The sequence below is a fragment of the Phycodurus eques genome, chromosome 1 (assembly GCF_024500275.1).
Source record: "Phycodurus eques isolate BA_2022a chromosome 1, UOR_Pequ_1.1, whole genome shotgun sequence".
Lineage (NCBI taxonomy): Eukaryota > Metazoa > Chordata > Actinopteri > Syngnathiformes > Syngnathidae > Phycodurus > Phycodurus eques.
This window is the reverse complement of record NC_084525.1, coordinates 16,124,475-16,412,832: the sequence shown is the minus strand read 5'-3', so window position 1 is coordinate 16,412,832 and position 288,358 is coordinate 16,124,475. Positions and strand designations below refer to the sequence as shown.

Below are 288,358 nucleotides of genomic sequence, written 5' to 3'. Positions count from 1 at the left end.
CTCTCCGGGTCGCGGATGAGATCCTGCCCCAAGTGGAGTAGTTCAAGTATCTTGGGGTCTTGTTCACGAGTGAGGGAAGAATGGAACGGGAGATCGACAGGCAGATCGGTGCAGCGTCTGCAGTGATGCGGACATTGTATCGGTCCGTTGTGGTAAAGAAGGAGCTAAGACGAAAGGCGAAACTCTCTGTAGGTCGTGACCGAAAGAACAAGATCCCGGATACAAGCAGCCGAAATGAGTTTCCTCTGCAGGGTGTCCGGGCTCTCTCTTTGAGATAAGGTGAGAAGCTCGGTCATCCGGGAGGGGCTCAGAGTGGAGCCGCTGCTCCTCCCCAATGAGAGGAGGCAGATGATTTGCCTCAAGAGCTGTCAAATTCCTTATTTTTAACTATGTGGCTGCAGTGTGCAGCAGACTGAGCTGTGTGAGTTTTTAAATAATAAATACAATTAAATTAGGCATAGGATGGGGCCAGATAGGGATGATTTTTCAAAATACGTTTTTAATAATATCCAACTGTCATACAGGTGGTTTTAACAATAAATATTAAAAAAAAGTGTAAACTGAAAACTCTTTAAACTTAAATGAGCCATTTTTATTTACCACTATTGTTGGTTCGTTATTTGAGGAGTGCTCCATGTTAACAGCAGCAGCAGCAGTTTATATTTATGTGGTAGGCATAATCTATCTAATAAATAGATATTCTACATAAGGTCAATGCTTGAATTGGATCCTCAAACAGTGCTGGATTTATTACTCGGGGCTAAAGCGAATGTGCGTGGGCAGATGTCATTTCACACACAAAGCATGCGTGAGCCTCTGTCTATGTGCAGAAGCAAGCATTAACACAGATGCACTGTGCTATACAAGACAGCAGTGTTCTGACTCCCATCTGTTGATTCGGTAATACCACATATGAGTCAAAGATTTAAGGCGCAACAGAGCCAGGGTCACAGGTCACAAACACATGACCTACTTAGCCAGTGGGCACACTTTTTCTTTCATTAATACTGAGAGATAGGGGAGAGAGGGAACTGACAGTTCTCACAGAAGCAGACATGACAAATAATGACAATGTGAAATAAAATATAAATTTGCTTAACAAGAGAAAACAAAGTAGGTCACATTGTAACATTAAAGCTTTGGAGTGATAAAAAAAAAGATGGGTTGTAACATGAATTGTGAAAAATGTTGCTATGACTGAATGAGTGGATCAGGATTTATGGCTTGAAGAGTCATAAATGACTGAGAAAAGAATGTGTTGCTAACCATAAAACTCATAAAAGAGCAGAATGAGTGAGAAATAAATGTGGTTACCTTATACATGACAGTCAAAACATTCAATATTATATTCAAATATTCAATCCTGTATATCTCAGTACGATGCAGTACATGGTATACACCACTGCAAACTACAACCACAACAATACTTCTCTTATAATGTCAAATTGTTATTGCTTTGCAATTGTAATTGTTATTGCTTTGTAAAGGAATAATATCTGATATGATTTAATGTGTGCAAGTTGTCATTTTATTGTGGCCCATCGGTGTGTTTATAATGCAAAAAATAGACACAGTGAACAGTATATTGCCTTTAAACTCTGACCCACCAGATTAAGAATCTAATATTATCCTTCAATCAAATTGTATTTATATAGCATTTTTCATACATACAAATGCAACACAAAGTGCTTCACAGAGATAAAAACACAAAACAGCAGGAAATATAAAAACCCACCCCTCCCATTCCCACATATAATTGCAAACACACCTACTGTATATGAACAAACATTACCGCACACACACAAAAACACAGCACCTATGGACTAATGGTATAGAGACATGGCAAGGCACTGAGGATCCTGCGCGAGGAAAGACAACCTGTGGGAACCATCCACACCGACAGGTGCCCTAGCCCGCAGCCAAAGAGGATGCCACCAAAGAGACCACTAAGACTGGGGAAACTGCAGGATGACATACCGTACATCCCCGTGGGCGGACCGAACACACCTCCCAGCGTGGAGGCTTCCACGAGGAGACACTGGAGGAAAACTTCAAAAGAACAAAAGACAATAGGACAGGATAAATACTGAAGGACGATGAGGGATACGGTTAAAATAGGATTTTAAGCATTTTATGAATACATTTTTAAATAAAAATAGATAAATGGTAGAAAAATTGATATATTAAAAAGTAAATGAGTAGATAAATAATTGTCTCAATAAATGAATAATGATCAAGAAATCAGTTAAATGCTCAATAAATAATCAAGAAATCAGTTAAAAACCAAACACGTGAGTCTTAAGCCTCCTTTTAAAAACATCAACAATCTGTGCAGTCCTGATGGTCTCTGGCAGGCTGTTCCAGAGTTTTGGGCCATAATAGCTGAACGCAGCCTCCTCGTAAATTTTGGTTCTAGCCACTGGAATAACTAAAAGGCCGGTTCCAGAGCACCTCAGGATATGTGAGGACTTATAAGATAAAAGCACGTCAGAGGAATAATTAAGATGGCCCAAGACCAATAAGATATTTAAAAACTAATAAAAGAACCTTAAAATAAATCATGAAACACACAGGGAGCCAATGCAGTGAACGTGCTCCCGCCTCTGGTCTTCATCAGCACACGAGCAGCTGAGTTCCGAAGTAATTGTAGAGTGGAGATGTTCTTTTTGAGAAGACCAGAGAGAAGGGCATTGCAGTAGTCAACTCTAGACGACAGATGAAAGCAGATTAAGCGGTAGCGTGAGTGGATGTTGTTAATTGATAAGATACGATCAGTTCCCTCGAGCATCTGCTATCAGATATATAACTACTGACCTATTCTTATCCCTCATTTAGGTCTTGTTCTGACAATAATAAAGGAAAATATTGTCTTCATATTGCGAGTTAAATTGTTTTTGTGTAGTTTATTCTCATTTTACCTTTTGTCCTTAAACCTTTATTCATAAAGTTCAGTCAGGTCTCCTCATATTACAAAAACTATTTGGACAATACATTTAATACTTGTCATGTCAAGTATTGTTATCAAGTAGATGTCACTGATGAACAAATGTGGAAAATAAGCGGGAAAATGAATTTGTACATTCAGTCATAGATTTAAATGGAGGCAGAATTCATGAGTCACTTGTTAATTATAGTTCAGAATATGCTTATTTTATTGTTACTGGTAGTATTTCACATTCATAATCACATACCATTATGAATGTCCATGTTTGAGAATTGCGCTCTTGCACATGAGTGAGGGGTGTGGCTTTTGTCAGAGATTGAGGTTGGGATTAATGACGTGAGGCTACACTCAAATCTTCCTAGAAGTTTTAACACTGCAAACGCCCCTTTTAAGCCATGTAGTCTTAATACAAGTTTAGATTCACCTCCATTGTGAGTGCAAATACTTGGTCATTCTTATTCCTGCCCTCACTCAGACGCTATCTGTCACAGTGCATCTCGCTATGTTGCCTTATCCAGCCCGACTCCGCGGCATGAGCCACAAAAGGCCGTGCACATTCTCCCCACATGGCTCAGCAGCTTCTTAGCAGCGTTCATCCTTAAATAGATGGGAGCCAATGCCAAATTAAAAAGAGGAAACAACACCAGGGAGGATAGATGATGAAAGAGAGAACAAACAGAAGGTCTAGGGGAGTTGTTAAAAAAATTAAAGGGTGTGCCAAAATATATTAGGCTGGCAGAGTTGACTGTCTACATGGCAGCCAATGAAAAAAAAAATATATTATCACCTCCTGTCATTTAAAAAAAATAATTTTTTTAAATGACAGGAGGTGATAATGAAGATGTTTGCTTGGAATTATAGACTCTTTCGAGATTTTTAAAGGGGACATATTATGTAAAATTGCCTTTTTAAGTTGCTTTACAAATAGGTGGGTCTCTGCCCATCAAGTGTTGAACAAGTAAAAACATATTTTGCTACCTGCTTATTTATGAAAACACGACTGTAAAAAAAAACACTTCTGCAAGTGAGCTGTTCTGATTTTAACCTTTGCATAAATAACACAACTGTTCCCACAACAAGTTTCTCCACCCATGACTTGGCAGCTAAGATTTTTCATTTTCAAGTGGTGGTGTAACGACAGTACATGGAAGCATGTACTGTTGAAGCATTTGTTATATGAATGTTAACAGGTGTGTGTAGTTTAACAGTTCCTGTTGGCATCTTGTGGAACTTCCATTAACTGTTCTGCCTCTCAACATGTATTACTGGCATAGAAAGATAGACAAAGATACATAATTTGTCATGATCTATGAATATTTTTGGGCCCAATTAAGTAAAATTACATAGTTTATGCAGCACAATAATGTGTCATGAGACGTTGGTTGGGAATTACTGTGCTCCACTTCTTTTTTCCTTTCGGCTTGTCCATTTAGGGGTCGCCACAGCGTGTCATCCTTTTCCATGTATGCCTATCTCCTGCATCCTCCTCTCAAACACCAACTGCCCTCATGTCTTCCCTCACGACATACATCAACCTTCTCTTTTTGGTCTTCCTCTAGCTCTGTTGCCTCGCAGCTCCATCCTCAACATCCTTCTACCAATATACTCACTATTTCTCCCCTAGATGTGTCTAAACCATTGACGTCTGCTCTCTCTAACTTCGTCTCCAAAACATCGAACCTTGGTTGTCCCTCTGATGAGCTCATTTCTAATTTTATCCAACCTGGTCACTCCAAGAGCGAACCTCAACATCTTAATTTCCGCCACCTCCAGCTCTGCTTCCTGTTGTCTCTTCAGTGCCACTGACTCTAATCCATACATCATGGCTGGCCTCACCACTGTTTTATAAACTTTGCCCTTCATCCTAGCAGAGACTCTTCTGTCATATAACACACCTGACACCTTCCTCCACCCGTTCCAACCATCCTGACCACACACACCATTGCTCTAGACGGTTGAACCCAAGTATTTAAAGTCCTCCAACCTTGCTATCTCTTCTCCATGTAGCCTCACTCGTCCCCCACCACGTCTCTCATTCATGCACATATATTCTGTCTTACTTTGGCTAATCTTCATTCCTCTGGTTTCCAGTGCATGCCTCCATCTTTCTAACTGTTCCTCCACCTGCTCCCTGCTTTCACTGCAGATCACAATGTCATCTGCAAACATCACGGTCCACGGGGATTCCAGTCTAACCTCATCTGTCAGCCTATCCATCACCACTGCAAGCAGGAAAGGGCTCAGGGCTGATCCCTGATGCAGTCCCACCTCCACCTTAAACTCCTCTGTCACACCTACAGCACACCTCACCGCTGTTCTGCTGCCCTCGTACATGTCCTATATTATTCTAACATACTTCTCTGCCACTCCAGAGCTCCGCATGCAGTACCACAGTTCCTCTCTGGGTACTCTGTCATAGGCTTTCTCTAGATCTACAAAGACACAATGCAGCTCCTTCTGACATTCTCTGTACTTTTCTATCAACATCCTGAAGGCAAATAATGCATCTGTGGTACTCTTTCTAGGCATGAAACCATACTGTTGCTCGCAAATACTCACTTCTGTCCTGAGTCTAGCCTCCACTACTCTTTCCCATAACTTCATTGTGTGGTTCATCAACTTTATTCCTCTATAGTTCCCACACACAATATATCAACCTTTCTCCTAATCATCATGTCAATCAACTCCTGAGATTTTCCTGTCATAGTCCCAACATTCAAAGTCCCCACATTCAGTTCTAGGCTCTGTGCTTTCCTCTTCTCTTTCTGCCGAAGAACCCCCTTTCCACCTCTTCTTCTTCTTCGACTTCAACCCACAGTAGCTGAATTTCCAACGGTGCCCCGCAGGTTGACGGCACCGGTGGCGGACGTTAGCCTGGGCCACGACCGATCCGGTATGGAATTCTTTAGATGAACGCTCATATTTGTTTGGCAAAGTTTTAAGCCGGATTCCCTTCCTGACACAACCCTCTACATTTTTCCGGGCTTGGGACCGGCCTACAGTTTGCACTGGCTTGTGCCCCCCGTAGGGCTGCATTTTACTGTGCTCCACTAACTCATGTAATTCGGCAGCTTGGTGATGGAGTGCCTCCCCAAGTGAAAGTACAATTTAATCTTTATGAGCGCTTGCTATTTCTCTTCATACTCTTTGCTAGAAGTAACCTTCGCTTCGTTGCAACGGTCTTGCTTTGCCCTAGTGGGGCGAGAAGTGGCTCATTTGCCTGAAACAAAACCACCCCCTCAAGACAGAGTAATTTCAACCACTGTTGTGTATTTTTGACCGAAGAATGTCCGAGACCTGTTATTATGACACCTTGAAACTGCTTTAAATTTTGAAAAAACTAACTACACAGTTTTTTTTTAACAGGCTTACTTATTTTGAATAAGGTGACAGAAAAAGGAGAAGGATTTGGATTTTTTTTTTTTTCCTCTAACGAAGTTGTGGATGACAGGGGAATTATCAGATCATTAAGCTTCATTAATTATGAAACTTTTGAGCAAAAATTATGAAACTACTGAATCAGAATCAGAATCAGAATCAGAATCATCTTTATTTGCCAAGTATGTCCAAAACACACAAGGAATTTGTCTCCGGTAGTTGGAGCCGCTCTAGTACAACAAACAGTCAATTTACAGAACACTTTGGGAACATAAAGACATTGACAAAAAACAATTGTGCAAAAAGATGCAGAGTCCTGCAAGCATGATTATAAGCATGATTCATTTTATTTAGTATAATCAACAAACTGGGATGAGCATTTGCTTAAAAGTGGCAGCTACATGAGGACGTATGTGTGTGTTGTGATGGTTCTTGTCATACTTGTTCAGCAGGGTCAAAGGCTAAGATTGAATTATTTATGATGGTGTTAATCAGTGCCACCACCCAATTTGACAAAGATCTGCGTGGCCTTTTCCAGCACAGCCTCAGCATGTGATGGTTGCCAGACAACCAACAGCAGGACGTCTTAGTCGACGGGCTGGTCATCAGACCCTACTCCTCCCCCCCCCATTTGCAATCTTAGTGTGTGTTTGTGTAGTTACATGATGTAAAATTGATGCACTTCACTCGTATTTTGTACCAATATGTGTTTTGTACAGTATTGATGACAGACTAATGATTGAAGTTAATGAAGTACTAGTACTAGTTAATCCTTCTAGTACTGTGTTTGGAATAATTGTGTTGTGTTTCCATCTGACTTCCTGTTCGTGCCATCTATTCCTGTCCTGTGATACAGCCGAGCTATTCTTACCCAATTTAATAAGGCATATACAGCATAGTAAATTTACCAAGTTAATCCAAATTGAAATTAATAAGATTTAACGGGGAAAAAAAATATTAGCATTTAAGTTGGAGATAGATAGATAGATAGATAGATAGATAGATAGATAGATAGATAGATAGATAGATAGATAGATAGATACAGACTATTGACTCATTGCATAGAGATTGGAGGCTGCACGCCAACACAATAAGCAGAAAATCAACTATACTCTTCACTGATTGTCTGCATAACAGCAGCTTTGAGACTTCAGTTTATACACAGAAAGTCATCCTTTTCATGCTCATTTTGGCGGATTTTAGTAACTTTCGGACTGTCACGTTTCCCTGAACTCAAAGTGCGTACAGTATTTTGTGGCAGCGGCGCTCACACGAAGCCATAAAAGGACACTTGGTTGCCATGAACTGATGTATCGCTCCGCCTCTGGCAAAGTGGAGATAAAGCTCACAAATCCAAGTGGCATGTGTCACACAGCCAAGCTCTCACACGCAGAGACACAAACGTGGAAGCGATTGTTCGAAAATAATCAAAGAGCCAGCCGGATTGTTGGCTCTGTACTCCAAACTGGTAATATCCCCACCTAAATTGATTCACAGCACTCAAGTGTATGCTAATGTATGATGATGTATTGCTGCAAAAGGTGAGATTATCCTAAAACACAGTGTTTGTCATTCCAGTAGAATTCCAGCTCTACATTACTTTGAGAACTCTATTTTATGTCAGCAATGACTCCTTTACTACACGCAGAATTATTCATCAACACGCTTTATTTCCTGCTTAATATCTCCATCAACAGTCTCAAGGGTCAGGGGACGTTTCATTGGAGAAACACAAGAACAGAATGATTTTGAAGCACAGTTAGCAAATTAAAAGTAGCATGCACAGACCTGAGTGTGTTGTTTAAATGCAGATGTGTCCCCTGGGAAATTTGAAAAGGGACAGACCATTCACTTGAAAATCAAATGCTGCTGTTTTATGGAAGAGGAACATTTTGGACAATGCTTTGCCGGTACTGACTTTTAATGAATACATAACATCAGCCTGAAAAAAATACAAGTGACAGAAATATACTTATATGAAAGCAATTCATGCCATTGAATGTAGGGGATAGTGCTACCAAAAATAATTTGTGTTACAGTGCTGTGAAAAAGTATTTGCCCCTTTCACGATACCTGATTATTTGTGCATATTTATCACACTTGTATCAGATCAGCAAACCAATTTTATTATCTCATTTTGACAACCCAAGTAAACATAAAATTTACTTTTATATGATGATTTTATTTATTTAGGGGGGAAAGTCCATACCTGTTTCACCGTATCAGAAAAATTTATTGTACCCTGAACCTAATAACTGGTTGTGCCACTCTTGGAAGCAATAACTTAACTGAAATGAAGAGTTAGTGATAACTGGTGATGAGTCTTTCTCATCGCTATGGAGGAATTTTGACCCACTCTTTTCCGCAGAATTGTATGTGAATGATTGTTTGTTTTTATTTGCCCTGCAATTTGCTGGAGACCAATTCAGGGATAGACTCCAGCTAGCTTGCATAATCTAATAAGGACAAGTGCTATAGAAAATGGATGCATGGATGGAAATTACTGCTCTTACGTTTGATAAAACTGAGAAGAGAACAGACCATAATCCTAACTACAACCCAATTCTAATGAAGGTGGGATGTTGTGTTAAACATAAATAAAAAGAGAATACAATGATTTGCAAATCATGCTCAGCCTATATTTAATTGAATACACTACAAAGACAAGATATTTAATGTTCAAATTCAAAGCAAATAATCATTAACTTAGAATGTTATGGCTGCAAGACTTTCCAAAAAAGCTGGGACAGGTGGCAAAAAAGACTGAGAAAGTGGAGGAATGCTCATCAAACACCTGTTTGGAACATCCCACAGGTGAACAGGCTAATTGGGAACAGGTGGGTGCCATGATTGGGTGTAAAAGGCACTTTCCTGAATTGCTCAGTCATTCACAAGCAAAGACGGGGTGAGGTTCGCCTCTTTGTGAACAAGTGCGTGAGAAAATAGTCAAACAGTTTAAGGACAATGTTCCTCAACGTACAATTGCAAGGAAATTCGGGATTTCATCATCTGCGGTCCATATCATCATCAAAAGGTTCAGAGAATCTGGAGAAATCACTGCATGTAAGCGGCAAGGTCGAAAAACAACATTGAATGCCTGTGACCTTCGATCCCTCAGGCAGCACTGCATCAAAAACCGACAATGTGGAAAGGATATCACCACATGGGCTCAGAAACAATTCAGAAAACCAATGTCAGTAAATACAATTCAGCACTACATCTGTAAGTGCAACTTGAAATTCTACTATGCAAAGCAAAAGCCATTTATCAACAACACCCAGAAATGCCGCCGGCTTCTCTGGGCCCGAGCTCATCTAAGATGGACTGATGCGAAGTGGAAAAGTGTTCTGTTGTCTGATGAGTTCACATTTGTGAACAAGTGCGTGAGAAAATAGTCGAACAGTTTAAGGACAATGTTTCTCAATGTACAATGCATTATGAAGCGTAAAATACGACAACGGCGACCCCAGACTGTTGAACAGCTAAAGCTGTACATCAAGCAAGAATGGGAAAGAACAAGCAAGAATGGGAAATAATTCCACCTACAAAGCTTCAATAATTAATGTCCTCAGTTCCCAAACGTTTATTGAATGTTGTTAAAAGAAAAGGTGATGTAACTCAGTGGTAAACATGACCCTGTCCCAGCTTTTTTGGAACATGTTGCAACCATAAAAATTCTAAGTTCATGATTATTTGCTAAAAACAATAAAGTTTATCAGTTTGAACATTAAATATCTTGTCTTTGTATTGTATTCAATTAAATATAGGTTGAACATGATTTGCAAATCATTGTATTCTGTTTTTATTTATGTTTAACACAACATCCCAACTTCATTGGAATTGGGGTTGTCAATTACCTCCTCTGTATATGCCCTTCTTGTTGCAAAGCTCTCTCTTGTTCAGACATCTCACGCTAGTGTAAAAGTCAGCGTTGGCAGCTTGGAATGTCTAAACTGTCCACTGCAAGCATCCCACTTAATCCTCTGATGGGAAAATTGGCTCCATTCCACACTCATCCACCCAGGTTGATGTCTGCAATGCCCGCTTGTGTGTTTGTTTCTCTGTGTGTGCGTGGGTGTGTGTGTGTGTGTGTGTGTATGTGTGTCTGTGTGTGTCTGTGTGTGTGTGCGCGTACATGCCTGCTTGTATGTTTATTTTTCAATAAGATGTATATATGTAATATAAGTGCCGAAACAAATCTTGACATACAGTACATACACCACCTGCATTTTGTTATTAAAATGGGTGCATTATTCACTCATAAGCAAACGAATTACAAAATACATTTTACATAATCGTTCAATGTTAAGAAAAGGACCCGTACAAAATCATGTTTAACACTTTCCTAAGTTTCTCATTTTTATGCTCATCTCACTTTCCCTGCCATCACAACAGTGGCATCACACAAAAAAGCAAGACAGACAAAAAAAGGGTACTTATGGAATTGACAAAGTTTCAACTTCTGCATTCTTGTGCTGTACAGCTTAAGTGTCTTTGGGTTCCCAGAAAGTCGATGAATAAATCTAAGTTATTATTGTTATCCATCAACTTTTAGACACCACTTATCCTCACTAGGGCTGCAGGTGAGCTGGAGCCTACCCCAGCTGACTTTGGTTGAGATTGTTGAGCGAACTGTAGCGAGCTTATACACAAACAAGCAATCACACTCACATTCACACACAAGGACAATCTAGGGCTCATCTCATTTCAATATTTGCAACTTCCTAGGTCCCAGCTCCTCGCTTCTCCGTTTTCATGCTAGCTACTCCCACCAGAAATTCCATCGAGGAGCAAAGATATTGACAGAGGAACAAGCAGGAGGACGTAGGAATATTTTAGCGAAATGAGACAATGCTTCCAACTGTCTGTTGTCGTACTAGAGCGGCTCCAACTACCGGAGACGAATTCCTTGTGTGTTTTTTGGACATACTTGGCAAATAAAGATGATTTTGATTCTGTTATTTCTTCGTCAATTCTTGGAGACGTCGACTAAAGATGATGTCAACTGCGTAGCTAAATCAAGGCTCCCAAGAATTAAGCAGTCTTGCATCACAGTTTGCAAGTTAAAATTTTGAGCCTCAAAAAACACATTGATAAGCAAAACTGAATCCCAGTTTTTCTGCGGGGAGGGTTGTGGAGACGGACGCACCCAGGGGCGTATGTGACACGAACGTGCTTATGTCACGATGCGTGGATGCGAAAGTGAAGCTATTCAGTGGAACAAGCGGGAACACAGCAGTTGCAAGATGCGACGAATTGGCGAAATGAGAAGACAACAAAAGAAAGTGAAAATGTTTGAGCCTCTCATAGTGAAATGCAAAGCGGGGACCCGTTTGTTGTAACACAGACCTTTCTCTCCGCTGCGTATGACGCCGCGTAGCGGGACCCGAGTGACGAAGGTGAAATTATTAATGTTAATGTTCGCGCTGCGGAGCGTCTCGATCTGTTAATTATGAGTACTGTTGAATGCGGGGCTTGGTTATTACAAAGGTGACAAGTAGAGTATAACGAAAACATTTAGCAACCATAACGGTAATCGTAACCATAACAGGTGCTTTTGCTCAGTATAGTCACTGTGTGACAGATATGGCCATGGCTAATATAGCACCATCTAATGATCGGTACATGGCAAAAATTTGAATCAAGTCGGTGTAACACATGGCAAATTTGGCCGGAGCGGAAAAAGAGTAAAATGTGTCATGTACCCAAAGAGAGGAAGGTTGTGGTGAAGCGAGATGATGATTATCTCTAGGTTTAGTGTGAACAAATTGAACACTTCCAAAACTCGTAGTAGTACAAAGAATATTTGTCTTATTCCTAGTCACCTGGTCTAAGCTCATAAATGCACACCCATGAACCTGATGGACTAATATGTCACAAAATGCTAAAATGCTAGCTGTTTAAGTGAAGATGCACAAAGGTCTAATTTTCTCTTTTGCATTTATAATTGCTCTTTAACCAAGCAAAACTATAGCCTATCCAAATACTTGATTGTTTGAAAAAAAAATTCAGTAGCATACTCGAGTACTAAAATATTCATTAGGGGCAGCCCTACATTCAACTCCCCTGCAATATTGTCATATTTTTATTGTTTAATAAAACCCTTGTTTCGGTTCCTTGTGTGATTAACCTGCAAAAAAATGCTCCTAAAAATTCGATAGTTGCTCCTCAAATGAAGAAATTATTGTTATTTTCTTTATGTGCCCAAGTGGATTTGACAAAATGACAGCCTAATTACTAGTTGGTTAGTCGTAGTTACCATGAACCAGTGTTATCAAGTCATTTTGGTATCAAATACTGCCCCAAATACAACAGACACTCAGCAAAATATCCATCCATCCATCCATTCATTCATTCACGATCCAGCTGGTGCACGCCCATTTTCAAACGTCAACATCGAGGAGCCCTGAGGCTTTCGCGGAGGATACATCAGACGTCCCTTGATTTGAAGCTAGCCCGTGGAAACTCCTCAATGCTCGATCCTCACTCCCCGATGTGGGTTTAAAACAACTGAGAATCACCTTAATGTGGCAGAGAATGATTTTCGTGCGCATGCATGATCATGACAATAAAGGTGATTCTTCTTATTATTCTTATTCTTCTTGAGAATAACTTCCGGGTCGCCTTCGATGTTTTGAGGAGCGAGGAGTTAGGAACGTTGCCATTAAGAGACTTCAGATGAGCCCATCGAGCAAGGGTGTCAAACTCATTTTTGTCATGGACCCCATTATAGTTACGGTTTCCCTCAGAGGGCCATCATGACTGTAAACCACAAATGTTTAATCACCTCATCATATTATTACATAGACAAAACAAATGGATGGATAACGAGTTTTGAAATCAGAAGTCAAGGATAATAGTTAGTTCAACTATCGCTGAAGTTACTGTAAAAAGGCGTTTGGTAACAAAAAAAATGGTTGCAATATCTCAAATGTTATTATTTATTACATTTGACAATTTGAAATTTCGGTACAGATTTGTACAAGAATCATGGAAGTTGACGCATATGATTTGCTTTTGCGGGCCACATAAAATGATGTGGTGGGCCGGATCTGGCCCCCGGGCCTTGAGTTTGACATCTATTCCCTAGAGTCTTCTGTAAAGCTGACATGCATGTTTTCCTGAATGTTTGAGGAAGGCGGAGTACCCTTAAAACCCCCCACATAGGCACAAGGAGAACATGCAAACTCCACACAGGATTCAAACTCCCAACCTCAGAATTGTGAGGCCGATGGGCGAAACACTCTTTCACTATGCCGCCTACTACCATATAATTATGGTTTTTGAAATTACACTGTAGTTCAGCATTGTTATGACCAAGGCGTCCACCAGACACAAATCGTGACACATTAAACTAACAGTGGACACCACAAAACCTGTGATCCACGAACTAATAACTCAAAAGATAACTCCCCAAGTCACAGGTGTCAAACCTGCACATCATTTTATTTGGGCCGTGAAAGCTTGCGACAATGTTCCCTCGAATTCTGTTCCAAACGCACTGACTGGACTCCCTAAAAAGAGCATTAAACACCTGCAGCTCATTCAGAATGCTGCGGCTCGGGGTTCTGACCAGAACAAAGAGGTCAGAGCATATGACTCCAATTGTAAAGTATTTACAGTGGCTTCCAGTCAGCTTTAGAATAGATTTTAAAGTTATGCTACTGTTCTTTAAATCACAAAACAGTTTAAGTCCTTAATACATGAATGAAATGCTAATGGAATATAAACCCAATAAGGCTCTGAGATTTACAGACTCAGGTCAAATAGTGGAGCACAGAGTCCAAACCAAAAACCTGGTGAAGCAGCATTTAGCTATTATGCTGCACACAAATGGAATAAGTTGCCAACAGAAGTGACGTCAGCCACAAGTGTGCATGTTTTTAAGTCCAGGTTAAAAACTCTTCTTTTTTTCTCCCCATGCTTTTTAGAGCATTTCCACTTTTAAATGATATTTATTGCACTGTATGCTGTTTTAATTGTATTTTAATTTTATTTATTTATTTTCCTCTTTGTTTTAAATGTTTATAAGCTGTTTTTTTTTCTTTGTTTTTAAATGATTTTAATCATGTAAAGCACATTGAGTTACCTTGTGTATGAAATGCCCTATATAAATACATTTGCATTGCTTTGCTTTGCTTTTGGCAGAACATCAAACTTCATCACACCTGTGTGCATATCATTACAACATGAAAAATAAAGTAGTGCTGTATAAACACATTCCAGCGACACTGTACTCTCCGGGCCTTTTTCTTGTTTTGCTTCAAGATGTAAGCTCTTGCAGTTTGATTTTAAATGTCAGCAAATCTGTTTCTGTTTCCATAAAACATGCAGTTTGTTCTGCATTTTCTTCCGTACTGTATGCGAACCGAACTTTGAGCTTCAACCCTAGGCACGTACTGAGCCGTGATTTTTGGCCTACCGTTACACCCCTATCGATTATACATTATAACCGGCCCCCTTGGGGCAACCATAAGTATGATGCGCCTGCGATGAAAACAAACTTGACACCCCTGACCTAAGTCACGCATGACTTAATATTGTCATCCATCATTCGCACAAGCCAATGTCCTTCTGAGTGCCCACCTTCATGGTGACTCCTCCTGATTGAAGGTGGCAGAATGAGAGCGCCACACAACCCTGCCCGGAACTTGACAAGACAGGCGCAGACGCCCCACGTCAGCTGTGATCCTCATTATGCTGATTAACACATGTTGGAATTGAGAAAATAGGGCGGAGGGGTGAATACTTCACGTTCCTCTCCGGGTATGAGACTGAAACTCTCTTTCAACTGTTGATCTAGAGGTGGTAAAGAGCAGCAGATGGAGCCCTGAGTCTTAACAAACAAACAAAAAACTAAACAGTTGCAATTTTTTTGGCCGACAACCTTTCCATGAATCCTGGAATCTGCTCCATTATGCAATAACACACGAAACACTCCACAAGACACTAAATCATTTCAATACAACTACACTACAATTCATTATTTGTTTAAAAAAAAACTTTTGAATATGTAACCATGGAGACTGAGAGATACCAGTATTACACCAGATTACAACAACTACAGTTAGTCGCTGTGAGGTTTACCTTTATCACCTCTATCAGTAAATGATGGTCAGGGATGTCATTGTGATCGTTTCCACAAATGATCGCCTCCTTTCATTTTTGGGCCTTCTGTGTGAAATTTCATATGGTAGCTTTATTTCAGTATGTACTGTATGCTTGATATCAAATATTGATTCATTATGTACATTCACAGGCCACTTCATTCGGTACCCTTACTCAATCAAAACACTAACCAGCAAGAGCTGAAGAAACAGCCATCCATCCATTTTCTACATGGCTTATCCTGTTCTGAATCGTAGGGAGCTGAAGCCTATCCCAGCTGACTTCATGTGAAAGGTGCACTACACCTTGGACTGGTCGCCAGTCACTCAAAGGGCACATACAGACAGACAATGATTCCCACTCACATTCACACAGCCATTGAGTGGGAATTGATTCCGGCAAGTAAACCACCATCAGTGACTGAGCTGAATGCAAAGCCTCAGAGTAATGCACAGGCTTGGATACAAATTCTATAGAGCCCTGAAATGCCCATTAAAAAAACACAAACTAACATTTGAACCATTAGAATGCACAGTGGATTTACAAAAACTCCAAGTACAAAGACAAAGACTCATAATAATGTTGAAATGGTGGAACGACAAGATAGGCAAAAGTCCATTACATCAATCGATTGGGATTGGGAGAGTTTTGAAGTGGTGGAGCCCGACTGACAATGTAGCCGATGACCTTCATTTCTTTCGGTTAATAATGGCAAAGATATGAGCAACGGCCCACAGGTAACCCACAACTGTAAAAATAAACACATTGTTAAAATGACCACATCAATCAAAACTGAGCATTATTATCTGTTTAGGCAAACCTTTGATCCTGGATTTCATTCTGTAATATTGTGGTTAATTATGACGAAAGATAATGATGAACACAATTTTAGCTGTATACTGTCAAAGGAATTTAATTTAGGCAAAAATGTGACATTTAGATGAGGTTCTCAGTGAATCATTAAATTGCATTACAGCAGCCTTATCTTTTTTGCTCTTTACCTGTCAATGACAAAATGTAGGTGGTGAACTAAGCAAGGCACCATTGTGGGTTTTGGGTACATAGACTAACAATTACCTTTTGGCCCATTATCGACAATACATCTGTTTAATGAGGAAAGTGGAAATAAAAGGGCCTTTGTTGTAAAGACCGAGCAAATTAGAGTGAAGCAATCGATGTCATGCGCAGACAAAACAACTAAAAAGGATGCATGAAGGACAAAGTAACAAAGACTCTTTTTGTTTACACCATAAATAAAGTACCCTTTTAGAGCGCTTCTCAGGGAGTCAAAACGACACCACTAGCCAACATCAATGACAAGACTTCATCATTTATGCACGGGGGAAAAAAACTAATGTAATTGGTCAGTGTTTAATTCATGTTGTTGGTGAACCTTGTGTACAATTTGACATCAACTTACAGGCATGCAGAACATCATCTCTTTTGACCATATCAAAAAGCTGTGATATACTGGATGACATTGTGATTATACTGAGAGCAAATCCAACCAAGAGATGTATATAAAAAAAAATAGTAATAATAATCTTGCCTTTATTAAGATAATGATGCTCATCTTCTATTGGCAATATCAGAGAGGTATTCAGGTTTGCTATTGTATTGCTACAGTTTTATTTCAGACTATTTTTATTATTTTTTTTTAAGTGTTTGATTAACATCAGTTTTCATTATTGGTCTAAAATATCAATTTGTTTTGATTACTTAACCCTTCAAACGCCAGTTTGTTAACACAATGTGCAGGTTGGAAAACAATATCAAAAATGAAATGTTTATGTATTCTCTGCAACCTTTTTTTTCTTTCAATGATTACAGTAGTCTCTCTCACAGCCAGCAGAGAGAGCTTCCACTTCTAAAATTGAAATGTAATTCTTCTCCATAATCAGCAGAGTTTATTTCTTAAACTCAAAATTACATCATTAATTTGCTCCTTAGGTGTGTGTAAGCTGTTAAACGCCTCTTTGGGAAATTATGAATATTGCATGAAATTGCTCCCTTGTCCATTGTGTAATTTAGTAGGGGAAAAAATCAAGTGTTGAGTCTGTAATGAAACCCTTTTTACCCAAAGAGCATGATGCAATCCAGTAAATAACAGGAAATTAAAAAAAATAATAATGCTTTTATGGGTTACAGTCAACCAAAAGTGCCCACGATAGAGCCAAAAGGTACAATTTGGTGTAAATTGTACATTAATGATATATTTTAAAAGCTCGTTGTAAATTACAAAATCTGACAATTCACACCCTTGGGAAGTTTCATTATCATTATATTTGTATTAACACAGCTAAAATGGTTAAGATCAAACACACGTCCAGCAGTGCCCAGACGGTTAAATAGCATGAAAGTCAAAATATTAGGAACCCCTGGCACTCTCATTATGAATAATATATATATATATATGTATGTATGTATGTATATGCTTTTGGGTACACCAGTGACATTGTGGTCTTCCTAATGACGTGACTAGTGAGTGAGTGAGTGAGTGTACATTTAATCCGGTTTTAAAGTAGAGTAAATTGATTATTCTGTCTTTCAGACTGCATCGACTTCAAAAACAAACAATTAAACAAAACACATCCATGTCTCGATTGGAACTCGAAGTTGTCAAGCATCCGCAACGCCCGCCAATAGCGCACATGTTCCCGACCCATGCGCGAGCTACAGAAGTGTCCTCATCAGAACATTGTTTTTTTTTTAGTAAGCAAAGACAAGCTCCAAGACGTATAAAGTTGTGTGTTAAAAAAAAAAAAAAAAAAAAAAGTGTGTGTACCTTTCAAGACAGCAGATATGGTCCCAGCGTGCAGCGATGGTGCCACGTAGTCCATCGGTACCCAATCAGTCACGACGTGTTTCCTGGGTGCAGATGCGCATTTGTGGTTCATATAAAGCACCAGCATCCAACTGTGTGCCCTCCTTCATAACATCCAGCTGCCCTCCGATCCCCTTCTCGCTGGCCTCTCCTCGCTCTTTTTCTCTGCATGTGGCGCGCCAGTGCGCACCACTGACGCAACCGCCCACTGCGCGCGAGCTCCACCTGATTCCGCCGCCCTCAAGTGACAATTTCGACACACTCGTTGACATTTATCATCACGGGTGGAGAAAAGCAGGATACGCTGTTTAATTGCATCTATTTCGGTAGCCTCCAACAACACCAGGTAACTCACCTGATAAAAGATAAACTGCTTCAAATTATCCAGGAGGGACGCTGCTGCCCTCGTGTGGACAAGTTAGAGGCTGCAGTCAATTATGCACTAATCCATGCCATATACTGTAGAGCAGCCAATTTTAGTCGAGGACTCCCTTATAATCCTAACGCCAATAGACCTTTTTGTACGCCAATAGACCTTTTTGTAATATTTGGAAACAATAGGCGCCAGAGTACTTCCGGGTGGCAGAAAAGTGAGTGGCTATTGCTGTCCTAAATTGAAAACAATGACAAAAACTCAGGTTTGACGTTGCGCTGCCAGATAGATCACAAAAGGTTTTGGTATTTTATTTACATTTTTTTCCTAAAAAAAAAATAAAATAAAATAAAAATGTTTCATGTGGACGACTGGTTAGAGCGTCAGCCTCAGAAGTTCTGAGGACCCGGGTTCAATCCCCGGCCCCGCCTGTGTGGAGTTTGCATGTTCTCCCCGTGCCTGCGTGGGTTTTCTCCGGGCACTCCGGTTTCCTCCCACATCCCAAAAACCTGCATAAATTGGAGACTCTAAATTGTTCGTAGGTGTGACTGTGAGTGCAAATGGTTGTTTGTTTCTATGTGCCCTGCGATTGGCTGGCAACCAATTCAGGGTGTACCCCGCCTCCTGCCTGATGATAGCTGGGATAGGCTCCAGCACGCCCGCGACCCTAGTGAGGAGAAGCGGTTCAGAAAATGGATGGATGTTTCATTAATCTATCAGAACCTCTGGATGACGATAAATCGAGGGAATGTCATAAATAGTTGCACAGAGACGATCACAAGATGTGTGTAAGATGTTTGGTTGGGTTGTCTAGCGAATGGCTAGCTTGCTAGCGCTCGTCACATTATCCATTTCACTGCCCAAAGATCAAAACTCTGCCATTTATCTGAAAAGTCAATTAGCCAGTCCCTAACCTTAATGTCTGTATTTCCGTCTTGTTGAAATGTAAATGTTCGGTCTCCCTTGGAAGCAAATTACATCACGCAACATCTTTTTGACCGACACTTCACACATTCAGGCTAGAATTATCATGCAAGCCATTTAACTTGTTTTCCCACTCACTATGCCTTGCCTCAGTCAATACAAGGGGAAAGCTCAGTCTTCTGCCACCTGAAAATATGTGACTGTGAAGTCATGGTGAAAAGGTCCGAACATACAGTAACTGCCATCTGCACCCCTAAATGTCATTGTAATTATTCCTATTTATTTATTTTACAGTTTAACATTTGCCTTTATATGCTGGGACTGGTGGACGACTGGTTAGAGCATCAGCCTCACAGTTCTGAGGACCGGGGTTCAATCCCCGGCCCCGCCTGTGTGGAGTTTGCATGTTCTCCCCGTGCCTGCGGGGGTTTTCTCCGAGCACTCCGGTTTCCTCCCACATCCCAAAAACATGCATAAATTGGAGACTCTAAATTGCCCATAGGTGTGAATGTGAGTGCGAATGGTTGTTTGTTTGTATGTGCCCTGCGATTGGCTGGCAACCAGTTCAGGGTGTACCCCGCCTCCTGCCCGATGATAGCTGGGATAGGCTCCAGCACGCCCGCGATCCCAGTGAGGAGAAGCGGCTCAGAAAATGGATGGATGGATCGATGCTGGGACTAATGGGTTGTCCAGCGACCCATAACAGCAGAAAACTGTTTCCCAGCACAATATATAGTAGTATTATACAAAACCACCAAGTGCATCCCTGAATGCCATGGTATTATTTATTTTTGGAACCTTTCAACACAAATATTCATAACCTGTTCAATGGAATTGAACTTACAAAATTTATTTTTTATTTTATTCAATATTTACCCATTGTTGCTAGCTGAAGTCCACTGCTTCCACTGACAAGATGGCTGCCAAAAGAGAGGAGCTACTTTACAAAAAGCATTCAGTGTTGCCAGCTTAGCAATTTTGTTACAATATTTAGCAACTATTTATATATCCATCCATCCATCCATTTTCTGAGCCGCTGCTCCGCACTAGGGTCGCGGGCGTGTTGGAGCCCATCCCAGCCGTCATCGGGCAGGAGGCAGGGTACACCCTGAACTGGTTGCCAGCCGATCGCAGGGCACATACAAACAAACAACCATTCGCACTCACAGTCACACCAACGGGCAATTTAGAGTCACCAATTAATGCAGGTTTTTTGGGATGTGGGAGGAAACCGGCGTGCCCGGAGAAAACCCATGCAGGCACGGGGGAGAACATGAAGGTTCTCAGAACTGTGAGGCTGACGCTCTAACCAGTCGGCCACCGTGCCGCCAACTATTTATATATGAAAAATAAAATCTAATTAAAAAAAGCAACTACCCAGTTTAATTCAGACAACAACAAAATGAGCGGAATCATTTTGACACAGTTTTGTGAATGATAAGTAAAGAGTCTGGTGGAAGACCATCCAATTGTGCTAAACAATCACAGGCATGGTGGGCATTATACATTTATTCATTCATTGCAAAAACAGTGAGTGATTTATCAACAACTGACCTGCGGAATGTTTTTCCAAGCTTTAAATGTTTTGCAGTGATCACTTTGCCTCACCTGGACAATTCTACATTGGAAAAAAAGCATAAGAGAGCTAGACATTTTTGCATTATTGTATGGATGATAGATAGGCTGCTGTATACGATACGTCACAATTATATCAGAGCTTTTAATTGGCCCAATGTTAAGGTAGGGAGGAGTAATTATTTTAGTTTATTTGTTTAATTGGTGCACCAATCCAATCTCTAAATGCAGGTATGTACTTTTAAAAAAAACACACAATTTATTGTTAATTGGTTTGTGGACCACCAAAGCAGCATTACTGTGTCCCTATACCTAATAGGGGCTGAGCCCAGCCAGCCCCAAGAGTGAAGGGCATCATATTCCCTCAACCTGTGACACACTTCACATATGACACAAGGTTCGCTAATCCATCTGACTCCTCCTTAATGAAACTCTCAATTACACAGACACTGCAGGAAATTCAGAAATGCCTCATTGAACACTCACTCAAACATTTCTGCCGGAAGCTTTCAAGGTCCTGTAGTTTGACTATTTTAGACCTCCATAGAATAACTCACTAACATGGACTTTGTATAAAAGTGTCAATTTCATTTACAAAAACACCTTGGTTTTGTCATACGAGGGTCCAGAAAAGGCCCTTCTGTCAGCTACTCCTTTGACCCAGTTTTGTATCTGCTTTGTGCATATTTGACTAAGACCACCTCTTTCCTGATTGGTTGCCTCCATGTCAAAGAACCACTTGTGAGAGGAAATGTGTTTGTTATGTTGATAGCGCTGGCTCGGGAGCGGAAAGGAAGGCAGAGAGCTTCTCTGGTGACGTAAATACGGTTGAGAAATTCGAATCACCTGGTTTCAGCCCTCTTGGCAGAAAAACATCTGGAACTCAGGACTGCGTGGACAATTTGAATTCATATTTCACATGTTTTCTGAGGCACTACAGAGACAATATTACATCCCAAATACTAGAAAAAGGTGGTTTTGGCGAAATATGTCCCCTTTAAGATTTTGAATCTTTTAGGCTTCTAACAGAAACTGATAAATTTCGTTGAATAAGAAGAACTACTTGTCTGGGAAAGTGTTTTTAAAAAAAAAAAAAAAAAAAAAAAAAAAAAAAAAAAAAAACATACTTGTTAAATGCTGAATGAAATGCAGAGTACATTAAATGGCTCTTTTGGACCTTCTAATGAAACCCCACAGGACTTGAGGCATAACTGATATTTTGCAATGGTCACAACATTTAACTTTGAATGTTTGATTCACCAATTTTTATTTGACATCAGTTGATCATATCTAAACAGTTTGATGTAACAGAAGCATCCAAAAAGTGATTAATAACTGATGAAGCAGTCAAATTGATATTTCATATGGTTAAATGTTAATGTTCTGCATGTATAACGGCATTAACAATATACAGTACTTTGAATGAGATGCAAATTGATTAGAATTTTGAAAGGCATTCACAACCATTTAAAGATATTCAAAATATATGTTTCCACCATCAAACCGTCATAAATAACTGCACTCATTTTTCCACCAACAAGCATTCAAAATGCCCCAAAATGAAGCCATACAGTAAAAGCAAATATTAAATAGCAGTAACCCAGTATCTTCAAGATGACTGGGAATGTTTGCATTGGAGTGGACCTGATGCAAGCAGCTATCAGTGGAGTGCTGACTGAGTCAAGGCCTAAGAACCCTAAATTGGATTAGTACCAAATTGAACACCTTAATTGATACCCACCTCCTGCATATGGCTGACTTTGGTCATTATAATGCAGATGATGTTCAGGTAAAGAACCCCCCTGCAAAAAAGCTCTATCCTGGAAACTGCACATTTGTGTGTTATTTGTGCAGTTTCTATGATAGAACTTTTATTTGTTGGGCCACAAAGGATTTGAACCCCGGTCCTCAGAACTCTGAGGCAGATGTGCTAACCAGTCGTTCACCGTGCCACCAATTTGGTGACTAATTATTCAAAATGGGAAATCCACGTCTCAAAGTAGGATGCTTATGTTCTGCTAATACCCGGCATTTATTTACAGCATTTTACTGGTGAAGATATTGTTTAATTTATTATTATTCCTTTTCTTAACTAAAAAGCAAGTAAATCGCCAGGTTTTTTCTTTGTAATAAAAAAGGAACGCTGTTTTTTTTTTTTTTTTTTAATAAAAAACCTAAGAGATTGATGTTTTTCCACTGGAAAGGGACAAGATTCAAGTGTGACATTAATTCCATTCATCAATTCAATCAAGCTGCTTATCTAGTCTTTCTTCAATTTGCCAATGTGGTTATTTTTCCTTTTTGCCTTAGCTGACTGGATGAAATGACCTTCGGTGAAAGGAAGCGCTAAAGGTTACAATGCCATCAGATGCTTCGACCTCCAATTGACAGCTTGCAGATGTATGTTCATGTCGACTGTCTTTTTTTTTTTTTGGCGATTGCTATTGCACTGAGTAACTATGATTATGATATATATATATATTTCTTACTACGGCCAGGATAATAATTTTACCAAATACTTTTTACAATCTCTTCAGAGTGTATTGCTTCTTTAATAAGCGGTATATTATCTAAAAACATAAAAGTCATTCTTTAAGGAAGTAACATTTCTGTCCATGAAATTCCAACAGCCCTGAGATCATTATAACCTGATATGGAGTTGTTGAGACCAGACACGTGATTAAGAGAGGACACTCAGCTATGCTCTAGCTCGACCCCTGCTGGACATTTCTCTCATAGTTCGTCTGACAGATGTGTACACGGCGGGTGAAGTAGTCCGGCTCAGAAATGGCCTTGAGGAGGTCGGTCTGGATCAAGGTGATGTCATAAAGCTCCGAGATGCAGGCTGTGCGAGTGTCCGAGCCATCTGGCTCAATGAAAACCTGGACCAGACACAGAGTCGGTTTTTAAACACAACTGTATTGGAAGCTACTTTGCATTTCACACCACACGGACATGCAAAAGAACAACCAAATATGAGTAATGTAATTATTATAAGTCCCGCCTCCTTCTAGATTTGATTGCTCTGGAGGAGACAAGTGATTGAGCGAAGATCATGTTTTGAAAAAAATTGAAGCAGAAACTACTAAGTGGTGTCATCAATAAGGTATGTGAGACAGGAACAACAGCAACGTTTTACTGAGTTGGAAACCAAACATTTGTCATTCCTGCAAGCTAAAATTGCTTGGACCAGGTCCAACCCACAACAATGACGAGAGATTTCTCTTCTGCGCTCCATTGTCCTCTGAGGTCGTACAATTTGGAATTCAACCAAATTTGAGGGCAGACTGAAATGTGCTACTAAACGCGCTCAAACTTCAGTCTAAAACTCACAAGATTTCAGAGAACCTTAGAAGAGATCAGGTCAATTAGAATCAAAGGATTAACTCTTCGGTGGTGTCTTTTTTGCAACACAAAACAGTGACAATAAGGGGGAAGAAGAAGAATGCATACCACAAGGTTCCTGATGTGAGCAGACTCACATTCAAAGCATTAATACTCTCGCTTCACGTTGTTACTTTTGACCAATTTGGACCAAAATGTAATGCCTTCTACCTGGGCCTATAAAGTTTAACAGAAATTGTTTTGGATTATTTATTTAGCTTTATTTTTACATTCAGCTCATTTGCGTCTACGAATTTGATCACATATAATTGCCAATGTCCAACTTTCATCAACTGAACCAACACACTAGCAAAGGAAGAGCAGAGCTGGAAGTCACAGTACTTGAAGTAGCTTTAAAATGTTCTTACTAAATGGGACTTGACATTTTACAAGACAAAACAAAAATATGACTCATTTATCTCATTCACTGCCAGCCATTTCCAGAGTAAAGAACCCCATAGACTGCCAGGCATTTTTGAGCAATTTCATTTGTTTTTCAAGCCCCGAAGAATAAATATTGTGTACTATGACTATGTAAACACCAAAACCACCAAAGGAAAGATCAGACTCTCTTCTTTCATCAGGAAAAAAAGTTTGTCTCTAGCTTATACCGTTCTTTAGGAATCAGCAGTCTAATATAGGTTACTTTCAGCCAAATCAGTTTCTGGAGGAAAAAAACTGAGAAAACAGCCTTTTTGTGAAAGCAGACAGATTCAGCAGAACAATGCCTTTGACACCAATATTTTTTTTATTTAGTGAAAATCTCAAACATCTGAACATAAAACACTGAGAAAGTACTTTTGACAGAAAATTGTATTTACATGTAAAACTATGTACAGAATATCCATGAACAAATGGGGCTCCACACTTGCACTTTCTTGCTCGTAATTCTCCTCCTCTGCCTTTTGCTCCAGGTTTTTATTACCTTGCGCATAAAATCTAGCAACGTTTTATCCACATCTGGATTTTATTCTTAGGTGGCGGTGAACGGGATCTTGTGTGGTTGTCATTGTCCTTGAAACCAGTCCCTACTTCTGCTCGAAGCACAACCTTTGCAGTTTAGAAATGTAACTATTACTATAAAAATACATTGTAGAAATTGCTGTATTGGGACGTGGAGGGCGAAGAAAAAAAGCAACAAAAAAAAGCTTTCATTTACTTTTTGTTTGCACTGTGTACTGGAATGGGAGTCGAACATCTCCTGGATGCATAACCTGTAAGTTTTAAAAAATACATTACTACAATTACTAGAGAATACTTTTTATTGATGACATGTTTTGCAAGGGTAAAGAAAAAAAAAAACATTACTTTTCTTTTTTGCAATCCTAAATGACGTCTTGCAGGTGTTCCATTACTGCAAGATGGACGAGCTGGAAATGGAAAATTCAAATCAGTACTGGTAACAGATGTTACATTGTCATGTAAACTAGTGGGACTAAATTATTTTTATGTAGCAAGGATTGAGGAGCATGTTTGCTCGATAAATATAGCTAACGAGAGTTGCAAATGAGTTACCTTTGTCTCCATTTATCAGCCGGAAGAAGCTCCGGATGAAGCTCTGCTGCTTCCAGGCGATCCAGAGGGAGTTCACTCGTGTGACGATTCCAGATCCCATTTACCGTATTTTCACGACCATAAGGCGCACTTAAAAGTCTTAAATTTTCTCCAAAATGGACGGGCGCCTTATAATGCGGCGCGCCTTATGTGTGCGCCGAGTTCCAAAATCTGTAAATGTTGTTTGTTGCTTTGATGAGCGCGCCGTTTGACTGACTGGGAGCATTTCCTGCTGACACGCTGCTTATATAGAGAGGAAAGGCTGACGTGACTGAGGACAGACTGAGACAGAAGACGCTAAAGGCACGCCCCCAGCAGATATATAGTGCTGGTATGTGCATTGTGCAAAACAACATCGGTTTGGCCAAGGACCCCCGAAAATGGCACCTACAAAGAGACACGCTTACGAAGCACAGTTTAAACTGCAAGCTATCAGTTACGCGGAGGAACATGGGAATCGAGCAGCCGTGAGAGAATTCAAGATCAACGAATCCATGGTTCGCAAGTGGAGGAAGCAGGAAAACGAGGAGAAGACGAAGCTGAGTTTCCGCGGAAACAAGGCGAGGTGGCCCGAGAAGACCAACTCGAGCAATAGATTAGTGATCAAAGAGCAGCCACAGAAGCATCATTACTGAACAGCCCCCTCCCTGGCAGCGAGACTGACTCCGACAATGACGAGAGGGAAACCGGCATGTTTGATGGAGAACTTGCCAAGCTGTTAATTTCGGATACAGAAGATGAGGACTTTGATGGATTTGTGGATGAGGATTGATCAAAAAAATAATGTTAAATACTTCAATAAAGTACAACCAAACTCAGTTTTGCTGCCGCTGCCTTTTTTTAAAAACATACGCTAGCATGCATGCTAGCATATGTTTTAGAGTGCATGCATGCTACCGTATGTTTTACCATGCCTGCGCCCAATAATACGGTGCGCCTTATGTATGTGTTAAATACAGAAATAGACCCCGTAACTGAGACTGCGCCTTTTAAAACGGTGCGCCTTATGGTCGTGAAAATACGGTACTCAAATCCTGGTCGGCAGACGATCAGCTGGCAAGGTGCCGAGAGCACCTCGCCATATGGCCCAGCATTTTGGGCGATACCTTTGCAACACAGCGATCGGCTCGGAGTGTCATCCTTTATTCCCTTGCATGAGCTAAGGCATAGGTGTCAAACTCAAGGCCTAGGGGCCAGATGCGGCCTGCCACATTATTCTATGTGGCCCGCGAAAGCAAATCATGCTCGTCAACTTCCGTGATTTTTGCTAAAATCTGTACCCAAATTCCAAATTGTCATAATAACAGTTATGTTGAGATATTGCATTTTTCTGTAACCAAACCCTTCTTCTACAGTAACTTAAACAATACTTGAACAATCTATTATCCTTGTCTTCTGAGTTCAAAACTAGTTAGCCCTAAATTTTTTGTGTAATGGTAATAATATGATTTGGTGATTAAACATTTATATGATTTCACTGTTCTAATGGCTGAGGGAAATCATAACTACAATGCGGCCCGAGACAAAAATGAGTTTGACACTCCTGACTAAAGAGTCATTCCTGTCGGTCGCAGGAATATTTTTCTTGCCATGGCGCAGTAAATTTCTATTACCGAAAGCTTTTTTTTTCCTCAATTTTTTCATTTTGTCTTCTCTCTTTTCCGCCATTATACTTGCCTCTTCTCATTGTCTCTTGCACCCCGCCTTCTTCTTCTTCCTCTTGTTCACCTCAAGGCATTGTTGCCCTCTACAGGGTGCCATTCTCATTGCAGTTATCCAGAGGCTTGACAATCACACATAAACTGCACAAGACCCTCCCCCACTCATCCCCGTTAAAAAAAAAAAAAAGCCATTGACGTCTTTAGATGGCATTGGCAGGGAATAGCTCGATTCCAAATGACATCTTTGGACAGCAGTGGCAGGGAATGAGTTAAAAATTAGTGTGGCAGAGAGTGAGAATACTGCCCTCTGTTCATTATATCCTATATGAAATATTACAAATGAGATTGAAAATGTGTGTGAAAAATAAGTGGAAAAAAAGAGCTGTGCCAAAGGTCATAGTTGTGTGCTACCTTGGGATGCACTACAGTATCCTCATCATTCCGTCGTATGTTGTCATCTATGAAGATGTGTTGAACGTGCTTGTCAAAGGGATCCACCCACAACGGCTTCCCGCCCTGGATGGAGAACGTTTTAGTCATCCACCTGGATGAAGGAATAAAAAACAGTGGGACGTGAATAAGAGTGTATTCAGGAGACTGAAGCCACCTCAATTGTACACAGGGAATCAGGTGTACCATTCATAGTCATCCTGGAAGCCTCCGAGTCCATTTGCGCTGCTAAAGAATTGGTACAGCCCTCTCTCTCCGTCACGGGTCGACAGTCGCTCTGCGCCTCTGGTCAGAAGAACCCCTTTCGGGCTGCAGCGGATCTTGCCTGGTGTCTTGTTCACACTTAACTGAGCAGGAGAGAAGTTCACTCAGGACTTTGCTAGAAGTACACAACAGTATGACTACTGGGAGATTGATGGGCCCTCATTCCATAACACATTATTTTCACAAGAAATTTCACACGAACCTTCTTAAAGTGGACTAAAGCACAGTGTCTATTAAAACAGGGGCTACTACTTGAGGAAATACGATATTTCTACATTTATTTCTTGTAGAGTGATTCTCAGTGAGATACCGGTACCACTAGTGGTACGCAAAATAATCACTGCCCAATTACAGTTCAGTTGTATTTACAACCCCAATTCCAATGAAGTTGGGACGTTGTGTTAAACATAAATAAAAACAGAATACAATGATTTGCAAATCATGTTCAACCTATATTTAATTGAATAAAATACAAAGACAAGATATTTAATGTTCAAACTGATAAACTTTGTTTTTAGCAAATAATCATTAACTTGGAATTTTATGGCTGCAACACTTCCAAAAAAGCTGGGACAGGGTCATGTTTACCACTGTGTTACATCACCTTTTCTTTTAACAACATTCAATAAACGTTTGGGAAGCGAGGACACTAATTGTTGAAGCTTTGTAGGTGGAATTCTTTGCCATTCTTGGTTGAAGTACAGCTTAAACTGTTCAACAGTCCGCTGTCGTATTTTACGCTTCATAATGCGCCACAGATTTTCAATGGGAGACAGGTCTGGACTGTAGGCATGCCAGTCTAGTACCCGCACTCTTTTACTACAAAGCCACGCTGTTGTAACACGTGCAGAATGTGGTTTGGCATTGTCTTGCTGAAATAAGCAGGGGCGTCCATGAAAAAGATGTTGCTTGGATAGCAGCATTTGTTTCTCCAAAACCTGTATGTACCTTTCAGCCTTAATGGTGCCTTCACAGATGTGTAAGTTACCCATGCCATTGGCACTAACACAGCCCCATACCATCACAGATGCTGGATTTTGAACCTTGCGTCCATAACAGTCCGGATGGTTCTTTTCCTCTTTGGCCCGCAGGACACGACGTCCACAATTTCCAAAAACAATTTGAAATGTGGGCTCGTCAGGACCACAGAACACTTTTCCACTTCGCATCAGTCCATCTTAGATGAGCTCGGGCCCAGAGAAGCCGGCGGCGTTTCTGGGTGTTGTTGATAAATGGCTTTTGCTTTGCATAGTAGAATTTCAAGTTGCACTTACAGATGTAGTGCTGAATTGTATTTACTGACATTGGTTTTTTGAAGTGTTCCATCCTTTCCACATTGATGTCGGTTTTGGATGCAGTGCACCCTGAGGGATCGAAGGTCACGGGCATTCAATGTTGGTTTTCGACCTTGCCGCTTACATGCAGTGATTTTTCCAGATTCTCTCAACCTTTTGATGATATTATGGACCGCAGATGATGAAATCCCTAAATTCTTTGCAATTGTATGTTGAGGAACATTGTCCTTAAACTTTTTGACTATTTTCTCACGCACTTGTTCAAAAAGAGGTGAACCTCGCCCCATCTTTGCTTGTAAATGACTGAGCAATCCAGGGAAGCTCCTTTTATACCCAATCGTGGCACCCACCTGTTCCCAATTAGCGTGTTCACCTGTGGGATGTTCCAAACAGGTGTTTGGTGAGTATTCCTCAACTTTCTCAGTCTTTTTTTCCACCTGTACCAGCTTTTTTGGAAAGTGTTGCAGCCATAAAGTTCTAAGTTAATGATTATTTGCTCAAAACAACAAAGTTGATCAGTTTGAACATTAATTATCTTGTCTTTGTAGTGTATTAAATTAAATATAGGTTGAACATGATTTGCAAATCATTCTATTCTGTTTTTATTTATGTTTAACACAATGTCCCAACTTTATTGGAATTTGGGTTGTAACTTTTAAGTTCAATACATTTGGATTTAACAATGGTTTGTTTGTTAATATTTAGGTACAATTTTTATTTAACTTTTATGGGCAATACATTTTAATTGAATCATTATTTAGGTACAGTTTTTATTATTCTATAGTTACAGTACAGTACACTTACTATTCAAGCTGTGCATAATGTTGCAGTGGCTTACAATAATATTGAAATATACTTTTTAGGAATAAAACCAGTCGTGTTTGACGAACACTTGGGTCTACTCAGGTATTGTGTTCTTGTTTTGGCCATGATGGAAGTACCTAGCATGCTACAAATATTTCATGGTGGTACTGGGTGTAAAAAGTATGGACAACATAGTCTGAGACGGTTTCAGGTGCCAATATGCGAATTTGAATTGAATAAAACTTGGTACTATACACAACCAGTTCAGGGTGTGCCCCGCCTCCTGCCCGATGACAGCTGGGATAGGCTCCAGCACGCCCGCGACCCTAGTGAGGAGAAGCGGCTCAGAAAATGGATGGATGGATGGTACTATACAGTGGTGCGAATAAGTGTTTGCCCCCTTCCTGAGTTCTTATTTGTTGCATGTTACTTAACACTTAAACTCTTAAATGTTTCCCATCATCAAACAAATTTAAATGTACGTCAGAGACAACACAAGTAAACAAAATGCAGTTTTTAAATGAAAGTTTTTATTATTAAGGGAGGAAAAAAAATCAAACCTTTATGGCCCTGTATGTAAAAATGATTGCCTCCTAAACCTAATAACTGGTTGAGCCACCCTTAGCAGCAACAACTACAATCAAGTGTTTGCGATTACTTGGAATTAGTGTCTTAGAGCGCTGTGGATTAATTCTGGCCCACTCATCTTTGCAGAATTGTTGTAATTCATCCACATTTGAGGGTTTTCCAGCATGAACCGCCTTTTTAAGGTCATGCCACAGCATCTCAATAGGATTCAGGTCAGGACTTTGATGAGGCCACTCAAAAGTCTTCATTTTGTTTTTCTTCAGCCATTCAGAGCATCACAGGTCCCCTGCTGGACCCCCTGCAGTTTGCCTCCCGAGCGAACAGGTCTGCGGATGATGCAGTCAACATTGGACTGCACTTCATCCTAGAACACCTTGACAGTGCAGGGACCTACGCGACGATCCTGTTCGTGGACTTCAGCTCAGTGTTCAACACCATCATCCCTGAACTACTTTCCTCCAAGCTTCTCCAGCTCAGCGTCTCACCTGCCATCTGCCAGTGGATTTACAGCTTCCTGACGGGCAGGACACAGCAGGTGAGGCTGGGGGAGACCATCTCATCCACACGCAGCATCTGCACTGGGGCGCCCCAAGGTTGTGTCCTCTCTCCGCTGCTTTTCTCTCTCAACACGAACGACTGCACCTCAACGCACCCGGCTGTCAAACTCCTGAAGTTTGTAGATGACACCACTCTCATCGGTCTCATCAAGGACAGTGACGAGTCTGCATATCGACAGGAAGTGGAGCGGCTGGAGCTGTGGTGGGGCCGACACAACCTGGAGCTGAACACGCTCAAGACTGTAGAGAGAGATGATCGTGGACTTCAGGAGGCATCCTTCGCCACAGCTGCCCCTCACGCTGTCCAGCTGCCTTGTGTCAAGTGTTGAGACCTTCAAGTTCCTGGGAATTAGAGTCTCTCAGGACCTGAAGTGGGCAATCAACATCAACTCCGTCCTCAAAAAGGCCTAGCAGAGGATGTACTTCCTGCGGCTTCTGAGAAAGCACGGGCTGCCACAGGAGCTGCTGAGGCAGTTCTACACAGCGGTCATCGAGTCAGTCCTGTGTTCTTCCATCACAGTCTGGTTTGGTGCTGCTACAAAAAAGGACAAACTCCGACTGCAACAATCAAAACTGCTGAAAAGATTGTCGGTACCCCGCTCCCCGCCCTTGAGGACTTGCACGCTGCCAGAACGAAGACAAGAGCGTGCAAAATCCTCTCGGACCCTCCACATCCCGGTCACCGGCTCTTCCAGCTCCTTCCCTCAGGTAGGCACTACCGATCAATGCAAGCTAGAACTAGCAGACATTCCAACAGCTTCTTCCCTCTTGCAATCAACTTCTTAAACAGCTAACCTACAATTCCATTGCAACATGCTGCCAATTTTTTTGTCTTGAGTTTGTTGTCACATTTCTTTCGGCCCAATTATATATTACTTGTGCACTCACTGTAGTAGTCTCGCCACGCTGCACTATTTGCATATCTGTTGTTGACCAATACTGCCCACTCATGCCAGAGTAGCATCTGCACCACTTGCACACTGACTGAGGAGTATCTGCAACATTTGCACCATAACCATTGTCCCAGATTATCGCACTACTAGTCACTTTAAACTGCATACATTCCTTGAAGTCTCGGCACCCTTTGCACAATGGTCATTGCACTGGACTATTGCTACATTAGTCATTCAAACTGCTCTAAGTGCTGTAGGAATCTGCATCTTTTTGCACAATTGTAAAAATAAATAAATAAATAAATTTTGTACCGGCATTACCAGATAACTAGCAACCCTTTATTGCTCAGTGACTGCTTTTGTCAATGTTTTTATGTCTCAAAAGTGCTCTCTGTCAATTGACTGTCTGTTGTTGTACTAGAGCGGCTCCAACTACTGGATACAAATTCCTTGTGTGTTTATTGGACATACTTGGCAAATAAAGATGATTCTGATCTGATTCTGATTCAGAGGTGGACTTGCTAGTGTGTTTTGGATCATTGTCCTGCTGAAGAACCCAGCTTCGTTTCTGCTTAAAGTCACACTAAGAGATGGCAGGATATTCTCCTTCAGGATTTTTTGGCAGACAGCATAATTCATGGTTCCATCAACCACAGCATGTTGTCCTGGTCCTGACGTACCAAACAGCCCCGTAGCATCACACTACCACCACCATATTTTACTGTTGGTATGATGTTTTTTCCCCTCAAATGCACTGTTACTTTTACGCCAGATTCAATGGGACACACACCTTCCAAAAAGTTTAACTTTTGTTTCATTAGACCACAGAGTATTTTCCCAAAAGTCCTGGGGGATCATCAAAACGTCTTCTGGCAAAATTGAGACAATCCTTAATGTTCTTGTTCCTCAGCAGTGGTTTACGTCTGACATGTAGGCAATTCTGCCCAGTCTCCTTTTTATGGTGGAGTCATGAACACTGACCTTATTTGCATATCTGTTGTTGACCAATACTGGCCACTCATGTGATGAGAAGTATCTGCACCATTTGCACAATTGACATTGTTCCAGATTATCGCACTGCTCGTCACTTTAAACTGCTTAAATTTCCTGAAGTCTCTACGCCATTTGCACAATGGTCACTGTACCGGACTATTGCTCTATTAGTCATTTCAAACTACTCTAAATTGTTAGAGGACTCTGCATCATTTGCAAAATTTTCACCAAAAAAAATAAAATAAAATAAAGTATTGGCATTTCCACATTACTGATAAACTTTCATTGCTCAGTGACTCTGGACTGTGTTTTTATGTCTCAAAAGTATTTTCTGTCAAATGGCTGTCTGTTGTCTTACTAGAACTACCAGAGACAAATTCCTTGTGTGTTTTTTTTTTTACATACTTGACAAATAAAGATGATTTTGATTCTGATTCTTAACTGAGGCAAGTGAGGCCTGCAGGTCTTTGGATGTTGTTGTGGGGTCTTTTGGGACCTCTTGGATGAGTCATCTCTGCGTGGTTGAGGTACTTTTGGTTGGCCGGCCACTCCTTAGAAGGTTCACCACTGTTCCATGTTTTCGCTATTTGTGGATAATGGCGCTCACTGTGGTTCGCTGGAGTCCCAAAGCTTTAGAAATGGCTTTATAACCTTTTCCACACTGATCTCAGTTACCCTTTTCCTCATTTGTTCTTAAATTTCTTTAGCTCTCGGCATGATGTCGAGCTTTTGAGAATCTTTTGGTCTACTTCACTTTGTCAGGCAGGTCCTATTTATGTGATTTCTTGATTGTGAACAGGTGTGGCAGTAACAAGCCTAGGTGTGGCTGGAGAAATTCAACTCAGGCATGATGAACCACAGTTAAAGCCTCTTTATACTCCCGCGGTCGACAACGCCCGCATTGCATCATGTGACCGACGAATTGCCCCGCGCAGCACCTCTACGTAGAGAGTATAAAGAAGCCTTTATGTTTCAACGGGGGGGCAATCACTTTTTCCCACAGGACCATGTAGGTTTGGATTTGATTTCTACCTTAACAATAAAAAAACATTTTAAAAATGTATTTTGTGTTTACTTTAGTTGTCTTTGGTTAATATTTAAATTAGCTTGACGATGGGAAACATTCAAGTGGGACAAATAGGCAAAAAATAAATCAGGAAGGGGTCAAACACTTTCACACCACTGTACCTACCTATGCCTCTGGAGGATTTTAATATGAACAAGCTAAAAACCAGCAGTACAAACCCCAAGCCCATGTAGGTGACAGCGAAGATGTACCACCGACGTAGTGCACAGTCGTTCTCTTACCACAAAGTTGTCATAACAACCACCTTTTTAAGACTACAAATTTTTCATGGCAGATCGATGCAGCCTTTCAGAAAACACATTCAGTGCACAATCACAGTCTGCCTTCTGCACGCTCACCTTCTAGCTGGAGGAAGTATAGCACCTGACAAGTGATTTTTTATTTTTATTTTTAACTAAGCTTACCCTGACAGGTCAGAAAAACAAACTTCTATAAGTTCTCCGGAACTCAAGTAATTCAATTATTAGAGGCTACAGTTTTTGAGAACAGTTCTATCATTGAAGGATTAGATGTGAGAAGAGAGACTAGGATTTTCTGCCTCAAAAGCAATCAATATCTCAAAAACTGATGCTAGTTTTTAATTTTTCATCCACACTGACTAGAATGCCATTTTGTGTGAATCAGGTGCAGTCTGCAGGTTACCCCATCTACTCGTGTGGTTTTTTACATTTTTAGCACTTGAGAGCATGAAACAAGTATGAGTGTCACTTCTCCCAAGCTCAAACTCAAACGCCCCAATCTGTTCAAGAGATCAATTTTAGTAATGATATAGAGCTGCATTCATCAAAGTTCTCCTCTTTGTGGAAGTCTGATAATGTGTCTCCACTAGTTGTATATAAAGGATGACCATAGAACTAAAGTAAAAATATATGGCGATAGACACCCACAATGTATCCCACAGGGCATCTTCCATTTTTGGCCCATGTTGAGATCTTGCAAAGAAAATTCGAACATGATCCAAATCTAGATCTACGTTCGCTGCCCACAATTTATCTGCGCTGACAGAAAGGCAATTTTGAATGGAATGTATATTCAGATACAAAGGGAAAAAAATAGCGCCTTTTTAAGTTGTAGACTAATATGCAAAAAGGTTGACCTGTACTTTAAATCATGTTACCCATCACTTTTAAGGCCACTGCCATTCTTAAGTACATATTTTTTCACATCTACAGTATATTTTTGTGTCGAAGTTATTTATTAGATTAGACTGGATTTAAAATTTTAGACAAGAATACTGACGATGCCTTACCATTACAGTATGTTTTTTAAGACAAATGTCGACTCAATAATATTCTATATAGTCAACTGTGATTACAGGGCATATAAGCATAAAATGTTAGCAGTTTTTTGTTAAGTCAATTAAAATACAAACCTAACTATAGTGGAAAATAACAACAGTAATGGATATCATCCCCATAACATAAAACAATAGCACCCATGTCAGAACTCACTTGTCCTCAAACCCCAATATTGCACATATACGCTCCTTTTCCAAAGACCGCATTGGAGTTCACTGTCAAAGGAAGGGAAAGTGGAAATATTTTTTCCAAAGGAAACAAAGGATTCATCCAGGACATTTTACTCTCTCTCATTTCACATGGCAAATTGGTCAACCATTACCAAGAACACTTAAAGTTTTGTAGAAGGAAGAGCAGACAAACTATAAACAACCACTCGCAGAAAATTTCCCAGCAGCAGCGGGTAAACAGCATTACAAGTGGTGATTCAGGAAAGTGATTTCTTTTGAAATAAATGTCAGCCTAGGTATATTATGGAGCAACTGATTGAAAATGTGCTGTGGTCGTGTTTGCGAAGGTCGAGTGACACTTCAAATCAGTGAGTGGAGACAATGCTTAGATTGAGTGTGACTATTTCACCTTCAGATCAGGGAGATCAGGAAACAGGGGATGGGCGCCCTGGGTCAGTGCTTTGGATACAGCATTTAGCACACGAGGTAGGTCACTTCCAAACGTACGAAAGTGGACGGCAAACTCGGTCCCTTGCTGCGTCAGGTCTTTGAGCAGCTGGAAAAAGGAAGGAAGGATCCAGTGGTAGAGTCGTCCATCCTCCGCCTTTATTGTCAGCTCTCGGTCTCCCTGCGGGGAGGCCAGTGCGTCAATTCAAAATACAGTGATCCCTCGTTTTTCACGGTTAATGGGGACCAGAGCCCCCCGCGAAAGTTGAAAAGTTTATTTGCCTCCCTCCCCCCAGGAATTTTTGTGTGTGTGTATGTGGGTACCAGAATGTTTAAAATATGTAAACAGTATTTATACTTTACATATTTGAGACAAAGATTACAACAGTAGACGCATTTACTAAAATCTTTAATTATAAAACCTTATACAGTAATTAACATTCATCAACATTGCCTTCTGAGAGAGGCGAAAAGGCTTTGCGTTGGTGGCGGAGGAGAGGCTCTCACTTGACTCGTATAGGCTTTAGGTTCACTCGGAGACTCGTCTGCTGGAGGCGCTGATGGTGTAGCTGGGGTTTTTTTACCTTGGAGAAAAACATGGTGATGGGTAGTTGTTGTCTTTGTTTTTTCTTTTGTACAAGGACATAACCCCGTCTCTTATTACACGGCGTTACCACACGTTTCGCTTTCTTATTGAAGCAGTTTTGCCTCCTCTTTCTTGATGTACCACACTGTAGATTCATTCACGGCATAATGGCGTGCCACAGATGCATAACTTCTGCCCTCTTTGATCATATCTAAAAGTTTCACTTTTTTGCCGATGGTCATCATCTTCTTCTTCTTCCTCTTGGGCGCCCCGGAGGAAGCTTTCGCAGGGGCACAGCGCTTAGGCGGCATTGTAAGGGCTTAACGTGTTTTGTTTAAGCGATAACTTTTTTTGATTAGTTATCACGAACAGAACACTAAGATACAGTATGCGAGACAGTCAAGGGAAGATGTGCAGCCAATCAGCTCACGGGATAAATCCACCCGTGCTCTCATTGGTCGATGTCGCGCCGGGAAACAATCACGTGCCTTGTATGAGTGCCCGTGGCATGTACAGTACAGTACAGTACAGTACAGGAATGTAGAAAGCCTCTGAGTCACTCATCTCTTTGTTTGGCATGCAGGGAAACCTTTTTTTTAATGAATATTTTGGAAAAACGCGCGAAGCACTGAAGCCGCAAAACGTGAAGCGCGAAGTGGCGAGGGAACACTGTATAGTCTCAAGAAAATGGACGGATGGATGGATCTTGTTTGTTGGGGCAACTACCAAAGTACATTCTGTTGGAGCTCTGAAAGCGGACTAGCAGTAAAAGCAGTAAGACCCCAGGTTCCCCATATGGGTCATCACTTGATAGCAAAGATTTTTGGTGCTTCATTTCTTTTTACACTTGTGACAATTATCCAACCATTTTCTGGACTGCTTATCCTCACTAGGGTCACCATCTTTGGGCGAGAGGCAGGGTACACCTTGGACTAGTCACCAGCCAATCGCAGGGCACATATAAACAAACAACCATTCGCACTCACATTCACACCTACGGGTAATTTTGAGTTTTCAATTAACCTAGCATGCATGTTTTGGGATGTGGGAGGAAACCGGAGTACCTGGAGAAAAGCCACGCAGGCAAGGGGAAAACATGAAAATTCCACACAAGGGAGGCTGAATTTGAACCCGGGTCCTCAGTACTGTGAGGGTGATGTGCTATAACCAGTCGACCACCGTTCTGCCTAGTGACAATTATGGATATTTAAAAATTGTGTTTTTCACATCTGTATTTGTTATTACAGTAAAAACAATGTTTTTTTTTTGTTTTTTTTTATCTTAATATAAACAGTGGTTAACCGCAACGGGGCAGGCAATCCAGGCAATTGCCTCGGCCCCCGAACTGAAGCGGGTCCCAAGAGACGGCTGACGTTATCAATGACAATGCTCTAACACTGGGAGAAAAAAAACAACTATTGAGAATCCCCCGCATAGGGTCCCTTATTAGCCAGTGGCAATTCGGGCGCTCCGAGAGACAGCTCATACGGTAATCGCCAAGAACCTAAAGGACCAAGGTCTAGAAGTGCTAAAGCAGGAGACCGCAGTGGTGGAAAGGGTTCCCATCCTCGGGCTCTACCAAACACCGTCTGACGGTGGAGGACGTATTCCTTCATACGGTGACTTGAACTGTGTAGATGACAGCCACAGACAAAAAGACTGTTTCTGGCTATTAGACGCTCTACTTCAATATTGCTAAACACTAAGTGATAAAAAACATAAAAAATTATTACATATCGATAAACACTAAGCAATTAAAAACAAAAGTTAATCAAAAACATTAAAAGTATATGTATTAACAAAACAACCCTACAGTCATCCAGAAATTCACACCTCAGGTTTAAGAAAATCCTTCATGAGCGGGTTGTACATCAGTCATGCAACAAAGTTAGACGGAGGAATATGAATCATTGTCATCATTTGAGTCGTCATTGTCATCCAAGAGCGAAACGGTCAGCAAAACGTTCATCAGAGACTGAACAGTGCAATTGTGAATATTGGTCTATGACGAATGTATCACCAACATTGTCAGGAATGTATGTGCATCAGGTTTGGTTCAAGAGAGTACAAACACCGCCCTGAGAAGCCAATAGTAGATCAAGTGTCATGCGCTTTTGGAGGGCTACTTCACGAATTGCATTAATTTCCACGTGTGAAGCCTCAAGAATCGTCAGGGTAGTGTTAACAAAACTAGAAAACCGATAACTTTGAGTTTCATATCTTAACATCAATTTGCCCATCCCAATTTGAGGAAATAGAGACTTGGTACCTGTTCTCCAAAACTGGAGAACATCTGTGCCCCAAACTGGATCGTGTTCTTTAAATTGGGCCTGTCTGCGTCGACGGGAACGGGGTTTGCCAGAGTTAATGTATGAGTGGTCTGTCAAAGCAATTGGGACACACCAACCTGACCAAGCGGCAAAACATTTGCCAAAACAGTCCATATCATTACATAACTGGAAACCCTGTAGACACTACAGTGACGAGTCGGGATTCAGGAATCTTCATAATGGGCCCCACTACAAACAGTTGTCTTGTTATCATTTTTATTTGCACATTACAGGTAGCGATGCACCGAAATGGAAATTCTTGACCGAAACTGAAAATCCCCAGCCCGAAAACAAAAGAAAGAAAGAAATTATCAATCAATCAATGACTCAAACATTATTTGTAAGCGCTTTTCATACAAGAAAAATGGAACACAAAGCACTTTACAATAAAATATAGAAATAAATCAAACCCGCAAATTGCTAATTATAAAACAATGCCAATTATTAGTAAAATTGCATTTATGGCTAGGACTGCAGAGCTGCCAGCCTAGAGAAATTCACTTACAGAACAATTTACATTTTCATACATTTAATGTTTTGTCAAGATCATTACCCCGAGACAGTTATTGCAGTATATTATGTAATAGGATACAAAAAAAAAAAAAATTCCACACTGTTCAATATCACAACATAATCATTAGTCTATCATTGTAATCGTTAATAAATTATGGCTTAAATATTCAACATGACAGACGCATTTGCAGCCTAATGTCTTCTCTTGCATGCTCTTTTTGTATTTCCTGTATCCACTATTGGTGCTGAAATGATGAAAATTTCCCTATTGTGGAACTAATAAAGGTTATCTTATAAAGATTTATTATATTAATGTCCTTTTAAATTATAGGTTCAGCGACATAGCAGCAGTGACGTACTAATTCGTTTTCGGTCCCTGTTATGGCTGTTTAGCGTCGTATATGACAGTATTTTCCTCTGTAAACCCGTACTAAATTGCCTGCTATTTTGCATTTCAAAGTTGCCTAATCTTCGCTATAACGCACTTCCAGCCACTGAACAATAGGCGACAATAGGGACACTCAGTTTGGGCTAGTGTCGTTTAATGTTGTGACATGTAGTTTCGGTACTTTTATTTCAGTGTAAAAAGGCTTGCAGTCTTAAACCGAAAATCCTTTTTGGGACTTTTTTTTGCCTGAAACATTTTGGTGCATCACAAATTTCACGATTTTTGTTGTTGTTATTTGCAATGTATGTGAGGTTTGTTTTCAGTAGCAAGTTCTAACAACATGACAAGATTTCCCCAAAATGATAGTCTGTCAAAATGCCAAGTCTGGTAGGAATGGTCACTTCAACCAGAGTACAAAACACCAAGAATTTGGAAAATTGGATGATGGGCTTCCGAAGAAATTAAGTCTTTACTGTGGTTAAAAAAAATTTACTCTTTCGGTAATTTTTTACGCAATATTACCTATAGAAAACCTGATTTAAAAAAAAAAAAAAAAAGCCACAAATTAGAGTAAAACACTATAATGTCATAAGTTTTTTTTAAATGTCTCCTCTACCCTTTCGTTTTGTCTGTGACAATTTTTTTAATTAATAAAAGAAATATTTGCTTTTCCGTTGTCCTGGTTTTTGTTTTTTTAATTGTTTTTAATAATCCGTTCATTTTGTCTCCGAGGACACTTACCTTTACACCCTCAGGCCAGCGCAGCAAGTTAAGATGTTCCTCCAGAATCCCACGAAAGCATCTACCTGCAGCAGAGGTGAACCCAGGAGTAGTTCCAAACTGAGAGTAGTAGTTGATGGCATCGTCACATGGTGGAAGCAGGGAAGGAGAGTTACTCAACCATTCCCACTTGCCTACGAATGGAAAGAGACTTTTGAGATATAGACCAGACTAGTCTTAAGAATCTCTATTGGACCATTTTCTGTGTTTTTTTTTTTTTTTTCACAACTGGTTAGCACGGTGGGCGACTGGTTAGCACATCTGCCTCACAGTTCTGAGGACCTGGGTTCAAATCAGGCCTCGCCCGTGTGGCGTTTGCATCTTCTCCCCGTGCCTGTTTGGGTTTTCTCCGGGTACTCTGGTTTCCTCCCACATCCCAAAAACATGCATGGTAGGTTAATTGAAGACTAAATTGCCCTCAGGTGTGAATGTGAGTGCGACTGGTTGTTTGTTTATATGTGCCCTGCGATTGGCTGGCGACCAGTTCAGGGTGCACCCTCCTCTCGCCCGAAGATAGCTGGGATAGGCTACAGCACGCCCGCGACCCTTGTCAGGATAACCTGTATGGAAAATGGATGGATGTTCTACAATTTAAAAAGTTACTACCATATTTGGCACCATTTGTACATATGAAAACACTGCACTCAGGTGTCCACACCCCCCAGCTCTCCCATGATATTGTCACATTTGCAAATTAGCCTAATGAACTAATACACAAATGAGCCTTGATTAGCGACATTACGTGATTTCTCAGTGACAGTGCTTTTATGTCTCAAAACTATGTTTTTTGTTGTCGTACAAGAGCAGCTCCAACTACTGGAGACAAATTCCTTGTGCATTTTTGACATACTTGGCAAATAAAGATTATTCTGATTCTAAATGTATTTGAAGGGCTCTGTCTAGTGACGTTGTTCAAGCCTCAACACCTCATCTCCAGATATGTCTCGCTGTACTACTCTGTGTGGTAAATGCACCAGTGAAATCACACAGCGCTTGAGTTTACGTTTAACACATTTATTCCCAATCAATGTGCTGTGAGAGCTCACCTGGTGTGTTGTGGGAAAATATCAAATTTCACATAATTGATCTGTAAATTGGTATTCATTTACTATGAATAATTGCTTTTGTTCATCAAGCTACGCCAGCAACGAATAGACAAGCAGAACGATTAAATGCTTCCACTATCAGGGGTGTCAAACTCATTGTCACCGGCCACATTGTCGTTACTGTTCCCTTCAGAAGGCCATTACGACTGGGAAACCATATAAATGTTTAATCGCCTCATCATTTTATTATATATATACACACACAACAAATTGATAGATAACTAGTTTTGAAATCAGAAGTCATACATACTAGTTTGTTCAGCTATTGTTCACATTATCGTAAAAAGGGTTTTAGCGACATTTTTACCCCCAATATCTCAGCATTATTATTTATTACATATGTCAATTTGAAATTTTTATCCAGATTTTAGCAAGAATCATGGAAGTAGACACGCTTTCACGGGCCATTTAAAATGATAGGGTGGGCCGGATCTGGCCCTTGGTCCTTGAGTTTAACACCATGCACAAGCTTGTCGAAAGTCCAATTAACCTGTGTTCCCACATGTTGCAAAGCACGCCCATTATTTCAGTGTGTATATACATTTTGTGACCTTTTTTGGTAGTGAGTCGTGAGTTTTTTTTTCTCTTATAAAATATGTCCCTTGGCTTCAAAGGGCTTGGAAACGCTACATTCGGCAAACGTTCCATTTATTTCAAATAATAATGTGCATTAGGATGGCGATGGAGAGGAGATACTCGAATGAAACAAGGCTGTTTCCAACACTGAATTAGGTTATGTCCCTACCGCATCACCTGAGTCGGCACAACCGTCGAACCGAAACTCTCGCGGTTTTTGTTTTAAGGTTGAAGACAAAATGGTTTACCTTTGCTCATTTTGCCCCAAGTGACAGTCGTCATAAAATAATCCAGGGCAGCCACTGTCCCTTGGCACGTTACTGCGTCTGACACCAGAATGGTGTTATTGAGGTCCACATGTAGGATAATTTTTTTATTCCCCTCGTGACGAGCAGGAAACGCCGATGGGTTCGTCCCGGGCGCAGGCTCAGAGACATCTCGGTAATTGGTGTCATCGTTGTCTTCAGCTCGGGGGCTGTTGTTTCCACTGATGTCGGCCATGACTAAACACTCCGAGTGGTATTGTTTGAAGACAATTCAGCTTTGCTACCTACCGGCCAACCGGACGAAAGTTAAAACAGCTGGTTGACTTCCTCATCAACCGGGTTTAAATTCTTCTTCTGCGGGGTAATAGCATAAGGGTTGACTTGAGCGCCACCCTTTGGTGGTATAAGTGGCTGCCGCGCTCCAATTTATCCGGATTACGTCACAGAAGATCATTGTTGCCCCCCTTTTAATTTAAATGTGTAACTACGTGGAGAGAACAATAGAAAACATACAAATATACAATAAGAGTCATTTTGCTTATAAATTTATTTTAGAAAGGCCCTCAGGTCCGCCCAGAAAGGGGACGTGGACAGGAGTTAAACAGCAATGCCTCACAGTGTTATCAATTCTTGAAATTATTTTATTTATATTAATCATTTACACGTATCCACAGCAGCTTTCATAAAGACCCCCACAAATATCTGGTCCATTACAAGGGAATGGAGGGGCGAGAACAGCTCATTGAGCGGGAAACAGAAAAAACAAGCTATAGCAAGCAAGATGTTGACTTGGTTTAACATGTAGGAACATGCTGACATGCACGTTCAGTTTACACTGAAGCATTTGACAACTGCATCCACAGGATTGAAAAGCTTTAAAAGTTTAAAAGGCAACAGATGTCAAAAGATTTTGCTACAAAATGAAAAAAACGCACCTTTTTTTTTTTAGAAAAAGTAGATCAGCGCCCATCTTAATTTTTGCCGCTACAATTCCAATGTAACCTTGACACACACAAATATAGCCAGACAATAACCTGAAAAGCAAACAACAGAAGGATACACAACACATTTTAGTTCCAATTCACAATTAAATCAACAGGGCTGGTCAGCAGTGAAGTTTTTATTTGCCATACCACGAGGCGCGTTGACAAGTTGGAGCCTGGAGATGCGCCACTCAATTCTTGAGACGTTTGGAACCGTTTCAGCAGCAGCTTCTGTGAGCCTATGCCGCTTATTATATGGATTCTTGAACACAACTACAGAACAGTTCAGTACAACTTCAGCAACATTAGGAATATTTATGTAAGCAAATCAAGTACCCTAAAACAGACTTAAGTCTTGGGACACAGCCAATTAGTTCAGTGTGGAAGAACTTGAGAGGCTCTGACCTGAATCAAAACCATTGGAAAAACAAGAAGAGACGCCGCAAGTGACACCCTCGTTGCTGGATGAACAACAAGAAACAAAACTGTGTAAATCAACATTCCAGCAGAGCTTAAGATGTTCGAGATGCTCATTAAGTTTAATTGCCAAGTATCCCAATCGATTTGTCCATGTGAAGTGTGTGGTTAGTAGGAGTACATTTTCAGGACTTTCCATGTGACAGCACTCAAATCCAGCTCTTCCAACACTACAGCGTCAAATGGCCCAGTTGAGGTGTTGACATAATGATGAGCACCAATGTATGTGTCGGCCAAGTAGATATTAGCTCCTAATTGCATGTATCCCCATGAGATGTTATTCGGGTCAGGTTTGCATCCCTTCTGTTACAGATTAGTCCACATCCTCCATGTTGCTGTAAGATGCTGTTGCACAGTCTCCAGAATGAGCAAAGACACCAGAGGGCTCCTCCGGGGTTAACGTAGGTGGTCCTTCTGAGTCCAGGTCAGTGCTGAACAGTGACTGACTTGATGCCTGTAAAATAAATCAGCATTGACAATAAATCAGGCAGTTTGATTTTATCTTCTGTCAATAGTCATGCTGAGTTCATGGAAAGGATACTGAAGCTACAAATGTGATTTTTTTAATTTTATTTTTTTATTATTTCCAAATGTATAAAACTTTACATACATTAGGAAGCAACATTTGGATGAAGGAACTTGGATACATTATTATTGCAGGTAAAGTAATAACTTATGCCTTTACAGATTACAGAGAAGCAACAATCCAAAGAAAAGACAAGGAATTGAAATCACTATTATTGCATACTTGGACTGTACAATTCTATATGTATATATTTTAATTTGGACTAAGGCAACAGGTTAGGATACAGTGGAAAATCCCTGAGACCTGCATATCTAATCAGAATCACGACAGTAGCACAGCAGCTAATATGTACAGACTTCAAATGTGCATTTGTCCTACTGTGCATCATTATAAAAATACACATTTGTGCATCATTATAAAAATACACATTTTAAAATATATTCATACAGTATTACACAATAAACCAACTCGGTCCAATTTAAGCACTCAAATTTGCATGTCCCACTCAAGCCACCATATGTAATAAAATATAGTGGTGGATGCTTTAAAAACAAAAAGCAACAATCAGGCCAACTTTAATCTTAAACTCATTTTACCTTAAGATTAATATAAAGAAAATACAACAGAAACTCATTTAAAAAAAAAAAAAAAAAAAAAAAAAAAGGACTAACGTGAAAACAGACTGATCAAAACAAAAGCAACAAATAGATCAACTTGAGGACGTGTTGAAGAACTGAACATTCTACACACATACCTACACACACATATAATGCAAAAAAGTATTTTTTGACCGAAACCCTCATTTTGTTATGTACCTCAAACATTTAAAACTATAACTGAACATAAATGTTGATCAATAAGACTTTAACCATCTGTTCCGAGGTTAAGAACTAAGCACGTTATGTCTGATGATAGCCACAAACAACCTGCCTGTTCTTAAATGCAGAGGAAATTTTGTCAAAACGTCACATTCATATTAAAACCCCAACATTCAGCTGCTGGTTCTACAGTTAAACAATCCAAATTGTTATCACATTTTCTACCTGAGCTTCTGTGATGAAAGGGTTGACTTGTGAACCATATTACAAATTGTAAGCAGATGAAAGACCAACTCAAATACAGTGGACCATCGGAATACTGTTTGAGCTACGATACTTTTGGATTCTGAATTAGTCTCACCAAAGAAAACAGGATTAATCTATTCTGTTTCAGTGACGAATATTTCGCAATCCAACAACTTTTAAATGAAGTAGATTTTATAAAATTTTACCACAGTGATTTTCTTCAGTGCACAAAATTAAGTCATAAAACTAACCTTTTAATATTTAAACTTAAAATGTATGATTTATGTATTGCTTGTCTTACCTTGGTGACGACCACTTTAATCACAAAGTTCCTATTTTATTTAGTTTTTAATTCTGTCGTTATCGCTACCATGTTCCTATTAGCCATATTTCCAACTAGTAGTACAGTTCAGTTTTCAGATCACCATAGTACTTCTGATCAGGTAAATCCTGATCAGGTTTGTATTTACAACACCGTTGTATTGGTGGGATTACAATAGCATTTTCACCCAAGTAAACAGAGTGGCATCATACCGTACCATCGGGATGACGTGATTTAACAAAAACAGTGATGGTACAGTGGCGTGCTCTGAAACTATCTTTTAACAAGAAACAGCTTTGAATCAATGTGCCGTTGAGTATTCTTTTTTTTTTTTTTTTTTGGCTTGTTGGCAGGGCATTCCACTGAAAAATAAAAATATTTTATTTTAGTCATCAACAGGCAGCAGTGCTTCCAGCTCCACAGAAGCGTAGAGGAGCTTGCCATTGAGACACACCTCTACAAAGGGGTACTGAAAAATGGAATCCATCAGATTTTATAGGACTTCTTACAATCGAAAAGTAAAAATGTGGAGCTCTTAGCAGAAACAAGGCTTTTGGCTTATTATCACTAACACAAAAAAGTAACCCCCCCCCCCCAAAAAAAAGGAGTGGGAGGGAGGGGATCAGCTGATGCAGAGCAGCTTTGTCTTGTTTCACCAACTCCTCAGGTTCTGTCTTCTTGTTCTATTTTCTGATCATTCATTTTCCGTACCGCTTATCCTCAACTAGGGTTGCGGGCGAGCTGGAGCCTATCCCAGCTATCTCCGGGCGAGAGGCGGGGTACACCCTGAACTGTTCGCCAGCCAATCGCAGGGCACATCTAAACAAACAACCATTCGCACTCACATTCACACCTACGGGCAATTTAGAGTTGCCAATTAACCTACCATGCATGTTTTTGGGATGTGGGGAGAAACCGGAGTGCCTGGAGAAAACCCACACAGGCACGGGGAGAACATGCAAACTCCACACAGGTGAAGCCGAATTTGAACCCGGGTCCTCAGAACTGTGAGACGGACGTGCTAACCCGTCGAGCACCGTGCTGCCTATTTTCTGATCATAATTTTCTAATTCATATTTTTTGGTCAGGTTCAGAGGGTCCACTGTACTATTACAACTGAAATGGCTTCCAGCCAAAACACCAAACTTTAGTTTTTAAGTGTAACTCCTGAGCAATTCATCAACAAGCTACGACTCAGGCCCAGTTTGATTTATAAAGAAGAGGGTAAACCAAGTTGACCAGGAGTGCAAACACGGCCGCCATTGTTCCCAGGACAAAATATCGCACACGCTCATCGTCAGGACAATCTGACATCCTCCCACTCCCTCTCATGTGTTGACGGGGCGCTTCTGTCCTGTCCTCATCTTCTTCATTTATTGTCCTCTGGGCTTGTCGCCGTCGCCGCCCCGAGAGGAAAGGTCCTTGTGCGCTTACATCAAGACCCTCCTCCTCTTCTTCTTCCAGTTCCCGCCATATTAGAGGCCTGCGATTGGCGGAAACTGGTATCAACTTCTGGGAAAAAGTGTGTCTTTATGATTTGACATAAAGTACTGAGTTGAATTGCTGTTTACACTAAAGGTGGGCAATTCCTTATGGAGTCAAAGAAATCAATGGTCACTTGATTATTTAAAAATTGAGGAAAACAATAGCAATGCAATAGATCTAAAGAATCATTTTTTAAAACAAATGGGAAAAACACAGCAGATAGAATAGAATAAAGGGAACAGAAAGACAGTGAAGCACCAGAATCCGAGCTCAGAATCATCACTTCCTAACATACGGTACAAGCCAACTCCAACACGATGATGATGATCTGCTTTCTGATTCTTTTTGACAAATATGAGCCTGTCAGTTCAAAGTACCCTGGTGAGTCCAGTCCAGCAGCTGAAAATCATGACTTACTTATGCGCTAACTTCACCAGAGTGGTGAAGCTTGTTGTGTAGGGTAGCACTTTGTTACAATCTCTTCCAACATTTTTTTTCTGTTCAAAATCGTCCACACCAAACTACTCACACCTTTTAGTGGGAGTTCTATGGCAGACAGTTTAGGCAGTAAACTGGTTAGCCCTTGATTAATTGCACCACAAGGTTGTTGCTACCAAGTTGTTGCAATCCATTTTGCCTCTAATTACTTCAAGAGTTGGCACATCAGACATGTCTAATTCCACATTTGACTGAAAGCTTAATGGTCAAAATACATATATATATATATATATATATATAATACAGCCAAAGCAATTCATGATGCCGTCCCTAGTTTAAATCCTCTCAACACATTATGAACTAAAGTTTCAGTTGCGTATGTCGTGCAAGCAGACTGTAAATGTCCAACACATTATACAAAAGATGCTTTTAAAAAGACACACCATTGTCTGTTACTGTCACCATCACAGGGTCATTGTGCAGCATGAACAATTCAACTTGTCTAAAAACAACACCTTAAAGAAAAAAGGTGACAAAAATGTAGATATGTGAAAGCAAAGTTGGGATATACAATTGCATACACATTGTTGCCAAATAATCATCATCATGTTGATCACCCAAACCACGAGGCGCATTCTCCTTGACAACTTACCTAGAATTTTTTTATAAAACCTAAAAACACATATCAATCTGAGAAAATTGTAGATGTAGAATATATGCAAACGGTACGGTTGTTATGGGGGTTGTCTGATTATGTGCATCCCAGATAGCAGAAAAAAGATAAGCATGCCTTTGGAGGAAAAAAAAAAAAAAAAACACTTCCAATAAGGCTCCAAACCTACACTGGACATCCAATTTTATAATAAATTCTGAATAATGTAGTATGATATTATAACAGAATATACAACAGCTCGTTGCGGTGCCCTCACCTGACTGGCAGTAGCTCCCATGACAGGAGGAGAGTCCGCTCCAACGGGCCTGAGAAAGCGTGGCGGCCTCTCCACGGGGGAATTTCGGCGTCGGTAGAAAAGGACATAGGCATAACGCGTCACCACCTGGCTCTCCTCCACCATCGTTACAGTGCTGTCATCAAATAGACGCCAGCCTGTGTGAGGGTTGGACGTTAGGTTGGAAACAAGGGAATACACAATCCAGAGTTAATATTTACGGAACAATAAATTAACTCACCAACATCACTGCGCTGGCTGTTTTTGTCACTTGGCAGGCGAGCGTAGGCGGTGTAGTGGCCACCGATCATCCCCCCATAGTGGTTGATGACTGCATACAAGTCGTAGATAGGGGGGTGCTGCATCTCATCCTTCTGGCCAATACAGAACTTACTCAGATCCAGATTCCTACAAGACAAAGAGTTTTGGAATTGGATGACCGCTGCTACTGGCATTACATATATAAAAGGCAGACAACTATTATTCAATAGGCATTCACCTGACAGGAAAGTCAACCATGTCGTTAATTTTGTCTCTCCAAATGAAACTCCTGAAACTGAAGCGTTTCAGTTGGATGATCAAAATGTTGGGAAGACGCCACAGAAGCAGTTGTTTAGAGGCCTCGCGGTGCTGCTGGCACTTGGGACAGTACCTTTTGGGGAAAAGATTGAGCATTATACAGATTAAGGCTTCTTTATACTCGTCACTGACGTCACAGAGCGTATCCCACGCACAGTTCGCCTTTATACTCGAGCGCAACCCACGCGCGCAGTTTTGAAATTGTACTGCAGTTCTCCTCCAAGTCGGGGGTGTTGCTATGGCTGGTATTGGATAGGACACCACAGGGTGGAGTTTCCTCTGCATTTTTTGGCCATTTCCGGTAGCCATTTTTACTTTCCTTTCCGGAACAAGGAACAAAGCAACAACAATGGCGACCGTGGAACTGTGTCTGGTAGAACAAATGGACCTAGATGACCAGATGATATGTTTAATTATGCTGCAAAATCGATCAAGAAGGCGGCGGCGTAGGTATGTGGAACCAAGGGTAGAGTACGTCATCACAGGATGTGACTGAACCGGACAAATCACGAGAGAAGATCTCCGTGGCATTCTACACGCAGCAACAACATTTTCTGTGTGCGCGTCAAGTGCCACATAGGGGGCGGGCGGCCCAATGCGTCGGTCACGTGATGCAATGCGGTAATAGTGAAATGTGACAATACAGACCTTAATTAAATAATGGCAGTATCAAGAGCCTTACCATGCCTCTTCTGGTGCCAGCACCTCTGGCTTGGTGAAGAGGTTGAGGCACTGCTCCAGGGTGAAGTGCCCTGCCCTGGTTGTTTCACTCAAAGAACTAGGATCCTCCTCATACTCCAGCTCCTTGGAGCTCACCAGGACATACTCCTTCAGACGCTCGTTGTTTTTCCACACCAGATCCACAGTTGTATCATCGGGGAGGTCGACCAGCATGTCTTCTGTAAATGGTGTTGCAATCAAGATTATTATAGTAAACGAAAATTAACAAAATAACTAAAACTAAAAATACAAACTAAACTAAAATGAAGCATTTAAAAAATATATATATATAAAACTAGGCGGCACGGTGGCCGACTGGTTAGAGCGTCAGCTTCACAGTTCTGAGGACCAGGGTTCAATCCCCGGCCCCGCCTGTGTGGAGTTTGCATGTTCTCCCCGTGCCTGCGTGGGTTTTCTCCGGGCACTCTGGTTTCCTCCCACATCCCAAAAACATGCATTAATTGGAGACTCTAAATTGCCCGTGGGTGTGAATGTGAGTGCGGATGGTTGTTTGTTTGTATGTGCCCTGCGATTGGCTGGCAACCAGTTCAGGGTGTACCCCGCCTCCTGCCCGATGACAGCTGGGATAGGCTCCAGCACGCCCGCGACCATAGTTAGGAGAAGCGGCTCAGAAAATGGATAGATATATAAAACTAATCAAAACTAACAAACCTGCTCTAAAATCTAATTAAAACTAAGTTTGAAAAGAAAACTCAAAACGAAATAAAAACTAACTATAATGGAAAATCTAGGAAAATATGAAGTTATGTATCGTCTATCATAGGGCTGGGCGATATTGCTGAAAAGTGTATCACGAATAAAGTATTCCCTATCAGTCGAAAAAAATAATTGATTTTTTTTTTAACCTATGCAAAATAAGAACCTGGAGAAAATAGGCTAAATTTAGATCATTTTATTTAAAAATGTAATCTTTAACCTTTAAAAAGAGGCCAACACAACTATTATCCCCGATTTATTTTTTCATTTATTTTTAAATAATCCATTTGGTATCTCAAGACCAGTCCAGATCTGGGGGACATTAAATCACCCCAGCAGTCCACCTGGTCCAGTGTCCTCCAGAACTGGGCTGGTCTTGCAATACCAAAAAGCAGGTAAACTGACAGTTAAAATATGAAGATTTCAGAGGACTTTTATTTTGAAATACAACACATCTGTATGGACTTTTTTTGGTGGAGTCTTGGTGTGGTCTGGTTTACCCTAGAACTGGACTGCTCTTGCGATACCTAAGAGATTATTTTTAATATATATATTTTTTTAAATCAGGTATAATTGCAGTCATGTATGCAAATTTCAAATAAACTATTTGTTAAATGCAACTTCAGATGTGAATTGATCTTCCTGGGTGCATTCCTGGGACCATCTATTTATTTCCAGAAGTGGACTGGTTGCCCGATAACAGAGATTACAAAGTAGATTACAGAGATCTATTTTGAAAGTGGCCCCAGCATGTTTGCGGCGTTTTACCTAATGCATAGTATGAACAATCGTTGTGGCAACTAGCTTTACAGTCAGATGTTGATGCCTGTGGTTTGACGCTGCAGTACTGTAATGGATGAGAGCAGCTGAGATGGTGAAATAAATTAGTTGCATTGCTAGACTTTGTAGGGAAGATAATCCTTCATAGTTTAGAGACAGTATCAGTTGTCTGACTCTTGTCAGACTTCAAATATCCAAACAACTGCCAAGCGAGTGACATTATTAGTCAACAATCCTCGTTTTTTTGCCTCGTTTCAGTGCACGACATTCTTTTTTAATGACGTTCTGAGACAGGATGGAAAAACATTAAATCACTACTGTGCATATTACTCAACAGGTTATTTCGACATTAGAAAAGAGCGAGTGGGTTTAATGACGTAACCAAATTTGCTTCGATGGGGCGTGATAGGTTCAGAGGCTGAGGGTAGATCTCAAGTCTCTTCCTAGGTTCTACCTCGTCCCCATACATCGATCGCGACCCAGCATAAATAGAAATGAGATGAGCCCTAAAGCCTCTGTTGTAGTCTCCCGCAGAATGCCTTGCGGGCAGCGTGGTTTTCTTCAAGATTTTTTTTCTAGCGAAAGCACGTGTCTAATTCGATATATATTGATACTGATTTATCGCACAGCCCGAGTTTATCATACAAGTGGTTCCTGTTGTAAGGTAATGTCAATACAAAGTTGTGCAAACAAAGGCCAAAAGAAAATCCACACTATGGCTCTTACCCTTCTCATCCAGTCTCTGCTCCTTGTTGTTAGAATCCAGCAGAATGATGTAGAACTGACCCGCGTGCCCTAAAGATGCATCATTAGGTTGTTGATACCCTGCTACCGCAGCTGGGAAACAGGAAAGAGCAAAGATAAATGAGAAGATGAGGCAACAAAACAACTGTGAATGTTACCAACAACAACAACAAAAAAACACCCATCACCTTCTGGTCGTACTGCCTTCTCACAAGATGTTTCTTTTTCAACATGGGTGTCCAGAGAGCAGCAGGAAGTAGAGGAGATGGTCTCTGAGAACCCAGAGTCTGAAGTCTGTGTGGTGGAGAGAGACGTCTGGGGGGAGGTAAGGGGGACAGCGTCACCGGAGTCAAAGGCTGAGGTCCAGGTGTGTAGTTTCGGGGGGTCGAGTAATGGAGTGCCAGTCTCGGATCCACAGTCACTAAATGCTACAGTACTGTTTCCACCCATGGCCTCATCTCCTGAGCAGGGACCACCTAGAGAACCTGATGGTGGCGTTGGGAGTACTGGAGATATTTCAGGGGATGTCCTCCCTGACTGGAAAGGAGGCTGGAACACATTGACTGAAAACCTGCACAAGGAGATAAAGGATGTCATATTAATAGATCAAACATTGGGACACAACTAATAATGACTGGATAAGTAATCTAGCACAATGTTGTCAAACTCATTTTAATGTATGTCATAATGTATACAGACCACGCCATACTGACAGAAAAAAAAAACAGAATTGTAGAAATTTTTATTTAGCATTATGCTGTGGGTGTGTTTTTCAGCTGCATGGACAGGGAGACTGGTTGCAATAGAAGAAAATATGAAAGTTGCCAAGTACCGGGATATCCTGGATGAAAACCTTCTCCAGAGTGCTCAGAACCTCAGACTGGGCCAAAGGTTCACCTTCAAAAAAGACAATGACCCTAAGCACACAGCTAAAATACAGAAGGAGTGGCTTCAGAACAACTCCGTGACCGTCTTTGAATGGCCCAGACAGAGCCCTGACTTAAACCCAATTGAGTTTCTCTGGAAAGACCTGAAAATGGCTGCCCACCAACGTTCACAATCCAACCTGACAGAACTGGAGAGGATTTGCAAGGAGGATTTTTTTTCTCCCTAAACCTAATAACTGGTTTGGCCATCCTCAGCAACAACTGAAATTAAGCGTTTCTATAACTGGCAATTCTACTCGCCACTGGAAAACAACATTCCAGACCACTGCTACACCACGCTAAATGACCCATACCGTGCTATCCCCTGTGGAGCACTGGGCTCATCTGATCACTGCTTAATTCACTTAATACCAACATACAGGAAAAAACTTAAATGTACAAAGCCTATGGTGAAAAAAGTGAAGAAGTTGACAATGAAGCAAAGATAGAGTGGGTATGGAAAGTTTTGAGAACCCCTTAAAATTTTCACTCTTTGTTATATTTCAGCCATTTGTTAAAATCATTTAAGTTATTTTTTTTCCTCAATGTACACACAGCACCCCATATTGACAGGAAAAAAAATTTGTTATTAACATTTTTGCTGATTTATTAAAAAAGAAAAACTGAAATATCACACAGCCATAAGTATTCAGACCCTTTGCTGTGACACTCATATATTTAACTCGGGTGCTGTCCATTTCTTCTGATCATCCTTAAAATGGTTCTACACCTTCATTGGAGTCTAGCTGTGTTTGATTATACTGATTGGACTTGATTAGGAAAGCCACACACCTCTCTATATAAGACCTTACAGCTCACAGTGCATGTCAGAGCAAATGAGAATCATGAGGTCAAAGGAAATGCCTGGAGAGCTCAGAGACAGAATTGTGGCCAGGCACAGATCTAGCCAAGGTTACAAAAAGAATTCTGCTGCACTTAAGGTTCATAAGAGCATAGTGGTCTCCATAACCCTGAAATGGAAGACGTTTGGAAGGATCACAACCCTTCCTAGAGCTGGCCGTCCAGCCAATCTGAGCAATTGGGGGAGAAGAGCCTTGGTGAGAGAGGTAAAGAAGATCCCAAAGATCACTGTGTCTGAGCTCCAGAGATGCAGTCGGGAGATGGGAGAAAGTTCTAGAAAGGCAACAATCATTGCAGCCCTCCAATCGTCGGGGCTTTATGGCAGAGTGGCCTGGCCCGACGGAAGCATCTCCTCAGTGCAAGACACATGAAAGCCCGGATGGAGTTTGCTTAAAAAAAAAAAAAAAAAAAAAAAAAAAACACCTGAAGGACTCTAAGATGGTGATAAATAAGATTCTCTGGTCTGATGAGACCAAGATAGAACTTTTTGGCCTTAAATCTAAGTGGCATGTGTGGAGAAAACCAGGCACTGCTCATCACCTGTCCAATACAGTCCCAACAGTGAAGCATGGTGGTGGTAGCATCATGCTGTGGGTGTGTTTTTCAGCTGCAGGGACAGGGAGACTGGTTGCAATCGAAGAAAAGATGAGCGCGGCCAAGTACAGGGATATCCTGGACGAAAACCTTGTCCAGAGTGCTCAGAACCTCAGACTGGGCTGAAGGTTCATCTTCAAAAAAGACAATGACCCTAAGCACACAGCAGCTAAAATACTGAAGGAGTGGCTTCAGAACAACTCCGTGACTGTTTTTGCATGGAGCCCTGACTGAAACCCAATTGAGCATCTCTGGAAAGACCTGAAAATGGCTGCCCACCAACGTTCACCATCTAACCTGACAGAACTGGAGAGGATCTGCGAGGAATGGCAGATGATCCCTAATTCCAGGTGTGAAAAACTTGCATCATTGCCAAAAAGACTCATGACTCTATTAGCTCAAAAGGGTGCTTCTACTGTGTGTGATATTTCAGTTTTCATTTTTTAATAAATCTGCAAAAATGTCAACAATTCCGTTTTTTTTCTGTCAATATGGGGTGCTGTGTGTACATTAATGTGGGAAAAAATTAACTTAAATGATTTTAGTAAATGGTTGCAATATGTGTGTAAAATGAGTTTGAGGCAGAGTGTCAGGGCACAGGAGGAAGTTAACTCATTCACTGCCACTGACGGCTATATACTGTACTCGAATGTGCCAATATGCATGTTAACTGGGAGGGCTGCCAATGACTTAGTTTTAACTAAACATACCTTCATTTCTCATGTATATTACGCTCTCGGGAATAATGTGGACCCCCAAAATCGACCACAAAAATCAGGAAAACCCTTCTTCCTATGTATAATCTGCACCATCGATTTCCTGCTATCCAAATGCTAAAAAATGTATTAGGTTTTTTTTCAAAGAAATATTCTGCTCTTTGTGCATGCGCCAACGTATTTTTTCTTTCATCCCGTGTCTCTAATTATGCTTATTTTATGAATTTTATAGGCGGCACGGTGGACGACTGGTCAATCCCCGGCCCCGCCTGTGTGGAGTTTGCATGTTCTCCCCGTGCCTGCGTGGGTTTTTTCCGGGCACTCCGGTTTCCTCCCACATCCCAAAAACATGCATGAATTGGAGACTCTAAATTGCCCGTAGGTGTGAATGTGCGTGCGAATGGTTGTTTGTTTATATGTGCCCTGCGATTGGCTGGCAACCAGTTCAGGGTGTACCCCGCCTCCTGCCCGATGATAGCTGGGATAGGCTCCAGCACGCCCGCGACCCTAGTGAGGAGAAGTGGCTCAGAATATGGATGGATGGATGAATTTTATATAAATATGGCAAAGGAGGCCTTGAATCTTGGGTAAGTGGTGAAAATATATATAATTTTTTAACATTAGATACTACACATCATATTAGAATGAAAGTACACCTTTATCACAACCCCTAGGTACCGGTAAACAAAAATATAATGTGAAAGATTTTTTCATTTTCCTTATACGTATGTATAATGAGCTGTATCGACTTCTGACAATTTTTTGGGGGAAAATATGTGCATTATACACGAAAAATTAGCTTTTTTTTTTTTTTTTTTTGTCTAGAAAAAAATTGCAGAATTCCTCCAAATAGCAGACATCTGGAATCCCTGCAAGTAGCTGTCTTAATAACAAATGTGTACAAGTGGGTGCATTTTGGATGATGAAATGCTAAGAGTCTGACTTAGTACCTGGAATATCCGTGCAGCAGCTGAGTGAGGCGGCTGTAGGAGAGACGGGACTCGGGTACACTAACCAGGAATGGCAAACCCACATTTTCAGTGTTTGGTCGACAATGACCTTTGTGACTGGGCCAATGGGTCTTTTGACACAGTCTGTCAGGAAAAAAGAAAGCACAACAAAGACATTAGCAATTGCTATATAAGAAGAACATTTAACACATATGTCACCATATGAAAACACAGCTCACTGATTGCAGTAGCCAACACTATAACACCGAGTACAGCGCTTCAGCTTGTCTTCCTCGGAGACTGGAGGTTTCAGGCAGGAGGCACACTTTGAGATGGGGATATTGGGAAACTGTAGTCTCTGTAGGGAAAAATAAGCAAATTGAATTATCATTTGACAAGGCAAACACATTTCAAGGCAAACACATTTCGTAAATGTTTTATTCACTTTTCACTTTTTTATCACCTGCTGCACTCGGAGCAACACCACTCTCTCCTTGGCCAGATCTTTGGAAAGCACCTCGAAGCAGAACAACATGTCTGAGGATGACACAGTGTCCAGGCAATGGGAGGGCGAAAACATTCGCTGGAAGCAGTTCTTCCCCACCTGAGTCAAAGAAAACAAGCTCAGTCCAATCTTAAAAGAAACCTATGGCACAACATGAAACTTGGAATACAGAAGGTGTCTCACCTCTGCGAGTCTGAGATTCTCAGGCTTTACCCTAACACTCCTGGAGATGGACTCCAGGACTTCTGCAGTGCTGGAGTTCTCCTTGCTCACGCTCACTAAAAACTAGAACAAGACATGCATATGGAAAATATTAAATAAAGGGTTTTGCTTGAGACATCTTTACCTTTTGTGATGACAGGCAATTATTTTCTAATCTCACCTTAATGGGTTTTTTATGCGGTTCCTTGGCAAAGTAGAACACAGAGAGCACCTTTTGTTTCTGTGGCAATGGGACAGGTAAGTATAGGAAGGGGTCGAATGTTATAGACACCTAAAGGGAAAGAGGAGGAGATTAGAATTACTGAGGAGTGATTGCTACCTTCAATCCGGATGTGAAAAAGTACAATTTATTACCTTGGAGCATTTGGGACAGACAAGCTTGGATTTGAACTGGCCTTGGAAGAGGTCCACTATGAATGAGTCATTTCTCATCTTGTGCCTCTGCCATGCTTCCTCTGCCACCACCTGAGACAAACAACAGCAAAGTTAATCTTCAGCAAAATAAGGAATCAGTACCTTAGCAGAAGACTTCATAAAATTATTGTCATTTCAATGCTTTCCACATCTACATTAATAAACCTTTATTTTATTTAAGGATTTCAGATAAAGAGGCAACACATCACCCTTCACTACCAGAGGGGAATGCCAGCAATTTTCTTAACACCAACCTCATCCAAGCGACCATCAGAGTCCACTGTCTCCGTGTATGGCTTATTCTGAATGCGATTCAAGTCCTCATGGAGGCCGTCAAGCAAAAAAGCCATGAACTCCTGGGCATCATGCTGGGCGTAGCCTGTAAACTGATTGGCTTTACTGGCCACAATTGCCTGCAAAGTAAAGTTAAATTCAAAGCATGATGACTGGGGGAGAAGCCCATGTATTTGCAGATTTTAAAACACATAAAAGGCATGCATACTAAAGGAACCTGTGTTTTTAAAATCACCTATTAACTCTCAAGGTTCCAAGCGTGTTCGTTTTAGTGAAAGAACTACAATTATAATGACGTGTTAAAAGCCAACCAATTTATTCCTGACAGAGGAGTTTATACATACTTCAGAGCTCTGGGTCAGCAGCTACTCCTATCTTAGCCTTAACAGAAATGGTGTAGACCGAACAACACTATCTGTTCCTGGACCCAGTCTTTATACAATTTTTCAAAAAGGAAGTGTAGAGTAGTCTTCGTCTGGTTGGTCCGGGGTCCATTGACGTCATCTTTGCTATGCAGAATGATGGCCGTTGCCGCGACATCAGCCGTTGGTGCCAGACGCTGTTCCTGTGACCTCCACGTGCACCCTACCAGAAACTTCCAAGCAGTACACCCCCACACCCTATCTTCACTGCAACAAAGCACCACTGTTCAAGCACAAACCAAGCCACTAGCGCAACCACATCACTTCCCAGCCCTTCACAACCAAACGGCAAAACCACATCCCATCAAATGGTGGTGGCGATCCTGGAAGGACATCAGATAAAAGGACAGAGGAGTGGACAAGGATTCAGTTGGACTGCAATCTCCCCGGTGCACCGACAGAAAGAGGTGGGAAGAAAAGATTATATCACGAATTCTGCACAATGGAAATTGTGAAATTTGGGAGATTTGTAGTACAATTGTTTCATTGTCACTAGTTATTAAGAATTTGTGTTATTGTTGTTGTGTTAATTGGAAGTCAGGGTAACAGAGGACCTGACTGCCCAGGGTAACAGAGGACCTGGTAAAAGTAGGGTAACGAGGTACCTACTAGTCCAGTCGTAGACTGACTTGAAATCGGACGCGGTTTCATACTGTAACGTTTCGGTAGACGTTGGGGATTTTGGGACCCCCAAAAATCGATTTTGAATAAGATGAGTGTGCCACCAAAACCCTGGGGTGTGAACTGGACAGTCGAGTATAGAGGTAATGAATGTGATGTGTATCAGAGTGATTACCAGAAGTCAATGGAGGATTTGTGGATTGAAATAGAAGGTCAGTTGTTGGCTGACGGACGGGGAGCTACCCCCACCGCACCCTCTGACAGACAAAAACTTGACAGAAACCGACCGATGACAGCGACAAGCTACGCAAATGACTTCTGGAGAAGCCCGAAAACGGATGGCGAAGGCTTACCAGCCCCCATCCCGGGACCGAGTCAAGACGAGGTCCCAGACTGGAACCAGAATTAAGAGTCCGACTAGATATACCCCGACTCCCAGTAATTATTCTATGATCCCCAGTCAACAAGGTGGGTTCATATACCAAGAATTGTCTTTAAAAGATCTAGAGTTTTTACAGAAACGGCTGCCCGGACTGGTTGTTGGCGGTGAAATGTGGATCCAGTGAAAAAGTTGACAGATGGCATGAGCCTGGCGTGTGGTGACGTAGTGAGATTGATTCGCGCCTGTTGCATTTCGGTTCATCAATCGGAAAATATTTTGACACGGTCTGGTCTGAATAATGTTGAACCTGAAATTCTATTTGTCCCTTTTGCTCCTCCAGTGTTTGCGGTCATCCGTGACATGTTCCCGTCGTCCTCGCCGGCGGTGCCGAAGCTCCCGGACTTCAAACCTCCCGTGGATCCCAGTTCACATTTTGAAAATTGCATAAGTATTTGGACAGATAAGACAGGGTCACAGCCCCTCCCGTGTTAGGGAGGCAAATGTTATTTATAGAATTGCTTTGCTTGACATATTGCCAGCTGAAATTAGGACTGAATGTATAAAAGACCCTGACCTCATGGAAGGGGGAGACAGCTACTTTAATCGTCATGTGTCTCACCATTTGAAACTTTTTGTCGACAGCCACCACAAATCATCAGACGAGGTAAAGGACATGTAGGAACAACTTTTGAAGTTACAATTGGCCCAGGCCTGAAAAGTGGCCACTGACAACAAACAAGAAGGAAAAAAGAAAAAAAAATGGAAGCAAAAAAGCAGATGTGGATGGCGCAGGGTTCGACGTGGGGACGAGGCGGGAGTCGGGGTAGGGGATACACCAACGCAGGCAGGGGAAGTGCTCGCCAACCTCCACCGGACCAAGCATGCTTCAACTCCGGTCAGTACGCACACCCGTCAATGTACTGCTCCCCCACAGATGCAACAGCGACCTACAGTGGGACCCGGGGGCCCCACCTCAAAGAGGAGGCTACGGAGCTCCACGCGGCAGAGGTGGACGCGGCTCGGCACCCTGGCAACAGCAACCGCAGCAGGCTTCACAGCAACAACAGCCATCTTGCCAGTTCGACTGCGACAAGGACTGGTCCGATTACCAATCGGGTGTGGGGGTGTGCCGCTTGGAAGTTCCCGGTAGGGTGCATGTGTGTGAGATAACCGTTGCTACAAACCAAATGAGGAAGTGAGAAGTGTTGAGACGGCGTCTGGCACAAACGGCTGATGTCGCGGCAACGGCCATCATTCTGCATAGCAACGATGACCTCAATAGACCCCGGACCAATCAGACGAAGACAACTCCACACTTCCTTTTTTAAAAATTGTATAACGACTGGGTCCAGAAACAGATAGTGTTGTTCGGTCTACACCATCTCTGCTAAGGCTAAGATAGGCGTAGCTGCTGACCCAGAGCTCTGAAGTATGTATCGACTCCTCTGTCAGGAATAAATTGGTTGGCTTTTAACACGTCGTTATAATCGCTGTTCTTTCACGAAAACGAACACACTTGGAACCTCGAGAGTTAATAGGTGATTTTAAAAACACAGGTTCCTTTAATACCTTGAGCTTTGAGGGCTGGAAGGCATGGTGCGTTCCTTTCCAAAGGGCCCTGAGCAGCACTGCAAAGCCAATGGCTAGCCGGCCACCTGTTCCCAGTGGATTATTGCAGTTGATTTCTGACTCAAATGCTCGGTCTGAAGGAAATTGAAAAAAATACATTGGTTAGGAATAGACAACAATATTGCGGAAAATTTGCAGCAGCTAATGTTCTGATTGAGACGTCACATTGCACTGTAACAGAGGGTCTCCTCGATGTGTTTCCAATTGGTAAGAGTGTACAACACAAAGGTATTTGTATTTTAGTAAAAAGCAGTTGGTGCTCACTGTACCCATTGAGAAAGGTCACTGGTACAGCTCAAATCTTAATTTACCATGAAAGTAATCCCTGAGTTCTCTGGTGTTGGACAGGGATTGGATGACACTGTTCATGAAGCAGGTGTTTCCAAGGTTGACCAATCCTGTGAAACCAGGTAGGCACACCTTCTTCTCCTCCTCTTCCTCATTATGCTCATTGCTAGCATGGGCTGCATGGGTCATGGGCTGCACCATACAGGTCGGCTTGGGCTGAGATGAGAAACAAAACCAAAACTTGATCACTTTCATCTTCATTTCATAATCGTCATCCTTACCACCAAAAAGCTCCATTTGACAACTTACCGTCATAACAGTAGGCTCTGGCTTGGTGATGGCAACGTGGTCAGCTACTGTACGAGGAGCCACAGTTTCTAGACCACTATCCTCCACTCTGGCTGGGGTTTTGGGGGCCTTTGGTTTCTCCTCACCGACCCTGGGGGGCTCCTCCTTGGTCGGCATGCTGTGCTGGCTGCTGCCTGGTTGGCTCTTTTCTGTGCAGGTGGGGCTCGAGGGCACAGCCACCTTGGCGCCACCCACTGCACCTTAAACAGAGGAGAATGGACCTTGTGGTTAGAAGACGAGGTGATGGTAATGTAACAATATCAACAGTAATAACCAAGCATATACCGTAATTTATTCTGTATAATGCGCATTTTATTCCCCAAAAAATTTTCAAAAGTCAATAGCGCGCATTTATATATAGGTATAGGGGCAAATGGGAATACCATTCACATTTTATAAATGTATGCCGCCATCTAATGGTTATGGAAAAGCTGTACACTTTAATTCCAAAATGCACCGCCACCTAGTGATAATAAAAAAGTGTAGCCTACACTTTCATTCCAATATGACATATTGTGAGCACAACTGTATATGTACAGTTGTGCTCATAAATTTACATACCCTGACAGAATTTGTGAATTTTATTTTATTATTTTTCTAATATGACTGATGACTGAACAACAACCATCATTAATTTCTTTATGGTTATGTTTTGTTGAATGATAATGCTTTTCTGAAATGCTTGACCGTTTCATTTGAATCCCATTAAAATAAAATTAAGTGTGTTTCGCCTGGTCCTTCATGTTTTCTTTCAAGAATTGTACCCATCTTACAAATTCTGCCGGGTTTATCAAACATATGAACAAAACCGTGTGTTTTCTAATATACTAAATAAAAGTGGGGCAGTGAATTTCAAAATAAGAGCAAGTAAATAAAAAAAAAAAAAGGAGTACTTTACTAAAGAATAATTATTTGGAAAAAAAAACTAACAAAATACAGACAATACTTCATGTTTTAATCATATGGGTAGAAGCATTGTAAAAATGCATTATACATAGGTACAAGGGTTTTCCAGAATTTTGAGGCCACCTTTGGGGGTCCGTATTATACATGGGTGCGCATTATACATGAAATGACGGTACTTCAATTTGAAATACAACCATTATATTCTATATGTTTTTACTGTTAAATGTAGAAGGGGCTGAAACCCCTTTTCTACACCTGTTCAGTTCTTAACAGCTTTGTTTCAACTATTGTCCGCATCTTCAGTGCAACTAGCTAAACACTGACATGTTACTTTTCTTAAGTTACATGCCAAAAGTTCTCAAATAGAGTCATTATGAAATAAATTTATCATTTAACTGTAAATAAACGCTTACTGGCCTTTATAAAGTTCAACCAAGTTTTAGGATAACACAAACTACATGAAGGCATGGCAGAATGTTACTCCTATTAATCTTGCCAATGTTTGCCTGAGACAGTGGACAGTATTGAACCACACATGATGAAAAATACCACATCTTCACGCTATCAAGTAGAAGCTTGGCATCAGACCTTGTGTGGCGGGGGCCTCTAGACCCTCCCAACGTTGGCTGTGCCTCTTCTTCAGGGTAATGTCCACTCGGGATACCGTGAAGGAGTAGGAGCACTGCTCAGGCTGTATCAAGTTCCTGGAGGAGTCACAGGGCAGACAAATATGGACACGTCAGATTGAGAGACAGAAGGGTCAGACAGTTTTACCGTAATTTCTCATCTAAAATGCGCATTTTTGTCAAAAGTTGACAAAGTACATTATACATAGGTATAAGGAAAGTGAAGAAATTCTTGCACATTGTATAAGCGAACACTAGTAAATAGAGATGAAAATGGTGTTCGTTCATTTGAATAGGATATGATAAGTTAGTTCTATCGTTAAACATTTATATGTAAATATGATAACTTTTCATTTATCTGATAATCAAAATATCTTCCTGTTCAACACATACAGCAATTAGTACAGAACCCCGGAGACAACATGAACATCCTTTTTTATGTGACAACACGACACCGACCTGTGTTGCATTCACAAGATTGGAAAGATCAGACAAGCTCGAGTTAAAATCAATCATGTTATAATGAGTGCGACATGTTCATGTCGTTTCCCTGAGTTCCATAAATTAGTAAAGCTTTGACCCCCTGAGAATAACTACAACGGGTTATCACAGAAGCTTCATAACGGTAACAGATACAACAATAGGTGTGCACGAGACACGAGATATAAAAAAGACAAACAAAAATGTGAAAAGCAATATGGAAATTACTTATACTGTGAGGGGTGAGAATATTGGTTTTGTGAAATTGCGCAATTCGCAACGCTGAGTTAAAAACCACGATTTGCTTGCACTCAGTGTTAAGTTTTGTTTGAAACAATGTTTGTTTCAAATGCTGTCAAGTGATCAGAGCAAATTTATTTATCCATCCATTTTCTGAGCCGCTTCTCCTCACTAGGGTCGCGGGCATGCTGGAGCCTATCCCAGCTATCTTCGGGCAGGAGGCAGGGTACACCCTGAACTGGTTGCCAGCCAATCGCAGGGCACATACAAACAAACAACCATTCGCACTCACATTCACACCTACGGGCAATTTAGAGTTGTCAATTAACCTACCACGCATGTTTTTGGGATGTGGGAGGAAACCGGAGTGCCCAGAGAAAACCCACACAGGCACGGGGAGAACATGCAAACTCCACACAGGCGGGTATTGAACCCTGGTCCGCAGAACTGTGAGGCAGACGCTCTAACCAGTCGTCCACCGTGCCGTCCAAATTTATTTACACAACACTTTGAAAATAAAAAATGTAACACCAAGTGCTTCAAAGCTTTTCTCGTCATTTTAAAAGCTGTAAAGTTATTTAAGAGTGAAGACATAAGACAATCTGCCTGACAAGATGTGTAATCAACCTATGGGCGAAAACGACTTGGTGTGAGTGACTGTGCGGTCTGCTGATTACTCGGGTTGGGCATCGTTTGAATTTGAGCGATTCCGGTCCCGATACCAGTTTCTCATTTCGTTTCCAGTTCCACGCGATTATCAATTCCGATTCTTTTAGAGGGCTAGGTCAAAAAAAGTCTGCATCGTTTAAATAAAGCGTGTCCAAATTATGAACATTAATTTTCTTAGCAGCCTGGAGCATAGACTAAAACATTTGACTTGAGGTTCTTTATAACCAGTATCAATATCAAACCTATGAAATAAAAGGCAATGTGTGTGGACCTAACCCCATTGACTTAATATTAATTAATTGTTTCAGTGAAAAGTTAAATATAGCAGTTAAAATAGTTATTTGGGATTGTTTTATCACGTCAAATGGTTTATACATGCAAGTTTTAACTTGACTTCCTGTTTTAAGCTTGTAGCCTTTTATTTTGAAGGGTACGCCTCGGAACTCAGCATTTTGGCACAAAAAGTAACGTTACACGGCACCGGTGAATTTTTAAAACCAAAGTAAACCTAGACCGCAAGAAGAAGAGTAATGATTGGAACCAAATGCTATAAAATGTTGATTCCTTTACCTACCCACTTATGAGGCACAAGGTTAGTGTTTGTGATACTCTGAGGCAACGTTTATGTGAATTTTGTCCCAATTCATTGTGATGTAAAGTTGCTAGTTGGTGAAGTTATAGCTCAATGTTAAGCTTTTTTCATCAGCTCTTACATTGGTTTGAAGACAAATAAACGCTAAAAACTATCTGTGCAAAAGTGCAACCCACCGTTTAACTTGTTAGCTGCCTCAATGTTGACAGACATATTTTATTGTTTCACTCATCCAATTTGACTTGACTGACGTTCCGTGCGGTGTAGGCTGAGGCTCGGAGTGGGAGGGAGCACGTCATACTTCTACACATCGTGAAAGCCTCTTTTTGAGCAATATAATCTTATTCCAAATGTTGCACCGAGGCGACTGGTCATTTATTTAAACAAAGTTACGACACACTTTTGTTCACCACCGCCGTTGGGCACAAGCACATCTTCGTGAGTGTTCTCCGATGGTTTTCGCCACTTTTTCTTCGGGGTCGGCGGACTGTAGGCATCGAAACTGGGAACCGAAATGTTTTAATTTTAACGATTCCGGGGGAACCAGAATGTTAGAACCAGTTCGAATAGGTTCTCGATTCTCAATGCCCAACCATACTGATTAATGGTGTGTTTATGTATGTGTGTGGTGTCTGAGAGACGAATAGTAAAATCTTGGCCAAGTGTTTTGTGAAAGTGCACTGTTTGATTGATTCCAGGAAGATCTGTTGTTCGCTGTGGGTACTGCATGTATCTTCGTGTGTGTTGTTATTAGGCTTTAAAAGATCAGGATTTTTGGAGCCCACCACCAATCACCGATCAGCAAGTTTAAAAAAACGATAACCGATCCGATCACAAAATGGAGCAATGTGTCCATTTACATGACTTGTTCATTGATTGTATTTGTATATACTTGTGTACTTTATGACTTGTTCATTTATTGTATATACTTGTGTACTACATACTGAGTACTGTATCCATCCATTTTCTGTACCGCTGATCCTCACTCGGGTCGCGGGTGTGCTGAAGCCCATCCCAGCTCAAAATTATTCTCGACCATTTTAGACAAAAGTTAAAACATCAATGACCTCTAGGGGGCATTCAATAATTGGCCACTGACATAAGTTTAGGTCAGATCAACATTACAACATGACATAAATAATGGGTGCTAACTTACTGTAATTAAATTACTTTATTGCAATTAAATTACTTAAATAAATACTGTTAATGACATGCTTATTCTAACTTTCTCACTGTCCCGGCTATATGGACGGGTGTTGTCCAGAGTGCGTCCGTTTGGCTTTTCCTTTTATTTTTTTCTCCACGCTGCGTTGGTTGAACGCGGCATGCTCCTCCTCGTGTACATTCTTCAGGTGCCCGATCAAATTTGTGTTGAAGCATTTAGATGACGTTCCCCACAACGTACTTCAGTTGTGCACAGACTGCAAATAACTTATGTGTTGTTTATCTGAGACACCGCAAAATAGTCCCACACAGATGACGTGTTTTTTAACAGACAGGATTTAAATTTTTTTTACTGGTCGTCAGATAGTTACAGTACTGCGCCACAAGACACGTGACAAGGCTAAAAACAAACTAGCTTTTGGATTCATACGCAACGGCGACGCCGAGTTAAATGTCTTGTGCGGAGCCGATCGATGACGTTATTGATCGGATCGGCAAATTATGACATCAGAGCCGATCAGCCAATCAGCATAAAATGCTAATTATCAGCCGATACCGATCACACGGATCAGATCGGCGTAAACTCTGGTTATTATGTAATGCGTCGAGTTCTTGCTGCAGGGAAAAATAAGTTGTGGGGAAATGAGGATTCGTGATTAACTAGTGTGACGCTGTGATATTGTAGTCTTTTATTTTATGAAGTAGTAAGAATGAGGCCTAGAGACCTCAAAAGGAGTAGTCCACTGATAAGACGGATTCCATTTGGAAAAAAAGAGAAAAGGAGGCTGCTCAAAGTCTTAGAATAGTGCAAGTCCACATTCACACAAAATAATATTCATTGAATTAAATTATTAGATTGGGATAATTATCATTGTACATTCAAAGTTAAACATAGCAATATTAACAATTTCAACATAAAAATATATTTAATCCTTAAAAGGAATGTTTCATGCTGTAAATTGCATTTCATTACGGCAGTTTGAGATGATTTTTTTTTTTCCTCCTTTCTTTTTACAAAACAGTAAATATCGTAAATTTTTCTTCCCCCACCCCCCCCCCCCTTTTTTTCCCCCCCTTCCTCTCCAGTCATGACTTTGTGCAGCTGTGTGTTTTTGTTTTGTCTGTTTTCCGAACCAAAACACTACACATTTCTCTGGCGGAGCAGACTTCAGCGCTATTAGCGAACGAAGCATGCCCTACAGTCCTCCTCCGCTCTTGGGCTTCCTGATTCATCCAAGCCCCTTGTTCAGGTTGTGGACGAGCGTCATGGCAACATGACTTCCGTTACTTCAGCGCCATGGCGAACTCCTTCGCCCAGTGGAGTACTTCTCTCGCCAACTACATCCAGTGGCAAGGGGCCTTCCTGCATGCCTTCGCACGGTGGCCGCCTAGGAACCGGGAATTCTCGCCACGTGACTACATGGGGTATTCTCCGCTAACTTTGTGCGTTCCTCACTGTATAAAATTATGTCTTACAGGAGCAACGCTACTCAAAGCCGTCTGCTGCATATTGGCTGCGCTACAACACAGTGCTGTTGGGCCTCCCCCATGTCACAGTTACTCTTAACCCTACCACTCTTATGCCTCTGCCTGACGAGGGGGAGCCACACTCTTGCATCTCAGAATTAGAACATTTATGCACACCACGTGTCGATCTTTCCGACACACGTTTGCAAAACTCAGACTTAATTTTTTATGTTGATAGCTCCTCATCACGACACCTTGACACAGGTTCCTGCCGCAGCGGCTTTGTTGTTGTTGATGACTTCCACGTTGTGTTTTACTCACCGCTCCGTTCTCAGTACTTGGTGCTAGCGGCTGATTTGCTAGCTCTCACTGAGGGCTGCCAACAAGCAGAACGTAAATCTGTTTCAATCTACACGGACCTTTGGAGTGGTTCACGTGTGAGTGGTTCGCAACTTTTTGAAATATGACAGGAAACCTATTCTTCACCATGACAAGGTTGCTGGTCTCCTCGACGCCATCCTTCTCCCTTCTGTTACCGCTTTCTGCCTCACTCCTACCTATCTCTCCTCTTCTCACACACCCGCACCTCTTTTTCTCACTGACCTTCACTCACTGTCTACTCCCACTGAACACACTTTGTGGCGACAGTGCGGTGCGTCTTTTGTGGATGGTGTTGGGACTGTTTTTTTGTTTTGTTATGCAAAATTGACATGGCTTAGACCATGTCTAAAGGGGCGATAATTGCTGCTATTCAGTCAGTGGTTTACGTAGGGCTTTTGCACTTTTACATCTGACTTCTGCAAAAAATAAAATATCTCATATGTGCCCAACACAACGCCAGCACACCACATCCACTCATTTAACAGGCAGCACATCCACCATCTAATGACCATTTCAACATGTAATGATGGATTTTGAAAGCCAAATTGAGTAAATGTTGTGAAAACACAACATTGAATTGGATTAAGTGCCTACTAATTGTGTTGATGTATATGATAATGCGTGTGCTTCCTAGGCACAATTTGTCTCCCTTTTGAGATCTTCTTTGCCGAGCCTCCACGTCGGATTGAAGCCTCCAGGCTCGCCGCTGGATACACATTTGCGAAGACAACATGATCAAGTATTGCACGTATTTGACGAATTTGTTCCACAAGTCTTCTCAGCACTGCCCAGAGCGGCTGACGGACCCCTGCACAACATCAAACCTGGTGACTTCGTGTTGATGAAGAACTTCTGGCGTAAGACGTTGAGACATCAGCACTGGCTTGGGCCCTTTCAAGTCCTCTTGGTAACTCACACAGCTATGAAAGTTGCTGAAAGAGCCACGTGGGTTCACACGTCGCACTGCAAGACGGTTACAGCGCCTCCTATGGTCTCAACTCCCCTTCCTCCTTTTAATTCTACACACAACACCCCATAATGATGTGACATTTTTTTGTGCGAAAGTTTTGCACATTTATTAAAAATGGAAAAACTAAGAAATCACATGTACATAAAGTATTCACAGCCTTTGCCACTAAACTCAAAATTGAGCATGTGCGTCATGTTTCAACTGATAATGCTTGAGAGGTTCCTGCAGATTAATTGGACTCCACCTATGGTAAATTCAGTTGGTTGGAGATGTTTGGGAAAGGCACACACCTGTCTGTATAAGGTCCTAGAGGTGGCCAGTGCATGTCAAAGCACAAACCAAAGCTGAAGTCAAAGGAATTGTCTGTAGACCTCCAAGACAGGATTGTCTCAGGGCACAACTCTGGCGAGGGGTAAACAAATCTCTGCTGATTTTAAGGTTTAAGGCACAGTGGCCTCCATCATCCATAAATGGAAGAAGTTCCGAACCACCAGGACTCTTTCTAGAGCCGGCCGCTCTTCTAAACTGTGCAATTGGGGAGGTGACCAAGACCCCAATGGTCACACTGTCAGAGGTCCTCTGTGGAGAGAGGAGAACTTTCCAGAAGAACAAACATCTGTGCAGTACTCCACCAATCAAATCTGTATGGTCGAGTGGCCAGACGGAAGCCACACCTTAGTAATAGGCACATGGCAGCCCACCTGGTGTTTGGCAAAAGGCACCTGAAGGACTCTCAGACCATGAGAAAGAAAATTCTCTAGTCTGATGAGACATAGATTGAACTCTGTGGCGTGAATGCCAGGCATCACGTTTGGAGGAAACCAGGCACCGCTCATCCCCTGACCAATACCATCCCTACAGCAAAGCATGGTGGTGGCAGCATCATGCTGTGGTGATGTTTTTCAGCAGTAGGAACTGGGAGACTAGTCAGGATTGAGGGAAAGATGAATACAGCAATGTACAGAGACATCCTGAATGAAAACGTGATCCAGAGCGCTCAGGACCTCAGACTGGAGCGAAGGTTTACCTTCCAACAGGACATCGACCCTAAGCACACAGCCAAGACAACAAGGGAGTGGCTTCAGGACAACTCTGTGAATGTCCGTGAGTGGCTCAGCCAGCGAGAAGACTTGAATCCACTCAAACATCTCTGGAGAGATCTGAAAATGGCTGTACACTGAAGCTCTCCATCCAACCTGATGGAACTTGAGAGGTGCTGCAAAGAGGAATGGGGGAAACTACCCAAAAGATAGGTGTGCCAAGCTTGCGACATCATATTGACAAAGACTAGAGGATGTATTTACTGCCATTGCGGCATCAACAAAGTATTGAACAAAGGCTGTGAATACTTATGTACATGTGAGGTCTTTGTTTTTTCACTTTTAATAAATTTTCAAAACTAAAAAAAAATCTTTTTCCACAGGGAAAAAAATAATTTATTCCATTCGGTGATGAGGCCGTAACATAACAACAACATAACACTTAAGGTTCCTAAGAGCACAATGGCTTCCATAATCCTTTAATGGAAGACGTTTGGAACGACCAGAACCATTTCTAGAGTTGGCCGTCCGGCCAAAACAGAGCAATCGGGGGAGAAGAGCCTTGGTGAGAGAGCGAAAGAAGAACCCAAAGATCACTGTTGGTGATCTCCAGAGATGCAGTCGAGAGATGCGAGAAAGTTCAAGAAGGTCAACCATCACTGCAGCCCTCCACCAGTCGGGGCTTTATGGCAGAGTGGCCCGGCGGGAGCCTCTCCTCAGTGCAAGACACATGAAACCCTGCATGGGGTTTGCTAAAAAACACCTGAAAGACTCCAAGATGGTAAGAAATAAGATTCTCTGGGCTGATGAGACCAAGATAGAACTTTTTGGCCTTAATTCTAAGTGGCATGTGTGGAGGAAACCAGGCACTGCTCATCACCTGTCCAATACAGTCCCAACAGTGAAGCATGGTGGTGGCAGCATCATGCTGTGGGGGTGTTTTTCAGCTGCATGGACAGGAAGACTGGTTGCAATCGAAGGAAAGAGGAATGCGTCCAAGTACAGGGATATCTTGGACGAAAACCTTCTCCAGAATGCTCAGGACCTCAGACTGGGCCGAAGGTTCATCTTCCAACATGACAATGACCCTAAGCACACAGCTAAAATAACAAAGGAGTGGCTTCAGAACAACTGTGACTATTCTTGAATAGGCCAGCCAGAGCCCTGACTTAAACCCAATTGAGCATCTCTGGAGAGACCTGATAATGGCTGTCCACCAACATTCACCATCCAACCTGACAGAACTGGAGAGGTTCTGCAAGGAGGAATGGCAGAGGATCCCCAAATCCAGGTGTGAAAAACTCGTTCCCAAAAAGACTCATGGCTGTATTAGCTCAAAAGGGTGCTTCTACTAAATAATGAGCAAAGGGTCTGAATACTTATGGCTGTGTGATATTTCTGTGTTTCTTTTTTAATAAATCAGAAAACATTTCAAAAATTCCGTTTTTCTCTGTCAATATGGGTGCTGTGTGTAAATTAATGAGGAAAAAATGAACTTAAAATGATTTTAGCGAATGGCTGCAATATAACGGAGTGAAAAATTTAAGGGGGTCTGAATACTTTACATACCCACTGTATATATCACATATTTATGATGTAGGATCTCGTATTTTGTTCCCTCGGATGGAGAATACATTTTAAATTTAAAAAAAAAAAAACTGCGCTCTTATGAGTAGTGGAACATCCTTGTTGTTTATGTGAAGTCAGCAGTTTGAGCTTTGTTTTGGTACCTATTTTGAATACAGAGTCTATGAGGTGATTCATTTCTTGAATGCGGGAATGCTTTTTAAAGTAATATTTCACCACAACAAGCAATACTAATATGTTATTTTAGGACTTAGCAAACACACAAAAATAAAATCATCACTTGAGCGATCACCACTTCAAGAGTGAAGAGGTTACCTGAGTTTGACTTGCCACTTAAAGATTGTGTTTGGTCCACAGTCCGGATGAAGCCGAAGAAAGTTAGCATCACTATCAAAAAGAAGATGGTGACACAAAAAGAGTTGTCATTTGGCTGGCGTATGGATTTTGAATTTGCGGAAAGGAGCAGGACAACACTCCACTGGAAGGCTTCTATTCAGTACCTTGTCTGGAAGATGAGGGTGAAATCCTGCTCCCTGAAAATGACCCTTGATGTGTTCCTGCAGATGCCCTTCATGTAGACATTTACTACCATCAAGTCTGTGCCTTTCTCGTACGAGTCATTCTTCACAGACTTCAGGTTTACCATCGGCTCTGACACTACTGTGAAGTAATATGCATTATTACGTTCATTTAGAAGATCAGTTAAAAACAGACAGCGCCAGAGGGACTCAACATTGCAAAGACGAACCTTCCTGTTGCTTTATGAGGGGTGGCTCCTCTTTGGACTGGTCACGCTTCTCCTCTCCATCACAGCTCCCTTGAATCTGGGTCAGAACCGGTGTTGGCTCTTGTTCGGCAGACACATCTTGCGAGGGCACAGGGGTGGTCCCTCTTGAACCGAGCTGCTGATGGGTTTGAGCATCCTGCACCGATTTGTGATGCTGACCTGTTTTCTCTGGTTCAGCGTTTGTTACGTCTGTGCTCCTTTCTGGAAAGGCTGAACCAACATGGTTATCAAAAGTTTTCAGAGAGCCAGATGTGCTTACAGGAACTTCTGGTTCGTTTTCACTATCCCGAGTTTCAGAGCCTTTGTCCTGTGTGTCTGGGGAGTCATATGGTTTATCGGCCTCCTAAACAGAAAGAGAATAAAGATCTGATACAGCTTTCATATATTCAACTCAACTAAACGTTATTAAAAAGCATTTTTTTAAAGCTGTAGCTTAAAGTGCTGTACAGAAATACAAATTAAACAAAAAAAAATGAAAGGTAAAACCAATAAAAACAAAACACTTAAGACAAGGGCAGAGTCTCATTGCTGAATTAAAAACAAAGGAATAAAATTACAGTTCAAGAGTTGTTTTTGTTTTTTTAAACATGGACAGTGACAGTTGGGAAGCTTGTTTTATGTGCACAAAGAGGTCATTACCTAGTTTGGGGCCAGAAATAGAAAAAGAGAAATAGAAAAACCTCCATCTCCACTGAGCTGCTGGTCAGCTGGCCTGAAGCGCCACGTATGAGTGTAGGAATGGAAAACATTTTTGTAAATGGAAAAAATAAAACAAAAATGTTTTTTTTTTAAATAACTAAAACGACATTTTACATTTGCAAAACTAACTTAAATTACAGCGAAAATGTCAGTTTTCGTCTATGTCAATTAATTTCATACATGAGCTTTCAACGTTGATTTTAAATGTTTTTATTTCGTATAAATACATAGACACAGAACAGATACGAAAGGAAGGTCAAACTGTCCTTTGGGAATTGTAGTTCACAGTAATTACTGTGTGTCGCTTAAAAAGGACAACATCGGGCAGCGCCTTCGTATTGACAGCTCTCCAGACCAAGCGCAAGTTTTGCCGTGAATCTAACTTTTACGTCCAAGCTGTTTTTGTTGCTGTGTCCTGCTATAGGCTAAGACGGCTACCGACTAGCTAGCGGCTTCACGGAACCTGCATGTTGGTTATTTATCCATCTATCCATCCATCCATTTTCTGAGCCGCTTATCCCCACAAGGGTCGCGGGAGTGCTGGAGCCTTTCCCAGCTATCATCGGGCAGGAGGCGGGGTACACCCTGAACTGGTTGCCAGCCAATCGCAGGGCACATACAAACAAACAATGGGATGTGGGAGGAAACCGGAGTGCCCGGAGAAAACCCACGCAGGCACGGGGAGAACATGCAAACGCCACACAGGCGGGGTCGGGGATTGAACAGAACTGTGAGGCAGACGCTCTAACCAGTCGTCCACCGTGCCGCCCGGTTATTCATCTTTTAGGGAAATATTCTGCGAAACGGACAACTGCTGAGAGTCTCAAAATGCCGCTGTTTCCTGCCACGAAAGGCAGATGTGCAAGCACAAAATGAGTTTGTCTCACTGACACAGCACCTGATTGAACTACTGCAACAACAGGACATTTTCACAGCACTATAACAGCAGGAAAACTTGAAAAGCTTTGTCACAATAATCATGGACTCAAAAAATAAATAAATACATAAATAAATAAAATATAAAACAGACAGGAGCCACTTTCACTGGAGATACAGTCGGTAAAGCTGTCTGTCTATCTATCTAACAGTCACAAATCTGGAAGTCCACTTGAGAAGTTTTCAATTAAGTGACATGGAAAACTTGCAAATAAGAACTTTATTTTTTAGTTAAGTTAAACATATAAACACATTTATATAAAAAAAATAAATAAATACTAACCTTAGAAGCAGTATTACGCACTGCACTTATTGCACTTCAAATTCTGTGGACTTATACAGTACCTGCATTTGATTTGTGGATGGTTGTTCATCTGCTAGAGTTAATTTTTTTCATGGTATTTATTAATAGTAGTATAGTAAATTAGTATATAGTACACATTACCTTTTTTTTTTTTTAATATAAATCTCACACTTGACAAATACTCCGGATTAAAAATGTTTTTTTAACTAAAACTGAAACTAATAAAAACTAAATTAAAATGAAGCATTTTGGATAAAATAAAAACAAATAAAAACTATAACTTACTCTAAAAACTAATGAACAGTAACTGAATTTGAAAATCAAGAGTCAAAACGAAAACTAACTATATTGGAAAATCCCAAACTACGATAACCCTGGCCAGAAGTTACCACTGCTAACACTACTGTAATTTTACGTTTCTCAATTTTTTTGTGCACAGGCTTAAAACATACCATACCTTTCATAAAGTTGTAAAGACCCATGATCCAGAACAACAGAAAAACAAACACATTTTCATCAGTGGTAAATTTTCAACAAGCATTTGTACTAACCTGAATCTGGTTAGCAACAGGTTCATGTTCATCGACTAATCTTTCTATACTCTTGTCTCCATCTCTGTGTGGTGTTTGAGGGAGGTCTACAGCTGGCAGGTGTGCATGTGATGTTCTAGTCTGAGCTGAGTCCATGTCTCTTTCAGTAGAAGACTTGGCCTCCTTGGTGTTCCTGGGAAGATGGGTAATGGTGCGCTTTGCATTTGGCTCTTGGGGCTGCTGGTTGCTGTTCTTAACGGGGACGCGCTTAAGTGAAACCGCTGCGCTGTCCCCACCTTCAAATGTCGCTGCCACACAGTCCGTGGAGGTTTTGTCATACAGTTGTTTGCTTTTTAGATGCCGCTTAACTCCACGCTCAGCTTTACTGCCGCTGCATCTCGATACATTGTGTGAGGGGGACGAGGGAGCTTGAGACTGATGCTGTTCCAGCGGGGAGGACAACTTGAGATGCTCTGATAATTCTGAGGCTACAGACTTCCTTTCTGGCAGCTTGGCCTTTTTTGTCTCAATGGGTCCGACTTCTTTCCCCTTCTTGTTGGACTTAAAAACAGCAAATGGAAAAGTTGTCATCATTAAACAAAATTGTAGCATGAGGTGGGATCAAAACTTAACCAATTCAGTTCAATTTATTGTCAACTCACTTTTAATGAAGGCCAAATGTGACTAGGGATCTTCTTGTGCAGGGTGAGCAACAGAAATCCTCCCTTCTCTTTGTACTGCACTCTACTACAAGAGGCCTCTATTTCCTCCTGCAATTGGCAGGTCCACTCACGATCATCTGAAAAAGGAAACAGACACAGATGTACAAAATTAAAATTGAATGGAAATTCATCTTTGCTAAAACAATGGAGTAACACCATCTAGGAGGAGATACAAAAGGCAGAATAGTATATGAATGCAGACTGAAGCATGACTATATTCATTATAACTAATTTTACTAGAATTAACATATTGTCTGTGTATGATTTGCTTGCTTGGTATACTGATTATCTGGAAGCTTGTAGAATTTAATCAAATATCCAAAACAACAGAGGCACCTCAGTTCAGACACCACATACGCAGAAAAGCAATCTGGTGTATGCAGTCAAGTGCAGTGAGGAATGCACAGATGCATACACTAGGGAAACCAAGCAACTACTGAGCAGACAGGTGGCATAACACAGACGGGCAAAGTCCTGAGGTCAAGATTCAGCAGTCTACCTGCAGCTCCAAGAGAAACAGCCCTCTTTTGAGGACAAAAATGTGTATTTTCTGTACAGGAAAGACAGATGGTTTGAAAGAGGAGTGAGAGAGTCCATATACACAAAGGTCATATGCCGTCCTTTCGTCTCACTTTCGAAACTCAATAATTCTGCCTCCAACAAACAGCACTGCCTCCTTGACCTTTAGGTAACTCAACATCCACTTTATAACTGAGTGGAATATCAATGAGGGACTTTCCACCCAACAACTCTGGTGGACGGATGGATGGCTTAACGGCTCTCCCCCTTTTTTGCATTCCAAAAGAATGATACTATGTGGTTTGGGGTATCCTTCTAGGTTGGAGCATAAATAGTTGAGTTTTTCACACAAACACTAGTGCATTTTAACTAAGCCTTGTTGTATGAACTGATGAAGCCTGTTCGCATGAGAGGGGAAACATCTGAGACAAACATAAGAGTACAGTTGTGATCGATTCAATGCCCTGAGGACTTTGATTTGATTTTCAGTCGTTAAGATGCTTAATTCATCATACAAGAGTAAAAACAAAACCAATGTTCAACAATTAACACATTCAGTGCCACTGACTGCTTTAGAAGTCAAATATCCATGTTAACTGGGAGGGCCGGCACTGAATGAGTTTAAGAGGTAACACAAAGTGAGTCACTTTGCAGATGTGCCTCACTCACATATTTTTGCTCTGCACTGTCAGTGACTGAGTCTTACTGTTTGGATTGTGAATGCTCGAACTTCATGTAACATCCTTTGTCTTTTACTTTTCAAACTTTTTTGGCTGTTTTTTCACACACTCAACCTCAACTAAACTAGTTCTATGTGCTGATACCTCACGTGATGTCATGCGTGACAAGGATTTGAACTCAAGATTTTGTGTGACCAATTGTGCATTGTACAACCTCAGGGGGGCGTTGTACTATGATGTTCTACTGTATTAAAAATTTCCATAAAGAGGCTCTGAAAATTTGATGACGAGAGCTTACATTACCAAACAAACAGATTTGAGCATAATTTTGTTTCAAACAATGTGCAATACTGGATCGAATTTTCAGAAAGGTGCATCCCTGTTGCAACCACTTTCATGTTTTCTTTTTCATGAACGTTTCTTTCAAACTCAACTATTGTTCATGTGGGGCAACGATGACTTTACCTGAGAAGTGCACATGGCAGTGTGTATCGGTGAAGGTTGTGTTGACATCCTCGATGTTCTGCACACTTTCCCCACATCGCAACTTGATGATCACTTCATTGGCATTTTGTTTCCAATCCACAAAGACATCTGAAAGCGCAAAACAATCAAAATAAATGTGTAATATTTCATTTAGTCTTTATTCATTTTATTGTATTTTCTATATAAAATGTGTTTGTTTTTTTAATTAGAAAATACATGAGGAAATTGAAATTCACTTTATATGATTTTAAGAAAAATACTATATCGTAAGATATACCGTTATCGGAATCTAATATTCGCTATATCGGGAGCTACAATTTTGTCCAGATTGCACAGCACCAACATGGATACCTTTCACGCAGAACAGAAAATTCCATCTTAGAGGCCCAGTAAGAAAGAGGCTAGCGACAACCAGTGTTGTTCCACCATATGGTTTGGGCCAACTGATAGAAAAAGACAATTTGGATGGACTTCAGTGGTCTGCTAATGTTGTCATGTTGATCATTTGTCTCCTAGTTCCTCTGCCCGTTTAGGCAGCTGACTAACTGAACATGAATTACTTGCACCCTGTGCTGGTTGCTGCCATGTAATGAAATCCCATATTATGCCTCACATAGCGAAAAAACACAATTGCCTTGTTGCTAGGAATGTTTAATTAATGTGAAATAAAGGCTATATATATAGTCTTGAAAAGTGAGCCTCCTCATTGTCAACAAATCAGTTAAAGAAACTATATTCCGATCCTCCAGCTTGTTTGTAATGACTGAACTCAAAACACTTTCCCCAGCTCTTTTTCAATCAATTATCAAAACAAGACAGTCATTCATTCATTTTTGCTAGTGAAATGCACATTACATTAAGCTCTGTGCATTAGACTAGTGGGACCAGACTAGCAGAATCAGGCTCGATACAAATAAACTCCCCTACAGTCAGTCAAGAAGTGCACCTGCTCACACTTATTCAGGCCCTGCCACTGCCCTCACATGCGTAAGCTGTCATCTCAGCACACTGACAGAGTGCAATGAACGCACCAATGACGGTAAGAAACACCCAAAAACCTGTGCCACACACATTTTATGACAGGTAAATAAAACATAAACCATGCGCGTATTTAAAAAAGACATCATATAATATTTTACGCAATAGAAACCTCAGAATCAAGAAAAATTAGAAAAGTTGTATACCAATTTGCATGTGACAAAGCTGTGGAAGTGATTCAAGCTGAATCTCATGTCCAAAGTCTCAGTTTCAAGTGTGCTCCTCTTCCTATTTAGCCTGCAACACAACTAAAAAGCCTTGACTTTCACTCACCCCCTCTCTGTCTCCCTTTCTCTCTCCCTCTAAATGTCATGAACAACACTATCCTTTCTGGGTGGTTGCAATGACTCATGTCACATCAACTTTCCTGTCATACAATAAACACACATACACCCTATGCATAAAATAAATGGAGGAAAAAGTAGTGGCGCACGTCAAGTAAATACCAAACTATCCTGAATATAAATCTTAAATAATCTCCATGACAAGACACTTACGACAATTGTATGCTTTATTGGAACAGTTTGAGACCCCTTCCTGTAATAATTTTAACCACAATTTCTTTGAGGAGCAGTTTTGCTAACTATCCATCCATCCATTTTCAACACCGGTTATCATTTCTTTATTGGAGGAGCAACTTCCTAATTTTGAGGAGCAATTTTTTGCAGCCTAATTGCACAGGGTCACGAGAAGCAAAGGTTACATTAAACAATAAAAACACGACAATAATGGGGGAGATGAATGTAGGGCCGCAGCTAAATCTTTTAGTATTCAAACAATTGAATATGTGGATCAACTATATTTTTGCTTGATGAAATAGCAATAATGACTACAAATGAGAAAAAAAGGTAATTTCACTTCATAACATATGACTAATAGGTTTCCTTTATGATATAATCAAGTTTCCATCCATCCATTTTTTTTACCGCTTATCCTCACTAGGGTCGCGGGCTGCGGGAGCCTATCCCAGCTATCTTCGGGCGAGAGGCGGGGTACACCCTGAAACGGTCGCCAGCCAATCGCAGGGCACATAGAAACAAACAACGATTCACACTCACATTCACACCTACGGGCAATTTAGAGTCTTCAATCAACCTACCACGCATGTTTTTGAGATGTGGGAGGAAACCAGAGTGCCCGGAGAAAACCCACCCAGGCACGGGGAGAATATGCAAACTCCACACAGACGGGGCAGGGATTTGAACCACGGTCCCCAGAACTGTAAGACAGATGTGCTAACCAGACGGTTGTGCCGGCTGTAATCAAGTTTGTTTTTCCTAAATTCACACTGTGCATAAAACATTCATTCACTCATCTTCCATTCCGATTATCCTCACTAGGGTCGCGGGCGTGCTGGAGCCAATCCCAGCTATCTTCGGGCGAGAGGCGGGGTACACTCTGAACTGGTTGCCAGCCAATAGCAGGGGACATTAACAACCATTAGACAATTTATATTTTTTAAAAAATTTTTAAAAAAAAAGCATTTATAGCTTTTGTGCATCATTAAACTGATAGGATTCTAGGATTTTGTGACATTAATACATTAGGTTCATGGAAGTGCATTTATAAGATTAGACCAGCTGACTAGGAATAAGACAAATATTCATTGTAATATTACAAGTTTTGGAAGGGCTCAATTTGTTCAAACTAAAATGAAGAAACCTCAAGAGAAAACAATTATTTCTTTCATCTGACTCCACCAAAACCCTCTGTTTGGGTACATGACCCATTTTATTTTTATTCCTCTCTGGCCACATTTGCCACGTTTTTCACCAACTTGACTCAAAGTTTTGCCACTTAGACATTATCAGACTGACCATATGTCACACAGTGACTACACTGAGCAAAATGCACCCTGTATGTACCACTGTGGTTGCGTTATACTGTACTTGTCACCGTAATAAACAAGCCACACATTCGACAGTACTCAAAATGATTAGAGACACTCCGCAGCCCACAGGGCAAATGTTATGTTAGTAAACTAACATTAACCTCATTTGCGCTATGTTCATTTCACCTCCGTCTCTAGGGTTCCGCAACGCGGCGTCATACTCGGCAAAGAGAAAGCATGTTATGATGAACAGGTGCTTGCCTTGCATTTCACAATGAAATTCTCCCACACTTTCACCATTTTCTGTTTTTGTCTTCTCAATTTGGCGTTGCGTCGCATCTTGCAACCGCTGTCTTCCCGCCCAACTCTGTCGGCTCACTGTGTGATCCGCACGCCAGCTCACCTCAACAATGACAGTTTATCGAGTCCGGAAAAACTATGGTGTCCATTTTATTTATCGAACGATAAGTCGATATAGTAATTATTGTGACAGGCCGAGTAAATAATAAGTAATAATGAGCAAAATGGCTGCTCACACTGCACGTGGTCTGACAGGAGCGCACCAGCAAACCGCTGAAGAGGACCGAGGTGGGAGGAGCATATCAATGTGGCGGATAATAAGCGAATACACGTTTGGTGTATAACTCCTGCAAACTCATGTGAGGGACGCGAGGCGAAGGTTTGCTTAACGTCCGGTGGGAACGTAGCATACTGTGTAGGTATTAATGTTAATTCACTAGAGCCCAATCATGCTTTTGTCAATACTACAAGACAACAGTCATTGACATTCTACTAACATTGTTAAGCAAATCAAACTACATCAGCACAACATTCGCTTGGGTTTTTTTTCCCCCTCCTTTCGTGGTGACTTTCAGTAATGAGCTGTGTGTATCCGTAAGGGATGGCCACTTTATGAAGGATTGCAGAGAGGACCGCACCCCGGCTTGTTCTCTGTAGATTTGAACATCATACATCCTGATAACGCATATCCCGTATATAAAAGAGACGTTTGGGCTTTTTTTTAGTGGAAGAAGAGGCAAACTAAATAATTACTGAGGTCCAGAAAACAAACCGATCACTGATAATTCGGGGTATATTTTATTTACCTCACCGAGAGTGTGTAGCCCGGGTACAAAATTAAATACCATGTTCTATAAGGGCCTATTGTACCACCATATACTAGAGCGGCTCCAACTACCGGAGACAAATTTCTTGTGTGTTTTGGACATACTTGGCAAATAAAGATGATTCTGATTCTGATGCAAGAGCGTACCTCACGTTTTCAGTTTTATCGAGTACCGTCGCAGCCCATCTATCCTTTTCGTCTTAATGCAATACCAAGATATTGGATCGGACTCAGTATTGCCAGATACACACTACAATAATAATTAAAAAAATAAATAAATAAATAAAAACTTTCAAATGTTTTTATTGTAGTTTGATTAGAAATGTGTTTGTTCTTTTCATAATTTGGACTACTTACGGTACCTTTTTTGACCTCTGCAAGGACTCCATCGACTCCTGCAGCAACAGCAGCTCTCTTGGCCTCTCTGGACTCCTGGTTAGCTCTGTCCTTCTGCTTCTTCTTACTGGCGCTAGAGGACAGCTCGGATCCATGGTCGCCACCTCCCCTCTGCTGATTCGGAGCTCCACCGCGACGGCCCGCGGTCCCATTGCCACCGCTGCTGGACATTTTCAGACACTTGGCGCTAACGGGCCGCCCGTCGCCAGATTCACTACCACTACTGGGGTCTGGATCTGAGGTGTGCCGCTTCCTGCTTGGCCCAGCTATCTTGGCGATGATACTGGTCGGACCTCTCTCAGAACAGAATCTGGAAGGTTAACAGGGAAGGGAAGCTACGGCATCAAGTAGGGAGACAAACAAAATCATTCATTCAATTATTCAATGACCATGATTGTAAAGAGTGATAAACTACTTTTATCTACTCAAATATACAGTCAGTCAATCAGAGGCACTTTTAATTTTGTCAGGTGTGCGCTGACTCCAATTCAACATGAGTAAATATGATTACTTCAATCCTGAATTTATCTTTAAATAAACTGTGGTACTTAAGTGTGATATATTGCATTGTTTTGTCGCATGGCACCGCATCCATAGGCCAACATCAGCTATCAGTAGTCACAGCCTGACTTTCAATTACAGGAATCCTTAGTTTACGACACACTAAAATGTATACTCCATATATTAAGAAATTCTTACTTCAAATTATAGCGTTTGCAGACAGCGTACGATTAATTAGTATGGACAGCGGCATAAGAATATGTCGTAGCACAATAAAGTACGCTCAGTTTATGCTATACTTGTTTTTCATTTCATTGTTTTATATTTATGGACTATGTTTTTGTACAGCTATTTACTGTAATTATGACTTTACTCAAGCATTACTGTAAGTTAGGAAGAGAGACGACGCATGTTGCAGCTTGCGTACAAAATCGGGTTACTTTGGTGTCATAGGACCTGAACGCCGTCATAAATTGAGGACCCCTATATGTGCATACAAATTAGACTTTTTAACTTGACGTGAATCTCGCTTTTCTCCTCTATAAATTATCAACATTAACGATCATATACGATATAAAAATGGATAACCCCAAAATCGATGTGCTGTAATATCAGATTGTAAGTTTCGCTGTGCTTTCCCCCATATAAAATATAAATTCCATTGACAGCATTGTGGGCTTTAGCGCAAGCATGTTTTACTCAACAGCAGAAAAGAGACAATCCCAAAAAAACATCCATCCATCAATCCATTTTCTGAACCGCTTATCCTCACTAGTGTCGCGGGTGTGCTGAAGCCTATCCCAGCTGACTCTGGGGAAGAGGCAGGATACACCCTGAACTGGTCGCCAGCCAATGCCAGGGCACATATAAATAATAAACAAGCAAGCATTCGCACTCACATTCATACCTGCGGGCAATTTAGAGTTGCCAATTAACCTACCATGCATGTTTTTGGGATGTGGGAGGAAACTGGAGTGCCTGGGGAAAACCCACGCAGGCACGGGGAGAACATGCAAACTCCAAACAGGCAAGGGCAGATTTGAACCCGGGTCCTCAGAACTGTAAGGCAGATGTGCTAACCAGTCATCCACTGACAAACTGTTACAGACTAATCAGACAGATTTCTGAAACTGAAGCTATTTGTTTTTTATATACAGTATATAATGGTAAATCATTTTTTGCAAATAAGGTGTTAATTGAACAATTTGAGAAATATGAAACTGTATGCTGCTTAATTTGCAAGACAATTATCCAATTACTGGCATAGGACACGAGAAATTGTTGCCTTGCATAAAGCCTCCCTGATCATGTGTCTAAACCAGTGATTCCCAACCTGTGTGCCAGGGCACATTAGTGTGTCGTGAGCGCTCTTTAGGTGTGGCGTGGGAAATATAAAATTGTACTTAATAAAAAAAATCTTTATTTCCAAGAAATAATGTATCTTTATTCATCTATTTATGCTAGTGAGGCAAAGTGACAGACAGAACAAATTAATGATCTTCTATTAGATGGGAGGAAGTACATACAGTAATTAATGCATCTACTTTTTGTGACATTTTTGTTTGTTGGGGTGCCGTGAGATTTTTCAATTGCAAAATATGTGCCTTGGCTCCATAAATGTTGGAGATCACTGGTCTAAACACAGGGTAAATACATTTTGCCTTGCCAAGTAGCTTTACACCAGTGATTCCCAAACCACTGTGAGGGTTTTAATATTCTTAAGAGGCTACAGGTGTTCCAGGCCCTCACCTCTTACAAAATAAAACATCTATTTGTTAACATACCATGAAATGGTAGTCAAACTTTATACTTCCAACACCACAAGTTTTTTTCCCCCCAGAGGGTTTTTTTCAGGCTGCTACACAGCTTAGAAATTATGTTTATTTAATGGACTATCACTCGAGCAAACCTTTTCGAACATTCCATGCTACAAAATAAGTAAAGTAAGTATGATTATTGCTTATATCGGATCAGACAAAACTCCAGGCTGTAATATCAGTATCGGATCGGAAGAGAAAAAGTTGGATTGGGACATCTTTAATAGGGGTTGGAAATTAATCATTGCCAGTTAGACGTGCGCCCCACTCATCTAACAGGCTACTATGAAGGAGCATGTGTTTTGATATTCTGCAGTTAATAAATCCAATAAAAGTAATCTCATCATAAATCAGAACACTGTGCTCATAACTGAATATATGGAGCGAGCCCGCATTGATAGAAAAGCAAGTGAACCAGCTTGTGTTGATTAGCGTTGCAGCATAATGTGGTGGGGACGCATTACAGATGTTGGGTAGTCTGTGAGTGGGCCAGGTTTCTCGTCAGGCTGCACCGGCCCAACAAAACATGCAATATGATGTATCACCTTCCCAGGACACTAGACCTACTACAGCTTCTGGAGTGCGCATGAGGAAACACGCTTCAGTCTTTGGCAGATATGAGAGGGAAAGATCACACTTCAGGGTTACCGCACCCAGGGTGTGCACATGGCCAGAAGGTGTGCAAATGATAGAATTAAGTGGATGGCAGAACGGCCCCAGTCAGAAAAGCTCAGAGCTGCGTACCTTTTCTGACTTAAGCATATGGGAAAATAAGGCCTTAATTGAATAGGTAGACGTTTACCACTAAATTGTATTCTTCAAATGTACTAATCAGCAGGTGTGATATAATGCTGCCACCTTGAATAGTGTCGAAGAAATAGTTGTACTTCATGAGCAATCTGTTCCTGATAAACCTGTCACTCTGAGACACTAACACAAATTTTGCAGTCCATAATCCACTCAACATGTAAAATAAACATTTTTAAAAAATAAAGTTAGATTAAATGATATGAAACATTTAATCTTTAATTTAGAATTACATCAGCCATACTGCAAAAAGATAAATTGTAAAATGAAGGTGAGAAACTTAATTTATCATCAGTGACAGGCCCAGTTTAGTGGTACTTAAAACTCTAAATATTGTTTATGCTATCAAATTAAGGTTTTAAAGGACACCTTTTGTTTTATCATGAGATTGAGTGATAATTTAAGATTTTCAGCAAAGTTCTGTCCCCTTAATTAAAAAATGTTACCCGATGACAGTCGCTCCGTGATAGAAACAGTTCTAAAAATGACAAGTAGAAGAAATTAGTTCCGCTGTCAATTGTTATGTAATACAGAGGGTCCAAATAATTATGAAAATCAAACATTGCAGTTTTAACGCACTTAAAAAATATACTCTTATGTGGGCACTAAAAATACAGAAACACTCTTGCTTAAATTCCCTTACTTTGCTCGAAAACGATTATTTACTAACTACAATAATGAATCTTCATTCATATATCTATGCCGGTGACGCATACTGACAAGCAGAGCAATTAAATACTCTTCCACTCAACGGCAGAAGGTACAATTAGCCTGTGTATCCACCCGGTGCCATTCATATAAGAGAAATAATACGATCGTATTCAACTAAACAGTCCCGGATTTCAAACTGAGGAGACGAAATCATAATTTCCCTATAATATATACTTTTTTTTTATTAGTATTATTGGCTTGCACAGTGACATTTTGGTCATGTAAAATAATTGCATTGGCTCAAAAAAAGGTTTGGAAAACCAGGCTTAACAGCAGCAGCACTTGTGGTTGCTAGCGTAAACACAATGGTTGTTATTGACACTGCCCTACTGCCAAAGTGGCAGATAAAGGCCGCCGTGTATCTTTGAAATGCACCACTCTGTGCGTTCTACTACATTGTTCAGTTTTTACGAGATCATGTTTCCAGCCCTCCACTGATTTTGCAGCACTGGCGTCTTTAAAAACATCGACACATTTACACCACATGTAGTTCTGCCGCTTAGACTTTAACATGGCAAAGTCAAAAGTGTGTTACTCATGCTTAACTGTCCCTAACGTTCACCTAAATGCTTTCATTCGACTGTCAACATCTTGAATTCTGCAGCAGAGACACAATAGTCGATCGCTTAATGTCATTAGCCGCCGCTAAAGCTAATGCTAACCTCCATTTTACACTTGGGTCACCTGGGACAAGGCTCTGTGTTGATATTGTAATGAAACCATCATACTCACCGAGTGTCAATTGAAGGCGAAGTGTATTTTTGTGTGCGTGTACACAATGTCCGGCGACTTGCTTGCTGTGCGTGCCCACCAGCTGCCGAGCTTTCTTCGCTGCTCTTGGCGACAGCAGGCCGCTCAGCTCCTTGCCGCACTCGCAAACCCGCAGTCCACGGCTATGCTTCTGGAATGTTCTTTCGTTTTTCTTTTCCTTTTTTTTATCCAGGAGCCATTTCGGACAAAATGAAACCGTTAATTGTGTACTTGTGTTTTCACCAAAAGACGATAGCCGAAAGACGGTCAGTCTAATGGTGCCATTGACGAGTGTGCAATCGGCGACGGGGTTACTTTGTTTCGGACAACATCAACATCCTGGCCCGCCGAGCCTAAAGAGGGCCGCACACTTCCTGGATGGCAACACCACGTGATCTGTAGCCCACCCCCCCTTTCCCGTGCCCACGTGCGCGTCTTACATCGCCAAACGAAATTCAAACAAACACGTCCCCGTTTCAGTTTTCACAACTCGTTTTAAGGTTTTGAAAGGTACAAAACAGCTGGCTTTCAAAGTACACTGTACACGTTGGTGGTGTTTATAGAGCTCAGAACATAAGATGTGAATCAGCCGTGTCGCTCAGCTATTTCTTCTTTTGTGTAAACATAAAAAAAAAAACTGATTCGTTTTTTTCGACAATTATCGTGAAAAACGGCAAATAATTTTGGTCAAGAATAAAGAAAACAAATTTAAAAGCTGCGCTGGACAGGTGGGACGGAGGAGAGAGGGAAGGAAGCAAAGTAATCTTTCGAGGTGTCACACTTAATTGATTAAGCAACAGCGCAAATCCTCTGATTTCATCCTCTCAACAGTAAATATTCTAATTGATTTCGTCCTTCATGAAAGCAGACTGATTGTCTTTTGTGTTTAATCAAAATAAAACATTTGCAAACATCTGCTTTTACTTTGAAAGCAATGATCAACAGTTTTCCCAATTTTCAGACCAAACCAGTAACTATTATGTAAAAATAAACCAGTTTAATCTATTACGATAATATTCGTTATTTGAAGACGTAGTATGGATGACCTGTAATTGACCTGCAGTTGAACCTGTTGAGCCTCAGAAGTGTTTATCTCACTAGTAGTGTAGTCCTTTGCATTAATCAGTACCCAACTAGCACAGACTTCGCAATAGTTTTGAAAAAGTCAGATTGTATCGAATCAAGCCAGCCAGGTGATGGTTTCACCTGGTGGACTGTTTTTTTTTTCAACTGTATTAAATTTTGACATGGTAATAGAGTGGCTTTAGGTTTTGTATCAGTTTATCATTTTGTTGATTTGAGCTGATATCGACCTGATGGATTGTACTTTTTCACTAAAATACCAAGCAAATTCATTGCATTTATCTTTGGCGAGGTGTTCTGGAGCTATCTGAACTGGAGGATCTGTGAGCTTGTCAACCACAGCAAACAGTGTGTGAGTATTTTTGAGGCTCTTACGGGGGCTCTCTTCTATGTGCCCTGCGATTGGCTGGCAACTAGTTCAGGGTGTACCCCGCCTTCTGCCCGATGATAGCTGGGATAGGCTACAGCACGCTCACGACCCTAGTGAGGAGAACGGCTCAGAAAATGGATGGAATAAATATTCAAAACAAAACAATACACATTTCCAACCTTTATTCACAAAATTAAGGCACTGTAATACATTATTTTGACTTTTATGTTCTTGGCTTTTGTGTCACATTTTGTAAAGCATGAATTTAAGAGAATGAAGTGGTACGTTGTGTGGCAAGTAACTTCTGAAGGGTTGATTACAATAATGCATGTTTGAGGCTTTCCTTAGCTTCTTTATCAAAAAAAGGAGCTTGAAATGCGGTTTTGATTTAATCAGTTCAAAACTTATGCACCGAGTGTGTACAGGTTAAATGAGTTGAGTACAGATCAGAGCAAACTGCCAATTTATTTAACCCGCTGCCTCTAAATGAATAACAAAAAAATAAAAAAATTTAACAAAGAAAAGTAACATTGTATCTCATATCTTTGGATGACTGACATTTGTGATTAAAATTATACACATATTTTTGATATTCAATACACACATTTACAATCATACAATTTCCAATGGTTTTTTTTCTTTAAATACTGAAAACCAACAACTTCCACACATTGAGCATTCCTCGGTAAAAGGTATGCTCCCCCCATGTCAAGCAGTGTGCAGAATAGTAAGGTGGAGGCTACTACTGGCACGTGTTATATATTTGGATCTGTTTGTTGATGTCATTGAGGATGGCTCTCATCTTGTCTTCCAAGCCATCCAGCTGACGAGCTTTCCCTTCCAACCTTCTCTCATTCTCCTCATAGTTTTTCTCCAGCTCTGTGGGAGTAAAAGATTTCAGCGGAAACCAACAAATATATTCAGTAATTTTTTTTAACAGTAAAATTCCATCCATTCATTTTCTATAGCATTTGTCCTCATTAGGGTTGAGAGTCCGCTGGAGCCTATCCCAGCTGACTTTTGGGTGAGAGGCAGGGTGCACCCTGGACTCGTCGCTAGCCAATCACAGACAACAAAATTACCCACCTAAATTTGATTATAGCCGTCTGAGTCAATGATTTATTCAAATATTTTTCCTAGCACACAAAAAAGTACCTGCTAGTCTCTGCAACTTGTTCTGGGCATCTTGCAGTAGTTGTTTCGCTTCATCCCTAAGGCTCTCTGCCTTCGTCTTGGCATCTTGTACAGCTTTGGCCTTAGTGGCAACGCGCTGCTTCACCTCATGGTACTTATCGGTCAACTGTCCGTCTAGAATCTGAGCATTAGAAAAGTCAGTAATGAGGAACATTTGCCCATACAGACTCATAAGCACATATACCTGCTTGGCTTCATTTGCTTTGTCTCGTGCCATGGTGGCTGTCTCTTCAGCCCGGGCTGCTGCCATGCTGTTGTTAGCGCGTTTGGTCTTCAGCACATTGATCTCCCGACCCAGCGTGCCCAGACGGTCCATAGCCTCTCTCAGTTGCCTCTCACCGTTAGATGTCTCTGACTCTATCTATGGAGTTCACACACAAGAAACAATTTGAAATTCAGACCACAGGTCCTACTGTATCTATATGTTACAATGGCAATGTGCTTACAATTCTGACACCAAATTAAGACAATTAAAAACCAGGGTAGTGAAAAGTAGCCTTACATATATGATTAACACAAATCCACCCATCCATCCATTTTCTATACTGCTTATCAAACAAAAACTAATTGTTCAAATACGTGTTCACATATTATTGTGTTATAGTGCATATGGTAGGAGTACAACTGTTTAAAAAAAAAAAAAAATTATATGGTCTCTTTTTTACAGATTTTCACATTTATGGAAGAGTGTGGAACATATTCCCGTATATAACAAACACGGGTTGACTGTATATTTTGTTTTATTATACAGTACAGTGGTTTACTTCTTTATAGCTGTATTACAGTGAGGCATAGTAATAAATATAAGAGTATTATTGTACAGTTAAAGTGAAAATAAATGTCTTCAAAATTTGACACCACAGAAGAGTGGTGTAAACAGCTCTGCCAAATTTTAATGATTAAAAAAATGCAGATGCTTCAAAATTGTGAAAAATCAAGCCGGCGTATGTGCTTTCCAATGTTGTGGGCATGTCCGCGAAATGCATGAAACCACGCCTCGCTGAAAAATGGATGTTGCTTCGTCTAGCATCTTTCTGATGCCTACACATTTGGCTGCAAAATACATCTGCTTAAAGCCTCCAATGGCTGAAATATATTCCCCCAGGTCGTCACAGGGCTTTCCAGGCTGCTAGGAGAGGCTCTAGCCATCGGCTAGCTTGCAAGCTAACAGGCTTGGGCCTCTTAACAATACCCAAGTAACTCGCAATTGCGCTGAATAACCATTGATGCGAACGAAGACAGTCAAGTTCTTTTACGTAGTGGGGGTGTGGGAGACTCATGCCTGAGGCCGAAGTGCGTCACTGAGCAACGTTTTAGCCACGCCTAAGAAAATGAGGAAACCTGAAATGGTGAAAAACAGTTTACACTATGGGCTTTATTTCGTAGACAGTGCATCTGTGGTGGTAAGCAAATGCTGGCAGATTCTGATTTTCATGCAAGTTCGAGGCTCTCTGAGTGTGTTTGCCAATTTGGCAGACCAATTTGCGCCAGGCTGGGCGTTCCAGCGCAGCAGAGGGAATGTCCTTTGAATTGTGCCTGGCAGAGTGACAATTTGGTGGTAGAAAGCTGATCTAAATTTACGTCTCTTCAGACCATGTCTAACTGCCGGCAAGAGCGTTTGTCTAATGCGATTTTAGAGTCAATTTGATTGTGGCACAGGGAAACAGACACTGAGCTACGCAGACATATTTAAGTGGCCAGCGGTTAACCCAGACTCATTCTGTATACTCGCTCGCATTGTCTGTTGCCACACCGGCCACAGCAGTGACAATGTGTATGGATCACTGCCTTTACGCATCGTCCTCTTGTGTCTGCGTTGAGACGTTGTCAGTTGCACCACATTTCAAGGGAATGAGATCCACTTTGATTGGTGCTGAATAAAGTCAGCTGCTGCGATTGGCTGGCAACCAGTTCAGGGTATCCTGCCCGATGATAGCTGGGAGCTATCATCCCAGCATGCCCGCGACCCTAGTGAGTAGAAGCGGCTCGGAAAATGGATGGATGGATAAAGTCAGCTGTAAACACTCCCACAGGGGCGAAACCGGGCCACCCTCATGATGGTCTACGAAATTACCAACACTGGCGCAGTTACACCGGGCGCCGTGGCAGATTTACGGCGTTGCCGAAAATAGGGCCCTATAGCTCCACAAGTGAGTCCTGCATTGTTCTCTGTTGTCAGGAGTGGCACAGCAACCACTCATCCAGGAGGTCACAAAGGAACCCAGGACAACATCTAAAGAACTGCATGCCTCCCTTGCCTATTAAGGTCTGTGTTCATGACTCAACAATAAGAGACTGGGCAAAAATTGCATCCATGGCAGAGTTCCAAGTTGAAAACCACTGCTGACCAAAAAGAACAAAGTCTTATCTTACTTCTGTACACAAAAAACAAACAAACAAAATATCTGAATGATCCCCAATATTCTATGGACTTATGAGACAAAGGTTGAACTTTTTGGAAGGTGTGTATCTCGTCAAATCTGGTGTAAATGTAACACAGCATTTCAGAAGAAAAAAAAAATTCATACGACAGACAAACATGGTCCGACATGGTTTTGGAGTGGCCTAGTCAAAGTCCAGACTTGAATCCAATTGAAATGCTGTGGCATGACCTTAAAAAAGGCCGTTCATGCTCAAAAACCCACCTTGGTTGCTGAATTAAAGGTGCCATATTTTACAAAAAAAACTTTTTCTAGTATGTAGGATGTAATATTGGCTCTATTGTGCCTCAATAAACATGAAATATGAATTAAAATTGTCCACAGATTCCTGAGTTCCAGACGTTTTTTCTGCCAAGAGGCCTGAAATCAGGTCATTCAAATTTCTCGAGGTTATCTACGTCACTAGCGAAGATCTCCCCCGACCTCTCTGCTTTCCTGTCAACATAAACATGTGCTCTCACAAGTAGATCTTCTACACAGAGGCAACCAATCAGAGGAAAGGGGGCAGTCTTAGCCCAATATGGACAAAGCGAATACAAAACTTGGTCAAACAAGTAGAAGTACTGAAGGTGTCAGAGTGGATTTTTCTGAATACTTTTATGACAAAACCAGGGTGTTTTTGGAAATGAAATTGACACTTTTATACTAAGTCCATGTTAGAGAGTCACTCTATGGAGGTCTCAATAGCCAAAATATGGGACCTTTAAAACAGTCCTGCACGGAAGAGTGGGCAAAAATATCTCTACAGAGATGTGGAAGACTCATTGCCAGTTATAGATTTCAGTTGTCGCAGTTGTTGCTGCCGAGGGTAGCCCAACCAGTTATTTTTTTAAATTACGTTTTCCACACAGGGCCAGGCAGCTTTGAATAGTTTTTTCCCTAATAAATAAAATCACGATTTAAAAACTGCACTTTATGTTTATTTGGGTTATCTTTGTCTGATATTTACATTTGTTTGATGATCTTGAACATTAAAGTGGGGAAGCTTTCCAAAAAAAATAAGAATTTGAGCAGGGGTCAAATGTTTTCCCCACAGTACTGTATTTAGAAACAAATCTCTAAATTCGATTTGGAGGGTCTTTAATAGGTTGTATGATGGCGATTGTTTAAGCCTGGAAATGAAATAATTCACTCAATTCCTATTCCTATGGGAAAATGGACTTCAAAGTCAACTAGTGTCATGGAATGGACTGTGTTTGACTTTGGGGGTTCCCCTGTATCAGCATGATAGGGCATTGAAAAAGAAAAAAGGAGACTCAACCAGTGGTCTGGGTACTTTTGGTTACCTGTGCCAGGCGGGTCTCAGTGTCATCAATGTCAGCTCTGGCTCTGGCGATGGCCTTCTCTGCAGACGTTTGGGCAGTCTTAGCATCCACCAAGGCCTGCTTCACTGTTTCTGCAGTGGTCTTCACGCCTTCAGCATGATGCCTGTACAGCAGCACATAGAATCCATATGGGACATGACGTTTACGGTACAAGTCCGCCAAAATAGCACTCCTAAATCACTCCGGCAGCCCCTCTCCTATTGGAGGCGCTTTCCAACGTCACCGCAATGCCGCTCTTGAATAGAAAATGTTTCTATTCAAGTGCACATCGCATCACGTCAGCCACCCTCTGCACTTGCCGCACTACAACACAGTATTCCGTGATCCCGCCCCCTCAGTACATACACTATGATTGGGAAAGGTCGACAGCGGTTTGCGCTTTGCCAAGTGCGGCGGGAAAAGGCCTTAATGCTTAGTATGAAGAATCGTTGTGGCAGTTGGCTTGACTTGGACTTTTGGACCGGATGCTGTCCTGTTCTCACCCGGGGTTATAATAGTTTTGGATTTTCCATTAGTTAGTCTTTATTTCAAATTTTATTTTCAAATTCAGTTAGTTTAAATTTGTTTTTAAAGCAGGTTTGTTAGTTTTTATTCGTTTTTTTTCCCTTCAAAAATGCTTCGTTTTGTTTTAGATTTTATCCATTTCAGTATAATTTTTTTTGTTTTTTTTAGTATTTGGGGTATTTGCCGATCGAAGAAGCCGGTCATGCAGTTTCGATCGTTTTCCCAGCCTTGATCTGTTAGCGGAGGCTTCAGTAAGCAAATCCCGGCATCCAGACCGGTCAAGCCCGCAGTTTCCTTTCCTTTTTGCCTCTCTTTTGTTTTTACTTTTTGTGCGTCGTCTTCTTCAACTAAACCTGCATCCTTTCCTCCTGAGATGCTCAGAGAAAGACCATCCCCAGGGCCAACTGATCTACAACTGAGTAACGCATGGCAGTCGTTGCCAGAGTGTACAAAATTAGTGCCTACTAATTGTGTGGTAAAATACCCACTTCACAACTTTGTACTAGCTCAACACACTGTAACCTAGTCACGCTCATTTTTAGTCCAGCAACACACAATGTCCAATTTTTACATATACCTAGTTTCTTTCTATTCCCATTATTATTATTATTTTTGTGGTAGAGTCCCTCTGTATTTTACCCTGTAGTTCCCCTTTGAGATTTAATTACATTTTCTATAAAATTCCACTTCCTGTCATGCTTTGTATGTGTTTGAGTTTAGTAGTGAAACTGCTGAAATCTAGAACTTGTATTTCCTTCACGTAGCACCCTTCCAAATTACTGAAATTGATCAAGGTTTTTCGTCACTTTTCCTAAATTGTACACATAAAAAGAGATGTGGTTCCCCTTTCTGAGATAAATAGTTTCGTTCTAATGTTAAACGTAAATCGAACTAAACCGGAAGTAATGCAGGCGTTCACTTCCAGCGTTTTCTTTGTCCAAAATTAATTACGCTTTTATCCAAACCCAATATATGCTACATTATTTATTTTCTTCTCATGTGGATCACTGTGTATGACAGGTGCAATACAAATAAAATTGGGGTGATTAATTGACCAATGATAAATACCTTTCCCTCTTGGCATCCAGCAGTAGTTTTTCTGCCTTACGGACGTCATCCTGTGTCTGTGCCAGGATGGCATCTACATTGGAAAGGCTGCGGACACGTTCTTTGATTTCGTCTACGAGATGTCTGATCTGGAGAGGGGAAGCAGGGATAGATAACTCCAGCACACGGTTCGCCACGGCCTCAATATGGTCAGGGTCTGCCCCTTCCTCTGAACGAAAGACACAAGACGTGTTGTTAAGTTAAGAAGTCATTATCATAATGTCATTAATCTAGCAGACTCACGCATGAGGAAGTCCCTGATCTGTTTGATGAGGTCTCGCAAGTCGTTGTTGGAACGCTCCACTTTGTTCTTGGTGCTTTTGGCTTTGTCGAGAGCTGCTTGGGCTTTATCCTTGGCCTCCTCTGCCTTGGTTTTAGCCTCCGCCACCTCACCAAAACAACACACTCTCTTAAAACTGCAGTAATAATTCATCTGCATTTGCTGTCTTCCATTCAATGAACAATGGGTGTGGATTTGTTAAAGGGCCCATATTTTGGCTATTTAGACATCGACAGTGACTCCCTAACATGGATTTACTATAAAAGTGTCATAGTTTTTTTTTTTTTTTTCTTCTTCTCTTCATACAAGTGTCCAGAAGAGGCCCCTCTGACAGGTACTTCTGTCTGACCCAGTTTTATATCCACTTTGTCCATATTTGGCTAAGACCACCCCCTTTCCTCTGATTGGTTGCCTCAGTGTAGACCCAACCCTCACTACATTTGAGAACACACGTGTTTGTTATATTGACAGCGCTGGCTCAGGGGCGGAGAGGTAGGCGGAGATCTTTGCTCGTTATTTACAGTAGATTAAGTCGAGAAATTCTAATGACCTGATTTCAGGCCTCTCAGCAGAAAAGAAGTCTGGAACTCAGGAGTGTGTGGATGATTTTCATTCTTATTTCACATGTTTACGGAGGCACCATAGAGACAATACTACATCCCAAATACTAGAAACGTTGGTTTGGTAAAATATGGGACCTTTAAAGATAATTAAGATAATTTATTATATTTATTATAATCCCTCAAGGGGAAATCAAACTCACACTGCAGGTTATGTTTTGTGTTGCACACCACATAGAGAACCAGATCACACACATGAACCTTTCGGCTCCCAAGGCCAATCCATACAGATGAGCTACTGCCCTACCACTATCCAAACCAATATTTAATTTCTGTCAAGTTTTTTTTTTTTTTTTTAAATCACATTAAACTTAACAACCTTAACAGTTATTTAAGAGCCCTTTAAAAGTAAACTGAAAATGGCATTTGTCGGTTTCCCTCACATTTTTGTCTTGAATTGAAACTTGCTTATCATGAGTAGATACACTTATACTGTTATAGTTATACCCATTAAAGGTCAGAGGACAAAGATGTTATGGGGTCAGTTAAAATTCATATTTCCATTGTTTATATGTTATGTAATACATGCATGTCACTTCCAGCAAGTGGTCAATTATCGTTTAGCTAAAAATTTAGTTTTTATTACACGTAATGATGTTTTTATTACATGTATTGAGCACTCCCCAAACATACCCAAAGCTCAACAACCCGGAAGTGACGTTGCAATTGCCAAACACAGCGTGCGACACTCTATACGTAATGGCGAGCAACGTGTTGGAATATGAGGAGGATGATGGATTTCGACGTACAGGAGCACACAAATGAACTTGGCATCGTCAAAAAAGTCGATCGGGAGGTTGGAACCTGACAGTGACGATGACGAGCAGCCAAGTAGCAGTTATGCAACAGAAAAAGAGAGTGGCCACTGGGTCGATGTGATGGTATGTCAAAAGCTGGTTTTTTTTTTTTTATGCTGTCACGGCTAGAAATATTGACACCCCAGGGGTGCCAATATGTTTGAGCACGACTATATGTATTATATATTCGTATATGTTTCAGTGGCACGGCACAAGCTTTTACATAGTATGCAGTATTCCTATATATTGTCTGTCCCTCGCTTGAGTAGCTTTATAACACGCCGCACAGAAAGTCTTTGCCGTGTCCGTTGGCTTGTAATATAGGCAAAAGTACAGACGACAGTACTGAAAATTACTGCCTGGGTCTTTTTTTCCTACTGCCCATTGCATCATAACCATAATAGAGTCGTAGGTATATACAAGGAAATCCTCACCTGTTGTCTGCACCACTTCGCCGCTGCACCATGGCGGCTGCAAGATTTAGTTCTCTTGCTGGTCCCGATGGCCGTAGGAAAAATAGTTGGCACCGCATCCGGTTTCAGCCTCTGCCTAACTACACCTGTGTATCCAATGCTTTCTGCTAAGTCTTTCTCAAAACACGCCGGTTCGACGTGATCGGCACAGAGTTTGCAATTCTTGCTAGGCACCCACCATGTTTCTTTCCCTGTCGAATGACTTTCCCTATCCACTGGTCACATTTGCTATATAATCACTTCGAAATGGCAGATGTGGTTTGTAAAGGGGTTCTAGAGTTATCAAGATAATTTTTAACATCTTTGTCCTCCGACCTTTAAACAATTCACCATATACTTTTCCAGAATCCAGTTGGCTGGCACTGTGATTACAACTATAAGTATAGTGCTTCCGTACCTTGGTAACAAGTCCCTCCACTTCTCCTATGGCTTTGTTGAGCTGCTTCTCGGCATGCTTGGCTCTCTCCAAAGCATTATCAGCTGCTGCTACAGCACCGTTACAGTTCAGCCCTCCGCAGTGACGGTTCCCCTCGTCGTCACGGCAACCTGCGCCTCCACAAGGGCTTTCCGCACAGGGCGCATCACCTGTGGCACCGCAAACCTGTTGACAAGTTTATGTCAACTTCTCTTTTTCTGGCTTCATAAAATTATAGAAAACATTTTCATTACACGCTAGTTGAGTAGATGAAGGGAAAAAGAGATTCCTTTGACGAAAGACACATTTATCTGTAATAAAAAATATATATTTTGGACTAATTATACTATCTATATATACTGTACATAGTAATAAATAGTTACATCTGTATCCATCCATCCATCCATTTTCTGAGCCGCTTATCCTCACAAGGGTCGTGGACGTGCTGGAGCCTATCCCAGCTATCATCGGGCAGGAGGCGGGGTACACCCTGAACTGGTTGCCAGCCAATCGCAGGGCACATATAAACAAACAACCATTCGCACGCACATTCACACCTACGGGCAATTTAGAGTCTCCAATTCATGCATGTTTTTGGGATGTGGGAGGAAACCGGAGTGCCCGGAGAAAACCCACGCAGGCAGGGAGAGAACATGCAAACTCCACACAGGCGGGGCCGGGGATTGAACCCGGTCCTCAGAACTGTGAGGCTGACGCTCCAACCAGTCGTCCACCGTGCCGCCCACATCTGTATCATTAATGATTATTAATAATTTAAAAGGCTGAAATCTGATGCTACTAAATGAAAAGAGTCGATAAGTAAAATTTCATGGAACGATTAGAATTTAGGTTGTAGTGCTTCTGATAGTTTTGGCCAGCAGAGAAGGCCACCACTGCGAATACAAATACAAACAAATACAACAACTACTACTACCCTCATCATATATCTGGTTGATGTAGACTGTAATCATGATTCTTAGTTGATAAATAAATCTGTTATATAAATATATGCTGTATAATGTAGATGGCAAGCCTATCAGACCAAGATCAGACCTTCTCATTGATCTTCTGCATGTCCAGATCCTGAACTTGGGTCTTGAGTTCTCCCAGCGAGCGCTTGTTGGCCCCATTTTTGCGGTTGAAATCGTCCTTCTTGGCAGAGATGAGGCGCTCGGTGCGACGCCGGGTGTCGGCCGATTGGCTGACTGTACTGGGCCTGTTCACTGTTGATTCATTGGCACGGCGCTCAGCATCCAAAGACTTGTTGTAAGAGGCACGAATGCTGTCATACGCGCCTGACAAAAAGGAGATGAAGGAAGAGGAGATTCAACAATCAGTGAGAGTATACTTTTCTTGCTATTTAGTGTACCTACGTGGTTGGCGCATCAACTTTAAAATTTTTTTTAAAAATGTTTGTATAAGACAACACGATTTCATACAGAACAAGTTTAATATGGAGACATTGGAAGTAAGAAAATACATTTAGAGTCCTATTACTTGCTCACCTAGGAAATTAGAGTTTTTTAGGATATCGAGCTGGCGATGGAGCTGCTCTGAAGTCAGGTTCAGTTCTCTGGCCTCTCGCTCTAGAGCACTCAGTTCCTTGCTTGCCTCCGAGTTGCTGTCTTGGACGATGGTCAGATCTCCTTCCAGATGGTTCAATGTGTCGGTGGTCTCACCAATCTGAGATCTAAGCAAAAAGACATGAAGTTGTAAATGCATATTGGTCATAAAACGTGTTTTATTCACTTTTTATGAAACATTTACAATGAGGGGGAAAAAAAACAAGTACAAGGAATGTGGATTAAAATTCCACTTAATGTGGTCTCTGAATGTGGGATTTTTTTTTTTTTTTTTTACACTCTAGTATCAATAATTATACAGTTAGGTCGAGAAGTATTTACTACCCGTTTTTTTCCTGATGGACAATAGGTTGAAGGAAGCATTTCTTTGAGTGTGGATGATGTAACCAGCTACTATTTGGGGTATTTCAAAGGGATGGTCACTATTGTAGGAAATAGTTTTTTTTTTTTGTGCCGTCACACATTAATGCCCAGAGCTGTATGTGTAGGCATTAAACTACGTAAAAGATTTAAAGAAAATTGTACCGAAGCTGTTCAATAAGCTCCATCAGCATGCTAATGGCTGCAGCAGTGAGGTTACGTGAGTTGACGATGCCCTGAGCTTGGGCCAGTTTCTCCTCAAGATCCCTGAAAGCCTTCTCATAGGCCCCGGTAAGGCCAGTGGTCTGAATGTCATGGGCACGCTCTGCCAAAGCCCTGGTGCGCACCGCCAGGTCCTGGTAGGAGACATTTTTGCTCCATTGGTAATTTTACATTTCATCTCGGCTGACCTAACTGTAAACGTCATGAAGAAGACCCTACACCTGGACAATGCGGTCCCAGTCCCCAAAGCACTGATGGCAGGGCTGGCAGTTGGGGAAGAGACCAGAGAAACCTCGGGCACACTGGTCACATCGGACACCAGACACCCCCTGCTGGCATACACAGTGACCTGTAACACGGTTGCACTGAGACGTCTCAATGCCTCGCCAGTCGCAGTCACAAGCTAGAAGAAGGGCAGAGCAGAGGGTAGGAAGTAAATATGGAATAGCAGACACCTAAAACTAAAAGAGGCTTGCACCTTTATACATCATGCTTTTTATGTTATAGAGACATAAATGCAAATATGTTGTTGTTTTTCTATACTGGGCACAGATAACTTTATTTACCCAGGTAAAGTAAACACAAGCCATATACAATTGATAACCCATTAGGTTTGACTAAGAAAACAAGCTACCTGACAAAGTACACAGTGTAGACAACCAAAATGTATCCCACCCGGCATCCTCAAATTGTTTGTTGTTGTGTTGTTATAATATTTATATGGCAGGTTTTACAAAAAGGACACACAAAGTGCTTTACATTGTTAAAATACACACACACTCACGGTATATATGAGATACACACACACACACGCACGCGGGTTCCCCGCATATTCGAGATCCACAACTCAGATTCACATAGTTTTGGAATCCTATCCTAGTTTATTCACTGACAAAACACACCGTTTCACTGTTTTGTGCTTAGCCCAAAGCAATGGAAGTATTGTTTTGCTGCCATCGTCTCGCATTTTGATGCTCAGGAACTATATTGAAGTGAGTTAAGGAGCTTCTTCTAGACAAAAGTAGTGCTTTGCCGCCATGTTGTGCCATCTATAGGAGAAAAATATGACTTAAAATAAAAAATTAATTAATTAAGGTGGGGTGCCAATTACTACCATATTGAGAGTTTAAATACTGTTACCAAATCACAGTGGCCTGCGTTCTGTGCATAAAAAAAATCTCTGCGACTGCAGGGGACCATGGTGATGAATACAATGCATCCCCTGGGTGTCCCCTCCAGTGGCGAGCTATACTAATTGATAACTTATAATGCCATAAATGACATCCAATTGTGTAAGATTATTACTTTTAACAAAAGGAATGTAGAACTTTTGCTAAGTGTCTAACCTCTGCACTGTGTCCGAGGGTCTCCCCAGTAGTTCTCCTGACAGTCTGTGCAGGTCTTCCCACCAAATCCATCACGGCACTGACACTGTCCAGTAAACTGTGCAACACAAAAGTGGACAAGGAGGACAGTTGTTTATTGTCTTCCATATGGAAGTGTACACATTTTTAGATAGCGTGGAGACTAAACTTGAACCCCTCTGAGGTTATACAATGGACTCGCTATGTACACATTATTAATGTGCGTGTTAAAAAAAAAAAATTGCAACAGTAATACAGGAACAATGGTGAAAGGACATTGATAACTTTGCATTCCTTACAGCTCTGGCTGACTATACAAAATGACAAAATATTTGATCTCTTCTATTCTTATATTACAAAACAAAATAATGTCTATGTTGTAACAGTGTGATCGTACAGTGTTTTAACTAACGGATTCTATATTCCCAGTAATACATTTTTACAATTACCGTATGTATGTATGGTGTTTATGATAAACGAAGATGATGGCTGAACCCCACACAGAGTCCCTAAATGTTTTTATGTTTTTTTTTTGGAGGGGGGGGGGGGGTGATTACATTTTATTATTAACATTTTTTACCTTTGAAAATTAAGGATGTTAAAAAAATAAAATAAAAAAAAGATACATGAGGCCCATCTGTGGCGTGACCTTCGTGATTCCTCGTTCAAATTCACACACACTCGCTGTTGGTCCTTCGAGGGTCCACTGTACACCACAAATAAGTACATAATCAGGATCCAATGGCACTGGGGGTCTGGTGCCTTGATCAAGGTTAGTGCTCAGAACAGTCCCACATTTCATATTTTGTATCCCCAAACCGTTCTGCTTTTTAGTTAATGACGTATCTTGAACTCAAGTCAAACTGACAATGTGCTGCATTGTTTAGTTTGTGTACTGTATTTACCTCGTTACACGTTGAGGTGACTGAGTTGTGGGGGTCACAACCGCAGGGTTCACAGCCTTCGCCACTAGCCAGGTTCCAGTGTCCGGGGGAGCAGTGATCACATGTCAGACCGATAACGTTTGGTAAACATTGGCACTGGCCTGTATTCCGCTGGCACACGCAGTCCTCACGCTCCATACACTGGCTACGCTCCGTACCCAGGAAGTTACAAATACATTCTAAAGTGGGCATGGGGGAGATACAAGCATATTTAAAAAAAAAAAAAACTGTTAGGGCAGCAGGAAAGCTACTGGTACATTTTGGTCAAAAAGTGAATTACTCCTGCAGTTGCGCATTGAAGCGTCCCCGAAATAGCCGCTTTTGCAGATGCCACAGTTGGGTCCTTCTGTGTTGTAAAGGCATTTTCTGCACTCTCCGATCCACCGGTCGCACGCATCAACGTCGGACATATCTATGTTGTTGTTGCACTGGCACAGCTGGCACCGCCCCCCTGGCTGAGAGGGGTTGCCATAGTAACCCGGAGCACATTCCTCACATCGGCTACCTAAATTGAGCGAAAATGGAGATGTAACAGACCTTTGGTAATCACAATTCTACTATCCAAAATAATACTTGATAATGAAGGCTTTTGCAAAAGTTTAATTAGTGTCTGTATGTATCAAAAAAGCTAACACTCATACCTCCGCCTAATCGCAGGTCGCATTTCACGAACTTTAGCCTGGGCTGTTAGTGGATGAGTCTTCGCTACACGTGCGTATACATCAAATCAAATTCATTTTTAAGGGTAATTTTGTAAAAATTGGTTTAAAGTGATACCAAAGCGTTTCGGGATCATAGCCTGTGGTATATTTACAGTTTAAACTCCTAATATAGGCAATAATAAACATTTAGTGTTTTTTTTACTATTTGCGGCAGGGCTTGCTCTTTAGTCACTGCAGGGGTTTACTGTACATCCAATTTCAGGAATCATGGTGTAAGGCTGAAAAACACATTCAGTCTGATGGCGAATCTAGTCAGCATAGCAAAAACATCTGTAACAAATCTCTAAAACTTATTTAAGGTCTGCACTGCATGGTATTTTGTGGAGTCAAGGCAGGTAGAAATAAATACAGCAACCACAGCCAAAAAAGAAAAAAAAAAGGGGAGTAAGCAACTGATCAATGGACTTGCCAAGATCAGAAGTGTGCCTTTTGGAGAATGCAGTACATACAATTACACTAATTTGACAATTACAGTTAATTTGAGTTAACACAATGGAGTTTCATCCTGACATAGCTAGCAAAACCAGTCATTGAATTCTTGCCGAAATGGACAGATCAAGAATAGCACACGCAATGTGAACCTGTTTTATACAGTATACACAAACCAATTCTGTTGCGACACCAGTACTCTCAGTGGACTCGTGCTACGCACCTCAACTGTGCGCAACACTGTGGTGCCTAACTGACAAAAATACCTGACATATTTGAGTCTGGCAGGAAGGAGTACAAAAGGAAATTAGAAGGGGGGAATGGGAAGGAGAGGAGGAGGGGGAAAGATAAGAAAAACACTCAATTTCGTAAAGGATAAGAGAAGAAAAGATGAAAGCTGGACGTGAGTGGGAAAAGAAAAGGCGTATCAGCTCATTTGTTGGTTTTGAAATTGATTTCTAATGTTATAAATCACAGAGAGGTAAAGATGAAAAGTTCTTCAAACAGAAGCTGACCCAGAGTAGTTGTCAACAATCACAGACTTCTCTCAGAATTTTTTTCTTCACTGAACTTAAAAAACAACTTCTGGTTCAGATCCTTCAGTGGGAAACAGGCAGGCTTGAAAATTATAGAAATGCATGGTCAAAAAGACCAGTAATGTATCCCACGACCAGAGATATTACACAAGTTAGGTACAAATAAATTGTGGTTGTGACAAGCTGGTAAATTATATTCGACATTACCAGGCTTGATTTAAAAAAAAAAAAAAAGAAAAAGAAAAAATAATCAACATCTACAGTAATCGGGGTACAATTACGCACAGTACAGTTCACGTGGTAAGGCTCAGAAAGTGATCTGCTGATTTTTAACAGCAGTGCCCGGAGCACGAAGTAGTGCTAAACACAGCCAATCAAGAAATATCATTTGTGGAGGCAGGTCTGAGCACCTCGGGGAAAAAAGGGTGCTAAAGCCATGCATGCATGGGCAGAACCGGTGGAAAATAAATAAAGAAAGACTTGTGGTGGTGTGTTGATTGGTGCTGGGGGGGGGGGGGGGGTCAACTAAATTTTTACTCACGCTTATGAATGGTCAGCGTGAGGAGTTTAACAATCCCTGTACCAGTAATACAGGGGATGAAGGAAACAACAACAGATTAGATAGTGAAAGTATTGTACTATAACTGGCCTTCATGTGAAGTTCCTCTGGAGAGAAAGTGGGACCATTATTGTAAAATGTTAAATCCTGTATTGCTAGCCTTTACATTCATGCCGCAGTTCTCTTGGGTCACTTTTAGGTTTTAGTAACCCATTAAATGAGTGGTGGACACTGTAAGACATTGAATTAAAAATAAAAACTACTACATATTAGTCACGTTTACCTGTGTTTCCCTGGTTACAGTTGCAGATAATTTGCCGGTTGCGGTTGTCCTGATAACAAGATGCTGCAAAATGACGTCCGCTGGTGGGGCCGTCTGGACATGGGCATGGACGACACCAGGTGCCGCTTGTTACGCCCAGAATTGGGTGACCATAGTAACCATTAGCACACCTACAGACACCATGATGTCAATACAAGATGACACACAATGGTCATATCATTAGGTACACACTGCACTTTCTAAGGAGTTCAATTAAATTCTCTTTGATGTTGTCAATTAGAACTGAGCATTATTATCTTTGTAAAGGGTTTCTTTGGAGGGATTATTAAGGGAAATTAAAAACTTTCAATGGGAATTAACGTTAATAAATGGGCAAAAAACAGGACTTTACAAATCTGAAGGTTGGCTATTAATAGGAACCTGAAACATTGTTGGGGAAAATATATTTAGCATAATCCAAATTTTTAATAATCAAAAATTTTTCAAATTACGAGCTGCTTGGTCCATTTTTTGTATCGATTTTGCATACATGTCTGCTTAAAGCATAAACTTATACAAAATGTTTACAATTATGATTAAATAAGACACATTTCCATTAAATTGCCCTCAACTCCCAGTTAATTCCTGTAATTTCTCACAATATTCATGACAAATTTCTAATTTGGAATATTTCCAAAATTCTGCAGTTTAATTTAACGGAAATGTTCCAGCCCCTCGTAACCCTACTCTACACTCTACAGTACACTAAATAAAACAAAGAAATTGTCTGGCGATCCATATTTCAAAGTAAAACATCACCTGTCGCAATTGTCTCCTCCAGTGTTGTCCCTGCAGTTAATACATGCACCGTTCCTCTGGTCACACTCGTCCGCATGGGCGTTGCACTGGCAGGGGCGGCAGTTGGGGAAGCCCCAGTGACCTGCCTGGCATCTGTCGCACTGCTGGCCAAATGCTCCGGGCCGACACTGACACACCCCTGTGTACTTGTCACACAGCCGAGTGACCGAGCCTTCCACGCTGCAACCGCAGGCTGCACGGAGAGAGGAGGAGGCGGACATCATGAGTGAATATAGCACGGGTGGTGAAAGTGGATTGGTTTTGCATTTAAGGACCTCCAAAGTTAACTGAAGTTTGGGATTTTCTGAATGTGTAACAATGAGCGCCAGCAGATGGCGCCCATGTAATGTCACAATCTTCAGCGCTGCACTGTTTATGCTTTACTCACAGACAATGGAATCTGGTTGAAGATACAGCCACTAAATAAATCTTTTGTATTTCACAATTCCTTAGACATTGTTTATAGGGTAAACTATATTTCTTAATTGTTTATTGTCCAAAATATACTGTAGTAAAGCACTTCTTGGCTAAGTGTAAGTATATGTACAGTTAAGCATTTATTCATGCCCTGGTCACATTTTGAGGGAAAGTGCATTTTTAATATATTTTTTTTAATTGACATTTTGACCAAAAACAGTTACTTTTTCAATTCAGGCATAATTTATGTTCTAAATTTATAGTTGATTACAACACTTTTGATGATGCTACTTACCCGGCCGGATACTTTAGAATGGTGCAAAAGACTGCATTTCCTCAAAGTTGACAGAGTTAAGATGCTATTCAAAAATGCAAATAATGATGAAAATTGTTAAAATGTTGTTTCTCTCGAATGGACATTCTTTCAATGTTTTGCCACCCCTAACATTTGTTTACCATCCATCCATTTTCTGAGCCGCTTATCCTCACAAGGGTCGCAGGAGTGCTGGAGCCTATCCCAGCTATCATCGGGAAGGCGGGATACACCCTGAACTGGTGGCCAGCCAATCGCTGGGCGCACACAAACAAATAACCATTCGCACACACATTCACACCTTCGGGCAATTTAGAGTCGTCAATTAACCTACCACGCCTGTTTTTGGAATGTGGGAGGAAACAGGAGTGCCCGGAGAAAACTCACACAGGCACGAGGAGAACATGCAAACTCCACACAGGCGGGGCCGGGATTTGAACCCCGGTCCTCTGAACTGTGAGGCAGATGCTCTAACCAGTCTTCAACCGTGCTGCCCCTTTGTTTACCAGACCAGACCTTAATTTTATCCTTTTTAAACAGTCCATGGCTCAGTGTCTAAATGTTTTTTTTTTTAATTTGGCTTTTATCTCTTCAAATAGAAATTCACTTTAAGTTGAAATTTGACCAGAATGCACTATAAATGGATTCCTACTCATTTGAGATTTCAAAAATTCCATACTTTTCCAGACCCTAATTTCCAGAATCCTCGGTAAAAAAAAAAATGCAAATAATTTGTGATATTTAAGTAAATAGAATTGTATAAATAAGATTCCTGCGATTGGCTGGCGACCAGTTCAGGGTGTATCCTGCCTTTCGCCCAAAGATAGCTGGGATAGGGTCCAGCACGCCCGCGACCCTAGTGAGGATAAGTGGTACAGAAAATGGATGGGTGGATAATTATGATTCTTTATATGATATTTAGTGAACCGATGCGCAGTGGAGCACGGTTGTCTCCGCGAAGTCTATAAATATAAAAAAAACATCAATGGTGAAGAGTTCAGGTCATATGTCAGTTTTTGTGCAAGGAAGTGTCTTGCCGTTTTAATAGACTATTTTGTTGTTGTTTTTTTACATTGACTTCATCTTAGGCCATTAACTCTTTGTGTTGCTTATGTCTCTTCATTTTCCCCTCAATTCCTCAGAAGCATCCCAGTCATCAAAGGTGTTGTAATCACCGAATAAACGATTAAATCACTCATGATTGTTTTAAATTCGCTATTTTCTGTCCTCAAAGTACTTCACATCAGAAAATATGACCGTGTCAAGTCGCTATGTTTTCTCGTATAATCAGCTAAGGGTGCTGCTACTGCTGCGCATTCATTTAGAACAATACAGTGGAACCTCGATAAAACTGACCCCGATATAACGGATATGGAATGAAGCAGAACATTGGGACTGAACAATGTGTCCAAAAATAGTTTCCGTTTGTCTCTTAAAATGCCGTTGCCAAAGTCTGTTAGTTCCAGAATTGGCCGCTGTTCTTTACTGGACTGATGCATTTGGGGGTCACAGATATAAAACATTACTCGAGCCAACTTCAAAAGATGTGCCTACGTGCCGGCCATGTTGAATGTGCAATATTAACGTGGCGGCCATGTGACGATGGTTACCGTATATCTATTGTCTATTGTACACAGAGAAGAGTGAAAGTGGCATGGCTGGCGTTAATTCTGAGGAGTACAAAACTCAAGTCTTTGGAGTCTGGAACATGCTATTTATTTTGGGGAAAGATTTGTGTCAAAATTATTTCCACAAATATATCAGGGATTTATACGTGTTTTTCAGATTTACAAATATATCCGCGATTTACACGTTGTTTTCAGATCCACAAATGTTGGAATGCAGCCGTTGCCCATGGTTATGATCATCGCCTGCCACCGTGGGGGACCTTAATTTTTTAAGATATTCATATTTTTTTTCGTTTTAGAAAATAGAGCTGTTGTAACAGTCTTTGAAATGTGAATATTTTTTAAGGAAGAATAGATAAAAAAAATTTGCACACGTGTACGAGTCTTTGAATTTAAGGATCCGCCAATCTCGAGTCCCGATCCCATACCTCGACAATGCATGAAAAAAAGATCGTGCATCCAAATGTTCTCAAATTAATTTTTTGTGGTATCTTAAATTAAGAATCTAAATTGCCTGTAGGTTAGCTGGAATAGGCTTCAGTATGCCCGCGACCCTAGTGAGGATAAACGGTACAGAAAATGGATGAATGGCTAATTTTATGTGTAGCCTATGTATATAGTTATACATATGTACAAAATATATGTGAAGAATGTTATATATATATATATATATATATATATATATATATATACACACACACACACACACACATACACACACACACAAATATATGTACAGTATATAGGCACTATTGCTTTATGACCACAAGCTTTGCCCTGTCCCAAAATAATTCACACTTGTTAAACTTCTATTTGAAATAAAGATCATTCCGAGTCTGATTCTGAACAAGGCAGATTATGTCTGTGTGTCACGCACACAGAGACCTTTGGATTGTTTTGTGACTTTGAAAATCTCAGAAAATGAATAAAACCAATCTTTTTCAAGCGATCTCGATCATCTGAAAATCACGTGATTGACCCCGATTTTTGATGATCGGTTTTGGACATACCTAATATTTTTCCATACAATAGTTTCCATTTTGCATTCTTTTCCAGACCTGGAAATTTATCATACCTTGCCATACTTTCCATACTTGCGTAGGAACCCTGAATGTAATAAAACACGCTTCGAGGACTAAAACTGGTAAAATTGTACATACTGTAATTACATCTGGACTGTAAGAAAAATACAGCATCGGTTTAAAAAGAACTCATGTCTCTTCTCACCAATGCAGCCCGAGGGTCCAAACCCATAAGTCCCAGGGGCACACTGTTCGCACCGTCGACCAAAGACATTGGGTCTGCAGCGACACTGACCCCCGCGGACATCGCACACGGAGCTGATAGATCCCTGGGGGTCGCAGTTGCAAGCTGGAGGGAAACACAGATAAACACAACTTAACTAATGATGGGTCAAGGCTGGGCGGCACGGTGACGACTGGTTAGAGCGTCAGCCTCACAGTTCTGGGGACCCGGGTTCAATCCCCGGCCCCACCTGTGTGGAGTTTGCATGTTCTCCCCGTGCCTGCGTGGGTTTTCTCCGGGCACTCCGGTTTCCTCCCACATCCCAAAAACATGCATTAATTGGAGACTCTAAATTGCCCGTAGTTGTGTGAATGTGAGTGCGAATGGTTGGTTGTTTGTATGTGCCCTGCGATTGGCTGGCAACCAGTTCGGGGTGTACCCCGCCTCCTGCCCGATGATAGCTGGGATAGGCTCCAGCACGCCCGCGACCCTCGTGAGGAGAAGCGGTTCAGAAAATGGATGGATGGATGGATGGGTCAAGGCTGGTTCAATGCTTGTGAATGTGATGATGATTTACAATGCATGAACGGCGGCTGAGGATAGGTTCACCCTCCCCTACCCAACCCCCATCCAATAAAAACTAAAATAGGTGAATTCACAGGTTGACTGTAATATGATTGTTTTATGACATTTCAATGTGCTTCTTCTTCTTTCCCTTTCGGCTTGTCCCGTTAGGGGTCGCCACAGCATGTCATCCTTTTCCATGTATGCCTATCTCCTGCATCCTCCTCTCTAACACCAACTGACCTCATGTCTTACCTCACTACATCCATCAGCCTTCTCTTTGGTCTTCCTCTTGCTCTTTTGCCTGGCAGCTCCATCCTCATCATCCTTCTATCAATATACTCACTATCTCTCCTCTGGACGTGTCCAAACCATCGAAGTCTGGTCTCTCTGTCTTTGTCTCCAAAACATCTAACGTTTGGTGTCCCTCCAATGAGCTCATTTCTAATCCTATCCAACCTGCTCACTCCTAGAGAGAACCTCAGAATCTTCATTTCCACCACCTCCAGCTCTGCTTCCTGTTCTCTCTTCAGTGCCACTGTCTCTAATCCGTACATCATGGCTGGCCTCACCACTGTCTTATAAACTTTTCCCTTCATCCTAGCAGAGATTTCAATATGCAATGGAGGCAAAAAACAAAATCACAAAATGCCATCCATTCATCCATTTTCCATACAGCTTACCCTCACTAGGGTCGCGGACGTGCTGGAGCCTATCCCAGCTGACTCTGGGCGAGAGGCGGGGTACACCCTGAACTGGTGGCCAGCCAATCGCAGGGCACAAATAAACAAACAACCATTCACACTCCCATTCACACCTACGGGGAAGTTAGAGTCTTCAATTAACCTACCATGCATGTTTTGACAATGTGGGAGGAAAGCGGAGTACCCGTAGAAAACCCACGCAGGCACAGGGAAAACATGCAAACTCCACACAGGCAAGGCTGGATTTGAACCCAGGTCCTCAGAACTGCGAGGCAGATGTGCTAACCAGTTGTTCACCGTGCCGCCCAATCACAAAATGTTTAGAGTAAAATGTGTGTTTTTTGTACTCACGCAAAGCCCCGTCGTTAATAACGGCTGACATGCTTGTGATCAGCTTGGCACAGGTGTCACTAATGGATGGGCGGGTCACGCTCTTCGCCCCTTCGTGGCAGCGGTACCGCTCGTAGGTCTGCTTCCTGTTGCTAGAGGCCAGATCCCCGGCGTTAAAGATCTCAATGGAAGAGTGACGAGGCATCAAGGCAATCTGTAGCAAAGAAGCACAGATTTACAAAAGTGACATGAGAAAGATGTGGCTGTATGGAATGAGATGGGAGGAAGGAAGGAATTGTCCTCACAGAGTCCACAAGGAGGACAGCGTTGGCCGCTCCGTTAAGGACAGCGTTGGCGTCCTGATAACGCCTGAACTCGAAGCGGACGGTGTATGTAACTCCTCTCTCTAAACACACAGGCTGAGGAGGGACCATGAACCTAAGGACATGATTACGAAGAAGAAATCCAATAGTGAGCCCTCCTTAGGGGATATAAAGTTCAGAAAACAGTCAATTCCAAGACCATTTTCCCATTGGAAATAACATCCTGGGTCATACTGTTGCCATCATAAAACCTGTATTAACTGTGCCTGTTTGTTAACTACCATTATAACGTCCTAACATTTATACAAAGTCATCATCCCAGATCAGAATACACAATACACAAACTACTATGTATTGAAAATAATAAATTTTGCATAGATAAGATAGGCGGCACGGTGGACGACTGGCTAGCGCGTCTGCCTCACAGTTCTGAGGACCGGGGTTCAATCCCCGGCCCCGCCTGTGTGGAGTTTGCATGTTCTCCCCGTGCTTGCGTGGTTTTTCTCCGGGCACTCCGGTTTCCTCCCACATCCCAAAAACATGCATGGTAGGTTAATTGACAACTCTAAATTGCCCGCAGGTGTGACTGTGAGTGCGAATGGTTGTTTGTTTGTATGTGCCCTGCGATTGGCTGGCAACCAGTTCAGGGTGTACTGGTGGATGACAGCAGCAAACAAACTAACAAAAAAAAAATCAATGTGTATATGGTATTTAGAACACAAGAAAATGAGACTTAGCAGCACTATAAATGGAGGAACACATAATAGCTATGCTGATGTGAATGTGAGAGAAATAGGCAACAAGAGTTTGCAGCAGTAGCAACACGACCTACACTATAAATATGTCACACACAAGTACTTCGACATATTTTTCCTCCATCCCAATTTTTGTGGCTGAGTGTGTCCATGTGTGCTGAAGCAACAAACCTGGCCCCAGCCGGCAGGGCGACAACAAGTTTGTCATCATCTGGGATTGTGTTTCCACACGGGCTGCTGGTTGGAATTGGGCCTGGGCGTATCACTGTTATTCGTACCTCTTCCCAGTCCCGGGGCATCTGGAATGGGTAAACGTTAAGAAACGATGGATGCCATCTACTCTTTGTATTGGACAGAAGTACTCAGACACATGGCCATTATCGGTACGAGAAGTGACTTTGGAAGAAAATACCACATTTGCAGCTAGCTTCCACTCTTGTGGCAAAACATTTGGACTGTGCCTATGATAAGGACAGCATTTGTGATTTCCAAAATGTCTACATAAGTTTAAGATTGAATATTTAAAGAACCTGTGAGGTCATGTCCATGATTTGTTTCTAAATATGTTTGAAGATGATGAAAACATGTGCAAAGGGTGAGAAGAATTTAGTCCTTAATGGTGGAGAAATAGTGTTAAACTCTTTTTGACCATTTCAGTTGTCTAGATTTTTTGGATAAAACCAAACACAAGTACGCACTTGGGGTTTCTGGCATGACTCGGCCCTCCCCGCCACAGAAGTACAGAGCGCCGTCATTCCATCAGTGGCTATTCGCCGCAATTGGGAGTTAGTAATGATAACTTGGGCCATTTCTATCACTATGGCCAGTTAGCCATCAAGCTATTCCTACAGCCTGAAAAAAATGCATCTTCCCTGAAGTGTTATACGTGTTATTTCGAGTAGAGCGTCACAGAGACACTTCAGGGAAAGTTAACTATTCATTACGTTTGGCTAGCCCACGAGCTAATGCGCAAGTGAGCTAACAAGCTAGCGAGCTTGCGAGACCGGAGGCGGGATCGTCTAATACATCACTGGTTGGCTTGCTGTTGTGTCAGTCCACATAACAGAGACACTTCAGGGAAATTGAAAACACAGCAGCACACATTCAGCCTGTTGAGGACATACTGTTCGAACAAACGTATTTGATTGACAGGTGACAGTCGAGCGGGGCATGTTTGGACTCTGTTTTTCAAGATTTTACATACTTTGTGATTTAAAAATTATTATTTTTTGTTTATTCAAATTTGGCAGGCTTTTTGACAACACGTTTCTCTGTGGTGTGTCAAATTTAAAAGAAATTTTTATTTTCACTTTACAGGTCCTTTAAGGGTAGATTGATTGATTGATAAAAGGGTGTGCCTCAATACTTTTGTCCAAGTAGAAGTTCAGCAAAAAGAGCAGCACTCACCTGCGACTCATAGCGGATGAGCAGGTCATACTCCATGGAATAAGGGACGTTGGTGATGATGAACTCGAGAGTGGCACCTTCAGGTACACGGGCAAACCCAATACCCGTCCATGTGGCCGGGCGACCTAGGTGGTGTTCCCTGGTCTCGAGTGTACAGCCCTGGCAGTTTGTGAGTATGTTCATTCATGCAATTTAGTTTGATGTATCTCATACTAAATGTTCCTACATTCTGAACTCAGTATCTCACCTGACCCATTTTGGCCAACTCAGCTTCATACAAGAAGTGATCCAGAGCCATGAAGAAATACCCAGACTCCATTTGTGTACACTGGCGTCCGGTCATGTGACTGCGGCAGCGACACTGGCCACTATCCATGGAGCAGCTATGGTGAAGATTTTTACATGAGACAACTTTTCTTTGCTTAGTTTGTAATATAGAAAGTCTAACTGGAAACAAACATACTTTCCAAACCCACTTTTCACTTTTTTTAATTTAATACACTACCATTAATGTCACTTAAGATAACAAACATCAGCCTGATGGCGCCACATCAACCAAAGTCAGTTGGCTCCATTATGTCGGAATCATGATTTTTTTTTATGGTAATGTGTGGTGGCTGTTTTAGATCCGAATTAGAAACTATGAATAATAAATAAAAAATAAATAAATCATTTTAAAAAGCGTAACGTTGTAGATGATCGCGAATCCCACAGAACACATCAGAATTTTCTCAGGCATTTCAATACATGAGTGAGTGAATTCATAAATAGAGTGCAGTTGTTCTACCAAGTGGGTAAGTTGGCCCACATTTAAGTTTCAAGAACTGCTGATGAAAGACTACAAGGCCAATGTATTCCAAGTGGAAACAGTTACAATATTTGTTCGACACTAAATGACACCAGACAGTTGCTCTAATGCAGAAAATGTGGCACATATTGTGGATACAATGTAAGCGATGTGATTTGTTGCATAAAGTAATTATAGTATGCATTTATAATTGACTATTATTGTATTGTTACTTTTGTGGGGATTTCCGTTAGCTACTGCTGCGTTTTGATGTTAGCATATTTTTTTTATGTTAGCATATATATATATATATATATATATATATATATATATATATATATATATATATATATATATATATATATACACACACACACACACACACACACACACACACACACACTCTCTGCCAAAATATATATTGTCAAACTCTAGTTCTAGGAGGCCAGTGACTATTTTAATGTGCTCAGTAAACATCACTCACTGATTATCGAGAGCAGCTCCGATGTCACATTCACAGCCTCGGCAGCCATTCAGGCCGAGACTCAGGCCCCAGTGTTCTGGCTGATATAGATAAATAACGAGAGAGAGAGAGAGACTGGAAGTCATGACAACACAAAGCATCATCCTGCATTCTATAAAAGAAGTGTATGAGTCACACACATAGAAGCCAACCCTGTAATCTGAAAGACTAACATTCATAGCTTTGCGGCATATCGTCACTTGTCTGGTTCCTATTATTTAACATTGTGATTTTTTTTCTGCTCTTCCAAAAAGAGACAGTGTATTTTGAATGATGCAGCAACTACACTTGCTAGGCAGAAAAGTGTGTGCAAAGTACGTCATCTCTTTCACATCATTTATTTTTTTTTGTCAGATCAGATCCACTTTCGGACCGGACCATTTTTAGGCCGACAGTAACCCACACCAAGTGGACTTAACTAAAATGCTTTGACTAAATTTAGACACAGAGCCAAGGCAGGAGCTCACATTCCTGCCCGCACTATTCCTGGATGAGTGGGACAAGACAGACAGCGAAAACAAGCAGAACTCAAAGAAAGGAAGGAAAAAATAATAAGAACTTAGGGTGCAAAACTCTAAAGTGAATGGCATGCGATTTTAATTCGGGAAGTTCAGTAATTAGGGAGCAAAATGGATTTTGTAAACCGGTGAGCTTTATACACACGGGAGCAAATGTCTTACCAGACACTGGTCACAGCTTCGTCCAGTGACAAGACGCTTGCAGAAGCAGTCTCCACTAACCGGGTCGCACTGGGTGCTGCCTGCCACCGTTCCCCTGTGGTCACACCGGCAAGCTGCAGGAGGGAAAAGCACTTTTTTCCCCCACTGGTATTTGAAAACAAACTTTAAATAGCATCAGGTTAGTCTTTATTTATGTTGCCCTCTGATTTGCATTCCAAAGCAAGTCTGCATAGGAATCACAACCTAGGACTACAATCAGTGAAAGGATTATGATTAAATAAAAAAATAATAATACATTTTTATTAATAATAAAAATAAATTAAACAAATAGGGCAGCATGGCTGACAAGTGGGGTAGCAAGTCTGCCTTACAGTTTTGAGGTTTAGGTTTCAAATCTCGGCTCTGGACTTCCTGTGTGCAGCTTTGCATGTTCTGGTTAATGGTGAAATTTATACATGCCCAATTCCAATGAAGTTGGGATGTTGTGTTAAACATAAATAAAAACAGAATACAATAAATAATCAATAAATGTTTGGGAACTGAGGACACTAATTGTTGACGCTTTGAAGGTGGAATTATTTCCCATTCTTGCTTGATGTACAGCTTCAACTGTTCCGGAGTCTCCGTTGTCGTATTTTACGCTTCATAATGCGCCACACATTTTCAATGGGAGACAGGTCTGGACTGCAGGCAGGCCAGTCTAGAACCTGCACTCTTTTACCACGAAGCCACGCTGTTGTAACAGTCCAGATGGTTCTTTTCCTCCTTGGCCCGGAGGACACGACGTCCACAATTTCCAAAAACAATTTGAAATGTGGACTCGTCGGACCACAGAACAGTTTTCCACTTTGCATCAGTCCACCTTAGATGAGCTCGGGCCCAGAGAAGCCGGCGGCGTTTCTGCGTGTTGTTGATAAACGGCTTTTGCCTTGCATAGTAGAATTTCAAGTTGCACTTACGGATGTAGCGCCAGACTGTATTTACTGACATTGGTTTTCTGAAGTGTTCCTGAGCCCATGTGGCGATATCCTTTACACATTGATGTCGGTTTGTGATGCAGTGCCCCCTGAGGGATCGAAGGTCACGGGCATTCAATGTTGGTTTTCGGTCTTGCTGCTTACATGCAGTGATTTCTTCAGATTCTCTGAACCTTTTGATGATATTATGGACCGAGATGATGAAATCCGTACGTTGAGGAACTTTGTTCTTAAACGGTTCGACTATTTTCTCACGCACTTGTTCACAAAGAGGTGAACCTCGGCCCATCTTTGCTTGTGAATGACTGAGCAATTCAGGGAAGCTCCTTTTGTACCCAATCATGGCACCCACATGTTCCCAATTAGCCTGTTCACCTGTGGGATGTTCCAAACAGGTGTTTGATGAGCATTCCTCAACTTTCTCAGTCTTTTTTGCCACCTGTCCCAGCTTTTTTGGAACGTGTTGCAGCCATAAAATTCTAAATTCATGATTATTTCCTCAAAACAATCATGTTTATCAGTTTGAACATTAAATATCTTGTCTTTGTAGTGTATTCAATTAAATATAGGTTGAACATACTCCACACAGGCATGTTTTTGGGATGTGGGAGGAAACCGGAGTGCCCGGAGAAAACCCACGCAGGCACGGGGAAAACATGCAAACTCCACACAGGCGGGGCCGGGGATTGAACCCAGGTCCTCTGAACTGTGAGGCTGACGCTCTAACCAGTCGTCCACCGTGCCGCCAAGCTTGATATACTTAATTATAATTAAATATTGTAATAATAAGAATAATATTTTATTTTATTATAATAGAATTTTTTGGAACGTGTTGCAGCCATAAAATTCTAAATTCATGATTATTTCCTCAAAACAATAAACTTGATCAGTTTGAACATTAAATATCTTGTCTTTGTAGTGTATTCAATTAAATATAGGTTGAACATGATTTGCAAATCATTGTATTCTGTTTTTATTTATGTTTAACACAATGTCCCAACTTCATTGGAATTGGGGTTGTCCGTAAATGATTCATAAAATTAAATGGGTGTTAAGTCAGGTTCAGATGAATAAAATGAAAGTGAAGTAAATAAAGTATACATCTAAACTTCTTGACTTCAGCTTCCAGGGTGGAAACAAACACAACATCAGAGCTTGCACAGTAAGTCAATGTAGAGTAATACTTGCGCGTACTCACGCTGGCAGCCCTGAGGGTTGTCCGCACTCAGGCCAAAGTAGCCGGTCCTACACTTGTCACAGCGTTGGCCCTCGACGTTGGTCTTGCAGCGACACTGCCCAGCCACCATGCCCAGTGTCGGCGCTGTGTGGCTGTCGCACATCCCTCCGTTCTCAGAACCTTCTGGGTCGCAGTCGCAAGCTGTGGGAGGCACAGTGGGTTAGGGTTTAATACACTGATTCCCAACTACTGTGCCATAATGAGAACTCATCAAGAGTCCTGCGAGAAATGATCCAATGTCCAGCGGTAGTGATTCATAGTGAGAGGCACAACAATGAAATGCTCTTCTACTAAATCAGTGATTCTCAAAATGCGGTCCACATCCCCTGGTAGAACACAGGCTCCTGCTAGTGGAATGCGAACAGTGCAGTCCTCCCACATCCCAAAAACATGGATGGTAGTTTGACTGGAGACGCTAAATTGGCCTTGGGTGTGGGTGTCAGTGTGAATGGTTGTCTGTTTATCTGTGCCCTGGGATTGGCTAGCGACCAGTTCAGGGTGTACCTCGCTTCTCACCCGAAGATAGCTGGGATAGGCTCCAGCACGCTCGCAACCCTAGTGAGGATGAGTGATACGGATGGATGGATGTGCCATGAGATTTTTCTAATGTAAACTATGTGCCTCATTTAATAGTCTAAAATAATGTGTCAACCAAGGTGTGCAAACAATGGTTTGATACATATACTGTAAAAGCTGTGATGATATTAAGAAATTGTATACGCTCATGTATCGCTATTTGTATTGGCTATTCTTTGTTAAGGTATGCAGACATTGCACTCACCTATGCAGACCCGAGGGTCCCGGATGTCTTTAAAGGGTTCTTTGTAGTAAAAGGGTTTGCACAATTCACAGTTTCGGCCCATCGTGTTGTGCTGACAGTCATCGCACACTCCTCCACTGACGTTGCCCGTGGCCAAATACACCGCCATGTCAAAATGGCATGTAGACGAGTGGGTATTGCAATTACACTCTGAAAAACAAAAGCTCTCGTCACGCTTCAGACACTCATCTAGAAGATAGTTCAGAAGAATTTAATAAGATAAACGGGATGCTTCAGAATTTTAAAAGTTTTGAATAATCACAAGCCTTCGTATTTATTAGATGCATTTTCACATCACTTAGAATCCTTACTTGCCTCCTATCACCTTACATATTGCTGGCGCATGTCCAAATTTGGTCCATTTCACATTTATTACCCCATCAATTAATACCATTGGTCAGTCCCCATGTTGGTCTGTTATTTTTTAAATTATTGACAAATAAAGTGTTGAAAATGGCTCTCTCTCTTTGACGATGCAATGTTAATGCCTCAATGGCAATGGGTGGGGGGGGGGGTCCTGAAAAAGTGCTGGTTTTGGAGATAGGTCAGATATCGGTGGCCTCGGGCAGAATCCCTCTTTCTCCAATGTGAATTTTTACAATGCCAAGAACTTAAATATGTACTTTTCTGAGTACTGTGTTTTTGTTTTATTTTTATTTTTTTTACAAAGTTTTGGGGGGCTAAATATAAAATGCTCTAAATTGCATTTACAGTGACATTCTAGGATTCAAGGATCTTTGTCATACCAACACACATTTATACATATGACATGAAATTTGATTAGCCCAATAAGTCTCATGACTTGTTTTTTTTAAACTTCTATTGGAATTTTGTGCTGTATGTAAACAAAGTGTTATAATGCTTTAATGATGAAAAACAAGAAATAAAACCCCTTAACTGCTTTGAACTACTGTCCAAAAATCTCAAGTTTGATATATCCATCCATCCATTCTCTGAGCCGCTTCTCCTCACTAGGGTCAAGGGCGTGCTGGAGCCTATCCCAGCTGTCATCGAGCAGGAGGCGGGGTACACCCTGAACTGGTTGCCAGCCAATCGCAGGGCACATACAAACAAACAACCAGTCACACTCACATTCACACCTACGGGCAATTTAGAGTCTCCAACTAATGCATGTTTTTGGGATGTGGGAGGAAACCGGAGTTCCCGGAGAAAACCCACGCAGGCACAGGGAGAACATGCATACTCCACACAGGCGGGGCCGGGGATTGAACCCAGGTCCTCAGAACTGTGAGGCTGACGCTCTAACCAGTCGGCCACCGTGCCGCCAAGCTTGATATACTTAATTATAATTAAATATTGTAATAATAAGAATAATATTTTATTTTATTATAATAGAATTGAAATTATTAAAAAAGCAAAGGGGTCTTGTAATGTACAAGACATATGGGCTCAGGCATTGACATTGGAGGTGAATAATAAAACTAATAGTTAAATCGTGGGCTCACTTTTGCATGCATTGGTGTTGCGGCCCTCCGCAGGTCTCCATGGCATGTCGTTGTATAAATCCTCACAGTGCTCACAGTTCAAACCTTTGGTGTTGTGGTTACACACACACTTGCCGTGAACCTGCAATAACCAACGAGGGAAAGTTAAGACCCACACTGAGAATTCTGTAAATCTTGAAAGGCGAAAACAAATCTATTTGTTGAGATGATGCGGACCATTCCATCTATATCGTCCCTGATGCCGTCAATTGGGGCGCACTCGGAGGCGTGGCCATAGCAAAAGCAGTTTCCACGCACAACCAGCTCATACATAGCGTAGTAATACTTTTCTTTGATTTCAGGTCTGGGATCCAGCAGGTTGTCTCCCAGTGTGTGAAGTTTAGTGAAGTTCACCCTCAAGTTGGTGATTTTCAGCTGGTCTATTCAGCAAAAACAAGATGAAGCCAACATTATTTTTTAAATTCAACTGGATGATAATTTCAAGACTAATGTATTACAGTCTTTCTAAACGTGGTGACAAACAAGCCATTAAATTAAACGGGACATCGACATATAACATGCACATGTGATTGACTGCACAACAACCCGCATGGCCCAGTTAGAGGAGGTCAGGGCCAACAGAGCGTGACAGAGACGAGTGTATGGCATTCGGACAAAACTTAAATCTTCTAGTCTGTTCTTTAAATTTGTTTGTCCACGAAAATTGTGTCTGAAATCCCAACTGACGTGAAACTGTTTCCACCTTGTCAGCAACATGTCTGGCCAAAGTGTATAAACAGAAATGCGCTATAACCCAATTTTGGTCTAACAAACAAGCAATTGGAAGTGAAATTTGAGGACAATACAGAGTTCTTTTTTTCTCACTAAAGTCACTCAGTCGTGCCTTTATAGACCTTACTTCATTAAAAAGCATGTACCAATACTTATGTCCTATTGACAAGAGGGTTTGTCAACGCTGGCCCCAGAGTGATGCATAGATTAACCTGCAAAGTGAGTAAAGTTAGTTGTATCGGTCAAGACTCAATACTTGGGTCACTTATTGCAAAAAATTGCACAAGAAGCTGATGCATTGGATTTATTTGCACATCATGTTTTGGGGACAAATTTGTGCTGTGGACAACTTCAGCATCAATAAGAGGTCCAAGATGAGGTCTTTGTGGGGGGACAAACAGCTGCTTTCCCCATCTCTGCACAGAACCACGGTTCACACAACCAGAGCAGATGTTGTGTGTCACAGTCTGGTGAAAAAGCTACTTGTGTCTCCTTCAAGGTAGTAAATAGTAGGGAAAAAAAGTTCATTTTTAAATGTCATTCAGGTCGTGCTTATCCAACCAATCATCTTGGATTAGAAATCATTTAAGATTCCATTCCAAGAGCTGCCAACTTATAAAAATGTGTCCAAATTTGTCTGAATTTCCACATTTACTACATTTTGTTAAGAACATTATTGTGGGACAGTCATAATCATAATCTTTAATAAATTATGGCTTCAATAGTTGTCATTTATTTTCCATGTTTTTATTACATCAACTTTGTAATAGTGGACACAGTCGCAACCTGAATCAAAGTACCAGTATATGAGATTTCCACGTTACATCATCAAAAATATCCGTCTATGGATTAATTCACCTTAGACAATTCTGTCTATTAAAGTCTTAAGTCTATTAAATCAGATTAATCGTATCTGAAATGTCAAAATAAAAATTCAGCAATCTATTTTGCAAACAAACAAAAAATTGCTGATACACTGAACTGGGTAGTTTATGTATGGGCAATAGTTTTGGTTTCTATTTGGTGCAATGTACTTCTCGTACATTTTTCTCCTGCATGCTATTCATATTACATATTTATAGTTCTTATATCCACAATTGCTGCTGAAATAATGCAAATATCCTCATTGTGGGACTAATATCTATTACAAATATTTATTAATAATAATAATGTATTTTTACCTGCCCATGTTCATAAGTGTCGTGTGTAGTGATGTACGAATTAATTTACAGTTCAGATGCAGTGTCCTGATTGGACGTGTATTATTACCCCCCCCCCTCCCCTCAATATTCGGAACAATCAGTGTTACGGCTGTAACGGGTCAACGTTAAGTTATATACGTAAATAAATATGGACGCTCCGTAACATTTGGCTCTGCGTTCCATAACAGATGGAGTATGGCAGGGAGAGAGATGAAATGGATGAGCAACGTAAGTGACTGTTTGACAGCATTCCTTAGACCTCTTGCTTTGACATAAAACAATGATCAATTTGTGGAGGTTTGGAACTAATAAACTACCACACACTATGAATAACACTTGAAAATGACCAATATATCTTGACCTTTCAACCCACAGGATTCCAGCTTTTTTATCAAACTATCCATCCATCCATTTTCTGAGCCGCTTCTCCTCACTAGTGTCGCGGGCGTGCTGGAGCCTATCCGAGCTGTCATCGGGCAGGAGGCGGGGTACACCCTGAACTGGTTGCCAGCCAATCGCAGGGCACATACAAACAAACAACCATTCGCACTCACAGTCACACCTACGGGCAATTTAGAGTCTCCAATCAATGCATGTTTTTGGGATGTGGGAGGAAACCGGAGTGCCCGGAGAAAACCCACGCAGGCACGGGGAGAACATGCAAACTCCACACAGGCGGGACCGGGGATTGAACCTAGGTCCTCAGAACTGTGAGGCTGACGCTCTAACCAGTCGTCCACCGTGCCGCCTTTTATCAAACTAGATGTAAAAAAAATATATATATATATATATATATATATATATATATATATATATATATATATATATATATACACACACACACACACACACACACACACACACACACACACACACACACACACACACACACATACACACTTGACAGAGCTTTGATGAGGACATGTTGATGTTCAGGAGAGTGGGAATGGCGTTAGTGTACTTTAGCTAGCACACACATATTTTGCTCTTTTTTCAAGTCAATAGGGCTATTGCTTAATTCAAAACACAGTATAACAAATTACCTAAAGCTTTTTGGCTAAAAATAGAAATAAAAAGCAGAAGGATACCTACTCTGGATGTTTGGACTGTATGGATCCTCAATCCTGATGGCTGGATCCAACACCCTGAAGATGACCTAGACCGGGACAAACATTTAAAGGTTATTTTGGAAATTTAAAGCAATAATACTGTAAATAGAAACAAAAATAACGATTTTGAAGGTAATTTCATAGACAGCCTTTGAGTTCATATAATGTATTTTATAAGGTCAGAGACATTTGAAGAAAATGAACCCAAACTAAAAATGTCAGGAGCAATTATGACAAATGAAACCTGGTGTGACTCCTCACTCACCTCTCCCTCTGTGGATGGCTCGATGTCAGAATAACGTGATTCGCAGATGACGTCGTCGATGTTGTGCAAAGGACCCTGGGATATGCCGGGGAAGTTGGCGGCACAGTCATGGGAAAAGTAACGGTAGATCTGCCAGGTGCGACCAAAATTGGCCGAACGCTCAATCAACATGGCCGCTGGACGGAAAGTCTGCCAGAAAAAAAAAAAAAAAAAGATGAACGGAAGGAGCAATCTGTTGATGCCGTGTGCTAGTAAGGCAAATAATTTTGAAGTTACCTTGAAGGTCATTATGAGGTGAGTGAAATGAAACTCTGCCTCCAGGTCCAGTTGGACATACACATTTGACTTTCCTACAACACATAGAGTGGCACATAAGTGTCTCAATTATTTACAGTGAAATTGTACTTGTCTCATATTATAGTGTTTTTCAAATAAGTATTACAGATAACTGATTGTTGCCTCATAGAAATTCATTTATTCATTCATCTTCCGTTCCGCTTATCCTCACTAGGGTCACGGGCGTGCATTTATTGAAATATTTTTTTGAAAAAAAATGTAGTACAAGAGCTTAATGATCACATGCAAACTACATGCCTCTAGCAAACTATATGAGCTTTTTTAGTTTGGTTTCAGGGCAGACCACCCTACTGAAACATCCATCCATCCATTTTCTGAGCCGCTTCTCCTCACTAGGGTCGTGGGCGTGCTGGAGCCTATCCCAGCTATCATCGGGCAGGAGGCGGGGTACACCCTGAACTGGTTGCCAGCCAATCGCAAGGCACAAACAAACAAACAACCATTCGCACTCAGTCACACCTACGGGCAATTTAGAGTCTTCAATTAATGCATGTTTTCGAGATGTGGGAGGAAACCGGAGTGCCCGGAGAAAACCCACGCAGGCACGGGGAGAACATGCAAACTCCACACAGGCGGGGCCGGGGATTGAACCCGGGTCCTCAGAACTGTGAGGCTGACGCTCTAACCAGTCGTTCACCGTGCCGCCTCCAACTGAAACAGCCCTTGCAAAAGTGACGAATGATCATTTATTAGCTATGGATTGCAGCACCTCATCAATACTATTATTACTAGAACTCAACACTGCCTTCTATAATGTTGATCACAATATACTACAACCCCAATTCCGACGAAGTTGGGACGTTGTGTTAAACATAAATAAAAACAGAATACAATGATTTGCAAATCATGTTCGACATATATTTAATCGAATACGCTACAAAGACAATATATTTCATGTTCAAACTGATCAACTTTATTGTTTTTAGCAAATAATCATTAACTTAGAATTTTATGGCTGCAACACATTCTAAAAAAGCTGGGACAGGGTCATGTTTACCACTGTGTTACGTCACCTTTTCTTTTAACAACATTCAATAAACGTTTGGGAACTGAGGACACTAATTGTTGAAGCTTTGCAGGTGGAATTCTTTACCATTCTTGCCTGATGTACAGCTTCAGCTGTTCAACAGTCCGGAGTCTCCGTTGTTGTATTTTACGCTTCATAACGCGCCACACATTTTCAATGGGAGACAGGTCTAGACTGCAGGCAGGCCAGTCTAGTTACCTGCACTCTCTTACTACGAAGCCATGCTGTTGTAACACGCACAGAATGTGGTTTGGCATTGTCTTGCTGAAATGAGCAGGGGCGTCCATGAAAAAGACGTTGCTTGGATGGCAGCATATGTTTCGCCAAAACCTGTATGTACCTTTCAGCATGAATGGTGCCTTCACAGATGTGTAAGTTACCCATGCCGTTGGCACTAACACAGCCCCATACCGTCACAGATGGTGGCTTTTGATCTTTGCGTCCATAACAGTCCGGATGGTTCTTTTCCTCTTTGGCCCGGAGGACACGACGTTCACAATTTCCAAAAACAATTTGAAATGTGGACTCGTCGGACCACAGAACACTTTTCCACTTTGCATCAGTCCATCTTAGATGAGCTCGGACCCAGAGAAGCCAGCGGCGTTTCTGGGTTTTTTTGATAAATGGCTTTTGCTTTGCATAGTAGAGTTTCAAGTTGCACTTACGGATGTAGCGCCTAACTGTATTTACTGACTTTGGTTTTCTGAAGTGTTCCTGAGCCCATGTGGTGATATCCTTTCCACATTGATGTCGGTTTATGATGCAGTGCCATCTGAGGGATCGAAGGTCACGGGCATTCAATGTTGGTTTTCGGCCTTGCTGCTTACCTGCAGTGATTTCTCCAGATTCTCTGAATCTTTTGATGATATTATGGACTGCAGATGATGAAATCCCTAAATTACTTGCAATTGTACGTTGAGGAACCTTGTCCTTAAACTGTTCGACTATTTTCTCACATTTGTTCACAAAGAGGTGAACCTCACCCCATTTTTGCTTGTGAATGACTGAGCAATTCAGGGAAGCACCTTTTGTACCCAATCATGGCACCCACCTGTTCCCAATTAGCCTGTTCACCTGTGGGATGTTCCAAACAGGTGTTTGATGAGCATTCCTCAAGTTTCTTCCTTTTTTGCCACCTGTCCCAGCTTTTTTGGAACGTGTTGCAGCCATAAAAGCCTATGTTCATGATTATTTGCTAAAAACAATAAAGTTTATCATTTTGAACATTAAATATCTTGTCTTTGTCGTGTATTCAATTAAATATAGGTCGAACATGATTTGCAAATCATTGTATTCTGTTTTTATTTATGTTTAACACGACCGGGCCAGGTCCTGAGTAAAAACCACTGAAGGCATCTACCCTGCGGTTGTTTTTCTCTATAAATGGACTCTTATGCCATTTTAATGAACATTGTACAGCATCTTGCCATCGTAGTGAACATTGTACAGCACCAAACGATGTGATAAATGTTGCCCACTCGACATTCATTTCTGCCTGGTCATCCTGAAAGGGGGATTCCCCCCATCTGTGGTCCCTTCTCAAGGTTTGTTTTTTCCCCAAATGGGGTTTTGAGTTTTTCCTTGCCCGATTGGGGGGTTTAGATTAGGGGATGTCGTCAATCATTGCCAAATGTGGGCCTGTGAAGCCCTTTGAGACTTCATTGTGATTAAGGGCTATACAAATAAACTTGACTGGAAACAATTAGGAAAAAGCCCCAAAACATCCAAGTTACCCCAGTTTTTAGGCCCTGCGCACACAGCGAGAAGAGAAAAGTTTGCCCTTCAAGCCTGTTTCTGCTAGGAACATGAAATCTGGTCTATCATGAGGAGACCCACAAAAAAAGTCCCTTAAACCTGCACTCAAAAACAAACAAGCTAACATGTTAGCATGCTAGCACACACGTTTAAAAAATGTTGGCATGAACTGTTAAGGGTAGAAAATATGAAGAGAGAGTGGTGACTTTGTTAAGGTGCAACACAGTAAGTATAGCTGTTAGCATGTCTACCTCACAGCTGATTCTGGGTTTGAATTTTGGCTCCTGCCTTTTTGTGTGGAGTTTCCATGTTCCTCTCCATGCTTGCCTGATTTTCTCTCCCGGTATTCCGGCCTCCTCCCAAATTCCAAAACATGCTTGTTATGTCCACTGAAGACCCTAAATTGTCTATAGAGTCTTTTTTTGTCTATATGTGCCTAGTGATTGACTGGCGACCAGCCCATGGTGTACCCTGCCTCACGCCAAAAGTCAGCTGCCATAGGCTCCATTTCACCCGCGACCCAAAGGAAAGAAAATGGATGGAAGGATGAATACAGTAAGTTACCCCTCTAATCTCCTGATAGCATCAAGATTACTATGAAGCTGCCAAATTATAATATATTAATTGATGCTTTAAGTCGAAAAGACTAATTTATGTTGAATTTAGTAGGTGTAAAAATATTCCCACTGTTATCAAGTAAGTCATTCTTTCCATGGTTCACTTCACTAAAGATTAGTCCCCCAATGTGTAAAATAAAATAAAAAAAGAATCATAATGAGTTGATAATCAACAAGTGACAAGTGCAGGAAAGGAACAGTAGGAAAAGGAAGGAGGAGGAAGGGATGTGACAAAGCTCCATAGAGGGTAAAATGCAGAGAGAGAGGAGCCATTCCATTTAAATCTACATACATTTTCCAGTTTGAATGGAAATTGTGCCCACAGAGGAGAAAACACCCCCCAATACTGCATGTATGCATATTAACACAATACATGACCTTTTAAGTCAGTGAGTGAAACCACTATAGACATGGAGAAGCCGCAAAGTTGTCATGGACACGCAAAAAGATCTGTGACTAAAAATTACCACAATTCTTCCTCCTTCAAACCCTGAACCACAGCTCCAAGGTAGACTTGTATCACTGTAATGCCGTGATGGTCCTTTCTCACCGTTCTCCGACTGCCACCATGACTTCTTGCGGTGAGGCTTAAAGGTGGTGATCACGTTCTCTATGCGATGATTGATGGTGTTGTAGATGGGGTCGTAAGGCCTTCTGGAGTCACAGTCGAAACATTTCTTCTCGTCCTGCATCGGCGGGACAAGACGTCAGGGTTGAAGGGTCAAAAGTTCAGAGATTTTGGGGTCAACAAGAGGGGGACTTTGGGGCCAATTGAGGGAAAAATGTGACAAAGATGACATTTGGCGTCATTCACCAGTAAGTTTTGTCTGATGTTGAATTATAAGAAAGCTATGAAGTAAGTATTTAATTAGTATATTTGTAATGTCTCAAACTGCAACACGGTGAATTAGTGGTTAGCACATCTGCCTCACAGTTCTGAGGTTTGGGTTCGAAATTTGGCTCCGGCCTTAGTCTGTGGAGTTTGCTGTGCTCTCCCCATGCTTGCGTGGGTATTTGCTAGGCACTACGGCTTCCTCCCACATTCCATAAATGACTCTAAATTGTCCGCAGGTGTGAAAGTGAATGTGAATGCTTGTTTGTCTTTGTGACCTGTGACTTGCTGGTGTAAGAATGTTCTTGAGTGTTCATAGTAATATGCAGAAAGGTGCACAATATGACTTTGACACAGTTGTGAAATGTCAGTTCCAATCACACACCCAAACTGACCTGTAGGTGACTGACGATGCAGTAGGGCTCCTTCTTCCTCATGCCACACGTGGACGAGGCCTTCAGGTTTTTCTCTCGTCCGACCAGCAGGTCCCCCGTTGCTGGGTAACAGCTGCCATGGGCACATCCGTGGTTACGGTCGGGCTCGTGGCCGGCAGCTGCAGCCAAGACTGGAGGTAGACATGAGGGAGGGAGGCAGGAAATGAATCCGTGAGCAGGAAGCAGCGGAGCAGAACATGATTGCCGGATAGCAACACAATTGACCTTTTTAATACAGCTGACTATTTTTAAAGAAACATTCCTGTGTTGGCAACTGTGGCACTGTGTTTTAACACATTTAAACTCATTAAAAACACTTTAAACAAATTGCAAAAAATATTTGAACACGAAAAAACAAATCGCAAGCATATAATGCATAGAAACTACTGAACATACTGTATTGTCTGTGTACATGCGTGTGCCTGGTGGGGCGGCGTGTGATGTCGGCGAGTTTGTGTCCGGGTAAGAGCTGTGGCCAATAGCAGCTTCTGAGCGTGCTCAGTGTTTTACAGTTCTCCTGGCATTAAATAAATGGCTGAAAAGTGCATCAGCGAGTCCCATGTGTGAGGGCATTACAGTAAGTATGGTGTAAAAATCTATTAAAGAATTATCGCAAAGATACAATATAACAGGGGAACACTGCATAATATAAAGTAGTTACTGTCTTTTGAACGTAATGTGCGACTTCCCCTGGATATATGTCAAACTCGACATAGGCCCACGAGACCATATGAAATGCGTATTAGAGCCTGCTCGCCGGTATATAGCGCATGCACCACAACTATTACAAATCCTAGAATGCTTCGCCAGTGTGTTGGCACATCCGTCAAGCGCCCCCTCCTTTTCTGTTGCAGTCATTAGCAACCATGTAACAAGTCTCCTCACGTAAATTAACACCTCCCCTTCCCAAAAATGGCAAAAAGAAAAATGGAAAACAGAAGCTTTCAAGACAGGCGCAATCACTGTCAATTTTCAACAAATATTGAGTTTGGCGCACAACTTTGTCCCAATTCTTTATTTTGGCCCACTGTTAATTTGAGTATGACAACCCTGCTCTAAAACAACTGTGTATACTAAAAGTATGACATTTACATTTAATACACCTTTGACAACATTACCCATTTCAGATCAGAAATCTTGTTAAGCCGACTTCCATCCATCCACCCATTTTCTGAGCCGCTTCTCCTCACTAGGGTCGCGGGCGTGCTGGAGCCTATCCCAGCTGTCATCGGGCAGGAGGCGGGGTACACCCTGAACTGGTTGCCAGCCAATCGCAGGGCACATACAAACAAACAACCATTCGCACTCACAGTCACGCTTACGGGCAATTTAGAGTTTCCAATTAATGCATGTTTTTGGGATGTGGGAGGAAACCGGAGCAATGCTACCGACATCTGGTCATTGCAAGATTCATATGCACGTGCCCGCCCAACTGAAATGGCCAAAATTGTATTAGGAACATCTTACATGACGGACCAAAAGGCGTTATTTCTGTCATTGCATTACTTTTGTAACGCGCTAATCCTAACACTGTGAAGGATTTTATGACAAATTTTGCATCGGAATGCAACTTTACCTCCTTTTTCGATTTTGCAGATGACAACTGTATGAGCCAATTTTAACTCTGGAAAGGGGGAACAATGGTATGACACACAACCAGAGGCATGATGTTGTGACTGCATTGTCATGCTATGCGTGGGAGTTAAAATAAAACCTGTGAGACTTTCATGACAACCGGCAGCAGGTGCCTCACATTCCAGCTGACATTTTCCCACAAAGCGTTTTTTTTTTTTTAAATTTTATTCTTTCTCCATGCCTGTGAGATAAGTTTGTCTGCATGATGTTATAAGAACAAATTGTTATGAGGACAGTGGTGACCTATGGGTCTTTCTGTCGAGTCTCCAGCATGTCCGCAGCAGGTGGCTCTAATCTTTACTCAATTATGTGTCCATTCCCAATGGAAATATGTTACAGTGGAAGCCCGATAAAGGACCAAATAGCACCAAGATAAACTAAAACGTACATGACTGCATTGGTCTGATTTCAAACTAGGGCTACAACGAACCATTAAGAAACAACTGCTCAAATGAGACATTTGAGCAGTTGTTTCTTAGTTTCTGCATCAATCGTTCCTTTTTAAAGAGACATAACTGAACCAGGCGGGCCGGTGACCGACTGGTTAGCACATCCGCCTCACAGTTTTGAGGACCAGGTTCAAATCCGGCCTCGCCTGTCTGGGGTTTGCACGGTCTCCCCGTGATAAGTGGGTTTTCTCCAGGTACTCCGGTTTCTTCCCACATCCCAAAAACATGCATGGTAGGTTGATTGAAGACTCTTAGCTCACTCAGCTCTGCTATCAATAGCCAGGAATAGAAGGAAATACACTATTAACACTGTCACACTGCTGTTTAATATATGCAATGAATCGTTACGTTTCAAAGGTTCCAATCATTAAAGGCAGACATTTCATTAATGGAAACATTACATGTTATACAGTGGCTGAAATAAGTATTAACACGTCACCATTTTTCTCACTCAATATTCTTCCAAAAGTGCTATTGACCTGAAAATTTCACCAGATGTTGGGAACAACCCAAGTAATCCATATATGCAAAGAAAGTAGAACAAATAAGATCAGAAATTAAGTTGTGTGTAATAATGCGAAATGACACAGGCAAAAAGTATTGAACACACCAACTTGATATTTATTGAATACTTTGTACAAAAGCCTTTGTTTGCAATGACAGGTTCAAGACGCCTCCTGTATGGAGAAACTCATCACATGCATTGTTCTGGTGTGATTTTGACCCATTCCTCCACACAAGCAGTCTTCAAATCTTGTAGGTTCCGTGGGCTTCTTTTATGGACCTTGAGTTTCAGTTCTTTCCATAGATTTTCGATTGGATTCAAGTCAGGTGATTGGCTGGGCCATTCTAGCAGCTTTATATTTTTTTTCTTTGAAACCAAGTGAGAATTTCCTTGGCATTATGTTTTGGCTCATGATCCTGCTGAAATGTCCACCCTCGTTTCATTTTCATCATCCTCGTAGATGGCAGCAGATTTTTGTCAAGAATGTCTCAGTACATTTTCCCATTCATCCTTCCTTCAATCATGTGAAGTTTACCAGAACCATTTGCTGTAAATCAGCCCCACACAATCATGTTCCCAACTCCGAACTTCACTGTTAGTATGGTGTTTTTAGGGTGATGTGCAGTGCCATTTCTCCTCCAAACGTGGTGTGCAATATGCCATCCATCCAAACAGTTCAATTTTGCTCTCATCCGACCAGACTATATTCTTCCATTATTTAACAGGCTTGTCCAAATGTTGTTCACCAAATTTCAAAACGAGCGTTGACATGCTTTTTTTCAGCACTGGGGTCTTGCGTGGTGAGAGTGCATACAGGCCATGGCGGCGGAGTGCATTACTCACTGTTTTCCTTGTGACAGCGGTACCTGCGACTTCCAGGTCTTTTTGAAGCTCTCCACAGGTGGTCCTTGTCTCTTGGACAACTCTTCTGATTATACTTTGCACTCCTCTGTCAGAAATTTTGCAAGGAGCACCTGAGCGAGACAAATTTATGGTGGTATGAGTGGCTTTCCACTGACGTATTATGGCCCCAATCGTGCTCACTGGAACGTTCAGAAGCTTAGATATGCGCCTGTAACCACTGCGATCGTTATGTTTGGCAACAATTAGTTTGCGATGGTCTTGAGACAGCTCTCTGCTCTTACCAATCATGAGATGTGTCTTGACTCACACCTTGGCATTTTTGTAGGCCATCAATTAGGACTGAACCAGCTGGTATTCATTTGCACAGACAAGGGGTTGGATTGCTGTTTGATTATTGATAGATTTTATGTGTTGTCTTTGCTTTCCATGCCTTTTTGCACCTCCCTTTCTTCATGTATTCAATACTTTTCCCCTGTGTCATTTCACATTTTTACACACGACTTAATATCTCAGCGTTTTTGTTGTATTTTCTTTGTATGTATGGATTACTTAGGTTGTTCCCAACATCTCAACACCTTTGGAAGTATATTTAGTGAGAAAAATGGTGACGTGTTATATACTTATTTCAGCTGCTGTATCTATTTCCAAAACAAGTCAATCTCAACTGTTGTCATCCAGGGGCCCGCATTTCATAGAGTAGTTGCAAGTCGCGAATCACTTTTATGAATATTTAGAACAATATATAATATATATTCAACATATTCAAGCAACTAGAACAAGTGACAGCAGCCTTTGGAAAAACATGTCAGCAGGTCTGAAAATGACATAAATTCATATCCTTGGAGGTAGACATCATGATCAAATTGATTTTAATCTTTCAATGTCATTCAATAATCACTCCAACAAACTATACTGTAGTGACTAGAAGAAAACTCATTCAACTGAGAAGGTGAAATCTAATTTGGGAGTTGGAATGGGTCAACTCTCTTTCCTTCCTTAGTGCAGGTTCCGCCCTCCGACAAAGCTCTGTGAAAATCAGCAATGTAATCTGTAATCCTGTTGAACAGATTTACAAATGGCACAGAAACCCCTCTATGGAAGTAATTACCAACAAAAACAGTAATGAGTGATACGAACAGAGCCAGAACTGCAGTAGTCCACTTATCTTTTATCAGACAGTTCGGAAGTGAGTTGACATTTGTTCTGCAAACAACTGATATACACTTGTGTGTGTGTGCGTGTGTGTGTGTGTGTGCGCGCGGACACGCAAAAAGGAGCAGGGAGGGTGGGGAAGTGAAGCAGACGTATACTGTCTGTATATTACTATCTTGTCACTGTTATCTCTGTACGCTGCTGTCTGTGATTGTGTAAGCTTTTCACAGGCTTCACGTCTATTAGTGAAGAAAACATACAGTACTTACTAATGTCACTTTTTTTTTTCTGGTGGGGGTAGTAGTAGTACAAACATATTGTTATACTTAATTAAAACTTTGTTAAAAATTTGCTGACTCCAAAAACTTATTTTTTCATTCTGGTTGATATTATGTATTATTTTTTAATTATACTCATGATCCCACATGAGGAAATTGAATTTTACATGCTGTGTATTTTTCATGTATCTTAAACCTACTCAATTAAATGGTTTGGAGTCCGTTTAGACTAGTAAATAGCTGTTGCTCTGTGAATTTATTATTTTAGTTAGAATAAATAAAATAATAAAAATAATTCCAATTAGAGTACATATGAAAACAACAATGTTCAATTTCTATAATAAAAAAGTAATTTTTATCGTTTCTGAGCATTGTTTTTCATACAAAATTATTTTTGTAAGTGCTCTAGAAATAAAGTTGAGTTGAGCTGAGTTTTGCTGGCAACATGCAGAAATATGAGGAGAAGGTTGTGCAGCTGAGTGGTCATTTAGTCATGTTTCACTCTGGTCTAATAACACTGAGATATTACATACAAGTATGATTATTTAGTAAATTAATCTACTCGTATACAGTATAATTGTGGCAACGTATAACAAAAAAAAAAAAAGATTTAGCTTGGTGTCACTCTGTGTGTGAAAATTGCTAATGAAAGGTCACAGGGAAGTACTTTGGATTAAATACATCACGTTATCTTTCCTCCCCCCTGTGCACCCATACATGGAGCGAGAAGGCATGGAGGAATGCTGGATGACAGCTGAGCAAGGAGCCGCTGTGTCTGTATGAGAGGATCTTAGCTCACTCGGCTCTGCTGTCAATTAGCCAGGAATAGCAGGAAACACACTGTTAACATTGTCACTGCTGTTTAATATATGCAAATAATCATTAAGCTTCAAGGGTTCCAATTATTAAAGGCAGACCTTTTCTTATTGGAAGCATTACGTTATATCTATTTCCAAAGCCACTCAATCTCAACTATTGTCATCCAGGGGTCCGCATTTCATAGAGCAGTTAGTGCAAGTCGCAACTTTTATGAATGTTAACTCATTCACTGCAAGCCGTTTCCTGAGCAGGGAACCCCTAGACTGCCAGGCATTTTTTTTTTTTTGGCAATTTCACTGATTTTTCAAGCCCCACAGAATATTATGTACAACCCCAATTCCAATGAAATTGGGACGTCGTGTTAAACAAATAAAAACAGAATACAATGTTTTGCAAATCATGTTCAACCTATATTTAATTGAATACACAACAAAGACAAGATAGTTAATGTTCAAACTGATAAACCTTTTGGGTTTTAGCAAATAATCATTAATTTAGAATTTTATGGCTGCAACACGTTTCAAAAAAGCTGGCACAGGGTCATGTTTATCACTGTGTTACATCACCTTTTCTTTTAACAACTTTCAATAAACGTTTGGGAACTGAGGACACGAATTGTTGAAGCTTTGCAGGTGGAATTCTTTCCCATTGCTTGATGTACAGCTTCACCTGTTCAACAGTCCGGAGTCTCTGTTGTCGTATTTTACGCTTCATAATTCTCCACACATTTTCAATGGGAGACAGGTCTGGACTGCAGGCAGGCCAGTCTAGTTACCTGCACTCTCTTACTACGAACCCATGCTGTTGTAACACGTGCAGACGTTGCTTGGATGGCAGCATGTTTCTCCAAAACCTGTATGTACCTTTCAGCATTAATGGTGCCTTCACAGATGTGTAAGTTACCCATGCCGTTGGCATTAACACAGACCCACAGCATCACAGATGCTGACTTTGAACTTTGCGTCCATAACAGTCCGGATGGTTCTTTTCCTCTTTGGCCCGGAGGACACGACGTCCACAATTTCCCAAAACAATTTGAAATGTGGACTCGTCGGACCACAGAACACTTTTCCACTTCGCATCAGTCCATCTTAGATGAGCTCGGGGCCCAGAGAAGCCCGGCGACGTTTCTGGGTGTTGTTGATAAATGGCTTTTGCTTTGCATAGTAGAGTTTCAAGTTACACTTACGGATGTAGCGCCGAACTGTATTTACTGACATTGGTTTTCTGAAGTGTTCCTGAGCCCATATGGGGATATCCTTTACACATTGATTCAATGTTGGTTTTCGGCCTTGCCGCTTACATGCAGTGATTTCTCCAGATTCTCTAACATTTTGATGATGATATGGACCGTAGATGATGAAATCCCTAAATTCCTTGCAATTGTACATTGAGGAACATTGTCCTTAAACTGTTTGACTATTTTCTCACGCACTTGTTCACAAAGAGGTGAACCTCGCCCCATCTTTGCTTGTGAATGACTGAGCAATTCAGGGAAGCTCCTTTTATACCCAATCATGGCGACCACCTGTTCCCAAATATCCTGTTCACCTGTGGGATGCTCGAAACAGGTGTTTGATGAGTATTCGTCAACTTTCTCAGTCTTTTTTGCCACCTGTCCCAGCTTTTTTGGAACGTGTTGCAGCCATAACATTCTAAGTTTATGATTATTTGCTAAAAACAATAAAGTTTGAACCTTAAATATCTTGTCTTTGTAGTGTATTCAATTAAATATGGGTTGAACATGATTTGCAAATCATTGTATTCTGTTTTTATTTATGTTTCACACAACTCCCAACTTCATTGTAATTGGGGTTGTACTATGACACCCAAACCACCAAATGAAAGTTCAGACTCTCTTCTTTCAACAGAAAAAAAAAAAGTTTGTCTCTATCTTATACCGTCCTTTAGTAATCAGCAGTCAAATATAGGCTACTTTCAGCCAAATCTGTTTCTGGAAGAAAAAAAAACAGAGGAAACAGCATTTTGTGAAAGCAGACACATCAAGCAGGACAATGACTTTGACACCAATATTTTTTTTAAAATCTCAAACATCTGAACATAAAACAACACTGAGAAAGTACTTTAGATTGAAAAATAATTTATTTACAAGTATAACTATGTACAGAATTTACATTAGACAAAAATGCATGAACAAATGGTCCTCCCACACTTGTACTTTTTTCCTCCAAATTCTCCTCCCCCACCGTTTGCTCAACAGTACAGGTTTTTATTACCATGCGCATAAAATCTTGCAAAGTTTTATCCACATCTTATTTTATTCTTCTGTTGGCATTGAATGGGATCTTGTGTGGTTGTCATTGTCTGCACTGCGTACCGGAATGGGAGTCGAACGTCTACTGGATGCATAACCTGTAAGTTTTAAAAAATACATACTATTACCAGAGAATACTTTCTATTGATGACGTGTTTTGCAAGGGTAAAAAAAAAAACAACGCATTACTTTTCTTCTTCGCAATCCTAAAAGACGCTCGACTCACGGGTGTTTAATTCCTACAAGATGGACGAAATGGAAAATTCAAATCAGTACTGTCAACAGATGTTACTTTGTAATGTGAACTAGTGGGACTAAATTATGTTTTTATGTAACAAGGAATGAAGGAGCGTGCTTGCTCGCTAAATGTAGCTAACGCGAGCTGCAAACAAGTTACCTTCGTCTTCGCCGGACTTCGTCGATCTTCGTCAGAGGAAGCTCGCCTGGCTATCCAAAACTGGCTATCTGACAATTCCGGATCCCATTTATTCAAATCCTGGTCAGCAGACGATCAGCCAGCAAGCGGCAGAGAGCATCTCGCCGTATGTATGGGCCGGCATTTTGCGCGATAGCTTTGGAACACGGTGGATGACTGGTTAGCACATCAGCCTCACAGTTCTGAGGACGCCGGTTAAAATCCCGGCCCCGCCTGTGTGGAGTTTGCATATTCTCCCCGTTGCCTGCGTGGGTTTTCTGTGGGCAATTCGGTTTCCTCCCACATCCCAAAAACATGCGTGGTAGGTTGATTGAAGACTCTAAATTGTCCGTAAGTGTGAATGCGTGCGGGAATGGTTGTTTGTTTATATGTGCCCTGTGATTGGCAAGTTGGTGAGTTTTCAGCGAATAAAGGAGGATAGGTCAAAAATAAAATCTGTGAATAAGGGAATCCGCAAGTAGAAATTCTCAAATATGCAGGGAAACCATGCAAACACTTCATGGCATGACTTCGTGGCAACTGTGGACACCTCTACACTGTACCGAAAATTGTGAATGTTTTTGCTAGCTGTCTGCAATCCACCCAAATTGTGTCTATGACCCACTTTTGGGTCCCGACCAACCAGTTGATAATCACTGAAATAGAACAGAGATTCCGTGATAGCCAGGCCCTCTCTTATGATCAACATCAGTGACCTATGGATGAATGGAGAAAAACTCCCAAAGACACACTATAACATTTTGAGTGGAATTATAGCTACAGATATATAGCTTTTCCATTTTCAGTAAGTCTGCATTGAAATAACCACTCATCTGCACACTGTGTGTATAGTTGTAATTCATATCACGACAGAAGTCAAGGTTAGGAAATGGATAAGAACTTGTCAGTCAGACGGGATGGCTACGGTGAAGTGGGAGGTGTTGTAGAGAGGAATGGCATCAACATGACACATTCCGCCAGGTCTGGCCAAACCAGAGAAAGAAAACGACAAACTGTTTGCTGCCACACCAAGTAAACAATGGCTGAACCAAAAGGCTGAGAAACAATCAGTCCGACAACTAGGGAAGGCAAATAATGGCTGAGAACATAAAGATGCCACTATTTACTGTATCTCTTAGCTGTTGCCCTTGTCATTAGGTAGCAGAGAAAAGTCAACATCCTCCTCCTGGCTAATTAACATAGATGCTCTCTGCCTGGATCTTCTCTTTGCTCAGCACTTAGTTGGAGGATAACTGACATCCCACCAAACTAACAGCTGCTCTCTTCCCTCCTCCTCCTCCTCCTCCTCCCAGTCTGCCCTGCTGTTCAGCTCCCTCATTTCCGGCATTCTCCACATGCATCATCTTAGCATTGTGCAGGACGGTGCTGCAGTAAGTAGTGAGAAAAGTATTGAAATCAATACCACTGGGGCACAGAAGACTTACATAGGCAGACTATCCATCCATCCATTATCTATACCGCTTCTCTTCACTAGGATTGCTGGCGTGCCGGTGCCTATCTCAGCTAACTCTGGGCGAGAGGCACTTGTTCTCATTAGGCTCGCAGGTGAGGTGGAGTTTATCCCAGCTGATAGCTGATGGCACCGTGCCCCTGCACACGAATAGGAACTCAGACAGACACACTATACAAAGGCAAACCTTTGTCAGTTATTTATACACACCAAAATCCATCCCAGGTGACATCATTCTGTTCTCTTATTGGTCACAAGAATGTAAAAAAAAAAAAGAAAATCTGAAATGTTTGCTGTATTGTATGGAGTGAAAAAGTGCTAATCAATGTAGCGTGTAACACAAATATCATTTGTATTTATCCATTTTAAACTATTGTTTAATCCTGTTGTGGATCGCACGGAGCTAGCTGGAGCCACTACAGCTGAGCTAAGAATGGTTGCCAGTCGATCACAGGGCACATAAAGACACAGACAACCATTCACTCTCACATTCACACTGTCGCTGAAACTGCATCTATAAGGATATATATATATATTAGATTAATATGTTCTAAAGTGGTGGCTCTGAACATATGGGAACCACAGCGCCAATAAAGCAACAGAATTAAACCTTCACTATCTGATCTTTTGGCCAATTAAAAGCTCTGATGTGACTGTGACGTAGCACATAAATCTGACATCCCTGCATTTTAAAGTAGCCCACAGTTCTGTCATCTGTAAAGTTGTACAACGCGAGGTAATGCAACCTCAAGCTTGTAAGTGGTTAGCATATAGTGTACGTCAGGGCAAAAGTTTCAAAATATGGAAAAATCAGTGTTTTTGCTCTCATGTCTTTGGCAATGTTCAGCGTAATTGACTCTGTGATTGCCCTCCACCGGGCTCCTTTCTTTCAATTCAGAACATTATGTAAAATCGATTGCACTCATATTGTCTGCTTCTTAGCAGGAATTGAACTCACTTGTCAGGTTTTTGGAAAATAATCACTAGAGCGGTCGCATATGTCGTTAAATTGGCGACACTGACTGTGTTTTTGTAAACTAGTTGTTACTAGAAGCAGCACGTGTTAGGATTATGAGGGGTCTTTGGAATAATTGTTCCCCTGTGAGGGGCCCCTGGACCCTTGGTCTAAAGGGTGCTAGTGGGAAAGTACTTGAAGAGAATGCTTAGCTGCAGATGTGTGAAGGCCAAAGAGCGCAGGCTGAATGGTGACGTTCAACATGTCCACCCAGACCTCCGCTCTCCTCTGCCCACCTGTTACAGATGATACAACATGTTTCTCCTTTCAGACGTCTCCGCCATGACACGGAATGTGCTTTGCTTCTTTCAGCTGTCTCCATGAGCCAAGCCCTGCTAATCTAACTCCGTGTGTAATGGCAGCATCTGGGCCCACTCACTGAGACTCTGTTAAGACTCCCAGACAGAGAGACGAACACTATGAAATTCCCCAACAGCTGAGGGGAACAACAGTCCATGCCACGCCAACACTACATGTCTTGACTACAGTGGAACCTGCAAGGTCTATTTTATAGAAAAAAAATACATCTTAAGTCGCAGAAAACTCCAGAGTTTCGACCATTGCCTTGCCATACCTTACTTTAGAAAGCATCACCTTGGCAGTATTTTGCTGTTTTTCTGACTTTTTTGTTTGCAGCTACAACGAAGGCTGTTAATAGAACGAGAACATGAACAGGTCAGAAGAATATACACAAAGTGAGGGGGCTCAAATTCAAAGAAGTCATCCAAGTTTTAACAGCCATATGTACAGACAGGGCGGCACGGTGGCCGACTGGTTAGAGCGTCTGCCTCACAGTTCTGAGGACCGGGGTTCAATCCCCAGCCCCGCCTGTGTGAAGTTTGCATGTTCTCCCGGTGCCTGTGTGGGTTTTCTCCAGGCACTCCGCTTTCCTCCCACATCCCAAAAACATGCGTGGTAGGTTAATTGACAACTCTAAATTGCCCGTAGGTGGGAATGTGAGTGCTTCAAAAAAACAATCGCAGCTATAACAAAGTGCTGTGCATAAGCATCAATATTCGGTGCTAATTAGAACCTAGATGTCGAAAACGTGGTGCCGCTGAATGGAGAAAGAGCAGAGAAAACCCGCAGTCCATTAAAGGACATTTGTCAATGTTTATTTGCAGTCCATATTCATTTGGGAGTCATTTTTTATGTAGATTTGAACATGAAAATTAAGTGTAAACATTGAGCTACAATAACTATTCTTTAGGCTTAAAATGGTCTCCACGGTACACAAACTACTACCAAATAAGTGAGACAAGGCCAGTTTGAGTTTTCTTACATTACATCATACGCATACCAAGGTAAAACAATACTGATTTCATCCTATTTAGTCAATTTTGTCAATTTTGATCCATCACTGCTAGTGGAAACACACATCATTTGTAAAGCTGTTCCATTCAACGTTTTCTCACTATAATTTAGGAGGATGTCGTACAAAAAAAAAATTTGGCCCCAAAATCATTGTTTTGCCATCATTTAATATGAGTTAGTTTTCAGGCATAGTAACTTCACATCATTAATGTATTAGAAGAAAGCATTATGAATTAGTGGTGAGCACGTCAGCATCACAGTCAAGACGTCCTGTCTTTGGATCTCAGCTCGGGCCTTCCTGTATGGAGTGTGCAAGTTCTCTCCGTGCTTTTGTGTTTTTTTTCTGGGCACTCCAGTTTACTTCCAGATTTAAAAAACCTCCATGTTAGGTTAATAGAAGATTTTAAATTCTCCATAGGCGTGAATGTGAGTGCGAATCGTTATTTATCTATGTGCCCTCTGACTGACTGGCGACCAGTCCAGGGTGTACGCCACTTCTTGCCTAAAGTCCGCTTGGATCGGCCCAAGCTCGCCCGCGACTCTAATGAGCATAATGCACAATGGTCACTGCACCAGCTCTATTAGTCATTTCAAACTGCTCTAAATTGCTAGAGGACATCATTTGCAAAATTATCAGTCAACACAGCTCTAGGGAATTACGAGTCAATATCATTCAAATATAGATGACTTGAAACATATGTGACTGCCGGCCCATGTCTAAAGTCCAGTGTGCGCGTGCAATCCATCCATCACGCCTCCTAACACTACTACACTGTAATTGCACCTTGTCTGAGATTAGATAATTAGAAGTCTCAAGGCGTTTGGCGTTGTTTTACACAGCCTGTCATTTGCATTAGCCTCTGGCTTCACAGCATAAATAAGAGTCGGAAAATAAAATGTCGAGCTACAGAGAGGGTGGAAATGACATTGAGACTCTTGCAAGAGGAAGAAGGCCAGAAGCATTTGAATTATCGTTTTTTTTTGTTTTTTTTGTTCTGGCCTGACACATGGATAACCCGTTTTGTCAACGAGGAAAAGAATTTGCTTTGCCTCAAATATAGACAGACACACATACACCCCCCCCCCCCCCCACACACACACACACACACACACACACAAACAATATGACGAAAGCAACAACAAGCCAATATCAATAACATAAGATGTTCAGTCTAACCTTGAAGGGAAAATATGCACTTTTCAAACTCCTTGCAATATTTAAATGTAGCCCAATGTCAGTCCCCGTCCTTGCCGCTTTGGTCAGACGAATTGCCCCCGGCTCACTAAACTTGGACCAAAAAAAATTAAATAACAAATATCTAAAAAACTGAAGCGGGCCAGTTCGTCTCGCTCGCCTGGCCGCCTCAGAGTGCATCTCGGTCGGCTGCGAATGTGTTGAGGGCCCACTGGAAATGGCCTGCACTTAGGGTCCGCTGCCTCTCACTCGCCTGCGGCCGGCTTGAGTTGCACCTCGTGGTCGGCCGCAGGCACGCAACGTTACACAAAATGTTATGGGTTTCATTTCGTACTTGTTGGAGTATACAATCAATTAAAAATATCAGAGAGATGATCAACTTGACGACTCAGAGCTGCCCGGCAGACGGGACACGTCCCACACTGAGGGACCCAAGGCGGTCCGCCGGCCCCACCGAGGCGTCCCGACAACCGGCCACCCAGTGGAGGCCGCAGGGACCCAATGATACCCCCCTATCAACCACCTGGAGAGCCAGACGTCCCCCACCCAACCCGCAGGGTCCGTGATGCAGCCAGTCCCCACCCGGCCCAAGGACGGGAGGGTGTCCCTTGTTTGTTGGAAAGGAGGGCAGATAGGGGCACCCGACGAGTGAACGATAAGGGGGGAAGACCCAGGGAGCAGCCGCGGGTCATGAGAGGGGAGCCCCAACCCCAAGCAGTCATCCAGCCCAGGGGGCCCGGCCTCAGGAGCACCGTCATGAAGCTAAGTGAGAACCCCCCCCTGTTACTATGACTGCCAGGTCCCCGACTGGCAGTCACGTCTGACAAACTCTTCGGTCACGCCTCCTGACACTACACTCTCTGATTGGCTCTTCTTGTCCCGCTGTGCCCAGTTGCAAAATAATGATTAAAATTTTATCAGAGGCATTTGATGGGGACAGAGAGGGGTAATTTTTTACAGTCAGGTCATACAGACAGTTTTAACACACACATACACACGCACACATATGTGTGTGAGGTGAATTAGTTTTTCAGTTTTAACTTTTTTTACACTTTAACAACAGTTAAAAATGCTAAAAAGCATGATGCATTAAGTTGACGCCCATTCACTGCCACTTCCATATATCGCGTGTCATCATAGTTAAGGGATAGTATACAATTTATTGTTTTTGTAAGTCTTATTAAATAAGTGTCAACCTATTTTACACTTGCAAGACATACGACTGCTAAAACGCTTGATGCGTTAAAACGACCCGCCTTCAGTGCCACTTTCCATCTGTCACGTATCGTCAGAGTAAAGCGCGAGTACAAAATGTATAAATTTAAGTCTAATGATACAGTGGTTACCTTATTTTTACTCGTATGTAAATCAGCTAATCCTTTAATGACCCCAGGTACCATTAACTGTAGGTGACACCAGGAATCTAAATCTACTTTTGTCTTTCTGAGATTAATATTTCCGGAAAGAGGTTTTAATTCTACCTTAAATTGGTATGATTATGAGACCCCACCGTGCATGTTTAAGTCACAAAATGCTTCAGTCGATGTTTCATAAATGCAACCAAGCTCTTCTTTAAATCTTCATTTTTAAATACATATAAGGATGTATTTTTTGCAAGAATTTAGTTGGGAAAAAAACATTATATTTGAGATTTTTGTATGTTGTGCTTTAAATAAAAAAGAGTTGAAGACAGCTGTCAAATGTATTTTATTTAAAAAAATTGAATTAAAGAGAATGCTGTAACTGTTGAATCTTGCCACGGTTTTTAAATTAGATTTTTATGGGCTTTGTCTTGTCTTCTCGGTCTTGACTCTGTCTCGACTCAGTTTCTGTGCGTTCGGGTGGCACAAGACTACTAATTATACAAAAAATATATATATTGATGGCCTTGTCCAGTATTAACCTATTCTATAAACAACACTTGGTTGTTGAAGTTGTAGTTTGTTACAACACTCTTATTAATTGAGCAAAAAAAAATAACATTTGTCACCCTGCTACCACAAGAAGTCAAATGTTCATATGAAAGAATGTGAAAACATAAAGACAGACAAAAAAAGTCAAAGAGTTCCCTCCTGAGCAGAACATCAGTAATCCTTCAGTTCGGCTAGCCGGGCCATTGTTGTAATGAGACTAGATCAGTTCACATTTCATCCCCCCCACCTTTATTTCCACCTCTCCACCTCAGCTTTTCAGATAGAAAAGCCCCTGCCAACAAAACCCAACTCACTGGGCCTTTTATATAAACCAACCTGTTTCCTCTCTCTGCCCTCCATTTTGCCCCACAACACAGCCCACCCCCCTTGTGCTTTGTCTCTGATTCTATCCAAGCTTTTCTTGCTCCTCTACTTTTCCTGCCTCTCTCTCTCTCTCTCTCTCTCTCTCTCTCTCTCTCCATAGCTGCTGCTTAGTGGGCTTTGCTGCACCATTGTTCTGATATCTACACATTTCCGGAGGCTGCCGCTTACAAAAGGTGTTTGGGACACTCTCCCAAACTCCCATTGCCTACTACCACCATCGCCTTCACCTGTGCCGTCACACGCACATTAGCACACACACAATGAAGTGGAGCTGACCCCCGCCCCCCACTTTTCTTACAGACGTAAACATGCAGGAAAGGTTGAATTGCAGAGGATTTGCTTTGCCACAAATCCACTTTGATGTTTCCTTCACAGACACACGCACACACATCCAAGAGAAACTGAGGAGCAGAAAGGGAAAAGGAAAAGAGGAGGCACAACCAGTCCTTTTGTCCCAGTGAAACACACAGACACACACACACACACACACACACCAATTAACTTCTCTGACCCCTAGGGTTTGGAAATGACCCTTGGCCTTGCACCTTGTCCTGAGAGGAGTCGCAAGTCTTCATCCCCAGCTGCCTGTCAATGTGTCTTATGACAGTTTGGGATGTTTAAACCCCCACTTGTCCACATTCTACATCCCCATTTCCTCCTCCACTTTTCCTCTCAGCTGTTCCTCACTCAAATGCGTTCCCAACTGATTATTACTGATTTGCTGCTGAAGGGCACCTCAGCAGTGAATATATGGCGGATACAGGGGGGTCCATCTGCCACTTCTCAATGCTGATTGAGGGGGAAAACAAACGTGGGGACATTCGGTCACAGGCCACATTCTAAACCGCTCATCCATGACCTCCGCTCCCTTGCGCAAACGAAAACGAGCACTCCCCACCTTCCCTTGTCTTTCTTCTTAAAGATAATGACAATTACAAAACATACAATCATAAATGATATAACATTAATTCGTATCAGTTAGCATGCAATGCAGCCCTTTGAGGGTCACAAGCCAGTGCGAACTGTAGGCCGGTCCCATGCCCGGATAAATGCAGAGGGTTGCGTCAGGAAGGGCATCCGGCTTAAAACTTTGCCAAACAAATATGAGCGTTCATCTAAAGAATTCCACATCGGATCGGTCATAGCCCGGGTTAACAACGTCCGCCCCCGGAACCGTTAACCTGCGGGGTGCCGGTGGAAATTCAGCTGCTGTGGGTCCAAGTCGAAGAAGAGGTGGAAAGCGGGTTCTTCAGCAGAAAGAGAAGAGGAAAGCACAGAGTCTAGAACTGAATGTGGGGACTTTGAATGTTGGGACTATGACAGGAAAATCTCAGGAGTTGGTTGACATGATGATTAGGAGAAAGGTTGATATATTGTGTGTCCACGAGACCAGGTGGAAAGGCAGTCAGGCTACAAGTTTAGGGGCAGGGTTTAAATTATTTTAACATGGTGTTGATGGGAAGAGAAATGGAGTAGGGTTTATTTTAAAAGAAGTGTTGGCTAAGAATGTCTTTGAGGTGAAAAGAGTATCAGATTGAGTGATGAGGCTGAAACTTGAACTTGAGGGTGTTATGTATAATGTGATTCGTGGCTATGCCCCACAGGTAGTATGTGACCTAGAGGTGAAAGAGAAATTCTGGAAGGAGCTAGACGAAGTAGTTCTGAGCATCCCAGACAGAGAGAGAGTCGTGATTGGTGCAGATTGTAATGGACATGTTGGTGAAGGAAATAGGGGTGATGAAGAAGTGATGGGTAAATTCGGCATCCAGGTGATGAACCTCGAGGGACAGATGGTGGTAGACTGCAAAAAGGAGGGAAATGGCTGTAGTGAACACTTTCTTCCAGAAGAGGCAGGAACATAGTGTGACCTACAAGAGCGGAGGTAGAAGCACGCAGGTGGATTACATTTTGTGCAGACGATGTCTTCTGAAGGAGGTTATCGACTAAGGTAGTGGTAGGCTAGACAGCATAAGATGGTGGTGTGTAAGATGACTCTGGTGGTGGGGAGGAAGATTAAGAAGACAAAGGCAGAGCAGAGAACCATGCGGTGGAAGCTGAGACAGGACGAGTGTTGTGCAGCTTTTCGGGAAGAGGTGAGACAGGCTCTCGGTGGACAGGAGGAGCTTCCAGAAGACTGGACCACTGCACCCAAGGTGATCAGAGAGGCAGGCAGGAGAGTACTTGGTGTATCTTCTGGCAGGAAAGGAGAGAAGGAGACTTGGTGGTGGAACCTCACAGTACAGTAAATCATACAAGGAAAAAGGTCAGCTCAGAAGTGGGACACTGAGAGGACAGAGGAGAGGCGAAAGGAATACATTGAGATGCGACATAGGGCAAAGGCAGAGGTGGCAAAGGCCAAACAAGAGGCATATGATGACATGTATGCCAGGTTGGACAAAAGGATAAAAGGAGAACCATGTGGTGGAAGCTGAGACTATACAGGTTGGCCACACAAAGGGATAGAGATGTGAAGGATGTGCAGCAGGTTAGGGTGATTAAGGATAGAGATGGAAATATGTTGACTGGCGCCAGTAGTGTGCTAAATAGATGGAAAGAATACTTTGAGAATTTGATGAATGAGGAAAATGAGAGAGAAGGGAGAGTAGATGAGGCAAGTGTGGTGGAACAGGAAGTGGCTATGATTAGTAAGAGGGAAGTTAGAAAGGCATTAAAGAGAACGAAAAATTGAAAGGCAGTGGGTCCTGATGACATTCCTGTGGAGGTATGGAAGCATCTAGGAGAGGTGGCTGTGGAGGTTTTGACCAGCTTGTTCAATAGAATTCTAGTGAGTGAGAAGATGCCTGAGGAATGGAGGAAAAGTGTGCTGGTGCCCATTTTTAAGAACAAGGGTGATGTGCAGAGCTGTGGGATGATGTACGGATTAGAGACAGTGGCACTGAAGAGACAACAGGAAGCCGAGCTGGAGGTGGTGGAAATGAAGATGTTAAGGTTCGCTCTCGTAGTGACCATGTTGGATTAAATTAGAAATGAGCTCATCAGAGGGACAGCCAAAGTTAGATGTTTTGGAAACAAAGTTAGAGAGAGCAGACTTCGATGGTTTGGACACGTCCAGAGGAGAAATAGTGAGTATATTGGTAGAAGGATGATGAGGATGGAGCTGCCAGGCAAGACAGCGAGAGGAAAACCAAAGAGAAGGTTGATGGATGTCGTGAGGGAAGACATGAGGGCAGTTGGTGTTCGAGAGGAGGATGCAGGAGATAGGCATACATGGAAAAGGATGACACGCTGTGGCGACCCCTAAAGGGACAAGCATAAAGGAAAAGAAGAAGTTACATATTATTTTCAGTTTGCGAACGGTCTTGGTATGGACAAATGGAAGGATCGATGTTGTGCTTCTACTTGCATTTATAGAAAAATCACACACATACAGAATCACGCACACACACTTAAACAAAATCCCTCACACGCACACAGTAATACGAAATTACACACACACACACGCACACACAAATCTCAGTTGCTCACTCACTCACACACACAAACACAACCACACACAAAAACACTCTCCACTGGGTTAATGTGCAGTGCTGTACGTAATGTAGGTGTAGAGTGGGTGTCTCTATTTGCGGATTCAGCTGCGCTGTTTTAAGAGGAACATAAACAAGAGGGACGCCACCCACAGAGGCCTTTGCTATCAGTCTCGACAAAGTGGCTATTTTAATAATTTAAGTGCGTTCCTAGATATTTATAATTACTAGTAAAAAAGATTTGCTCTACTGACCTTGACATTCAGTTCAAATCTGTCGTACCTTCACTGAATACACTACGAGTCTATTATTTACATGGGAATGTTTTAAGTAACAACCTGATGTTGGACACAAGGCTTTAACAGAAACTCCTGAAGGAGAATGCTCAGCCAACAGTTTGTGACCTCAAGCTGAAGCGCACTTTGGTTCTGCAGCATGACAACGACCCAAAACACACCAGCAAGTCAACTTCTGAATGGCTTAAAAAACAAAATGAAGTTTTAGGAGTGGCTCAAAGAACAGACTTGAATCCGACTGAAATGCAGTGGCATGGCTTTAAAAAGGTCGTTCACGCTCAAAAACCCTCCAGTCTTACTTAACTTAAAAAAAATTTCAAGGAAGAGTGAGCAAAAATATCTCCACAGAGAAAGACGCATTGCCAGTTAGAGAAAACGCTTGATTTCAGTTGTTGCTACTGAGGGTGGCCCAAGGAGTTTACCAAGTTACCAGGTAACTTTGTATAGTTTTTCACGGCACTGTATTCTGCCAAAACAACTTTTTCTAGTGTTTGGGATGTAATATTGTCTCTAAGGTGCCTCAGTAAACGTGAAATATGAATTAAAATCGTCCATGTATTCCTGAGTTCCAGACCTTTTTCTGCCAAGAGGCCTGAAATCAGGTCATTCAAAATTCTCAAGCTTATCTGCGTCACTAGCGAACATCTCCGCCTACCTCTCCGCTCCCGAGCCACCGTGCTCTCACAAGTGGGTGGGTCTTCTACACAAAGGCAACCAATCAGAGGGGTGGGTCTTCTACACAAAGGCAACCAATCAGAGAAAAGCGGGCGGCCTTAGCCAAATATGGACGAAGCGGATACAGAACTGGGTCAAACAAAAGTAGCCTTTTCTGGACACTCGTCTAACAAAACCAAGGTGCTTTTTGAAATGAAACTGACATTTTTATACTAAGTCCATGTTTGAGAGTCACTATGGAGGTCTAAATAGACAAAATGTGGGACCGTTAACATGATCAGTAAATGGTTATGTATAAGCTTTGAGTGATCTATTAGCCATTGAACTTTTAGCAAAAAAGTGTCACACACGTCCTTGAAACACCTTAGATACGTTTCAAATATCAAAAAAATTATTGATTTTATACCATGATTAAATGAGTACACTACAATAAATTAGTTTCAACTGCTCTATTAGCCTTTGAACATTTAGTCCTCATTCAAGACACACGCGTCTTGAAAATAATGATTAAAACAAATACTAGACTGATTTTTTTAAAGGCTGTCCTGCAATGGACTGGCGACCAGTCCACGGTGTGTATGCTGACACTTACCCAAAGAAGGCTGGGAAAACCTTAAGCTTTGTCGTGACCCTAATGAGGACAAGCGCTATTGAAAATGCTTGGCTGGATGTTTAAAGAATGCTGTGACATGTTCATTCAGACAACTACAGATTAAACCATGGAAACCCATACAGCCATCATAGGAACTATCCCAACTGACTTTTGGTGAGAGGGGGAGTCACAGCTTGGAGCGGTCGCCAGTCAATCACAGGGCACATATAGACAAAATGGAACAATGCAGAGGGGGAGGGAGAGGGGCAGGTTTTTGTTTAAAAAAAAAAAAAAAAAAAAGTTATTTTATTTTTTTTAATCATTTTAAACATAAAAAAACAGTACTTTATAATGTTTTTAAAATATATATATAATAAACACAAATGTAAATGATTAACATTAATTATTAACTGAGAGGGCTTTGCATGGGGAAAAAAAGGATGAGAGGGGCCTCTGATATTCTTCTTTTTGTTAGAATTTACAAATGGAATAATTTCTATGAAAACTAAGTTGTTTTTATTAATTAATGGACCTATTTAATACTGTGAACATTGGCACATATAAACAAACAACCAGTCGCACTCAGATTCACACCTACGGGCAATTTAGAGTTGTCAATGAACCTACCATGCATGTTTTTGGGATATGGGAGGAAACCGGAGTGCCCGGAGAAAACCCACGCAGGCACGGGGAGAACATGCAAACTCCACACAGGCGGGGCCGGGGATTGAACCGTGGTCCTCAGAACTGTGAGGCAGACGCTCTAACCAGTCGTCCACCGTGCCGCCTAGTTATTCCATAGTTCTGGAATTGCAACTGCAGGAACATTTTGGTTGTTTTCTGATTATGTATTTAATTTTCAGCCAGATTTTGGCCCGTCCACATTTAGTTTGAAACCTGCGTGATTGACACATCAGCCTGCTGACGTCAGCGACAGAAGACACGCTTACAGTATTTCCTTATAATAGTATGCGTTCTTGACTGCTTTACAAATTGATATTATTGGTTTTTCCCCATTCCATCTGTTATTTTTACGCAAATTAACCAATTTAAAGGGACGAGAAAAGCTTGAGAACAAATCTATAAATGCACTTGAATGCTATTTCCTCATTCTGCTGAAGCAAGCTGAACGGCATAATTTTTGCCTAAATTGAAAGTCTGGATTTTGTTTAGACAATAATGACTGAAAATAGTGAGGCTAGGTACATTTGAGTAGGCTTCGATCGTTGTAATGCTTCGTTACGGAAGGAAGCCCCATAAGGAACGAAGGTAAGCGCCTGCATATTCGTTTCATTCATTCATTCATTTCCGTATTCTACCATTTTAATCCGTGACTGCATAATAAAATAGCCATGTTTTAGCATATATTTGAACATAATTTTAGGGTTTTGTTGTGTCGATGTAAGTGTGCAATGGCATATGATAGCAATATAAGGTATAATGCAAACTTGAATGAAGCAGTGTTAGGAAACTTAAGTGAGATGGTGGTTTTTTTTTTTTTCCCCTGAAAGGTTGTCATTTTGGAGGTGCGAGGATTCAACCTGACAGCACTGATCTATAAAATATGAGTAAATATTTCCACTTTATATTATAGTACATTCATTTATCCAGACTGGCTATGCAGCGAATTTGGTCTCCTGTTCTGTCGATGACGTCACACCAGGAAATAACGGCTAACTGATTTTAGTGATGTATAAAGTTCATTTCCAGAGCAATTAGTTATTTTCAGATTGCTCCAAAACTGATTGATACTATTGGAAATGACTGGCAATTTCATCTGGTCCTTTAAAAATACATTTGAAAAAAGAGCAAACATTTTTATATAAAAATCATTTAAATGAACGCTTTCAATGTCATCTTAATTTTTTTTTATTTTTTTTTGGACTATGCTATGACACAGGCCTCTGTGACTGACTAGCGACCAGTCCAGGGTGTCGTCTGCCTTCCGTCCGAAGTCAGATGGGACAAGCTCCAGCTCCCCATGACCCTGAAGAGCATAAGTGTTACACAGTCCTGCTCACCATTATTGACACCCATGAGGTTTAAGTACTAAATATGGAATATCTCCGGAGGAAAATTAATCAAGTGGAACAACATTTTTCTAAAAAGAACTTGCGTTTGATACAAAAGAGCAAATAATAAACAACATTTTATGGAGAGAAGAAACAAAAATAGAGCTTTTTGGCAATTCACACAAACTGTATGTTTACAGACGGCGCAATGAAGCCTTTGAGGAAAAGAACACCCTGCCAACAGTCAAGCATGGTGGAGCAGCCATAATGCTGTGGGGCTGCTTTGCTACATTTGGTACTGGAGGCCTTGACTGTATCACAGGTATCATGAAATCAGAAAATTATCAAGAGATTTTAGGGCGAAATGTCTTACCAGTGTAAGAAAACTTGGTTTGAGGCAAAGATCATGGGTCCTCCAGCAAGACAAAGACCCAAAGCACACAGGTATGGTTGAAAAGGGTGGGGTGTGGGGGGGGGGTAAATGGACTGTTTCAAAATCGCTAGCAATGAGTCTTGATCTCAATCCAATTGAAAGTCTTTGGGGGGGAGCTGAAATCTGCCATTGGGGAAAAGAACCCTGCAAATGTTCAAGAGCCTGCACAAATTGCAAAGCAGGACTGGGAGAAAAGACCACCTGAGAGTGCAAAACACTTATGGATGGATACAAGAAATGTTTGGAGGCTGTCATCGCTGCCAAAGGGTGTGCAACCAAATATTAAGAAGGGGTGGCAATATTGCGACACATGCTGTTTTCAGTTTTTTTTCTTTGAAACTGTAATGTCTACGTTTAAAAAAAATAGAGAGAGATGGAGAGAGAGACAGAGAGAGAGAGAGAGAGAGAGACCGACTGGTTAGAGCATCAGCCTCATAGTTCTGAGGACCCGGGTTCAATACCCGGCCCCGCCTGTGTGGAGTTTGCATGTTCTCCCCGTGCCTGCGTGGGTTTTCTCCGGGCACTCCGGTGTCCTCCCACATCCCAAAAACATGCATTAATTGTCAACTCTAAATTGCCCGTAGGTGTGACTGTGAGTGCGAATGGTTGTTTGTTTGTATGTGCCATGCGATTGGCTGGCAACCAGTTCTGGGTGTACCCCGCCTTCTGCCCGATGACAGCTGGGATAGGCTCCAGCATGCCCGCGACCCTCATGAGGAGAAGCGGCTCAGAAAATGGATGGATGGATGGATATATATATATATTTTGGTTAAATTATTTTGGATCTCCACTTAAAAGATCCTGATGATATAAGTTTGGTACATTTCCATGTATTTCTGAAGATATTATACAGGTTATACAAAAAATGAAGGGGTGCCAAAAATAGTAAACAGGACTGTAGAAAATGGATGGATGATTACGCCACAGGCCAAAACAAAAATGAACTGAGTGTCACAAACGCTTCGCACGCCACCACTTTTCTACGTCAATAAAAAATTGTTAAAAAAGTGATATGATGTATGTAAAACAGTGACTCTAAAGCGGCCTTCTTCCTTCGTGTCATCCGATGATTTCACTTTTCCATTTGGAACAACCTCCAGACGAATGTATGTCACATCTCATATATGCAGCCCCAATGCAATGGTAAATGATCTGACTTGTTTGGCACCTTCGACTTTGCTTTTGTGCAGCAAACATGAACGAGTTCATGTGTTGCCCTCCAGAGACTTGACCAAAGAAAATCCAGTGACCCGGAGACGATCATTAATGCCTCTGCAAACCCTCCACTGGATCACTTCTGAGGATTTCTTCAGGATCAAAAACATGGATGGACTTCAAAAGGTGCGCGTGTACAGTGCACTCACCGCAGACCAACACCAACAGTGACGCATGCATCTCGCAGCTGCACACGGACAACCTGCAGGACGAAGTTGGAAAACCACGCATCATCATACTACTTTGTAACATTATTACCAGATAGAAAACATGACCAAATGTGCTAACATGCCAGGCGACGGGTCTTTCAATCGAATTTCTTTATTGTATTCCCCCCACTTTTTTGCGTTAAAACAACCAAACTAACGATACTTCCATTTACGCCCGGTCATTAAACGTCGCAGGGAGGCGGACGCTCACCGCGTTGGTTCCGCTCAGACGGACGCTCCGGTGGCGGTGTCCGAACCTGCTGCTCTTCCTTCGGGTCCACTTGCTGCGGAACTGCGGGACACAACAAGAGGAGCTTGCGTCGCCTTGCTCCAGATCGACTCCGAGCGAGACTTCTCTGCTCCTGTGTGTGGAAACCCCGGCTGAAATCCTACTGGACTGGAGCAGAGCACAGAAAGAGTGGGAGGAGACACACGGGCGGTCCCACCCTGGGGGCAGGGGGCTCAAGTACTCACACTCTGTACTGAGGGGGGCAAAAGTACTCACACCTGGGCCTCGACTTAAGTACAGAAACTTGAGTCAAAAATTAAAAAAAACGGTAATAGTATAAGTACTGATTCAACGATTCTCTTCAATAAGTGGACAAACGGTGAGGAAAAACAAAATGGCAGGTGCATAATAGTTTCCCTTTTATTAAGTGACATTGTACTTGGACTGTGAAGAAAAAAACAACATTTCTGGACATGCTATCAAAGTACATGGACTAACCAGCACGTCTGTCTCGCTGTTCTGAGGACCGGGGTTCAAATCCGGCCGAGCCTGTGTGGAGTTTGCATATTCTCCCGTGCTTGCGTGGGTTTTCTTCGGGTACTCCGGTTTTGTCTTACATTCCAAAAACATGCATGGTGAGTTAATTGAAGTTTCTAAATTGTCTGTAGTTTATGATTGGCTGTTTGTCTGTATGTGTCCTGCGATTGGTTGGCGACCTGTTCAGGGTGTACTTCGCCTCTCGCCCAAAGCACACCTATATATATATATATATATATATATATATATATATATATATATATATATATATATATATATATATATATATATGTGTGTATACATATATATATACACACACACATATATATATATATATATATATATATACACACACACATACACATACAGATGGAACGGTCTTTCTTCCTCGTCCTTCGTGAGGATGGCGCTGTAGCGCTGAATCAGTGCCACGCCCTGTTCGGCAAAGTCGTTGACAACCTTGAGGGACTCGGCTCGGCGAAGGGCGAGCTGGTAGTCCTGGCGGGCCGGCCACTCGGCCGGGTCCACCTCAAGGAAGTCCGACGGGCCAAGGGCAGCCAGGAGAAACTTGGAGCTTGGCGAAGTCCGGCAGCGTCTTCCTCGTCAGGACAGTCAGGTCAGGCTCCAGTGAAATCCGCTTAGGCCGATCTTCCGCGCCGTTTCGGCCTCTTCTCCTCCAACGTGGTCCTCAGGTCGAACAGAGCGAGCGACACCAGCTCCTCTGAGATGTACCAGAGATGCCGCCCAAACGCCTTCGATGCCTCCGTTGCGATTTCCTTGTCCTTGTAGGACACGAGTGAGCGGTAGAAGGCCAGGTCCTGGGCCGGAGCACGGGTTGCCAGCGGGGCTTCGTATTACGCCGGCACGTACAGCGTCACAGTGAAGAGGACGAAGCGGGCCAAGTTCTTCTCCACCACCTTGGTGAGCTTGAACTGTCCGCGGAACAAGAAGATCTTCAATGCGTATATCAGTTTGCCCATCCAGCGAGCCCAGTAGTAGGCTCCAGGCTTGGACATACTGATTCCTCGAGGGGGAACGCCGCCAAGAGCGACGATCGTCAAGTTGAGGGGTTCCCGATAGTCATCGCGGGGCTGCGTAGCTTGGAGCTTCTCCTCGCAGAACATGATGACTTCGTCACTGGTGGGCGGGATCGGCTCAAACGCCGTCTGGTCGATGGACTCCCATCCGGCCTTGAAGCGTTTGAAATGTCGGGCCCAGACGACGGTGCGAAACAGGCGCCGAACGATTTGTCAGCCACAATCTCAAGAATGCGGCGCCGGCAGCCCCAGTGCAGGAGATTCTGCTCGAGCCTCAGCAGCAGCGTGGAGGATGTGGACAGCGCTCCGGTCAGATGTCCTTGTTCGATCGAACAAGGACAGCTGCAATCTGCGGGGTCACCGCCGAGGCTCGAGCTCTGCTGCGCTTTGGGGGAGAGGGAGCAAAAGAGGGCCTGGCGCCATCATCATTGCCGTCGTCTTGATCAGCCGTTTCGGTGGCACTGCTTGAGGAAGAACTTGCCAGTTCGACTGTGCCCTCTTCCGGGGCGGCGGTGCGCTTCCTGGATCGTTTCAAATGACACCTTTCAAGCGCCGCCAACTTGCCGGCCGTCCTTGTCGCGCTGCAAGGCGAGGAACCTCCGATCTTCCATGTTGAGAGTCAACTCAACATCCTTCATGGCGATGTCGAAGAGGAGGTCGAGACGGGTCATGAATTCTTCACGCTTTTTTGTCTCCGTTGGGGACTTGCGGCTCTTGTGTTTTCCCAGCGCACGCCACAGATCGTACTCATTTGTCACCTTTTTAGCTGCGTGGTGTTTTTCCTTCGTGGAGATCTTGGCCTTCTCCTAGAACAAGAACACCTCCTCCACCAGGAGGTTCGCCGCCTCCTTAACAGTCTTCTTTTCTTGATTGTGCAAGTGGAAGAACCGGCTCAGCACTTCCTTCAAGGAGGGCAGCTGCTTCCCCATCATCGGGTGGGGGTTCGGCTGGCCGATGAGCCAGACCTCCGTCGCTTTCCTCGTTGCTTTCGCGGTCGCCATGCTTGTCACTCGAATACTTGCCATGACACAAATATCACCTGAAACTGAGGGAGAACAAAATTAGTGAATAATAAAATATCGTAACTGAAATACAATTGACCACACAAAATATCACACACATTTTTTCTCTAAGGACAGAATTTCAAGGTGCAGCCGAGGCGTAGAGTGGGTCCGGTTTGGTGGCCTCAGTATTGAATCTCTGCTTTTTGCAGATGATGTGGTTCTGTTGGCTTCATCAAGCAGTGATCTCCAACTCTCACTGGAGCAGTTCGCACCCGAGTGTGAAGAATCTGAGACCATGGTCCTCAGTAGGAAAAGGGTGGCGTGCCCTCTCCAGGTCGGGGATGAGATCCTGCCCCAAGTGGAGGAGTTCAAGTATCTTGGGGTCTTGTTCACGAGTGAGGGAAGACTGGAACGGGAGATCGACAGGCGGATTGGTGCAGCGTCTGCAGTGATGCGGACTTTGTATCGGTCCGTTGTGGTAAAGAAGGAGCTAAGCCGAAAGGCGAAGCTCTCAATTTATCGGTTGATCTATGTTCTTACCCTCACGAGCTGTGGGTCGTGACCGAAAGAACAAGCTCCTGGATACAAAGCGGCCGAAATGAGTTTCCTCCGCAGGGTGTCCGGGCTCTCCCTTAGAGATAGGGTGAGAAGCTCGGTCATCCGGGAGGATCTCAGAGTAGAGTCGCTGCTCCTCCACATCGAAAGGAGCCAGATGAGGTGGCTGGGGCATCTGATTCGGATGCCTCCCGGACACCTCCCTGGTGAGGTGTTCCGGGCACATCCCAACGGGAGGAGACTCCGGGGACGACCCAGGACACGCTGGAGAGACTACGTCCTTCGGCTGGCCTGGGAACGCCTCTGGGCATCCCTGCGAAAGCTACTGCCCCCGCGACCCAACCTCGGATAAGCGGTAGAAAATGGATGGATGGACGTTTTTTCTCGACGTTTTAAACGAGTCTTTTGAACCCAACTTTCAAGTGCACTTTTTTCAAAAATTTCCTAACAAATGTAAGCTTGTTAATTTTTTATACTACTGCGCCAAATTGGCTTTGGGGCACCTCTTAAATATGTCAGATTGATCTGAAACTTCACAGGAAGTGTTTTCTCATGGTTTCACACCATATCCAGGCCTTCGCTCATTAAAACATTAATTTTTCAAATTCTCCCTACAAATAAGGACCATACATATATATATATATATATATATATACGTACATACATACATACATATACATATATATATACATATATATATATACACATACGTATATATACACATATATACACATACATATATACACATATATATATACATATACATATATATACATATACATACATATATATATATACATATACATACATACACATATATATACATATACATACATACACATATATATACATACATATATATACACATATATATATATACATACATATATATATACATATACATACATATACATATATATACATATATACATATATACACATATACATATACATACACATATATATACATATATATTTATACATACATATATATATATACATATGCATATACACATACATATGCACATACACATATACATATATATACATATGCATATACATACATACATATACATATTCATATATACATATATATATATATATATATATATATATATATATATATTCATATATACATACACATATATATATATATATATACATACATATATATATACATATACATATATATACACATACACCCTAATGCAGGGGTGTCAAACTCGTTTCTGTAGCGGGCCACGTTGTAGCTAGTTTCCTTCAGAGGGCCATTGTTACTGTGAAACCAAATGTTTTACCGCCTCATCATAATACATACACACAACAAACTGATGGATGATAAGTTTCAAGAGTTTCAAGAGGGATAAAGGTTTGTTTAACTGCAGTTCAAGTTATCAAGTTTGCTAACTGAAGAACAATGCCTTTATCTCATTATTTATTACATACAACAATGTCAATTTCTGGTACAGATCTTAGCAAGAATCAAGGAAGTTGACGCACATGATTTGCTTTCACGGGCCACAAAAAATTATGTGGAGGGCCAGATCTGGCCTTGAGTTTGACACTTGTGCCTTAATGAGAACAAGCGCTTCAGAAAATGGACGCTGATATTTTTTGCAGTTAAAATAGAAGCGTATCAGTTTGCCGGTATCTCAGAGCTGAAACATAAAGGAAGAACACAATACATGCATTATAAGGATGGTTTCGTGATGCTAAAATTTAATAGGATCAAGAAATGACCTAGTACATAATATAAAAACTGAACAAAAGAACAAATTTCTCTCTCTAGCTTTTGTCCATTAGTTTATTTTTGAGACCATTTATCCCAGAGGTGTCTTCAGAGATCTTTGTGCATCCAAAAAATGGACGCTCCCTTTGCATCTCTGTAGGGAGTGTCTGTGAGTGTCTGAATCACGGGTTCTCCTTCAGACAGAGGAGGGACGGAGGGAGGTGGTGGGGGTGGTGGTGGAAGAGGGAAGAAGAAAGTCGGAGGGAGTTGAGGTATTGAACAATGAGGAGGAGGTCCAGTAGTCCCAACTGAGTTCCCTTTTTCAACCTTTTGTGTTTGTTTTTGTATGTTAACCTCTACATTAGGTATCCGGGAGAACCTGAGAAGCATCTCCATTGGAACGAATGATGCCATGGCTCCTGCGTTCTGCACCGGCGTCGACAGCGTGTAGCCGATGTGGGCGTAGAAATGCTGCTTATCGTGGGTGGTCAAGCACAAGCGTTTGAACCCTCGCCTTTTGGCGTAGCGCTCCGTCTCCTCCATCAGAGTTCGTCCGTAGCCTTTCCCCCTCTCCCCCTTCGACACGACCACCGACTCGACAAACAGGCTGCTGCCGTGGCCTATGACTCTTGAGAGCCGAGCGTGTCCTAGGATCCTCTCTGCGTCTTTGGGACCCTGCAACAGAACTAGGCAGACGGGGAAAACTGGACAGGATTTCTGCAGGGAGTGAACGCGGGCGGCCTGGCTCCTCTGCCACTCTGAGTTGACCAGGTCAGCGCAGGGAAGCAGCAGGTCCGGTCGCATGTGAATCGGAATAACGCGCATCTCCTCTGCTGGTTGAATCTCTGATATGCTATTTGTTTCACTTTCATTATCCAACACTGAGGCCTCAGAGACTGTCGGAAAGCGTAGGTCCATAACGACCCTGTCTCCGGTCACCAGCATTCCAGACGTGGCCCTGTAGTGATCAGGGTTTGATCAAAGTCAGCCTTCATGCAATGTTAGGAAATGTCCACCTTGGACTAAAGTTGTTTTTAGAAACTACAGTGGTACCTCCACTTACTACCTCAATAACCTAATTTACTTGTACTATTGAAATGAATTGTAACACAATTAATCTGTTCCAGCCCACCAAAACCCAGCTTTGTTTTGCGTTTGAATATATATAGCACTTTATTGTAAAATACATACAAAAACACAATAAAACATACTGAAACTAAATGTAAATATATACACTAGTTTTATAAAGTACTGCATAATTAATAGGGATGTCCCAATCCAACGTTTTCACTTTTTAAACGCAGTAACAAAGGAATATTTTCAATGTAACCCGTTTTTTTAGAGTTTGAAGAATATATGCCTGAGATTATTGTTATAGTGCTCTTTTGTATGTGTTGATAAAGGGTTTTTATACAAATATTCATTATTTTGAGTGATGTAAGTGCCGCGAGTTCGATGCTAATTTTCGTTAACTCATCAATGGTGTTTTTCATTCACTGTGTGTCAGTTTTGAGGTAGTGATTTTTCTGAACAAAAACAAAGATAGACAAAGTCTGTGATGTATTTGAATATTCAATAGGTATAATTATTTTGTGATGTGCGTTTAGTTTTACACCCAACTTCCACCGTCGTGTCAATAAACGACTACGCAAGCAACATTCACACTTACTCCTTGCTACTATGTTAGCACCTGAGCAACCCGTTGTTATGGTCACCTGGGCTCTCCATGCTGTCCGGGAGCTGAGAGAATTGCTGTCGCGGAGCATGGAATGGACCGCTTGTATAGAGTGGTAAAATCTGAGATTTTAAATCCAGTCGGATCCAATCCAATAATCTTTTTTTTTACTGACATCGGACCGATTTCCGATATCAAAGATCAGATCGGGACACCCCTAATAATTAAAACGTGATACACCAGTGATTTCCAACTTTTGTGTCATGGTATATTAGTAGGTCAAGAGAGATCATCAGGTGTACCATGGAAAATGTATTTACTATAAATAAACAAATTCATTGTCACTTTGTTAATTTATGCCAGCGACAGTGAACAATTTCATGCTCTTCCACTAAATGGCAGAAGCCACTATTAACCTCTGTATCCACCTGTTGCCATTCATAAAAGAAAGCTATCTGTGTTCAACTAGGCCCGGATTTCACACTAAATAACACATTTTGTGGGTCAATTGAGATGAGATAACTTTTCAGTATACATTGGAAACCCGGTACTCACGGTAGATAGGGAGCAGACCGGACCGGACCGGACCAGACCAGACCACGAATTGCGGAACTGTGCAGATAAACGACGGCCATTATAAGAGCATTGAATTCCCCCCAATTTGTTTTTTAACCCCAAAAATTCTTGAATAAGCAATGACAAACTGCCAATAAGGATTTTCTGGTTTGGTACCCCCCATATAAAGACAAAAAAAAAAAGAGAGAATCTGCAGGTCGACCAAACCGTAAGTTTGCGGATGTTCACTGTGTATACTTTTTGAGACATTTTTGTGAAACCTTTCTAATGTGAAATATGTGCCTTGCCTCAAGTGGATATATGGCTCCAACTTGTGGCAAACAGATGCAAAGCAATTGGGGATGGAAGCGATTGAGAAAAAGGCGATTAAAAAGAGCAAGACAAAAAAAAAAGATGATCAAGAATCAACAAAACCCTCCCTTTACAAAGATTTGAATGCTCAATTTGTACAGTGCGAAATAGGTATTAATTTTATGTTTGTTATTAAGGTTGTTACTGTAGTTTCCAGTGCTGTAGAACTGCAGTGCAGTGATGTACAGATCAGTACTGAAATACTGATTCCAGATATCTGAACTCTATTCTCAAATCAAAATATCCATACTTTAGAGGCTTCAATCATTTAAGGTAATGTCTATCATTAACAGGAACAGCGTTGAAAGTACCTAAACTATTGGGATCTTGTCTTAATGATACAACAGTTAAGTGTCAGACTGCTACGTCAATATCCCAAACTACTGGTATCGCCAATATCAGCTTAAATTTTACCTTCAATACATTTGAATATGGTAGAAAAGTATATATAGTATATAAGTATATATATTATACATTATATGGTTTCATTAAACAAATATTCTAGTTTCTAGAGATGGTGAATTTGGGGTTTTTATTTGCTGTAAGCTATAATCATCAATTATACACATATCTTTTTAAATCATGATATATGTCACTTTGTGTAGCGCATTTTGATGAATTTCACTTTTTGAATTGAACTGACTAAATTAAGCTTTTGACACTATACTAAATTATTGAGAAGTACCTGGAGTGTACGCAAGATGAATGTTTCAGCATTTAATTGAGATCTTTGACCATCAGCTTAAGGTCCATGTACTAGTATACTCTTTGGCCTCACTAGTAAAACGCCTGTCTTACTACTTACTTTTTTCCCCACTACAGGACTGCCTTCTGTTCCGCTCCTGTATACCATTTCTGCACATTACTAGGACAACTAATTTCACTGCCATTGACAGCTTGAGAAGTCAAATATCCATGTTAACTGGGAAGGCTGGCAGGTAATGAGTTAATGTGGATTTCACGGATATTGAATAAATACTAAAACAACTGTTTGGAAAGCACTAGTGGAACTAGAGCACACCAGTAGAACGACTGTGTTTTAATGTTTTTTTCCCCCACTACTACTGGTCTGGCCTGTTAGTGTTACTAGCGCAGCACAGTAGTTTACTACGTAGTAAGGTTTGTGTACTAGAGGCCAAAAGTGACACTTGAAGGGTATGTTCGTAAAATTTTCAAAATACCTGTTTATCAAAATAGCATTGGCTAGAGAGGTGATACACAAATAAAATGAGCCCTAATTTGTAAGAATTGGATAAGCATTAAGGATTTTATGCCACTTTCAAATTTTCTTGCCCAGAAAGCAATGTAAATCATTAGAAAATGTGTGACTGAAACCTTGACTCTTTGGTAGAAAATACAAATCTTATTAGTTGTAAATGAGATGTTTTAACATGCTATTTTCAGAATTCTCAATGGCGTCCGCTCGAGCCATCTCATCTTCCGGGTCTAACTGAGAGCAAGCGCATAGTCAGAACTTACTTAAAACTTAACAGAAAACAAGAACAATTACAGGTTTTTTTTGGTTCTATGAATTCTATGAATGTGTGATTTTCGACGCCAAAATAATTTTAATCTTTGTCAGAAACGCCCAGAAAATCTCATTTGAATTGTAAATTTAAAAAACGATGTGGTAAAGTGATTTCCCAACAACGTAATCTGAAAAGAAACAAGTATTACCTTGCGCGAAACTATGAGAGGAGACAAATTCGGTGGACCTCGGCTAAATCCACGTGCCCGAAATCCGGCACAGCGCTACAGAAAGAGAATGGTGGCCGTTTTTCTGGATATAGGAAAATACCATACGCTTATGAGTAAAAGTCTGGATTGTCTTACTAATAAGGACAAAGAGCCTACTATTTTATATACAGTGGAAAACATGACTGACAGGTGTCTGTGGGGAGAGATGTCTCAAATGTATTTTACACAAATATACCCGTGATTTACACGTTTTTCAAATCCATGAATCAAAGCAAAATTTATATGTGTTTAAATGTTGTGTGTACATTTATCATGACTTATCATTTGTAAATATTAAATTCTGCTGGTGAATTGTTGAAGGTGCGTTCGTGGATCGGGGGGCACGTGCATTTATTTTTGAGGCAAACGTAATGTAGTTTTTCAAGATATTCACACGCGCACACAAATTGAGAATATTCACACATGTCGAAAGGCCCGTCCCGCCATCCGCTAGGCGGCAGTGACGCTATCTCCGTTAATGAGGACTCCAAGTCGTTTTTAATGGAAATCCAAGTCTTGGGTCCGACACTGCTGGAACCCCCGGTAAACTGACCATGGCTGAAGAAGGTGGACAACCGGCAGCCCCGTCATTAGTAAGTAAAATAAAAAGAAATCGCTTTCTACATCTTTTTCTTTCGGCTTGTCCCTTTAGGGGTCGCCACAGCATGTCATCCTTTTCCATGTAAGCCTATCTCCTGCATCCTGATGACAATGTCATCTGCAAACATCATGGTCCACGGGGATTCCAGTCTAACCTCATCTGTCAACCTATCCATCACCACTGCGAACAGGAAGGGGTTCAGGGCTGATCCCTGATGCAGTCCCACCTCCACCTTAAATTTGTCACACCTACACCACATCTCACCACTGTTCTGCTGGCCTCGTACATGTCCTATATTTTTCTAACATACTTTTCTGCCACTCCAGACTTCCGCATGCAGTACCACAGTTCCTCTCTGGGTACTCTGTCATAGGCTTTCTCTAGATCTACAAAGACACAATGTAGCTCCTTCTGACCTTCTCTGTACTTTTCCATCAACATACTCAAGGCAAATAATGCATCTGTGGTACTCTTTCTAGGCATGAAACCATACTGATGCTCGCAAATACTCACTTCTGTCCTGAGTCTAGCCTCCACTACTCTATCCCATAACTTCATTGTGTGGCTCATCAATTTTATTCTGCTATAGTTCCCACAGCTCTCCACATCACCACTGTTCTTAAAAATGGGCACCAGCAAACTTCGCCTCCATTCCTCAGGCATCTTCTCACCCGCTAGATGTCTATTAAACAAGCTGGTCAAAAACTCCACAGCCACCTCTCCGAGACGCTTCTATAGCTCCACAGGAATGTCCTCAGGACCCACTGCCTTTCTATTTTTCGTCCTCTTTAATGCCTTTCTAACTTCCCCCTTACTAATCATAGCCACTTCCTGTTCCACCACACTTGCCTCTTCTACTCTCCCTTCTCTCTCTCATTTTCCTCATTCATCAAGTTCTCAAAGTATTCTTCCCATCTATTTAGCACACTACTGGCGCCAGTCAACATATTTCCATCTCTATCCTTAATCACCCTAACCTGCTGCACATCCTTCCCATCTCTATCCCTCTGTCTGGCCAACCTGTGTAGATCCTTTTATCCTTAGTGTCCAACCTGGCATACATGTCATCATATGCCTCGTTTGGCCTTTCCCACCTCTATCTTTGCCCTATGTCGCATCGCAATGTATTCCTTTCGCCTCTCCTCGTCCTCTCAGTGTCCCACTTCTTAGCTGACCTTTTTCCTTGTATGATTTCCTGTACCGTGAGGTTCCACCACCAAGTCTCCTTCTCTCCTTTCCTGCCAGAAGATACACCAAGTGCTCTCCTGCCTGCCTCTCTGATCACCTTGGGTGCAGTGGTCCAGTCTTCTGGAAGCTCCTCCTGTCCACCGAGAGCCTGTCTCACCTCTTCCCGAAAAGCTGCACAACGCTCGTCCTGTCTCAGCTTCCACCACATGGTTCTCTGCTCTTCCTTTGTCTTCTTAATCTTCCTCCCCACCACCAGAGTCATCTTACACACCACCATCCTGTGCTGTCTAGCCACACTCTCCCCTACCACTACCTTAGAGTCGGTAACCTCCTTCAGATTACATCGTCTGCACAAGATGTAATCCACCTGAGTGCTACCTCCGCTTTTGTCGGTCACCCTATGTTCGTGCCTCTTCTGGAAAAAAGTGTTCACTACAGCCATTTCCCTTCTTTTTGCAGTCTACCACTACCTGTCCCTCCAAGTTCCTTTCCTGGATGCCGTACTTACCCATCACTTCTTCATCACCCCTATTTCCTTCACCAACATGTCCATTACAATCTGCACCAATAACGACTCTCTCTCTGTCTGGGATGCTCAGAACTACTTATTCTAGCTCCTTCCAGAATTTCTCCACCTCTCGGTCACATCCTACCTGTGGGGCATAGCTACGAATCACATTATACATAACACCCTCAATTTCAAGTTTCAGCCTCATCACTCGATCTGATAATCTTTTCACCTCCAAGACATTCTTAGCCAACTTTTCTTATAAAATAACCCTGACTCCATTTCTCTTCCCATCTACACCATGGTAACATAATTTAAACCCTGCCCCTAAACATCTAGCCTTACTGCCTTTCCACCTGGTCTCGTGGACACATGATTCTCCTAATCATCATGTCAACCAACTCCTGAGATTTTCCTGTCATAGTCCCAACATTCAAAGTCCCCACATTCAGTTCTAGGCTCTGTGCTTTCCTCTTCTCTTTCTGCCGAAGAACCCGCTTTCACATCTTCTTCTTCGACTTCGGCCCACAGTAGCTGAGTTTCCAGCTGCGCGGTGGATGTTGTTAACCTGGGCCACGACCGATCCGATATGGAATTCTTTGGATAAACGATCATATTTGTTTGGCAAAGTTTTAAGCCGGATGCCCTTCCTGACGCAACCCTCTGCATTTATTCCGGTTTGGGACCGGCCTACAGTTTGTATTGGCTTGTGCCCCCCATAGGGCTGTATTTTACTGTGCCATAGGGCTGCATAAAATCGCCTTCCACATCTGTCAGCAAGATACAAAAACCAGCTCATTGTTAGTGTTTAAATAACACCAGTAGCTAGCTCTCAATCTATTTGATAGTCTTTGCTCTCAACGGAGACAGCAACACTGCCGCCTAGCGGATGGAGGGGCGAGTCTTCCCACACGTGTGAATATCTTGAAAACTGCGTTCAGTTTCTCTGAAAAATAAATGCGCGTGCAAATGATAAGTCATGATAAATGCGCACATTAAAAAACGTGTAAATCCCGGTTACGTTTGTCTCACTCCGTTTGAGACAAATCAAATCAAAGTGTCTACCCGTAGTTCCTGGAGAATTTGTCAAACCTCAGCGTTCATTTGCGTACAACTACAGAAAGTGACGATAGGCGAAGTTGCACGCTCAGCTGATCATGGTAACTTTCAGCTAAGGGTGTGAACGGCGTAACGAGCACAAGTTCCTAGTTAAATTTAGACATTTTCCTTACCAATACTACATACCTGTAGTTTATATACGTCCACTATAACGTTACCTACATTTTCCGTTTTGCGCTCAGTCGCCGGGACGGTTCGCTCCTGAAACAGCTGAGCTTATCAGCAGTTGGCTTCGTTGCACTACTAACGGATAACTGCTCCAGGATCAGCTTCATGGCGACAAACACTGCAGTCTCCAAAAGAAAGGGAAGGGAAATGCGTGGCTAGCGTGATTCACGTCTGCCACCATACGCGCAGGAGTGGTATTGCACCTACATGTGGTGTGGTATTGTATTGTACTACTGTATATAGTCCAAACCCCAACTAAAGTTCAAAATATACCGATGCCTAACATGAATCAATTGAATTAATGCTTCCAACTTCAAAATGCCTTGATCCCAAAAACATCTACATCACAACAAAAACAGAACAATTACCATATGCAAAAACTGTTTTAACAAAAAGTTTGCTTTATTTTTCTTTTGTCTTTTTTGTTTTTTTCATTCAGGACAACTCATTCAGATAATAGAGGAGAAATAAGCACTAATCATTTTTTATTAGCTTTTTTTCCCGTTTTTAGAGAGATGGATGAAATTATCAGTTGGTCAAAAAACAAAAAAACAATACATAACATAACATACATTAATAATTAATTGAATACAATGAAGTGATGGTGTCAACGATAGAACAAAGTCCAAGAAATGGAGGATGTTATTGTTTTTACCACTTTCTCTGTGGTACTGTAATAAACACCAGCACTAACTGAACTCAATCAACAACAGATGAAGAAATGGAGTGTCCTTACTTTGTTTTGAACCCTGACCTCTCAAGGAGGAAACACTTTTTTTAATATATATATTTAAATATTTTATCAAAGCTTCTGTGTTTTTATGTTCATAAAAGTTTTCTAAAACTTGTCTTCATTACTTTTTTTTTTTTTTTTTTTTTTTGCATTTTCCTCGAAATGTTTTAAGTTTGTCAGCTCCATTTTGTGTTTTTGCAAATGTGGTTTGTTTAGTTAAGTTTACCCCCTTGATGTGCGTGCGTGCGTGTGCGTTCATGCGTGTCCTTGGCTGAGGCAACTCAGAGCTGTTATAGCTAATGTGAAGTGAATGTGAATACTGCCATATAAAGCGTGAGTAGTGACGCGTTTCTGAAAACGTCCTGTATGTGTGAGCACGCATTCATTGTATGTCCTACCGCTGCTTTTACCTGCATACAGGTGAATGCAGCTAAGACACTGGTGCTGAAAGCTTGAAGCTTGTGTGGAGTGAAGAAAAAAACAAAACAAGGTTATGGCCAACTGAGAGTGTGTGTGTGTGTGTGTGTGTGTGTGTGTGTGTGTGAGCGCACGTGTAGATTTATTAGAGAGTGCATGTGTAAGAGAATATCTAAGTGGTTGTGTCAGTGTATGTGCAAAATAAAATTGTCTTTTATTCCTTTGCATGTGGGTCAAATACAATTTCTCATGTTTGGACAGTATGGGTAAAGCTTATGATGTCGTGTGTGTGTGTGAATAGAAGGCACGCAGGGTGGAGTGGGAGGCTCAGCCTTTCAGGTCCAAGCTCGAGCCGAAGAGGGCCACCAGCTGCTCCTCGTAGTGGGCGATGTTCCTCTTCATGATCTCTTTACAGGAGCCCAGGAGGCGCTCAAAGGCTTGCACATCTATTACTGCAAGAAGGAGTGCATCATGTGTGCAAGTGTGAAGTCAACTCAGATGCTAAAATATCAAGATTAACCATTTCACTGATCTTATTTTGTTAGGATTAAATGAATTCAAAAACCTTGAAGGTATGAATTTGGGGAAATTAAATGGAATTCAAAAATCATACTTAAGTGGTACCTTGACTTGGTCCAAAACAATTATTTTGTTACGTTTTAAATAAAAAATATCACCGTATTGTAAAATATAAAGAGAAAAACATAGGAGAATATAAATAAATAAAGCGGTTTCATGAAGTTTAATTAACCCAAAATTCTCACTCACACAAATAATAATACATTTGTGTTGTGTGCTTTTAAGGAGCGTGGCCCAGTGTGTGATGTCGGGAGCTTAGTTGAGTGTCAGCATCCGCTCCATGCTAGTGTTTTCATTTTTTAATAGTGTTTGACTGAATTTTCTGTTAAATAAACAGGTTAAAGTGCATCAGCGACTTTTGTTTTCGCTAAACTCAAGCAGTGGCATTATCTGAAGCTCACTCATAACTTAAATATTGGCTCACAACAAAGAAAAATTCGACCAAGCAGCTACACATCACTCAAAAGGTAAGTTGGGCACTTGTAAGTCAACGTACCACTGTACTAGTTATTTTATCATTTATTCCTCAGCCTGACTGACAACTGTGGTTGTATGGGTAGTAAATTACTTTTGAACAAAATTAATGAATGATATAATAGAATGCAATGGAAAACAAATAGCCATTTGTTGGAAATAGTACTGTACAAAGGATGCGATGTGGTGGTGAGTCACAGTACACTGCATTATTGAGAACTCAAAAGCCACTTGATATTAGAATGACAACACCTAGCTCAATTTAGCAAGCATTTCATCACAAACACATTTCAGGAGGAGGGTGGTTCAAATAATGCATTGTACATTTATAAATTTAGAATTTATAATAATGTATTTACAAACCCAATTCCGATGAAGTTGGTACGTTGTGTAAAATGTAAAACAGAATACCGGTACAATGATTTTCCAAAATTTCTTAGCCTATATTCAATTGAATACACTACAAAGACAAGGTATCTAATGTTTCAGGTGATGAACGTTAGTGGTTTTTTTGGTTGCAAATATTCTCTCATTTTGAATTTGATGCATGCAACATGTTCCCAAAAACCTTGGACACCAGCAGCAAAATACTGGGAAAGTTGAGGAATGCTAAAATTGAAAAATGTAAACAGGTGGGTGTCATGATTAGGTATAAAAGGAGCATCCGTGAAAGGATCAGTTGTTCGCAAGCTATCATGGAACGATGTTCACACTTTGTGAACAGCTGCATGAGCAAATAGTCCAACAGTCTAAGAACAATGTTTCTCAACGTACAATTGTAGGGTATATTTCACCATCTACAGTCCATAATAGGCCTGTTACGCTAATTATATTGCTTTATCGTTTGATAAATATAATGGACATGATAGGTTTTCAGAACTCGATAAATTGTCATTGTTGTGGTGACGCGGCGTGTGGCTCACATAGTGAGTCAATGGAGTTGGACTGTTGTGTCATTAGCCACCAGTGGGGTCATGGAACACTGGCGGACCATTACACTCTTGCCGGTGTTGCATGTGCAACGCCTACATTCAGACAACAGACACACTTAAGGGAAAGTTAACTGTTTGTTGTGTTAGCAAATGACTCGCCTGCCAGCTAACGAGTGTGGCCACAGAATGGTGAGCCATAAGCGGCCAAAGCCACACGACGCTCTCCGGCCCTCCTGAATGAATTTTGTCCTCCTCGCCCGAGGGAAGAAGGCTGTGAGGCTACCGGCATGAACGCTGTTGTGCTGAACCTCCAGTGGCTTCTCTAACTGCTGGCAATGGGCTGCGGATCTCGTCCGTTTTACCGCTGCCTCGCAACACAACATGCATGGGTGCGAGACGGCAAGATATGTTGCCCAAATAACACAAAACACAGTACACTTCAGCGAAGATGTTATTTTTCAAGTTGTAGGCAGTTTCATGGCCAATTGGCAAAATACTGGTAGAACTGGATGAAGTTATTTATGAACAAGGAAGTGCAATTCTACTGAATGGAATAAGGGCGCTTGGTTTTTATATAGTGGGATATACGCACTTCGCTCTGAGTTGTTGTGTGTTTAGTCCCCAATTAACACACACGGGGACGTTAACTGTTTATTCAGCCAATAGTTGACTACAGCGAACGTCGAGGTGTATTTGATTGATAGGTGAAGGGGTCATCTTCAGCAGACCAACCACACAGAAGCCAGGTTTACATGGAGACGTTTTGTCATTCTTATTGAAATCATTCCAATTGAAGATCTCTGGTCAACTGTTTATATGTGAGGGGATCTATTCCATTTGGGTGAATTCATGTGCGCTACTTGGAACAGCAGTGTGACATCATTTATCAAGATAGAGGTCCATCGTTTATTCAGCACAGTAGTTGGGATTGTTTTTATACATTTATTGAAAAACAAAATGCTTCTTATCCATTTGGCAAAAGGAATATTCCACCCCTGTGAAACCGAATGAAATTCCATTCAGATTCGGCCTACTTATTCCGATTGACGTTTTTATATGGAGCATTTTCATTCGGTTTGGGCTTCTAAACCGATTACAATTGGAATAGAAGGCTCAATGCAAACCAGGCTGGTATTGCAGCTCTATTTCTTCATTTCAAACCCAGGCGGATCCATATCACAGAGTAAAGGAAAAACAATTTAATAGAGAAACAAGAAAGGAAATTATAACAACAATAATATGAATAAAAAACAATACTGATTTAAGAGCAAAAAAATATATAATAATAAGGGCAGGCCTTATTTTTCGGGGACAGATTATAGTCTTAAAAAATTTTTATCGTAACAGGCCTGGTCTATAATACTGTATCATCAAATTCAGAGAATCTGGACAAATCTCCGCATGTAAGCGGCAAGGCCAGAAACCAACACTGAATGCCTGTGACTTTGATCCCTCAGGTGGCACTGCATTAAAAAACGGCATTATAGTGCAAAGGATATTGCCACGTGACCTCAGGGACGCTTCAGAAAACCACTGTCAGGTAAAATCTACATCCACAAATGCAAGCTAAAACTCTACCAAGCGAAGCAAAAGCCATATCTACACAAAACACAGAATCGCCGCCGACTTCTCTGGGCTCAAGCACATCGAAGATGTACTGACGCGAAGGGGTAAAAGTATGCTGTGATCTGAACAGTGCACATTTCTCATTGTTTTTAGAAATTAAGGATGTTGTAGCCTCATGGCCAAAGAGGAAAAGGACCACCCAGATTGTTATGAGTGCAAAGTTCAAAAAGCCTGCATCTGTGATGGTATGGGGATGTGTTAGTGCCCATGGCATGGGTAACTTGCACATCTGTGAAGGCACCATTAATACTGAAATGTGCATACAGGTTTTGGAGCAACATGTTGACATCCAAGCAATGACATTTTCAGGGACGTCCCTGCTTATTTCAGAAAGACAATGCCAAACCACATTCTGCACATTACAACAGCGTGGCCTTGTAGTGAAATAGTGCAAGTACGAGACTGGCCTACCAGCAGTCCAGACCTATCTCCTATTGAAAATGTGTGGCACATTATGAAGCGCAAAATACAACAATGGAGACTGTTGAGCACCTGAAGTTGGACATCAAGCAAGAATGGAAATAATTCCACCTACAAAGCTTCAACAAAAAGGTAATGTAACAAAGTGATAAACATGCCCTTGGCCGAGCTTTTCTGGAATGTGATACAGGAATAAAAATTCAAAATTAGTTAATATTTGCAGAAAAAAATTATCAGTTTGAATATTAAATTGTGTTTTTAGTGTATTCAATGGAATATAGTTTGGAAAATATTTGAAAATCATTGCATCCTCCCTTTATTTACATTTTACACAACATCCCAACTTCATTGGAATTGGGGTTTGTATATCCATTAGTTTAGAATGCATTTCTTGAGTGTGTTATCCCTTGAAGGAAAAACAGCAACGCTTTAGGACAAGTGATCCTGACAAATAAAGGCAGATAAAGGAGTGTATTTGATCTTACCCAAACATTTGACACTGCCCACTGCATAGGCTGAGGCAGCCCGGGGCTTGTTAGTGACCAAAGCCAGCTCCCCGAAGTACTGACCCCTGCTACAGCGCGCTATCTCCACCTCCGCATTGTCTGCATGGTCCGCCTTCGTCTGCACGGTGTTAAGAGGAGAGAAGAGGATTGAAGGTTAGCAACCAGCGAGCATCGCGATTCCCTGTGTTGCTTGACAAAACCTTTTTAATGGGAAGTGTGGGCTGTCACTGTAAAAATTATCCATACAGAAACTACCTGGTAGACTAAGTTATTTTTTTTTCTTTGCACAGTGTGAATATGATAAACCTATGGATTGAGATAGATTATACAATGTATACCACCAGATATTATGAGTCCTGAACGCACACATTTAGGCCATCTACTGAATTTTTGTCGTGCAACTATAGTTCCATCAACACTTTGGTTAAAAGAGAATCATAAACACTACACATTGTATCAAAATTTGAGTTTTTTTTGCGGGGGACCCATGTTGATATGGCACAAATAGATGTGAAAATGTTTAAAATAAAATGGTAGACTTGCAATTGACTATAAATGTAGTATAGCCTGGTGGGAGACAATTATTCTACAATATAAAATCAGACAACTGAAAGCAGCCAAAACAAAAATCTGCTTACTTTACTCTTCATCATGATCTTGACATCTCCAGATTCTACTATGTAGAAGCAGTCAGCACTGTCTCCCTGTCAATAGAAGATAGTTAAGTTTATGACATAAAAATTGGCAGTATCTTGGTCCTCATTCCATTTTAAGATACATTTTTAGAAAATTTCAATAGTCTACAAACGCTCAGTTCAACGTCCTGGCCAAGATGTCTTGAAATAATTTATGATTGGTAAATGATGGTCATGCTCTGCCTGTACGAGTGGAAATGTGAGGGGCTTACCTGGGTGATGATGCGCTCACCATCTGAGAACTGCTTTGCCCCTAATACATCCACAATCTTCATCCTCTCTGTTGCCTGCACGGATTCAACGAGGGGGATGACGAGGGAGGAAATATAAGAGAAATTGTGGGAATAGAATACTTTCACGCATGCAGACATGTCTGTCACATGTGTTTCCAAGGTGACAATAGCTCTGATGGCACCACGTATATACAAACCCTTGTCATTTGATGAAGGCAGAGGGATTAGGAAAACAGGGTATATGACTTTGATGATTTCAGCCTTCTTCTCTACCACCTTAGTTTGAATTTGTGACGTGTCAGTCGAAAGAAGGAACGGCAGCCACAATTTACATTTCAATAGTTATACTGATTTAAAAATAGACAGTTAATGTGACCATAAAGTGACTGCCTAATAATTTACTTTTCTGTTGCTCCGACAAATGGCACAGCCTTGCTTTTTTGATGCTGAAATGGATAGCGGCGCGTAGAGCTGACGTGACCTTGCAGGCTAGTTATTTTGTTTTGTCTGCCCCTTTAGAAGTGGTTACTACGCCACCAGGCAGACTTGTGATCCTCTCTGTACAACCATTAATACTACCCACTAAATTTATCCTCCATATTTGCAGGTTCTGCTGGATTGTGATTCATTTTAATTTATTATTATTATTTTTTTAATTGAATAAAACCTAAACCATCTGGGGTATATCAGTCAGCCACTTTTCTGTCACTTGGAAGTACCCTGGCTCCTACTGTTTACAAACATTCTGTAAAGGTCGATCAACAGATTTATTGATAAGTCCACTCTCTCTCAAGCACTGAACTCACCTCCAGGGATTTGAGTAAGGGCACAGACTCAATAAAAGACTCGTACATCTTTCGCTTCTTGGCATTGTTCTTCACAATGAGTCGACGAAATGTGGCACGATCCTAAGGGGGGGACAAAAAAAATAAAAAATCTCAAGTGGGTTCTCAAAGCATCTGTTTTGTCGCCCCCCGTTGCACCACTTTAATGTTCAAGATCATCAAACAAATGCAAATATCAGAGAAGGATAACCCAAGTAAACAAAGTACAGTTTATAACAGGTGAATTTATTTACTAAGGGAAAAAATGAAATCAAGCATTTTCTATAACTGGCAATGAGTCTTGCATATCTGTAAGGAGATATATGTTGGCCCACTCTTCCTTGCAGAATTAATTCAGCAACAATGGAGGGTTTTCGGGCACGAACGGCCTTTTTAGGTCATGCCACAGCATTTTCACTTGGATTCATGTCCGGACTTTGACTATGCCACTCCAAAACCTTCATTTTTATTTATTTATTTTCTTTTTTTTCAAGCCATTCAGAAGTTGACTTTCTGGTGTGTTTTGGGTCGTAGTCCTGCTGCAGAACCCAAGTGTGCTTCAGCTTGAGGTCACAAACTGATGATTGAACACTCTCCTTCAGGATTTTCTGGTAAAGACCAGAATTCATGGTTATATCAATCACAGCAAGTCATCCAGGTCCTGGAGGAGACTGTTTTTATGAAGTTGTTTTTCCGAAATGCTGTGTTAATTTTACGCCAGCTGTAACAACACACACACTTTCCAAAAGTTAAACTTTCGTCTCGTCAGTCCATAGAATATCCTCCCCAAACTCTTGGGAATCAATCTTTTTTTTTGTTTTGTTTTTGCAAAAGACAAAGTTAAGTTTGTTTTTTTGTCAGCAGTAGTTTTTGCCTTGGAACTCCGCCATAAATGCCATTTCCCCCCCCAGTCTCTTTATCATTATTTAGTCATGAACACTGACCTTAATTGATGCAAGGAAGGCTGCAGTTCTCTATATTTTGTCCTGTGTTCCTTTCTGACCTCCTGGATGAGTCGTCACTGTGCTCTTGTGGTAGTTTTTGTAGGCCGGTCAATCCTGAGAAGGTTCACCAGTGTTCCATGTTTTCTCCATTTGTAGATAAAGTCTCACCGCGGTTCACTACAATCCTAAACCTTGAGGATGGCTTTAAAAACCTTTCCAAACTGGTAGTTGTCAATTACGTTATTTCTCATGTGATTTTTAATTAATTAAATTTTTTTTTTTAATCGGAGCATTTTGTTGTAGCTTTTTGAGATCTTTTGGCCGAGTTTATTAGATAGGCTCGATTTAAAATGCAACCAAGCTCATTTTCGTGTTTTGTTTCCAATACATTAAATATGTTTGACGTGCGGAAAACTTGCAAAGACTGAGAACAATATAGTACTGAATTGTTGAGATGAGAGATGGCTTTAAATTCTCTTTTTTTTTTTTCTTGATTTTGTTGGCGGGGCTAAAAACTAGCCCCGTGACATCACGGGGCTCGTGCGTATATCCCACTATATAAAAACCAAGCGCCCTTATTCCATTCAGTGGCCATTCAGTAGAATTGCACTTCCTTGTTCATAAATAACTTCATCCAGTTCTACCAGTATTTTGCCAATTGGCCATGAAACTGCCTACAACTTGAAAAATAACATCTTCGCTGAAGTGTACTGTGTTTTGTGTTATTTGGGCAACATATCTTGCCGTCTCGCACCCATGCATGTTGTGTTGCGAGGCAGCGGTAAAACGGACGAGATCCGCAGCCCATTGCCAGCAGTTAGAGAAGCCACTGGAGGTTCAGCACAACAGCGTTCATGCCGGTAGCCTCACAGCCTTCTTCCCTCGGGCGAGGAGGACAAAATTCATTCAGGAGGGCCGGAAAGCGTCGTGTGGCTTTGGCCGCTTATGGAGCACCATTCTGTGGCCACAGAAGCGCGTTGTCTGTGGAATTTCAAAGGACAGAAATTGTCCTGGAGGCGCGGTTTATGGTCATTATAGAGGCTGCTTCTCTGCAGCCCGTGAAAGCGTGTGATATCTTGGTCGCTGGAATGGAACTGTGAGCGAAGGAAGGTGGTACATGTATTTGGTTGACAGGAGAAGCGGGATTTTCAGAGCTCTCAGCGACACGCCCACAGCGTCTACAAGCTGAAAGAATGTCTCAATTCTTGACCATTTTGAAGCCTGATTTCGCATAAATTTAAATTTTTATATTCATTAATTGATTCATTGTCAGGCTTGTTTACAAGACTCTTCTGTTATTTGTCAAGTTTACAAGTCTTTATTTATCCTGTTTGGTTGCACTTTAAGTGAGTTCCTAATTGAACAGGTCTGGAGGTAATCAGGCTTGGGTGTGGTAAGTAAAAATGAACCAAAAGAAGTAATCAGCCACTCTTAATCCATGATTTAACAAAGGGGGCCATTACTTTTTCCACACAGGGCCAGGTAGGTTTGAATTAGGACTGCAGGATATTGGGACAAAAAGTGACATTGCGATTTTCTTCAAGCCTGCGATATATATTGCGATGTTAAAAAAATACAGGACAACAAACACGTAACATGAAAACCAGCACATCTCTTTTGCCCTCTAGAAAAACTACAGGTGCTGGTCATATGATTAGAATATCATGAAAAAGTTGATCTATTTCAGTAATTCCATTCAAAAAGTGAAACTTTTATAACGTATACATTCACACAGACTGACATATTTCAAGCGTTTATTTCTTTTAATGTTGATGATATCTGACAACGAATGAAAACCCCAAATTGAGTATCTCAGAAAATTAGAATATTGTGGAGAGGTGCAATATTGAAGACACCTGGTGTCACATTCTAATCAGCTACTTAACTCAAAACACCTGCAAAGGCCTTGCAATGGTTTCTCAGTCTAGTTTGTAGGCTACACAATCATGGGGAAGACTGCTGACCTGACAGTTGTACAAAAGATGACCATTGACACTTTGCACAAGGAGGGCAAGACACAAAAGGTCATTCCTAAAGTGGCTGGCTGTTAAGAGCTCTGTGTCCAAGCACATTAATAGAGAGGTGAAGGGAAGTAAAATATGTGGTAGCAAAAAGTGTACAAGCAATAGGCATAACCGTACACTGGAGAGGATTGTAGAGAGAGAGGGGGAGGAAAAAAAACAAAAAAAAAACCCATTAAAAAATGCGGGGGAGATTCACAAAGAGTGGACTGCAGCTGGAGTCAGTGCTTCAAGAACCACCACGCACAGACATATGCAAGGCATGGGTTTCAGCTGTCGCATTCCTTGTGTGAAGCCACTCTTGAACAAGAGAGAGCGTCAGAAGGGTCTCGCCTGGGCTAAAGAAAAAAAGGACTGGATTGCTACTGAGTGGTCAAAAGTTATGTTCTTTGATCAAAGTAAATTTTCCATGTCCTTTGGAAATCAAGGTCCCAGAGTCTGGAGGAAGAGAGGAGAATCCATGTTGCTTGAGGTCGAGTGTAAAGTTTCCACAGTCAGTGATGATTTGGGGTGCCATGACATGTGCTGGTGTTGGTCCACTGTGTTTCCTTAGCTCCAAGGTCAACGCAGCAGTCTACCAGGAAGTTTTAGAGCACTTCATGCTTCCTGCTGCTGAGCAACTTTATAGAAACACAGATTTCATTTTCCAACAGGACTTGGCACCTGCACACAGTACCAAAGCTACCAGTACCTGGTTTAAGGACCATGGTATCCCTGTTCATTGCTGCAGAATTCAGGCAAAAGGAGCCCAACTAACTATTGAGTGCTGTACATGCTTATACTTTTCATTTTCATACTTTTCAGTTGGCCAACATTTCAAGAAATATTTGTTTGTATCGGTCTTAATCAAATTTTCTGAGATACTGAATTTTGGATTTTCATTAGTTGTCAGTTATAAACATCACAATTAAAAGAAAAACATTTGAAATAGATCAGTCTGTGTAATGAATTAATATAATTACTTTTTCACTTTTTGAATGGAATTACTGAAATAAATAAACTTTTACATGATATTATAATTATATGACCAGCACCTGTATGTTCAGGAGAGAACAAAAGTATACAGAGTCATTTTTTATTAAGTCTACATGTATTTAAATGCACTGTAGTGTTGAGCAACCATCTGGCCACACATCAAGTTAGAATAATTTTTCATGCCCAGTTATACTGTTGAATCATTAGCAAATCCCTAACACTATTCATTTTTTAAATCAATCCGGTATTTTACACCTATGTTTTAACATATCTATTTAAATTTCTAATTAAGTGTATGAGTTGAAGCAAATCACAGTGTACACCTGAAGTCCCCCCCCCCCCCCCAAGTGTAATCGGTTATGACATGCATTCGTTCGTCTCATCCTAAAGAGAAATACAGTAAATGCAGGCGTGTAATTGTTTACCATGTCCTCATTAATCGTTTTCATACAAAAAAATAAGTACATAACACACTGGGCTGCTCCATGTGTGTTGTTTGATAGGCTAAAATTTACCGTAACATTGGTGCTAATCTTATTAGCACGTCCAACCAGGTCCCTCTGCTGGTCACTTATTAATAATACAGTTGATTGACTGCATATCAATACAACAGCATTGCACAGAACCCGGTGATGTGACTATTATACACACTTGCATTGCAATGGCGATGCTCAAATGATATATTGTGCAGCCCTAATTTGATTTTTTTTCCCTTAATAAAATCAACATTTAAAAAAGCAATTTACGTTTACTTGGGATATGTCTATGTCTGATATTTCCATTTGTTTGATGATCTAAAAGTGGGGAAACTATGCAAAAACATAATAATTTGAGAAGTGGGCCAATACTTTTTCACGGCACTGCTAAGTGACATCAACAGTTTTATATCTACAAACGCTTCAGGTTTGATTGATTGCGTATTTCAATGCTCTTACCAGCCCCCATAGCGACCCCTCCTGGGTGGCGATGATGGTAGCTGCACGTGGTGTGTTGTACATGAGTGCCAGCTCCCCGAAGCTGCCCTTATTGTCATACTGACCCACGCATGTTCCTGATACCACAATGTCATACACGCCTCTGAAGATTGAGAAATCAAACAAGAGAAACCTTGAATCAGTCCATGCACAGTAAAACAATGTGATTAATGTAATTCAGGCAAAAGTTCAAGTGAAAAGTATTGCCCCTCAGACCTGTTGCTTGAGTTGTAAAAAGCACAAATTTGAGAAATTATCATAGTTCTGTAGATCATTTCATTAGCTAGCAGTTTCAAAAAAGACCAACATTTTACTAACCCGCACAGTATTGCTCAAGCCCAACTTATCTGACATTTTAACACTACTTGAACACAGGAGACCATTCTAGTCAGTTGGTTGAGGATCACGTGCTGTTCCCAGGGTCAAATCTAAAAATGTCAGTTGGCTTGTATGGTGATTAATAAAAACATTCCACAGCACACAATCAGTCAGAGGGGCCAATTATAGAATTTAGTTGTGCCTTAAGGCAGAGCATCTACCCATATTCACGTCTGTAGTTTAGTATCATATTATACATCAAAGCGGAAGTAAAGCCAGGAAGTCAAAACTTCCCCTTATATTGTAAATGCCCATGTCTTCTTTGTCTGATGCAGGTGACTTGAATCTAATAAGAATTACTCTAAAAAATACTTTTGAAATACTGCATCGTAAGCCGCAAGTGTGCAGATTAATTTTCGCCTATTAAATGGCCTCGGAAAAGTACTCTGTCGGCTGTAGCGTCACAGACACTCTGGTAGCTAGCTGCTAGCCGCCAACAGCGGCGAGCTAACACCGTATTCTACCATTGAATTAATGATGTAATAAATTTTGCGTTATTAATTAGTGATTGAACATGATTTTGGGAATTTAGCGTTATTAATTAGTGATTGAACATTATTTCGGGATGGTGTTGTGTTGATGTTGGTGGCAACAGTATCTTCTTCTTCTTGCAGCCCGATGGGGGGGCACAAGCCAGTGCAAACTGTAGGCCTGTCCCAAGCCCGGATAAATGCAGAGGGTTGCGTCAGGAAGGGCATCTTGCTCAAATCTTTGTCAAACAAATATGAACATTCATCCAAACAATTACATACCGGATCGGTCATGGCCTGGGTTTTAACAACGTCCGCGACCACCCCCATTAATCTATAGGGCGCTGGTGGAAATTCAGCTACTTTGGGTCGAAGACAAAGGAGATGTAGAAGGCAGGTTCTTAGGCAGAAAGAAAAGAGGAAAGCACTGAGCCTAGAACTGAATGTGGGGACTATGACAGGAAAAGTTCAGTAGTTGGTTGCCATGATGTTTAGGAGAAAGGTTGATCTTTTGTGTGTCCAGGACTGCAGGTGGAAAGAGAGTAAGGCTAGAACCTTAGGAGCTGGGTTCTGATTATGTTACCATGGTGTAGATGGGGGAAACATGGAGTAGGGATTATTTTAAAGGAAGAGTGAGCCAAGAATGTCTTGAAGGTGAAAAGAGTGTCAGATCGAGTGATGATGCAGAAAACCTTAAATTGAGAGTGTTATGTATCATCTAATTAGTGGCTCTCCCCCACAGGTAAGACGCGACCCAGACATAGAGAGAGTTGTGATTGGTGCAGATTGCAATGGACATGTTGGTGAAGGAAACAGGGGTAATGAAGAAGTAATGGGTAAGTACGGTATCCAGGAAAGGAACTTGGAGGGACAGATGGTGGTAGACTTTGCAAAAAGGATGGGAATGGCTGTAGTGAAATTTTTTTTCCAGAAGAGGCAGGAACATAGGGTGACCTACAAGAGCGGAGGTAGAAGCACGCAGGTGGATTACATCTTGTGCAGACGATGTAATCTGAAGGAGGTTACTGACTCTAAGGTAGTGGGCAGGGAAGAGTGTGGCTCGAAAGCATAGGATGGTGGTGAGGAGGAGGAGGACGAAGGCAGAGCAGAGAACCAAGTGGTGGAAGCTGAGAAAGGAAGAGTGTTGTGTGGCTTTTCAAGATGAGGTGAGACAGTCTCTTGGTGGACAGGAGGATCATCTAAAAGACTGGACCACTCCAGCCAAGGTGATCAGAGAGACAGGCAGGAGAGTACTTGTATCTTCTGGGAGGAAAGAGGAGAAGGAGACTTGGTGGTGGAACCTCAAAGTACAGGAAATCATACAAGGAAAGAGCTTAGCAAAGAAGAAGTGGGATACAGAGGACCAAGGAGAGGAGACAAGAATATGTGGAGATCAGAAGCAGGGCAAAGGTAGAGGTGGCAAAGGCCAAACAAGAGGCATATCATGATATGTATATCAGGTTGGACATTAAAGAAAGGGAGAAAGAAAGAAGAAAATAACGAAGGTGTGGCTTCAGAACAACTCCGTGACTGTTCTTGAACGGCCCAGCCAGAGCCCTGATTTAAACCCAATTGAGCATCTCTGGAGAGACCTGAAAATGGCTGTCTACCAACATTCACCATCCAACCTGACAAAACTGGAGAGGATCTGCAAGGAGGAATGGCAGAGGATCCCCAACTCCAGTTGTGAAAAATCTGTTGCATCATTCCCAAAAAGACTCATGCTGTATTAGCTCAAAAGGGTGCTTCTACTACACACTGAGCAAAGGGTCTGAGTACTTATGGCTGTGTGATATTTCAGTTTTTCTTTTTTAATAAATTTGCAAAAAAATTCAACAATTACGTTTTTTTCTGTCAATATGGGGTGTTGTGTGTACATAAATGAGGAAAAAAATGAACTTAAATTATTTTAGCAAATTGCTGCAATATGACCTACCTACTGTATGTGCATGAATAAGAGGGGTGGAGGGGGAAGAGTGAGGCTACAGGGAGAAGCGATAGCAAGGGTGGAGGACTTTAAATACTTGGGGTCAACAGTCCAGAGCAATGGTGAGTGTGGCAAGGAAGTGAAGAAACAGGTTGACAGGTTGGGAATGGGTGGAGGAAGGTGTCAAGTGTGTTATGTAACAGAATATTCTCTGCTAGAACGAAGGGCCAAGTTTATGATGGTGAGGCCAGCCATGATGTACGGACTAGAGACAGTGGCACTGAAGAGGTAACAGGAAGCAGAGCTGGAGGTGGCGGAAATGAAGATTCTCTCTCTGAGTGACTAGGTTGGATAGGCATAGATCATTTTAAACTTGAGACTATGTGAGCCCTGGTATGCACACGTCATTGAAACACATCTTACAAATTATGCCCTGGTAATCAAACATATGAGCACAACTCTGAAATGTTCTCTCCTTTACTAAATAAAAGTAAGGCTGCCTTCCACAATAAGCGCAGGTAAATAAAAAGACAATGTTATACGTGTTCACATAAAGTCCAGAACTTAAGAAAAATAAAGTTTGACTTTCCCCTTTTCTGTTTGGCATCTTGACACAACAGTGAAGTCTCAAACAATTTTACATATTTTAACAAATCTTAACAACTGAACCGTTTTACAGGTTATGTTTGTTAAAAACCTTTATTTTGTTCCATAATGGCGTTTTACATATATGCACTTTTAACAAGTGCTCCCAGTAGGAACTTCCCTGAGAAGTTGAAACAAAAATGATGCTGACGGTTCCATTTTTAGCACCGTTTGTTTGTTCCAAACGTTTCATGTTAGGGTTAATGTTTAATTCTTATTCCAGAAGACAATATTATTCAGCATACCATGTTTAGACTCGTGGTAGAGCTGGGCAATATGGTATTATATATATATTGTGGGGACAATAGAAAATGTCTATCATACCATTTGTCCTCATCATTTTCATTTCTATCGTCAATTATCCAATTTTCAAGCAAGCATTTTCAAAATGTATGCTGTAGGGCTGAAACAGGTCCTTAATTCAAGCACCTAGATTTGAAAAAAATGCTGAGGATACCTCAGAGAACGTTTTTTTAAAATTTGCAAAACTTAAAGGACGTAGGCATGTGCTACCTTTAATGTGGCAGTGTGCTTAAGTAACCTAAGCAAGGGAAGAAAGACACAGATGTGTGATATATATTTTTAAGGTTTACAGTGAATAACACCTATTTCTGAGCGGTCAGCTTGCTCTCAAAACAAAGATTAAACAATAAAAGTCTCATAATTTGACAAAAAGAGCATGGATGGATAAAAGAAATGAAAGCTGCAGGCAGGCAGATACAAACAGAAAGGCAATTGCTGATTGGTCAAAAGTCAGTCGGCGCTCATGGCGGGCATCGAACAGATGACAAAATGCAACATGCCAGGCCATGTACGGTAGAAAAGTGGGCGAAAAGCGTGGCTTCGTTTTACTGTCAAAGAGGGTGCTGTTGATGAGATGCATTGTTTCCTTTGTCGCCAGCACGCAAATCAAATTAAATATTGACAAAATTAGTCGCAGAAGTTTGTGGAAGGTGTTGCAGGAAGCAAGGTAAAGAAAATTAATGTTGACAAACGCGCAAGAAGGCAGTAAATGTGGATATAAATCCTGCAACATTAGCCGAAATCTACAAAACTACTATTGGACGGGCATTGAGCCATGCCTAACAGCGATAATGATTGGGTAAGTAAATTCAATCGGTGATGTGTTGTATCATGGTACTACCGTAATTTTTCATGTATAATGCGCAATTTTTCCCCACAAATATCTTCAAACGTCAATAGGGCATATTACACAAAGTTAGAAAATTCCTTCACAATGAAATGACATCTACGAGTAGATGTGTTTTACAACCCCAATTCCAATGAAGTTGGGATGTTGTGTTAAACATAAATAAAAACAGAATACAATTATTTTCAACCTATATTTAATTGAATACACTATAAAGACAAGATATTTAATGTTCAAACTGATGAACTTGATTGTTTTTAGCAAATAATCTAACTTAGAATTTTATGGCTGCAACACGTTACAAAAAAGCTGGGACGGGTGGCAAAAAAGACTGAGAAAGTTGAGGAATGCTCATCAAACACCTGGTTTGGAACATCCCACAGTTGACCAGGCTAATTGGGAACAGGTGGGTGCCATGATTGGGTATAAAAGGAGCTTCCCTGAATTGCTCAGTCATTCACAAGCAAAGATGGGGCGAGGTTCACCTCTTTGTGAACAAGTGCGTGAGAAAATAGTCGAACAGTTTAAGGACAATGTTCCTCAACGTACAATTGTAAGGAATTTAGGGAGTTCATCATCTACGGTCCATATCATCATCAAAAGGTTCAGAGAATCTGGAGAATTCACTGCATATAAGCGGCAAGGCCGAAAACCAACATTGAATCAATGTGTAAAGGATATCACCACATGGGCTCAGGAACACTTCAGAAAACCAATGTCAGTAAATACAGTTCGGCGCTACACCAATAAGTGCAACTTGAAACTGAGCCCGAGCTCATCTAAGATGGACTGATGCAAAGTGGAAAAGTGTTCTGTGGTCCGACGAGTCCACATTTCAAATTGTTTTTGGAAATTGTGGACGTCGTGTCCTCTGGGCCAAAGAGGAAAAGAACCATCCGGACTGTTATGGTCGCAAAGTTCAAAAGCCAGCATCTGTGATGGTATGGGGCTGTGTTAGTGCAAATGGCATTGGTAACTTACACACCTGTGAAGGCACCATTAATGCTGAAAGGTACATACAGGTTTTGGAGAAACATATGCTGCCATCTAAGCAACGTCTTTTTCATGGACGCCCCTGCTTATTTCAGCAAGACAATGCGAAACCACATTCTGCACGTGTTACAAGAGTGTGGCTTCATAGTAAAAGAGTGCGGGTACTAGACTGGCCTGCCTGCAGTCCAGACCTGTCTCCCATTGAAAATGTGTGGGTCATTATGAAGCGTAAAATACGACAACGCAGACCCCGGACTGTTGAACAGCTGAAGCTGTACATCAAACAAGAATGGCAAAGAATTTCACCGACAAAGCTTCAACAATTAGTGTCCTCAGTTCCCAAACGTTTATTGAATGTTGTTAAAAGAAAAGGTGATGCAACACAGTGGTAAACATGAACCTGTCCCAGCTTTTTTGGAACGTGTTGCAGCCATAAAATTCTAAGTTCATGATTATTTGCTAAAAACAATGAAGTTTATCAGTTTGAACATTAAATATATATATATATATATATATATATATAAATATATATATATATATATATATATATATATATAAAATATATATCTTTTTAATGTATTTAATTCAATATAGGTTGAACATGATTTGCAAATCATTGTATTCTGTGTCCCAACTTCATTGGAATTGGGGTTGTAGAGTTTTAAATCTTGTGATTTATTAATTTACACCATATTTAGTGTCACATTTAAAATGTTATAATTCATGTACTCTTATACCGTGTCAATATTAAGGTTACAATGCACCCTGGTGTTTAGTTTTAAGACTGCGGCTTTGTGGAGGTATTTTCCACCTCCCACATGACCAACTGATATAAAACAGCATTTTAAGAACTATACAATAGCGCTAAGCACGCTGGGAAATCTGATAGCGAGCCACCATGTTTATATATCGTCATTGTTGACGTCATCGTGTGGCTTGCTGTTGGATGATGTCCCACCGTGCCAACGTGGAGTGATGATAAAGAAAATAAAAACATGATGTGCAGTCAGGAGCTGACCACTTCTAATAGACAATAATGTGTAATGGAACAAGGAAGTGTGGTTCAATCTTATAGAGAGATATTATAAGATAAGATATTAGGACCACTAGTGCTTTATGTACTCCAAGATAGATGTTTTAATTTGAGTTTAAACACTTCCAGAACTTCTAGGAGTATTAAGAATATTTGTCTTATTCATAGTCAGCTGGTCTAAATTCATAAACGCACATCCATGAGAACGTACTGGATTGTGTTGCATGGTAAAATGGTAGTTGCAAACTGTAGGCCGGTCCCAAGCCCGGATAAATGCAGAGGGTTGCGTCAAGAAGGGCGTCTGGCTTAAAACTTTGCCAAACAAATATGAGCGTTCATCCAAAGAATTCCATACCGGATCGGTCGTGGCCCGGGTTAACAACGTCTGCCACCGGCGCCGTCAACCTACAGGGCGCCGGTGGAAATTCAGCTAACTATGGGTCGAAGTCAAAGAAGAGGTGGAAAGCGGGTTCTTCGGAAGAAAGAGAAGAGGAAAGCACAGAGCCTAGAACTGAATGTGGGGACTTTGAATGTTGGGACTATGACAGGAAAATCTCGGGAGTTGGTTGACATGATGATTAGGAGAAAGGTTGATATATTGTGTGTCCAGGAGACCAGGTGGAAAGGCAGTAAGGCTAGACATTTAGGGGCAGGGCTTAAATTTTTTTACCATGGTGTAGATTGGAAGAGAAATGGAGTCGGGGTTATTTTAAAAGAGGAGTTGGCTAAGAATGTCTTGGAGGTGAAAAGAGTATCAGATCGAGTGATGAGGCTGAAACTTGAACTTGAGGGTGTTATGTATAATGTGATTCGTAGCTATGCCCCACAGGTAGGATGTGACCGAGAGGTGAAGGAGAAATTCTGGAAGGAGCTAGACGAAGTAGTTCTGAGCATCCCAGACAGAGAGAGTCGTGATTGTAATGGACATGTTGGTGAAGGAAATAGGGGTGACGAAGAAGTAATGGGTATGTACGGCATCCAGGAAAGGAACTTAGAGGGACAGATGGTGGTAGACTTTGCAAAAAGGATGCAAATGGCTGTAGTGAACACTTTTTTCTAGAAGAGGCAGGAACATAGGGTGACCTACAAGAGCGGAGGTAGAAGCATGCAGGTGGATTACATCTTGTGCAGACGATGTAATCTGAAGGAGGTTACCGACTGTAAGGTAGTGGTAGGGGAGAGTGTGGCTAGACAGCATAGGATGGTGGTGTGTAAGATTAGGAAGACAAGAGCAGAGCGGAGAACCATGTGGTGGAAGCTGAGACTATACAGGTTGGCCAGACAGAGGGATAGAGATGGGAAAGATGTGCAGCAGGTTTGGGTGATTAAGGATAGAGATGGAAATATGTTGACTGGTGCCAGTAGTGTGCTAGATAGATGGAAAGAATACTTCGAGGAGTTGATGAATGAGGAAAATGAGAGAGAAGGGAGCGTAGTGTGGTGGACCAAGAAGTGGCAATGATTAGTAAGGGGGAAGTTAGAAAGGCATAAAAGAGGATGAAAAATGGAAAGGCAGTTGGTCCTGATGACATTCCTGCGGAGGTATGGAAGCATCTAGGAGAGGTGGCTGTGGAGTTTTTGACCAGCTTGTTCAATAGAATTCTAGCGCGTGAGAAGATACCTGAGGAATGGAGGAAAGGTGTGCTGGTGCCCATTTTTAAGAACAAGGGTGCTGTGCAGGGCTGTGGGAACTATAGAGGAATAAAGTTGATGAGCCACACAATGAAGTTATGGGGAAAAGTAGTGGAGGCAAGACTCAGGACAGAAGTGAGTATTTGCGAGCAACAGTATGGTTTCATGCCTAGAAAGAGTACCACAGATGCATTATTTGCCTTGAGGATGTTGATGGAAAAGTACAGAGAAGGTCAGAAGGAGCTACATTGTGTCTTTGTAGATCTAGAGAATGCCTATGACAGAGTACACAGAGAGGAACTGTGGTACTGCATGCGGAAGTCTGGAGTGGCAGAGAAGTATGTTATAATAATACAGGACATGTACGAGGGCAGCAGAACAGTGGTGAGGTGTGCTGTAGGTGTGACAGACTAATTTAAGGTGGAGGTGGGACTGCATCAGGGATCAGCCCTGAGCCCATTCCTGTTTGCAGTGGTGATGGATAGGCTGATAGATGAGGTTAGACTGGAATCCCCGTGGACCATGATGTTTGCAGATGACATTGTGATCTGCAGTGAAAGCAGGGAGCAGGTGGAAGAACAGGTTGGAACGGGTGGAGGAAGGTGTCAGGTGTGTTATGTGACAGATGAGTCTCTGCTCGGATGAAGGGCAAAGTTTATAAAACAGTGGTGAGGCCAGCCATGATGTATGGATTAGAGACAGTGGCACTGACGAGACAACAGGAAGCAGAGCTGGACGTGGCGGAAATGAAGATGTTGAGGTTCGCTCTCCAAGTGACCAGGTTGGATAAAATTAGAAATTAGCTCATCAGAGGGACAGCCAAGATTCAATGTTTTGGAGAAAAAGTTAGAGAGAGCAGACTTCGATGGTTTAGACACATCCAGAGGAGAAATAGTGAGTATATTGGTAGAAGGATGTTGAGGATGGAGCTGCGAGGCAACAAAGCTAGAGGAAGACCAAAGAGAAGGTTGATGGATGTCGTGAGGGAAGAATATGAGGGCAGTTGGTGTTCGAGAGGAGGATGCAGGAGATAGGCTTACATGGAAAATTATTACGGGCTGTGGCGACCCCTAAAGGGACAAGCCGAAAGGAAAAGAAGATTCTTAACTGCTCTTAAACCAAGCAAAAATATATTTACCTGAATACTTGATTGTTCGATAGCATTCTCAGTCGGCTACTCGATTACTGAAATATTCGATAGCTGTAGCACTAATTGCAGCACTACTGAATACATTTCTCATTTGTGACAGGTCTGTTTGTCACTTTGAAAGAAAGTGAGGAAAAGGTAATCGGTCATACTATGTTGTAAAATGTTTCATAGAATAGCTGACAATGTACTATATCGTGGTATATCGTTATCATGATATAAAATGGCCCAATATCATGCTAGAAGATTTTTTTTCATATCACCCAGCTCTAACTCGTGGGGGCACATACAATATACTGTATTCTTTCCCCAACATTTTTTTCTCCTTTCCTTTCACTTTAGGTTTCGTTTGTCAAGAAAGGACCAGTTCATAAAGATGTTAAGGGACAACTAGATGCTTAGGGTGCACTGTTAAATTGTACTTGTGTCAATGGGTTTGTCTGTATGTGTTCTCTATGATTGGTTGGTGAGTCAGGCTGTACCCCACTTCTCACCCAAAGTCAGCTGAGATAGGCTCTAGCTCACCTACAACCAACCTTAATTCGGATAAGCAGGACAGAAAATGGATGGACGTTACTCCAACGTTCCTGATTTTGAGTCCCTCTGGTTATGTCTACTACACTGATGAATAGTAAGAAAAGTGTACTTTTCTGGAGCACATCATGGAGAACTCAGACGAGTATAAATCCAGACTTCAAGTCTGAATGCACCCTGAGAGGATTATAATTTTTTTTACAGTCCTGGTAATACCCTGGGATAGTATGACTTGGCAGGTGTGCTGCATGTAATGGTCATCATTACATACCTCATGCAGAGAAAAGATAAAAAGGCTTAGACTGTGTATGCAGATTGCAAGATGACATCAGTGGACTCTCACTGTCTGGCACTGATTCGTAATTAAAGGCCAGGGTGGGGAAAACAACCTTTTAAACCCTAGTTCTGATTTCATTGATTTGGCAAGTCTTCAAACCTTAACTAAGTTTTCTAGTATAAAGTCATGGAAAAGTTTATTTTCATAATTCCATTCAAAAAGTTAAACTTTCATAGATTACAGATTCAGAGCCCACATTTTAAACAATTTCAAGTACAGTGTTCCCTCGCCACTTCGCGCTTCACGTTTTGCGGCTTCAGTGCTTCGCGGGGTTTTCCAAAATATTAATAAAAAAAATTAATTCATCAAAAAATAAAAATGAAAAAATACAGCCATATCAGCAGCCATATTGCGGAAAGACATGTTTCATGCACGAGAGAGAAGGTTTCCCTGCATGCCAAACAAAGAGATGAGTTGACTCAGAGGCTTTGTACATGCCTGTACTGTACTGTACATGTCACGGGCACTCCTACAAGGCGTGTGATTGGTTCCCGGCGCGACATCGACCAATGAGAACACGAGTGATTTATCCCGTGAGCTGATTGGCTGCGCATCATCGCAGCCTCACCCAGCAACTTCCCTTGTTGTGTCTCGCCAGTCTCATCCACCCTGTTGACAGTCTCGCATACAGTATTTAAGTGTTGTGTTCGTGACAACTTTTTTTTGTTTAAGCGATATCTTTTTTTTATTAATTAAGCCCTTACAATGCCGTCTAAGCGCTGTGCCCCTGCGAAAGCTTCCTCCGGGGCGCCCAAGAGGAAGAAGAAGATGATGACCATCAGCGAAAAAGTGAAACTTTTAGATATGATCAAAGAGGGCAGAAGTTATGCATCTGTGGCACGCCATTATGGCATGAATGAACCTACAGTGCGGTGCATCAACAAAGAGGAAGCAAATGTCCGCAAAACTGCTTCAATATGGACCCTTGTACAGGGGAATTTTGAAGCAAAAGAAAAAACAAAGACAACAACTACCCATCACCATGTTTTTCTCCAAGGTAAAGCCCCAGCTACAAAATGCGTCTCCAGCAGAAGCGTCTCCGAGTGAACCTAAAGCCTCTAAGAGTCAAGTGAGAGCCTCTCCTCCGCCACCAACGCAAGCCTTTTCGCCTCTCTCAGAAGGCAATGTTGATGAATGTTAATTACTGTATAAGGTTTTATAAATAAAGATTTAAGTAAGTAAGTGTACTGTTGTAATCTTTGTCTCAAATATGTAAAGTATAAACGCTGTTTACATATTTTAAACATTCTGGTACACATATACATGAAAATTCCTAGATTGGGGGGGAGGGGGTGCGGCAAATGCTATAACGCGGTTTTTCACCTTTCGCGGGAGGTTCTGGTCCCCATTAACTGCAAAAAACGATGGATCACTGTATTTTTTTTATTTTTACATAATTTGGGCTTCCAGCTCATAAAACCCATGAAATCAGGAATTCAAAAAGTTAGAATACTGTGAAGAAATCAGCCCAAATTTTGCAGGCCATAAATGTTTTAAACTGAGAGTCTCACACTAATCACCTCCGAAACTCAAAGCACCTGCACAGGTTTCCCCAGGTCTCATTAAAGTGCTTCAGTTTGGTTCAATATGGGAAAGACTGCTGACTTGACAACTGGCCAGAATAGCATCATTGATACCCTCCAAAGGATGGGTAAGCCAGAAATGTTCATAGCTCAGGAGGCTGGCTGTTCACAGAGTGCTGTGTCCTAGCATACCAATGGAAGAACAAAATGTGACAGGAGAAGAAGCACCAGCAAAAGACCGTGGGCTTCAGTGGATTATCAAACAGAGAAGATTCAAGAATCTAGCAGAGATCCAGAAAGAGAGGAATGAGGCGTGAGTCACGGGTTCAAAAACCACCACAATCAGACACATCCAGGAGATGGGCTACAACTGTCGTGTTCCTCGCGTCAAGCCACTTCTGAAGCTATTCTGAGGAAGCGTCTCAATTGGGCCAAGGAGAAGAAGGACTGAACTGATGGCCAGTGGTCCAAGGTCCTCTTTTCCAATGAATGTGTGCCTTTCATTCGGGAATCAAGGTCCAAGGGTTTGGAGGAACACGGATGAAGAACAGAACCCAAGCTGCTTGACGTCCAGTGTGAAATACCCCCAGTCAGTCATGATTTGGGCTGTAATGTCCAGTGCTGGTGTTGGTACACTCTGCTCTAAATCCCAAATGAGAATCTATGGGGTATTAAGAGAAAAATGAGGGGCAGCAGACCCAAAAACAAAAAAGAACTGACAGCAAGCATCAAGGAAATCTGGGCTTCCATAACTCCTTGGCAATGCCACAGGCTAATTGCCTCAATGCCACGGCGCATCGAGGCAGTGATTAAAGCAAATGGATTTCCAAGTATTGAACATTAACATATAATTTTGAAAGTACCATATTTTGATTGATTTAATGTGACCTTAAATTATTTGGGGTTTTTTTGACAAAAACCGAGAAATAATTGGGGATTTCTTCACATTATTCTAATTTTTAGAATTCCTAATTTCGTGGGTTTTATGAGCTGGAACCCCAAATTATGTAAAAATAAACAAATACATATTTTAAATTGTTTAAATTGTGGGCCCTGAATCTGTAATCTATGAAAGTTTAACTTTTTGAATGCAATTATGGAAATAAATGAACTTTTTTTCATGATATTCGGATTTTTGGGAAAGGGTCCATACAGTCAGGGGTCTCTTGGTCTACCGCAGTCTCACAGTTATGTTGTATTAAACTTGGAGAAAAATGTGAAAGGTGGGACTGCCATAATTTTTCGTGTATAAAATGGATTTATTTTCCCCTAAAAAAATTAGTTAAAAAAATAATAATAATTTAAAAAATCGAGTGTGTATTATACATAGGTAGAAGGAAATTTTTGTCACATTGTATAGATGTATACCAGTACCTTGGGGTTGTGAAAAAGCGGTACTTTCATTCCAATATGATATGTAATTAGGGCTGGGCGATAATTCAATTTCAAAATGTATCGTAATAGATGTGATCGATATCAATAGAAAATAAGTTTGATAAAACGTTCGATAGGGGAAAAAAAGAATGCCGGTGACGCCGCAAGGTATTCTGCTACAACAGAGGCTTTAGGGATCACATTTCTCCTTTTGCCGGTTCACTGTCGTTGAACTGTATATACAGGAGGTAGAAGCTAGGAAAATAATTTAGAGCTACCCCCAGCCTCTTGACCTATCACAGCCCAGCTAAGAATAATTGTTTACATCATCAAACTCCCTCACCCTTTTCTAACATAGAAATAAAAACCTGGTACGTAACATGCACAGTAGCGATTTAATGTTTCCCTATATTGTCTCAGAACTTGTTCAAAAACAAAAAAGAATGCCGTGCACTGGGGGAAAAAAAATAATAAATAAAGAGAAAAAAACAGCCCAACAGCATACTGTTGATGAGAGGGAATGTAACGTCACAAGTTTGGCAGCGGCTATGGATATTTTAAGTCCTACAAGAGTCAGAAGACCAATGCTGTATAAACTATCCAGGATTATCGTCCCTTCAAAGTCTGGCAATAAGACTCATTTATATTACAATGTCAGCCGCTCTCATCAGAGTACAGCAGCGTCAAGCCACAGGCGTCAACATCCGACTAGTGTCAATCCATCAGCAACAATTGTTCAGACTAAGACTCTCGCAAGTGGTCAAGGATGAATGGAGTGGCCAGTGCAATTCCAGTCATTTTATTGAACCAGCAGTAACACAGAACATCACAACAAAACAAGCTGCTGTCAGCCACAATTCACGCCATTCGTGTCTTTAAACAATTGTATCCATCTTACAAATTCTCCCCAGGTAATCAAACATATCCGCACAACTGTGTGTTTTCTCATTTACGAAATAAAAAGTTGGGCTGTGAATTTCAAAAGAAGCGCAAGTAAATAAAAAGAAAGTATTACATGTTCTAACGAAGTGCTTAACTTCAGAATAATTCTTCGAAAAAAATAAAATACAGATAATACTTGTGTTTTGATCATATGGGTAGAAGCTAAATCATGCATCGTAAAAATGCATTATAAATAGGTAGAAGGGTTTTCCAGAATTTTGAGGTCACCTTTGGGGGTGCGTATTATACATGGGTGCACATTATACACAAGAAATTACGGTACCATTTCCAACAGTACTATTAAAATGTAACACTTATCATCGAGCATTGATTTCAGCCGATCACCGTCTTTGTTCTTTGTTATGAAAACGCAATTCGAAATAGTGAGGAAGCAACACAAATGTTATCTAATTATAATTTCCATAATTCAGTAAAATGTATTTTGTCAGCACATGCACACAGAATAATTCTTTGAAAAACCTAATAAAATACGGATAGGGTGATTTTGAAGGTGCCTATTATATTCTAGAGCGTATTATACACTAATAAATTACAGTACTTGTACCATTACCGCTCTATGACGTAAAAGTTGTCCCCATCGTCTCCCTGGTCGATCACATGCTCTTGGGGCTGAACCCTTAATTCAAACATTGCGTCCAGCACTTCAGAGAACTGCTCCTGAAGTGAGAATGAGAAGGACAAGAAGAACGACGTCAGACACAAAAAATGCACAAGAAACAAGGAGCAACAGTGGAATTGAATGAGAAGCTAAAAAAGCCATATCGCTCATGTGAGTAAGGCCCCCGAAGGGAGGCGAGCTAAGACTAGCTTATCTCAGGGAGAGAAACCACTTTTTGTTCACATTTAGAGACATTTTATCCATGTTTCAAAAGAATATGCAATCCCAAGACAATCATGCCATCCCTGGGGTAAAGGTTCAATATAATGTTAGAGATATATCATTGTGATGCCACTGTGATTCACAATGGGAAAATACATCTCATTCAGTTGAAGCTCGAGCAGATGCAAATAAATAAGTACAGGGACTTTACAAGAGACGCAAAGGTTTGGGAAAAATCCCATACATGGGCGGATTTCAAATTTTACTATGCTATTAATAAAGGACAACAAGAGAACTCGCCTATTCTCACTAATGTGCATGCATGCCAAGTCATTATTCCCATTATTTACCTGATCCAGTGTTTTGAAGAACAAGATATCCCGACAGGCCTCCTGCAGTCTACAGCGCTGTTCATCTGTTTTTGGGTGAACCACTCTGGGTTCTGTGTCTTCATCATCCTCATCTGGATTGAATGCCTCTGCACACACTGGATCAATATGCATTATCTGATTAGCTGGACTATAATACACAATATCATTTACTAGTCCACGATAGATTCTGCACACATTTTCTGATGATTTGTTTGCAACCCCCCCCCCCCCAAAAAAAAACCAACCTTGTATTTAAGATTAGATTTTCATAGTGAATTAGCAGTTAAAACAGACAGCAAGCTAATTAAAGCATTCTTTTGTGTACAATAATATGTCTGTGTCTTGAAGTATTCATCTTTTACTTTGTACACACAGTCAGCTGGCATCAGGTGACTGGCAGGATCGCCACTCAAAGAAACATTCACACTGCATTCATTCATGCATGTAATTTTGAGTCATCAACCTCCCCTGCATATTACTGGACAAATTTTTTGCTGTCAAATTACAGTGCTGGCCTCTGGACCAAAGTGCCCCAATATGGCTTGAAATCATTTGTGTGTTATTTTAGTTCGACGACAATGAATGAAAAATGTAGCTGCAACAAACACGAGCCTTTTGAAAGATCTCATCCAGACCTCCTATTCTCACCAGCATTGCAAACTAATGTTTTGTCTGTCTTTTGTGTAGACTTGTTTTGACTTATAAAAGTGACAGATCGTTAATACAGCCACATTTAGTAAAATTTCCCCTGACAATAATGTTATTACTTTATCTGAATACAGTATATCAGTTTTGGTCCACAAAGTGGCCTCAAATGAGCCATGTCATATAATAAAGTGGTCTTGCAATTACCGCAAATCCATTAGACACCTATTCAAAATATGACGACCTTACAAGTTCTTGATGCAATTTAAGATTTAATATTATGCATTTTTGTAGAGGATATCGAAGGTGGAAATCCTGTTTGAAGAACTCAAAACAAGTCATTCGCAAGACCATAGTCGAATAAACAGCATGCAAGGTAGTCTAAGGTGTTCAGTTAGTTTTGAATAATTTTTTTTTATTACATATTTATTATACAGACATGCAAATGCCAAAGGCATGAAAAAGGTGACCAAAAAAAACATTGTAGGGGGGTCTCTGGGGGGGATCCCCTGGGCCCCCACAGAAATTATTTTTTATTTTAACATAAAACAACCTGGAAGACTCTGAAGAGTACAATAAGGCAAAATAAAAATACAAATTCTTCACGCAGAAAACATTTATTTACACCGCTCGAGTACATGTTGATGTACAAATTTAAGATTCAAATTAAATTTGTCTCATTTCTTTGATTTTTTGTTTTGGCCTCCAACTTGAGCCAGGCCCATCTCCACCTGCACCTGATGCCTGCTTCAAGCTGTGCCACATGAATAGCAATCCTCCTCTTTAAGTACTCTCCTTCTGGAAAATAATTGACTAAAATCATTGTCTGTTTCACTTCATTTTTCACTATTACCAATTTCAAAGGATAATCCCAAATGCATCCTCGCGGAAAATATTAAATTTATTTTATTTATTTATTTATTTTTTCTGTTTTTATTGGCCATTTCCAGATTTGAAGTTAGTTCATTCTGTGTTGTGACATAATCCCTAATATAACAATCCCTCGCTTAATACATTTAATATTAACATCTGTAAACCAATTAGATAATTGTGAGCTGAAATATCCACGTTTGGGCAGACAGCGCCAGACAAATACTACAATACAAGAAAGCTGTTGTTTTTGTTCGACAAAATGTAAACATGAGTCGCGCGCCGTTGTCTTCATGGTAACGACGCCCTTCCCAATATGGCCGCCACATAGGCACGACAATCAGCGGGGCTGATGCACGGGAAACCTAATGGAAGACGTGTGAGGTCATATTACTTTCTTGTTTCGTTTGATTGGTGAGCTAGACGAATGATTGGCGCAAACAGCGCCAAAAAGTCTCTGGAGTCTGGAACATTCTATTTGATATCTGACTGATATCTGCTGGGTCTTTTCCAGAATAAGTCAGACCCCTATGGAGATCAGGCATTTTTCATCCCTGTAACTACAAGGGACAGAAAGGTGGTCAAAGAAAAATGGCACAAAAAAGGAGAACTACAAACTTAAGTGAGGATAAAATGTGAATCTATCAAACCATTGTCTCCACTTATCTCTGAGAGACGAGCTCTTTTCAATACCAGGTCACTGGGTAATCAATCAATGTTGATTTATGACATCGTTACAAGCTACCGTCATTTCTCGTGCATAATGCGCACCCCCAAAGTTGAACTAAAAATTCTGGAAAAACTTACGTATAATGCATTTTTGAGGGTGCCATATTAGAATGAAAGTGTACACCTTTTTCATAACCCCCTAGGGGGCGGTGGCATATTGCAATGAAAGTGTACAGCTTTTTCATAACCTCTAGATCAGGGGTGTCAAACTCAAATTCACGGTGGGCCAAAATTAAAAATTGGGACAATGTCACGGGCCAAACTCAATATTTAATGAAAAATCACTGCGATGTGCATGTTTCCCTTCTCTGCAGAAATGTAGCATTAAAGTTTATCATATGACAAACACTGAATCTGGAATACACAAACTTTAATATTATAAACATGAGAAATCAAATTTGCGATAAAAGACATCAGTGGTATTTGTTTTGTATTTAAATAGATATGAATTATTCTGTCTGTCTATCTACCTTCTATTTATCTATCTCCAACTGCCTCTTTTTTATGTAAATCTTTTTTCAAAGGCCAACAACAACAGCTAACGACAGCAACAGAAAGGGAAGGGGCGCTCGCCGGTCTAGACAGACGGGGCAACACACTACTAGCAAAGCATTCCGGGATTTGTCATATTAGTGGCGCATGTCCTATATACTGGCGGGCCAGCTCTAATACACATTTGATATGGTCTTGCGGGCCAAATATAATTAATTTGGCCCACGGGCCCGAGTTTGACATATATAACCTATGGGGTTTGTCAAGGGTCAGTTCTTGGACCCCTCCTGTTCAGCCTGTACCCTTGGGTCAAATTCTTCAGAATTTTTATTCTGACTATTACAGCTATGCAGATGACACACAGTTATCTAGCAGTGTCTCCAGATGACTACAGTTCAATTGAGGTGTTGTGTCACTGTCTAAAACAGAGAAGTGGATGTGACCAATAAAAATTATTAAATTAAACCACAACAAAACTGATAATTGTTTTTGGCAAAAAAGAGGATTGCTGTTCGTAAATACCTGGAGTCAATCTCTTTAAAAACCAGAGACCAAGTCCGACACCTTCGTGCACTGATAAGATCCTGAACTGACTTTCAACAGTCATTATAAAATCAATTACTAAAACTGTCTTCTACCATCTGAAGAACATATCCAGAGTGAAGGCTTGCATGTGCCGAGCAGACCTGAGGCCTCATGTACAAAGACTTGCGTGGATTTCCTACTAAAAGATGGCGTACGCTCAAATCCAGAAAACGTCGTACGCACAAAAATATCCAGAGCCCTCATGTACAAAAGGTGCGTACGCACAAAAACGTGGCGTCCGTTCTTTTTCACGGCAAAGGTCAGATGTATCAAGAGTGAAATGACCGTGGAAATGTGCGGTGCCTCACGCCAACTGCATGGCTGGCGTACGCACGTTTCTGCAGCTTTTGGTGCTTTGGCGACACTTAGAAGTGATGCTGGGAAACTGTTCGAAAAAATCTGCACACCAGAGACATGTACATGAATAATTAGCACTGATGAACAATTCATGTCCGGCAACATTTGATTTCAACAATGCGATTGAGGCAAGGACTGAGAATTCCTTTGTTAACCAGCGTACTTAATGAACCACTGATATTTGTGAGGACACCTATTAATTGATCAAGGCATTTATGCAGCCGGTTGCCCTCACAATCGCTTCGTGACTCCAGCACATGCACTGACAAAAAAAAAAAAAAAAAAAAAAAAAAAAAAGTCCTTTGAATTTACTTCATTTGAACATGTACATCGGTTGCACATGATTAAAATGTGTTTAAATTGACAATTTACCTCTCTTCTCCTAAAAAAGAAAATTATTTTTTTGTCAGTATGCGTGTCCTCTCCTGTGTATTAAAATAATAAATTGAGTAATCAAAATAGAGTCAAAGTTTTTGATATCCTCTTTGATATGCTGATGTGCTTCTACTTTAATTCAAAAGATTTATTACAAATACCACACACAGAACATTTATGCATGAACCTGTATCTCACAGGGCTGAGTGTAGGTTACTGTATGAACACATTTGTTATGAGTTCTAAAAATACATGGTATTAACCTTGTGGGGTGATCATAGTCAGCCACATGTGCTCCCACCACCCCTGAGAGAGCAGCGTCACCCATGATTGCAGCGATTCTCTGCTCGAACGGGGTGAGACCCTCCGCGACGGTTCTTCCACCTTTTTTTGGCCACACTTTGGCGGTGGGCAGCTGTCCTCTGCTTCACATCCACCTTAATGTCTGACCACTTCTTTTTTAGTTCAGCGTGTGCGCACTATTCTGTCTCCACAGCATCCACAGCCGCACACGGGCTTTCCCATTCACTTCTCTTTCGCATATTGTTAACGCCATAGGACAGCGTGGAAAAGAGGATTTTCTTGCGTGCCTCCACTTTGAGCAACTTCACATTCAGAAAACTTATTTTTCTTCATTACCTCGCTCAGTTTCCGTTTTTTCTGATCATGCAGAGATCGGCATCTCAGGTGCAGGGTTCATTTAAATATGATTTGCATATTCAAATATGGGGCGTGGACAGGGAGGAGTCAGCTACTCCAACACTTGCGCTCATTTCCACGTTGATTGGAATGTACAAAGGAAATGTGCTTGGATTCATGAGTACACAGTTTCATACATCTGAATATTTTTGTGCGTACGACGTTTTCTGGATTTGAGCGTACGCCATGTTTTAGGAGGAAATCCACGCAAGTCTTTGTACATTAGGCCCCAGATGTATGAATCTGTGCGTACGCATGAATACAAGCACATTTCCTTCGTACATTCCAATCAATGTGGAAATTAGTGCACATGCTGGAGTAGCCGACTCCTCCCTGTCCACGCCCACATTTAAATATGCAAATCATATTTAAATGAACTCTGCACCTGAGATCCCTGCATGATCAGGAAAAAAGGACAATGAGCAAGGTAATGAAGAAAAAAAAAAAAATTCTGAATGTGAAGTTGTTCAATGAAGTAGAGGTGCGCAAGAAAATTCTATTTTGGCACACAGTCCTCCGGCGTCAACAACAAGGGGAAGAAGAGTGAATGGGACAGCGCTTGTGCGGCTGTCAATGCTGTGGGGTCGGAACAGCGCACACACGTTGAACTAAATAAGAAGTGGTCAGACATTAAGGTGGATGTGAAGCGGAGGACAGCTGCCCACCACCAAAGTGTGCCCAAAACAGGCGGAAGAACCGGCGCGGAGGGCCTCACCCCGTTCGAGGAGAGAATTGCTGCAATCGTGGGTGACACTACTCTTTCGGGTGGTGGGAGCACATGTGGCTGACTCTGATCACCCTACAAGGTTAATACCATGTATTTTTATAACTCATAACTAGACTTTACACCGATTTGATCGGGCTGATCGGTATCGGCCGATATTTAGCATTTTATGCTGATCGGTTTAATGTCATAATTCGCCCCTTCGCAAATGACATAATAGCCTTCTATTCCGATTATCATCGATTTAGTAGCACAAATCGAATGGAAATGCTCCATATAAAGATCTCAATCGGAATAAACAGGCCGAATCCGAATGGAATTTCATTCAGTTTCACAGGAATGCTTCGCCTCAACATAAATGTGCGGTGACGTCATCGTTTACGCATGGCGTAAAAATGACGGCTCTCGACAGAGAACTTTTTTTCAATTAAGGTTGTTATTTTTAAAAATAAACATAAAAACAATCCAACTACTGTGATGAATAGATGACGGCCCTCCATCTTGATAAATGACGTGACGTTCATGATGACGTCTGCATGTCACAAGGCTGTTCCGATGAAATGTAGTACACATCATGTATACACTCAATCAGAATAGATCACGTCACATGTAAACAGTTGACTAGAAATCTTCAATCGAAATGACAAAAAAACTCTCCACGTAAACCCGGCTACTTTGTCGTCGGTCCGCCGAAAATGAGCCCTTCAACTGTCAATCAAATATATGTTGCTGTTCACTGTCGTCAACTATTGGCTGAATGTGTGCCACTGACGTTCTGCTTAATAAACAGTTAACATTCCAGTGTTTGTGTTGATTGGGGACTAATACAACAACATGAAGCAAAGTGTTGATGTTTTAAACAACATAGCCGCGGTAGAGCAAGTTGTTTAGCTCAACTTGCTAGCTTGCAGGCTAGCTTGTTCGCTCATAAGCTAGCTCGTTAGCTCCAAACAACAAACAGTTCATTCTCCCTTAAGTGTGTCTGTTGTGTGAATCTATGCACTGCATATGGAGCAAGGCTGTGGAGTGTGGAGTCTTGGACAGAGCCAACACTGGCAAGAGTGTACAAGTCTGCCAGCATTCCATGAGCCCACTCGCGGCTGATGACACAGCCGTCCAACCAACGACGAGAATTTATGGAGCCCGGAAAAACTATCAGGTCCATTTTATTTATCAAACGATAAGTCGATATAGTAAATATTGTGACTGGCCTATACTCAACACTTTCTGAAGGCACAAAAAGGATTATTCTTGAATTGTTAATTAAGTCGGGGAAAGAAAGTAGAGCATGTTTTTCATTCACTCGAAGTTGCTACAGTGAAGGGCTGGCAAAGAATCACCAGGAAGGAAACTCAGAATTTGCTGACGTCTATTAGCTCCAGACTTTAAGTGCTTCATCCAACCATCCACTTTCTACTGAATACCGCTGAAAAGGCGAGAGGCAGGCTACACACTGGAGTGGTCGCCAGCCAGTGAAAACCCACACAACCTCCATGCTGGAAGGCCAGAGGCCAGATAGGAACCCACAGCTTCTGAACTGGGAGGCGGATGTGCTATCCAGTTGGCCACTGTGCCACCCACTTCAAGCACTCATTGATTTAAAAGTCCTGTATTTTACCAACCCAAATTTTTAGTATTTGGGATGTAATATTGGCTCTATGGTACCTCAGTAAAAGTGAAAAATTGTCCACGCATTCCTGAATTCCAGACATCTTTCTGCCGAAAGGCATGAAATCAGGTCATTCAAATTTCTCGAGCTTATCTACATTACTAGCGAAGATCTCTGCACGTATGACAAAACCAAGGTGCTTTGTGGAATGAAATTGACACTATTATACTAAATCCATGTTAGAGTCACCTTAAAGGTGGGACCTTTAAAATGATTTTCATCCACTTACTAAAAATTAGGCTTTACACGATTAGAAATTTTTTTTAAACTGTTTACCAATCACCGATCCGATCACAAGATGGAGCAATGTGTCTATTAAAATGACTGCCCATTTACTGAAAACTGAGTATCTTCAAAAATATTCTCTCGTCAGGTCATGTTTTTTCTTCAAGATGGCGGCGCGTGCATACACAGTGGCTGCGCTCTGTCCCAAACAAACAGTGTTTTCGTGTTTTTCGTCTTATAAATCAGTGTTTTAGTCCGTCTTTGTCATGTCTACATGTTCCAAGACACAGATACAGTCGGAAGTTTCTGCTCGACATCGGTAGAACTTACTTTCATGGAGTTACACTCTACTCTCACTGAGGAGCTACGGAACTGCGGGCTGCTCCGGATGCCTACAACAGCTGCGACCCCTACTCCTGCATCGCGCCCAGAGTGGAGGCGAAGGAGGAAGCAGAAATGGGTCAACCGTGGAGGTATCCGAGCTAGGCTAGCGGCTAAACTACACGAGCCGGCTATTCCCTCCATCGTGTTAGCCAACGTATACTCTCTGGACAACAAGTTGGGATTACATTCGACTGCTCCGCTCTACCCGTAAGACTGTGGGAGAGTGTTGTGTTTGTGGAAACATGGCTTAACAGCAGCGTTCCAGACGCCGCCATTCAGCTCGACTGGATAGCATGCTACCGAGCGGACAGAACTCTTGCGGGTGGCAAGATTCGTGGCGGTGAACTGTGAGTTTACATCAAATGACACCTGGTGCTGGGACGCTATCTTGGTCAGTCAACACTGCACACCGCGACTGGAGTTTATGGCTCCTAAGTGCTGGCCGTTTTATTTACAGAAGGAATTCACTGCTATAGTGCTTGTGGCAATCTATATTCCTCCAAACTCCAGCAATAACAGGAGTGAGGCGCCAAAGGAGCTACATCATCATATCAGTGAACAGCTGACGGCCGATGATGCAGTCAACATGGGACTGCACTTCATCCTTGAACACCTCGACAGTGCAGGGACCTATGAGAGGATCCTGTTCGTGGACTTCAGCTCAACGTTCAACACAATCATCCCTGAACTCCTTTCCTCCAAGCTTCTCCAGCTCAGCGTCTCGCCTGCCATCTGCCAATGGATTTACAGCTTCCTGACGGGCAGGACACAGCAGGTGAGGCTGGGGGAAGCCACCTCATCCACACGCAGCACCAGCACTGGGGCGCCCAAGGTTGTGTCCTCTCTCCGCTGCTCTTCTCTCTCTACACGAACGACTGCACCTCAGCGCACCCGGCTGTCAAACTCCTGAAGTTTCCAGATGACACCACTGTCATCGGCCTCATCAAGGACGGTGACGAGTCTGCATATCAACAGGAAGTGGAGCGGCTGTAGCTGTGGTGCGGCCGACACAACCTGGAGCTGAAGACGCTCAAGACTGTAGAGATGATCGTGGACTTCAGGAGGCATCCTTCACCACAGCTGCCCCTCACGCTGTCCAGCTGCCTTGTGTCAACTGTCGAGACCTTCAAGTTCCTGGGAATTACAGTCTCTCAGGACCTGAAATGGGCGACCAACATCAACTCCATCCTCCCAGCAGAGGATGTACTTCCTGCGGCTTCTGAGAAAGCACGGCCTGCCACAGGAGCTGCTGAGGCAGTTCTACACAGAGGTCATCAAATTAGTCCTGTGTTCTTTCATCACAGTCTGGTTTGGTGCTGCTACAAAAAAGGACAAACTCTGACTGCAACGGACAATCAAAACTGCTGAAAGGATTGTCGGTACCCCCCTACCCACCCTTGAGGACTTGCTGCCAGAACTAAGACAAGAGCGTGCAAAATCCTCTCAGACCCTCCACATCCCGGTCACCAACTCTTCCAGCTCCTTCCCTCAGGTAGGCGCTACCGATCAATGCAAACTAGAACTAGCAGACATTCCAACAGCTTCTTCCCTCTTGCAATCAACTTCTTAAACACCTAACCTACAATTCCATTACAACATGCTGGCATTTTATTGTCTTGAGTTTGTTGTCAAATTTCTGTGGGGCCAATTATACATTACTCGTGCACTCACTGTAGTAGTCTCGCCACACTCCACTATTTGCATATCTGTTGTTGACTAATACTGGCCACTCATGCCAGAGTAGCATCTGCTCCATCTTTCGAACTGCTAGGACTCTTTTTACACAATTGTAAAAAAAAAAAAAAATAATAATTACAACAAAAAAATATATATATGTACCGGCACCCTTTATTGCTCAGTGAGTGTTTTTTGTCAATGTCTTTATGTTTCAAAAGTGTTCTCTGTCAATTGACTGTCTGTTGTCGTACTAGAGCGGCTCCAACTAACGGAGACAAATTCCTTGTGTGTTTTTTAGACATACTCGGCAAATAAATATGATTCTGACAACAGCACCCCACCCCCTCCTGGTGACCAAGTGCTGACACTGACCCCGGGACAGCGTGAGAAGATCTCTCGATGAGATCAACACACGAAAAGCCCTGGTCCCAAACAACATACCTGGTTGTGTTCTGAGGGACTGTGCAGCTGAACTCACAGATGTCTTCACGGATATCTTCAACACCACCTTGAGTCAGGGTGTTGTCCCCACGTGCTTCAAAGCCACCGCCATCATCCTGGTCCCGAAGAAGTCGTCTGCGTCCTGCCTCAATGACTACCGTCTGGTAGCGCTCACTCCAATCTTGATGAAGTGCTTCAAGCGGCTAGTCATGCACCACGTCAAGTAGTGCTAGCATTTGCTTGCTAGGCTACATAACATTTTGTTGCCTGCTTGCAAACCGTATCGTATTTAAAGTACGTGGACATACCCCAAGCAATACTTAAAAGAACGTCCTATCCCGAGTACCGGTGACCACCACACGTTTTTCCCCATATTGTTCACAATACACGCGCGATCCATTGTTGTTGTCGTCGCCATGGTAACGAGTGTATCCAGTCGCGTCTGAGTTGACAAGCTAAAGCCCAGTGATGGTAACAAACGGGGTGTGGTGGTATCAGAATACAAGATTTTATTGCAGTTGTATGACATAGTGCAATCCTGAAAGACCACATTTGTCTTGTTGTGTGATCAAGCCATTATGTCTTGTCTGTCTCAGACGTGTTGTCTGTTCCACAACACCGCCATGATTTTTTTTCTTTTAAATAACTTTATTGGCGGTCAGATATTTACAGTACTACGTCAAAAGACACACGACAAGGCTAAAAATAAACTAGCTTTTGGCTTCAAATATACTGTACACGATGACGACGCGGACTAAATGTCTTTTGCAAAGCGATCTGCGAATTATGAAAAAGCCGATCAGCATAAAATGCTAATAATCGCCGATCAGATCAGTGCAAAGTCTACTAAAAATTATGGTTATCATGTCAATAAATTAGAATATGGTGGAAACGTTCATTTAACTCAGCACTCATACATTACATAGGAATTTGCTCTTTGCAAAGTATTTTCCAAAGTGTTTAATAAATCTGTCTAATTTCTACTTTAAAAAATATGTTTTATTGTTTCTTGATTGTTACATAATATTGTAGTTTTTAGACGTGGTTAATTTTGGGTTTTCATCTGCTCTAAGCTATAATTATCAAAATTATATAAAAAAAAAATAGCAGAATCTGAATTTGTCTCCGGTAGTTGGAGCCGCTCTAGTACGACAACAGACAGTCAATTGACAGAGAACACTTTTGAGACATAAAGACATTGACAAAAAACAGACACTGAGCAATAAAGGGTTAATAGTTATCTGGTAATGCCGGTACATTTTTTTTTTTGACAATTGTGCAAAAGATGCAGAGTCCTCTAGCACTTAGAGCAGTTCGAATGACTAATATTGCAATAGTCCGGTGCAATGACCATTGTGCAAAGGGCGCCGAGACTTCAAGGAGTGTATGCATATTTCACTCTGAGTGTGTGCAGTGCATATCTATAATGTTAGTTTCACATTTCACTACCAAACTAAATTAAGCCTTTGACACTATTATAATTTAATGAGACGTACCTTATGTGTTACATTTCCAAATACTTTCCAGTACCCCTAAAGATGGGGGTACAATGGACACTTTCATACTTGCGGTTTGACACCCGAGGATTCACCTATTAGGATTTTTTTTCCTTTTTTCCCCTCATTTTTTTTCCTTTTTGTCTTTTCTTTTTGGGGGGGGGGGGGGGGTTGGTCCCACTCTTTGGCTGTTCATCCACACTTACGCAACAATTTTGGGGGGTTTAAGAATAAAAATAATATATTTTTTTTCCCCAATGCAATTATGATCCAGGGATTTTTGCTATTCGCGGTCCGGTCCGGCCCAGTCCCTATCCCCCGCGAATAACTGGGGTCCACTGTATTTTGCATAAAATGGCAAACAAATGTTTTTTGGTGGAATCTCTTAAATTGAATTGATCATTTTGAACCCCTTGTGATGCTGTATAAAGGCAAAAATCCCCAAAACTATCACTGGCCAAATACTTCTGGACCTAATTTTAATAAGGCTGCGCAGACTGACACAGCCTGCGCAGGAGACCCATTGTAACAAATCCGAGGTAAGTGAAGGAGGCCGTCAGTCTATCTGATACTTTTGTTTGACATGCATGGTCAACACAATAATGTGCGCACACCGCAAAAGAGCCTGTTACCCAGCAAGGCATGCAATATCATACTCAGTGTGAATATCCCTTAAGGGACATGACGTCAAAGATATAATAGTAAACACACAGGACACACACAAGAATCTCACCTGACACTCTTCTGTTGAATCTGCTTGGTGGTGGGGCTGCAAACAGACAAGAATGGGGTGAGGAAAATTAACATCATTGTGTTTACACAATCAAGACATTTTTGTGATGGTCGGTTTTTTAACAACATACAATGTAATTTCATTGAAAAACAATCAGATTAAAAAAGGCATACAATTAGAACGACCAGCTACAGAGAAAGATGCAAATAAAACGAGAAAGTCAAACAGGCAGATGTGGAGAAAAAGACCTGTCAAAAAAGATCTTAGTGGTGGCAACGTGCTGTGACAGCAACACCTAATTTTGCTAAAAAAAAAAACAGACATTATTTTTCAATGGCTTCACAATCTCATTTAGGAGATGAAATTCACACTCGATAGGACACCTACCCCCACCCCATGACCATGTACAGAATAAGTGCTATAGAATATTGATGGGTGGGAAAACTATCACACTCAATAATCATTGTTGACAGTGGACAGACAACAGGACTGTGGGGGACTTGTATGGCCTTGGAGCAGTTTTATACATTTTAGACATTGAGTTTTAGAGTTATGGAACAACAACCATGGGTGTGAACAGAGATCCCCACGGTGGCAGGCTGGGTTCTTAAAAATTCAGTCGCAGCACTTGCTGACCAAGGGCATCCATTAACGCAGAGTCCATTATTTGACGAAACACTGCAAATTTGCAGCTTGTAACTTCAGTGCTGCAACCTTGACCATAGTATTCATCACGGTGCCTGAAGCAGAAACTGCTAGATATGAATATGAATCAGGAATACCGTAATTTCTCGTGAATAACATGCACATTTCCCCCAAAATATTTTCAATAGATATAGATAGATAATAGATATTTTCGATAGAGCGCATTATATATAGAAATAAAAAAAACAATAAAAAAATGGAACTCACATTGTATAGTTGTATAAAGGTACCTAAGGGTTGTGAAAAAGGTGTAAACTTACATTCCAATATGCTATCCAATGTCTAATGTTACACATTTATATGTATTACGGTAATATACGCCGCCAAGCTGAGATTTCTGATCTGCTCGCAGCAGTTTGCCATGTTACCATCGTTAGCGTAGCATATTTGTTTCTACTGCAGTAAACAGCAGAATCGACTACCCCTGAGTTTGCTTTAACTTCAACTAAGATAGAAAATGGCGACTAAAAGGGCTAGTTACGCAGCCGCTTTTAAAAGGGTTTTAAAATCACCACTGCCAAAGACGTGGGAAACCGCAAAGCAGCGCGGCAGTTCAAAGTGGGCGAATCGAACGTGAGATTGTGGAGGAAAACGGAGAAAATCTTCCAGCAAAAAGCACATGCAATAGCTTTGGAACGTGGGAAAGTCGTGCAGTTCCCAGAGATGGAGGAAGAGCTGCTGCAGATTGTAGCCGAACGGAGGGCAAGTGGCTGCACTATCTATCAGCACTGTCGAACTTCGTCTCAAAGCTCTAACAATGAGGAATAAAGGTAACCAAGACTTCAGGGCATCTGCAAACTGGTGCTACTTATTTATGAGGAGATACAACCTCTCTGTTAGGTGCAGAACAACAATTTGTCTTGCAGCCGATGAGGATAAATTGACGAAATACCAGCAGTTCATCATTCGGCTGAGAAAGCAGTGAGAATACGAAATTGGCTGCATAGCAAATGCCGATCAAACACCCCTCACCTTTGATCTGCCAAGCACTCAAACAATCGATCAGAAAGGTGGAAAAACAGCGAGGATAAAGTATACTGGGAACGAAAAAACCCATTTTACTGTAATGCTTGGCACGTATGGAGATGGGACTAAAATGAAGCCATACATAATCTTTAAACAAAAAACTCTCCCCAAGAATTGCCAGTGGCCAACGGGCGTGATAGTGAGAAGCCACCCAAAAGGGTGGATGGATGAGGCGTTTACTAAAGGACTGAATTAGGTCAGTCTGGTGTCACCACTAGTGACTGTCTCGCAAAATCCTGGTGCTGGATGCCTTTTGGCCATTGCATGCCAGCCATCAAACAAATCCCAAAAGAAAATAAAACTAACTTGTTTATCATTCGTGGTGGCATGACTGCGCAGTTGTAGGTAATATCGTGCAATCACCCTTTTAAAAAGCACACAGAAATTGAACGAGTGGATGACTTCGGGGACTCATACAGTCACTGCAGGTGGCAATGTAAGAAGGGTAAGATTTTTTTTTTTTTACATCAAGCGTGGCCCACTTATTTCCGTTACATCAGCACATGGACAATTATTATTTTTATTATTATTAAGAATACTTATTGTGACACAGACAATTCTTTGAAAAACTTACCAAAATAAAAATATAAATTTACCATAATAAAAATACAGATAATGAATAATGTTATGAGCATATGGATATCAGCAAATCGATGGCGCACATTTTACATGGGTATAAGGGTTTTCCTGATTTTTTTTTTTTAGGTCAACTTTGGGGGTGCGCATTATACATCAGGGCGCATTATACACAAGAAATTGCGGTAATTAAGAGTCCAATCATAGGAGTATGCATTATGTTTACTACTCCACAGCACGCATGCGTGTAAATACTTGTTGATTAACACACATTGTGGGTAAGCGAACAGCTGCTTGATAATGCAGAGATTATTGCAAGCATGTGGGGGCATGGCTCTCTGCTGCGACACGTCACATCAACACATTAAGAGTGTGCTGCTACCGTATAACCATCCTGTCAGAGCCCATTAGATCTAGACTGTGAAGCTGAGGGACTGGAAGATCATCACACATACATGACACTTTCCTCACTCACCTGAAGAGATGGATGGAGTCTCACACTCCTTTCTACTATTCTTCACATTGGTCACTATTACTCGACACCTAAGAGGCAAAATAGACTCACCTTCTTCGTGGCAACCATTAAAGCACCTGTAAGGGGCTGGGTTGTGGGTGGAGTGAGACTTTCCCCACGAGGATCATCCAAAGTGTAGTTGTTATTTTAATTGATTGAATTAGGGGGGAAATGAGTGGATCATGCATTTCAAAATAATGAGCTAGTTCAACAATGACCGAATATAATTTCAAATCCTGCTGTCAACATTACACACTCTTTGTCTTCAAGAATGAAATTTTGCCAAAATCCTGCTAACCGACAAACAAAAAAACAAAAAGGTTTTTACATTTGGCGGAGATCAAAATAAAGACTTGTACGGACGATATATCCTTTTAGATCATATGTTGGAGTACAGAATATACCGTTACTGTGAATAAGTGCTCTGTCTATTGTTGAGTGTCAAAATGTGAATTACTACTAAAGAATAATAATATTTCTGCAGGAAAAAATGTATCGCTGACACTTCAAGTCATAGATAGGAACCTACGAAAATGAAAGTCACCTGACTACCATCATGTTCAGGCCTGGCATTGAACATACATTGTATATTGGAACTAACTGTAATTGAAATATTTTTGCTCACGTGTGTTCAGTTGTGTAGGTGTATGTGTCTGCGTGTGCAAAGTGTGAAGTGTTCTCCCAGCAGTCGTGTTTGTTTGGTGGTGGGGCGATGCTGGTGGCTGTATTAAGTGTAAGCGTGAAGTTGCCTTGGCAACCTAACACAAAGAGGATCTCATTGCCATAACAACACTACCCGTCACCCTCCCCTCATCTCTTCTCTGCGACATCTAACTCCCTTCTCCAAGATCTACCTCGTAACGTGGCAATTCGTCCCTCCTTTTCCCACTTTCTCCTCACCACAAATCCTCACACAAGCTTTCACTAGCTCTCCCCCTCCCGCAATGTAGACTCACAATGTGCCATATCAGAACTGTTAGATTGAAAGGAAATGAAGGAGCTAAAAAAGGGAGGTGGCGGGGGGGTTAACACAGATGGTGAAACAAATGACTGACCAGAAGGTTTAACAAAGAGAGATCTCTGGAAATGTGACAAATATGGTAGTTGATAGCATTAAGTTGGCAGACAAGAAAAACGATTTTCAAAAAGGATCCAAAGTTGTATAGCATGAAAATATTGAAGAACAAAAAAAAACAAAAAACACTATAATGAAAGATGAAGGAATAACTTTACAGGATGTGCAAAAAAAAAAAAAATAAATATTGAAGAACAAAAAAAAAAAAAAAAACACTATAATGAAAGATGAAGGAATAACTTTACAGGATGTGCGGACTGATGGTTCAAGGGGAAAGCAAATGGTAATAAAAATCTACTCCAATATACAGTACTATGTGTGATTATTAGAAAAGGAAGAAATAAAGTCTTCCTTTTCTAATAATCACACATAGTACTGTATATTTATAACTTATTGTAAGAATTTTATTTTTAAAGCAAACCTCTCGTAGAGTTGGCAATATGACCTAAAACTCATATCACTGTATAAATTGAATACCTTCACAGTAACGGTACTGTATATCGTAATATAAACTTAAGCGTAAGAATTATCGTAAGAATTGAGTATATAAGTATTTTTGAATGGGTTGTATAGTTCTTTAGCAGAGCTAAATTGATTTTTCTTTTTTAAAAACAATGTATTTTTGAGAACATTTGTGTAGATATCAAAACCCCAAATTCTGTACTCTACAGTGCAAACAAACAATTAAAATTGCTGATATTGTAAGTATTTACCATAACATACAGTCAGGTCAATATATATTGGGACACTGACAATTCTCATATTTTTGGCTCTAAACACCACCACAAAGGATTTGAAATGGCAAGAGTTCCCGGACTTGAATTTAATCGAGCATCTCTGGAAATACCTAAAAATGACTGTCCAACGACGCTACCCATCCAACCTGACTGATCTTGAGAGGATCAGCAGAGAAGAATGGAAGAAAATGCCCCAAAACAGGTGTGCCAAGCTCGTAGAGACATACCAAAGAAGACTTAAGGCTGTGATTGCTGCCAAAGGTGCTTCAACAAAATATTAAGACAAGGGTGTGAATACTTATGTACCTATAATGTTTAAATGTTTACATTTTTAATAAATTTGGACAAATGTCTGAATTATTTTTTACTTTGTCATTATGGGATATTTTATGGGATATAGATTTTTTTAAAAGAAAGTTATACTCAAATCAGCTTTAGAATAAGTCTAATACAGCAAAAGGTGAAAAAAGTGAAGGGGTGTGAATACTTTCTGGTGGCACTGTACAATTAATATAATATGATGCATTCCTTTGTAGGCCTGATCAATCTGGGACCTATGTGACATGGTGGGGCGTTGTAGTATGATTGTGTGTGTGTGTGTGAGTGAGTGAGTGAGTGAGAGAGAGAGAGATCCACAGTTAGAGCGAAAAACCATGGATAAATACAGTTTACGCTAAAAAAAGAGTTTTGCTCACGCCAAAAAGGATGACCCTATGACAACGAAAGCCGTCTAACACTTGTCGCATCGAGCGTTCGAAGCCCCGAAATCGCAACTAGATCACAGTCCACTGTCGACGGAGATTCGGACTCTGACTACAATGAGGCTGAGCCGGGTTATCATCTGGGAGCAGCAGCGTCCTCCGTGAGCCCCCAAAAAGTCATGGAAGAGCTAAGAACTTGCTAACTTCAAAGCTAATGTCCATAGCCTAAGCGGTTACTATGGTTCCCGCTTAGGCTATACCACACAAATAATCACGACAGTTTGTCCTACGATATTACACGTTTACAAACCATGCATCCTGTAGACAAAAACATGGAGCATCGATAGCTAGATGAATTGGATATACATATATTCTTTATTATTGTTCTGTTATTTATAGAAAGTGCAGAAAAATGCATTTTCAGACAATGTGATGTGTGTAATGTGGATTTTTTTTTACGTTTCCTCATCGCACTGTAGCAACAACAAATATTTTGTGGTAATTATACATATTTCTATAAATTGCAGTTGGTGCAACCAGCAGCAGATGAACTCCCACACCTATTGGAAAGAAAGTATTTTTCTCCACTTCACACTGCAGCAATAATGTTTAATTTTTAGGCTAATTGTTTATTTTTTATCATTTACAAGAGGTGCATCAAGCAGCTACAATGACTGCGAACCCACAAAATTCCCATTCATGGCAAAACTCCTAGGCGCTGCTACGGACCTGGACTCTGACCAGCCAGCAGACTTCCTGAACCTGTTCCTGACAAGGGAGCTGCTTCAACACAATATGAATGAAACAAACCACTTCGCTCAGGATTTCTCAGAACCACAAACCAGCAGTCTGCCACACAGCAGAGAAAATGCATGGAAACTGCTCACAGTTTAGGAGTTCAAAATATTTTTGGGACTCGATTACATTACAGGATTTTAAAAAATAAAAACATTTTTAAAATTTTTTTAGAAAACGCGCGCACACACAACTGTACATATTTCTAAATTGATGCATAATCAATTTGAAAACACGCAATACTTTTAATCTGATATTTTGCAATCAAAATACCCTTGTTTGTTTTGTTACATAGTAAGAAAACAGATATTTGAACTATCAAAAGAAAACAAATTGCAAAGTGAAAGTTCTGCTTGAAATGCATTGTTTCACAAAAACCTTGTTTTCTTGGAAACAAGTATTTTCAAGAAACTTACCAATGTTTTTAACTGCAGTTTACTAAAGAACGGTACAAGGTAGAAATGTAATTCCTGATGAAAGCAGAGGGTTAAATATTTCTTTTGGTGGTTTCCATGTTTCTCTAGCTATAGAACACAATTTTCTGTAGGCCTTCAAAAATCAGTCAAAATTGTCAAATATGGTTCAGATTCAGAAGTGAGTGACAGAATGCTATAGCAGTTCTGTTTCCGCTCACAGTGGCGGCCAAGCTCAAAGAACGAATCATTTGATTAACGGATTCAGGTCAGTACGTTCACTAAACATATTCAATCTTTGAACAAACGACACTAATGACGCTGCTCCAGCTGGCATAATGGAGTCTCGTCACAGCACACTCAGTGCTGGTTTTGTTTGTCTTTGTGTGCATTTTCACTTGGAAACACCACTCCATGTTGGGAAAAGCCTACGAAAGGCCATCAGGACCTTTTTGGACTACGCTGCAAAAAGATATTACGGAAGCGAAACAAAGCTGCAAAGCAAAATATACGCAACTGTTAAGTCTCATGTCCACCATTAATATAAGACTGTCACCTCAGTGTCCCACTTCACTTCATTCACACTGCCACGGGACTCATACTGTAAACCGACAAAGTGCAACAAATTTATTTATTTACAATTTTATGTACAGTACTGCATGTTTTTAAAAAACTACATTGCTACCAAAACTCAAGTTCTGGCAAAACTCAGTTCTGTTTGTTTGTTGACAAATAAACGTTTTATATTCAAATCACGCTTATTGTTTTATTCCAATAATCCCTAACCCCCCACCTATGCTGATATTAAATTTAAGTTATGCTGCCATTACGTTAATTTAAGTACAGTATTTCTGAAAAGAAAAAGAAAAACAGAATACATGTGAGCACATGCATGCCTTTTGTGATGCTTTGCTTTTATCTGAACAAATGAACATGCGTGTTTCCATTATGCCTTTTAAAATTATATAAAATAAATGACCGGTTTAGTCAGCCACTGCTTGGTGCAGACAAACTTCATATTCACAGTAAAATATTTTTGCAGCTGTATCTCGAGTCACTGTCAATTATATACAAAGGTACGGGATGCCAATTACATGAGACTACACATATCATGAGTGGTCCAGTGCTACCAAATGAAAAGTATAGAGCCCTGTGAGTGTTTTATTTTACATTTTATAGTAATTTATTTGTATGCGTGTATGTTTTTATTTTTTTATTTATGCAATTGCATTTTTTTCATTGAAATATTTTAATTCGTAAGATATTATTTAAGTGTTCGTTTAACTTTAACCCCCACCTCCGGCCAGCCACCGGATAGCCACTACCACAAATAGATTCCGGTTCTGTGGGAAACACTGGGAAACGTATCTACTTAAAGTGCTGAATCTTTTTGAATTACATGGATATACTCTGTAACATGTTTTTTTTTTTTCTCCATTTCATCTTCCCTGAGGACCATCAAAGCAAAATGTCAAACTATGTATCATTTATTAGTCCAACAAATTTGAGTCTGCCTAATGGAAACTAACAGGTCAACAAGACTTTAGAATCATTGAGCAGGCAATAAGAAATATTTGCAGCATAATAGCTTCTTTAGCCAGCCAAATGGATGAATAAAATAGACTTGGGGAGGCAGTGCAACAGATATTAGACATTTTAAAAACAGTAATAATCATAAAACAGAGTAGAAAGAATATGGAAGATGTGGCTGAGGTGATCTTAAGCAAGATTTGAAGTACAGCGGAGTTATATAGAAGACAATTTTATTCTTACTATTAAATGTTTCCAGGCACTGAACTGTTCAGAATCCGAATCATCTTTATTTGACAAGTATCTCCAAAAAACACACAAGGAATTTGTCTCAGGTAGTTGGAGCCGCTCTAGTACGACAGGCAACATTAAAAAAAGATCATCAGAAAACGGTCTAATGTGACGTGATGCCATAACATTCCACTGCATATAACACTTAGTTGCAGTTGAAAGGCCTTTAAAAAAAATAATAAAATAACAATGAATAATGTTCAATCGCTGTTTGGTGTGACAAGATGTTTAAATGTATGTGTCAGCCACTGGGATTGAATGGTCACCAGCTGGAAGGGCCTCCGGTCACCAACGACCCTAAAGGGTAAGACTATAACAAATGAGGGTGGGAGACGTTCTCTCGTGTATTGCATTTTTATCTCTTTCCCAACCACACATTGTTTCTCGTGCTCTCTCCCACTCATTCGCCACTGGACACTTAACACACTCATCGACATTCCCAGTGTCTCACTCCACTTGCCACTACTCTCTCATGAAAGTTTGTGACCTGAGGAAATAGACACGATTTAATCAATATGACTTGATTTAAGGAACCTCTAGTTGTTATGATACTGCAGCTAGAAAAGAAAGAAGCGCAAAAAAAACAGTTGCCTTGGTCGCACATTATCATCATGGGAGTTTATTTAAATATATTTCATGTGCATGAAAGATTATGAAGTGATAAAGAAAGTGTTTTAAATAATTTCTTAAGCAATGTACACTATATTGTCAAAAGTATTAGCTCCCCTGCCTTGACTCACACAGTCCCCTTCAAAAGTATTTGAATGGCAAGGTCAATTCCTTTGTTTTTGTTGTATACTGAAGACATTTGGGTTTCAGATCAAAACCTGAATGAGACGAAAGTTCAGAATTCCAGCTTTTATTTCATGGTATTCACAACCCCAATTCCAATGAAGTTGGGACATTGTGTTAAACATAAATAAAAACAGAATACAATGATTTGCAAATCACGTTCGACCTATATTTAATCGAATACAGATATTTAATGTTCAAAGAGATATTTAATGTTCAAACTGAAACTTTATTGTTTTTAGCAAATAATCATTAACTAAGAATTTTATGGCTGCAATACGTTCCAAAAAAACTGGGACAGGTGGCAAAAAAGACTGAGAAAGTTAAGGAATGCTCATCAAACACCTGTTTAACACAACGTCCCAACTTCATTGGAATTGGGGGTGTACATCTAGAGGTGTTAAACAACTCAGGACAGAACACCTTTTGTTTGAAGCCACCAACTTTTCAAGTGAGCAAAAGTATTGGAACAAATTAAAATAAGTTAAAGTGAATAACATTTAATATTTTGTGGCAGAATAACAATAACTACATCAAGCCTGAGACCCATTGATTTCAGACTGTTGCATTCTTCATTTGCAATGCTTTCAGTTCTTGTTTGTTTCTGGGAGTTTCTCCCTTCAGTCTCTTCTTCAGGAGTTAAACGCATGCTCTATTGGGTTAAGATCCGGTGACTGACTTGGCCAGTCTAAGACCTTCCACTTTTTCCCCCTGATGAAGTCCTTTGTTGTGTTGGCAGTGAATTTTGGGCCATTGTCTTATTGCATGATGAAGCTTCTCCCGATTAGTTTGGTTGCATTTTTCTGTAAATTGTCAGGCAAAATGGTTTTTGTAGACTTCAGAATTAATTCTGCTGCTACCATCATGAGTTACATCATCAATAAATACTAGTGAGCCAATTCCAGAATCAGAATCATCTTTATTTGCCAAGTATGTCCAAAAAACACAAGGAATTTGCAGCCATGCAAGCCCAAGCCATGACATTACCTCCACCATGCTTCACAGATGAGCTTGTGTGTTTTGGATCATAAGCAGATCCTTTCTTTCTCCCTACTTTGGCCTTTCCATCACTTTGGTAGAGCTTAAGCTTTGTCTCATCAGTACATAAAACTTTGTTCCAAAACGTTTGTGGCTCATCTCTGTACTTCTTTGGAAAATTCAATCTGGCCTTGCAATTCTTTTTGCTTATGAGTGGTTTGGTTCTTGTGGTGTGGCCAGTATATTTCTTCTCTCAAAGTCTTCTTCCAACAGTGGATTGTGATACCTTCACCCCTGCCGTGTAGAGGTTGGCAGTGATGTCATGACTGTTGTCTTTCGGTGTTTCTTCACAGCTCTCAAGGTTTCTGTCATCCACTGCTGGTGATACCCTTGCTGAGCTATTGGATGTCTGTTGCTCAGTACACTAGAAATTTCTTCAGGACATTCCAATCTGGTTTTGGAGGTCTGCAGACAATTCCTTAGACTTAATTGCTTGGTTTCTGCTCTGATATGCACTACCAACTATGAGACCTTGTATTGACAGGTATTTGGCATTCCAAATGATGTTCAATCAACTGAATTTACAACAGGTGGACTTTATTCAAGTTGTACAAGCAGCTCAAGGATGATCAGTAGAAATCAGAGGCATCCGAGATTAAGTTTGAGTGTCATAGCAAAGGGTATGAATACTTATGTTCCTATTATGTTTGAATGTTTACATTTTATATAAATGTCTGAAAATATGTTTTTACTTTGTCATTATGGGATATTTTATGTATATTAAAAAAAGTATTCTAAAATCAGCTTCAGAATAAGTCTCTAACAGCAAAATGTGGAAAACGTGAAGGGGTGTGTATACTTTCTGGTGGCACTGTTGATGTAAATACCATGATATAAAAGCTGGAATTCTGAACTTTTGTCTCATTCTTCTTTTGATCTGAAACCCAAATGTCTTCAGTATACAGCAAAAACAAAGGAATTGACCTTGCCATTCCAATACTTTTTGAGGGGACTGTATATTTGTCTAAAAGAATTCTCTCAATATTCTTGCATTTAACAAATAGGAATAATGCTGGTAATCCTAATTGACGTAAAACAGGATCATTTGTCTGAATTCATGTCAGACATCAGGAGGGAAAGCGTTTGTCTTTTTATACTAAGCCATGACTGTAGTTACTATTCCTGCTATACGCACCTGGGCTCTCAGGGGCAGTGCAGTGCGATACATGCATAGAGCGGCATATTTACTGCAAGCTAAAAAAAGAGTAGTAGAAGAAAGCCGCAATGAAACTTTATTAAACTTGTTTTTTACAGATTAGGAAGAATATATGCCTATGAGTATTGTTACATCACCTGTCTGCATGTGTTAGTACGGTGTCCGTGTGTGAATATTCCTTATTTGAAGGTAAATCTCTCCCGTGATCTAACGCTGTTAGCTAGCCCGTCAACACGGTTTTCCATTGACTGTTAGCATTAAGCTGACGATTTCTAAAACTGTCTTGTATTTAAATATACAATGTGTGTAAATCTTATGAGTTTAGTTTTACAGTAAACTCCAACTGGGGTGTCAATAAAACAGCTTAAAGCATGCTCAGGGAGGATAGAAGAACATGTCACATGCTTGCTACAACCAACACAGGGTGCGTGCAAGGTGTATTTACAACGCAGGAACTTGCATACACAAACAGCGCCAAAATCGTTTTTCTTTGATTATAACATTTGTATGATTGTGATAAATCAAAATCGAAATAAAGTTTAATTAATTATTAAAATTATTATTAATTTATCACCCAGTGCAAATAAACTAGACTTTACACCGATTTTATCAGCCTTATTGGCATCGGTGGATAATTAGCATTTTATGCTGACCAGCTTTAATGGCATAAATCGCCGATCTGATCGGCTCCGCAAAATACATTTACTCCGCGTCGTGCACAGTACATTTGAATCCAAATGCTAGTTTATTTTTAGCCTTGGTGCGTCTCTTTTGGCGTAGTCCTGTAAATATCTGACGGCCCATAAAGTTATTTCACAGACAGACGGACGCAGTGTGGAACAGACAACACGTAATGCCCAGATCAGACTACAAAACAAATTTGCGCTTTCACGATTGCACTATGTCAGACTACTGCAATAAAATCTTGTATTCCGATACCACCGCATCCCGTTTTTTCCAATCACTGGGCTTCATCGTGTCAACGCAAACACGACCGGATACACTCATTACCATGGCGACGACAACAATAATGGATCGCGGCGTGTGTTTGTAAGAACAAAATGGGGGGAAACGTGTGTTTGTGGTCAGCGGTGCTCAGGAGAGGGAACGTTCGTTTAAGGCTTGCTTCAGGTATGTTCACATACTTTTAATATGATACAGCTCGCAAGCAAGCAAAAAGAAACGTTATGTAGCCTAGCAAGCTAATGGTACCACGAACGGTTGGACATAAACATGCCGCCGTTCTCTCGAATCATGCTCTAAAGTTCCGGTGTGGGTAAAGTAATTTAATTAAAAATAAAGTAATTTAATTACTAAGTTAGCACCCATTATTTCTGTCATGTGACAAGTGACTCCGTGACCCAGTCAAAAAAAATCCACTGCATAATTATAGAGTAGCTGCAATACAGATTGGTAAATGGTAAATAGACTACACTTATATAGCGCTTCATCACCACCATCACAGAGCCCAAAGCGCTGAACAAAGCCTCACTCACATTCACCCATTCACCCACCCACACACACACACTATTGGGCGGCTGCTGCCACGCAAGGGGCTGCCAGGCCCACTGGGAGCAATTCGGGTTTGGTGTCTTGCCCAAGGACACTTCGCCATGCGGACAGTTGGAGCCTGGATTCAAACCGGCCACCCTTCAGTCACTGGACGACCCGTTCTACCAACTGATCCACAGCCGCCCAGACTGCTATTCCCAGAACACATTTCTCAGAGGGGAACATTACATTTCCCCCCCGAGCACACAAAAGATACCTATTTTAAAACAGGTGAGCAGAAAGCAAGCACAAACCAGCACTGATGGTACTGATAGGCCTGCTCACGTCAAAATCTGTGTACTGGGTGATGCGAATTCATAGCAGAGTTTCAAGTTAACCACTATATTATAGAAATTTATAAATGTGAGAAATCTTTTAGTTTATATGTTACGCAGTTGTGACAACTGTTCTTATTAAAATTTTGATTTTTATTCTGTAGAACACCAATTTACACCGAATTTCAACCTAAAGAATGTTAGTCATCACTTGTAGAAGCTTACTTAGCCAAAATGCCTTTTAATTAAAGCCTGAAGCCTTGGATGTGGAAAACGTGCAACTAGTCACTCAGTAAACCAAAATTCAAGTTGAATAAATCAACTGAGGACTATAATACTAGTAATTGTATAACTGCATTCAACAGCAATCTGTCAATTGTGGAGCAATCTCCATATACCACACAAATGTGCCTCCTGGGACTCCAGGACTAGTGTCCTAAAACATATATTTCAACCCAACCAACTCCTGTACGCCGAGTTTTCTACTTTAATGTGGGCCTGAATATCAACCAGCACAACAAAGAAATCTTTTGGCGTTTGCTTCTTCATTCAGTGCTCACGAAGAGGTAAGAGTTGAGGTAGGACAACTCATAACTGCGTCACCATGACAACGCACTGGTCACAATGCTTTGAGCATCTGACAGTTCCTGGCAGAGAAGAGCTTTGCCGTGCTGGAACAACCTCACACTAATCAACCAAACAGGCTCGGCATGATTTTTTTCCTCTTTCCAAAGCTCAAGGGTGTCAAGGAAAGCAGTTCTGAAGACGTCGGCACCAAGATGGCCGTGATGACTGAGCTGAAGTGGATCTAGGCAGTTTATGATGGCGTGGCAGAGAAGGCTGAGAAAGTGCATTAGACTCCAGGGGGATTCATTTGCAGGCGAAATTGTAGTTGAAATTATAAAAATTGACATTCTGTGACACCAGTCCTGAAACTTTTCTTAATCACCTTGTAAGGTGTAACATCAGAATACTCTGAATCTGATATCTGTGCATATTTAGTGGTATGAGCCTCTGGCAATGCTGTGCCATTATTACTGTTGTAGCCACCAACTTCCTCTTTAAACTTCTTGCACTAAAAATCCAATATTCCGGATCACTCTCCTGCCCCAAACTAAAAGAACCCGTTTCTTTGGAGTTTTAAAAAATGACAAAGAACAATAAGAATAGCACCACTGCTATATTCATTTCAGCACTGAGACTATGGATTGGCATAATCATCAATTAATCAATAAATCTGCCAAATGTGCTGAATTGATTGATTAATCACATCTTGAGGCAAAATATCATCTCAGATGTCATCAGAACATGCAACAGCTGCTACGGAACATACATTCCCACAAACATCTGCTTGGCAACTCCTGCAGGCTGCATTACTCGGCTCAATAAAACACTTGCACCTAAATAGGATTTTAGAACAAATAATAGAAAGTTTTCATTTTCCGGGATGAAAACATTGTTTGTGTGCTAGTGCAACACAAGTTCTGACCACTAAAAGTAATACGTGACAGAATAGGCTGCAGAAAAAAAAAGTGAACAGTCACAGGGTAGGAAATTGGAACAAGTGCTCATCAAACCACTGGGGTGAAACATAAACAAGGCCAAGCTGGTCTCAGATTACATGACCATTTACAGTCAAAAAGAAGCACAAACCTCTTCAAACTTAAGCACATGTTTATAGCGGAGTCATTAAATTCAATAGCCATGTAGTTGCCTGCATACCTTCTGTTCCATTGAGAGAGAAAAAAACCTAACTTTCCCAATACATCAGCAATTACATCACAATAAGGCCTTGCAAATACACATTAAAATAAACACTAAAAAAGTAAAAGAGCTATGGGCTAGTCTTAACCTTCTGAATATTGAAATAAAAATGAAACAAGGTTACTGCCTATCACAGTCATGGTTGGGAGAGACTGGTTCTAAGCTGCTGAAGGCCAGTAGTTTCTATGGCAACTGAGGCTGAACTAGCTAAGGGGAGTGCCCCTAACACATTTGACAAGATTCAAATTAACTTAAAATAAGAGATGAATTATTTAGACCCTCTGTTGGCTAGTAAATACTTAAGTGTTAATTCAGTTTCATCTGATCCTCGTTCAAATTAAATAACGGTGGATGGAAACAAATGTGTCTTAACTTCACACTTATTATTGGGCTGTGTGCGTGGTTACTAATATTCCTCTGTGATAGTTTACAGACATTGTGTACAAAAGTGTACAATACCGTAGGCCACAGTTTACTGTCCATAAAATTCAAGTACCAAGCACAGGTAATTATCCATCAAGTATAAAATGTCGCTAGTCAATCCTTTACTCATACAAGTAACTTAGTTTTGCTCTTTAGAGCCACAACAACAACACTATACTGATGTTAAAATACTTTTGGTTAATGTAAAATTTATGTATTATTTTTTAATCTCTAGAGCACGACCCTATGTTCTCCAAAACCTTGAAGCCGGCCATTTTCACTTTCAATCAACCTCTCTCAATTTCCTTTATAAGTCAGAAAAGCTGAGCTTCATCCTGAATCATTGGGCTAGAAAGCTATGCAATTCTAATATTGGCCCACAATGGAATCAATTAAATGTCTTCTTAATGTGGAAATCCAATGCACAGTCAGGTTTTGCTGTGCAACCGCTCAATGTTGAAAATCCCACTTGAGCAGAGTGTCTGTCTGCTTTATTCTCATTGCCCAAGAGTTTCACAAAATCATAGAAGCAATCCATGAGACTCGAGTTAAATGGGTGAGTAATAGAGGTTGGGAGGGATTCCCAAAATCAAGAATAACTTTCACCTGAGTAATACCTCGGACACACGGATGCAAGAACCAATTAATGATGATTAATAGGTATCATTTCTCTTTGAATTAATAGTTTCTCATTCAATATCTTCCACCCATTCATGTTTAACCTTTCCACTGGGGTTGTTTCCACTGTTGTTAATTCCATTTTCTTAGCATGGCAAAGACAGTTCTGCTAAAGCCTATAATAACCTTTTCTCCCTGTAAGCCATCTTGTCTAATGAGATTGGTCTCGTACGACCAGGTCAACACATGCAGAGTAACAGAAGGTGGGATAGAGAGTGAAAGAGTTTATTCAAAAGATAACTAGTTGGACTACATACATACATACATACATATATATATATACATACATACATACATACATATATATACATATATATATATATATATATATACACATATATATATATACACACATATATATATATACATACACACATATATATACATACATATACATACATACATACATACATATATATATATATATATATATATATATACATATATATATATATACACACACACACACACATATATATATATATATACACACACACACACACACACACACATTGCTTGCTCGCAGTCCCTGCAGACATGCCTGTTAGGGTTAAGCGTGTGAATTTGAGTAAAGAGTAGAGTAAAATGCTGTGGCTAATTGCTTTTGCTATGTGTGTTGGCAGCAGTGAGTGGCATGCCATGCTCATTGCGCTTGCATTTTTTATGCGTTCCACATAATCACTTGGGTAGTACTTCTTCAAATGAATAAACGCAATGTTGCCTGTTTTTTAGGACACTGACATACCTTGCACATCGGCTAGTTAATAGCATTGCTCCACGTCGCTTTGGAGACACTGCCATACAACCGACGTTGCGAACTCGCGGAGCCAACCAGCCGCCTCCGTCGACAGGCTAGAGCGAGGAGTGGCCGCTTCCGACACGGCGTGCTCCGTGTGAGGACGGCTGAGTTGGACGGGGAGTCTAGATTTTGCTTCAGGGCGGGCTAGCCGACAAGGCACTGTTTCTGTTCACTCCCCAAACTTGCAAACGGAAGTGGAGCATGAAAAGTATGACTGTGATTGGCTTTTGTCATGCAAATGCCTGCCAGTTAAATCCAAGAAATACGCACACAGCTGTTCACTGAGATCAAGGGTAAATTTGGTCAGGCTAGAGCACATGATGCATTTAACTATAAAGGCCTGTTGTCGTCACCCCCTGTGATATGTTCCCTGGGGCTGTGTTGCAAACCTAGCTGGATAATTTCATGCCATAGAAGTTGTGTGTCATCCACAGCTTTCAGTCAAGAAAGCACAACACTTTCAAGCCATGTCCTTTATTAATATATCGGATGGTGGAAAGTCTAAATGTGGAAAATGTGCTAATCAGAATGTTCTAGGATGACATTACATGTTCTGGCTGAAATTTGAATGGGAAATAGTAACAACTCGTTTGGCTCTCACAATTATGCTGTACGCAACATCTGTCAAACAGACATGCTGAGAGAGCGACAGACACATGCTGAAACAGAGAGAGAAAGAGAGAGAGACAAAAACAGTAGTCCCACTATTACCCTGAGCCAATCTACAAGGCTGGGTAATCATCACTAGCATATGGGTTTGGGATAGCAAAATTTCCTGGATCTAATATGGGGAAAATTAACGACTAATTAATTTGTTTATACATTAAAATGGGATGTGACGATGATATAATAGTCAAAAATCAACCAAACTCTTAATGATCAATTAACCTATTAACCTGCTATACCCATCCGCATCGCCATCGTGCACAGTATATTTGAATCCAAAAGCTAATTTATTTTTAGCCTTGTCGCGCGTCTTTTGACGTAGTATTAGAAATATCTGACGTCCAATATAGTTATTTTTAAAAAAAAATTTTTTTTTTTTTTTTTAAAACGTCGGCGGTGTGGGACAGACAACACGCCTGAGACAAACATGTGATGCCCGGATCAGACAAATTCGCTCTTTCACGATGTCAGACTACTGCAATAAAATCGATCTATTCTGATACCACCGCATCCCGTTTTTTTTACAATCACTGGGCTTTATCTTGACGACAACAAGAGTGGAGCGTGCCGACTTTGTATTATAAGGACAAAATGGGAAAAAACGTGTTGGTGGTCACCGGTGCTCAGGACAGGAGAGGATGTTCGTTTAAGGCTTGCTTGCGGTATGTTCCCGTACTTTGAATACGATATGGCTCGCAAGCAGGCAACAAAACGTTATGTAGCCCAGCAAGCATGACGCCGTTCTGTGGAATCGTGCACTACAGTTTCAGTGTGGGTGAAGAAATTTACAACAGAGAACAGACATTTCCAGCTTTGTGGGAACAGTGTGGCGATGGCCACTTCCTGTTCCAACATGACCGTGCATCAGTGCACAAATCAAGGTGCATGAAAACACGGATGAGAGTTTGATGTGGATGAACTTGACTGGCCTGAAGAATCTTTACCTCAACCCTATAGAACACTTGGATAAATTAGAGCAGCAACAGAGAGCCAGGCCTTCTCATCCAACATCAGTGTGTAAACTCACAAAGGCACTTCTGGAAAAATGGTCATAAATCCCCATAAAAACACTCCTAAACCTTGTGGAGAACCTTCCCAGAAGAGTTTATGATGCTATAACTGCAAAGGGTTGACCGATTTTATATTGAACCGTGGTCACTGATGGTGTAGTGGTACATTGGGCTGACTTTGGTGCAGGCAGCGTGGGTTCAGTTCCCTCAGTGACGGTGTGCATGTGAGTGCGAATGGTTGTCCGACTCTATATGTGCCCAGCGATTGACTGGCGACCAGTTCAGAATGTAGTCTGCCTTTCGCCCGACAGGCTCCAGCGCTCCACGTTCCTAAACAGGATAAGCGTTATTAAGAATGGCTGGATGGATATTAAACCCTATGAATTAAGAAAGGGATCTCACTTAAATTTATATCAGAGTCAAGGCAAGTGAGTGAATACTTTTGGCAATATAGAATATCTTAGCACAAAGTCAAGTTCTTCAATGTGAATCCATGGGAGAAAACATACTGATTTTCAGATCCAAAACTACAGACAGGGTCAAAGTCAAAGCAAGTGATCTACAAAACTTTTTTAAGTTTTTAATCAGTAAGTTTTCTAATTGCAGTACATATGCCAGCAACTTACTATATTAAAAACTATAGAATGGTAGGTGAAAAAGAAAATTTTCGATTACAGAGTGGAAGAACATTCCCATGCATTAGCCAAAGTGTAAAAATAGCACACCACACAAGAATGGCATATCACTTAAATTCATATCTGAGTCAAGGTAGGTGAGTGAATACTTTTGGCAACATAGTGTATGTCTTAAGGCTGACCCATATTAATTTTAATAATTGGCATAATAATTTCTTTTGGTGTTTCAGTTTTCAGCCTTGGTTTCCTCTTTTATTTTATTATTATTATAATATATATTTTATTATTATTATTTTTTTTATTATTATTATTATTTTTGTTTGGGCCAAGAATTGGAGGCACGGTGTTCGACTGGCTAGCACATCTTCCTCACAGTTCTGAGGACCGGGGTTCAAATCCCGGCCCCACCTGGGTGGAGTTTGCATGTTCTCCCCGTACCTGCATGGGTTTTCTCCGGGTACTCCGGTTTCTCCCACATCCCAAAAACACACATGGTAGGTTGATTGAAGACTCTAAATTGCCCGTAGGTGTGAATGGGAGTGTGAATGGTTGTTTATTTATATGTGCCCTGCGATTGGCTGGAGACCAGTTCAGGGTGTACCCTGCCTCTCAGCCAAAGATGGCTGGGATAGGCTCCAGCACGCCCGCGACCCTCGTGAGGATAAGGGGTCCAGAAAATGGATGGATGGGCCAAGAATTTTCATTTTGGTGCATCACTACAAAAAAGGGATCTCACTACTTGAGGGCACTTGGCAAAGTCGAAAATAATTCAGTCCGAGCTAGTTTTCCACCTATACTGGCTCCAGAAGAAATTAAAAGGGGACATACAAGTACATATTCTACATAGCCTCTGGTGGTATTTACAACTTGATAACAAAAATCCAAATCTCAAGTTGGGTGGTGGACACAGTGTGTTGTAAATATTGATTTTCAAACAAAACCAACTATTGGAAAACAGTGACTGTCCCCGGTTAGCAAGTCAATGAGTCTGACATGACATGCTCACAATTCGATATTAAAAAATAAATAACATTGTTATACAATGATAAATTAAAGGCTTCAATTGGTCTGATCTCTCGATCAAGGAAATTTAAGTGTCACCATAGTGAGTCATGTTTCTTGCGCCACTCTTTTTACACAGGATGTCCTTCCTCACGCAATCCTCCCATTTATCCAGGCTTGGGACCTGTACTGGAGCTCTCCAGTGACTGTGTTGGGGGCATTACCTGGAAGTTGAAACCTCAGTGGCTGCATGAAAGGCAGATGACAACCAAAGCTTTTTGATGGAGGGATAGGAGTCTGCTTTCTACTGTGGAGATGCCCATGAGCAAGGCACCAACGTCCACTTAAGACTCCTCCAAATCAATGGTGGGTGCAATTTCCACATTAATAATAAACTTTACACCTCAAATAGACACCTTATTTTTGAAAACAATAAATATATATAATTTAATAATATAATAAAAAGGCATTGGTAAAAAACTAACATCTGTGACCACTGCATGAATACATATACAGTGAACCCCTGCCTTTTCGTGGTCCACTACTCACAAATTATATATTTTTTTCAGTGGAACATATCTTCAGCTAGTCACAGAAAAACTCACCTAATTGTTTTTTAACGCCTTCTGTAACAATCTAAACAGGGCTCGAGACTCCGACCAAATTGACGTGACCTTTTTTTCCATCTTATCTGTTTAAAAATTTTATCTTGTTGCATTTGCACGAATATATGTTTTAATGGTTGAAAGTCGCCCCCCCCTGAAAAAGAGAGAGAGAGCGAGAGAGAGAGAGAGGGAGAGCGAGAGAGAGAGAGATGCCATTTCAATCATTGTTATGAATTCCATTTGAGTGAAAAGCGACCTGCTGCAGTATGATTGGCTGATTCTTCCAGATAGGACATGCTATTATCAACAGCACGGTCGCTTACATGCATACCACATATCCCACTACAACGTACCTCTTTGTGTCTGGCCAGAGGAGTGGCCACCACATACCTATATTGATGCTCGCCTGCTACTTCTTCATTTTAAATGACAAGTGTGAGCCCTCAACTCATCTGGACTACTGGAAAGCAAGCTAGCGACACCGAACCTACCTTGTAGAGTCCAGTAAGCTGGTAAACTCCTCCCGTCGCAGGTCACCTACAGCTTTTCTTTTTACACACAACATTATCACCATCAATGCTGCTACATTTGTCACGGCAATTAAACCAAAAGTTGTTTCTCCGATTGACGCCACGTATGACGTTCTCAAAATTACACGGGTGTTTTGCGCGTGTGTGTGTTGGGGGGTGGGGGGTTATAGCATAGACATATGAAGAAAATTTATGTGCAAAGCTAAAAAGCCAAGGCTCCTTGAAAGAGGATTGCTAAGGAAAACAAACTGCAATAATTGCAGTAGTAATGATTTATGCATGTTCTGTCTGGGACTATGATTTTTAATGGGTAAATTGGTTTGTTTTGTTAGTAAATAATTTGCAAAACAGTGTGAATAATCATAAACCATACTTTTACATGGTGGTTACCTTTTGCAATCATTTTTAAATGCATGTCAACCATATGGTTGTGGTAATGCTCAAAATTAAGTGGTTTTCCCAGGGGAAGAGGGTTAGGAGCCCTCACAATAAGAACTGGCCCCTCTGAGTCAAACAAATGATTAAATTAAAGTAAAGCCTATTTTTTTTTAATTTTTTATTTAATATACCTGCTTTGTTACTGGTTGTTGCGGACCAACTTCTTGTTCTTGTTCACTTGAGATATCGTATTTAGCAAATACGATATCTCAAGTCACTGCCAATCTTTACATCATACGAAACTAAGGTATGCTATGGTCAAAAAATGGTGCGACCAAATCATTTGTTGGTGCAACCAACTAAAAAAGTTGGTCGCACCAGTGCTACTAGAGCAGATTGATCTTGGTATGTTGGGGAGGAGCTAACTTTAGCCTGGGTTATTTATTGGTGGAAGTTAGGGAGAGTTTTTGCCGGATGTGTATGTTTTTGCTCTGCTGAGTGGCTATTAAAAGGAGTTATTGTAATTGCTATGCTAACGAGCATGACTAGTACGGTTTGATGACATGTTTTCGAAGCCGAACTTGCTAAACTTTTGTTTTATTTATGGTGTCTTCAGACAAAAGTTAAATTAACGTCTATTAATTACTTAAACAACTATGAAAATGTAAACATTAACGAAGCCTAAACACTGAATATTGTCATCTTAAGTGGCTCTGTGGTGACATCTGGTGTTCAACAAAAGACAGTGTAAACATTTATACAACCACAATTCCAGTGAAGTTGGGACGTTGTGTTAAACAAATAAAAACAGAATACAATGATTTGCAAATCATGTTCAACTTATATTTAATTTAATACAGGAAAAAGACAAGATATTTAATGTTCAAACTGATAAACTTTATTGTTTTTAGCAAATAATCATTAACTTAGAATTTTATAGCTGCAACACATTCCAAAAAAGCTGGGACAGATGGCAAACAAAGACTGAGAAAGTTGAGGAATGCTCATCAAACACTGTTTGGAACATCCCACAGGGGAACAGGCTAATTGGGAACAGGTGGGTGCCATGATTGGGTATAAAAGGAGCTTCCCTGAATTGCTCAGTCATTCACATGGAAAGATGGGGCGAGGTTCACCTCTTTGTGAACAAGTGCTTGGGAAAATAGTCAAACAGTTTAAGGACAATGTTCCTCAATGTACAATTTCAAGGAATTTAGGGAGTTCATCATCTACGGTCCATATCATCATCAAAAGTTTCAGAGAATCTGGAGAAATCAATGCATGTAAGCGAAAACCAACATTGCCCGTGACCTTCGATCCCTCAGGTGACACTGCATCAAAAAACGACATCAATGTGGAAAGGATATCACCACATGGGCTAAGGAACACTTCAGAAAACAATGTCAGTAAATACAGTTCTGAACTACAACAGTAAGTGCAACTTGAAACTCTACTACGCAAAGCAAATGCCATTTATCAACAAGACCCAGAAACGCCGCCTGCTTCTATGGGCCCGAGCTCATCTAAGATGGACTGATGCAAAGTAGAAACGTGTTCTGTGGTCCGACAAGTCCACATTTCAAATTGTTTTTGGAAATTGTGGACGTTGTGTCATCCACAAAGAGGAAAATAACCATCCGGACTGTTATGGACGCAAAGTTCAAAAGCCAGCATCTGTGATGGTATGGGGCTGTGTTAGTGCCAATGGCATGGGTAACTTACACATCTGTGAAGGCACCATTAATGGTGAAAGGTACATACAGGTTTTGGAAAAACAAAGGCTGCTATCCAAGCAACATCTTTTTCATGGACGCCCCTGCTTATTTCAGCAAGACAATGCCAAACCACATTCTGCACGTGTTACAACAGCGTGGCTTTGTAGTAAAAGAGTGTGGGTACTAGACTAGTCTGCCTGGAGTCTCCCATTGAAAATGTGTGGCGTATTATGAAGCGTAAAATATGACGGAGACCCTGGACTGTTGAACAGCTGAAGCTGTACATCAAGCAAGAATGGCAAAGAATTCCACCTACAAAGCTTCAACAATTAGTGTCCTCAGTTCCCAAAGGTTAATTGAATGTTGTTAAATGAAAAGGTGATGTAACACAGTGGTAAACATGACCCTTTCCCAGCTTTTTTGGAACATGTTGCAGCCATAAAATTCTAAGTTAATGATTATTTGCTAAAAACAAAGAAGTTTATCAGTTTGAACATTAAATATCTTGTCTTTCTAGTGTATTCAATTAAATATAGGTCGAATATGATTTGCAAATCATTGTATTCTGTTTTATTTATGTTTAACACAACGTCCCAACCTCATTGGAATTGGGATTGTATAAATTTATGAGTGTATAAAATTGTTTACAACTTACGTTCAAAGTCTGAGTCGTCATCGTCTTCGTCGTCTCCGTTGGACTCTGTTTGCATTGGCTCCCCATCAAACATCACCCCCTTTCCCGTCTTGCTGCCTTCACTGGCCCCGTCTTGACTCCTGGTGTCCCGCAAGCGGGTGAAGTACTGGACAGCAAAATCCAACAGGTCCGACGGCCGTTGTCGCAGCACCTCTACGGTGTAGCCCTCCAGCAGTTCCTTCAAGCCCACTGGTATCTCAATACTCATGGTTGTGTGTGGCTCAGTGGCAGTGCTTGCTCTTGGTCTGCAGTAAGAGAGGTCATAGTCAAGATAGGTTGTTATGTTAATCAAAATGAGTCTGTCACATGGTTAAAAGAGTTTCCTGCAATTTTTTGGTCTTTTTCATACTCTGCGGATGTTGACAGACACCTAGTATTCTATTGACAAGCTAACCACAGGAGCTTAAAGTTGACAATCCAAGGTAGTGAGTACACTGTAGTGACGATTCGTGTTGCGGGCTGACATTGAACCGGGGGTTTATCTCGAGTCGAGCCATGGAACTCCGTGTTCCCACAGCTGCATTGGGCAGATATGAGACTAACGTTTGCCATTGGGGGCTGGGAGTGTACATCAGATAATCAGGGTCAGTCGTTAGGTTTCCGCAAATATTGCTCCAGTGCGCGCCCGCGCACGCACCCACGCACGCACACACTCACACTCACACACACAAAGCTGTCAACTTGTGCTGGTGGCCAGCTTGCTAGCAGGGGCTAATTCTGGTGACAATTGCTGTAAATCGACAGCGTCTTTCAGCTAGAAATGCACCGAGCAGAGTTGAGCTAAAGCTTAAAAATATTAACGGACAAATAGGCGAGTGTGTGACGGAACTTGTCTCGCCATCCATCAAGACGTTAGCTAGCCCTATGCTAGCTAGGAGTAAAGTACCCTTCAATGGTTTACAGTGAGCCGGACGAAGACTTAAAGCGAACAAAAGTAGTTGTCCGGATAAACGCGGTCACTTGTTAAGATTAGCTGCCGTGAAAAGCTAGTGGCAAACCTTCCACTTACATGCGAATTCAATCTCACCGGCTAAAGTAGCCAGTCCCCTCCTTCGCCGTGTAGTCTTCCTCGTTCGCTCGTTTTCCGTCGCTTCTTGAAACCAAACCTCTTAGTCGGGAGGTGTGAGAACAGTGAACGTATCCCTCCTTAGAAGACACGTCTCTCCCCACGTAGTGCCAACAATGTCGTTGGCGTCACCTAGCTAACGTACTTGATGATTTTTGCTTTGCTAGTAGCCCAGTCAAGGGTGTAATAAGTAACGACGCTGCCGGCTGAGTTGTGGGTAATGGAAGAGGGGGGAAAAAAAGAAAAAAAAGTACCGCTTCGCACGACGACCACGCACCCCGTGGAGGGTGGGACTAGCTGTGGAGAACTGGAGAGAGCTGCTTAGCCAACAAGCAATCCGACTGATTAGCTAGCAGCCTGTTAGACACTGTACATGATGTATTACTACGGCAAGTGACAGGACGTTCAGCGGCCAGTTGGATAAATCCTGGGAGCAAAGCCACCAAACTTCCCAGCAACAAAAATAACACCGCCAAAATAAATAAAAAACCTATCTGTTAATACAGACATTAACTGTAAAAGAAGACGCGTGCGAAGAATAAACACGCTGGTACGCCCCCCTCTGAAGACCTCCTCCACTGCACAAATGTCCAAGGGAAGCGTGGTGGGCGTGGCCAGTGAGAAGCGGTAACATTGATTGACACGAGGTTGGGACAATCAAATTACGAGAAGTCCAAGAGTGTATGTGTGCAGAAACGACGGGTGAAATTTGAAGGAATTTGGCCCAGTCAGTATTTGAGGGTAAGTGACATGACATGCATATTTTTGTGTCCGAGTCCATTACTTGAAAGAAAAATATATTTTTTTATATTCTATTCATTACATGTATCACTTTATTCTATAAAACCTATTTCTTGACATACATTTTCAGTAAATTCAAATAATTACATTCTTTTATGTTTTGACTTCTCAAACCCCTAAAGGTTTGGGGGATGTCAAACTCATTTGTTGGTACGGTTTCCCCTCAGAGGGCCATTATGACCGTGAAACCATATAAATGTTTAATCGCCTGATCATTGTATTATATATACACAACAAAATGATGGATAAATAGTTTTCAAATCAGAAGTCAAGGATAATAGTTCGTTCAACTATTGTTAAAGTAACTATAAAAATGGGTTTTGTAACAAAAAATGTTACGATGTGAAATTTTGGTACAGATTTCAGCAAGAATCATGGAAGTTGACACAAATGATTTGCTTGCGCCGGCCACATAAAATGATGTGGCAGGCCGGATGTGGCCCTTGGGCTGCGAGTTTGACATGCGTGCTATTTGGTTTTATTATATCCACCAAATACTCTTTTGATTTGAGAGGTGTTGCTTGAGGATTTAAATACAGTATTTGTTGTTTTAACAGTATTTTATTTCATTCATTCATTCATCTATCTTCCGTACCGGTTATCCTCACAGGCCTGCTGGAGCCAATCCATGCGACTATGGGCGAGAGGCAGGGTACACCCTGAACTGGTCGCCAGCAAATCACAGGGCACATATAAACAAACAACTATTCGCACACACATTCACACCGATGGACTGCATGTTTTTGGGATGTGGGAGGAAACCGGAGTACCCGGAGAAACCCCACGCAGGCACCGGGAGAACATGCAAACTCCACACAGGGGAGGCCGGATTTGAACCCGGGTCCTCAGAACTGTAAGGCAGACGTGCTAACCAGTCGTCCACCGTGCCGCTTATTTGATTTCATATCTTATCAAATTATTAATCTGTCCTTTGTGTTAATGTTGTTTACTTGTTCAAGTGTAGCATGTATTTTGAGTAAATACTGTATCAATGACTTGTGTAACTACTGTATTGATGTACTAAGTGCTGTACTAATCTATTATTTGTACTGGTGGTTATATGTCGGCAGCCGCTGCTACTTGGGACAGTCATTGATATTTTCATTTAAATACTTTGCCTACAGCGGCACGGTGGACGACTGGTTAGAGCGTCAGCCTCACAGTTCTGAGGACCCGGGTTCAATCCCCGGTCCCGCCTGTGTGGAGTTTGCATGTGCTCCCCGCGCCTGCGTGGGTTTTCTCCGGGCACTCCGGTTTCCTCCCACATCCCAAAAACATGCATTAATTGGAGACTCTAAATTGCCCGTAGACATGACTGTGAGTGCGAATGGTTGTTTGTTTCTATGTGCCCTCCGATTGGCTGGCAACCAGTTCAGGGTGTACCCCCTCCTCCTTCCCGATGAGAGCTGGGATAGGCTCCAGCACCCCCGCGACCCGAGTGAGGAGAAGCGGCTCAGAAAATGGATGGATGGATGGATACTTTGCCTACAACACCTAAAATAGTCAATATCTGAAGTAATTTAGCATATAATCGCCAGCTAACTAAGCCAGCTACCTTTAAACAACAAATAATGGCAGGGTGCGCTCGAGCCATGTCATTTTCCGGGTCACACTGAGACCAAGCGCATTGTCAGATTTACTTCAACCTTCACAGAAAACAAGAATAATAACACTGAATCACATCCATACAGTTTTGTATTGTGTCCGAATCCGATAAGCGTGTGATTTTGGACGCCGAAAACACTTTTTGCAGTCGGATTTGCTCTAACAACCATGAGGAACATTTACATTTGTCAAAACTTCAAATAAACACTAACGTAACGAAGATGACGTTAATTAAAACTCACCCCATAAGAATCTGAAAAGTATTCCTCTAGACGTTATTCCCTCCGATCAAATAAGAGGTCAATCAGCGCCGCGTTCTTTTCGTCATTTTTTTTTTTTTAAAAGAACTGCTAAACCTTTGTCCAGCAATTTACATTTCCTAAATGTCAGGGTGGTGCAACCATAAACATTGGACTTTTATTCCGAAGTAAAGAGAGTTGTATCGGCGGCACGGTGGACGACTGGTTAGAGCGTCAGCCTCACAGTTCTGAGGAGTGGGGTTCAATCCCCGGACCCGCCTGTGTGGAGTTTGCATGTTCTCCCTGTGCCTACATGGGTTTCTCCAGGCACTCCGGTTTCCTCCCACATCCCAAACACATGCACGTTAATTGAACACTCTAAATTGCCCATAGGTGTGAATGTGAGTGTGAATGGTTGTTTGTTTGTATGTGCCCTGCGTTTGGCTGGCAACCAGTTCAGGGTGTACCCCGCCTCCTGCCCGATGATAGCTGGGAAGGCTCCTCACCCTAGTGAGGAGAAGCGACTCAGAAAATGGATGGATGGATGGAGGATGTTGTATCAGCCAGATGACCCCAAGGGACCCTTGGGCCTAAGCTAAAAGGTTTGTAGATCTCTATCAGATACTGATAAAATAATTACGTTCAACTCGTATGTAGGCTGGTACACTTTCCATGCCAGATGGTACAACTAATGTAAAACTGTAAAAAAATAAAATAATCATTTTATCAAAAAAATCTAGTTCATAAAAGTGGTATGTTTGAACTTCACGACAAGGGTAAAAGCTAATGCTAGCATCCAATCATAAGCCTGTTTTATTTAAGATTGCAATACTAAAGTGGTGCAACCAGTAAGGTTGTGCATCAAGTCACTATATCATGCTGTTCAAACATCTAAGATTATCCATGAAACTTCTACAATACCTGACTACCTGACATAAAAACAGCATTTTAAGAACTATACAACGGCGCGAGCCACGCTGGGAAATACTCTGATAGGAAGTCGCCATGTTTATGTCAGTTAGTCCCCTAATAGTTGAAGTAATGTGAATAATGTTAATAGATCTTATATGTGCTTATCCCACCTCTTTTTCTTGTTATTTTGTCTTAACTATTTTTTAATTGTGTTGCACCAGGAGTGAAAGTGGCATCCAGAATGATGACTTTTCACTACGTTGTGCAAAACAGCTAATGTGTCATTGTGCACGTGGGAGGTGGGAAGTACCTTCATAAAGCTCCAGTGTCAAAACTAAACACTGGGTTGCATCACAGCCACAATTTTAAACACATTATTTAAGAGTAGCTGGCACAGCGGACGTTCTGGGGATCGGGGTTCAGATCCCGGTCCCGCCTGTGTGGAGATGGCATGTTCTCCGCGTGGCAGGGTGGGTTTTCTCCGGGCACTCCGGTTTCCTTCCGGAACTTAGCAAATGGCTGCAATATAAAGAGTAAAAATTTAAGGGGGTCTGAATACTTTCCGTATCCACTGTAAATACTGGGAGAATATCGTATGGTCTAATGAGAGCAAAATTGAACTCTTTGGATGCCATAATGCACACCATGTTTAAAGGAGAAATGGCACTACACATCATCACCCTAGAAACACCATACCAACAGTGCAGTACGGAGGTGGGAACACGATTGTGTGCGGCTGGTTTGCAGCAAATGGTACTGGTAAACTTCACATTATTGAAGGAAGGATGATGAATGGGCAAATGTACCGAGACATTCTTGACATAAATCTGCTGCCATCTACGAGGATGATGAAAATTAAACGAGGGTGGACATTTCAGCAGGATAATGATCCAAAACATACTGTCAAGAAAAGTCTCAATTGGTTTCAAAGAAAAAATATAAAGTTGCTCGAATGGCCCAGCCAATCACCTGACCTGAATCCAATCTAAAATCTATGGAAAGAACTGAAACTCAAGGTCCATAAAAGAAGCCCACAGAACCGTCAAGATTTGAAAACTGCTTGTGTGGAGGATATCACACCAGAGCAATGCATGCGCCTAGTTTCTCCATACAGGAGGAATCTTTAAGATATCATTGCAGACAAAAGCTTTTGTACAATGTATTAAATAAATACCAGTTGGCTTGTTCAATACTTTTTCCCTGTGTCATTTCACATTTTTACACACAACTTAATTTCTGATCTTATCTGTCCTAATTTCTTTGTATGTATGGATTACTTGGGTTGTTCCCAACATGTGTTGAAATGTTCATGTCAATTGCACCTTTGGAAATATATTTAGTGAGAAAAATGGTGACGTGTTCTATACTTACTTCACCCAGTGCATTCATTTATTTATGTATTTATTTAAGCAACTATTTTTTTTAATTTAAAATATAATTTATTATAAGATATTCGGTCGGTGTTCGTTTAACTCCCGGCCAGGCGCCGGATACCCACCATCACAAATATTTTCCGGTCCTGTGGGAAACGCTGTAATAATAAATGATAATGTTATGTAAATGTTCATCTGAGGGTGTACTTACCTAATATTAGGACATGAGACGTTTTATTTTTATGAGATAATGATGACTAAAATCTTAAAATTGAACGAGGGGTCTTCCCGTTAGGTTTCATTCATGCTTAAATACGCCTTTCTATTCATTTATCTCGCAACGTCTTCAATGGAGCTATGATGCAACATCACCACCTACTGGTAAACAACACGAGTGTTTTAAGTTATTCGTAAACGTTTCCCTGTAGGGATGGCACGAGATTTTTTTTTTTTTTTTGTAACCCTGCGATATATGTTGAGATAGTTAAAAAAATATATATGGGAATTTTCAACAGATGACTTTAATTAACCTGCACTGATCGCTCCTTTTTTGGAAATATATGGTTCTGTTCTGTGTTTTAGATATATTCTGATCGCTATATTATATTGCTTACTTTTATTGCACTGGGACATGATTGCATGTTATCGTTCTGTCATGTGCAAACGTAAATTAAATGGAAATAAACCTTTTGAACTCTCCATCTTAAAATGGAACTTTCTCGCTTCAGAATTACATTAAGTAGCAACGAATGACAAACAGGTCATGCAACCTTTTATTCAACAACTGAAATCTTTTACAGCAAAACTGTCTTTTTATCAAAAGTTTTTTAAAAAGCAAAATAATAAAAATAAAAGCAGGTCTATATGAGCTTCCTGAGTGGTCCAACAACACCTTCTTTTGTTAATAATGGAAAATAAGTAAACAAGCTTTAACAAAAATGAAATATCAGCAGCTCAAAATGGGGTTCTCGAGAGACTTACAACCCTCGTTTTAATGTAGTATAAAAAGTAAATATGATTTTAAATAAACCACATACAAATATTAGCACATTGCCAGTTGCCTTAATGATTTACAGCATAAGACTTAAACAACTTGAGATAAAGATTAATTTAATTTGCTCTAAAGTGCATCCGGAAAGTATTCACAGCGCTTCACTTTTTGTTATGTTACAGCCTCATTCCAAAATGGAACAAATACATTTTTTCCCTCAAAATTCTACACACAACACCCCATAATGACGTGATTTTTGCAAATTTATTAAAAATAAAAAAATGTGAACAAATCACATGTTCATCAGTTTTCACAGCCTTTGCCACAAAGCTCAAAATGGAGTTCCGGTGCATCATGTTTCCACTGATCATCCTTGAGAGGTTCCTACAGATTAATTGGAGTCCCACCTGTGGTAAATTCAGTTGATTGGACATGATTTGGAAAGCCAAACATCTGTCTATAGAAGGTCCTACAAATCGACAGTGCATGTCAGAGCATAAACCAAGCATGAAGTCCAAGGAAGTGTCTGTAGACCTCTGAGACAGGATTGTCTCGAGGCACAAATCTCGGGAAGGGCACAGAGAAATGTCTGCTGCTTTGAAGGTTCCAGTGAGCACAGTAGCCTCCATCATCTGTAAATGGAATAAGTTCCGGACCACCGGGACTCTTCCTAGAGCTGGCCGCATTTCTAAACTGAGCAATCGGGGGAGAAAGGCCTTAGTCATGGAGGTGACCAGGAACCCGATGGTCACTCTGTCCGTGGTCCAGCAGCCCTCTGTGGAGAAAGGAGAACATTCCAGAAGGACAACCATCTCTGCAACACTCCAACAATCAGGCATGTATGGTAGAGTGGACAGATGAAGCCACTCCTTTGTAAAAGGCACATGGCAGCCCACCTGGAGTTTGGCAAAAGGCACCTGATGGACTCTCAGACCATAAGAGAGAAAAGTCTTTGATCCGATGAAACTTGGTGTGAATGCCAGGCGTCATATTTGGAGGAAACCATCACCACCTGACCAATACCATGAAGTGAAGCATGGTGGTGGCAGCATCATGCTGTGGGGATGTTATTTTAGCAGTAGGAACTGGGAGACTAGTCAGGATTGAGGGAAAGATGAATACAGCAATGTACAGAGACATCCTGAATGAAAACCTGCTCCAGAGCGCTCAGGACCTCAGACTGGGGCGAAGGTTTACCTTCCAACAGGACACCGACCCTAAGCACACAGCCAAGACAACGAGGGAGTGGCTTCAGGACAACTCTGTGAATGTCCGTGAGTGGCCCAGCCAGAGCAAAGACATGAATCCGCTCAAACATCTCTGGAGAGATCTGAAAACGGCTGTGCACTGACGCTCTCCATCCAACCTGATGGAACTTGAGAGGTGCTGCAAAGAGGAATGGGGGGAAACTACCCAAAGATAGGTGTGCCAAGCCTTGTGACATCATATTCACAAAGACTTGAGGATGTAATTACTGCCAAAGGTGCATCAACAAAGTATTGAGCAAAGGCTGTGAATACTTATGTACATGTGACGTCTTAGGTTCTTATTTTTAATAAATCTGCAAATTTTTTCACATGGTCATTATGGGGGGTTGTGTGTAGAATTTTGAGGGAAACATTTTTTTTTATTCCATTTTGGGAGGAGGCTGTAACATAACAAAATGTGGTAAAACAAACTGTATGAATACTTTCCAGATGCACTGTGTAACTTGAAGAGCCAACTCTCAGCAATCAGTTTCACAAATTGGTGATCATTTAAACCAAAGCAACAGTGCAGTGTAAAATGTCTTTTAATCTTAAATAAAGATGAAGACAACCTTGAACGCTTTAGCAAATCTGCTTTTCTCTTTCCTTTTTTAAGAGTACCGAACAGATAAAAGTCCAAGTGTAACTAACTGTGTGTGTGTGTGTGTGTGTGTACAGTGCACGTACAAAGTTCACTCAAGTGTTGAGGTTTTTGGCCAAGAATACCAGTCTATCTACCATTGCAGGTTTTAAAGAAGAACGCTGACAAGTGACAATGTGGCCACTTGTCCTGAAAAGCTTTTCTGAAGGGGAGCTTGTTGCAGGAATGCAGAGATACTTGCGGGCAAGCTTGGCAAGATGTGGAAAGTTGACTTGGTGAATTTTCCACCAAGTAAGTGGATCTTCCTCTGTGTCTATTGAAGGTGCTAGCAGGTAGTTGTCAAACTCTGCTTCCACCGTATCCTTCAGGTTTACAAAGGAATCACACTTTTCTGCAGCTCTGCTCCCCTTTTCTTTGAAGAAACAGCCCAAGGACCTCTTAGCTTTCTTTTTCTGGGGCGTGGCAGCCGCTTTGGGTTCGACCTCTGAGCTGCAGAGTGTTGTCTCCTGGGTCTCCAATGTCACCGTCATCTCTGATATCACTCTGGCACTGACTTGGCTCTTGTTGTCTGCACTGATGAAATCCATCTTGAATCTGGGGTCCAAACAACATGCTATATCAAGTAGCTCCTGAGTAGCTTTACAATTATATAGCTTGTTGATGTAGTTCAACATCTCACTCTTCACCTTCTTTGTTAGGTCTGCGTCGTCCTCTTGGACAACCAGGATTGAGTTGTTTAAGAGGTGCAGGACAGGCTTAACATAGGAAACACTGAAATAGTCTTCACCTGAAAGAGCATCAGTTAATTCCAGCAGCGGGCCTAGTGATCTGCTGACAGATTCCAGAACATCTATGTCTTGCCAAGTTGGAGTTAAATGGTGCATCTTCTTGTCCATGGACAGAACCTGAGTTATGGCCTGCTGCTGCTCCAGTATCCTACTGATCATCATCTGTCTAGAGCCCCATCTTGTCTGGCATTCGGATAAGAGGGAATGAGTTGGTAGATTGAGGTCTTTCTGGGCTTTTTCAAGAGCTCTTCTGGCCTTCCAGCTGCGGGAGAAGTGACCAACCAGCTTCTTGCAGACACCTACAGCACGCTCAATACGTCCATCATGTTTGACTGCACTTTCTGTGGTGTAATAAAAACAGTACACATTGATCATTTACATATATTATAAATAATGTGTTCATTTTTTATAACTTGTAAAACTGTGGTATTTTGTCATGAATGGTATCACTTCTGTATGATGTGTTCTTTGCATGTTGTAAATGACTAATTCATTCTCAAATTGCAACTTGAATTTCTGAAGTCGAAATCTCACACGCACGCGCAATCACCCACACATTAAAATAACGTGTGTGATGTGGTTCAACTTAACATTAGTATGTCAATAGAAATAAGTCATTGCTTTAAAAACTAGAATATATTAACCTGATTTAACTCGAGAAAACAAAACGATTTCAGAAAATATTAGGCAAAGCAGTTAAGTAAGCAGTGTATCGACATAACTTACCAACCGCAAGATGCAGTCTGTGGGCAAAACACTGCAGTCGGGTCCACTCGTTCTGTGCAGCGGCTTTCATCATGTTTGCAGCGTTGTCTGTTGTTATGCACGCAAGACGATTGTCATCCAGGCCCCAAGCAGCCAGCGCTTCTCTCATCTCAAATGCAATATTCTCACTCGTGTAATCCTCCGGGAAATATGACGTTTGCAAACAGCGACTTTTAATTTCGAACTCCTGATGAATGAAGTGGACAGTCAGACTGATGTAAGGCTCCGCAGTCCGGCGAGACAAGTCCGTTGTCACTGCATAATACTGCACATCTGACAGCTCTGTTTGAACGTCTGCCTTGCACTTCTCGTACAGCTCCGGGATGGCAACTTGAGAAAAAAAGTTACGTGGCGGTATGACGTACCGTTTGTCTAGCGAGCGGATCATTTTTTTAAACCCAACTTTGGAAATCGTATATACGGGTACCATGTCTTTAGCCAGATGAAACGTGATAGCATCTGTTATTTCTTTCTGCCGTTTGGAATCTTTCGCATATGGTGTACCACTTGCAAAGGCTCCCGAAATGTAATTTTGACGACATACAGATTTAGCTTTGCATTCGACGTACTGAGCTGTGTGGTGTCGACGTAAATGTTCAAACAAATTAGTTGTGTTACCTCCCGTCGTGCCCACAGGGGCAAGGCACTGTCCACACAGAACACGTGTTTGCTCAATATCACCCTTCTTGTAGCCGAAATAATTCCAGATAACTGAAGTTGCTTTTCTTTTTGGCACCAAGTCGTCACTTTCTGGCAAAGCAGTTAAGATTTTGTCGTGTTCGTTGTTCATTTTTCTATGTTATTCCCAGCGAGTTACTCCATGTGCAAGGGGGGCGGGCAGCCACTGTGGCCTGCGTCATAGATATGAAGACTAGATCCGCCAGCGTGTTGTAGCAGCCCGGCTAACCGACGTGCCTACCTGGCGGCCATGTTGGGAGGTCAACGTTCCCATTAAACGCATGGTACGAACATTGAAATTAGGTCTCAGCCGATTTTCACGAGTTTACTGTTTTGTCAACGCCATCGCGTGTGGTATCAATACACAACATTTAATCTGTGAAAGTTACTCTCTGTTCCCCTGCCGTAATTGTAAGGCGTGGTCCGCAAACATACGCACAATGTACTGGCATCCTTGGTCTAGCTTTGTCGTCGTCCACACACTTGGACTCCGTTGACCCTCCTATTTTAGCGTCATCGTAGGCACGGAAATCTTAAGGGGGAGTGTCTGATCTACTTATTATATCTATGGCTCAGTACGGCAAAGTGAGTAGGGAAGGTTGTGATTGGTGGATTGCTGCACGCAGTGTATGTCGGGTACCCTTGAAACTGCGACGTGCCTATCCCGCACAGGTAGGCTAGATCGCGATAAGGATAATGCAGGATTAATTCCCCGCATTAATTCCTGCGTGTTTCCCTGCATTATTTTATTGCTTTACACCAGGTAATAAAACCAGGATACAGCAGAATGAAACCAAACATTTACAGCAAAAGTGCTCATTTATTTATTTATTTTAGGACACATAAAAAGAGGATCTTAGACAAATACACTTATTTAGGAATATACTTGGTGCAGTGACAGACGGATGGACAATAGTAACAGTAACCAATCTGTTAAACTACATAGGTGTTCATCAAACACAGCCTGGTGGATTTAGAGGTTATTGCACCAACATGCTCACACTTGGTCATGGTGTCATATCAATAAGGCACAGACAACACTACACACCATAAAAGAATACAATATAAGGTCCCGTTGTCCTTAATTTCTCAGAAACACAATGCAGTGGTCAGAAACTATTTTTGAACTACAGTAAGTTTTTGGGCTCAATCGATGTCAATTTCATTATCACATACATGCAAATGAGTTCCTTTCCTGAAAACTTTACATTTGTTGTTACATTTGTCCCAGCATGCAGGGTTTGGAATTAAGCAAAACATGCCAAGAAGAGAAAAGTCCCAACGTTTTTTATGTTTGTTTTTGTTTTTTAAGAATCACAATCTGCAAAATGCAATGTTGATTTAAACACTGAACATTAAAAAACTTTAGGCAATTTCATGACACACATGGTCATACATTTGTTGGGACAGCATAGAACCAGCTCCCACGTTAAAAAGTTACAAATTACACTTGTGATACAAGGTATAAAAAAGTGCATTATCCTGAAAATTTAATCAGTAACTAGCCTGTAAATAATTGTAACTCCCCCCCCAAAAAATATTTTATTAGCACTGCTATTGTACAGTGTTAGTTTTTCACAAAAACACCCATTAAAAATAAACCAATCTTGTTAAAAAAACAGTACACTTTCCAAAATGCCCCACTAGTGATGTTAAGATTATTATAGTTTAGGTTCTCATAAATAGAACAGGAAAATATATTAACATTTTGCAGCCCAGATCAGAAAGGTATGCTGCCATTAAATTACACTATTTTGGAATCTCACCCATCAAGGTCCATTCATTCATCTTCCGTTCCGCTTACCCATCAAGGTCCTTCACACTTAAAAAAAAAAAAAAAAAAAAAAAAAAAAAAAAAAAAATATCATAAAGTCATGGTTGAGAAAATAAATCAGCACGACTGACTTCTGCTGCAAACCATTCAGTAATTTCCCAAGTACATAAAATTATATTTCTTATCTAATATAAGAGACTATATAAGGATACTTAACAGTCTTGTTGGTTTTTATGTATAAATGGGTACTCTTGTTTACATACAACCTGTATATACTATGTAACAGAACATTAATTATTCATGGCTAATTTCTAAGCATGGCAAAGCTGAAAAAAAAAAAGATCATGCTTGTATAGTTTATAAAAGTGAATGTGAACAGGTAGACAGTGTGGTCGCCTCGGTAACGCGCTCTCTAGTATTGTCTTTGTTTTGGTGTTTTTCGTCCGTCTTTGGAGACCTTACACGACTCACTTACACAAGGGGAGACCTGCTAACCATCAAGGAGGCTACTCCGGACTTTCTGTCACCAACTTTCGTGTCAATGTCTTTATGTCCCCAAAGTGTTCTGTAAATTGACTGTCTGTTGTACTAGAGCGGCTCCAACTACCGGAGACAAATTCATTGTGTGTTTTGGACACACTTGGCAAATAAAGATTGATTCTGATATACGTTCACCATCTTATGATCTGTAACTGAGCCAGTAGATGGTTTCTGCTGTCAAAACAGGCTTGATACATTCGTTCTGATACAACAATAGTTAATCAGTTAAAAATAAACTTGTCTCATAAAGAAAGTATTTTTTGGAGTAAATTCCATGGCAGGTGTCTGACTGTCTTGTGCATACTCTCCCTGTCCTTTCTCTGCTGTGTGGGGGCAACCATGACCTTTTACCTAAAGTTGCCAACAAAACAGAATGGGGAGTGGGACTGGGTAACAGCCATTACTTTTCAGCTTTTTTGGGGGGGGGGGGGGGGGGGGGGCATTCTGCCTACCAAAAGGTGGCATAAGATAATAATAAGATAATCTTACATTTATATAATAAGGTGGCTTATTATATAATTTGTGGCCTTATTTACACACCTATCAATAGCGATCTAGTTGAGGACAGCAATCATTTGACTTTGCACGAGGAAATCCATGTAGGACACTGGCCACTAGAGGCAGCATTGCCTCTAGTGGCCAGCAATTATACCTTGCAACAAATGGACCCAAGCAATGTGTGTGTATGATGTGACCAGTTACTTTCAGTGTTGCTTCTTGCTATCTTATTGTGTCCCACGGAATCTTTTACACAATTAAGCAACCAATAAAATTTTTTGACATGGCCAATTATTGTCTGTGTTGCTGGGTCTGCTGGTTGGTGGTCCCCCACGAACTCTGCCTAGGAACAAGCGACCAATACAAATGTGTGCCATAACATGGGGAAAAAAATCTGAGCAAGCAATCTGTTAGTGACAGTCCCCTCCAAAAGCACGGCAAGGTCAACTCCTTTGTTTTTGTTGTATACTGAAGACATTTGGGTTTCAGTGAGACAAAAGTTCAGAATTCCAGCGTTTATTTCACGGTATTTACCGATACGTTTGTTAAATAACTCAGGACTGAGCACATTTTTTTTAAGCCACCCACTTTTCAAGTGAACAAAAGTATTGGAACATAGATGATTAAATTAACTTAAAGTGAATAACATTTAATATTTGGTGGCATAACCCTTACTTGCAATAACTGCATCAAGCCTGCGACCCATTGAATTCTTCATTTGAAATGCTTTTCCAAGCCTTGACTGCAGCCTCTTTCAGTTCTTGATTGTTTCTGGGGGTTTCTCCCTTCAGTCTCCTCTTCCGGAGGTAAAATGCATGGTCTATTGGGTTAAGATCCGGTGATTGACTTGGCCAGTCTAAGACCTTCCCCTTTTTTCCCCCTGATGAAGTCGTTTGTTGTTTTGGCAGTGTGTTTTGGGTCATTGTCTTGTTGCATGATGAAGCTTCTCCCGATTAGTTTGGATGCATTTTTCTGTAAATTGCCAGACATAATGGTTTTGTAGACTTCAGAACTCATTCTGCTGCTACCATCATGAATTACATCATCAATAAATACTAGTGAGCCCGCTCCAGAAGCAGCCATGACATTACCTCCACCATGCTTCACAGATGAGCTTGTGTGTTTTGGATCATAAGCAGATCCTTTCTTTCTCCATACTTTGGCCTTTCCATCACTTTGGTAAAAGTTCATCTTGGTCTCATCAGTCCATTAAACTTTGTTCCAAAACCTTTGTGGCTCATCTCGGTACGTCTTTGCAAAATCCAATCTGGCCTTCCGATTCTTTCTTATGATGAGTGATTTGCATCTTCTGGTATGGCCTGTATATTTATTCTCTCAAAGTCTTATTCGAACTGTGGATTGTGATACCTTCACCCCTGCCCTGTGAGGTTGGTAGTGATGTCACGTCTGTTTCCTTTGGGTGTTTCTTTACAGTTTTCACAATGTTTCTGTCATCATCTGCTGTTGATACCCTTGGGTGACCTGTTCAATGTCTGTTGCTCAGTATACCAGTAGTTTCTTTCTTTTTCAGAACATTCCAAATTGCTGTATTGGCTATGCCCAATGTTTGTGCAATAGCTCTGATCGATTTTCCCTCTTCTCTCAGCTTCAAAATGGTTTGCTTTTCACCCATTGTCAGCTCTCTGGTCTTCATGTTTGCTTAAGAGAAAATGCAGTTTTCACAAGTGAAACCCAAAGCCAAAAACAAGCACTATCTAATGTTTAAGTAATAAATCTAAAAGGCAATACCTGAGCAACTACAAAAAAACCACCAGTCACATGTTCCAATATTTTTGCTCACTTGAAAAGTGGGTGGGTTCAAACAAAATGTGCTCTCCTGATTTGTTTAACACACCTAGATGTAAATACCATGAAATAAAAGCTGGAATTCTGAACGTTTGTCTCATATTCATCTTTTAATCTGAAACCCAAATGTCTTCAGTATACAACAAAAACAAATGAATTGACTTTGCCGCTCCAATACTTTTGGGAGGGGACTGTAGCTAATTGTGCTAACGAATTCTTCCGAGCAACAAGTGACCATACTCATTTTCTGTTGCTGGGCTTTATGTCGAGCTAATCGTGCCCCCGGGTTTTGCCAAGGAACAAGGCCTGCCACCGGAGCTGCTGAGACAGTTCTACACAGCGGTCATCCTATCAGTCCTGTGTTCTTCCATCACAGTCTGGTTTGGTGCTGCTACAAAAAAGGACAGACTCCGACTGCAACGGACAATCAAAACTGCTGAAAGGCTTGTCGGTACCCCACTACCCACCATTGAGGACTTGCACGCTGCCAGAACTAAGACAAGGGAATGCAAAATCCTCTCGGACCCTCCGCACCCCGGTCACCAGCTCTTCCAGCTCCTTCCCTCAGGTAGGCGCTACCGATCAATGCAAACTAGAACTAGTAGACATTCCAACAGCTTCTTCCCTCTTGCGATCAACTTCTTAAACACCTGACCTACAATTCCATTACAACATGCTGGAAATTTTTTGACTTGAGTTCGTTGTCACATTTCTGCGGGGCCAATTATGTATTACTCGTGCACTCACTGTAGTTGTCTCGCCATGCTGCACTATTTGCATATACTGGCCACTCATGCCAGAGTAGCATCTGCTCCATTTGCACACTGATTGAGGAGTATCTGTAACATTTGCACAACCAACATTGTCCCAGATTATCGCACTACTCGTCACTTTAAACCGCATACACTCCTTGAAGTCTCAGCGCCCTTTCCACAATGGTCATTGCACCGGACTATTGCAATATTAGTCATTTGAACTGCTCTAAGTGCTAGAGGACTCTGCATCTTTTTGCACAATTGTCCAAAAAAAAAAAAAAAAAAAATGTACCGGCATTACCAGATAACTAGCAACCCTTTACTGCTCAGTGACTGTTTTCTTTTTGTCAATGTCTTTCTGTCTCCAAAGTGTTCTGTAAATTTCTGTTGTCGTAATAGAGCGGCTCCAACTACCGGAGACAAATTACTTGTGTGTTTTTTGGACATACTTGGCAAATAAAGATGATTCTGATTCTGATACTATCTTGTGACAAGACCAGGGGAAAATCTGAGCAATTCTATTTTATGTTGCTGCACCCATTAGTATTAGTTGCAGGCTCTGCTGGCTAATGTTGCCACACAAACTCTGCCTAGCAACAATTGTTACATGTGGATATTGACACAGATGTTTAAGAGGAAATGTATATTGTCTGCATATGTCAAATCTGGGCGGCACAGTGGACAATTGGTTAGCACATCTGCCTCACAGGGTTCCTGGGACCCAGGTTCGAATCCGGCCTCGCCTGCGTGGAGTTTGCATGTTCTCCCTGTGCCTGTGTGGGGTTTCTCCGGATACTCCGGTTTCCTCCCACATCCCAAAAACTTGCACGGTAGGTTAATTGAAGACTCTAACTTGTCCATAGGTATGAATGTGAGTGTGAATGGTTGTTTGTTTAAATGTGCTCTGCGATTGACTGGCAACCCGTTCAGGGTGTACCCCGCCTCCAGCCCACAATTAGCTGGGAGAGGCTCCAGCCCACCCGCGTCCCTAGTGAGGATAAGCGGTGTAGAAAATGGATGGATGGATGTTCAATCTGAAAAGAGATGTGGATTTTAGCTCAAACAGCATAGCAACCTGATTTGAATTCAGTGTCTGTTACTGTCATTACACTGTGTACCAATGATGCTCACTATCCTTGCTCATCTATCAAAGCTCAAACAAAAGAAACTCCTCCAAGCGTCAGTAGAACAAAGCAGGGCCTAAAAGCGCAGCATCCTCTGTTTCGCATGCTGTACAATTAATGGGATGTTTAAAAAAAAAAAAGAAAAAGTGCTGCCATGGTTACGACCAGCGACCATCTCCTCTTCTTCCACTCAATCACTCCCCGCCCCCCAGCGGTGATGATATGCTAATGTTGTGCGGTAAAATGCACTCTTGTCATGTGACGGACCGCGTTTTTTGATCATTTAGAAACACCGAAACCTCTCAGTCTCTTGTACCAAATCCATTCAGGTCTGTATAATGCATGTGTGTGCTCTACCCGCAGTCGTGAACGTGCTTATCTAATGATTTTCAAGCAACCTCAAGATGAATTTTTTTTTATCATATACAGCATTGTTATGATTTTAGGGTTCATCACATTTTATTATTTGTCTGAATTAATATTTAGTTTTTAAATTGTTTTCATTTGTTTTTTAAGTTATTTGTAGTTTGTATTAATATTATGTAATGAGCATATAATTGCATTATAAAATCAATTATCAAAATATTTGTGTATTTTATGCACAATTAACTTTTTTCACTAGTCAATTAGAAGGTTTATGCTTAGACTAATAGGTCTGACTTTCACAAAATCTGCTAAGAGGGTGTATCATGGGTAAATAACAAGATTATATAATTTGTGGCCTTATTTACACACCTTTCAAGAGCGATCTAGTTGAGGACAGCAATCATTTGACTTTGCATGAGCAAATCCATGTAGGATACTGGCCACTACAGGCAGCATGGGTGAGGCTGCGCTGGAAAAAGTGGCCTTGCTGATGGTATGGACAAAGCCTGCCTGTCACCATGGCAACTCAATCAAACAAAGGGGAAAACATATCAGACTCTTTGAAGGTTTGATGGAGTCCGTGTAAAAAAGAACAGGTAAATATAGTTAAGAAAAGATATCCAGAAATTAATCTCTTTTCAGTTTTGCAGGAATCTTCTCAGTTACATCACATTAAATATGGACTTTTAATGTGTAGATCAGCATGAGCAACGAGTATATATTAAGTGGATTCTAAGGGGACACCTGTCAGATGTCTCTTATTTAAAAAAACAAAACACTGTCATTCACCAGATTAATTCCCAGTGTGTATTGTGGAGTTCATCCAAATTTTGGATTTGCCAAAATTATGTAAAATTATGCCATTCATGCATGATTCATTGACAAATGAAGAAAATAGCCAATAATGGCATCTCACAATAAAAATAAAAACTAGATACACAAACCTTTTTTTTTCCTTAGCACATCCCCTATTCAATAAAGTATATGAACTAATATTTGCATAAAACTAATTATGACCAGGAAATGTGGAGGAGAGGATTTGGAATTTCTATCAAGTTTCATGTGTCATTTGTAATACATTCATCTGGGGAAAGCTGATGAGGACAACTGACATTATATGCCCAAACAAATAAAGGTCATTATTGCACGACAAACCTGAGCATACTGCAACTTGAACTTGTACATCTATTTTCAACCAGTATGGTTTAGGCTGACTGTTAGTTAAACCATAGCGCTATATATTGTACAGTATATTTTTAAGAATGTGGTTTCCTTGGAGTTTTGACTGGCCTCTCTACGTTACGCAAGTCTACAAGCCTTGTAGTGATGGCTATGTGGTGTTGGGAAGGCGCTCTGTGATCCATCCGGTCACCTCGTTCAGCACGGACTCCGACACCTCCGGCAAGTCGTGGTGAAGGGCGTGGTAGCCTCCCTCGTAGACCTGCCAAGATACAATGCACCAGTTACAAGGGTCATGGTTTTCCTGCTAATAACTAGTACATCACATCACGCATGTAATGTGACACTGTACAATTACCGGACACTTCATTAGAAGTCATCAAAAACCTAGAGTTTCCTTTTGGAATCGATATTCCCAATGTCAGACATACTATACTTCAAAATATTCCGAGAAATGTGGGCCATTGATTACAGATGAGACTTGACCCCAAGAATGACCCCAAGCTGTTCTGTCAATTGTAGTATCTAGGGAAGTTGCATTTTGGAGTGCAAGCATAGCTAGCTAGCTAACGGCACGCTGGAGTGGTAGAAACGCGCCAAGTAATTACTACTAAGTAACTCGTCTTTGTGCCGGATAACGGATGATGCAAACCAAGGCGATCAAGTTCTTATACAGTAAATTGGGGGAGGAGGGACTCATGCCCAAGCCAAAAATCCGTCACCATTTTTGCCATGCCCAGAAAATCAGGAAAATTGAAATGGTGAAAAACAACTACAGTATTGCCACAACTGAATAACGTGGAACCTCGATAAAACGGACCCCCGATATAACGGGTATTGGATAAAACAGATCGTTGGGACTGAACGTGTCCAAAAATAGTTTCCATTTGTCACTTAAAATGCAGTTGACAAAGTCTGTTAGGTCCAGAATTGTCTGCTGTTGTTTACTGGCACTGTGGAGCAATGCAGGCAGAGAATGGGACTGATATATTTCTGGGTGACAGATATACATATACAGTTATATATGGCCATGTGACGATGGTTATATCTATTGTCTACTGTACATAAGAGCAGAGAGAGAGCGGCGTGGCTGCGGCGTTAACGCTGAGGTGTATTAAACAAGTGTTTGGTGTCTGGAACATGATATTTTTAGTCTTTTTTCTTTTTTTTTGTCAAGCCTTTGGCAACAGATTTGTAACTAGGAAGCACACTAATTGCTCACGGCTCATGAAAGCGACTCGCCTATGATGAGTACTGTACGTCAACAATGTCACCATGACCAAGCGCAGTGGTTAGTTTGCATAAAATGTGAAAGTTTTAAAAAAATATTTATTTACAATAACGTTGTATTGTACTGAGCGTTTTCAGCCACAAAAAAACCCCACAAAACAATAATTTTGTACTGTATAGTAATATGGGTGCATATGGTTTCAAAAAAACAAAGTGCTTCAATGTAACGGAAAATCGGCTACAGTATATGGGACGACCCCCCCGCCCCTATTAGTCAGTTCTATTTAGGTTCCACTGTACTATGTAGTTCTCATGTTTTCAACAACTATCTTCAAACAAATATAGTTAGAAACAAATATATGAATTCACTAATATGTGAAAAATAACTTACTTTTCAAAGGGGGTGAACTCATTTATGGTGATTGGAACCTCAATTTTCCAACGTACCATTTGGAATTCAACCAAATTCACAACCAATATAGGCCTAAAGTCACAGAAAACTATCGTCATGCATTATTATTATTATTAAACATACCGTAACCTCATTTCCAGAGTTAATAATGCTCAGTTTTGGTTGACACTATGGGAGAGCTTTTATTTAAACAATGTTTATAGTTGTGGTTGTAGTTTAGATTGCACTTCATCATTCCTAGTTGTTTAAAATATTTTGCTCCAGTCCTTCTCCGAGTTTTAGCTTGCTGAAAAATATGCAAAAATTTGCTGGCAGAAAATATAGTTTGATTTATTTTCCTTCCCAAAACACATTTCATCCAATAGACAATAAAGCACACACTGTTCCCACCTTTAGTTTCTTGTCTGAGCTGGGAGACTTGTCAAACATCATTTTGGAGCCTCGGATGTCACAGAGCTTGTCAGAGTCACCGTGCAGGAGCAGGAAGGGCCAGCTGATAGACGAGATCTCCCTCTCGATGCGATCCACCGCCCCCATTAGCTGCAGGCCGAACGACACACGCATCCCTCCATGGTAGTTCAGCTCGTCGGCGTCATAAGCCTCAACCTGGAAAGAGGTTGACACACGATGAGCTCTTATATTTCGCTGCTGCTCTGTCATCTGAAACAGAAATGATTTAGTTCGACACATAATGAGAATGCAGACCTCTGCCAAGGCCTAACAATCTTACTTTGGATTAGCACTGCAGTATACACCTTTAAACGCCTGAATTTGGACACTAATTGTTTGGACACCATTATTCACTGAGAAAAAGAAGCTGTTGACAAATTCTAATCTTTAAACATAACAACTGGAAACACAATGAAAATATCAGGATCCACATAACAATGAAAATGATTCTTAATGCATACAACCTGCAACAAAAGTTGTGTTTTGTGTAGTATGGTCAACCCACCAGTAAGCTATGACACTAAGTGCAGAGGCCACTCCTTGAAGCAGGTATCATGCACAGAGGGATGTCAGAGGATTATTTGAATTTAAGGATTATGCTTTCGATCAAATTAGGGAAAAAAGAGAATGACAACATGCAAGGTTTGCAACTCAAAGAAAGAGACAAAACAACTACAATGTCTAGCTTCATCTGTCTCTATAAAACTCACAAAAAGCTAAGCTATATTAGCTTCGGTTTAGCTAACACTGACTCATCTTAATGTCAGTTATGCATCAGTTATAGCTACGGAGAATAGTTCTTACAGCTAACCAACACAAGTACAGATAGGTCTACTGAGTGCAAAGTGGTTAAAGTGTGACTATGCTGTGGCAGACAAAAGGGCCTATCGCACTGGCGGACACGTCACCGAGACTGCCGAAGCTGATCAGTCACAGTGACTCCAGGTCCCGGGAGACCAAAATATGGCCTGCGCTCTCACTAGGAAGATTTTTGGGAGACATCACCAGACAACACGACAACCCGTAAATTGCTGATGAAGGCCTATATAAAGTATATATATTATTTAAATAAATATATAACGTATATTGTGTGTATGTGTGTGTGCGTGCTTTGCGTGTTCTGCCAAACTCGGGACAGTCCACTCATTGTAAGTGACATTAAGCTTTTTCTCTATATACAGTTAAGTGTATAGGAAAACGTTTTCATATCAATAAAATCCAAAAAAATCCACGGTGGCCGACTGGTTAAAGCGTCAGCCTCACAGTTCTGAGGACCCGGGTTCAATCCCCGGCCCCGACTGTGTGGAGTTTGCATGTTCTCCCCGTGCCTGCGTGGGTTTTCTCCGGGCACTCCGGTTTCCTCCCACATCCCAAAAACATGCATAAATTGGAGACTCTAAATTGCCCGTAGGTGTGACTGTGAGTGCGAATGGTTGTCTGTTTGTATGTGCCCTGCGATTGGCTGGCAACCAGTTCAGGGTGTACCCCGCCTCCTGCCCGATGACAGCTGGGATAGGCTCCAGCACGCCCGCGACACTAGTGAGGATAAGTGGCTCAGAAAATGGATGGATGGATGGATGAACTGGTCATAAGTAGAGATGTCCAAATACATTTTGGTGACAATCGATCGAGGTTTTGTGACATCGTAAGTGACATTAAGCTTTTTCTCTATATACAGAAAACGTTTTCATGTCAATAAAATTCGAAATATTGGGGCGATCATTCTGATATTTTCAGAGGTTGAAGTGGGCATAAGTAGAGATGTCCTTATAAATTTCTGTGATGATTGGTTGCAGTTTTGTGACAATAAGGTCCGTTCAGGTTTTTCTCTATAGTGAGCATATAAGAGTCGCCAAAAGGTGTCGAACATTTTCGATTTCACCGCGATTCCCTGGTGGCACGTTTGTCTCCAGGAGACTCCAGGAAAGATCCCAGAGAATATAAGAGAATAAGTCGACATCAGGTCTCCAACTAGTCTCCAGGCCAGTGAGATAGGGGTCTCACAAGGCATGGTAGTGTTAAGATTTACTTTTAATGGGAACCGTGTTGTTTGGTTGATCACCTTTTTTGCCAGTGCATCAAAGTCTGGGTTAGTTTTGTTGTGGAAATTCTCTGAACACATCTGAGGTGTTCATCACTCAGCTGGGATCTGTCGGATGCTTTGTTGGTGTTCATCACACTAAAAGTCTGTTCACACACATATGTAGAGGCAAACACCACAGCTGATGTCATATTCCTCCAAAACTGCAATGGTTCCTTAACAAATTAAGACATACAGCCTTTGACTGGACTTCAGTTAAAAAGTATTTCGTAGTCCATTCTCTATTAAACACTCGGCACTCACTGTCGACTTTTCTTTTCTTTGGCCCACTCATGGTTGAAGGGTCCCGGAGCAGTAGCAGAGTAAAAACAGAATAGCCAAAGTCAAGTCAATGTATCACAGGACTGTGCTACCTGGTGGAACCACTCGGCATTACAGGACAAGATCAAATTAATGCAGTCGTGATTTTGATATAATTTGGGCGATTTATCTTTGGCGGGCCGGATTGAAATGATCAACGGGCCGGATGTGGTCCGCAGTTTGCCGAGCCCAGCCCTACCCCATAGACCAGTCATATGAAGAACATGGGTGATTGTTGTCATTGGTAGGACACAACCAGAACATTCCAGAAATTCCTGCAGATCCTTTAAAATTGCTGTATGGCTCTTGACAGCCTCTTTTTCTTTCAGCCACCATCATGCATGCATGACGCTTGCCTATCTAACTAAGGATTAAGTCTGGGCATGTGTTTTGTTTCTTTTTTGTCTTATTATGACACTTATAAAGTAGAAGCAGCACAGTAAGTGTTTTGTTGGTTGTGTGTGATTATTTGATAGGGGTTTACGTATTGTGTGTGACCAGAGTCAAAAGAATCAAAGAATGAGTCAGTAGGATAGAGGAGTTGTGTCATGGGAGAAGTAAAAGGACAGTATAATTACAATCCTTTAAAATTGGGTTTGAACAGAAGAGGACACACACACACACACACACAACACTTGCACGCAATGATTCCCCATGAGACTTTGTAAATTCTATTGTTTGCAATGTCTGTTCATGTCAGTGCTGAACCAGACAACAATTCATTTGGCATCCTGTTATGTCTCACCTGTTTCTTGTCCCGTGAGACCCATTTGGACTCAATGGAGCCCAGAGTAAAATTGGGCAGCATGTGATTCAAAACCTTGGCCAGGAAAACCTGCAGACAGTGAATAAACAAAGACACAACAAACCCTTGAATGCATTTTAAATACAACTCGAACAGGTCCATGAAAAATGTGAACGTCATACAAACCGGAAGAACATATTTTGTAGCCTGAGTTGACCTGTTTTTGGCAATTATTTTACAGCATCTGACCAATTAGTAGTTTGCCAAAACCAGCCTGTTAGCACCAATAACCGAATAACTGAATAAGCCTAATGCTAAAAAACTAACAGATACAAATATAGTAGTTCCTGCAAAAACTATAAAAAAATAATAAAATAAAAAAGATTAGCAATGAAGAGAAGCCTTTCTACTTTGCAAATGGTAAAGTGTAACATGTACAGATATTTAATTGTAATCCCAGCACCCTCAATCATTGGTCACAAATTCCAAAATATGTAGGGTTCTTGCAGTTATGAAGCATAAATATGTGACAATTCAGAACTTGGCTACCTGTAATCATTCAGTTCTTGTGTTGTCATATTATAATATCTGTAATTTGGAGTAATCTATCTGGTACAAATTATTCCAGTAAGAACACAAACAGTAAAAATGTCCTTGGTCAAACCATTACCAGCTCAATTCTCAACATCTGCAAAGAACAAACCTCTCTAAAAGAATAAGCATTAAAAACAGGGACTGGCAGAGAGTTGAAAGGGGAATATTTGCTGATGTTTGACCAGGGCAATTTGTGTCTGCTATTATTAAAAAATGAACAGTGATCTTGTTTAGCAGAAGAATAATGCCCAAAAGCTTATTTAACAAAAAAGCATCTGAGCCAAAACCTGCCAAAACCACAATGAGTAAAAAAAAAAAATCAAAGAAGAACGGAAAAGTAGCATGGATTATAAAATGTACCTTAAATGGTGTGGCTGCATCAGGGTTCATCTGGACCATGGGACCAATCAGAACCACTCCAGTAAATTCAGTAGGCCTCTCACAAGCTGTAAGGATGGATATAGCGCCACCCTGCGTGGGGAAAATCACAGGTTGGGGGTAGAACCGGTTCAATGGAAAAGGGGCATTTGAGCTTCTTCCACACTCCCCACTTAACAGCCCCATGGGCTCACAAAGCCTTTTCCACTGCACGGTCCCTCCTTGGCTCAACATGGCTCTAATCACTATTAATGCATTTTCATAGGCAAAACTATGCATTATTTCCAGTGACTGGTTAGTGGGTGACATAAAGCACTGCAGATCGCTGATTGGTTGAGCAGATTCATCTTCACTGCATCATTGAGGATACACAACAAAAACAAACACGCGCTGAGAGCGTTACCTTTCTTAGATCCAGTAGTGGGTCTCTGTGCTTCCAGAATTGCAGTCAAATTGGCAACACTTTTATATTTGCTAAATGATTAATAAAATTTAGTATTACTAATATCAATAAGGCTCAACACCATTTTTGTCTGTGGAACCGATCCTCAGCTATTCACTGAAACACTCACCTATTTGCATTTTTTTGTGCTCTTTCTATAAACTTTATATGTTGGGGAGAAGTTAAGTTTAGCCTGGGTTTTTAGCAGAGGTTAAGGAGAGCTTGTCGCTCCATGTGCATATACACCCTCAAAACCTTTGAAAATCTAATTATCTGTACGCCATTTTAAGGGTAGTAAGAAGAAGAGTCTAAAAATATAGAAGTCATAGTTTGTGGTATATTTACAGTATAAGTACAGTGGAACACCACATACAGTTCGGAACCCGCGGAATCAGCTATTCGCAGATTTTAATTTTTTTTCTTTGTTATTTTAGTTTTTTCAATTTTGTTTTGGTGAGGACCAACCTCAAAAACGCTTATTGGCAGCTTATCCCCGCTTATTCCATAATTGTTTTATATATATATATATGGTGGCACGGTGTACGACTGATTAGAGCGTCTGCCGAACAGTTCTGAGATCCGGGGTTCAATCCCCGGCCCCGCCTGTGTGGAGTTTGCATGTTCTCCTCATGCTTGCGTGGGTGTTCTTCGGGCACTCCGGTTTCCTCCCACATCCCAAAAAAACATGCATGGTAGGTTAATTGACAACTCTAAATTGCCCGTAGGTGTGACTGTGAGTGTGAACGGTTGTTTGTTTATATGTGCCCTACGATTGGCTGGCAACCAGTTCAGGGTGTATCCCGCCTCCTGCCCGATGATAGCTGGGATAAGCTCCAGCACGTCCGCGACCCTTGTGAGGAGAAGCGGCTCAAAAAATGGATGGATGGATGGATGGATATATATATTTATATATATATATGCGACAGCGGCAATAATAGCCAAACTAATCTCTTTTGCCATACTTTCATAGAATTACCTATGACTCTTGCATAAAACAGATTGAAATGAGTACTAAATATATAATCAGAAGGCTTAAGCTGAGAGCAAACCTTGTTAAAAACGGAACAAAGACCTGGATTCAAAGAGCGATGCTGAGAGCTTCCACTGTGACAGACAGTAAGGAAGGATTGTCTGTCTTCTAATAGGAGTGGGAAGCAAAGTAGGTGAGAGGTTCTGGTGAGAAGAGCTCTGGGAAAACTACTCAGAGGCCAACAAGACCATAAAACAACCAGGCTTTTGTCTGAGTGGGCGTGAATTTCTATCCTGCTGTTTTCTTTTTTTAGAGACAATTGAAGCAATGTAAAGGGAAAGAAAGGCCTGACACACCTTCGCACTCACGCTGAGATGTAAGCGATGACAGTTGTCTGACAACCATAAGCCCCACCAATTGACACTAGTGTGGTTTCTCGGTGCAAACCGGCCCACCAACAAACAAATGCAAAAAGGGTGATAATTGTGTGCCAGTGAATCCTGTTCTTCTGGAGACTAATTGGCTCCAACTTTGTTTATGTGAGCATTCTTTGTCACTTGTGTGAATATTCAACAGACTTTGGTCAGTAACAGGCTTTCTTGCTGAAAAGAGCCACTAAGTAGTTTCCACCCAAAAAAAAATCTCACTTTCTAAACACTCATAGGTCTGCTTGCACACAAATCAACACATGAACGCATGCACACACACGCACAAACACACACAAGCTGTTTGGAGAATCGTCTCACTAGCATCACAGTTCACTTTGGTTCATTTCATTTTCATGTCCCTCCATGTCAGACAAAGTGTGACTCCAACACACACACACAAACACTGATTTATTGGTCAATAAATGAGTGGAATAATTGGAATGGCTGATCACATGTAAAATTGGAGAATGCGGGTGAGGATTTGTGAGAACACAGATGCTCTCTGTCAGAATAGTGATGATAAAGGGGTCACATGCACAAGAACATTTTGACCAGAAGAAAAATAAATACAATGTTGTTCTGTTAAAACCTCCTCTTGTGTAACTTTTGGCCAACTTTTGAGTGAATGCGAGGCTTTGTAAAGCGCTTTTGGGCAGCGTGAGATGTATATAAAGTGCAATCCATTTGCCATTTCTTCACGCTCGGTCGATCCAATCAGGCGCCTTACTGAGTCGCTCTCTCTCTTACCCCCGCCCCCTTTTTGGACTAGCTGTTTCTGCATTAAGAGCCATGGATACCAATGCTACAACATGTATCACTATTATTATCATCAGTACTATTATTATCATCAGTACAAGCAGTAGTCCTGTTCACAGTACAGTTAAATCTGTATTGCCTATCATGAACTGTAAAACTATAACAGTATTGATTCACAGGCTGTAACGTAGTTAAGCATCAAATGTGGTGACACCATGTGGTCTCCAAAGAATGTCATCATATCGGCAGCATTTCTGCAAACATTCCGTCAAATACACAGGTTTTTTTTTTCCATTTTCTCCTCCTTTGTGCGTCATCCTGGCCGCTGATGAAAAGAAATCCACACAAACAATCCAGCACCAGCCCAACCTAATAGCAACAGGATACAGGGTCACAACACCGGGAAGCTATGAAGCCTGTAAAAACTATGAACTACTAAGAACTACAGTGTTCCCTCATTTTTCGCAGATAATGGTTACCAGAACCCCCCGCGAAAGGTGAAAAACTGCAAAGTAGGATTTGCCCCCCCCCACCCCTATGAATTTTTGTGGATGTGTATGTGGGTACCAGAATGTTTAAAATATGTAGACAGTATTTATACTTTACATATTTGAGACAAAGACTACAACAGTACACGTCTTTACTTAAATCTTTAATTATAAAACCTTATATAGTAATTAACATTTACTTTGTCCTGATAATATTAGTGTCCAAACTCACGGTCTTTTCCCTGCAATCAGCAATCCACAATGCAGCTTCCATTTTCACAATTCTCTTATTACGCGGAGTTGCCACACGTTTCGCTTCCTTATTGAAGGTTATTGAAGCAGCTTTGCAGCTGTTTGCTTCCTCTTTCTTTATTTACCGCACTGTAGATTCATTCACGCTATAATGGTATGCCACAGATGCATAACTTTTGCCCCCTTTGATCAAATCTAAAAGTTTCACTTTTTCGCTGATGGTCATCATCATCTTCCTCTTGGGCACCCCGGAGGAAGTTTAGCAGGGGCACAGCACTTCGGCGGCATTGTAAGGGCTTGCTTAACTAATCAAAAAAATTATCGCTTAAACAAATGTTATTGCGAACACAACAGCGTGGATGAGACTGGCGAGACACAACAAGAGCATATGCTGGGTGAGACTGCGATGATGCGCAGCCAATCAGCTCACGGGATAGCTCTCATTAATCGATGTCGCGCCGGGAATCAATCACGTGGCTTGTATGAGTGCCCGTACAGTACAGGCATGTACAAAGACTCTGAGTCAACTCATCTCTTTGTTTGGCATGCAGGGAAACCTTCTCCCGCGCGCATCAACATGAAATTTATTTATTTATTTTTGTGAATATCTTGGAAAAACCCGCAAAGCACTGAAGCCGCAAAACGTGAAGCGCAAAGTGGCGAGGGAACACTGTACTATGAATTTGATAGGACTTTGTAAAAGTGATAGGACTTTGTAAAATTCCATATCAGCTCCCTTTCAATTGAATAAAAGGGAAGTAAAGTGAATTAACACCAGCATAAAGACTCACATGGTGTAAATTCTATTATTATTATTATTATTATGTTCAACTTAACTTAGCCGTATTGTGGACAAAGGCATGTGTTCTGAATGATCACTCACACATAGGCGACGAAGCTGACTTGGCGATGAGTTCGGGTTCTGATTGTTGTTGACAGCCAGGACAGATGTCGACCACTTTCCTACTTCACAAATTCATACTTCACACTTCTAATTGTTACAAAATTTGCTGCCATTTCACATTCAATCACATAAAATTATGTGAGGTGACACATTTGTTCCAAAGATTTTGGTCAGTTTCAAATTGTACAAACTTTAAATTCTAAGGTTGCACTGTAAGTGACTAACATGAGCTACATCCATCCATCCATCCAGCCAGCCATCTTCTACCGCTTATCCGAGGTCGGATCGCGGGGGCAGTAGCTTTAGCAGGGACGCCCAGACTTCCCTCTCCCCAGCTACTTCATCCAGCTCTTTCCGGGGGGATCCCGACGCGTTCCCAGGCCAGCCGAAGGACGTAGTCTCTCCAGCGTGTCCTGGGTCGTCCCCGGGGTCTCCTCCCGGGGGGTACGTGCCCGGAACACCTCACCAGGGAGGCGTCCGGGAGGCATCCGAATCAGATGCCCCATCCACCCCATCTGGCTCTCCGATGTGGAGAAGCAGCGGCTCTACTCTGAGATCCTCCCGAATGACCGAGCTTCTCACCATATCTCTAAGGGAGAGTCCGGACACCCTGCGGAGGAAACTCATTTCGGCCGCTTGTATGCGGGATCTTGTTCTTTCGGTCACGACTAACAGAGCTACAGTTGCGCTCAAATAAGAATATTAGAGGATTTGGAATCATTTAATTGTGTTGGTTTTAAATAAGCACTGACTATACCAGCACACAAATGTGTCTCACTAAGATGCAGCTTGTGCAGTATCTATTCTTTTGACGACATTATTTATTATTGTACACTATTAAAAGCAATTTAAAAAAAACTTTTTTTTTTTTTTAAGATATGTCTATTGTGAAGACTCGAGCACAATATAAAAACCCCAATTCCAATGAGGTTGAGACATTGTGTTATTTAACAAGCAAATATTGACATATTGTTCTTTGTAGATCCACAGAGCTGCTCATCTCTACAGCAAACACCTGTTTTTCTCATTGAATGTAATCTATCAGGGCTCTATAACTTCTGCACTAGCAGCACTGGTGTGAAACGTTTTCAGTTGGTCGCACCAGCACATGATTTGGTCGCACCCTTTTTTGAGGAGGTAAAGCATGACCATGGCATGCGATAGTTTCGTATGAAGATTGACAGTTACTCGAGATATGACATTTGCAAAATATATTACTGTAAATAAGAATTTTGTCCACCACAAGCAGTGGCAGACAAGAGAGGTCAATTAGTTTAAAAAAAAAAAAGCTTTACTTATATTTGACCATTTGTTGAACTAGAGGGACCAGCAGCCAGTTCTTATAGTGAGGGCTGATAGAAAACCACTTTATTTTTAGCATTACCACAACCATATGATTGACATACATTTAAAAACGATTGCATAAGTTTATCACCACCATATAAAAGTATCATTTATTAGTCACACACTTTTCAAAAGAAACCAATTTACCTATTTAAAGTCCCAAACAGAACAAGGATAAATCATTACTACAGCAATTATTGCACTTTATTTTAATAGTTTTTTTCCTCCTATGCAATCCTCTTTAAAGGAGTCGACATGGCCTTTTTAACTTCGTACATATCTTTATATGTCTATGCTATAAACAGGGTTGTGACTAAGGTTACTTTAAAGACAGATGGATAGATAGATTTGCTAGTTTCATAACAAAGTTATTAAAACCTTTGAACAACGAGTGAAATGAAAATGAGAGACAAATTAAATGGGCAATGTTTACAGTTAGCAGTATAGCACCCAACACCCCCCTCATTCCCCCACGCACACACACACACTTGCAATTTTGAGACGATCATATTCATCATCAGACGATCATCATCGTCACCCGGGGAAACAACTTTTGGTTTTATTCCAGTGACAATTTTAGCAGCACTGATTATGACAATGTTGTGTGTAAAAAGAAAAGGAGTAGATTGCGGTGGAAAAAGGCGACTTTCAACCATTCAACCATTAAAACAGGCTCGCGCAAGTGCGACAAGATGACATTTTTAATCATACAAGCTGAAATAAGGCTGCAAATGCGACCAATTTGGTCGCAGTCTCAAGCCCTGTATACAATGGGGAAAAACCCCAGTAATAATTAATGCTACTTATGCTGCAGCAAAAAATAGAGAAAAAAGCCATTTGTATCCAGACTGGACTCACCCACATTGTGTTGAAATTGTTCTGAAATTGTCTGCATGCCTCATACCATTGAATGACCCACAATGAAGACAGGTAGGCCAGGGTGGCGAGACTTCATCAAGTCGATGTGCTGCAGTGAGTCTCGGATGTACATCTGGAAGTCCTTTATGTTCATTCTGTCTCCTTCACTCTGACCATGGCCAACTGTAGAGGTAAAACAACCAAGTCGGAATAATAATACGCTATGAAGCATATATCAACAAAAAGGAGGGTTGGAATTTTAAGTATTTCCACAGCTGGATGTCATTTATAAAAAATGAAGTAGACTTAAATGTGAAACAGTGAGGCGGCAGTTGGTCATCTGCAAGAACTTGAAATGCAAACTCCACACGGGAAATGCAAACTCCACACGGGATTGAACCCGGGTCCCCAGAACTGTGAGGCTGACGCTCTAACCAGTCGTCCACCGTGCCGCCACACACACACACACACACACACACACACACACACACACACACACACACACGCACACACACACACACACACACACACACACGCACACACACACACACACACACACACACACACAAATCAGTTGTGTCTATGTCTCTAACTGAATAAATTCACTCAAAATGCTTCCTGTCCAACTCCTTGCCAACTTTGGTCTTTGTAAACATAATTCGAGGTGAGGTGTTCACTAAAACGGACAAAGCAGCCTGTGAGTCATTGGGGTACGGCACGTCATGGAAATATGCAAGATCATTCGCATGAGCTTAGGAAGCAGATGCATATGAAGCAAAAGCTGGGAGGTGCTGTGGGTTGCCATGGCAACCATTGATCCAGTAACACCAATGACGCCCTCTAAGCATTCACATCACATGCTTGTGACACCTTCATCATCTTGTGCGGTTTAAAGGTGTGTGAATGAATAAATTGCCAGACGTGGATGCCTTCAATACTCACATTAATACTTGCCTATCACCAATCATTTCCTCCAGTTGGTGGAGGGATAACCGACTCAAGATAGCTAAAAATCATTTCCTGTTTGCATATTTCTGTTAAAATGTGTTTGTTTGTTTTAGTTTGGAGCCTGTTAAACAACCACCATACATGTTCGGTGTCAGGGCTGCTGTTTCAGCACCCTAAGTCCAACCCTCGTGTGTGTGTGTGGGTGTATCATGAGTGTTTTGCAGGGTTGACATGTTGGAATCTAGCAGCTGCACCTTATCTTCCTAATTACGCCTGACTGCTCTTAAGACGCTGTGGGACTCCAACCCGTCGCCAGACTATCAACGCTCTACGTGGAGTTCGTAGGCTAGCCACCTTGCATATCTTTTGCTTCCCGAAGACCTCGTAAATTTATCGCTACCTCATTCTTGTTCTTCGTCCCCAGTCTGCCATCTGCCCTTGCTCCCTGCAAACCAGTGCTCACCTCTTGCGGCGCACCGACAACCCGGACTCCTACCCTGCCAGACCGGTCCTCGTTGGAACCCTGCCAATTCCGGATTTAGTTCTCAGAGTTCCTTTGTTTGCTTCCAAGCTGCAATAAACCTTTGTTCACAAACTTACCTCACTGTCCTCCCTGCATCTGGGTCCAACTTGCAACCTGAATCCTGACATTCGGAGGCTGTAGATAAATAAGGGTAGCCTCCTCTCTGCTAATAAATAAGTGAATTATATTGTACTGACTGTGCTGTCTGTTAATATGAGACTAAGCGATTAAAAATAAGGGTCCGTGGACACTTGTTCCACTTCACTTTATTTACTTCTTTAAAAAAAAAAAAAAAAAAAAAAAGGTCTTGACGTGACTACAACGATAGATAGTAGTGATGCACCGAAATGCAAATTATTGGCCTAAACCGAAAACGAGGTAACAAGGCCAAAAACTGAAACATCGAAAGAAATTCTTATGCCGTTTGTATTAGTGAAATTGCATTTATGGCTGTGACTGCAGAGCTGCCAACCTATAAAAATTCACTTCCAGAACAATTTGTCTAAATGTCCATATTTTTAAAATTATGTCAAGAACATTACTGCGGGACAGTTATTGCAGTATATTAAGTAATAGGATAAAAAATAATTATACATACTGTTCAATTGCACAACATAATAAATCTATAAGCGTAATTGTTCATAAATTATGGCTTCAATATTTGTTATTTTAATGTATTAATTTTATCAACCTTGTAATGGCAGACACATTTGCAGCCAAATGTCTTCTCTTGCATGCTATCTTTGTATTTCCTCAAGCTATTACTGATGAAACGATGCAAAATTTCCCATTGCGGCGCTAATCAATTGTCTTATATTATTATTATCTTATATTATTATATAAGGCTTTGAACACCACAGATCTTTCGGCAGCTCAACTCTTCCGGCCACATCCTCCCACCATTTCCTCAACTTGATGTTTTTGGGAAAGCTATGAATGCTTACCTCCTTTTTTGCATTCCGTCGTGATTGGAAATTGCATCCCAAAGCGGTATGACATTTTTAACTCTTTTCACTGAGGATGAAAGTTCTTCGCAAGTGGCTAGAGCTTAGCTCCGCAGAAAGTAGCAACGTAACAATTTTACAACAGCCATTCTATGTCATCATTCCCAGAATCCTTAGCGCACGCTAAACATGGCGGCGACAGTGCATCAAATTATGGTCTAAACAATAGTTTTTTTAACTTATGGGGATAATTTATAAATATATACCACTGTATTTCAGTAGCTTAGGTCAGTAGTTGAAAAATTAAATGTATTTGTCATTTCAATCGGAGTTTACTTTAAGTGCTAACATGCTCAGATGTTAAACATGCTACTAAGCTAACAATTACCCACTGTAGGCAGATACTCTCAGAATTACCATTCCCTTAAATCCCAGCCCATACTCTAACAGATATTATACTAATATACACTGTATTGACAAAGGTATTAGCTCACCTGCCTTCACTCACATGGCCTTAAGTGACATCCCATTCCTAATCCATAGGGTTCAATATGACATCGGTCCACCATTTGCAGCTATAACAGCTTCAACTCTTCTGGCAAGTCTGTGTTAGGAGTGTGTTTATGGGAACCTTTGACCATTCTTCCAGAAGCAGCACGTTTTTGAGGTCTCACACTGATGTTGGACGGTTGGACGAGAAGGCCTGGCTCTCAGTCTCCACTGTAATTCCTTCCAAAGGTGTTGTATTGGGTTGAGGTCAGGACTCTGTGCCGGCCAGTCAAGTTCATCCACACTAGACTCTCATCCATGTCTTTATGGACCTTGCTTTGTGCACTGGTCCACAGTCATTTTGGAAGAGGGAGGGGCCAGCTCCAAATTGTTCACACAAAGTTGGGAGAATTGTCCAAAATCTCTTTAGCCCTCTAAAGCATTCAATTGTTCCCACAAAGTTGGGAGAATTGTCCAAAATCTCTTTAGCCCTCTAAAGCATTCAGAGTAAATTTCACTGGTACTAAGAGGCCAGCTCCTTCCTCCTTTCAGCTCCTGAAAAACAACTCCATACCATAATGCCCCCTCCACCAAACTTTACACTTAGCACAATACAGTCAGACAAGTACCGTTCTCCAGGCAACCGCCAAACTCAGACTCATCCATCAAATAACCAGATGGAGAAGCGTGATTCGTCATTCCAGAGACCGCATCTCCATTGCTCTAGGGGTCCAGTGACGGCGTTTTACACCACTGCGTCCAACGCTTTACATTTCACTTGGTGATGTATGGCTTGGATGCAGCTGCTCAGCCATGGAAACCCATTTCATGAAGCTCTCTGTGCACTGCTCTTGAGCTAATCTGAAAGCCACATTAAGTCTGGAGGTCTGGAGCGATTGACTCGGAAGAAGGTTGCTGACCTCTTCGCATAATGCACCTCAGCATCCGCTGACCCCGTCCCGCCAGTTTACGTGGCCTATCACTTCGCGGTTGAGATGATGCCGTTCTCAAACACTTCCACGTTCTTAAAATGCAGGTGACAGTCGACTGTGGAATATTTAGGAGTGAGGAAATTTCACGACTGGACTTGTTGCACAGGTGACATCCTATTCACAGTTCGACGCTGGAATTCACTAAGCTCCTGAGAGCGACCCATTCTTTCACAAATGTTTGCAAAAACAGTCTGCATGCCTATGTGCTTGATTTTATACACTTGTGGTCATTGAAGTGATTGGAACACTTGATTCCGATCATTTGAATGGGTGAGCGAATACGAAAATCTAGTCTACTTTTAACTTTTAGGTAACGTACTAATTCATTTCTGGTTTCAGACGGCGTGCTGCAGTATTTTCTCTCCAGACACTTATTAATTTGCTTTCTCCAGTATTTTGCTGTTCAAAGTTGGTTACTCTCCACTATAAAACCCGGTTCCATCCAGACCTATGTGACAAGTGTAATGTATCAGCCAATCATTTTAGTTTGGTAACTGGCTATTACATGTGATGATAGCTTAACAAATAGCATGGCTTCTTCACCTTTCTCCTGTTAATAAGTCCTCGTACTCCCTTTGATAACGACACTTGTCAGAAGTGTAGTTTATATTCGCTGCCATGGAGGGGATGATTAGTGACTTATGCTGCGTTGACACTGGACGCAAAGCGAACTTTCGCCTCCACGGCTCCACATTGGAGCTAGCCAGCCAAAGCTCATAGGTAGAAGGGCCATTTTTATTATTATTATTGTTTTTAACAATATACAGTACACAACCGCACATTGGCCATTGTTTTCGCTTGTATCATCACAACATCCTCTTTCGGCCATGTTGTCGGCGCTTTTAAACCCACTTTTGGACCAATGTTCAGTGACTGAATTTTTGTTGCATCCCTAATAGATAAGCAGACAGACAGACAGATACCTAAAAGGTATTTGTTTTATGTGAATACAGCACAATGTTTCTGTATCAAACACTCTCCTTTTAAGTTAAAGTGAACTCCGATTGCAATAACGTTTGGTATATATAATCTCTTTCAACTTGAGTAACATTACAATAAGATACAACTTTCGATAATCATTTCCATATTTATATATTTTTACAGATCATAATTTCAACATAGTCCGCCATTGTTTTTTCGTCACAGTGCATTCTGGGTAGTGACGTCCGACCCCCGGAGCTTTTAGCAGTAGCCACAGTAGCAGCCCCTGGCAGCAATGAATGCTGTTCAGCCATTTCAGTTCAAGCCAGAGTGTGATCAGGGAAATAAGGGTGAGGAAGACAAGAAATGAGGATGAAAATGACAGGTGTGAAGAAACTCGAGTTGGTCATTTTCAGTGGTGTATTTGTAGCTACTGCTTGCCAATGCCGACTGAGAAAGAGACTATCTGTTGTGAAGAGCACCCTTTCATTTCTGCCGCTGCTCATAGTACTTGTTCGTTTTGCCCGATGTTATAAATGTATTCAGTGATAACTGAGAGTAAAGTTACATGCATACCTATTTTACTATTTTTCACTGCTAACTCAGTGTCCGGTGGCGATGGTTTGTTTACAACAGCTGCTGCTACTAAAGTGAGCTGATCAAGGTAAGCAGCCAGCACCCCGTCTTTCCCATGTTTTTGCCCGGCTTTCGCTTGTCACTTGTGAGGAAAGATAGTCGGCACTGCATTGGATTTAAGCCGTCGTTTATACCCAGAGACACCGGTGAGCTCTCTCATCCGCTGGGGGCGATCAAAGGCTTTGAACAACCACAGATCTTTCGGCAGCTCAACTCCTCCGGCCACATCCTCCCACCATTTCCTCAACTTGATGTTTTTGGGAAAGCTATGAATGCTTACCTCCTTTTTTGCATTCCGTCGTGATTGGAAATTGCATCCCAAAGCGGTATGACATTTTTAACTCTTTTCACTGAGGATGAAAGTTGTTCGCAAGTGGCTGGAGCTTAGCTCCGCAGAAAGTAGCAACGTAACAATTTTACAACAGCCATTCTATGTCATCATTCCCAGAATCCTTAGCGCACGCTAAACATGGCGGCGACAGTGCATCAAATTATGGTCTAAACAATAGTTTTTTTAACTTATGGGGATAATTTATAAATATCTACCACTGTATTTCTGTAGCTTAGGTCAGTAGTTGAAAAATTAAATGTATTTGTCATTTCAATCGGAGATTACTTTAAGTGCTAACATGCTAAGATGTTAAACATGCTACTAAGCTAACAATTACCCACTGTAGGCAGATACTCTCAGAATTACCATTCCCTTAAATCCCAGCCCAGACTCTAACAGATGCTTTGTCCCAAAGAGTCGACAGTTGCATCAACCACTTCAACAGATAAACAACTCTCCCCTAAAAAACACTCCTCCACTCCAAACAGGGAGTAACTCAGATCATACACAGAGATGCTATCACACACACATTAACGAGTCAACTTCTGAACCAATTGGAACTCTGCATGCAAGCAGTCTCTCGGACGGATCAAAGTGTGGAGACAAGGGCATGTTGCGAAAAAAGTGCCTGAGCAGCATTAAAGATGATCTGATGATATATTATGAAAGACGCTGTCTCTAAGTGTTTTCCAGTAGACTCCCACAATTATGATTCCTTCATTATTTCCTAATACAAATTTAATGCCTGCCATTAATTTGCAAGGATGTTTTGATTGTCGCTTGTTACAGAGCAGGATGAAGCAAAAACTACAAAAACATCTATAAAACAATGTTTTATACAAAAGAAAAATACATGAATCAGCCATGGAGATAGGAAGGGACTGTGTTTTCTCAGAATGTCTGCACATGTCACGGCAAGTGTGAGCTGAGAGTGCAGTAGGTGTAAATGTATGCAAGAATGAAGAGAACAGAGCTGTGAGTGATGGCTCACCATGGTCATGCGCAAAGACCAGCAGGGACAGCTCCTTCAGTCTCTCTGCAATCTCATCGTATGGCCCACAGTGCTCCCCGGCCCCGTGGGCGATGAACACCAGTGCCCTGGAAAGGGAGATTCATGTCAACTGTTGCATTCATAATCACAGGCTACTACACAGTCTTCTGTATTGGTGTGTTATACTTGCATCTAGAAGTACATCTTAAAAGAAAGAGGATCTTTTTTATGTCGTCGTTCTCAATTAAACAAAAACTATGTACATTGTTATTAATAATAATCATGTTTTATACAGTAAATTTCTCCAAGGCCTTTGACATAATCAATTACAACAAACTACAAAGCATGTAGTTAGGACTTTAGCATTTTGGTATGCTTACAAGTGTGCACATGTTAAATGGGGAAGCTCTGCTTCAGCTCTGCTTCAGCTGGGTAACAGCCAGGGTGGGAGGCCTTTGCCTTTTTTGTTCAATGTTTACATGGATGACTTGTCTAACCGACTAAATAGCACTGGTTGTGTGATAGGGGAGACTGTTATTGTCATCTCGTGTATGCGGATGACTTGGTGATGCTCTCCCCATAGAGCGCTGGGTAACAAGCATTAACGATATGCTCTCAGTATGGTATCCAAAATGATGTCCAATACAAAGCCAAGAAAGGTAACATCATGATTGTACACTCTTAAGATAATCAGAAATTGGTTTTCCCTACAATGATCACACGACTTAGAATTACAATGGAATGTGTGAATGCATCATGAGCGTGCCACATCTTGCCACTGGACTTTTTGGGCATTCCTTAATGAAAAACTGCTTCACCTCCTTCAAGTTTAATTCATGGCTTGCACTTGTGAACAACAATCTTTAAGTCTGACCACAGATTCTCTTTTAGATAGAGGTCTGGACTTTGACTACGCCATCTCAAAACATTGTTTCTCCTTAAGCCAATCAAGCGTTGCTTGTGATGATGGTGGTGATTATTATCATTATTATATACGGTAATAGAACAGAACAGACTAGAATAGAATAGAATAGAATAGAGTTTTCGGGAGGTCTTCCGCTCCTGTCAGTGCATGCCAGACAGCAGAGAATCAGTGAAACACCCCAGTTTTGTTTCACTCAAAAACAAAAGACAAGCGCTAAGAAGCCATGTGGAGTGTCAGTCAGTGATGATAAACTGAAAAGCATTCAACGGTTGCTGCTCATCATCCAACACATCACTCTTGACTTCATTCACTGCTCCTCCTCCTTGCTTGTGTGTGTGTGTGTGTGTGTGTGTGTATGTCTGTGCGCGCGCATATATAACAGTACGAGTGAATAGCAGCCTTTGTTTTGGCATAATAGATTTGAAACAAACTGAGGGCCATCTGGGGATTAATGGGGCTAATCTGGTTTGACTGTAAAGACAGCTATACAGTGAACAGACAACAACACATACACTACTGAAAACCGAATGTCACGTGATGTTCTTATTTGCCTTGTTAGACTAAAATGAACTCGATCACCAACCTCATTTCTGGCTTTCACTTTCTCTTGGTACCTTTAGTTTCTAGAGTGGTCATAAATAACATGAAGATAGTGGAAGTAATGACATTGCCAGAAACATCAATAGTCATTTTTTACAGCTTGTCCTGTTCTGGGTCGCAGGGAAATTGGAGTCTATCAGAACGGACTGCGCACTGGATAGGACGCCAGTCAATCGCAGTATACACCTACAAAAATTGAGTGAGAATCAGTCCACGCAGGCAATTTGCTGTCTCTACCACTACAATATCAGTGACCTAAAAATAATACAGTATTCCTAAATTATGGTGACAGCATTCCTCTTTTTTTTTTTTTTGAGTCATATAATTCTGAATGGAGATTAGTGAGATCCAAAGCACTCGCACCATCGACAAAAAGTGCCACAAAAAAAAAAAAAAATGTTAAGATGAAGCTGTCATCGAGGAAGAAATGCAGACCGATACCGATATTGTGTATAACTGATTGTTGAGTCATTGCTTGGGGCAATGTTCATTTTGTTGTTTTTCATAATATTTCTAGTCAAAAACCTTTTTTTTCTGATTAACAACAACAAATTAGTGCCTCAGTGAAATCAAGTCAAATTCCCGAGGCTTTCCATTTCTCTGTTGTCCATTTTCCATTGCTGTCTTTCATGGACAATGGAGCTTCACTGGTCTCCCACCTATAAAAAGCCTTGTTAAAACATTGAGAGGGGGGGTTACACACAGTTCTCCCCTTTATCCAATGCTAGTCCAAACAAGCACAGAGTGCAGCCTAATTCCTTGCATGTGCTGCTGCCTGAAGATGATTTTCATCAACAAGCAAAAAAAGCAGCCTGAAAGAGAATATTAAACAACGGTTCTAAGGCACCCAGATAATAAATCACACTTTGAATAAAACATAAGTGTGTGAAGAAAAATATTGACATTCCACACTGCTATTACCACAAACCCTTCACAGTCGAACTCCACTGAGGTCCGATAAATCAGATTAAGACCACCATTTTGGAGGAAATTAAGGCTCCACATTGCACAAAACGTCTTCTCATGACATTTAAGCACATTAGTTCGGTGAGCATCAAAGGGGATTTGAGGCTAATTAGATGGATGATGGCATGCGAAATGTCAGCATACCGTCAAGAGAGCTCAGGTTTAAAGGAGGATTAAAGGATGTACTGAACTTTTTGTGCACATTAAGAGAAGACAAATGTGAGAGAAGAAGAATGTACACCGTAAGGGGTACTTACATTCAAAGCAGTATCAACCTAGCATCACCGTATGCATCGTCACTTCTTTTTGCAATTGAGAGTAGTTAATTTTTGCAACTACAGTATATGACTGTTAAGAATATATAACAGATAACGGATTGTGTTTCGACATAATGATTCAATTGAATAAGTAGGGTTTTGTACATAATTAAAAGGAGATAATATTGCACCACAAGAGAGGGCTGCCCACCAAAACTCATGAACCGGGCAAGGAGGGCATGAATCAGAGAGGTAGCACAGAGATCATAGGTAACACTGGAGGAGAGTTCCACAGAAGAGGCTGGAGTATCTGTTCATTGGACCACAATAAGCCCTGCACTCCAAAGAGCTAGGCTTTATGGAAGAGTGGCCAGAAGAAAGACATTTCTTTCAGCTAAAAACAAGAAGGCACGTTTTGAGTTTGAAAATGAAAGGTGGGAGACTCACAAAATGCATAGAGGAAGGGAGGGAAAGATGATTGGTGTTAAATACAGCAATATTCTTGAGAAAAATCCGTACCAGTGTCTAAGTGAACTTAAAGGAGCTGGAGCAGTTTTCCCTTGAGGGATGCGCAAAAACCATAAAGACAGACAAAAACAATAATCGGGATGCAGTTGGAACGTCTTTATCTTGTGGTTTCTGCATTCTTCACGACCTGCACTTTACACACAGGGAGTTCAATTGTTAAATATATTGTAGAAGTTATCATTTATTTGCTTAGCTTGCATTAGCATTATGGACGATTTTGATAAAGGAAGATGTCTCGCCTTCAAGAAGGTGACTCAGCAGGAATCATCAGAGAGAAGGTCGTGGCCGGGACGTGGCAGGTGTTGGTCCCATGTTTTCACCTTGAAACCCTACCCTTAGTGTGTTGTGTCTTGTAGCTTAGTACGTTATGTCTTGTAAACTTAGAAACCTCCCTATTTTCAAATAAATGCAGGAGCGACGGGAGAGATTGTTTAGAGCGTGATGAGAGGCTGTAATCTGAACAATCTCCCATACGCCCTCCTCATGACAAAAAGAAACCAGCGTCTTCATTCCTTTTTGTGTCTATTTTTTTATAATGTTGGGTAAGATAAATCCAACATCAATCCAGGTGTATTTTTTTTTGAAATTGTGCTTGTGTATCCAGTCTCAAAGTGTAACACTACCAGCAGGAAACACCAACTCAAAACAGGGAAGGAAGTCAAGCCACACGCCATCAGTCTACATCTGCGTATATGCAGTGACCCATTTACACAGCATGCGTGTCAGTTACGAAGAAGCCGAGGCGCCGTGACTTCGACGTGCACGTACGACTTGTTGATAGCACTCTGTGCAGGTTCAGAGCCTCAGTTGGACATCTGTTCGAGGGTCTGTCAATCATTGTTGAGAGCCCTCCCCTGCAGCCTAAAACCTTTCACCCACTTCCTAGTTCTAGTGAAAGGGGTCTTTGAGAAGCTTGTAACCTTTGACCCCATCTCATTCAACCAGTCTATGTATGTTTTGGTTAATATATATATGAAAGTGAGAGAGATCCAACATGGTAAGATATAGGTTTATCCTGTAGCTAACTAACTAACTAATTGGAGCTTTTGGAAATAAAATGGAAGCCGTAACAGCCATAAGAGAATTGCATTTCACTCACCATAAACTGTACATCTCATTGATATAATTTAGAAGAAACACAGTTTAGCCAAATGACCTAAAAATTCAAATACCTTTCAAAGGAGATGAAAACTGAGGTGTGACACGAGAGACGTGCTTTTTAACCATGCTATTAGCAAAGTGTATGTGCCTCCTCCCACCACACCTTGTTTGTCACCACAATCCTTGAGGACCATTGACACGCCACACACGTCAATGTTTGACCTAAATACACTTTGTTTGCATTGCTACAGGACAAAATATGCTTTTTTTAACTACCCCCATTTAGGTACCAATGGCCGGGCATATATTGACATCTTGTCATTTAACCGTACATACGTGACGTTTCATTCATTAGACACGTGTTCTGGAATCAGACTGATACTTCGGATGAAATTCAAGCACTTTATTGTTAGAGAGAGCAATTAATTAGCATCCTGGTTGGATTCCCTTACAGTTTGGAACTCATTTAACAGCAGATGGTGGTGATCTAAAATTAAGCCCAGTTACCACTTACAGCACATCCCATTATTCCTTTTGTGCTGGTGATAATAATAAAATGGCCCAGATGAAGACAAAACCGGGGGTTGGGGCATGAGGGGCAGGGGGTGGCATTGCTATCCTTTAAAGTGCAGATGAGATGGCTTCCTAAAAAACTGAGCAATATATAGTTTTAAAAAAGAATAAATCACATGATATCAGACGCCTGGCTATTCATTCGTCGGGTCTGATGATAATAACTAAACTACTGTCTGGGCATTGAAAAAGCCACCTCACAATGCAGCTGCCATGTTGTGACATCAGCAGTTGAATGCTTTCACCAGAGGGAGCGGTGGCCGTCGCTTGTTTAAAAAAAAAAAAAAAAAAAAGACGCGAGGAAGACTGTGCCAGTGACTTCAGCAACGAAATAAGCGATATTTCTGTTGAAATCGAAACAGAGCGTGGTACTGACAGCAATGATGATAATAATGTGTTATGTCCCTACCGGTTTGAGCCATACGAGACGGATGACACAAGCGAAGGTGCAGTTGAGGTTGTTGGAAACAGCGACTAGTCTGATGGCGAAGGTATCGGCCGGTTAAAAAACACTGAATGGTGCGTGGACGAGTATGTTCTGATGGCTACATGAAATTCTTTCTTCGGTTGTCTTTGTTGAAATTATTCAAATAATGATTTGAGAAGACGTGATCATGGTTTTTATCTTTTTTTTTAGGTGCTCGTGTGCAAACTGACAACCAATGCCACTCTTGTCTATGAACACGCACAAACACATACACAGATATGTTCACAACTAGCATCTGTGGCCTAGTGTATAATACAAGCAGGTTGCATGAGTACATTATAAGAATGCAGCCTATAATATCAATACATAATTTCATTGATGTTCTAGGTAAATAGTTCAATGTGGGTCCAAAGTGGCAATTCAATTCAATGCTTCATATTCTTGTTATATGTTTGGTGAGACTCCAAATGACCAGGATTCAAATTTGAGTCACCCTGTGCCTTTCGAGTTTTGCTGCAGCCATTCTAGGACACTTTGAAGCTCCCGTATCTGTGCTGGCACTAGCTTTACATTCCCCCAGTCGCTTGAAAAGTCGCTTGGAGTGCAGGTACAGTTTTGACGCAGTCCTGAGTGAAATGTGCACTGCATAGCACCTAGTAGTAGGCTATTGGAGAAAGATGATATTGAGGCGTTGTGGGCTCGCACTTGTCTTGCGTTCTCTGGACTTGTCCACTCCCGCTTTAAGTTGGGGGTCCTTTGAGAATTTAAACAGGCTGACGCTCTCTCCAGTCACGCTGGAACATCCTGAAGCCGCACAAAGCTTCACATCTTAACTTGTCTGGAATACAACTAATCCCTTTGCTGAACTACTACTACATGAGCTCGTAAACAAAGCAACTTCCTGACATCTGCTGTCAAGCGTCAAACCGGAATGGACAACGTCATCGTTTAAGGCGGCAGATTTGAAACCGAAAAAGTGACAAACGTTTGACTAATTAATTCAAGGTTTGTTTGATGACTTTGGTCATTTACTTATCAAAATAGGCACGTTTTGTTCATGACAGAAATACGTTCTTCAGCCGATACTTCTCTTCTTCCCTTTCAGTATATTGTTGCTTTTGTCCGCATCACTGCAGATGCTGCACCGATCCCCCTGTCGATCTCCCGTTCCATTCTTCCCTCACTCGTGAACAAGACCGCAAGATACTTGAAGTCCCCCACTTGGGGCAGGATCTCATCCCTGACCTGGAGAGGGCAGGTGGTCTCAGTTTGGAGGTGCTGATTTTCACCCCAACCACTTCACACTTGGCGGCAAACCGCTTCAGTGAGAGTTGGCGAGCATGGCTTGATGAAGCCAACAGAACCACATAATCTGCAAAAAGCACAGATGCAGGATTGAGGCTATCAAATCTGACCCCCTCTACGCTTTGCCTGCGCCAAGAAATGCTGTCCATAAAAATTATAACAGATTCGGTGACAAAGAAACGTGAGCAAAGTTTAGTCGGAGGTGGGAGTTAAAACTCCTTCGGACAGGAGATTCTGCCAGCAGACCATCACAATACGTTTGGGCCTGCCAGGTCGTACCGGAATCTTCCCCCACCATCGGAGCCAAAACACGACCAGGTGGTGATCAGGTGACAGCTCCACCCCTCTCTTCACCAGTGTGTCCAAGACATGCGGCCACCAGCCTGATGACACGACCACAGAGTCTATCGTCGAACTGCGGCCTAGGCTTTCCTGGTGCCAAGTGCACATATGGACACCCCTATGCTTGAACATAGTGTTTGTCATGGACAATAGGGCAACCCACCATTACAGCCCTACACACTGATGGAAAGCGAATTTGCATCTCAGTTGAGGATGTCATTATATACTGGGTAAGTCAAGTGTACTGTGTCGTATAAACGCACAAAAAAATTGACAAAAGATGCAAGAAACACCCAAACAGAAACATTTCTCTTACTATTTTTATGACTACATGTATTAAGGGCAGTGTTAGCGTTGGGAAGCGGAGACGCACTTGCATGCAACTCACAGCAGCGCTTTGAGCAACACCACTCCCTCTGCCCCCATAAATGCTACGGTAAAATTCTAAAGTTACAAAAAGAATGGCTAAATAATGTTTAAATTGATTGCACATTTAATATTACACTTTGAGTGACTGTAGTTTTAGTCTGTAGGCTGTAAATAAAGTTTATTATTATTCACCGTTAAAACAAGGGATTGCTTTGCGAGCCTCCATTTGTTTAGTTGCAGTTCATGAATTAATCTAGAGCAGTGGTTCTTAATCTGGGTTCGATCGAACCCCAAGGGTTCGGTGAGGCGGTTGCTGGGGTTCGATGGAGGACTCGACAAACACCGCGTGTGCGTGCGTGCTTTATCCGTAAAAGCCTTTATACACTGCATTTTTAATCCCTTATTCATGCCGTTCAAAACGCAAGGGAGCGTCAAAATTAGCGTTTACCATTGCGGCGCTGGGCCTCGAGTCGAAATGCTTTGTTCTTTTTCAAACTATCTTTATTTAACAACATTTCAATGATACAGTTGACTTGAGTAGCATTGCTATGCCGTCAGACAGCGCAACCAATAATAAAAAACAGCCCTCCAACAAGGTTAAGAACCACTGATCTAGAATGTGTGTGTAGTGCTAAACTCAGTAAAAATTTGCCATTTGATAGTCAAATTCCCTTGGCATTTAAGATGCAAAATAATAGCTCAACGACATTTGCTTGAAACTTGATTAAAGCACAAAACCAAATGGTTTGCTATTCACATACACAAAAAATGTGAACACTTCTAAAGTGAAACAATTAAATTCTGAGAGGCAGAAAATGTCAGCCTTTGCCTCCAAGTGCAAGATCAGCTCCAGTTCTCAGTTCAACAAGAATTAAGACAGTCTCTGTTGTGCTTTTGCTTTTTTTTTTACAAGATGTGTTAAGAGGAGAATGTGACAAAGAATACACACTCAATGTGACGTGAAGAAGGTAATGTCATTTTCAAAGCAGTTAGACTCCAGTGTCAAAAGATATGTCAAAAAATATGCCAATTTATCAGTCAATTGTTTTATATTTGACCCTTTTGCAATTATTAGTAACCCTGACATTTATTTATTCTATGTACATGGTTTTCGTGTTTGCCGTAAACTAATGAATCTACACATCAGTTGACCTAATGAGTCACTGCTGTGCTGAGGCAGTGAGATGTAACGTGTGAAAAGGTTGTGTAATATCTTGACTCCAGATGTTTTGTGGGCCTGCACATTCTGTCACATCGTTTGTGCTGTCACGCTGCATGCAATTACATGCTTACACAGTTTGTGTGTGACATCTGTTTCTTTTGCTGCCACAGCCACATATGCATGAAGGAAGCATGTGTAAAATGGCCAACAACATCACATTTAGCTGCAGCAATTAGAAACAACAAACTAATGGAAGTGATATTAATGTATGAACATGGTATCCTTTCACTGTAGCGAAGTGTTCCAACCCCTGTATAACGTCCAAAAACATTTGGTCAGTGGGTGTTAGCAAGAAAACCCTCCTTGGATCACTATCCAGCAAATGCTGACAGAGTAGCATTGAGATGAGCATAATTATAATTTTAATGAGCTTGGGTCAGAAAGGACAGTAAGTCTACGCTGTGTTTGCTGTAGGACAGTAAGTCTACGTTGTGTTTGCTGTATCTGTATGACACATTCAAGTGGGACGGACTGACTGACTGACAGAGTAGATGGGACATGTTACAAACACGTTTCTAAGTGTTCATGAAGTCAAAATAAAACATTTTAAAGAATACATTGTTGTTGTTATTTTTTTTTAAAAGTGGTGTTTGTATATATACTGTATGCAATATGTAATGACTGCTTACTTGTTTAACGTTTGCAATACCTAATTATAACTAGGCTTTACACGATCAGGATTTTTGGGGCCGATCACCGATCAGCGAGTTGTTGAAAAAAAACGATAACCAATCACCGATGGAGGAATGTGTCTATTTAAATGACCTGTTCATTTACTATATATACTTGGGTACTTAATTGCTCAAAAAATATATATTTACAATAAATAATGTATCGGGCGGCACGGTGGATGACTGGTTAGAGCGTCAGCCTCACAGTTTTGAGGACCCGGGTTCAATCCCTGGCCCCGCCTGTGTGGAGTTTGCATGTTCTCCCCGTGCCTGTGTGGGTTTTCTCCGGGCACTCCCCAAACCCAAAAACATGCATTAATTGGAGACTCTAAATTGCCCGTAGGTGTGACTGTGAGTGCGAATGGTTGTTTGTTTGTTTCTATGTGCCCTGCGATTGGCTGGCAACCAGTTCAGGGTGTACCCCGCCTCCTGCCCGATGACAGCGAGGATAGGCTCCAGCACGCCCGCGACCCTAGTGAGGAGAAGCGGCTCAGAAAATGGATGGATGGATGGATAAATAATGTATCTTTGTTCATCTATTTATGCCAGTGAGGCATAGTGGCAGACAGAACAAATCAATGGTCTTGTATTATTAGATGGCAGGAAGTAAATACAGTAATTAATGTATCCACTTTTTGTGACATTTTTGTTTGTTGGTGTACCGTGAGATTTTTCAATTGTAAAATATGTTCCTTGGCTACATGAAGGTTGGAAATCACTGCTCGAGTCAGATCATGTTTTCTAATCAGTCAGGTCAAACCAACATTACATGACAGAAATAATGGGTGCTAACTTACTGTAACTGAATTACCCATCCATCCATCCATTTTCTGAGCCGCTTATCCTCACAAGGTTCGCGGGAGTGCTGGAGCCCATCCCAGCTATCATCGGGCAGGAGGCGGGGTACACCCTGAACTGGTTGCCAGCCAATCGCAGGGCACACGTAAACAAACAACTGTACGCACTCACATTCACACCTTGGGGCAATTTAGAGACTTCAATCAACCTACCATGCATGTTTTTGAGGTGTGTGAGCGGTGCCCGGAGAAAACCCACGCAGGCACGGGAAGAACATGCAAACTCCACACAGGCGGGCCCGGGGATTGAACCGTGAGGAACTGTGAGGCAGATGCTCTAGCTAGTCGTCCACCGTGCCGCCTTAATTGAATTACTTTATTTTTAATTAAATGACTTCACCCACACCGAAGCTTTAGAGCATGGTTCGACAGAACGGCGGCATGTTTACGTCCAACCGTTCGTGGTACCACTAGCTTGCTAGGCTACATAACGTTTTTGTTGCCTGCTTACGAGACGTATCGCATTCAAAGTATGTGAACATACTTCAAGCAAGTCTTAAACGAACGTCCTCTCCTGTCCTGAGCACCGGTTGACCACCAACGCACGTTTTCCCCCATTTTGTCCTTATAATACAAAGTTGGCGCGCACCACTCGTTGTCATCGCCATGGTAAAAAGTGTATCTATTCGCATTTGAGTTGACAAGATAAAGTCCAATGATCGTAAAAAACAGGATGCGGTGGTATCGGAATACAAGATTTTATTGCAGTAGTCTGACGTAGTGCAATTGTGAAAGAGCAAATTTGTCTTGTAGTTTGATCCGGCATTACGTGTTGTCTGTCTCAGACGTGTTGTCTGTTCCACACCGCCGAGTAATTTTTTTTTAATAACTATTGGCCGTCAGATATTTACAGGACTACACCAAAAGACACGCGACAAGGCTAAAAATAAACTAGCTTTTGTACTCAAATATACGGTGCACGATGGCGACCCAGAGTAAATGGCAAATTATGACAAAGCCGATCAGCATAAAATTAATAAGTAATTATCGGCCAATACCGATAAAGCCGATAAAATCGGTGTAAAGTCTAATTATAACAACGTAAAATATCTACATATTGAAATAATACAATTAAATGCTTCATATAAATAAATTTAAATAGTATCGAAGAAAGTTAAGGGTCGCATGTGGCCTCTTTGGAAAAATAATTGCCTACCCTTGGTGTACAACATGCAGACGACAAACTAGAGAGAGGGGGGGCGGGGGGGGGGGGGGACACACTTTGGGGGGGGGGGACACACTTTAAGAGAGTCTTTACTTGGTGACAAACACAAGACAAAATTGGAAAGCGACACAGCGGCTTATGTTTAAACGACACAATAGCGACACCCGAATGTCTTGACTCATTCCCCCCCTTCGAACTGACCTTGGCGGGCCGACTGGCTCCCAGTAGCGACAGAACAGGTGCAGTCCATCGGCGTTGACCATGTGCTTCAGGTCGGTGTACGGAACTCCCTGCGGGCTCCGCCTGGGAGCAGCCCCCGGCTCGGGCATGGAGGACGGCTCTGCCAGAAAGACACGGAGCGGCCACAGTAAGACATCGCGGCCGTACAGGAAGCAGCCGAGGCTGGCCGCGAGCAGGCAGGTCGCGGCGGTCGCGGAGTGCATTGCCCGTGGAAGTCTCTTTATGGTATGCCTTCGCAGGCGATAATAAAAAGGCTTGTTGTGTTCACTTGAAATGGAGGCTCGGTGCTGCCTTGATCTAATCCCGCACGCGCGCACACGCTCGGCCGCCGCCGGTGTTACGTCACAAGACCATACATATGTGCTCTCTTTTCCCCTCATGGTGCCCAACACATGAAGGAGCGCGCACACAACTTCATAAAACTGTTGGATTGTATAAATTATGCATACATCATATTATATTATATCTGTACACACACACACACAAAACGAGCCAAAAATACACACTCTAAATGAACTGAGAAGGAAGGGATGGGGAGAGGAAAGATGGAAGGAAGCAAGCAAAGAATATGGAAGGAAGGAAAGAAACGAGGATGTAGGAGAGGAAGCAAGGAAAGAGGGAGGGATGGACAAAGGAAGGAAGGGCAGAAAGAAGGAAGGATGAAGGGAAGCAAGGAAGGGAGGCAGGAAAGAAGGAAGGATGAAGGGAAAGAATGAAGGTGCGCACCACCACTTTAGTCTCCGCCAGGTTGACACACAAAACCACACCTGGATTTGACACCATCACACTGCCTTAAAACTCTAATTTGAAACCTTTAACCCTTGTTTAAAGCCCCAAGTCTGACTTGAAACCAGGTTTTGAAACCCTTCTACAAACCTCAACCCGTGCTAGAAACTCAAGTTGAAATCTGAGCCCCGACTTGAAAGTCTAAACCTGGCTTGAAACCAGAAACCTCATCTTGGAATGCTAAACCTTGCATAGTACTACTAGTCTATAATTTTAGAGTGCTTCTGTGAAGCTTTTATTGAAATTGATGCAGATGGGAATTGTTGTGGTACTGTGTGACGCAATGTTCAAGAAAGGTTTGAGGAACGTTGAAGGAGGACATCTCACCATTTAGGACATTTAACGGCATTTAATGCCATGACTTTTCAAAGTGTATACAGTACAGGATTTTGTCTGACCATTATTATGGCTGTGATTTGCAATGCACTGCATATAATAATTTGGCTACCTAAACCCTCACCATAATACACCACACTAACACCATAGTAATAAACATTATTAGCTCTATGACGCTATCAATCAATCAAAACTGAATATCATCATCTTTGTAACGGCATCTTTTCTTTTCCAGCGTGTATATTTTTCCAAATTAGACTGTCCAGAAAGAAAATACCATTGCCGTAAAAGTGTGTGAATTTGAGAAAAAAGTAGGTAGGTACCACATTGTAGCAAATAGTACTTGCATGCATTCATCTACTCACCTGAAGATAGGGGAGGCATCGACTAGCTTTTATTCGTACAAACGCATTTTTGTAGTAATAATAATAAACATTGTTAACTCTTGATTACAATTTGTCATGAACAGAACAGAGGACAGGACCCAAAAATGCACGACACCAATACAAATTGACAGTTTCACAAAAGAGAGGTTTAATAAACGAGCAGAGGTCGGTACACAGGCAGGCAATCCGAAAAGGCAACAGTATCCAAAAGACGTGAGGCAAAGAGGCAAGGTCGATAATCGGAACAGGGTCTAGTCTTACTGCGAGTCGGTGACGTGGAAACAAGGAATGCTGGAGCGTTACAACAAGGTACAACGAACTGGCGACCAGAAAGAATGAGACATGAGCTTAAATGCAAGGGGTAATTAGGGTGAACGAGGCACAGGTGGGGAAGATGCTGTCAGGAGCAGCAGGTGTGCACGGACAGGGGGAAGACAACAACCAGAACACACACCCATGACACAATTTGAAAATGGAATGAATAAATAGTTCCTGTCCTGTCCTAATTGCTACATATTGAGCCCTTTTTGTCACAGGTTATAAACCTGCATTTCCAGGAGATAAAATCCAACTCTACTGCTCGGTTCTCCCTTTTCTGTCTGCATTTCCAATATGTCCATCTCAATCCAAGTACCAACAAAGGGAGTACATTATATTATATTACATTACGTTAAACTCTGTTACAGTCTTTCACAGCAAACGTGTTCGGGCATAAAAATGCATTCAGGGCCACCAAACTGCATGACAAGGCAGCCAATCAGACAGGAAGAACTGGACGGGGCTGATTTGAATGGAACGTAAACATGGACGAACAAATCATTGCGTAATGGTTTAAAGACGCATCTGCGCATAACGTAAGCTCTTGTGAAATAATGCACAGGAAAATAAAAAATGTAAAATACAGTAAGACTCCACACGAATTCATCTGTGAGTGCCACGTGTAGTTTCTGCTGTTTTGGTCCGCAACTGAGTCCAAAGGAGCTCAGCAGTCAGAGCTTTAATGTTTGTGGGTGAAGAAACACTATGAACTGATTAATAACAGGCATTACCCGTTTGTTTTTTTTCTCCTCCTGATGGGCAAGCGTCTTAGATAGAGGCGTTGGTATGTTCAAATGGAGAGCGGAGAGTCATCACACTTGTTTGGATCCAGAGCCACATCTTTGTTATGGTTGCCCTCATGGAGTCTGTTATACCCGGTGAAACCACAAGAAAATCGATAAACCTTTTTTCGTTTACATTTTTGTAACCCAATAATTATGTTTGACTTGATAACTTTAAAAAAAATAATGCATTTAAACATGTAAAGCACATTGAGTTACCTTGTGTTGGAAATCCGCTCTATAAATACATTTGCTTTGCTTTGACAAATTTTAAAATGAAACTTCAACAGCTTAAACCTTTTCTTTAAAGGAAGTACACCTTCATTAGTTTGCCTTCTTTTGAGGGAGTGAAGGATGCAGACAAGTCCAGCAGTTCCAATTTCAATTTCATGTGAATTATTGTGCTATAAAAAAAACAGCACTGTCATTTGTTATTGCTTCGACTCCATCTGAAGAGACAAAGAGGGGCTATTTTAGGACTGAGCTAATGTTTTGCGCTGTGTTATTGTCACATTTAAATAATATTGACATGAATGCCGTTTCAAATAAGTTTTGACTTTTTGCCAAAAGCATTTCTCTAACCATGATGCCCGTTCTTGTCCCTAATAACTAATAATTGCCAAATCATATGACATAATGGCCCCTGTGTTTCATTATTATTTTTATGATGGATAACTAGTTTTTGAACAGAACTTAATGAGAAATTCTGTCAAGCTTTCTTTCACAGGCTACATAAAATGAGGTAGGGGGTCGGATTTGGCCCGCGGGTCTTGAGTTTGACACCAGTAAATTAACTGCGATGGCTCTATTCGAGTAAGGGACATCATTTGAAGGAATGACCTCCATAGGACTAAATTACACTGCTACATAACAATGAAGCGGCCAGCATGGTGATTAAAAATAGCTCCGTGTGAAGCTATTCCTACCCAGAACATGATCGGATTTCATCTTTAGTGGCGCGACATATGCAAGCCGCAGTGCATTTCCCTATTAGTCACAAACAGCTGTGTGCTGCAACAAGAACAAAACAAAACGCGTCTTCATTGGAATAACGTCAGCCAATCTTTTTTTGTTTTTTGAAAAACATGTCGAAAAATCTATATTACATAAAAACGCGGAACGGTGTATATTCCATGCACGCTGGTTTGTTAGTTGTCTTCCCTGCATACGTGCGTACGTACCTCCACACACCGCGCAAGACATCCCAGGCTGCTCGAATCTACAACCCAAGGATGCGCGCACACAACCATTGCGGCACAAGTGCACAGTGACGTTGGACTGTTTTTTTTTTTTAAAAGCCTTTTATGACATCATCTTTCATGGTGAATGGAAGCAGTACACTCAAAGCTCTGCAACTTGTATACTCTATTATACTGTACACATGAAAGGCACACACACACACACACGCGCACACAAAAAGAGACCAGAACAAGGATAAAGCACATAAATGTAACATGGAGCAAAGTTTTATGAAGACATGCATATGACAGAAAACAGAACCGACCTGCAGCGGAACGTCTGCGGTGAAGAGAAGTCTTATTTTCGGAAGCTCTTTCGCCCTGGTCCACCTCTTTAGTCCCGCAGCTCCCCGATGCTCCTCTCTCTGCACTCACTTGGGGCACAGTGAAGCCAGAGACGAGGAAGCAAGCAAAAGTACACGCACACAGCGCCCCCCCCCAACACACAGTCACCAATGTTTTATTGCTCAGACGGGACATTCCGACCAAAAGTACCTTGAAAACTTTTTGATGTGCGGCTATGGGGGGGGGGGGGGGGGGGGTGCTGCACCTTATTGTGACATATACCGAGACTCACTGTGGACAAAATATAAACGCGGAAATAAAAAATAAAAAAGAATAAAAAAATTATTGTCATGTGCACATGGGTATTTGCTGTATTGTTGTATGCAGATGCTGTATTGCTGTTGTAATATCCATGCATCCATTACCTGAACCGCTTATGCTCAATAGGTCGCGGGCATGCTGGAGCCTATCCCAGTTGATTTCAGCCAAAAGGCGGACTACACCCTGAACTGAGTCAGTCGCAGGGCACTGTTGTAATATTTACCTTAATATTATATTCTGTTCTATAATTGTATACAAAAATCCAAGATAACGCAGTCAAAGAAAGTGCAATAACTGTGCAGTCAATAGTCACTTTATTTTTTGTCGATGCATATATTATATCGTTCAAAAGCTCTTCGTTTTTTTAGAACATAAGTTTAGTTTAGTGGCGGCACGGTGGTAAAACTGGTTTCCTCCCACATCCCAAAAACATGCATGCAAGCTTGTGTCAGGGCTGCTGTTTTAGCACCCTGAGTCCAGCCTGTGTGTGTGTCTTGAGTGCTTTGCAGGGTTGACGTGTTGACCTACCATGCATGTATTTGGGATGTGGGAGGGAACCGGAGTGCCTGGAGAAAACCCACGCAGGCACAGGGAGAACATGCAAACTCCACACAGGCAGGGCTGGGGATTGAACCCAGGTCCTCAGAACTGTGAGGCAGACGTTCTAACCAGTTCTCACCATGCCGCCAGTCTAGCACCTTGTCATCCTAATTACAACTGACTGCTCTTAAAACGCCGTGGGACTCCAACTCGTCGCCAGACTATCAACGCTCTTCGTCGAGTTCGTAGCCTAGCCACCTTGCCTATCTTTTTGCTTCCTGAAGACCTAGTGAGTTACCTCTACCTAATTCTTGTTCCAGTCTGCCATCTGCCCTTGCTCCCTACAAATCACTGCTCACTTCTTGCGGCCCACCGATAACACGGACTCCTACCCTGACAGACCGTTCCTCGTTGGACCCTTGCCAATCCCGGATTTAGTTCTCAGAGTTCCTTTGTCCGCTTCCAAGCTGCAATAAACCTTTATTCACAAACTCACCTCCCTGTCCTCTCTGAATCTAGGTCCAACTTGCAACCTGAATCCTGACAGCATAGTCTGGCCTGTCATGGACCCAGCGGAGACGGATACCCTTCGCCAAACTGTTACCGGGCAGAGCATGCTTTTGGAGCAACACGACCAAGCCCTCACTCTGCAGATTCAAAAGGTACGTGACTTCTCACAGGCTCTCACATCCCTCCAAAAACAATTTGCCTCACTCCAAGCTTGCACACAGCCGCCTGCTGCAGCATCCACCGCTCCCACTGCCCCCCTCACTCACGTAATGCGTGAACCGTATGTACCCGCACCAGCCCCTTACGACGGCAATCTAGGGTCTTGTCGCGCCTTTTTGGTCCAGTGTTCACTTGTGTTTGAACAGCAACCGCAGTCGTACTCCACCGACAACGCTAAAATTGCCTACCTCATCGGCTGTCTCCGGGGTACAGCGCTCTCGTGGGCCACGGCGGAATGGGAGAAACGGTCAGCCGTCTGTGCGTCACACTCTTCTTTTTCCATGGAGATGAAGAAGATCTTTGGCCACCCGGTGCGCGGGAGGGAGGCTGCTAAACGGCTAATGTCACTCCGACAGGGCTCTCGTAGTGTGGCAGAATTTGCGATCACTTTTCGGACTCTCGCTGCCGAGAGTAACTTTAATGATGAGGCGCTACAGGATGTTTTTCGGGGGGCCCTAAATGAGTCTCTTAAAGACGAGTTGACTTCCAGGGATGAGCCAAGCTCCCTAGATCAGCTGATTGATCTTTCTATCAGACTGGATTGTCTTCTCCGTGAGCAACTCGAGGTCACAGACTTCGCCTACCCCGCTTCCTTCTCCACAGCACTCCACACTCAAATCCTCCTTTGAGTCGCAGACTTTGTCACCAGCCCCGCTTCCTGAGATCGGTGAACCCATGCAACTTGGCCGAACAAAACTCTCAGATTTGGCGAAAACACACAGGAGAACCTCTAATCTGTGCTTGTATTGTGGAGAGGGGGGCCACTACATCACAAACTGTCCCACACGTCCAACAAACTGGCAGACTCGCCAATAAAGGAAGAGTTGGTGAGTCAGAATGCAAGTTCCTCTTCTTCTGTCCGTTTTCAGATCTCTGCTACCATCAGAATCAGAATCATCTTTATTTGCCAAGTATGTCCAAAAAACACACAAGGAATTTGTCTCCGGTAGTTGGAGCCGCTCTTGTACGACAACAGACAGTCAATTGACAGAGAACACTTTTGAGACATAAAGACATTGACAAAAAACACTGAGCAAGAAAGGGTTATTGGTTATCTGGTAATGCCGGTACATTTATAATTTTTTTTGAAAATTGAGCAAAAGATGCAGAATCCTCTAGCACTTGGAGCAGTTCGAATGACTAATATTGCAATAGTCCGGTGCAATGACCATTGTGCAAAGGGCACAGATACTTCAAGGAGTGTATGCAGTTTAAAGTGACGAGTAGCGTGATAATCTGGGACAATGGATCTGCTGGAATGAGCTGTCTCTGCCCGTTTTAGCCCTACTAGACTCTGGAGCTGACGAGAATCTCATTGACCACCGCCTAGTTAAACAGATGAAAATTCATCTACAGGCTCTGACCACTCCCAAGAATGCCACTGCCCTTCATGGGCGGCTGATCACCCATATCCAGCAAGAGACTGCTCCCGTTTCCCTCAATCTATCAGGTAACCATCTTGAGACTTTAAGTTTTCATCTTTTCCCTTGTCTTCAAGTTCCAATCATGCTTGGCTTGCCTTGGCTGAGGCTCCATAACCCCACCATCGACTGGACCGTGCCCAATATCACCTCAGGGAGCAATTTCTGTCATGAGAACTGATTGCGATCTGCTGCGGTGCCCCCAAGTGGCTGAAGTCGGAGTAAATCCCCTAACCTATCAGGTGTCCCTTCAATTTACCATGACCTAGCTCCAGTATTCAGCAAACACCATGCCACCTCTCTACCCCCACACAGACTTTACGATTGCGCTATTGAACTACAGCCCGGTGGACCGCTACCTAGCAGCCGTCTTTTTAACATCTTTCGTCCAGAGTGGGAGGCCATGGAGACCTACATCCGCGAGTCTTTGGCCGCAGGTATTATCCGGCCCTCCTCTTCACTGGTGGGGGCAGGCTTCTTTTTTGTGGACAAAAAAGACAAAACCCTCCGTCCATGTGTGGACTATCGTGGGCTTAATAACATCACCATTAAGAATAAGTAGCCCTTGCCCCTGATTGACTCTGCCTTTTCCCCCTTTCACGGGGCAACAGTTTTCACCAAGTTGGATCTGCGCCTGGCCTACCACCTTGTCCGCATTCGGGAGGGAGACGAGTGGAAGACAGCATTTAACACCCATAGAGGGCACTACGAGTACCTCGTAATGCCTTTCGGCCTGACCAATGCCCCTGCTGTCTTCCAGGCACCAGTCAATGACGTCCTGCGTGACATGATCAGAAAATGTGTTTTTGTGTACCTGGATGACATCCTGGTTTTCTTCCGTTCCATTGCAGATCACGAACGACATGTTCGACAAGTACTTCAGAGACTCTTTGAGAAAAAACTCTTTGTTAAAGCAGAAAAGTGTGAGTTCAATGTTCCAAAGACCACCATTTTGGGTTACGTCATTGCTGAGGGGCAGCTTCAAATGGACCCAGCCAAGGTAGCTGCAGTCACTGAGTGGCCGACGCCATCCACAAGAAAGGAGCTGCAGCGATTCCTTGGCTTCGCCAACTTCTACCGGCGGTTCATTCAGAACTAGAGTCGGGTGTAGCACCCCTCACTGCGCTCACATCAAACCCTAACGTCCTTCCAATGGTCTGAGAAGGCCGACATGGCCTTCTGTGAGCTAAAGAAACTTTTTTCCTCAGCTCCTATCCTCATTCATCCAGATCCACAGAGGCAGTTCATAGTTGAGGTCGATGTATCAGAGGCGGGGGTTGGTGCGATGCTGTCTCAGCGATCCCAGACTGATGGTAAGGTCCACCTTTGCGCCTTCTTTTCTCGCAAGTTGTCTCAGGCGGAGAAAAATGTTGGTATCGCAGACCGGGCGCTCTTCAGAATCAGAATCAGAATCAGAATCATCTTTATTTGCCAAGTATGTCCAAAACACACAAGGAATTTGTCTCCGGTAGTTGGAGCCGCTCTAGTACAACAAACAGTCAATTCACAGAACACTTTGGGGACATAAAGACATTGACAAAAAACAATTGTGCAAAAACATGCAGAGTCCTCTAGCACTTAGAGCAGTTCGAACGACTAATATTGCAATAGTCCGGTGCAATGACCATTGTGCAAAGGGCGCTGAGACTTCAAGGAGTGTATGCGGTTTAAAGTGACGAGTAGTGCGATCATCTGGGACAATGTCGGTTGTGCAAATGTTACAGATACTCCTCAATCAGTGTGCAAATGGAGCAGATGCTACTCTGGCATGAGTGGCCAGTATATGCAAATAGTGCAGCATGGCGAGACAACTACAGTGAGTGCACAAGTAATAAATAATTGGCCCCACAGAAATGTGACAACGA

General features: G+C 41.4%; 7 protein-coding genes across 23 annotated transcripts; all 7 read right to left on the bottom strand.

Annotated features, from left to right (window-relative positions):
- Positions 1-22,268: 22,268 nt before the first annotated feature.
- si:dkey-32e6.3 (uncharacterized) lies at positions 22,269-43,456 on the bottom strand. 4 transcript variants are annotated; one of them, XR_009768848.1, is made up of 8 exons: positions 43,099-43,456; positions 41,130-41,302; positions 36,534-36,752; positions 28,362-28,522; positions 26,026-28,269; positions 25,819-25,880; positions 25,670-25,724; positions 25,245-25,560 (listed from the first exon to the last, which is right to left on the bottom strand). XR_009768848.1 is itself a non-coding variant. In XM_061680650.1 (6 exons), the coding sequence occupies exons 1-6, from the start codon at positions 43,349-43,351 to the stop codon at positions 23,832-23,834; spliced, it is 1,116 nt and encodes a 371-aa protein (XP_061536634.1). In that variant the 5' UTR covers positions 43,352-43,456; the 3' UTR covers positions 22,269-23,831. The 4 variants fall into 4 exon arrangements, 1 of the variants encoding a protein (XP_061536634.1); XR_009768847.1 differs by lacking the exon at positions 25,245-25,560 and adding an exon at positions 23,921-24,008 and having other exon boundaries at positions 25,819-28,269; XR_009768846.1 differs by having other exon boundaries at positions 25,819-28,269.
- A 192-nt stretch (positions 43,457-43,648) lies between these two features.
- Positions 43,649-87,190, bottom strand: usp19 (ubiquitin specific peptidase 19). Of its 6 annotated transcripts, none has more exons than XM_061680620.1 (26): positions 86,815-87,190; positions 82,213-82,581; positions 77,835-77,963; positions 76,111-76,247; positions 75,470-76,009; positions 72,941-73,322; positions 72,693-72,852; positions 72,508-72,579; positions 63,565-63,680; positions 62,032-62,270; positions 61,746-61,938; positions 61,375-61,508; positions 58,341-58,499; positions 58,027-58,137; positions 57,833-57,943; positions 57,634-57,735; positions 57,409-57,549; positions 57,185-57,303; positions 56,946-57,089; positions 53,087-53,469; positions 52,881-52,991; positions 50,620-50,836; positions 49,858-50,010; positions 49,600-49,766; positions 49,341-49,516; positions 43,649-45,030 (listed from the first exon to the last, which is right to left on the bottom strand). In XM_061680620.1, exons 2-26 carry the CDS (start codon positions 82,415-82,417, stop codon positions 44,890-44,892), a joined length of 4,542 nt encoding a protein of 1,513 aa, XP_061536604.1. In that variant the 5' UTR covers positions 82,418-82,581; positions 86,815-87,190; the 3' UTR covers positions 43,649-44,889. The 6 variants fall into 6 exon arrangements, with proteins under 6 accessions (XP_061536604.1, XP_061536612.1, XP_061536576.1 ...); XM_061680628.1 differs by having other exon boundaries at positions 62,032-62,264; XM_061680592.1 differs by lacking the exon at positions 43,649-45,030 and adding an exon at positions 45,062-47,997.
- A 1,298-nt stretch (positions 87,191-88,488) lies between these two features.
- lamb2 (laminin, beta 2 (laminin S)) lies at positions 88,489-152,795 on the bottom strand. Of its 2 annotated transcripts, XM_061680569.1 has the most exons (36): positions 152,641-152,795; positions 152,370-152,422; positions 127,787-127,956; positions 127,110-127,245; positions 123,080-123,153; positions 122,804-122,992; positions 122,522-122,585; positions 119,673-119,875; positions 119,457-119,577; positions 117,952-118,140; positions 117,132-117,311; positions 114,957-115,069; positions 114,238-114,317; positions 113,214-113,349; positions 112,967-113,125; positions 111,731-111,858; positions 110,787-110,919; positions 110,503-110,695; positions 108,866-109,009; positions 105,242-105,473; positions 104,444-104,613; positions 104,143-104,178; positions 102,195-102,419; positions 101,876-102,093; positions 100,953-101,049; positions 99,828-100,009; positions 99,550-99,740; positions 98,947-99,131; positions 98,495-98,736; positions 97,424-97,627; positions 95,100-95,244; positions 94,818-95,025; positions 93,207-93,348; positions 89,664-89,840; positions 89,441-89,600; positions 88,489-89,164 (listed from the first exon to the last, which is right to left on the bottom strand). In XM_061680569.1, the coding sequence occupies exons 2-36, from the start codon at positions 152,398-152,400 to the stop codon at positions 89,028-89,030; spliced, it is 5,394 nt and encodes a 1,797-aa protein (XP_061536553.1). In that variant the 5' UTR covers positions 152,401-152,422; positions 152,641-152,795; the 3' UTR covers positions 88,489-89,027. The 2 variants fall into 2 exon arrangements, with proteins under 2 accessions (XP_061536553.1, XP_061536562.1); XM_061680578.1 differs by lacking the exon at positions 104,143-104,178.
- A 753-nt stretch (positions 152,796-153,548) lies between these two features.
- Positions 153,549-165,522, bottom strand: LOC133404553 (N-alpha-acetyltransferase 80). Of its 3 annotated transcripts, none has more exons than XR_009768842.1 (2): positions 165,438-165,516; positions 153,549-155,277 (listed from the first exon to the last, which is right to left on the bottom strand). XR_009768842.1 is itself a non-coding variant. In XM_061680552.1 (2 exons), exon 2 carries the CDS (start codon positions 158,463-158,465, stop codon positions 157,629-157,631), a length of 837 nt encoding a protein of 278 aa, XP_061536536.1. In that variant the 5' UTR covers positions 158,466-158,478; positions 165,402-165,522; the 3' UTR covers positions 157,222-157,628. The 3 variants fall into 3 exon arrangements, 2 of the variants coding, with proteins under 2 accessions (XP_061536536.1, XP_061536527.1); XM_061680552.1 differs by lacking the exon at positions 153,549-155,277 and adding an exon at positions 157,222-158,478 and having other exon boundaries at positions 165,402-165,522; XM_061680543.1 differs by lacking the exon at positions 153,549-155,277 and adding an exon at positions 157,222-158,478 and having other exon boundaries at positions 165,438-165,505.
- Positions 165,523-165,707: 185 nt separating this feature from the next.
- Positions 165,708-230,903, bottom strand: prkar2aa (protein kinase, cAMP-dependent, regulatory, type II, alpha A). Of its 3 annotated transcripts, none has more exons than XM_061680529.1 (11): positions 230,589-230,903; positions 229,230-229,513; positions 205,195-205,230; positions 193,073-193,209; positions 192,453-192,559; positions 177,758-177,899; positions 172,865-172,966; positions 172,038-172,112; positions 171,769-171,834; positions 171,110-171,248; positions 165,708-167,045 (listed from the first exon to the last, which is right to left on the bottom strand). In XM_061680529.1, the coding sequence occupies exons 2-11, from the start codon at positions 229,474-229,476 to the stop codon at positions 166,921-166,923; spliced, it is 1,176 nt and encodes a 391-aa protein (XP_061536513.1). In that variant the 5' UTR covers positions 229,477-229,513; positions 230,589-230,903; the 3' UTR covers positions 165,708-166,920. The 3 variants fall into 3 exon arrangements, with proteins under 3 accessions (XP_061536513.1, XP_061536505.1, XP_061536496.1); XM_061680521.1 differs by having other exon boundaries at positions 165,709-167,045; positions 230,296-230,903; XM_061680512.1 differs by having other exon boundaries at positions 165,710-167,045; positions 230,278-230,903.
- A 5,165-nt stretch (positions 230,904-236,068) lies between these two features.
- On the bottom strand, positions 236,069-240,489 carry LOC133404526 (E3 SUMO-protein ligase ZBED1-like). Of its 2 annotated transcripts, XM_061680499.1 has the most exons (3): positions 240,275-240,489; positions 239,618-239,843; positions 236,069-239,232 (listed from the first exon to the last, which is right to left on the bottom strand). In XM_061680499.1, the coding sequence occupies exons 2-3, from the start codon at positions 239,763-239,765 to the stop codon at positions 238,199-238,201; spliced, it is 1,182 nt and encodes a 393-aa protein (XP_061536483.1). In that variant the 5' UTR covers positions 239,766-239,843; positions 240,275-240,489; the 3' UTR covers positions 236,069-238,198. The 2 variants fall into 2 exon arrangements, with proteins under 2 accessions (XP_061536483.1, XP_061536474.1); XM_061680490.1 differs by having other exon boundaries at positions 239,618-240,489.
- Positions 240,490-241,134: 645 nt separating this feature from the next.
- mgll (monoglyceride lipase) lies at positions 241,135-283,621 on the bottom strand. 3 transcript variants are annotated; one of them, XM_061680476.1, is made up of 8 exons: positions 283,464-283,621; positions 279,313-279,451; positions 267,804-267,910; positions 261,075-261,211; positions 254,569-254,679; positions 253,615-253,704; positions 250,409-250,624; positions 241,135-248,638 (listed from the first exon to the last, which is right to left on the bottom strand). In XM_061680476.1, exons 2-8 carry the CDS (start codon positions 279,438-279,440, stop codon positions 248,528-248,530), a joined length of 900 nt encoding a protein of 299 aa, XP_061536460.1. In that variant the 5' UTR covers positions 279,441-279,451; positions 283,464-283,621; the 3' UTR covers positions 241,135-248,527. The 3 variants fall into 3 exon arrangements, with proteins under 3 accessions (XP_061536460.1, XP_061536452.1, XP_061536443.1); XM_061680468.1 differs by lacking the exon at positions 283,464-283,621 and adding an exon at positions 283,141-283,172; XM_061680459.1 differs by lacking the exon at positions 283,464-283,621 and having other exon boundaries at positions 279,313-279,643.
- Positions 283,622-288,358: the final 4,737 nt, after the last annotated feature.

Bases quoted from the DNA above. Each gene is read 5' to 3' on its own strand.
- mgll (XM_061680459.1), bottom strand. From the start codon at position 279,554: ATGCACTCCGCGACCGCCGCGACCTGCCTGCTCGCGGCCAGCCTCGGC. The intron at 253,705-254,568 runs GTACATTTTATA...CACTGTCTGCAG, and splicing joins ATGCAGCCACACCATTTAAG to GTTTTCCTGGCCAAGGTTTT. The intron at 248,639-250,408 runs GTGGGAACAGTG...GTATCTTGGCAG, and splicing joins GCTCAGACAAGAAACTAAAG to GTCTACGAGGGAGGCTACCA.
- si:dkey-32e6.3 (XM_061680650.1), bottom strand. From the start codon at position 43,351: ATGGCCGACATCAGTGGAAACAACAGCCCCCGAGCTGAAGACAACGAT. The intron at 41,303-43,098 runs GTAAACCATTTT...TTCCATTCGTAG, and splicing joins TTGGGGCAAAATGAGCAAAG to GCAAGTGGGAATGGTTGAGT. The intron at 36,753-41,129 runs GTAAGTGTCCTC...GCCTCCCCGCAG, and splicing joins GCTGGCCTGAGGGTGTAAAG to GGAGACCGAGAGCTGACAAT.
- prkar2aa (XM_061680529.1), bottom strand. From the start codon at position 229,476: ATGAGTATTGAGATACCAGTGGGCTTGAAGGAACTGCTGGAGGGCTAC. The intron at 172,967-177,757 runs GTAAGAGCATTG...TCCCCCCCTTAG, and splicing joins AGGGGTCGCTATGGGGGCTG to GATCGTGCCACATTTCGTCG. The intron at 171,249-171,768 runs GTAAGCAGATTT...AACACCGTGCAG, and splicing joins AGATCATGATGAAGAGTAAA to ACGAAGGCGGACCATGCAGA.
- usp19 (XM_061680592.1), bottom strand. From the start codon at position 82,417: ATGTCCAGCAGCGGTGGCAATGGGACCGCGGGCCGTCGCGGTGGAGCT. The intron at 58,500-61,374 runs GTATTAAAGGAA...TTTACTTTGCAG, and splicing joins TCCAGCCCTCAAAGCTCAAG to GCAATTGTGGCCAGTAAAGC. The intron at 57,304-57,408 runs GTGATAAAAAAG...TTTTCCCTACAG, and splicing joins TGTTGCTCCGAGTGCAGCAG to AGACTACAGTTTCCCAATAT.
- lamb2 (XM_061680569.1), bottom strand. From the start codon at position 152,400: ATGCATGCGTCACTGTTGGTGTTGGTCTGCG. The intron at 123,154-127,109 runs GTGAGAAAGGAC...TATGTGTTGTAG, and splicing joins ATGGTGGCAGTCGGAGAACG to GAAAGTCAAATGTGTATGTC. The intron at 95,026-95,099 runs GTGAGTCTGCTA...TCTTTCGTTCAG, and splicing joins GATCAGGGACTTCCTCATGC to AGGAAGGGGCAGACCCTGAC.
- LOC133404526 (XM_061680490.1), bottom strand. From the start codon at position 240,446: ATGAACAACGAACACGACAAAATCTTAACTGCTTTGCCAGAAAGTGAC. The intron at 239,233-239,617 runs GTAAGTTATGTC...ATTACACCACAG, and splicing joins CAGACTGCATCTTGCGGTTG to AAAGTGCAGTCAAACATGAT.